The sequence below is a fragment of the Rhamphochromis sp. 'chilingali' genome (genome assembly GCF_963969265.1).
Source record: "Rhamphochromis sp. 'chilingali' genome assembly, chromosome: 12".
NCBI lineage: Eukaryota > Metazoa > Chordata > Actinopteri > Cichliformes > Cichlidae > Rhamphochromis > Rhamphochromis sp. 'chilingali'.
The window spans coordinates 8,491,366-8,779,723 of NC_137939.1; the positions used below are offsets into that span (position 1 = coordinate 8,491,366).

General features: G+C 40.6%; 13 protein-coding genes across 25 annotated transcripts in view; 2 read left to right on the plus strand and 11 right to left on the minus strand.

Annotated features, from left to right (window-relative positions):
* Nucleotides 1-18,158: 18,158 nt before the first annotated feature.
* Nucleotides 18,159-26,242, minus strand: LOC308406897 (acylamino-acid-releasing enzyme). The gene is made up of 21 exons (XM_080898193.1): nucleotides 25,862-26,242; nucleotides 24,555-24,690; nucleotides 24,202-24,277; nucleotides 24,043-24,118; nucleotides 23,781-23,893; nucleotides 23,534-23,668; nucleotides 23,312-23,403; nucleotides 23,088-23,125; nucleotides 22,879-23,000; nucleotides 22,717-22,777; nucleotides 22,396-22,490; nucleotides 22,150-22,201; nucleotides 21,479-21,585; nucleotides 21,213-21,345; nucleotides 21,047-21,130; nucleotides 20,858-20,938; nucleotides 19,619-19,707; nucleotides 19,218-19,411; nucleotides 19,018-19,120; nucleotides 18,589-18,695; nucleotides 18,159-18,474 (listed from the first exon to the last, which is right to left on the minus strand). The coding sequence occupies exons 1-21, from the start codon at nucleotides 25,977-25,979 to the stop codon at nucleotides 18,375-18,377; spliced, it is 2,112 nt and encodes a 703-aa protein (XP_080754319.1). The 5' UTR covers nucleotides 25,980-26,242; the 3' UTR covers nucleotides 18,159-18,374.
* Nucleotides 26,243-26,994: 752 nt separating this feature from the next.
* ifrd2 (interferon-related developmental regulator 2) lies at nucleotides 26,995-36,301 on the minus strand. 2 transcript variants are annotated; one of them, XM_080899309.1, is made up of 13 exons: nucleotides 35,826-36,301; nucleotides 35,186-35,242; nucleotides 31,230-31,346; nucleotides 30,961-31,045; nucleotides 30,701-30,825; nucleotides 30,344-30,501; nucleotides 30,067-30,120; nucleotides 29,768-29,946; nucleotides 29,526-29,634; nucleotides 29,284-29,418; nucleotides 29,014-29,142; nucleotides 28,103-28,195; nucleotides 26,995-27,981 (listed from the first exon to the last, which is right to left on the minus strand). In XM_080899309.1, the coding sequence occupies exons 1-13, from the start codon at nucleotides 35,866-35,868 to the stop codon at nucleotides 27,901-27,903; spliced, it is 1,365 nt and encodes a 454-aa protein (XP_080755435.1). In that variant the 5' UTR covers nucleotides 35,869-36,301; the 3' UTR covers nucleotides 26,995-27,900. The 2 variants fall into 2 exon arrangements, with proteins under 2 accessions (XP_080755435.1, XP_080755436.1); XM_080899310.1 differs by lacking the exon at nucleotides 35,186-35,242.
* Nucleotides 36,302-36,838: 537 nt separating this feature from the next.
* Nucleotides 36,839-47,727, minus strand: amt (aminomethyltransferase; the record flags this gene model as incomplete). Of its 3 annotated transcripts, none has more annotated exons than XM_080899838.1 (9): nucleotides 36,839-38,404; nucleotides 38,754-38,909; nucleotides 39,297-39,477; nucleotides 41,374-41,519; nucleotides 41,808-41,886; nucleotides 41,966-42,097; nucleotides 45,775-45,855; nucleotides 46,134-46,301; nucleotides 47,590-47,727. In XM_080899838.1, the coding sequence occupies 9 exons, from the start codon at nucleotides 47,725-47,727 to the stop codon at nucleotides 38,229-38,231; spliced, it is 1,257 nt and encodes a 418-aa protein (XP_080755964.1). In that variant the 3' UTR covers nucleotides 36,839-38,228. The 3 variants fall into 3 exon arrangements, with proteins under 3 accessions (XP_080755964.1, XP_080755966.1, XP_080755965.1); XM_080899840.1 differs by lacking the exon at nucleotides 47,590-47,727 and adding an exon at nucleotides 46,849-47,154; XM_080899839.1 differs by lacking the exon at nucleotides 47,590-47,727 and adding an exon at nucleotides 46,778-47,154.
* Nucleotides 47,728-48,083: 356 nt separating this feature from the next.
* On the plus strand, nucleotides 48,084-52,269 carry LOC308407896 (uncharacterized protein). The gene is made up of 4 exons (XM_080899845.1): nucleotides 48,084-49,291; nucleotides 51,267-51,412; nucleotides 51,489-51,707; nucleotides 51,791-52,269. Exons 2-4 carry the CDS (start codon nucleotides 51,277-51,279, stop codon nucleotides 51,931-51,933), a joined length of 498 nt encoding a protein of 165 aa, XP_080755971.1. The 5' UTR covers nucleotides 48,084-49,291; nucleotides 51,267-51,276; the 3' UTR covers nucleotides 51,934-52,269.
* Nucleotides 52,270-54,539: 2,270 nt separating this feature from the next.
* hyal3 (hyaluronidase 3) lies at nucleotides 54,540-63,389 on the minus strand. 4 transcript variants are annotated; one of them, XM_080899843.1, is made up of 7 exons: nucleotides 63,108-63,389; nucleotides 56,165-56,455; nucleotides 55,583-56,018; nucleotides 55,313-55,460; nucleotides 55,021-55,142; nucleotides 54,836-54,925; nucleotides 54,540-54,757 (listed from the first exon to the last, which is right to left on the minus strand). In XM_080899843.1, the coding sequence occupies exons 2-7, from the start codon at nucleotides 56,426-56,428 to the stop codon at nucleotides 54,687-54,689; spliced, it is 1,131 nt and encodes a 376-aa protein (XP_080755969.1). In that variant the 5' UTR covers nucleotides 56,429-56,455; nucleotides 63,108-63,389; the 3' UTR covers nucleotides 54,540-54,686. The 4 variants fall into 4 exon arrangements, 3 of the variants coding, with proteins under 3 accessions (XP_080755969.1, XP_080755968.1, XP_080755970.1); XM_080899842.1 differs by having other exon boundaries at nucleotides 54,540-54,925; XM_080899844.1 differs by having other exon boundaries at nucleotides 54,699-54,925; nucleotides 55,016-55,142.
* A 1,072-nt stretch (nucleotides 63,390-64,461) lies between these two features.
* On the minus strand, nucleotides 64,462-110,934 carry prkar2aa (protein kinase, cAMP-dependent, regulatory, type II, alpha A). The gene is made up of 11 exons (XM_080898717.1): nucleotides 110,284-110,934; nucleotides 109,203-109,474; nucleotides 79,418-79,453; nucleotides 73,639-73,775; nucleotides 72,940-73,046; nucleotides 68,313-68,454; nucleotides 67,754-67,855; nucleotides 67,450-67,524; nucleotides 67,181-67,246; nucleotides 66,719-66,857; nucleotides 64,462-65,215 (listed from the first exon to the last, which is right to left on the minus strand). Exons 2-11 carry the CDS (start codon nucleotides 109,447-109,449, stop codon nucleotides 65,091-65,093), a joined length of 1,176 nt encoding a protein of 391 aa, XP_080754843.1. The 5' UTR covers nucleotides 109,450-109,474; nucleotides 110,284-110,934; the 3' UTR covers nucleotides 64,462-65,090.
* A 3,130-nt stretch (nucleotides 110,935-114,064) lies between these two features.
* Nucleotides 114,065-163,155, minus strand: mgll (monoglyceride lipase). Of its 2 annotated transcripts, XM_080897942.1 has the most exons (8): nucleotides 163,022-163,155; nucleotides 160,927-161,062; nucleotides 149,252-149,358; nucleotides 141,190-141,326; nucleotides 130,990-131,100; nucleotides 130,461-130,550; nucleotides 122,667-122,882; nucleotides 114,066-120,945 (listed from the first exon to the last, which is right to left on the minus strand). In XM_080897942.1, the coding sequence occupies exons 2-8, from the start codon at nucleotides 161,052-161,054 to the stop codon at nucleotides 120,814-120,816; spliced, it is 921 nt and encodes a 306-aa protein (XP_080754068.1). In that variant the 5' UTR covers nucleotides 161,055-161,062; nucleotides 163,022-163,155; the 3' UTR covers nucleotides 114,066-120,813. The 2 variants fall into 2 exon arrangements, with proteins under 2 accessions (XP_080754067.1, XP_080754068.1); XM_080897941.1 differs by lacking the exon at nucleotides 163,022-163,155 and having other exon boundaries at nucleotides 114,065-120,945; nucleotides 160,927-161,270.
* Nucleotides 163,156-165,422: 2,267 nt separating this feature from the next.
* Nucleotides 165,423-187,651, minus strand: slc26a6.2 (solute carrier family 26 member 6, tandem duplicate 2). The gene is given in 21 exon segments (XM_080897940.1): nucleotides 165,423-166,039; nucleotides 169,093-169,229; nucleotides 171,711-171,765; nucleotides 171,997-172,143; nucleotides 172,294-172,416; nucleotides 174,828-174,920; nucleotides 176,177-176,246; nucleotides 176,717-176,806; nucleotides 176,808-176,821; nucleotides 180,121-180,216; nucleotides 180,856-180,933; nucleotides 181,333-181,446; nucleotides 181,530-181,677; nucleotides 181,818-181,900; nucleotides 183,102-183,254; nucleotides 183,391-183,555; nucleotides 184,084-184,259; nucleotides 185,346-185,456; nucleotides 185,626-185,765; nucleotides 187,137-187,266; nucleotides 187,450-187,651. Coding segments are annotated over 20 exon segments (2,145 nt in total). The 5' UTR covers nucleotides 187,265-187,266; nucleotides 187,450-187,651; the 3' UTR covers nucleotides 165,423-166,015.
* Nucleotides 187,652-200,390: 12,739 nt separating this feature from the next.
* Nucleotides 200,391-213,636, minus strand: slc26a6.1 (solute carrier family 26 member 6, tandem duplicate 1). Its single transcript, XM_080898718.1, has 17 exons — nucleotides 213,606-213,636; nucleotides 212,754-212,864; nucleotides 212,292-212,431; nucleotides 211,935-212,099; nucleotides 211,223-211,375; nucleotides 210,491-210,573; nucleotides 209,754-209,901; nucleotides 209,145-209,258; nucleotides 208,915-208,992; nucleotides 208,490-208,585; nucleotides 208,276-208,382; nucleotides 207,939-208,008; nucleotides 206,097-206,186; nucleotides 204,824-204,985; nucleotides 203,785-203,839; nucleotides 203,263-203,387; nucleotides 200,391-200,430 (listed from the first exon to the last, which is right to left on the minus strand). The coding sequence occupies exons 1-17, from the start codon at nucleotides 213,619-213,621 to the stop codon at nucleotides 200,401-200,403; spliced, it is 1,743 nt and encodes a 580-aa protein (XP_080754844.1). The 5' UTR covers nucleotides 213,622-213,636; the 3' UTR covers nucleotides 200,391-200,400.
* Nucleotides 213,637-214,723: 1,087 nt separating this feature from the next.
* On the minus strand, nucleotides 214,724-229,597 carry LOC308407785 (uncharacterized protein). Its single transcript, XM_080899639.1, has 4 exons — nucleotides 228,966-229,597; nucleotides 227,212-227,278; nucleotides 226,145-226,519; nucleotides 214,724-215,218 (listed from the first exon to the last, which is right to left on the minus strand). The coding sequence occupies exons 2-4, from the start codon at nucleotides 227,261-227,263 to the stop codon at nucleotides 215,001-215,003; spliced, it is 645 nt and encodes a 214-aa protein (XP_080755765.1). The 5' UTR covers nucleotides 227,264-227,278; nucleotides 228,966-229,597; the 3' UTR covers nucleotides 214,724-215,000.
* A 2,196-nt stretch (nucleotides 229,598-231,793) lies between these two features.
* wdr6 (WD repeat domain 6) lies at nucleotides 231,794-238,317 on the minus strand. 4 transcript variants are annotated; one of them, XM_080898469.1, is made up of 7 exons: nucleotides 238,180-238,317; nucleotides 237,770-237,921; nucleotides 237,381-237,515; nucleotides 234,303-237,036; nucleotides 234,011-234,088; nucleotides 233,134-233,250; nucleotides 231,794-232,905 (listed from the first exon to the last, which is right to left on the minus strand). In XM_080898469.1, exons 2-7 carry the CDS (start codon nucleotides 237,837-237,839, stop codon nucleotides 231,945-231,947), a joined length of 4,095 nt encoding a protein of 1,364 aa, XP_080754595.1. In that variant the 5' UTR covers nucleotides 237,840-237,921; nucleotides 238,180-238,317; the 3' UTR covers nucleotides 231,794-231,944. The 4 variants fall into 4 exon arrangements, with proteins under 4 accessions (XP_080754595.1, XP_080754594.1, XP_080754597.1 ...); XM_080898468.1 differs by having other exon boundaries at nucleotides 238,188-238,310; XM_080898471.1 differs by having other exon boundaries at nucleotides 238,248-238,281.
* A 405-nt stretch (nucleotides 238,318-238,722) lies between these two features.
* On the plus strand, nucleotides 238,723-243,888 carry fsbp (fibrinogen silencer binding protein). Of its 2 annotated transcripts, XM_080899762.1 has the most exons (5): nucleotides 238,723-239,032; nucleotides 241,117-241,160; nucleotides 241,279-241,447; nucleotides 242,813-242,857; nucleotides 242,950-243,888. In XM_080899762.1, the coding sequence occupies exons 1-5, from the start codon at nucleotides 238,828-238,830 to the stop codon at nucleotides 243,309-243,311; spliced, it is 825 nt and encodes a 274-aa protein (XP_080755888.1). In that variant the 5' UTR covers nucleotides 238,723-238,827; the 3' UTR covers nucleotides 243,312-243,888. The 2 variants fall into 2 exon arrangements, with proteins under 2 accessions (XP_080755888.1, XP_080755889.1); XM_080899763.1 differs by lacking the exon at nucleotides 242,813-242,857 and having other exon boundaries at nucleotides 238,734-239,032.
* Nucleotides 243,889-244,377: 489 nt separating this feature from the next.
* celsr3 (cadherin, EGF LAG seven-pass G-type receptor 3) overlaps nucleotides 244,378-288,358 on the minus strand; it is a 124,790-nt gene continuing 80,809 nt past the window's right edge. For both annotated transcript variants that reach the window (XM_080898063.1, XM_080898062.1), the window contains 23 exons: nucleotides 282,840-282,981; nucleotides 280,693-280,813; nucleotides 278,784-278,967; nucleotides 277,609-277,710; nucleotides 277,412-277,506; nucleotides 276,834-277,043; nucleotides 271,465-271,663; nucleotides 267,698-267,886; nucleotides 267,419-267,611; nucleotides 266,443-266,610; nucleotides 264,057-264,183; nucleotides 262,881-263,087; nucleotides 258,717-258,891; nucleotides 257,075-257,187; nucleotides 256,516-256,595; nucleotides 255,954-256,080; nucleotides 255,704-255,823; nucleotides 254,499-254,596; nucleotides 253,889-253,980; nucleotides 253,543-253,716; nucleotides 251,402-251,596; nucleotides 248,202-249,264; nucleotides 244,378-247,815 (listed from right to left, as the gene is read on the minus strand). In XM_080898063.1, the coding sequence (XP_080754189.1) occupies nucleotides 247,788-247,815; nucleotides 248,202-249,264; nucleotides 251,402-251,596; nucleotides 253,543-253,716; nucleotides 253,889-253,980; nucleotides 254,499-254,596; nucleotides 255,704-255,823; nucleotides 255,954-256,080; nucleotides 256,516-256,595; nucleotides 257,075-257,187; nucleotides 258,717-258,891; nucleotides 262,881-263,087; nucleotides 264,057-264,183; nucleotides 266,443-266,610; nucleotides 267,419-267,611; nucleotides 267,698-267,886; nucleotides 271,465-271,663; nucleotides 276,834-277,043; nucleotides 277,412-277,506; nucleotides 277,609-277,710; nucleotides 278,784-278,967; nucleotides 280,693-280,813; nucleotides 282,840-282,981 (4,202 nt within the window). In that variant the 3' untranslated portion in view covers nucleotides 244,378-247,787. The remainder of the gene's footprint in view (nucleotides 247,816-248,201; nucleotides 249,265-251,401; nucleotides 251,597-253,542; nucleotides 253,717-253,888; nucleotides 253,981-254,498; nucleotides 254,597-255,703; nucleotides 255,824-255,953; nucleotides 256,081-256,515; nucleotides 256,596-257,074; nucleotides 257,188-258,716; nucleotides 258,892-262,880; nucleotides 263,088-264,056; nucleotides 264,184-266,442; nucleotides 266,611-267,418; nucleotides 267,612-267,697; nucleotides 267,887-271,464; nucleotides 271,664-276,833; nucleotides 277,044-277,411; nucleotides 277,507-277,608; nucleotides 277,711-278,783; nucleotides 278,968-280,692; nucleotides 280,814-282,839; nucleotides 282,982-288,358) is intronic.

Below are 288,358 nucleotides of genomic sequence, written 5' to 3' on the forward strand. Positions count from 1 at the left end.
ACTTGAAAGTTAGTAAAGCTGGGCTAGTTAACATACAATCATCCTTTTTGATCAGCATAAACTCATTAACATACAGGATTGAGCGTTAAACTGCTCTCAGTAACCAGAACGTCACAATCACAGTTCACAAGTTATAGTATTGTGTGGAACACTGAAAGAAAGTGGTATGCTTTCTTATCATCTAATGAGAATTAAAAATCCACTGATAAGTCAAGGCTCCCATCTAGTCTTATTATAACGGTGAAAGGAAGGCCCCAACCATGCCTTCAGGACCACTGCCCACATGATCATGACCAGTATGATCACGATCATCACAATAAACAATATTTCCAGATATCACATCAGTTCATATGTGATACAGTTGTGTATAAGTTTATATCTATCTAACAGACTCCTTGTTCATTTATTTTCTTTCCAAATTTTTCTTCACACACTAAGGTTAATTTAGGTTTCCATGCTAGGACCAAATTATTTACATTATACATGCTTCCCTTTAGCCAGGGGTGTCCTGCAGGTTTTAGATGTGTCCTTGATCCAACACAGGACACATCTAACATTTAAATAGCTAAATTACCTCCTCGACATGTCTTGAAGTTCTCCAGAGGCCTGGTAATGAACTAATCATTTGATTTGGGTGTGTTGACCCAGGGTGAGATCTAAAACCTGCAGGACACTGGCCCTTGAAGCCTGGAGTTGGACACCCCTGCTTTAGGCAGTATCATTAAAAGGCTTAGCATACATTTTCATTCCTATGCAGATGACACCCAGTTTTATCTATTCATGAAGCCAGACAACACACAATTAGTTAAACTACAAAAATGTCTTTAAGACATAAACACCTGAATTACCTCTAATTTGCTGGTTCTAAATTGAGATAAAACTGAGGTTATTGTAGTTTACCTTAAAAATCTTAGAAACATGGTGTTTAACCGTAGTCTAGCCTAGAAATAGATGGCAGTACTCTGGCTTCAAGTAACGCTGTCAGGAATCGTGGAATCATTTTTGACCAGGATATGTCCTTGATGTGCACATTAAACAAATATGTAGGACTGCTTGCAGGTGTGAGTGCATTTGCGCAAAATTAAAAATTAATCCTCTCAGAGTGAAGCTGGATAACTTTGTTATGCATTCTGCATATTTGGGCTGGTCTGCTGTAATTCATTATTATCAGGCTGCCCTAAAAACTCCCTGAATACCCTTCAGTTGAAAAACTGCTGCAGCAAGAGTACTGACAGGGACTAGAAAGAGAGATAACTCTTTTCCCCGCTTGTTTTCATTGGCTCCCAGGTAAATCCAGGACAGAATTACTTTCTACTTCTTTTCACCCCCAACCGGTCCTCATAGATAGCTGCCCGTCTCTGAGCCTGGTTGTTTCATCTTTTTAAAAGGAGTTTTTCCTTCCCACTGTTCACAGGACAATGTCTGATTGTTGGGGTTTTTGCAGTGCACTAAGCCTACAAAACAGGGTACCCCTGTAATCTAAGGGTTATGAAGAAAACCATGAGTCTTGCCAGGGGCTTGTTGTCTTGTCTCGCTCCCTCTTGTTTCTTGGCATCCTGTAATTCATGGGTGTCAAACTCAATCGCACAGGGAGCCAAAACTCAAGGCACATTTTAGGCCAAACAAGATAAACATTTATTGAACACACTAAAACCATGTTTTTTAAACATAAATATGAATAAAAACAGACAGGAATTTTATTCCAGATTAAATAAATTTTAAAAAAAAACTTTAACTTTAAATATTTTGCTCTTCATAAAACTATATCCAGTCAAAATTATGCAAGTTAGAAATATGAACATGCTGCCAAAAACCCCAGAAAAAATAAATGAAAGCATATACAAGGTTCGAGCCGCTGCAGCATTGCTTCAGGAATGGAACTAATAAACTGTGCAGGCCATTCAGTGTCGTACTTTCCCTTGAGTGTATCATTACACTGCAGCTCCATCTTTATCTGCACGGGTGCAGTTCAGCAAAGTCTGCTGACTTGGTTCAGCATTACTTGGCAACAGGGAAAGTGAGGCAGGTTGTTCTGGGAATCCATCCTACCTCAAAAAACATCCTACCCAATGTTTCTGCGCAGACGCAGCGCATGTGCACAACACCAAAGCCGAATTAACTTCTTTTTCTCTCACCCATCCGGAATAATTGTTAAGGTTATGGTTATGGTTAGGGTTATGGTTAGGGGTAGGGTTAGGGTTAGGTTTAGTCACAAGTCACCGTAAAATTATAATACAGGTAGGACGATTTGTCAGAGTAGGATGGTTTCTCAGAACGCCGGGCCATGCATAACAATAATAATACATCTATATAAAATGATCTCCCACATAAATGTACGCCCGGCCGGATGTGGCCCGCGGGCCTTGACTTTGACACATGTGCTGTAATTTCTCAAAAGAAATACTTTGGAAAGAAAATAAATCTAATAGCCCCTTGTTTCGGGTAAGTATTAGCTAAGCATTATGAAATGTGTGTTTATAGTATTTATCAAAAGAAAAATCCAAACATAAAGGAACATGCAGTAGATCATGTAACTCATCAGAAAACACAAAAAATATAGGAAACACTCACACAGCTGTTCTTCTTCTTCTGTCATGAAAAACAAGTATTTAGAAAATGTTTTGTGTTACCCTGTGTGAAACACTTCTGAGTAATATCTGTCAATTCTCTTGCAGCTCTGAGTGGATAAACACCCATGTGCACGTCATTCCTTTAGGGTTTCACTGCAGAGGAGATAAATTCTACTTATTGTCAGCTGAAGTATAATTTGTCTTCTCATCAGTGAATTTTGCAGTTACACACCAGTCCTGTTTCCACACACCTGGTGTCATAAGTCACAGGGCCAGATTTACTAATAATATAGGTGCACTTGGTTTTAAAGGTATTGTTTTCTGAACACAGGTGCAGTCATTTCAATATTATGTCCAACAAATAAAACATGCTTTTTGTTTTCCTGTGTTAAATATTTGTGCAATTTGCAGTAAATTGCATGCCACAAACATTAGTAAATCAGTTTGTGCACTCGATTCAAATATTGTCCTCTCTTTATGTTGTACCTTGAAAGAGAAACTCCCAGAAATTCATATATAACACGATCAGTCGTAGAAATGGTAAAAAATCATTGCAGTTTTATCACTGCACTCTCTTTGCAACTGCTAAGAGTCATTTTTTACACCAAAATCCAGTTTGTGCTGGTGGTACATGTTAATGAATTGGGCCCATAAGGTCATAAAATCAAAATGTCATAAAGAATATTTTCATATTTATTTTTCAAGCTGCCAAGTTTTTCCATAGAAGGCTGCAAGTGAAAATGAGCAAATTCTAAAATCATTAAAAAAGAGGAAGAAAAACGGAATTAAACATTACAATTTGAAATAAAATAAATGTATTTCAATCTAGATTGTGCTCCAGGATAGATGTCTGCTTATTAGAAGAGATTTAAAAGATGAATCCTGCTCTGCTGGGGCAGGTTGTTCCAAAGCCTCTGGGCCAAAAACTACAAGAAAACTCTGCCCTTCCATTTCTAGCTGACAGGTGAAAAACACGCCTGAGGAGTTAACACTAGCCTACATACCGGCAAGTTTCTAAAAATGATCAGTATAAAAACTTAAAAATACTTTTGTTCATAGGGGCCATGGAAGGTTGGAACAGGTGAGGTGGGATCATATCATCCAGGTTTAAAGAGGTCAGCAGGTCACAGACTGACTTTGTGTGGTCCTGTTGGTTGTACAGGAGAAAGAGCAGAGTAGTGGTAGAGAAAGTAGCAAAAAAGAAAAAAAAACAGTACAAATTCGGCTATAAGTGTGTTTGTGTGACCGCTCCGTATCCAGCTGAAGCACTAAGAATTTCGTTTCTTTCTCTTTTCTCTTTTTCTTGTACCCCAGTATACTTAAGAAGTGGAGTCATAAGAAGCTGAAACAATTTAAACTTTAAACAAAAACATCTCTGCCACAGTTTGCACTGCCAGACAGAAAAACTGCATCTGTTTACTTATTCTAATATTTTGTCCTGTCATGCTGTCGATAAAATCTGCACAGCATTTGTTCCAGGCACACTTTCACATTAGTAACGTGTAACAGACCTTTCTTCTGCAATAAAAAAAAGTGAACTATTGTAATGACAAACAGAATGCTCAGGAGACTGTCCTCTTTATTGCTTACTGCACTATTAAGACATATTTATTGAACCCATGCTGACTACTCATGAACAACTTCTTCTGTGGCCAAACTGTGCCGCTTACATTTCAGTTTATTTGTTAGAAATGTGAGAGGTTTCCAGTTGTAGGCACCATTAAAGAAAACATTAGCAGCACCATAAAGTTTCCTTTCAAGGCATATCACATTTTTAATGCTGTTTATAACTCTTAATTGTTCTTAAAATCCCAACTGAAAGGTATCTGGCAGGTAGTCGTGTGGATGGGCATGGTTGTGCTGTGAACCTTGTTCGTGCTTGTAGGTAGTAAGTCCTTTCACTGCTTGCTAACCTGACAGAGGAAGGAGACATGATGGATGGAGCCAATAATGGAGGAAAAGATGGAAGGATATGAGCATGGAGGAGAAGGTCACCCCACCTCTGAAAAGAAACAGCTGACCCGGGGGCAAAAGGTAGAAGCAGGATACTTTATTTGTGGTGAATATGTAAAAGTTGGATATGCAACTTGTAAATATCCAAAGACCTCATAGAAAAAATATAGTAATAAAAATTAGCAGTGGAAAAATGTAGGTCACATTAAGTGACACGTGGCAGCCTGGAATAGTTACTGGTTTGGCATGTTTGGAGTCTGTTGTTGCTTTCCAAAATCACTTTAGAGAAAACTCTTATTCAAAATATTTACATAAAAAACATCTGCATACAGTGAACAGTGGACTCAAAGCAAGAAAAAAATGCAGATTTCAGCAATCAGCCTGTTTTTGATTGTGAAATACTAAAACGTTGGCTGTAGACAGAAAACGTACTAGTTAGATCCTAAAAGGTTCCCTGAAATTTTGCTGGAATAGGGGAAAATTTAAGTGTTGTTTTCAAAGAACGTTTCACCGTCTCACGCAGGACAAATGTAAGACCTGCACCACACTCAAAATAAAAAGGTATTATTATCATATTTTATTTTATATATCATTTTTGGGGGGGGTTGTACAAAAATATAAAAATATGAAGGTAGACGTGATGATTGAAATTCATAATTTACCCTCAAAGTAAACCATTGTTTGCTTGTGGCCTCTAACATAACACCTAAATAATCAAATAATAATCCAACAAATGTCTAATCAGCCAATCACATGGCAGGAACTCAGATGACCTGTTGAAGTTCCAACATGAGTGCCAGAATGTGAAAGAAAGATGATTTTGTAATTTCGAGCATGGCACCGTTGTTGGTTTCAGGACGAGTGTCGTGGCCGAGGCGGTCCATTATTTTTTGTTTTCTTTGTTTTCTTCGTCGCCAAGTAAGACTGTAAATAACTACTTGCTGCAACACAGTTGTGCAAAGCATTCATCCCAGAATGAATATTTCCAGCATCTTGTTGAATCTGAGCCATGAAGAATTAAGGAAGTTCTGAAGGCAACAAGGGATCCAACCCAGTACTAGCAAGGTGTATCTAATAAAATGGCCAGTATATGTGTCTACATTATGATTTGATTAGATTTAAGCAAATGGGCAACTCATTTGGTTTGGGCAATGATTATGTTTCAGGTTTACTTATTTAAGGTTCACAGATGATCGGGTCACACTGCAGTAAAAATTTTGTCACGCTCGAATAACAACATCTCACTTCTTCCCCTGCTCCCCTCGTAATACAATCTACAGCCAAGAGAAGGCTTTGTTAATTGAATGTAAAGCTGATTTTGGACACTTGCTGAGAACAATTGCGGTGGTGTTTTCTGTGGGAAAAAAAACATGTTTGCAATAACCGGCTCTCAAGCCTTCGGTGGAGGAGAATTATAAATCAAGCTTAAATAAGGCTTCACAAACCTTAATTGTATCCGTAATAATGTGCAGATTCAACCTTTCAAAGCAGATGAAAAGCACACCACGACAATGAAAGTGACACAAAGATTTGTAACACAACATCTGTTTTTTCCTCTGAAACATGCATCAGTCTGCTGGAATTATTTTAAACAAGCTGCAGAAGAGGACGCTTCAGGCGCTATTATCTCTTATTACGTGGACTTGTTTATCTCGCGTTCTCTCTTTTTTCTTTTTTGAAGCACAAACACAGAGAGGGACGCGTTCATCAACAGAAAACAGAAGGCTTGCAGGACAGAGTCTGTGCTGCAGCAGGGGACAGATTTCGCTCTGGGCCTGATGATGGCTGAGAAACATGGGCCAGTGCTCCAGAAGAATGTGCCAGCAATACCATCATCCCCAACTGCCCTGAAGTACAGGAGACATGTTTGTTCAACTTTATGACTCAGGACTGTTTCAGGACAAAAATATTCCTTGATGTGTTTGTTTCTGTTATGCGTCTACTCCACATATGGTTTTTGCCCTGCAATACATAGAGATTTCCATCTTTTTACATGATATCAGCTTAATCTATTTGCTTTTGAGGAAACAAACACACAAAAAATATATCTGTTGAAATCACAAGTGTAAACTATTAGACCAGCCGATATAACAGTTTAAATGGGGCAAACAGGACACCGAAAAGGACAATAAACTTGAGCAGATTGACAATTCCCACATTAAACTCTCTAACAACACAATACCGCATTAATCCATCCTCTATCAATATTTATTTCTCATTACAGCTGGACACCATGAGCAGCGTGACCAGGCGAAACAGGGAAGCATCTTGCCGGAGAAATGAGACATCTGTGTCACAAATGAGGCTCAAACCCGAACCATATGTTCTCAGGAAGGATTATTTATTAACCGTTTGGCACTCTTACCATGCATCGCGTTCACTGGCAATTCATATTCACATGCCACAGCTGCTGTTTTCTGCTGGAGCAGGTCGGTGTTTAGCCCGGTTGATTGATTACTTTGTGAGGAAAGTTGGAGCGCCCTTCACAAATATTAGTATCAGCATACAAGTACTGCAACGTATCAAGTGTGCATGTGTTTGTGTGTGCCTGTGGAAAAGGAAAGAGGGAATGTTTTGGTGCTGAGCGTTGTGTTTGCCAAGCATGACGGGCACCTTTACTGAATGCCCAGACAGATGAAACTCACACCAATATTCTGATGGCACAGGGTCTCCCGTGCCAGCTGGCAGGGGCCCACCGCGCCCTGAACACAAGCTATCACAAACCCGTTGCCTGCTTCAGCTAACACATGCACAAACAGTTAGCCCATGCAAATAAAATCCTGTGCAAACATGAAAGATCAAAACCCACACTGATAAAAATGCATGTAAAGACATGAGATACCACATAAGATTAAATTTTAGCGTGCGCTGTGGTGAACACACCCTCGGGTGTTTGGCAAGGAGAAATCAGTTATAATACCACTTTGGTTACTCTGAGGTCTAGCAGGCATGTAGGATAAAAATAGACTCTCAACAGACACAAGGCCATCAGTGAAACAGGCCCTACAAGTGGAAAGGTCCAAGTAAGGAAAAGTCAACCTCAGCACTACACACTCACCGGCCACTTTGTTAGGTACTGCACATTAACACAAATATCTAATCAGCCTATCACAAGGCCACAATTCAGTGCTTAAAATCTTTTGATGGCTGCCCTCAGCAGAATAACACACCATGTCACAAAGCCCAAATAATCGTAAACTGGTTTTCCACAGTCATCAGATCTCAGTCCAGTAAAATGGTAAAATGGCCTGCATTTGTATAGCGCTTTACTCAGTCACTAAGGACCCCAAAGCGCTTTACACTACATTCAGTCATTCACCCATTCACACACACATTCACACACTGGCAATGGCAAGCTACATGCCCTGGGGCGCACTGACAGGACGTCAGTAGACGTCTAATATTGTGTGGAATGGAAAACACACATCATGGATGTGCAGCCGATGAATCTGCAGCAGCTGTGCGATGCTATCATTTCAATATGGACCAAAATCTCAGGAATGTTTCCAGCATCTGGTTGAATCTGTGCTATGAAGAATTAAGGCAGCTTTAAAGGCAAAAGGCCCAACCTCTGACAAAGTGTATCTGTTAAAGTGGCCAGTGAGTGTACATAGAAGCAGTATATATACTGAGAATATATACAAGCAATGCATTTAGATAACTAACTTCTAACTGACACACTAGATACCTGGGAAAATGATGGTATAGCACGGCCCCCAAATACACACTGAACAAAACTGGATAAACTTCTTAATATTTTTATTTTCAACTCTTTCTGCACTAATACAAATGACAGTAATATATTATGCTCCTTAAGGGAAAGCTAGCGTCCAACAATTGTTACAAAAGATGTACTGTAGAAAGTTATTAACTTAGTAGTCACACTATAGTAGCTTGGAAACAGGTCCTTTAAAAATAAAGAATAAATGTTGTCTCTGTTTCTAATTTCTAAGTCCAGTTCAGCACTGATTAAATATAGAATTTGGACTTATCCATATTTAAAAGAAACTCAGCAGTTCTAGATGCATCATGAAGCTGTTTGATTGGAGATCGATATTTATGCATATGGCTTGGTTGTGTGTGTGTGTGTGTGTGTGTGTGTGTGTGTGTGTGTGTGTGTGTGTGTGTGTGTGTGTGTGTGTGTGTGTGTGTGTGTGCGTCTACAACAAGTTTATTTGTGCTGTTCTGGTGTGTCCACGTTCAGTGTCTGTGTTCAGCAGAATGTTTGTGTGTGTCTTTAGCTTTTAGCTTCTTCTTTTTTTTCTTGCTTTTTTTTGTTGACTCAGCTATCTGAGTGATCCGGAGATCAAAGTGTGCAGAGTTTGTCGAACGCTGCAAAGAAGTTTGAGGAGTTGATGAATAAACATGAGGTGGGACATTTATGCAACATGCACATGCGCGCATCCCTTCAAGTACAGCAGTAAGTCTTAAAAAGAAAGCAATGCTGCTGCACACACGCCGCCTGCTGCATCTTAATATAAATACAGAGGGACGATTAGACACACACACACACACACACACACACACACACACACACACACACACACACACACACACACACACACACACACACACACACACTGGGTACTGAGCAAGGTTGACATTTAGACCACATTCGGAGTCACTGCACTTTAAAAAATAAATAACTGAAAGGTCAAACAAAGCCAAAAACGTGTGTAGTTTACCCACTGTGGCTATCTGTGTGTGGCTGTTTGTGTGTTTCAGAAAGTGGGACTTGGCTTCTTCATGTGTAAAGGTGGGGAGGAGATGGAGGAGAGGTAATCCAGCATTTATGAAACACAAACACACACACACCCTTGCTGTCTGAAATCCCTACTGGATAAACCAAAAGGCTCCAGCCAAAATTAAAACACCCCCACACTCGCACCCTAACTTAATGTGCATGTGAATGTACACAACTGAGCAAACGCAAATCCAAACAGTCTTGCCTCATTTCTCGGCTTCTCCATCTGCACCTCATAAGGAGCAGAGACTTCTAACCAACACCCCTGACTCAGGAAGTATAAAAGTAAAATGTTTGTCTGCAGCTATCGGACAGCTACCTAACTAGCATCGCTACATCCCAGGAAATATATGCATTCTTTTTCTTTTCTTTTTTTACACCTATCCAATTCAGTCATTTGGGTCATGTGTCCTAGGAAATATAATGAAAATTTCTCTGAGACTCTGAAAGACTCTGAGATCACCATTGATGCATCACCGATGGTCTATCATACTCCAAAACACATAACAAGTGATGGGACATAACATTTAGAATCACATATTCAGATTAGATGTAACATTTAAAATAAAAATGCATAAAAAATTTAACAGAATGCACAAAAATGTTTTCAAATTCATTAAAAAATATTGTACATTTATTACATCAAAAGGCAGTTCTGTTTACATTATCATTTTAGATAAAACATAAGCCTGGAACTCCTTTGTTTAAAAATACTCTCCGACATAAATCTAATAAAAAAACTATAGTGGCATCACTATACAGTAATTGTAGATTTAAAAAAAATAGCTACACTACAATTTTAAACAGCAAATACTAAAATTATATAAATCAAGTACACACATATATACATACACACGCCCACAAACACACAGAATATGAATCAGTGAGCAGTGTAATGACAGGTGGTAGCCGCATCCCATTTGACTAATGAAAGAACACCCCATCACTTGTCAATGAATTATGCATTACACGTGATACAAAACGCTTCATTGCATAGATCATTAATACAAACACACACTGCGCATACATGCAGGCAAACACGCACACATGCTGAGACAAACGCAGGAAAGAAAGAAAGCTGCTGACGTGAGCAAAACAGTTTTTTGAATAAAAACTGCACAAGCAACAAAGTGCTCAAAAACAGTTCTGAATGGGGGGTTTAATATACACTACATTCAGATCTTCGTTGTTAATGTTGCAGTTTTGGGGCCTGGTAGATCTGGCATGGATGAGCTTAGATTAGTATAAGTGATGCTCTGGGGTGTAATTGACTCTTTTAAGACTTTAATAAAACTTCTGCACAAATTGTACAGTGAACAGTTTGTCCTGTACTGAATAGTTTATGCAACCAAGTCAGTCACATAAGTCAAAGGCAGCAGGGTTTACTGAGAAAAGTCTAGCCTGGTACTTACAAGGTAATAAGCAGCAAAAACTATTGATCCAGAATATGGTTTCAGTAGCTCTCTTCAAAAAAAACATAAAGAGCTGAGGCCTCCTCTCCTAGTTTCTGTTTATATAAAATGCCTGTGTTTCTTAGCTTGGAGAATCCTATCTTTGAATGCAGAATACACTATCAGCTCTCTGATCTGACAAAGAAGAAAATCAAAATATTGTCAGACCCAGGTTTTAGTAATTCATGTTTAGCTTATGTGCCCTTGGTAGGAATTAATGCAGACTTGATGGTGGGGATCAAAAACCCATCAGACTTTGTGATGGGGCAAGAGGCCTGCCTGGGGAGTTATCTATAGAAGCATGTGTGTCTGTATTTAAATCTCCATTTAAAACCTGCTTTGATAAAAGAAGCTTTTTATGAGGTGATCCTTACTACGGGCTTTTACTCTGTTTCGTTTAATGTGATGTTTTTAGATAATTCTGCAATCTGTCACCTATAAAAGAGAAACAGATATGTCTCTAGGATAGTGTGTGGCTTCATCTGCACATGTGCATTAATGGATTTTAAATGGTGCTTGGAAAAAGGTTTATTAGTTTTCGGTGGCTTTAGCAGTTGCCCAAAAGGGAGTTGAGTTTGGGAAAGGTGCTTTTTTAGTGAGAAGTGCAGTTCTGCTAGCAGAGAAAATATTAAGATTTATAAGTTATGAACATAAAGTAAATGTTTTTTATTAGTGAAGAGTCAAAAAAAGGTATTAATGCCGGGAAATGTTATGAACACCACAAGGCCAGACCCAAAATATTTATATATGTTTTTAGTGTTTAGACAAAGTGAAAGTTTCCTGCGCACTGGCAGAACATCTGACAGCAAAATCAGGTGGTTTGAATCAGCTCTGAGTTCAGAGAGTTAGATGGTCAGGAGAGCTTAAAGGGTGAAAACATGTTCTTCTGCAGTTAAAATGGTTATAGTAATCTGCCAGGGTCATGCTAGCTTTGCCACAGATGAGTCTGGTGTGAGTTTAAGAGTAAATGAACACTTGAATAATGAGGATAGGCTAAAAAGAAAAAAATGTAAAAAGTTACAAGCAACAAAAACTTGTCAGAAAACAAACAAGTTATTGCATAATTCATTTTTTTTTATTCTTAGGCAACAGTAAAGTGAGGAGCTTGTGTAATGCAAAAGTTTCTCAGAACATTTATTGGGAGGACATAAAAAATGAATAAAATAAAGTCCATTCATCCTTCCTGTTATTCGTTATCAAATTTAGGCTGGCTTCTCAATGTAAGTAGTTAATATGAATTTCTGTGTATGTAGATGGCAACAGATTTGTAATTTTTACCAATTTATCACAGTCACTTTGTGTTATCACCAACAGATTATGTATAACCACCATTTTGATGCTATTAAACAAAAAACGTATATAATAAGGTTAATAATAATGATAATAATATATTATAATTAACTTTATTTCTGGAATTTTGGTCATGCCATGGGCCCAAACCACTGTTTTTTCCAGTGTGACTCTAGCACAAGTTTAGGTTCAAACTATTTGAGAAAAAAATAAAGAAAGTATAACTTCACTGCAGGAGTTCCTGCTACCTGCATCATAGCTAAACTCCATAATGTGTCATTGTCTTGTCTTCCTCCCCTCATACCCAACCCGTTATTGCAGATGGCCATCCTTCCCTGAGCCTGGTTCTCCTGGAGATTTCTTCCTGTTAAAAAGGAGTTTTTCCTTCCCACTGTCACCAAAGTGCTGTCTCAGAAGTGGTCATCTGCCTGTTGGGGTTTTTTACCTCGAGGCAACTGTTGTAATTTGGCGCTATATAAATAATACTGAAATGAATTGAATTATATTACCAAATGTGTCCATTCATCTGCATTCACACTTAATATTCCTTTCTTCATCTATTGGATTTAATATAGTGTTGGTTCACCCTTTGCAGGAATAACAGCTTCAACTCTTCTGGGAAGGCTTCCCACAAGGTTTACGAGTGTTTATGGGAATTTTTGACTATTCTTCCAGGTCAGATATGTGATGTTGGATGAGAAGGCCTGGCTTACAGTCTCCGCTCTAATTCATCTCAAAGGTTTTCTGTCAGGTTGAGGTCAGGACTCTGTGCAGGCCAGTCAAATTCTCCCATACCAAACTCGCTCACCATGTCTTTACTGACCTTGCTTTGTGCACTGGTGCATAGTCATGCTGTAACAGCAAGGGGGCATCCCCGAACTGTTCCCACAAAGTTGGGATCATGACATTGTCCAAAATATCTTGGTGTGCTGAAGCAGTAAGAGTTTGTTTCACTGGAACTAAGCAGACGAGCCCAACTCCTGAAAAACAACCCCACACCACAATCCCCCGAACTTTGCACTTGGCACAGTGCAGTCAGACAAGTAGCGTTCTCCTGGCAAATGCCAAACCAAGACTCTATCAGACTGCCAGATGGAGAGGTGTGATTCATCACTCCAAAAAACACGTCTCCACTGCTTTAGAGTCCAGTGGCAGCATGCCTTACACCACCGCATCCGACACTTTGCTTCGTCTTGGTGATGCACGGCCTGGATGCAGCTGCTCATCCATGGATAACCATGAAGCTCTCTACACACTTTTCTTGAGTTAATCTGAAGGCTACATGAAAGTTGGAGGTCTGTAGAATTTGACTCTCCAGAAAGTTGGCGACCGCTGCGCCTCAGCATCCACTGACCCTGCTCTGTAAATTTACATGGCCGACCATTTCATTGCTTAGTTGGTGTGGTTCCCAGTTGCCTCCAGTTTGTTATAATACCACTAAAAGTTGACTGCGGAATATTAAGTAGTGAGGAAATTTCAAGACTGAACTTGATGATACCTTTTTACTCGTTGTAAAGGTATCATCCTATCACAGTACCACGCTGAAACTCACTGAGCTCCTGAGAGACTCTTTCACACATATTTCTAGGAGTCTGCATGCTTAGGTGTTTCATTTAAACACTTGCAACAATGCAAGAGATTGGAACTTTTGAATTCAACGATTTCGATGGGTGTGTGAATAATTCTGGCAATGTAGTATAGTTTGGCAAATTATTTGAGAGTGTTTAGGCAACAACACTCTAACCGAGCCTTGAAAACATTGTATTCCTTCCTCAGAGGCTAAAAATCAAAGTGTTTAGGCATTCCAGCCAGACCAAGATGTCTCATCCCGACAACAATGAATCCTTTACATACTATTAAAGCACTAGTGTCTTAATGTCTGCTCTGCCTAGTAAACAACATCATCTGCCAAACCCCTTTCCCCTAAAAATGTGGTCAGATTTCCAAATGCTACAGTCAAGTATTTCTAGAGGACCTACAAAACAAGCAAGTAAACTCTTCCTTAAGTGAAAAAAAATCAGTAAAATGTCTTTTCAATTACATAAATATCAACTTTCACTGTTTTTCCCTTCTTCTTTGCCAGATAAAGACCATTATGCACTGCCCCGGCCTGTATAATCAAATTCAGGTGAAGGAATGCTGCATCTACAAACACGTTCCTACCTTCAGTTCAAGCAGATTCTCTAACCAACAGGTCGTTCATGCTCACGGTAACTACGACAACAAGCCACAACAACAATAAGAGATATCAATATATCAGCACCACGAGGGGTTTGCAGCTGTCCTGTCATCCTTTGGTGTAAGTTGTTCTCAGGATAACAGCGAGCCCCCTCCCACCTACCCACCCTTGCTATTATCCTGCATGGCACTGGTACAAAAGTGGCTTAGGATGCAGCATGGGAATAAGAAGAAAGATAAATGTGACAAAAGAAAGATGGAGCCGAGCCAAATGGTTGGAGGAGGAGAGATGAAAAGAGGTTTGTGTATGATGGAGTCCAGACAGCTCCCACAGCTAAAGGGGGAATATTCCCATGATCTGCTGGAGACTTTGATAATACAGTAGATGTAGATTTACTGCTCACTCAGAGTGGGGAGAAATGTATTAGCTGTTCAGAATGGCTCAACACTTAGAAGCTCTTTATCTCAGGTTTTATTGCCCATCATTAAATTCTAAAAACCTTATTTTCTTACAACACACCAAATGATTTCCTCATGTTGCTGTTAATTCAGTTTGGGGAAATTTCTTAGACCAAGACAGATCATCATCCTGGAATCAAGAAAAAACAACTGATTTGCTTTGGAAACAGGTATAATTACACTTGGGTCTTTAATGCACTGGCACATATATGGAAAAATGATCCAAAAGATCCCTTTTTAGACAAACAGAAACACTTTGTCAGCTCGCATAAACACACTGATCCGAAAGCAAACAAGAAGCAGACCCCAAAAGTACTTACTGTGCCCACATAACCGCCAACACACCTTACCTCCCAGACTCTACAGACAATGGCACAGCTTGTTTTGTATCGATGACAAACCCAAAGCTATCCCTTCATGAATCCCAGAAACAAAACGGCTGTTGTGACTCAACAGCTCTAAACAAAGCTCACATGACAGAAAAGGAATGACACCAAAAAAATAAAAGTGAAAGGTTGCAATCCACGTAGCGCTAACACAATGGAAGGTCTCTCCTTTAGTGACTGGGGCTCTTCCTGTTCAAACAGCCTTTTACAGTCAAAGGGTGAATCAAAAGGGAGATGGTAAAATGCTGCTTCCCCTCTTTAAGGCCCGTTTTAATAGGCTCCTGAATGAACACTGTGTGTGCACACAATCGCTCTTTCGTGCTAAAAAACAACAAGACAAAGGAAATAACAGGGACTAAGGACTATGCTGAGGGACGTACTGTAAGTATGCTAAGGAATAAAAGGCCTGGGATGCATTTTATTAATTTGTTTAAAGTTAGACAGTAAAAGGACCAATTTTTTTGTACTGGCTCTTTTCAGCAATGCACACGTAACACCCTGGCACACAACCAGTGTCCACAGGTGAAGGCCATGGCTGAAGGGTGTGGGTGAGGAGATGGGAAATTCCCACTCTAAAGTGGAAGAGCAACAGATGTTGAAAGGTTGCGGCTGAGAATTAAACTTACTCACCTTGTGAATCCATTGTTTTACATTTGATGACTAGGAAATGAATGTTGGAACAAACTTTTGCAGCCAGAAGAAAAGTGAGACAAATTCAAAGCCCGTCGACATCAAATGCCATCTCATTCACCTTTAACACAGTTTGCAGTTTTTGTTTTATTATGTGGATTTGAAAATATACGGGGCTTCTAAACCGCAGCAGTGAAAGAGTTCTTTAGGCCTGTTTCCTCTGGCATGTGTATGTAAGTATATGTACAGTGCTGTGCAAAAGTATTGATCCCGTCCTCACTTCTTTACTTTTTGTTTGGAAAATTTAAATAAATATTGTTGAAACATTCAAACACATAAAAAGCATATTCTGCAAAAATGAGCTTAAAAATGAGCTTAAAAATGAGCGCTTGATATGACCACCTTTATTCTTCACACAGCCTGATCTCTCTTAGCTGAGCTTTCTTGTCCTTTCTTCCTTGTAATTTCTACTGTTCAGGAATAGTTCTCCAGGCTTGTTGATTTCTAAGAATGGCTGACTGGGAGCCACGTTCCACTGAGGCAATTTCTAATGAGGCTTCAAACTGATCAAGTGAAAGGCCAAGTGTATCTCTCAGGTCCTGTGTCGGATCTTTACTTGATTTTCTTCTATTTCTTAAGGACATGTCTTTCAGATACTGTTCATCAGCTATAGATAGTGATTTAGGACATCTATCTTTTTCTTTTGTCTTCTACTCCTTCAGCTCACTCAGATTTTAAGGACACACTACATTTGTTGCTCATGCTCTCCAGAGGATGCACTTGCAACACTGCCAGATTGATTCCCTTGCTCGTTTCCATCGTCCTCTGCTGTTCTCTTTTACTTTACTTGTCCTGCAGCCAGCTGCAGCGGGGAAGCACCAGAATGAACCAAACACCAAAGGCTCTTTGTCCACCAGTGTCGGACAACACACTTTCACTCTTCCCTCTCTTTGTCTGTCTACCTCCTACATTCACCCAGCATGAGCATGAGTCTTTTCCCTGTCTCCAGCTTTCAACAATGCTTCACCTCTGAGCCCCAGCCCACACAGCAAATACCGCTGAGAGGAACTTCTCCCTTCTATCTGGCTCATTCATTGTCTCGAACACCGGCTCGCTTCTGTCTCACTCCTCGTCTTCATTTGTCACTTCCTCATCAACGCAACCTCCGTCTTTCACTCAGAATTGGTGACCCCACCCAACACCCACGTGGCAGTGACTTCATCAGGCGGCAGCTGCTGCAGTCAAGGCCACAGGAGCAAAGTGTTGGTGGGGAGGCCAATTATCTCCGCCACCGTGTCTGGGACACCAGCGTGAGACCTCTGGAAGACATCGCCCACCTCGGCGTCTCATCTCACCACTTAATCTTTCCAAATGTGCATCTGTGAATTTCATTTGTCAGTACTATCAGCTGTAGGAATGTCCACTTGTGTTGTCTGGGAAATGAAGCGGTGGTACTGTTCAAGGCCGCTATCGACAAGGCCACCAAAGTACTGACAAACTGGCTCTGCTTTCCTCAGCCACTGTTTCAGCACACCTCTTAGCCAAGTGCAAGGTTTGTGAGTGGAAAATTACAGCTTTATATTAAACACTCCGGTGTTTGTGGGGAAGTCATGATTGAAGCACCCCAGAAATAAGGGAAATTCCAGCCTAGTGCAAAATGGATTAAAGACAAGTTAAACAACCATCTTTTTTACCAGATATCTAGGATTTCTTTCCTGCAGAGTTCATCACCATTAAATCTAAACACGTTTCTTTCCCGGAGTTGCTTTATCTCTTTGCCTGTGCTTAAAGGTCAGCATTACAGTAGACTATTTGTTCAGGCAGCCACATGAGGAAGCTGCTTGAGAGTCTCATTTAAAGGCTCCAGCTTAAGTTTCAGGTGGTTTGCAGCTCTGCAGCGGGTCTGTGTGCTTACAAAGACTCAAATGACACTTGGAGTCCTGGTTTGCTTTGATTTTTCAGTTTTTCCACTTTTCATTTATTTCTGTGTTAACTTGAAAGCAGCAGATGTGATTACAACCACCTGTTTGATGGCTACTCATTTAAGTTGGCTAATCTCATGCATCTGAACCGACACATGCATAGCCAGCTGATGTCTATGGCTACAATATGAAGAGACCGCCATCTGCTGGATAGTTCCTTAAATTACATGCCCCATGTGTGCTGGTAGATCTTTGCCCGCCTGGACTGGGAAGTGACCACATAGAGTCACTGGTCCTGAGGTGGGCCGGACCAGTGCATAAAATTACAGAAAAAGTTTTCCAATAAAAAAATATACATTTTTTCTATCTAGTGTAGAAACAGACATTTCTTTCAATAGAAAATGTTGTAAAAAATATGAAAATACAGTTTAAAACGTCACAATCTATACACTCGCCAGTGGGCCGTATTGAACTCTTTACCGGGCCCATTCTGGCCTCTGGGCCTTATGTTTGACACCCCTGGCTTAGATAAAGTGATGTATGATAAAACAAACAAGACATGCACACATGATTGCTGCATTGTAAAAATGTTCTTTATTTCATGCTTTTATTTTTTTTTACTTTACCTAAAAAAGCGTTGTTTAGTTATTAAAAAGTCTGCGATGTTTAAGATTCTCAGCTTTGATCAAAAACCAGATTTCTACCACTTTTCTCAGAGCGTCGAGCTGAAGCAAAAAAAACCAACAAAAACGGCCTCGTGGCTGTGCGTGCGTACGTGTGTGTGTGCGTGGTCAGAGATGCTGGTGCAGCCACAGCGCTGTGTTGAGGAAGCAGTCAACCTGTGTGTCCACTCTGGACAGAGAATGTCCATCTTCAGGAAACCACAGCAACCTGATTTTAAAGAAATAAATGACAGGAATGACTGAGTTGAATATGAGTAAAACCAGTGTGGCAGGGCTCACACTGTCAGATTGTCTTTATGTAGTTTGTTGTGCCCCGTCGTACCTGACAGGTGAACCTCGGCTCTTCAGTGCTTTATAAAGCTCCATCCCCTGGTGTGGAGACACCCTCCTGTCTCTGCCTCCCAGCATCAGCAGCACCGGAGCCTTGATCTGCACATTGTCACACAGCACATTTCTTTACCCACATTTTTGACTCAAAAAACATCACTATAAAAAAGTCCTGTGTTTACAATTGCAACGACTGAACTTTCACAGGGCGGGCTTAGTTTTTAGAGACACAACTGAGAGTATAAGAGCGGTAACATCATCTCTGAGGCACCTTTGTCTCGTCATTGTAGAGTCTGGGATTTAATCAGCATTGTGAGCTCTAGAGGGGTCTAAAGAAGATTTCCTTATTAAAGCAGCTTTGTAGCTATCGCTTCTGGTCGTTTCATTAAGGTTATCACATGGGATTTTTGTGTTTGTGTTTGACCTTGGCGGCATGTGCGATGGGTGACTTCTGTAACATAGCAGCCAGGGCCTCAGCAGTGGGTATCTGGTCGTACGAGTAGTGAAACCCAGCACTGGTGTAACGCCTGGAGATGGGGTGACAGAAAGCATTCACGTATGAAGTGGATTTGATCTGATTCAGCAGAACAAAAGCTCTCATCTGTCGATGCATATCTGCCTCACCAGTCCACTATATCACTGGTTCCCAATAGAGTAGCAGCATTAATGACAGGGTTCCTGGCTGCGCACACTCTGTAGGACTCAGGATACTGACCGAGCAGGTGACAGGCCAGGAAACCGCCGTGAGAACCACCTATTGCAGCCAAGCGATCGGGGTTGAGGTTCGGGTCACGCTCCAGCGCAGTAAGCACAGCCCTCTGGGTGAAAGACAAGGAAGCCAGGACAGATCATTTCCTTACATCTGCAGGGGTGACTGTGTAAGTGATAGAGCTACATGTGCAGATATGGTCAAATATGGGAAAAATAATTATGTTTTTGTAATTCTGACAAACTGCGTCACTGGCAGGATTTGTTGCTGACACTCTTTCCTGGATTTGGGAGCAGAAAAAACAAAAAGGACATACCTGCACATCTTTTACATCCTGGCTCCCAATCTGACCGATCAGTGACAAAATGCTGTGCTGGCCGAACCCCGTGGATCCCCTGTAGTTCACTGGGTAGAGACACAAAATTAGAAAGGGAAAAACCACAAAATCAAAACTGAAATGTTAAAGAAATACTAACAATATCAATATTAATAATATTAACCCTGAAAGGCTTGTAGTTGTTGTAGATGGCGACTGATTTGCTTGTTCACCAGAAGATATTAAGTTTCTGTATTTTCTTTCTTTTATTAAAAAAAACCAAGATGACATAATGTATCTGGTAATGGTGGGATGATCGTGTATTTATGTATATATATATGTATTTTTTTTTTTAAAAGGTTCATATTTAGAATAAAAAGAACCAGAGACACACTTGGGCCGCGGTTCTCAGCTGACAAAAAAAAAAAGGTGTGTCGACTCCAGGTCAGGGACAGGGTACTGACCCAAGTGGAGGAGTTTAAGTATGTCAGGGTCCTGTTTATGAGTGATGATAGAGTGGAGCAGGACACCGACCGACTGACTGGTGTGAAGACAAAGCTTTGACTTCGCCTATGGTCACGAGCCTCTGGGTAGTGACTGAAATAATGAGATCACAGATACAAGCTGCAAAAATTAACTTCCTTCAAAGGGTTGCTGGGCTCTCACGAGACAGGGTGAGGAGTCACTGAAGAGGGACTCAGAGTAAAGTTGCTGCTCCTCCACATTGAAAGGGAAAGCTGTGGTAGTTCAGGCAACTGATTAGGAGGGCTCCTGGCCCTTGCATAAGAGTGGTATTTCAGGCATGTCCTACAAGAAGGCAGCTCTGGGAAAGACCCAGGACACACTGGAAAGATTATCTCTTGGCTGGCTTTCAAACATCTCAATGTCCCTGAAGGAGGTGGCTGGGGAGAGGGAGGTCTGGGGTTCTATGATTAGACTATTACCCCTGAGAGCTGGACTCAGATAAGCAGCAGAAAATGGGTAGCGAATCAGCGCCTTTACTCCATTGTTTCACATGTGTACTTTTTATGGTCTGTTTAATTATTACTATTAACTGAATAAACCAAAAAAGAAACAAATATACCGTTTGCTGTATTTATAACTCTCTGAAGACAACAAGCTAATCCAGTTTTGAATCTTTACCTTAAATTAAATTTAATCCACCTCATTTTCCAAAATGTTAAACTTGTGTGCACGGCATGAGAGCCTGACAAAATCTACGCAGCACATGTATCTCACCCATGAGGACAGCAAAGCCGAGTTTAGCCAGCCCAGCTGTGGTGCTGTTCCACTCTGCAGGGAACTGAGAGTGAGGGCCCCCTAGTGGTGCAAACAGCAATAACAGGAAAACGATTTAATAAATCACTCACACAGTAGACAGAAAAAAGGCAATAACACGGCATAACAAGTAGGGACATGAATACAGACCATGGATGAAGACCACAAGAGGTGTCCTGGTTTCACCAAGGGGACGAGATGGTTTAACCAAGACTGCACCAAAGTCTAAGCCAGCTGTATAAGACAGAGAGGAAGTAAGAGGACAATGGAGCTGAAACTCAAAACACGTCTACTGAAGGAGAAACTGAAAGCTCACGGTAGTTTGCGTTCTCCTCGTCCGATGGAAGAGTCACATCTAGAACTTTCCAGTTGAAGTCAAAGGTCATGAGGGGCTCCTGCAGAGTTTGCCAGGACACGGCCTCACCTGCACGCGGGACAAACCCCACCCTCTGCATGCACGTCCATCCCCGTGGAAACAAGAGGCAGATAAACAGAAACATATTAAATCATTTTAAATAACTGAAAACATTCACACATGAATTGCATGTTTGTGTTCACATGTGGCGTTGTGGTTTGTCCGACCAGAGTGGGAGGGGTGTTCGGGCTGGAGCAGCAGACCACCATCAGGTCTCTCTGGACTGTCAGCAGTTTCCAGCTGCCATAAAGTTGGGAAGAAGAATCCGAGAGGTCTGAAGAGGAGGAAACAAAGACGGAGGTGAAGAGGGTGAAAGAAGAGATGAAGAATAAACACACAGGCTCTTGACAGGGGTGAAACAAACAGAGAGAAAGGTCAACCCTTAGAGAGGTAAGATGTGCTGTTCTTTTTTTTGGTCTTGTCATACCTTTCTGTTCTCCCTTGTCGTCCTGGTGAAGATTAAACAGTGGAGGAGGAGGAGGGGGAGGTTCAGAAAGAGAATCAGAAGGAAGTGGAGGAGGAAGGGGAGATTCATGAGGCAGAGGAGGAACTGGAACCGGAAGAAAAGGAGAAGGCGGAGGTGGAAGAAAAGGGGAAGGAGGAGTCGGAGAAACAGGAGATGATGAATGAGAAACAGAGGGGGAATCGTCTGGAGGAGGGAAAAGAGGAGATGGGAGAGGACAGGAAGCCCAACATGGGAAAGGGGAAGGGGGGAGCAGAGGAGAGAGGGGAGAAGGAGGAGGAGGGAAAAGAAGTGATGGAGATGAGGACAGGAGGGAAAGAGGAGGAGGAGGTGGTGGTGGTGGTGATAGAGGTGGAGGAGAGGACGGACTCTTACTATCAGAGAGGGAGGTGACTATCTTTGATCTTCTGTCAACTAGGAAGAGACCCTGAAAGAGAGAAACGCAAAATGAGCCATGGAGAAGTGTGTGTGTGTGTGTGTGTGTGTGTGTGTGTGTGTGTGTGTGTGTGTGTGTGTGTGTGTGTGTGTGTGTGTGTGTGTCACGAACACAACATGTTATAGACAAAAAAATAGGAGTTGTTTCAGTTATACCAGGTTGTGCCAGAGAAATGTGTTTGTTACCTTCCAGTTCCTGCAGGCGCTGCTGAACATTACTCTCTGGCTGTCTGCAGACCAGCAGCAGGACGGCAGCGCTTCATACATGCCTGCAAACTCACCTGGAACAGAAAGACGTGCAGAGGAGTTCAACTCTCCACCGAGCTCCTCAATCTTTACGAGCAATCACAAGTAACACTTAAGTTCTCTTGATGCATTAATCTCTTACTGTGAGAATTTACAGTTCTTCAAATCTGAATTTTGAAAAACTCATCCATCATAGTTACAAAATTCTAACTGAAACTGACACGAGCCTCTCTTTTGGCACCTTCAGGAACTGTAACGTACCAGCCTGTGGCCTGCTGACAACATCCAGCAGCGTAGATGTCTCCCCGCTTTCCAGATCCAGCTGTGGAGGATGATCCATGAGTCAGTCCGCAGTCAGCCATTAAGAGAAAGAACACACAGACATGCACAAAAACACCACATACATGAGCACACATACAGCACCTGCTGCAGACTGAGGCACTGGTTGTGAGGACCAAACACTGCACCCTGCAGGTAGATCAGCGTGGACCCATCAGGACTTAGCCTGGGATTAGACACTGAAAGGTTTTCCCCCGACAGACGTTCTGGTTTGGAAGACGAGAGGGGCTAGCTGAGCAAAGTGGGGGCACAACTTTAATATATTAACAAACAGACAAAGAGAATGCTCTCACCACAATGTCCACACAGATCAATCTTGAACAAGGCTGACCTGAAAGAGTTTAGACCATCAGAGACATAAAGTGAAGAAGTACATTTTAAATGTATATGTATACAGAAATCGTGTATTTGCTTCAGTCAAACTAGCTACATTTTCTTTTCATAGTGTCTGAAAACATTCACAAGTTTCAGTGTCATTTTGCTGTTTCTGTAAGCGCATTTAAAGCAGCTCTCTAACCTGCGGTTGGAGCAGAACTTCAGTCCGAGTCTGAAGGGTTCGTGGTACCAGCCAATGAAAAACACTGCCTGACTGCCGGGAGCCCACAGAGCCTGGAGATAAAAACACACAAATGTACAGAGAGAGAAAAAAACATCCTCCTGTTAGTTTGTATGAAAGTTACTTACAGAATAAGGTGTTTGAACATTTAAGGTTCAGTGCCGTAAACTTCTGCATCCTCACCTGTCCAGGTGAAACATCAGGCGGAACGCCCTCCAACACGCTGGCCGTGCCGATCTCCAAATCCACCACACAAATTGCCGGCTCGCTCCTATTGGTCAGGGCCTCCCCCCAATCTTCACAGTACAAACTCCTGTCCTGATTGGGCATCGGAACCCACGTCCCCCCAAAAAAACAGAACAAGAGTCTGGCACTCAAACACTCTGCTGTAAGGTTAGCAAAACAGCACGAACATATGTTTGCATCATACCTTTCTCCACGCGTGTCCCCCATCTTGCGTTTCGGCTGATGCGTTCTTGCTTCTCTCCGCTACGTACAGCAGTTTGTTCTCACACGCTGACCACGACAGGCAGCCAAACTGGGCTGAAAATAAACACATGTGAGAATAAGTGTTTGTTTGTTTTAAAAATACAGACGTAAATGGATGCAGAACAATATGGCAGCACGGTGATGAGACCGTGTCCTTGATTCTTATCGGTTTCTGGTGGCGATACGTCAGGATTTCATCTCACCGTCATCATACACTCGGCCATGTTTGTTAAGAGCAGTCAGGTTGAGGCATTTTCTGAGGCCGTGGCAGTTCCATATCTAAACAGACACGACCGTAAACAGCAGCCTGTTAAGATGCGCGAACGCAGACATTACAAAATGAAGCGTCCCGTTTTTCTTACCTCGAGGAGCTGGTGACCGCTTGTCTCTCTGATAACAGCTCTCAGGCCTCGAATGGGAGAGAATCCACTCAACAACCTAAAAAAATAAAAGACAAAGAAAAACGGACTCCAAAATTTGATGCAGACAGAGGGATCCCACTGCTTCTCTACTGCACCTCAACCACACTCAGTGGATTTCCAGCTTTCTGAGACACCCTGTGGTGCACTCGTACATCACAGCAGCAGGCGGACAAGTAAAACCACCTGAGATCAAGTCAGTAGAGATTTTCAGGCACTGTTTTTTGCCAACCAATTAAGATTTTACATTAGAAAATGTGCCATTATTATTACTATTAAATTATGGCCCAACTCACTCTCCGGACACAGACACACACGGTCCTGGTGGAAGAACAGTCCTGATGCTCTTGTGAGTGTTGCTCTCCGAGATCAGCCTGAACTCCTGCAAGTATCGGAGTCTGGAGCATCGGACCAGTTCGCTCTGACTCCACTCTGCACATGGACACAGTGAACATAGAAAAGTTTATTACTTGTCACAGAACAGAGAAAAAGCCATATGTGTCTGCATGACATCCTGGCAAGAAAATGTTAATATAATAAAAGATAGTGTTCCCCCGTCAGATTAAACCAAAATATCTGCTCATTTTCTTCACTTGTTATTTTAATGATCCAGTTAAATTATTATTCATGGTTGCACTATTTTCTCCGATAGCTTTTCTCCCCTGTGAGATGGACGGTGGGGGTTGCTGGCTCTCCTTGCAGAGTTAAAGCTGACTCGAGCGTCGATCCCTCAGCTTCACAATCCCGTTTGAAATGAACCAGTAACGTAGAGGCTGAATGGAATTCCCCCGACACAGACGGGTTTACGCTGCAAAGCCTTTTAAACCCTTAAGACAAGGTCACTGCTCTTGTACTCAAACGGCAGGCTCTCACAAAAAAGCAAACAAAAACGGCCCTCCACATGGAAACATCTTCTGATTGCTTATGCTGAAATGAAAGCAAGTAGTGAGGAGCTCTTTTAATCTTGCTTGTTGATTCCAGTTAACATGAGGAGAGTGTGAGCTGGATTGGACAACTACTGGACTGAGTGTTTAAAAAAATAACTCCCCCCAATCCCCAAAACAACTCCATAAACTGTCACATTAAGGTGCAAATTAACAGCTTCATACAACCATGGCACGACGTCCCAGTAGTTACTCCACTAGATCATCAGACTAAGATATCAGGTCATATCCAAGACCTACTGACCAAGCGATCACGTGGGTATTAATCACCTCATAGTCACTCACTTATGTACTTACTTATGAACAACTGCTGCTGAAAAGGAAGTATTCTTGAATGTAGATGGCTAGGATCAACTTTAAGTGCACACTAAATTTAAAAGGACCCTAAATGGAAAGCACTTCCTACTATGAAGCATATGTACTAATAATAAATCGTGTATTTTACTTAAAGAAGTTTCAGTTGGGTGCATTTTATTCCCCCTTTCTCCCACTCCTCTACATTTTGGGGTCAGTACTGAGCAGGTTTTCAGTTTGTTTTTTCATGAACTATCCATGCAGTGAACATAAATTAGCTGACAGTGGGAAGCCGGGTGGTAATAAATAAATAATGACCATCATCATCATCTGTGCACACATGGGGAGGGAGGGGGAGCGCTCACCTGCTGTCACCGTGTATATCCGGGGCTCCTGGAGCTGCTCTTCTCTCACATGGGCTGAAACAGGCGCAGGCAGGCCGCTCACCTCTCCGTACACCCCGGTGATTTGTCTGGGCTCCATCAGAGCCTGTCGTGGTTCACTCGTAGTTCCTGTCAAGCCTTAAACCCTGAAACTTCAACAGTCGCTGCAGTCCGCTGCACGGTCATACATCGTGCATTAAATGTTAAAACTATATGAAGTCTGAGGCTCACTGCAGCTCGACTCACGAATACCTCCACACAGCTCTGTTAGCGTTTGTATATCGCTTCTTTGGCTGCAGCTCAACATGTCAGAAGAATGATTTTTGCTGCACCAGCGACTCCATGTTGAATTCATGAATGGGCGATACCACTTGGCTCAGGTTTGGGGGGGGGGGGGGGGGGGGGGGGGGGGGGGTGGTAGTTGAGGGAAATGACCACAGAGAGGCAGCAGAGATCCGTTGAAACATTTACAGTCTGAATGAAAGTGCGAAGAATTTTTTAAAACTAAAGTGACCAGGACATACTTTTTAAAAACATTTTTTTAGTGGTTACTCGCTGTCCACGGTGATATATAAATAGGGATTTTGGCAGCGTGAAATCTGTCTCACGATTAATGAGGTGTTTTCTTTCTGAAAACACAGACTAAACTTGGCCAAACTACACTGTACAATTACTATGCTTGGAGCTTGGAAAATTATTCTTAAAGGTAATTAGAGCTTAAATTACAATAATTTCACATATTTTAGGATTTTCATGTAAAGCACCTGTGCTCACACTAACACTTAAATCCGCTAAATATCATGTTTCCGGGCAGAAACTAGACCTCCTTTCTGATGTAACTTTATGAACTTAGGAGAAAACAGAGTGCTTAAATTCTCTTTATTCAAACTTTTGTCAAGAAGCACCGATAAGAGTTTGGTGAGATCATAACTTTTATCCAGGGTGAGGGGTCAAACCTGTTGGCTTTGACCCTTTAGAAACCCAAACTGCTCACTCATCAGCAGCTCTGATTAGTGGTGTGTATGTTATCAGCCAACATTTTATAAACACATATCTCCATAAACCCCAATCTTCACTTTATCTACAGTACATACACATGGATAGATGGTATGAAAAAAAAAAAAAAAAAAAAAAAAAAAAGAGGCAGCAGATTCATTTTACCATCTTTATCCAATAATTCTGTCTGTAAACAAGTTGTAGTATTTTTTTTTAAGTCTTAAAAAACCACACATTATGTCCCCTTTAATAAATTATTATTAAAATACAATTCTTCACTATAAATGGTTAAAATGAAATACAACTCCAAAAAAAATATGAATACAAACATGACAATATTACCTCTTATTTGATTTTTTTCCCCCCCTTTTTTTCCTTTTTAATTTTCAATTGTCATGATTGAATGAATTTCCAATAAAACACACCCCCCCACAAAACACCACACACATTTTCCTTTAGGTTGCATTGTTTGTAAAGTTAGTTTCTGGTTTGGCAGCTGAAATGTAGCGAGGCAGTGTTTTTCCAGAATACGTCCTTGGCTCTTTTAACATCAGTTCATTATTGGATAGGTTAAGATATTAAATGGGACCATAGGTATCAAAATGTAAAATACCTGCCTCACCGGTCAGATGACAGGAAAACAGATTGAACTGAGTGTGACTCTGTAAGTGAGATTTTACCTTTTCCTCTGTATTTGCACTGAATTGAGTCATTATAATCCCACTGAAAGGAAGTTCTGCTTTGTTTCACAGCTCATGTTCACTGTGGAGAATCAGAAACGCTATGGCAGCAAAGCCGGCGCCTGATTTGAAAGAACATCGGGACCTGTCCTCCGCAAACTGAGAATAAACGCTGGCTGCCTTAAATTTGGAGAATGACACTGCATGTGAAGAGCACAAGTGGCAAAAAAACAAACAAACAAACAAAAATAACCCTGTTTGCTGAGTGTATGCTTGCGAAGAGCTGAAGGCATCACGTTGTATCCATGAAAGGAGTTCCTCGGTTTCTTCATTGTGGTCGTGCTCTTACATGACATCGGCACGTTTGTCCCGGACCTTGTTCCTCTGTTTAGTTCTGGCTTTGAAGGCAGCCGAGTTGAAAAGATGCTGTTTAAGCCAAAAAATAAAAGCAAGGTCGTAATCACACACCGGTCATTTCAAACGCTACATTTTTAAAGAAAATACTCAAAGGCAGAGGTCAGATTGTTTCAGCAGAAGCTGCTGTTACCTTCTCAAACCGTGAGATCTTGTTGCCTTTGACCACAGCGTCCAGGATGAGTGGTGGGCCAAGGCCAAAGATGTCTCTCAGTAGTTGGTTGAACTGCACCAAAACAAAAATTAGACGATAAAACCGATTTTCCTTTGTTGCATTTATGCTATGCAGACTGCGATGCAGGAGGATGGGCAATAAATGTATGTTTTATTCCATAAACAAAGCTATTTTTGGCAGCTCCCTTGCTACAAGGAGTCGTGAGAGCGGGGAGCTCCGCCTGTTTGATTTGGCAGTTTTATGCCGGATGCCCTTCCTGGGATTTGTATCTCTAGCTGGAATCAAACCAGCAACCTTTCACTTGACAAGTCCCACTTATATGCAACTCTCACCTGTACCACAAGTGGAGGGTACATACAAAAGGCATCTTAAAAAATCCAGTTAAAAAAAACAAAACAACAAAACATTAAACTTACTAAATTAAGTACCACGTCATGCCTTCTTAAAGGTATAGTATCTCATTCTAGTGGATTTTTTCAGTAGAGGCGTCACTTTAAACATTGGATCATTTAGTTCAGAGTGTTTGTGCATCATTTCATAGCTTATTTGCCCTAAATAAACCTAACAGAGGCAGTGGGATTTGCCCACACAAGCGGCTCGTGTGTAGGTGTGCTCATTGTGTGCCGACTGGCATATCCTCCACACAAAATTACATTTGGTATCCTCGCAGCCTGCTGGCTGAGCAGCCAGTACCAGTCTTCCCACTCAACTTCAGGTTTTTGTTTTCTGCAGTCGGTGCAAGATATGACAGAAGACAAGACTGAAGAGACAGAAAGCACCGAGCAGCGGCAGTAAATGAGGCTGTATGAAAACAAGCCCACTCTGGTGATCAATGATAAAGACGAAGGCATTTTGTTCCGTTTCCTCACCTGCAGATGGTCTCTGACTCCAGACTCGAGGATCTCTTTGAAGGCGTCGTAGATCCTTCTCCTCACCCAGCTGTCAATGTAAACGTTCTCCACTCCAAACCTGATTTTCTCTTCTGTGAAGTCCTCGTTCTGGAGAAAGAAATGAGAAGTGAGAAGCTCAGATGTGGGTAAAGCGATGTTGAAGAAAGCTACTCAGCAACTTAAAACAGAACATCGGGCACCTAAAAACATTTGTCAGTCTTTACACGGCTTCAACATGAGATAACATACCTCTATGTAATGCAGCACCTCTCTGAAGATGGAGCGTTGTTTCCTTCTGTCGTTCTTGGCTCTGTGCTTGTTGCCGTCTGTGGCCAAACTCTTCAGGCATTCACACAGACTTTCACCGTCCTCCACCTCAAACTCCTGCAGACATTCACACGCAAATATGTAGTGCACTAACACAGGAGACGTTTAAACCTATACGCCTGTAAGTGAGTGTACTTGTCTGTTCTTATTGTTCAGGTGTGTACCTCGTCTATCTCTCGCCCCAGCTCCACCAGCAGGGCGATGGTCTCTCCTACTGCGATTCTGTAGTTCACATCGCTGCTCTGAAGACACGCCTGTAGTTTAGGGAGGTGACTACAGCAAGAAAGAGGCATACGATTACCAATTAGCTACACTGCTAGATACTACTGCTGTCGCCTCTCAGTTTAAAACTAAAGTCAGTTGCCAGTCATAACAGAAGATGCCATAAGAAGGTTGTTTTACTCACTGGCTGAGCAGCACAGTCAGTCTAGAAGTGGGACAGATGGTGACCAGCAGTGACCAGGCCTGCAGGGCAGCAGTGTGCAGACCTGCACTTCCAGGTTTTGGTGTGGGCAGAACTCCCTCTCCATTAGGGTACGAAGACATGAACACACTCTCCAGAAGAGCCAATGACTTGATTAAGTCCTGTGAGGAGGTAACATCAATGCATAACAGCATAAGTTATTTAAGTCTTTTTCTTTTACTCTGAAAACGTCCAGCTTATGCTTCTTAGAATTAAACTGATAAGCTACAAAGTGTTCTCACCTCTCCATCTTCAGCAGATGAGACATAGCAGCACATCCCCAGAGTCCTGGCACACTAACGGGGACACAGATGTAACAACGGTCAAACTAACACACAAGCATCTGAGGACAGACAGCGACACTTCATGTGTGATCCTAACACAATCTGGGCTTGGTTAGAATCTAAATCATGCAGATAACATTTAAGCAGAAAATAAAAAACACCCCTCCCCCCTCCGAATAGGCCATCCTAAATCCAGATCTGCATTAACGTTCACAAATTTCATGTGATTACTCACACTCTGGCGAGCTGCTATGCTGGCACTGCTGTCACTCAAGGTGGCCGTGAGAGGCGGGCGAAGCATTTTGAAGCCCTCCTCCGCCTCGTCTCCGCCCCCCAGCTGAATGCAGAGCAGAGCAAAAACCGTGGCCGACGCCGCCTTCTCCTCCCCGCTGCCTGTACACACGAGGAGAAAATGTTTCATCAGTACCTGCAGTTTTTAAATCATTCTCACGCTTCCGTTCCATTTAAAAAAAAAAACAAACAAACACAGTTTTCATAAATCTTTTGAATTTCTACAAAGTGGCATCAACAGGTTAACAGAAAGCAAGATTAACTGAAACAATCCAGACCCATTCGTGTTGTTTTGCATTACCTTTTCTGAGGCTCCTTTCCAGGCAGTCACTGATGGTGAGGCGCCTCTCTGTCAGGAAGTCGTACAGCACTCTGGAGGAGAAGGCCTGTCGCAACGACTCAAGAGCAGCTAGACGAGTCTTTGCACTAAGACATGAGGAAGAAAACAACAACAAAAGGTGTTGAAGCCATTTTTTTTGCAGTTAATAATGCCATTGCATGCTCATTTTTCTTTCTTGACACTTCTTGATTGATTTAAAAAATAAAAAAAATGTTTCTCACCTCTTATCAGTCAGGTTGTCTATACACAGTTTGAGTTTGTCTTCCGTTTCTTCCTGGGCAGTTTGCTCATCCACCTGCTCACTTCCTGTGTCAGATCAAACAACACAGAAAACTGATACGACTGCATTAAAAGGCAACTGTTTGAAGTTTTGACTGGAGACTCCGGCCACAGATACACAGATCGTTTAGTGGCAAATCAATTAGGAAATAATGGTCCTAACCCAGACTGAATGCACATGCAGAGGGAATGAATTGTGTAGTGTATTTACCCGTGCCCTCTTCCACCACCGAGGTGCTCTCGCTGGCACTGCTGTAGTGGCTGAGAACGTCCGACGTCAGCTCATCATCGCTGGCTGCCGCCTCTCCCTTTACTCCATTTTTAGCACCTGGAGACGGAAAAGATAAAATAAGAAAAAACAGCAGAGCAAAAGGATTTATATTTGGAAGAAGATGGATGGAAACTGTATACACTGATGCTTTAATGTCTAACATAAGTCCTTTTTTCTTTTTGTTATAAAACACAACAGAAGTTAGCCCAAACCTTTTGATTAGCGCTCCCAATTATTATATGATTAAAGAAGATCTGGATGACACTGAGGCCCTCTTATGTCACTATAAGCAGCTCACTTCCAATCATATGCAAAAAAAACATTACAGTAAAACTGAAACCTGTTCTGCCATTTACCAAGGCAGCAAGACGTGTTGAGTAACCCATCACTTATATTACCTGTTAGCACAACTTCCTCTTAGTGTGAAGCTTACCAAACTAACAGGAAAAAAACAAACCCAAACACATCTGTGATAGTTGAAAAAAGCTGCGTAATTCTTCGACTTTTCCATAAACACCAGAAAGCAGCCAAACTCGCACAAACACCAGAACGGTGTTAGATTCAGTGGAACAAAAAAATTCAATGCTAAATATTTTAGTCTGACTTTAGTGGTCAGAATCGCTTCATTTGTATGCACATGGTATAGCAAAGAAAAAAAATGTTTTCAAGCATTTTTCTTTTATGCTCGGTTTTTTAAGACCACCTTACATCTGCTGCATATTAGGAATCTTTTTTTTTTTTTTTTTTAAATTAAAAACAAATAAATAACAACAACACACAAACCAAGAGAAAGGAGCCAAAAATGTAATGACATGCTGCAGTGGAATATAAAAAAATAAATAAACAAAACACAAGTGCATCACACCAAGCAGCCTCCTATTCTACTAAATGACAAGTAAGCCGAATGTTCCACAGAAAAGTGCTCCATTAGGATAACATGATACTATGAAGTCTCTAACCACAGCAAACACCAGATAACTCAAGGATTTTCCGTTAGGTAATGCTCCGTCATCTTTTATTTGTTTATTAGCGCCAGATGTTCTGTTTCCACACAGCTCTGCCGTGTGTGTATGAGAAGGGCTAAGAGTGAGGCATGCCGAGCTAAGCTAACACTCCTGCTGGCTCAGGACTTTCTACTGTTGTTGGGATTACTGAAGACCAGTGTGGTTTTCATTTATTCGTTCATTCAGTGTGTGGGATCCAGAACGGTCAGACTGTGTGTGCGCGAGTATGCGTGTGTTTAGGTGTTCGTGTCGAGGTCAAACAGGACAGCTGGGGTAGCCCAAAGGTCACCGGTGTTGGAGCAATTCGAAATAGGAAAATCACTCCATTCTGTTCAATACCAAACACAAAAGCACAGCAAATACACAAACTTTGTTGACACATTTTGCAATATCTTGTAGTTATTTCCACCTGTTTTCCCAGATAAAAAGAAATGAAAAGAAACTAGGACCATGTTTGACCTCAGAGTAAAGAGTGTAAACTAGGCTAAAGTTCAGCCATTTGACTGGAGTGGACTCAGTTGTTGAGCCACTGTTGTCAGATCTTAAGTTTTACCTTTCCTTTACAGAGTTTCTTACCTGTATTCACAAGCCAAGCACTGCTTAATTCCTTTGTCATCATTGCTGATTAATTCCTATCCATCATTTAAAGGCTCTGGAAACAGTACGAGCAACAACTGTTACACCTAATATTTGAGCGTAGCAGGTATTATTGCCACTACACCAAATGTCTCTACCAAGAATCGGTTCATGATTCCTAGCAACAACTGCTCTCTACTTAATAGTTAATAATCATATAACTCTTTTCTTTTAAATAATTGTGAAACAACACATGAGGAAATACAGGAAAAAATGTAAATTCAGAAAAAAAGACGATGATCGAAACAGCGTTCCTTGAAGTGCGCTTTCCTTATGTGATGTTCTGATTACTCTGACAGAATGGCCCGAGGCAAACATACTGTTGGTAGCTGAGATAACACACTCTGTGGGCCAATATCAGTCGGCAGTTTCCCAGTCACCATCCTTGAACTGCTGGTCACTTCACTGGTTACACAGAGCTCCACACCTTCCTACGCAGGCCTGCCCACACACAGCTCAGTTAGTGAAGTGTGAGCTCCCCGCCAGGACTCACGTGTCCTCTCCACATTGCCACTTTATGCTTATGTAGCAGTCACTCACACGGCTCCAGCAGTTGGTCGGCCACTTGGAAATAAGGCTCTGCTGACAGATTCGAGCCGAGGAGGTGGGAGCTTTTTAAAAAGCCCACATGCTATAGATGGAGGACATAGGACTCCAACGGCTAAATTAACCTGCATTCTCCTTGCAGGCACTTTGCTAAACATCTGAATGGATCACTACCCCTACAGTTGGAGAAGTCAAGCAGCACAGCTAATATTCAGACATCTATTTTTCTCACCGTCAGCGCTTGTTCTAAAACTGCAAGGCCTATTTGAAGTCATCCAGAAACAGACCCTGAAGGAAAACTAAATTCTTCAACTTAAAATACCACACCACGCGGAGTGTTGCAGGAAACCGATGCATAAATCTGCATCGATAACAAAAACTACTGTTTTTAGAGTTTAAATAGTCTGTTTCTACTGGAATATGTAGAAGTATTCTCTACTGGTACTGCTGGTTGTCAGTGCTGTCTCCATTCACAATCATTTATTGCTTGAGAGGTTAAAGATAGCTTTAAAAGGTTGTCTTTGTATCTCTCTCACATAGGACTTTGTCAGTCATTTCTCACAATTATCCATCATCAACTGAATAATATGTGGTGTTCCACAAGGTTGTATCCTGGGCCCCATCCTGTTAGCACTGTACTTGCCTTTTCCCTGGCAAATAAGTCATTTTAATGATATTTATATCTGCATATTGTCAGCTTCGCACTATTTTTAAGTCGATTATTTAAAACGCTGTACTACTGAATTATCTGAATAAAGCTAAATACTGACAATACACGTGATTCTTGTTTCTGCCCCTGTTGGCCTCTTCCCAAAGATAATGAAATGCTTTGGTTCTCCTTCTTCTTTTCTTAAGCCTATCCTCTGTAATCTGGGATTCTTCCTTTAGCCACACTTACACTTTGGACCAGCATGTAAAATACTTGGTTTCCCCATGTTTCTACCAGCTGGGGATTATTGCTGAACTGTGGCTCATAACTTTAAATCCTGTTATCCTGCATAAATTAAACAACTTCAAAAATTTACACTGAAATTCTCCCCGTCCATCCATCCCGTACATTAAAGTTTGCAGAAAGCTTTGGGTTTCAAAGGAAGCTCAAACATTAACATGATTATATTATGTGTTAATAAGGAACATGTGACAGTAAGTTAGGGATTGCCACATAGAGCAATGTGTCACCAGTGACTTTAACTCAGCGTCCAGAATGTCACGCTGACCTGACATTGCTTACACATGACATAGTCGCACAGGAAGCAACAAATAATTGTTTATGGTATTAGTGCAGGTAAGAAGAGGAAAAATTCCAGTTCAAGATCAGAGTAGATGGTGATAAAACAAGAAGTTTTTTTAAAATAAATAAACCAAACACCTGTAAGTGCAGCAGGACGGGTGGATGAAAAGGTCCAAAGTCATTAGATGACATTCATACTTCTGTAATGTCTATCTTTTAATCTTGCCTTAAAGCCAGGACAAGTGCATGGTGCTCACGTGAGACGTGCACACAAAGAATGAGAACATTCAGATATAACTGCTACATCTTATTAAAGTGAACAGCCAAGGCACGCAGAAGGAAGAGTGCAGCTGGAATAGACGACAACGACATGGTCGTTTGATTTGCTGCATGCACTATCATGAGGTTCAAGAGCTTCTGGACAAGGTTAGAACCACATGTAGAAGCTGGGGTCGGGAGTCAAGAATCAGAGGAGTTACCTTTGAGTGACGCCTTTGTCGACAGCTGCAGCTGAAGAACCTCCTGACGGAGAGAGCCTGGACATGATGGAATGAACGGATGGTTGAAATAGATTGTATATTTGGAGCAAGAGCAGTGGACAGGTTCATGAACGGAGGGGAAGGTGAATGTAATGCAAGAATGGCCATGATGGAGAAGAAAACATGAAAAACGGGCATTCACTTCTGTATTGCAACCTTTTTTTGCATTTATTGATGCATTCATATGTAAATGAGCTTAAATAATAATTCTCAATGCAGAAGTCTGCAGCTATTAAAAAAATGCATCAAGCTTTCCTGGACCGCTCCTCGCGCTTATTAGAGTGTCAAACTGACTTTAGCATTAACGCCAAGAAAATGCAGACTGCACTGCTAAGCTGTAGCACTGATTATACCCACATGGATGTGCACGACAGGGTCCAAAACAACTCGCATGCTAAAGTTAGGAAGCAACAGGCTGCCCGTCTGTTAGCGTCTATTCCATATGGCAAAAATACCCCTGCTTCAAACTGCTAGTCTTTCTTCCAAGTGTACTGCTAGATCTGTTCAAACCGTATTCAGACTTCTATTCCCTTATATTCCTGCTTGAGCTCGAGTTAGCATGGCTGCTATTGCTACTTACCCGGCTTACCGGAGCCACGTTTCCCCGTCTTATTCCGCGGCATTTCGAGCAGCTTTGATCCTCCGTTTCACAACAAAGCTAGCTGAGGTTAGCTAGCTCAAGGATTTGAACGACGGGCGTGAAAACAGCAGGAACTGCAGCCTGTTCGTATTTACAAGGGTTAGGGGGGTTGTTGATGGTTTTTAAGCCACTTGCTTTCGTGTTATCGCTGGCTAGCCTCCGTTACGATCACCAACCAACACCACGTTCCGTAACTTTTCGCTTTCTTCAGCCTATGAATAAAGAGTTGTCTGTTGGCGGAAAAGTGGCTGTCTTTAGCAGCTGCCCCGGTGTATTATCTATGATTTTCCCCGGGTAATCTATATCTAATATTAGGGTGAGATGGTAAGTATTTTTCAAAGCGTTTGGGACGGAGTTTTGAGCACGCTGTAGTCGCCAAGTCCACCATCTTCCCCTCAGTAGCTACTGATAAAACCGGCAGCCGGGGTTGCCAGGTTTGTTCAGTTAAAGTCCCTCCTTTCCGGTTACGTGTAAAGCCAACGTCACACGTCGTAAATGAAGTTCCTTTGTGGACTTGATATGATTAAATAAATTGAGTCATGCATTTGTTTTGAACTGAAGTTGGAATTTCTGGGGTTTTCATACCAAACGGCTCGCCTTTAATCGTGTTTTATTGATTCAAAGGTGTGAGCCATGAGTCGAATTTGGGGAAAACACATTTACATCCCTCCAGACTCATGCTTGGAGATGAACATTTTACCAATGTAATCTTGAATTTAAATCTTTTACTGTATCTGATTTGGGTATTATTCACAACACAGTATCGAGACCTGACATTTGGAGATGGTGGCACTAACAATAAATACAGGATACAGAGCTTGAGGTGGGGGAACCGCTAACTTTGTCTTTAAACCATGGTTTAAAAACAAAGAGAGGCAAGGCTTAGATGGACCTGTGCATAACAGGATTAATGGATATTCTGGACAAAGGGTGTTGAAGTTGACAGAAGAGGGCTGAACAAAAATCACCTTTATTAAAGAAGAGACCTCATATCAATAGAAAATGTTTACAAAAACTCCATAATTAGTCCAAGTATTAGTACAAACTCACAGCAAATACTCAAGAGAACCTAAGAGTCAGTAGTTTTGCAGACATACATAAGTCATAAGACAGTGTCCCATTTGATAATTAAAATTTCATTAGAAGCAGACAGAAAACAATTACAATTAACATCTTTTCAAGTTAGTCTTGTACCACATGTTGCCCAGGTGCAAAGTGTTTTTATCTTAAGATTTCTTTATGAATCACCAAACCAAGAGTAAAAAAGTAAAGTAAAAACTACAACACTTCAGACAGAGACATTTTGCATTGAAGGACAACAAGTCGCCACTGTTTACAAATCAGGCATTTTATAAAACCATGGTCACTGGAAATTTGGTTTATAACATTCACAAGTGTGCAGTTTCTGTTTTGGTCCAACAGTGACAAACTGAAATGATTTCATGTTTTGTTAGCAATAAAAAGTGAAATGCTAGTGTTTACATCTTTGTTACTCCCACTGGAAAAATTAAAGTGCGGCAAAGTATTTCATTAAACAAACAAAAAAAAATCCAAAATAACTTGGTCTCGGAACAACGTGAACAATGTCTCAGCCCCATCATCCGCAGGGGAACCCATGTTAGTGCACCATGAATTTCTTAACCTGATGCATGCATAATACTGAATTATTAAATAAGGACTGGCAGTCTGTGCAAAGTCTTTCTATGTAGGGTGACCCGATCCCAAAAAAAAAAAAAAAAAAAAAAAACGAGACGATGTGGAACTTTTTAGCTGGACAAATTGAATTTCCCAGTTTAACATAATAATTTTCTTTGTGGCAGTTTCCATCACATTTCCGAAAAATCATCTTTCCCTGATGGGCAGAGCTACATGACTCTAAGTGGGACTAACTTCCACTTGAATATAAGGCCTTCCCTGCTGTCTTCAGACAGTTTGATTACAAGCCAGACTTTATAGACATGCACATCCTGCAGAGCCAATCAAAATGTGGGACACACTCTTAATACGTGGGACGGGGGGGACAAGGGATAAAAATGCTTTGCAATACATTATGAAGAGGGTCATCTGGACACCCTGTTTTCTACATGAGCTCCTATAATGTCCATTCTCAAAGCAGCAGCCCTGGTGACTGAATATGAACACTGAGTACTTTAAACTTAATATATTTGTGACCGATCAATAGTCAGTAGTAATTTTTGGACTAATTTTTCCTCTGTTGGACTCACCAGTGAAGGTTTGTACATTTTAAATAGTGAGCTAAGAATGAAGGGGCAGTGCTGGCAAATACGGGATCGTTTGAAGGAACGCTCAGCAGCACCTATACTCGCTATAAAAGTGTCTCTCCTAACCAGTATAGTACTTGGTGGGCACAAAGGGCATCTTGCTGACGGTGGCCGGCACTGCCTTTTTCCTGACCTCGACCTGGATGGCTGTTCCATTTTTGGCGAATGCCGCATCCACGTAACCCATGGCAATGTTCTTTTTCAGGCAAGGAGAGGGGCAGCCGCTGGTCACCTCACCTGTACAAAACACAAAGGAATTTGTCTTTCCAAGGAAATCCTGTTGTACAGTTTTTTTCAGTCATTTATTTCTATATGACAGGCACTGTCATGTCTGCAATCATGCAGCGTGTGAAGAAACACTTAACAATCATCTCACTGACATTTGATATGATACCACAGAAATACAAACATTGCGATCGTATCTATTTTAAAGCCCTAACATGTAAGATTTGAAAATGTCTGAGTCTGGAGACCCCAATTGGCAACATCATAACAGATACTGTGGCAAACAACAATACTCTCATAATTGTTGGGGGGGGGGGGGGGGTATGTTTTTATGTCTGTTTGCACTTTGGCACATTCTGACCTATGACCTTTCCATCAGGGCTGAGAATAGGGGTGTGCTGCCGGACTGGGGGGCCGGTGGACACCAGACCCACTCTCTTCCTGGCTGTCTTGGCTTTGATCTGAGGTATGATGATGTCAGCACCGGGAAAATCTTTGGCCTGGCGTCTGCGCTTTCCTGTGTGTGAGACACCAGCAGAGTTCGTTGACAGACTGAATGAAAAGGCAGGCGTGCACAACAACATCTGGGATCCTCTAATAAAAATTAAAAAAAGGAAATAAAAATCTTATGTGCAATTCCAAATTATCAGATGGTGGTATCTAATTGGTATGCAATTGTGACACTATTAGGAAAAGATCCTAACACATGTGCTGCTTCTCGCCTTCGGAGACCAATCAGAAGAACGTTTACCTTTGAGTGACGCCTTAGTCGACAGCTGCTTATTAAGTGGCAAATAAAAACAAAATAATTTAAATGTTTTTAAATCACAAGTTTCATGACAGCCTCACACAAAAGCAGCCGTTAGAAAAAAAGAATAAACGACCAAAAAAATTAAACCCCAACCTATGGTCCAGACAAGCGTGGCCTCCACAGGTGTAGTGGTCTCATCGATGTCATTGCCATAAAGACAAAGCCCCGCCTCCAGTCGTAGGCTGTCCCTAGCTCCCAGCCCGGCCAGCTTCACCTCACTGTTGGTCAGTAGCTTCTCCGTCAGCTCCACCACTCTGGACTCAGGGACGGAGATCTGACACACAGAGACACAGGCAAACTGTAGAGCCACGTCTCTATCCAAGTACCTTTAATGTCAATAAAGTTCAGAGAGTTACAAATTTCACCTCAAGATTACATCTACGCATGTCATGATACATAGTGCAATTTATACCAGTTTTGGAGAAGTTTATTACAGATCTGTCAGCCACAGACCCTGGTGTGTGTGTCAGTCAATGTAGGAACTATTTTATATGTGCCAATCAAAAGACGTGCAGCTAGCTTGTGTAATGAAAGCTTCACAGGATGCAAACCTTCAATTACACAATCTCTTTATTGTATTGAGTGATACAGCTGGCTGCTGTAATTCAGCCAACAGAAAACATTTTCTAGATTAAGTGCTCACAATAAGGTTTCTGGATGTTTTGAGTAAGAATTTCTGGAACAAGACATTGAGGAGTCTTTTTGTCTTGGAAAACGATATAGCAGAACTAGATGGCGCTCTAGCTACAAGAAACCAGGCAGATCTACAGCTGATGGCACCAAAAATTAAACTGAATCTTGTTGTTAACAATCAAAGCAGCAGTTTGCAGAGACGACGTTTCCTCAAACATGATTTGCATCAAATGAATGCCCGAATAAGTGCAAGTGTATTAAGCCTACTTCAGGATGTTGATTACATATTAAGAAGCTGTTGTCAGCTGCTCCCTTATTCACAAGGGGGTCACCACAGCAGGTACCTCTCTCTGTTTTATTTGTCAGATTTTTTATTTATTTTTTCAAACAGCAGAATCAGCTTCCTGACACAAACTCAAAGAGATTTGTGTCTCCTCCTGGACACAAAAACCAGCAAACTTTAACTTGTTCGTCAAATGTTTAAGCCGCCTCTATGGGCTCAAATTGTGGTCATAAATATTTTTTACTTGTAAATCAGGATTTGTATGTGTAAAAAGATTTGTGTGTCAGAGATAGAAACGACAAGGAGCAGGTGCATCTAGTACAAGTAGAGCTGCTGCAAAAACCCACAGAGCTCAGCAGCCAGCGCAACAAATTCCGGATCCTTGCCTTTTAGCTAGCATTAGCAGCACATGCTGCCGCCAATATGAAAGGACCTTGATGCTGCGCACTGTGACTCCAGCAATGGTCCCGGATCAGCACTAACTTTGTGTTAAACTAATCCTAAAGTAATAATGGTATTTCTAACCACTGATATACCACAACTTTATCCTTTCAACAGCTACTGAAAGTTAGGGAACCTAGCTTATCGCGGATATTTATATAGAGATCCTCCAGCTTCAAACCGTATTACCCTTCAAGGACCTGCAGTTCCCTTAAAAAAAAAAAAAAAAAAAAAAAATTCACTTCTTTTAGTAGATCATTCATATGAAACAGGTTCTTCCTTTTTGAGCGGGTGCATATCAGCAAGTAACTAATCTTTTTTTTTTTTTTTTTTAAAAGACAACTTGTGAATCAACAATGGCAGGATACAGAGTAGTTAGTCCACAGCCTTTTGACTTTGGCCTAACATTTGGTTTTGCATTTGTGGTTTCGATAGGTCACATATGCCTCTTTTAGAGCTGCACTCTTTTCCATAAATGGCACTGTATCTGAGAGTGTGGGCTTTTGCACAAGTCCCAGTGGTTAGCTCACTAAAGACCAGGCCTAATAAGAGTTACACACCGAGGTTAGAAAGAAATAACACACTGTCCAGGCAATAACGGACATTCGAGGACTTGCATGGGCTTTTGGTTGTCAGAGGGAGTGATGGGGGACAGGGCCAGCAGAGAGGCGTGGGACCCCACAGAACTGCTTGCCAGTATAGCTTTTTTTTTTTTTTTTTAATAAAAACACTGTCCATTAAACACAAGTTATAATACAAAACTAGTTGTCCCGAAGCATGAAAGAACCTGCAAGCACACACATATGTGCTCACCTCCACCCCGTCCTCTCCAGTGTATCCACATCGAGTTAGTCTGCAGTCAGGGACACCGAACACTGTGGCCAGGGCAGAGGTCATGAAAGTTAGCTTACTGAGGTCCTCCTTCAATCCCGCCTGGAGCACCTGAGACATAGTGGGACCTGGAGACATGCAAATAAATTCTTATCTGCAAGATCTGAAACACCTAAACTGCAGGAGTTCAAAAAGAAAAGGAAAAAAAAAATAAAAAAATAAAAAAATCAGAAGCAATAGCCAAAATTCATAGATGGACAGAGAAAGAGCAAATGAGGGAAAGCAAAACCAGAGGAAAGTAAATTAAGATGAAAAGGAAGCAGGAAGAGAAGTATAAAGGAAAGGAAGTGATGAAGACTATAGTAAGAGCACCGATGAAAAGAAAAAGAAGGCGGACTGTCACACAAATATTCTACCTTGCACAGCAATCAGTGCGCAATCAAGAAACTCCAGATCCACATCAGAACCTGCATATTTGAACTCTGCCAGTCTGGCCTGAAAACAAAACACACCCACACACATCAGATGCTTTTTAAATCTCGGTCTCTTTGCTACATACTTTTCTTGAATTCACCTTCATATGAACAGAGTCCTTGTCAGCACAGCCGGCATTGGAGACAACGTAGAGGTAGCCCTGGTCCGTCTTTGTCACAATGAGGTCATCAATAATCCCACCTTTCTCATTAGTGAAGAGGGTCAACGTGCCCTTGGAGGTGAGGCAAGAAAGGAAATGAAGGAAACAGAAAAAAGGACACTGTGGACATCGTGTTTATGTTAAGTTTCTCATCTTTAAGTCTCTCTTGCACTCACTGGATTAGCCAATACTCAGAATAACTGAAAACCCAACTCAGTGAAGATGCCTTAAGAGAAACTTCAGATTTAGACAAGCTGGGAAGGTCTCTTGGGGCCATTTCTAAACAACTGCAGATTCCAAGATCATCAGTTCAAACAACTGAAGGAAAGACAAACAATCCAGGAACCACAAGGACTCAAGCCTGTATAACTGTATACTGCTGGAACGCCATCATCACTGTCCACAGTGAGGTTTTACGTCGCTGTGAACTAAAAGGGTACCAATTAAGAAAGAAGCACACACTCCAAAATCAGCATCTTCAAGCTTGAATGGAATTTGCAGCTGTTCACATGGACAAGAAAAAGTTTTATGGTCAGACAAGAAAAGCTTTTTTGGCCACAACGACAGGAGGTACGTTTGGAGGAGTAAAGGTGAGGCTTTACTAGCAGTGACACTAGTACATTACACAAAATAGTTTGAATAATGAAGAATGAGGACTATGTGCAAATTCTTCAACTTCACCTCAAGTCAACAGCTAGATCAGGGGTGGGCAACTCCAGGCCTCGAGGGCCGGTGTCCCTGCACATTTTAGATGTGTCCTTGAACCAACACAGCTGATTTAAATGGCTAAATTAGCTCCTCAATATGTCCTGAAGTTCTCCAGAGGCCTGGTAACGAACTAATCACGTGATTCAGGTGTGCTGACCCAAGGCGAGATCTAAAACCTGCAGGACACCGGCCCTCAGGGCCTGGAATTGCCCACCCCTGAGCTAGATGGTTGAAACTTGGACACAGTTGGGTGCTCACGCAGATCTTGGAACTAGGGGTGGGTTTTAATTACCAATTTATCGATTAAAATAGATTCTAGCTTGGATAACGTGATATCGATTCATTAAAATCTGAATCGATTTTTAAATATAAATGTGTTTTGCCAGAAACGCCAAAATCTCAGGTTAAACCTCACAAAATTTTCAACAACCACCAAACAGCTTAAACAGTAAATGAGAGCAGGTACACAGACTCTGAACAAAAAGCAGGCAGCCGCCGAAACATCAGAATCAGTGAGATGTCGCCTTTCTCACCCGACGGCACGGGCACGGCCGGGGCTGAAAGTGTCAGTGATGTGTCAGCGGGTCCGCGCTTTGCGTTTGCACTACATTCTGAAGCTGCAGGTTTTTATCTCTTTCTCCAAACAATATTGACTGAACCAGCAGCAAAAGAAGATCCAAACTACGCTTCACATAAACATCGTCATGAATTCTCTCTGACTTATCGCAAAATAAGCGCGTATTCTCAGAAAAGTGGTGCCTTTTATATTATATAAAAGGCACTGTTTTTGTCCACTAGAGTGAGACTTTCACGGCATATTCTGCACCGCATCTCAGTGCGTTCACCATTTGTTTGAAGCCAGCTCACCTCCTGCAACCACTTTTCCGAGAATACGTGCTTCTTTTGCGGTTCGGACTCCTGCTGACATTTCTTTGGAGGTGGAGGAACACCAAAGTAATTGATTAAAAGGAGCTTGCTTCTTCGACATCTTTAAGAGTGCTAAACAAATGTCTGTCCTCCTCCAAAAAATCTTATGTACGCAAACGCGCGTTGCAACTTCTTATCTGGTGCGCGTCTTTTATTTTGAAAGCGCATGTGCACCTGCGGACCACTTATGTGCAGCCCTGTGTGTATACATACATGTATGTACATGTATGTACATGTTTGAATATGTTTTTTAAGTTGATTAAAGATATATCCTTTATAATCATTCACACAACAAGAGTGAACTGATGCCCTCATGCTGCAGTGGATACAGTCTCATTGTTTGTCTCTAAATACAACCGGCAGGTGATTTAGAGGAAACCCTCTCAGTATAAACTGTGTACACTGCCTGCTCAGCACCAGACGATTATATTTTTGGAAGGAAAAAAAAATTGATTAAAGTCAACATGTCTGATCTGCTAGTTTTGTGTTCACAGCTTCCCCTCACTTGCCTCAAAGTGAACAAAAAGTCAGTAAAAGCAGTTTTAAAACGAAACAATGGTTAACGTCAGGGCCGGCCCGTGGCATAGGCCGTATAGGCAAATGCTAAGGGCGCCGTCCATCAGGGGGCGCCACGCCAGTGCCACAAATGTTGAAGAAAAAAAAAAGTTGGTACTATTATTTCTAAATACAAAAAATAATCCCACGTTAATTAAAATGCAAAGTAAAGCTTATTTAATAGAAATATTATTTGTTACAACATTACGCCCCCCCCTCCCCGCACGGTGCGCCCCCTCCCTTCCCGTATTATGGTTCCTTTTGGACGTCACCACATCAAAAAAATCAACACAAGATGTCAAAACGGCCAAAACTGTCAGGTGCCCAGGGAAGAAAAAAGAGAAAAGAAGAGGAGGAGAAATTTCGTTTTTTGGGTGTAATAGTAGATGAAAATTTGACGTGGAAATCTCATATTGAGTATATTAGAAAGAAGATGGTCAAAAGCATTTATATTTTGGGAAATTTAAAGAGATTTATTAGATCATAAAACAATGCGCATTTTATATTTTTCATTGTTTTTCTCATATTTTAGTTACTGTGTTGAAGTTTGGGGGAATACATATGAGAATACTATAAAACCTCTAAACTTATTACAGAAGAAAGTGATACGAATGATCCATAACGTTAAATATAGAGAACATACAAATAAATTATTTATAAAATCAAAATGATTAAAATTAGGAGATTTAGTGAAATTACGGACACTATTAATTATGTTTAAGGCTAAAAATAATATTTTGCCCTTTAAGTTACAAAGAGTATTTTTAATGTGTTCAGGGGGAGAAGATAGCAGAAGGAAATTTTATTTTAAGCATCAGTTAGCTAGGACTACACAAAGATTAAGGAGTCCAACCGTTAGGGGTATACGACTGTGGAACTCTCTTCATTATAATTTAAAGAATTGTATAAGTTTACATTGTTTTAAAAAGTGTTACATGCTTAAAACGATAACTCAATATGAAGAATGCGAATGAAATTGGAGTTCATTGAAAATGGATCCATTATAATTTTTTGTTTTATTTATTTAATTTTATTTTTCTCCTTGTTACTATGTGGAGTGGTATATTTGTTGTTTGGTTTGGGTTAGGACCGGAGAGAAATGTTAATATTAGTTTGTTCCCTGATTTTTGGTGCCCACTTGTAATATAAGTTGGAATGTAGATAGGGGGCGGGGTTTAATAAGAATATTTTCTTCTTCCTGCTCCTTTGCACACATGGTTGTAGTGCTTTATTGATAGAAAGTGTGGTTGGTTTGTTTGATCTGTTGTACCAAGTGTGAAAAAAATAAATAAATGAAATGAAATTTATTGTATTTCATATATTCATTTTTTATTTTTTGTATTCATTTATTTATTCATATATTTTTTTTATCTTGTTAATTATTCTGATTGTGAATTTGCTTTCTTTAAGTAAAAAAAAAAAAAAAAGGTCAAAGACAAAGCTATTCGGTTTCTTGTGAGTACATACACTACACTGCCGATGTAGGGGGGCACCACCTAAAATCTTGCCTAGGGCGCCAGATTGGTTAGGGCCGGGCCTGGTTAACGTTAAATCGTTACCTGGTTGTCCTTGAGTTCTGCGATGTCTGCCACCACCAGTGACTCCATAAACTTCACCCCGTCTTTGCCGTGGATGTTGGTCTGACAGAGAAAAACAAAAAGTCTGTAATTAAATCTTTAACAGCAGCAGTTTCCTGGAGAGTTGGGTGGTGGATAAAAACAACAGCCAGACACTAGACATTTTTACTCTGCCATGATGTGACTAACACATACATTTCTTCACTTGACACACACATTGCTTGACACAGGGGTCACACTCTGCTCCCAATATTTACAGCAGAATATCTCAGAAAGTCTCAAATCCAAGTTGCGATGCTCTACTTGAAATCTGCACCCATGTTTAAGAGCGCATGCCTCACCTGCAACATGTGACTGACATCAAAGATGGAGCAGTGCTCTCTGGTGTGCATGTGAGAGGCAATGTGACTGTCTTTATACTGAACGGGCATACTCCAGCCTGCAAACTCCACCATCTTTCCCCCCTGCCCCCTGTGGAAGTCAAATAGTGGAGTCTTCTTCAAGGCAGTCTGGGGAAAAGAAAACATCAGGCTTGTAGTGAAAGTCCACAGATGAACTACTGTGACTGCTGAGTTCTTGCATGCTATTAAATCTATTAAAGTGTTTCTAAAAGGTTTAGTAGTTTAGCATGTTCTGCAAATAACACAGTGAGCAGGAACATAATAACAACACATCTTTGATTAATAGACAGCTCAGCTGATAGGCCTCTCTCTCGTGCTCTCTTCAGTCTGACCTTTGAACCAGCTGAAGGTGGGCTTATCAGCCACAGCAACGCATTGTGGGACAGAGTGTGTCTGCACCTTTCCAAACTGTCCACAGTCAGCCGTTACTGCAAACAAACCGAAGGCATGTGGCTGCTCTGGTTGCAGACCCATATACTCCTAAGTCGTTGTGGATTTATACTGCTTTGTACTTGAAAGTGAAAGAACAAGACTGATCCTATATTGATTAACTGTTTTGACCCAAACCCTCTTTGCATACAAACCTACAAAAGCATAGGGATGTCATGAAGGAGTAAAAAGATGGATGAAAGGGTAAGTTGGCCCTGCGTTAAACCTTGCTGACAGTACTGCAGAGTCAGTCCCTCGTGGTTTTAATAAAGCCATTTTGTGCAGCTCAGTGAAGTGAAGCAGGCAGGGGGGGAGGGCCACTCTGCAGGGACAGATATACATTATGTGTGCATGGGCGAGCCATTGCTGTCACAAACTCACATGTTAATACTGTATTAATTCAACTCAGTTTTATTAATACAGCGCCTTAACCCTTATCACAACAGTCACCTCAAGGAGCTTTATATTGTAAGGTAAACCCCTACAGCAATAAAGAGAAACCTCAACAATCAGACAATCATACCAACCCCCCAATGAGCAAGCACTTGGCGGCAGTGGAAAGTTAAAAGTCCTTTTTAACAGGAAGAACCAGGCAGGCCTCTGAGGTGACCTGTTGGGGGTGAGGGGAGGTAGACAGGACTAAAGACACACACAGTAGGCAGTAACAATAATAGAGCAAGATTTCTTCAGCGAGTCAATCAAAAATATCATTTAAATCTCATTAAAGTACGTGAGTTACAGGCCTGAAATTGTCCTTTAAAGTCTTATAAAGTAGGATTAAAATACCACAGGACCAAAGTTAGAGTTTAAAAAAAAATTAATAAGTAATATTGAACACGTGACAAATGAAATGAGTGAAAATTCAGCAAATAGATAAATAACTCATAACAACAAAAGGTGCGTGTGAAGTCTGATGCCAAAAGCCTTTGGCACACTTGCAAGGACTGAAGTTCACGGCTCTGCTTACCTCTGTGCTGGCAGCCCGGCTCTGTTGCTGCCTCCTCCCCGCACATCCAGCTCCAACGAACCGCAGCAAACCGTCCCCTGCAGCCCGCAACCCGAGCCCCGAAGCCCCGGCTCCAACCGTCAACCGAGCCCACATCATGACACCTGAGTCCCCGCTAAATTCAGCACTCACTCTCGCTGCTCCTGACGGGGTAACACTTCCGCTGTGCTTTTTTTTTTTTTTTTTTTTAAACTTTATTTATCACATTATAGACATACAGTCAAGTAAAACAGGGATCACATAAAAGATAACATTGTGGTAGTACAATGAGGAACAGAAAGAGTGGCAAGGACAGTGAGACAAAAGTTCCGCTGTGCTTCTAAACTCTTCAGTGCAGTGTGCGTGCGCTCACCTAGCAAAACCACATGAAGCGCAACGATTAGCTGCAAGGACTTGTGGGTTATGTAGTTATTGGACCGCTGGCGCGCAGACGTTTGCTGGTTGGTTCAGCGAATCACGCTCAATCTTATAAAAGAAAACACAATGTGGGTGTTACCTGAGATATTACTGGCTTCCCACTTCATTCATAAAATAAAATAATTTAAAAAAACATTTGTTTACATCAGCTTCATGAAATTCTGTTGTTTTACACATAAACAACAAATCCTTAAAGTTCTCTTTCTTTGGGAGACTAAATTCAAAATAAAAATTATTATATGTATATCAGCTCAGTTTAATAAATGTGGAAATGTTTAGCTCTGGAGTGTTTCTGCTCTCACATAAAGTAAAACCTGATTTTCAGAGCCTCGTGCAGTGTCAATATTTTTATTCAATACCAAAAATCTTTTAGCATAACTAGCGAAGAAAAGCCTGAAAAAAAAAGCATTGAATCTGAAGACTATGCAGATTTTTTGCTCTCGTTCAATGATCAAGAATGAAAGAAACAGAGAGGATATTAAATGGGCTCCATTGAGCCATTGCTTTCATTGTTTTCAAAGCACATTTTGATGATTTTTCATAATGAGCCTAACATCCTTTATCAGCATTCAGTTTAGCATGACACACAGTTACTCCACCCTCTACGTACACACTACAGCATCCATTCTTGATTCTCACACTTGAGAGGATATTTTGGCCAGGTGAAGCTGCCAGACTGTGATATTTGTCCTTGTGAGTATTTATGAGTGTGTTTATCCCTCTGTACCCCCATCATGCCCTCCACCCAGATCTTTGAGTCATCCTTTTGGCTGAGCAGCTAATAATAACCCCGTGTTCCTTCTGCTATTTTAGGCCTTTAAGGCCTGGAAAGCTGGGGCGTGTGCACAAGCATGCTTGGAGCAGGGGTGAAAAAAACTAGGGTGGGCTAAATCAGACACACAAACATAGTTAGTAGTAGGAGGGGTGGCTCTGGGGCATCCTGCAGTTGCTCAGTGACACTCAGGAGCAGAAGGACCCTTGGGAAAAATCTACGCTTTCCCTTTGGCTTTAAAATATTAAGATTTTACTGCTGGGATTGAACGGGAGTTTATTTGGATTTATTTTGTCACAGTGTGGCCCCTGAAAGACCCATCGGGAGATTGAATTGATTTAACTGCTGCGCCACTGGGTGCAGCCATATGTTTTGGCCATCGAGTGTCTGGATGTGTGAGAACTGGGGGAGCAAGAAGAGTGACTGACGAGAAGAGACAAAATCTAACACAGCATTTGTTTATGGTGACACAAGGTAGGTGAGAAGAAAATGTTACTTTTTTGTACTTAAAAAGTAAAAGAAATCTGCTCAGGTCCATGAGTTTACATTATTTAGGTGGGTTCATAAAATCCTGTATCCCACTTAGAATTATGTTAGTCTCTAGATAGAAACATCCTTTGGCCCTTGTCTGAAATTCAAGCAGCACTGTGCCTTTATCGGTTAGGCAGCCAGCTTTAATAATAGCTCTGATTAATCAGCTGCCCATTTGACCTGTGTGTTTTCTCTTCAAATAGGCAACCGTCATACCCCGAGCCATCACCTGCTGCTTTATTCCACCAGCAGAATATATCACAAACTTCTTCCCTCCAAAAAAGACCTAATCTGTGTTTACTTATTTAGTATCTGTGTCCTCATTTCATTTAACCAGGCTCCAAAAAGACTGGGAATTTCAGTGGCATGAGAGAAACCAGGAGAACCAGTCATGTGATAGTCCAGGAAGTCACAAAGCAATGTAGGATATAGCATCTAAGCCACTGAAGGCTTCTCTAACAACCTCTGTGGAGCAAATGTTGTGTTTGAGTAAAGGTTGACACATTATTCTCCTATCTACAGCATGAAAGAGGGTGGTGTTGTTTAACCTCAGGGATGTCAGTGTGTTCATTTAGTAGGTATAAACCATTATGAATCCATTTCAAATCCTTTCACTGAAAGTGACAACAGATTCACCAGAGAAGCAAAAACAAGACAACCCCCAAAAAGGAATTGTTTTGCAGATGTTATAGACTCTTTCTCTGTCCTTATCCCTTTTTTTTTTAGTTTTGCTTTTTTTCCTAGTGTTCTTGTGACTACATGTGTAATCTAGCTCCTCCGGGATGGCACCTTCATAAATGCCATCACAAAAAGGTTTGCAGGTCAGCACAGTCTCCAGAGTGTGGAGGAGATGCCAGGTAACATGCAGTTACTTAAGAAGAGCTGGAAATGGCTGTAGAAGCGCTTCAACCCAGCAGGAGGAACAGGAGAAGCACACAATATCATTGATTGGGTTACTCATGTACATGTTTCTGAGCAAACTGTCAGACGTGGTTGAAGCTTCCTAACTGGACAGAGTGATATCCCTGGAGTTTAACTAACTCTGGGTTATGAATTTTGGGGGTTTGAGCAGTCAAAGTCCTGACCTGACCTTAACCCAGTAGAAATGTTCCTGAATTGAGCATCCGAGGAATCCCACCAGCATCCTAAAGCTTTTCTGTATGGGATAAAATTCCTCCAAGATGGTGTGTAGGATTAAAGCAATCTACAGATACTGAAAGCAAGGGCTTAAAAATCTTCACTGAAAGTTGTGTAATACTGGCACATTTTCACTGATAAATAACCCAGTCTGAATCTAATGCTTCACTTACTTAATCTGGGCCTATTTTACTACTTTAAGGACTTGAAAAATCGTACAATGTTTTTGGTCATATTTTATGAAAATCTTTTTTCATGCAGCTGTGGTCCACTTTCCAAAGGCAGTGACTGAGATCAGTTTAGTTAAAATTTACCTACATACCACCAACGCGCAGCAGCATTCACTTCAAGAAGGAAAGCAATATTAGAAAGGAAACCTCAAACATCAGATAATCCCCTGTGAGCATGCAGGTGACAGTAGGAAGGAAGATCTGTGTTTTAACAGGAAGAGATTTCGGTAAAGCCACCTTATGGAGAGCACAGAGAGATGAGAACCAAACACAAACTATGGGAGAGAACAGACGAAGGTTGATGACTGAGTTAAGGTCTGAGCTTGTTCCATAGGAACAGAGCTCTGGTAGAGAAACATAATCTTTACAGACCCAAGCTTCAAATGTATTATTATTATGGAACTTTAAAATTGCACAGCCTCTCTTTGCATTTCAGAACTATTCCAAGATTGCAGCACCTCTCATTTAAATGATCAACAAAGGAATTGCTCATTAGTTGAGCCTTTTGGAGCAAACAGTGAGCATATTTTCCTCCTGATTTTTCTCTCAAGACAAGGAGACATGTCGAGGCCCTCTTCCACCCAGACCACTCCTCAGTTCTACAGAGTCAGCGACAGAGATCTCACCGAGATCGAGCTGCATTCTGTCGATTCCATCAACGACCTCCACCGAACACACCCCGAGCACAGCCACAAAGGTAAAATCACCCCAAACACACCATCCACAGTGCGATGACGCATTAAAACACTGACTCTGACAAAATGCGATTTCAGGAATGAGGGCTCCTCGTCCGGTGTACACACCTTCGCCAAATGGGAACATTTACACCTGCGACACGACAGCTGCCAATCAAAGAGGCCACCCAGGCAGCAAATCCTGGCAGAGCCGACTGCAGGACATGCTGACGCCAAGTTCATCCCGGGCCTATGCCATGGGCTGCGCTATCATCACTTTGCTTCTGCTCACAGTGTTACTCATTTTTTACTTCTTAGGTGAGATAAAAAATAAATAGAAAAAAAATAAAAGAAATGTGCAAACAAAAGCAAACATTTATTGTTGGCTGCTCCTCTTCCAGTCCAGCAGGGCGGCGCAATACGGATGCTGACGGAGGCGGTGAGAGAAAAAGAGGCTGCAGCCACAGAGCTGTCACTGCTGATCCAAGAGCTGCACGCACTCAGGCACAACCTGACAGCCAAGAGAGCGACAGGAGGGACGTGAGGAAGATATGCACAGAAAACAAAACACCGACAGCGTTTTCAGATTATTACCGTAGAAATATGAGATTGGAGTTTTCTGAAAAACAACTTCTAGGCTTACTAGGATTATTTGAGAAGGACTTTTAAATAAAGCTTTTGTTTAATGGTGGCAGTGTGGCAGAAGGGAAGTGGTTGATCTCACATTGCTTGAAATAATGTCAGACCAGGGCCGTGCAGAGAGGTTTAAAGGGGCAGATGCTTAAAGCTAAAAAGGGGCACATTGAGCCAGGCTGAATAACAACAACACACATTCATCAAGAATCTAATATGGGCAACAAGGCAAAGCAAACGTAGCCGATGTTTTACCTGATGGGTACAATGTTGCTGTTGAGGGGTTGCTGTGGATAGTGCTGGAGGGCAGGGCTGTGTTGATCTGAGACTGTAGACATTAAAAAGTCCATAGGAGAGATGGTAGCTGATTAAACAAATGTCACGAGATAATAACTAAATGCAAAGATTGGTGACAGCACTTAGGCTCTGCCTGTGAATCACTCTTTGCTTCTCTTCTTCCTTCCATCCCATCTTCTCATATATCACTCTCCACTTGCTGTCTTTCTGAGAACAAGGCACAACTTCCTATTGCAATAAACTATAATTTAATTATCCACACCTAACAACTCCAGCACTTAATCTATAATAAAATGATGACAGAAAAATGTTATAGCACTGCCTTTAGTAGCCTCACACAGCTCTGTTTCCTCCTCATGTCCTTACCAGGCATGTCTGGACAATGTTATATCATGAGTAATAATTTAAAATAATCCATATACATAAAACACACACATGCACGCACACACAGTGACATTTTAGACCTTGTTCAGAATACTGTATATACTATGGGCATCATGGTGCTGATCCAGAATCCTTACATTATTATTTATTACTAGAGCTACCCAACCACACCTCACCTCACAGTAAATGATCATTTCCATTTTAAGCATTTCCAAATAATCATTTTCCATACTGCCAGTATAAATATACACAGTATGCTGCCATCACTACAATATACATGTTTTACACACTCCTTTTGTTGTTGACATTTACAGGCTGTGTGCAAAAGGCCACACTCTTCAAATTCATGCCAACTAATATTTTTACGTCCAGTAGGTGTCCTACTAGAGCAAATGAAGCTTCAAGAAGCTTTGTGCTGGGGTGAACCAATTGGATGAAAAGCTTCAGTGCTTCATGAAGCTTCATCTGCCCATCACTAGCTAATACTCCTCGGTGCTACACACTACAGTGTACGCTGTACACCTACTTACTGGTTTTGTGGCATCAGTCTGTATGGAAGAAATATAGTAAGTCTGTGTCTCTGAGTTAACTTGTGTTTCTCCTACAGCTCCGGACCGCAAAAAATGCGCGTGCTCTTTGTGAGCTCGTTCCCGGCTCGTAACTAGCGCGTTCTGCCGTCAAGGGCGATCATTGGTTAAATGTGATCATGTGACTAATACAAGCCAGATCCTTTTATTTAGCAAAACTGTGATTAATAGTTAAACATTATTGTTGAGGGGCACAGACAGGACTCCGCACGCACACACACATTAAAAAATATATATATATATATATTTTTTAAAAAGTTGCCTCAACAAAAGGGCACTTTGGGAACCCATCAGGAAAGGGGCGGGTGCTCAAGCCCCTCTAGCCCCCCCTCTGCACGTGCCTGTGTGAGACCATTATGTCATTGCCACTGTGTCTAAAAACGTACAAGCTGTTTTTATACTGTGCTGTCAGTCGTTTTGGGTGACTCACTGTGGGCATCACAGGAAACACATAAAGTACAAACGCTGTGGACGGCCAGAAAATTAAACGGACTTCTGATTTCATCAACTTTGTCAAGTATGTATTGTATGACTGGGTAAATGTATAGTTACGTGTTTTCACCAAGTCGTTTATTTACAGTGTTCTGTCGTTCATGGTGATGTTTGATTGGATTTTTCAGTCAGATTTTATGTACACATGTCAAGTTTAAAATGTGTCTTTTCTTCCATGGTAACAAGACACTATTTTACTATTGGTTGAGAAAAAAAAATCTTGCAACAGTAAAACATTACACTTTAGTCTTCCTATGCAAAGTCCATTAGAGTCAAATTTAAGTACAGGTCCCTTTAATGTAGCCAAACACAGTTTCTTTTCTTCCTTTCATTTATGACACACGACCACAGAAACAGCCAAAAAGTCTAAACAACTGAAAGACCACAGGAGACTATTAAAGTGCATGATGGCAGAATTATCTCCATGGGTACCAACTTCACAACCTCTGCGGAGGTAGGTGTATCATTGTTAAAGTTTACAATCAAGAGATGACTCCATAAATAGGAATGCAAAGGATTTACAGCAAGGTGTTAACAACTGGTTGCACTGGAAAACAGAAAGGGCAGAGAAGATTAAAAAAAAAAAACAACAACTTTGGACTAATGAAATTAAAATGAACTTGGACTACATTGCTCAAAACTGTAACTTCCATTAGTAGTATTATTATCCCCATGAACTCATAAATGGACAGCACCGTAACAAAAAAGCTCAGGTCAATCTTCCTCCTCTCTGCTCTCGCTCTTCTTGTCTTGGCACCCCTGCCCTGTCCAGCCTTGGTAGCAATGACACATGAAGTGTTTCTGGAAATGTTTGGAAGAGTCACTGAGCCGGTGGCCAGAGCCCAGGTGTCTCCTGGTGCAGCGTCCATTGCCGTGGCAAACCTGGAGGCTGCAGCGCTCTGCGTCAGACCTCAGAGATCGAACGAAGGGACCCAAGACATTGTGGACGTAGTCTCTGAGGAGAACGCACTGTTTCTGGATGGTTTGGGAAGATCAATATGGTTACACATAGGCGCACACACACACACTGATAATGTTTTCTCACATGCACACCTTGTTTTTGGCGAATTTCAGTTCTCCCCACAGCACAACTCCAGCTGCCCCCAGTGATGCACTCTCTCCAAGTGTGTGCTCCAGGTCCATCTGCACACACACGCACACACACACACACAGTTTGTCATGCCACATATTTAAAATCTTAATATTATGTGATGTATGCTAAAAAAGTCCTACCTTACTGAGAAACTTGAGTGAGTGTGTGAATGCTAGCCTGGCGTAGGGGAGGACGGGTGTGGCGTGGTCGGTGTTGTTGTGATATGGCCAACCTGACGCCACCCTCAAAGCCTCCAGCAGTCTGTGTCTGGTTAAAGAAGACAGAGCAACCCGTGATTAAGCGAAACCACCTGTCTGGCCATCATGGCTAACAAAAGCTAAATGACAGGACTGCTCATACCCTTGTCATGATTGGATATGTGAGTGCCTGAGGCAGCAGAGTGTAAGTGAATGCATTTCTTGCTGATTTTCTTGTACCTGACCATTAGAGCTGCATCTGCAGACCCTGCCAGTTTCTGTGGCAGGTAGATGCTGGGGTAGAGAGCGGAGGACTTAGTCCAAAGCCAGGACAGCTCATCATTCTGCTGCCTGGTCCCCCTGAGGCAGCGTCCTGTGTAAGTTTTATCTGATCACACAGAAATACAAATAAAAGACAGAGATCAGCCTGTATCATCGGTACAAAAGGAGTTGTCATTATTGTTCAGATTGCTAGAAAACCAACGTGTTCAACGTTAGTGTTAGACCAACCTGTCTTTCTCTTGTTCTTGTTAAAGCAGGCGGGAAAACCATAAAACCCCCAGAAGCCTTTGGGGCGTTCTCCGACCGCAGACTGGAGTGTCTCTTCCATGAACTTCCGAGCGCTCTCCTCAAACATCTGCCTCGCCAGCGATGTCACTGCCCGCTCTGAAAGATTTGGTTGCTCCTGTTTCACCAGCAGTTTGGACAACCTCCGGTACTCCACCTTAGATCCAAAGTTCGTCTCCCACAACGGTCTCCATTCCTCCCAGTCGATGACAGCTAGGCCGCTAAAATCTGGTAGCAGGAGGTCGGACAGCTGCGTCACCGTGAGGGAGAGGTGAGAGGCCAGGTCGCTGAGCTGAGGGAGTCCTCCATTCACTTTCTTGCCATTTCGGGAGAGGTATGGATATTTTCCCAAGTGGTCGCGGTAGAAGATGGTCATTTTCTGGAAAATCAAACATTTTCCCTTTTTCACTTGTTTTGGATTTATTGCACATTTAATCCTTGTTACTGTTACAGTGCCCTCACCAGCCCTCTTTCTATGGTTTTAAAGTAGAATATCAGTAAAATAAATGGATGAGGGACGATCACCTGTCCCTGGAAGCGCTCCTTCTTGTTCTCCACAATATGAAAGTCTCCCAGGTCCAGGTGGATGTTGTATCGCTGTGGACAGTTTGCCGTGGGCATGTTCCACACCAGGATGAAAGGCTGGTTCTGCAGGATGGGATGAGCTGCAGCCACAGCTTGCAGCGAGGTGCCGATGAAGGCATCCGCCTGGGGGGAATTCTGTGGCAGCGAGTTGCAACGGAGGGAAGAGATGAAGAAGACGGGGAGGAGGAGGAGAGACAGCTCCATGGCTGCTCACCCACAGATGTGTCCTTCCTGGCAGGAGAAAGAAATCGTCCTGATGAACTTTTCTGCATTTAAATGGTTAACTTTGTATATACAAGTACGGGCTTTTATCTGACAGAAAAACATGATAAGAAATGCAAAAATAAAGACCAGTCAAAGCTATAATGATAAGAAAGTCTCTTTATTCCAATCATTTTTCACCCACTGTAAGAAATCTTTAACATTTCAATGAACCAAATAAAAACAACATGAGAAAATAACAGCAGCAGACAGATTTTTGGAAGACTGATGGGCAACAAGTTACTTAAGTGGTTGAGATTGGTTATATCTGCACTGGTCCAAGCTGTCACTGCAGATATGAAGTATTTATCACTGAGTGCAACAATGACTGTGATTCGCATTATTCTGCGAAAAATTCTACATCAAAGCAGCTCAACAAACGCAGAAAAGCTTATTTTTTAGTTTTTCTCACTTCAAACCTTTCTCAATGTGAGGAAACAGGAGGGGAGCTGGCGCTGCTGGTGTATCCGCTGCAGGGGAAGCAGTCAAAGCCGACGTGGAGCTTCTAGTTCCTGCTGAATGCACAGCCAGCTTACGGCCGAAGAACTCCAGATGAAGCGATTGGAGTTGAGACATGGACAGGTGGAGGTAGACGGTGTGCATCTTTGGGCTAAGAGCTGCAAAGATGAAACTGCAGCCTCGCACCTGTTGCGCATCGAGCTCCGCCCCCTTTCCTTAAACGTTACACTGATGCCGCCATTCAGACAGTCCGGGATAGACTGATATTTCACTGAGGTGAGAGATGTGAGTCACCCTCTCATCCGATTAGAGCTCAGATTAGATTCTGCTTGAGGGATTTTTTTCCCTCTCCCCAGCGCTAACCTGGATTCTCCGCGCGCACTCGGTGCCGAACAGTGATAGGCGTGCCCCATCGCTGTAGCTGTGTGGCCCCACTGATGTGTAAGGCTAAACGGTAATTGGACTGATTCTTATATTGCGCTTTTCTACTCAACGGAGCACTAAAAGCGCCTTTAACATGACCACCGCGCTGCGCTTTTGCGCATGAAGCGGCGACAGCGCCACCTTTTCTCGACATTTGGGGACCAAAACACATTTTTATGGAAGTCAAGCAGTCTCACAGCAATAGGAAATAGTCATGATCTTTAATTTATTCTTGTTTCAATCAAACCTCAAAACCCGGATTACAAAACACATAAAAAAAAACAACAACAAGGAAAATATGTAATATTTATTACGATATAACCATAATCTGCAGCGAGTGTGCGCTCCTGCCTGCAGTTAATTCGCTTAACTGCCAGAAAAAAAACACATAACACACTCTGGGCTGTAAATTCTGCTGTGCCAAGGTCCCGCATTGGAAGCTGGGAGCAGGGGAGTCACGTTTATGCTTTGCTCAGCTGTACTGGTTGTAATAATTACAATTATTTAAGCTCTTTTCAAGTAAACACAGCAAACTGAACCGATGAGTTTAATTCTGCTGCTGCAGATCCCGTCTGTGTATCACACAGGCTACACTATACAGAGTTAGGCTCAAACATCAGTCACTACAATAAAAAAAAGTACATTCTTGAGTGAAACTGAAGCATTAAAGTTTATCCCCAGTTTCTTGCTGGGTCCTTATGTTCACCATCATTTCTCTTTTACTCAGTGCAGCGATGCAGACGTACAGGTACACATGCAGCTGGGTTCACACGCAGCATCTGTTCACAGGTGTTGGGAAATACTTCTGCAAACTGTGACGTGGAAAAAGTAAAAGTGTTGAGTGCGAGTGTTTACTTCTTTGGTTTGCTAGCACAGTTCTTTCTATGTCACACTTCTTCTTCCAATATGTGTGTGTTTTGTGAGTTTGTGCTTATTTCTGTCTTTTGGTGTGTATCTGACAGCGATCATCAAATGTCCTTGTGCATCCAGTAGATGGGAAGTCCTTTGGCATCTCTGTACGGAGTTTCAGTCAGAGTCTGAACTACACACTGCCCTGCACACTGAGGAGGAGGGGGAGGACGAGGGATAGTGGGAGGAGGAGGAGGTGGTGGAGGAGGAGGTAAACTAAAGGATGGAGGCGACCGTACAGCACAACCACCTCCTGAGTCTCTGTCCCCTTGAGCGTGCATCTTTGTTTGCGTCTGCACGCTCGTTTCCTCACTCGGCATTCGGGAGAACCTCAGAAGCGTCTCCATGGGAATGAATGCCGTCATGGCCCCCGCGTTCTGCACTGGTGTCGACAGCACATAGCCAAGGTGGGCGTAGAAGTGCTGCTTATCGTGGGTGGTCAGACAGAGACGCTTGAACCCTCGACTTCTGGCGTAACGTTCGGTCTTCTCCATCAGAGTGCGGCCATAGCCCTTGCCTCGCTCCGCCTCGGACACAACTACTGACTCGACAAAAAGGCTGCCGCTGTGACCCACGACCCGAGACAGCCTGGCGTGGCCGAGTAGCCTCTCAGTCTCCCCGCGGCCCTGCAGGAGGACCAGGTTGACAGGAAACTCTGAGCAGGATTTTTGGAGAGAGTGAACCCGGGCGGCCTGGCTCCTCTGCCACTCGCAGTTGACGAGGTCTGCGCAGGGAACGAGCAGGTCGGGACGCTGGTGGATGGGAACGGCGTGGACCTTCTCTGGCTGCTCGGAGACTACGTGTAGCTTCTCTTTAACGTCTCCATCCAGTGTTGAGACCTCGTAGAAGTTTTGTCGCCTCGGATCGTCGGACGTTGACGTTACGGGTTCAGACCTGCGACGATCAGGGTTTCAAGTCAGTCTCCATTTACCTTCTATGGTTAAGTGTGAAAATATCAGGAAGTGTCTCAAGCATGCAGTTCCTCCTTAGCTGAGTGGTTAAAACACTGTGTCTGTTACCCAACAGGCAGTGCGAGCAAGGATTAGAGATGAAGGCATTCATTTGCTTTCAAAACCACACCAGAAACAGCAAATGTATATATAGTAATATAATTCACTAGACACCCTCATCCAAGGAGGCCCTGCCAGGGTTAATCAGGCCCCGGAGTGCGTCAGTGGTTTATGTTCAATTATTATTTCTCTTCTACTTTCTTCTGTTTGTTTTTCTACAGTTTATTTTCTTCTATAAATTCATTGCAACTGAGAAGTAATACTTACCTCTTTAATATTTATGGAGCCGCACTTCTTCAAAGGGACAGAAAAGGTGATAGAGAGAAGTAAGACAAAAGTGACAAGATAGGAGAAAGCAGGGAGGAGAGCCGGAAGGGGGGCGCATAATATAACGGTGGATCCTACAGGTGGATGTGAGAGCTGCTGAAACAGCAGGCAGGGCAGCAGCAGCTTTTACGTGTTGAACGCAGAAACGGGAACTCGAGAAGCCTAAAGAAACTGCCAAAATACATCTCTCGCATCACTTACCAAGTATGATGTGAGAGATGTGATGTGGGGGTGTGACTGAACCGACTTTTAAGTTCCATTTTATCTACGACATGCTGGAGTATCATATGCTGAGATCTTGTCTCACTCTCCTTTAAATACTACAAAGAGCTCAAACTTCTGATCTGGAGTGTAAGTGTAAGCCTACGTGTGAAGTCCATTTGGTTCAAATCCACACTGTGGATTTAAACTGCCTCACAATTAATATCGCAATTCTCAAATACACATCAAAGTGCAATCATAGCCGCGCTCGTGCATTTTTATGTGCGCTTGAGATGTGAGAGCGTTTAACTGATGAATAGATTCTGTTCATGTACGCTGAGGTCCTGATGTTTAATAGCTGTTATCATTCTAAATGGGGAAGCAGTAGTTATCTGTCACAGTTTCACCACAGTGCTTCTTCAGAAAGGCTGAAGTGCAGTTTAGTCAGCACAAACTGACGCTGAAACGAACTAATCCAGCTAATTCAACTCAAAGCCAAGCTGTACTTGCTTCTTATGTAAAAAACCCAAATGCATTCACACTGCAGTATATCTCTATATATATGTTATTTTAAATTATAGTCAAGTCGTCCACATTAGAGTCACAAACCAGTAATTAAAGTGGTCTTAAAGAAGAAGCAAAACTGGGTTCACCCCAAGTCGTGCATGCAAAATGTGAAAAATGACTGACAGTGAGAAAAACATTGCAGTCGTTTTTAATTTAAGTTTTTCTTGGACTAAATAAATAAATAAATAACTCACCAAGAGAGAAATGCTGAAACGAAACAGCTGACTGTCAAACTGATTTGAATGTGTTACTGGCTATGCAATGCTACTTCACATACTCTCCTTCAACAGGAAATGGGAGTTTACTGAATAAGGCACTGACTACCTTCTTTTTGATGTCTGACTCTGCCTTTTAAACTTTAATTATATTCAGTATTGAAGCCACAACACTTACATCGGGTATGATGAAAAACAGAGGTTGGAAACTTCCTGTCACTGCTCGAGAGTAAAAGAAACCTTATTCTTTTTCGGATTTTGCATTAAAATGACTGACATTTCCATATTATGTTTAAATCAACAGCAGTGTTTTGTGTGCTCTATGTATGTTTTGTTGTTTCTGTAAAGAGGTCCACTTTTATCTGACTGTGTGTGTGTGTGTTTGCGAAATTCAAATTCAACTGAAGTCACAGCTTATGCTGTTTTTGGAACGTATGTTTAGAGACTAATGCAATCGTCTTATAAACTTTCACAATATATGCTTTGCAGACATTCCCTACCAAAACAGGAATAGGTCTGTTATTTGATAAGGAAAATGACAACAAAAAAACTAACATTTATTAGTTAATTTTAAAATACAAAACAAATGAACCAAAACTACTTTATTTAGTAAAACTAGTACAAAAAGACAGCCAAAATCTGGGCTTTTATTGTGACGGGGGTGGACATGGAAAAGTGACGTTTTGAAAGTAACACTTTTATCTATTACCAAGAACCACACTAGAGGTTGGCAGTTCGATTCAACTGTCAATAGTATTGCAAACCCCCCCTGGTATTGGGTGATACTAGTGCAATAGGCTCTAGCCTATAGCACAGTTAAACAACATGTGCTTTGGTTTAGAGACAGGCACATGCATATTTCTTGTCTCCAAAAGACCTAGTATCAAAATGCAGGAAAATCTGAAAGGTGTTTTTTTTATTGTGTTAACTCATTATTGAAGAATCACAGTGATTTAGTGGTTATTAAATATGTTCAGAAATGGCAAACCTATGATGATTCATGCCATACACTGCAATCTTGTGCATAAACTGCCTTTATGGGTTGCAAAGTGTCAGTATTGGCAGTACTGGTCCTATATTTACTTGGTGTCAGATTGATACCAAAAACAGCAGTTTTACAGACCACTAAACCACACTGAGATACTTCCAACAGAACTTATAGACCAACATTTAGAAACAAACATTAATTTTTCACAGTGAAACAAGCCCCACTAACGCAGGGCATCAAAAAATTAGATTAAACTCTTATTGTTCCACTCCACGGAAATCTTTAGTAAAAGGCGAAAGATTTATACGATCTGAAGAGAAACAAGAGTGTACTGGAGACTAGACGAGCGGCAGGCCGACCCCATTCTCCGACATAGCAGTCTCTATTACGGTTCGCACTTTAACGTTTAATAATGCCACAACTAAACAGACACAAACTAATACTGTTCGGAAATTTCACGCTACCTTTTAGGAAAACACAAACGCTACATGGTAAATTATTAAATATACTATAAACGTTTACACACGCGCAATGCATTATGGGAACACTGCGATCACAGCCACGCCTCTAACTTTAGTTGTGTGTTTCCTACGTTATTTTTCACTAAAGCTCCCGCTTCTTCATAAAACACTGATGTGATTATGTGACGTCTGAATGAAGCGAGGATGTCAGATTTTCCAACAAGAACAGTAATTACTAAAAACGTTACTTTCCGTGCTCAGAGGTTTCGCGCATGCGTAATAGACACTCAATGTTGTCGCCCTCTGCACATGCGTAGTATAACCGCGTTTCATGTCTGCGTACAGCAGTGTACATTCATTAAATACAACAATAGAATACTAAAATATATCGTTAATATTATTACTCATGTATGATTTAAAAATAAGGGATTACTCCCTTTTTCTAACCTCTCTCACTTATAAGATGCTTCTTTTTATGTTTTTCCTTGGCCAGATAGCCCAAAAACCTTTATAGTGAGAAATAACACGGGGTGGGAGGGCAACAAGATAAATATCGGGTACCTTAAAGAGGGAAGAAAGTAAGACGCTAAACTAAACGTGGTAATACCGTTTTAATGCTCTCGTTAATCAGAAAACAGATTTATTACAGACAAAAAGTTTTTTTCCCCCCAGGTAGTAGCAAGAGCAGAAATGTATGCTTTGTGGGAGTTGTAGTTATTCGATGTTTCACTGCCCACAACTCCCCTGATCGTAAAATAATTAAGCACATTTGAGATAAAATATTGATATAAAAATAAGTTGGGTATTTTTTAAAATATATATATATTTGTCATCTACTCCTCCCTTATTGGCGTCCACTTCTATGCAAGTTAAATGAACTCTCATTCACAGCGACATGCTAGCATGCCCATGTGCTTATTTACAGCTTTAGGCGTCAATAAGCAGTACCCCGTGGGTGCGTAGTGACGCTAGTTAAATATTAGTAAGAAACTCATTTTAAGTTTATTCTAAAGCAACCAGTTCACCTTTTCGGTCGCTTCCTACCACCACAAAGTTACCTACATTTTTTTTAAGTCTCGTGGTTGGTTGCCGTTTCTGGTCGTCCTCTCACAGGAGTTTGTTTCACAGCTGATCTGCGGTAAGCTCTAAATCTGGCTTCACGACTGTATAAGCTTATGGCCGTTCATAGCGTCCGCTCCTGTATCAGTTTCCCCTACCATCAAACCGGTACGTCCATAACGGGAGGAAATGCTGCTGCTCACGTCAAGAGTGCGTGCTGTCACGTCTGCCCCCAGCGAATGGGAGTTGTATTACATATACACAAAAAGTGACAAATTAAAGGAAAATCTGTTCCGTTGACCTTTTCAGTGAGGTCATGAGTGGCTTCTTTGTGTTATATAGTAGGTGGAATATTTTGGCTATTATTTAAATAATGCATAATGTATGACTATTATTGTAACTTTAAAAAATTAATTAAAAACAGTGATCTGCAGTAAGTATTGTCTAAAGTTGAGTCACAGCTGAATCATGTACAAGCACCTTTAGGAAAGATGAAAATTGACACATGGAAACAAAGGGAAATGACGTTAACAAAGCAGTGCAGTAGTGATGAGTAGTCTCTTACTACATAAGCTGAAGGCTAGAACATAATGAAGGACCACAAACTGCCTGTGAGAATCAACCAAAGCTCAGTGTTACATGCACTGCATTTGAATCACCCAAATACTTGCATTTACATGTTATTAATATGGCACTGAAAAAAATATCAAGTTGCATTAGAAATTTAACAGAGGCAAGATTTTTTAACAAAATTTTTTATTTATTTTTTTTCCATTTTTAAATCCAGGACAACTTATTCAAGGATAATCAAGGCGAAATAAGCACTAATGTTATATTAGATGTTTTTTTTCTTCCTTTTTTTTCTCTTTACATTGTGTCAGAGATGATGGTGAATTTTATCAGAACTGGTCAAAGTAAAACAAAACAAAAAGCAAAAAAAGAATATAACAATACATTATTAATTAATTCAATACAATGATGTGTGGAGTCAATGACGAATAACAATGGCCCAGAAAACATAGGGTTGTTTTCACTGCTTCTTCTGTGGTACTGCAATAATCACCAGCACTAACTCAACTCGATCAACAACAGTAGAGGAAGAAACGGAGCGCGCTCACAAAGTTCTGCACCCCAGCCCCCCCAAAGAGGAAACACTCTTTTTTTGTTAATTTAAATATTTTATCAAAGCTTCTGTTTTGAATCTTCATAAAATGTTTCTAAAATGTATCTTTTTTTAAACTCTCTTTTTTTTTTTGCCTTTTTGAATTTGAAGTTTTCCTTTTCAGGGAAGTTTTTCATCTCCATTTTACCACAGTGTATCCGTTTTTGCAACTGTGGTTGCCTATATGTTGTACCCGTGTGTGTGTGTGTGTGTGTGTGTGTGTGTGTGTGTGTGTGTGTGTGTGTGTGTGTGTGTGTGTGTCTGTCTCCATGGGTTGATGTGTCCTTGGCTGAGGCTTGGAACAACTTGGAGTTGTTTAAGTGCTCACGTGAATGCAAAGCCTGCACATGTGAAGCTCTGTGTCTTTTTGGACGTGTGTATGGAGTGCTTGTGTACTATACGTCCTTACACTGCTTTTACCTGTTTTAGGTCACTGCAGCAAAGGCATTCATACTGAGAGGTTGAAGCTGGCTCAAGTAACAAGGTATGTGGCCTTCAGCTAGCTCTGTATGTGTATATCTAACCAAAGTCAGCTTAACAAGGGGTCTGTTGAGCTGGTTGTGCACGAGGGTGAGCAGACTTAAGTGAGCGTCTCTCAGTGCCTACAGAGATCAGTGAATGTGTGTGTGTGATGGAGTGTGTGTTCATACTCTGATTTATATACCTGGAGGTGAGCCAAGTACACTTTCATGCATTTGCACCATCTGTGTAAAGCTTATGAGTCTCTATAGCCACTGCATGATGTGGGAAAGGACATATGTCTGTGTGTCTGTCTGTCTGTATGTGTGTTTGTAGTAGAAGGCACGGAGGGTGGTATGGGAGGCTCAGTCTCTCAGGTCCATGCTGGAGCCAAACAGAGCCACCAGCTGCTCCTCATAGTGGGCGATGTTCCTCTTCATGATCTCCTTACAGGAGCCCAGGAGGCGCTCAAATGCCTGGATGTCTATTACTAAACAGAGAAACAGAGATGGATGTGAAACACATCTGAGGATTAAATTCAGTTGTCACAACACATTTAAACAGTCTACAAGGGGTACTGTTGAAATGTTTCCCCACATAAAGTTACATATATATGTAAACACAGGACTTTGTAGATTGGAGGGAATGTAATCATCTCCATCTTAACATCGCAAATACAAGGGGATGGTTGTGGACTTTAAGAGAGGTAGGAGGAGGACATAACCAATACCGATAACCACCCAGAAGCAGAAGTAGTCTTTAACCACAGATACTTTGGTGTGCAGCTCAACAGGAAGTTGGAGCCATGAGGAATAGATAAAGTTTTTCTGTTTGGGATGTGAGGCATTATGTCTGTGCTGAAGCTGTCTGCCTTTGTGATGTAAATTTCCTGAAAAGAATAAATAAAGGATTGGCTTTCCCAAACATCTACATTAGAATATCAGGGTAGACGTATTTCTGAGGCGCAAGTGCAACGAGTAGAGTTGCGATTAGAATCATCTGAAGCTGCCAAGCTGGAAACACATCTCACAAGAACCCCACTTGAACCCCGAGGTCTCCAAAGTACCAGACAAATTCACCTCCATCAGGACAAATGCGAGCATAAGCATTCATCCCGAATGAAACAACAACTTCAGTCATCAGTGAAATGTTTCTGATGCATCATTAATACATTTAGCAGACTGCTTATCTTATCTGTCACAGATGCACTGTGACAGATATACATGTTCATAACAGCACTACAGGCACCAGGGGGCCTTTGAAGTCCTGCTCATCTTTAACAACGGTGGGAGAGTGACAGGAGTACAGCAGACAGAATATGCCGCTGCAGTACAGATTAATGACACTTCCTCTTCTTAAAAGATCAAGCATTTGTTCAAGACAAGCTGGGGTACCGTCAGGGAACAGAAAATACACTGAAATACAAGATGGATAAGAGTGTATACTAACAGTGTATTTATGGTTAACACTAAAGAGGAGTAAACAGGGGAACCCAGAGTGGAGCTAATACACCATTAAAACAAATAACAGAGATGACTGGAAAACTAAATAAAAACCACAGGGATGCTACAAAAACACAACCAGTTATTAAAAAAAATAAAAATAATAATAATCCTGTTCATTTTCAAAACTGAAGAGCTGCTCATACACACTCTGAAGAGCCTGAATTAGTGTACCCACTTTAAAAGCAAAATAATGACACAATGACCTTCAATCAAAGAGAAAAAAGAAAAAAAAGGCGATGAACAGCCGGCCGTGAATTAATCAAAATTCAAATGCCACTTGATATCTCAGGCCAAAATGCTTGTAACAGTTCAATTAGTAGAAAATGAATACCACAGACCTGTTGAAAGTTTGAGTGGTTTAAATACTACTCATTCACAGATTTTATATGATGCCCAACTATATACAAGGGTTACACACATCTAAGTTCCTTATCACTATCCTTGAGATAGCAGGATTGGCATTGATGTCCAAGTATATTTTGTCTTACCCAAACACTTGACATCTCCCACTGCGTAGGCTGAGGCGGCCCGGGGCTTGTTAGTGACCAAGGCCAGCTCCCCGAAGTACTGACCCCTGGTACAGCGTGTTATCTCCACCTCCGCATTGTCTGCGTGGTCTGCCTTCGTCTGCAGGAGAGGGGGGAGGAGAAAAGGGAACAGGATTAAAGGTTAGGAGCCTCAACCCCGAAGCAAGAGGCACTCAGCAGACTGAGCAGACAATCATGAATCCCATAGTTGCTAGGCAAATAGAGGACACGCTTTTGTGTTGTGATGGATTTCAATGGAGAGTGTGGGTTGCTATTGTGCTGTACAGAAATTACCTGGTGAAAGAATATAATCAGGCTTTTGTCTAACTGCATACTGTTAAACCAGTAAGTATGATCCTAAGTTTTCTGCTTATAGAAATGCACATTGAAAATACATTCATTCAAAGAAGTTGAGCTTCTTACTTTACTCTTCATCATGATCTTGACCTCCCCAGACTCTACAATGTAGAAACAATCAGCTTTGTCTCCCTGAGGAGAAAGAAAAGACACTTATATATATATATATATATATATATATATATATATATATATATATATATATATATATATATATATATATATATATATATATATATATATATATATATATATATATATATATATGCTCTATATGAATGTAAAGACCTTCAACGCTGCAGCGTGAAACTACATCTGATAAATGCATCTCTCACCTGTGTGATGATACGTTCGGCATCTGTGAACTGCTTTGCTCCTAATACATCAACTAGCTTCATCCTCTCTGTTGCCTGGAAAGAGAGAAGACAAACATTTAAGGGAAAATGGCAATATTGTAGAAGAAATGCGTCAAAAATGTTGCAAATACCCCCAAAGTCAATCCAGCTCATCTCAGATTCATCAATCACATTCTTATACTTTCTGCTGAACTTTAGACTCTTTAATATGAGGGTGTGGGGGTGGGGGGGCCTAAACTGAGTAAGATGAGGCTTATTTCAAACCAATCCAAGTATAACTCACCTCCAGTGATTTGAGTAGGGGCACTGACTCAATGAAACACTCGTACATCCTCCTCTTCTTGGCATTGTTCTTTACAATGAGTCTACGAAATGTAGCACGGTCCTAGGAGAGGAAAAATGTCTCTAATAAACAAATACCTCATATAGAGAAAAAGTCACATTGTTCTTCCTCTGCTTGGCCAGCAGGTGGAGCTGCAGCGGCAAAAGACATTACAAAGCCACTGGCTCCATTCATAGATTACAGGAGTCCATTCTTAACATGCTTCAGCATCACAGCCTATTAAACTGTGTTCAGTCACAGAAACAGCTCCCAGCCTTCACAGTGCAATACTCTTGAGACAATTTTCAATGAAAACAGCTTAAACCTGAGCTTTACAGACCCGTACAGGCTGCTATACTATTACAACAGATGTACAACAGTTGATGTAAGTTCAAAGAGGTCATAACTGAAATGTTACTGAAAAACAAAGAACAAAATGGAGTTAGAAAATGCTTAATAATGGAGTTTCATGTAGGTGGTGGCTTTAGAAAAGGGTTTAAAGTGGATTATAAGTTCTTACCAGTCCCCATAGCGCTCCGTCCTGGGTGGCTACAATGGTGGCGGCACGTGGCGTGTTGTACATGAGTGCCAGCTCTCCAAAGCTGCCCTTATTGTTATACTGACCCACGCATTTTCCTGAAACCACTATGTCATACACACCCCTGGAGAGAAGGCGAGAGAGCGATTGACAGAAGGTTAGAAATAACAAGAAGTCAGCAGCAGAGTCTCAAAGTGAGAAAAGTGGGGCACTTGGACAGAGCTGCAGTTTCAAAGAAAGTGATTCAAGATCTGCATAAACATTTTATGGCTTCTTCCTCTGACTGTGTTCAACCTCTCCACAAGCTTTGAAAAAATGTACCATTTTAGTTGCTATAAGAGGTTTTTTGATGACAGTCATCACTGATCACCCAAAATGAGTAATGTTTATTAACTACAAAATGGTGTACATGGTTATCTATTTACAGAGCATCTCTATCCTGTGGATAGGACCGTGATAGTGTGGTACACTTGGTGACTTGTGTTTATTCTTAAAAAGAAAAACAAAACAAAACAACAGAATGCATTGATTTGCAAATCATTTCAATGCTATATTTCAGTAATGTAAGCACATAAAGATGCTGCAATGTTCTGTGAAGCTATCTAAAATGGATTGATGGGCGCGCACAGGTATAACCAGGGAAAACGTATCACTGCAAAAAATACCTGAACTCACTTAATTTGAAGAGCATCTCAGAGAGGAAGTAAAGATGGAGAAGTGTCTATTTCCCTGAGAAATACTGTGTAAGAAGAAGCTCAATAATTTGTAATACATCTCTCAGTGTAATATAACAAGGAAAATCTTTGTTTCCAAGGGACAAGGCTGAAAACTAATAGGGAACAGGCAGAATCATAAGGCCCCGAGGAGGCACTACATTTAAAACATAAAAGATTTTATAATGGAAAAATCAGTGGGTTCATACAAGCTCAGGAACACGTGTGAAAAACACTGTCAGCAATGAATAAAAGTGTAATTGACACATCCTCTGGGCACAAGCTCATTTAGGTACAGAGGTGCCATCAGGACTGCACCATTCAAAATAAGCATAGGCAATTTCTATGGGCTTTAGGCATTAGCTCACATATGTTTGTGGACCACCGACTCTGAACAAGCAATGCAAATTTTGAAGTAGTACATGCTGCTGTATCTATATCAGCCTGACTATAGCAAACTACTTTCTTACAACATTATAGCTCCACAGTAAGAGTGTTGGGGTGATAAACTGATCTGACTGCAGTCCAGAGCTGTCGCTTATTAAAAGCATCTGGTACAATATGAAATGCAAAATACCACGGAGGATTGCCGAACCGCTCAAAAATATTTAGTGAGAATGACAACACATTTCACTATTATAACTCCAACAGTACCATTAACCATGTTTGAAAGAAAATGTGATTAACAAAAGTCTTAACTTTTCTAAAATGTGGTACTGGCATCAAATTTAAAATGATCATATATTTTTCAAACTCAAGAAAATTCCTCACTTTTACCATTTTCTGTTTTGTCGTTGTTCTTCTACCAATTAAATGTACTTCAAATGTTTTGCAAATCATTCCAGTCAAATTCTTTCATTTTACAAAGCATCCTGTTTTGCAATCCACTATGTAAAAGATTTAATAGCAGGAAAACATGACAGGAAAACAGTTGGATTTGTTATATTATCCCACTGTCTAATAAAAAAAGGTTATAGTGCCTACTTGACTCATTGAGACTAATGCTTCAGTTGAGAAGCCCACTCTCCCTCTCTGTCTGCACGAGGATTAAACCTGGAGTAGGTAATTTGCAGCGTTGTTGCTTGGCAGGATTAACCCCTAATTTTGTAGGCTAGCCAGTCTTCCCATTGGCTGCGTAGAAGGGATAAAACCCTATCGGTGGCGACTGAGTATTAGCTTACGTCGACTGGATTATCATGACAGAGGGAACAATGATAACCTGTTTCGCCAGCTGCCTGAAGTTAAGATGTAGCTACAGATGAGTGAGAAAGTTAAGCAGTGAAGGATCTGGTGGATCTGTTCATTGCAAATCAATGCAAACTTGTTCGATGTGGTCACCTTCATCCTATGGTGAGACCATTCTGCCATTCATAGGGCAAGAGAAGTTAATGAATGGCTTTATGATGTGATTCAAATCCATTGATAAATTAAAATTTAAAATGAATTAAATTTAAATGATAGTAGATATGATATGAGATCCGAAAGCTGTATTTGCATTACATGTGTTAAATCCTTCTGGTAGAGTTTCATAGATTTGTAGAATCCATGCCAAAGCGGATTAAAGCTGTTGCAAGTTACTTCGACAGTTTTATAGCCTCTCTTTTCTTCCCCCCTCTAGACCCATCTGTATGTGTTGTTCACACATTATTCAACAACCAAACAGGTGTGAAACCTGGTGGCCACTGATAAATTTCATGCTTGGATAAATATGTCTGGGTCAATATAAACAAAGAGCCATGATTCTTTCACCACCTCTGTTTCTTCATTCAACCACTAGGAATAACATCACACTAGCGTAGTTCAGTGCTTTTGAACTCAAAGTGTTTCTAGTGTTAAATGTACTTTCTTGATAAACTGCAGCAAATGAGAAAACGACGAGTATATTTGTGGAACTGCTGCTCAAGGACAAACGGATGTTTCTTCCTGCACTTAGGGGATGTGTACATAATTTTTCTAAGCCCACCCTTGGGCACAGCCTTCAGTGATGTTTAAACTAGATACACGGTGCAAATGCTCAATATCAGTAAACAGAATTAAAAAATTATTTTGGGCACTGAGCTTCACAGTGATTTGAAAATATATAAGACATTACAGCTTTCATGAGAAAAACCCAGGCAGGAGAGAAAGATTACGCAACTTAATGATTTCAAAACTGAAACTTTTAATTTAATGATTACAGTAATAACACTTTAAGTAATCACAGCTGAAAGCAACAATGATCCTTTTTCACATCTTTCACGTCACTCCTCCCATTATATATTTACTCCTCATCCTTGAGGAGCTCTGAAGGATTTCTAGCCACTTCCTGTCTTAGAGGCTTTAGAACTGACTGTCTATGATTTTGTTAAGTGGACATTTACCATATAGTGACACACACGTCAGCTACACAAACCCATTTAGTTATGCCATTCAGAATCAGCTGACAGCAGAAACAGACCAATCTGTTTAAGCTGATTAATAATATGACACCATAAGGAAAGCAGGAGATGTCTATAATACAAATATGCCTCAGTGACATACGAAAAAGATTAAATGGGAAACAAGCAATGTTGCTTTATCCTATTATCCTCACTGCTTTTCTTTTCTGTTTATCCCTTCGTCTCTCTGTGTGTCCATGTTCACACCCCACCCTGCTCGTGACATTAGCTGCCACCTACACTTTGCACAGGCTAGGAAAAAAACCACAGGATAGTATATGATCAGGCAGGCATGCTGCTCATAAAGGTCACTGCATGTCTCATGTACAGGGAGCACGCTGTGTTTAAAAGTGTGTGTGCAGATGAAACGATAGCACACGAGTGGAACTACACTGCTGTACTGCACTGATATGAGCCATGCCAAGAATGAACTGAGGCCAGGGTGGGACAAACGTTGGCAGGCCACCAGAAACACAGTGTCTGTTCTCTCTTCAGTGGTAGAGGTTAAAAACTGACATCTTGAGGTCAGGCTTTTTTCAGTGCAAGTAATCCCTAAGTCATTCTTAAGTAATCACTTTGGTTAGAGTAATGTAAGCGACAAAGATGCTATATCCTACAAGAGCACTGTACTCTTCGAGATCACCATGGAAACCTTTCAAGTTGCATCTAACATATTTTAAAGTACAAAACTCTTGAAATGAACTTAAAATGTTTGTATTTCACCAAGGCCTGAGAAAGTTAATGCAGCAATCAGCACAACTTCCTGCAGACGAATGAGTAATTATAATTTTCCAAATCACAATGTGTTCATTTTTCCATATTACATATAACGCAGAGGGTATATTTAATGCAAGTCAACTTTAACCTGGCATGTAAAGACCTGTGAACGCACCATGCGTTTACATTAACAATACAGCAGGTGAAATACACAGCTCCACTAATACCATAAACACAGATACACACGCCTGTCAAACCTGAACAATGCACAAACCCAAGCCCAACTGTTATGACCAGCAGTCACAACTTATTTACTGATTTCTAAAAGAACAGCCGTGCTTTTTTAAACTACCTTCTACTCATTTCTTAATTACCATAATATACTTTCTAAGTGATATCACTATGTCAGATCTAGTTTGCAGTTGTTTAGGATGTAATGGAAGGATTTATTGTTTTATACTTTATGAGGCTCATAATTGTCTGACTCTTTTCCATACAGACTGATGCTACATTATGATGCAGGAATATGGCACTGCATTGGTTTAAATAATACAAATGTATATTGTCTGGTCTTTCAGTATAATATAATAACTCAAATATACAAAACAGGAACTCTGGTCATCACCGTCTTTTGCAACAGTTATGCTGTAAAACACCATCACTGGCCTTTTTGCCATCCAGCCTAGCCTAAATAAACAGGCTGTATTTGAATAAACAAACAGTCCCAGTTTTAATGATCTGACACGGGCATCTGCTTCTTACCTCTCTATGACATAGAAGTTGTCTCCATCATGTCCCTGGTCTATGACGTGCTCCTGAGGCTTAACAATCAACTCAAACATAGCGTCCAGCACCTGTGAGAACTGCTCCTTCATACGGGAACAGAAAAAGGATGTCAGCCACAAATGAGGAAGATGAGTAACAGGGAAAATATATTTTGTGTGCGCATGCGCTCGTGCATCAATAATTTCAGTTAGCTTCTGTGTGTGTGTTGCTCCTGAAGGGAGACAAGAAGAAATTTAATTATCCCATCAGGGAAATGGTATTAGAAAATACACAAGGGAAAGGAAGAGGACCATTTTCGAGTCCACAATACAATATTTTTTTTCACAATGTCAGATTTACCCCAACAGCAATTGACTTTAAGAAACATAATTTACCTGTGCTGTTTATGTGACCCAAACGAGTCAGTAATTCATTGCACACACAAACACCACAAGTAGTAATATAGCATTATTTGCATGTAACTCTACTGCACTGTACCCAAGTTAATAATAAATATTGTTTCATGGCCTCACTGACAGGTTTAATGAGGAAGGCATCCCTTCAGGAATCATTCTTTGTTCAACCTTTCTTCCCCCCCCCCCCCCCTTTTTTTTTTTAAATAGTTTTATCCATTGCTAACCATCTGTGTACACATCTCTTCCTGTTTTGTTTTGTTTGTTTGTGTGACTGATTTACTTGATCTAGTGTTTTGAAGAGTAGAATGTCTCGGCAGGCCTCTTGCAGTCTGCAGCGCTGTTCGTCTGTTTTTGGGTGAACCACTCTGGGTTCAGTGTCCTCGTCATCCTCGTCTGGGTTTAATGGTTCCGCACACACTACAGACAAAGAAATCCAGGTAAAAAATACAGTTTTCTACTACTCTTTCTGAGTAAGCATTAAGCCACTTCAACTAAAAAATTAATTACAGTATGGTGCAAAAGTTTGGACCCCATCCCCATTCATTTATATTTTGTTAGGAAAATGGGAAATACATGCAGTGATTTACTGAAACAAGCAAACATACATGGAAATATTCTTCAATACAGCCTGAACTCTCTTATGCAATCTTTCTTGTATTTTTATTTTTTTTTAAGTAGTCTTCAAGGATAGTTCTCCAGGCTTCTTGAAGGACATTCAAAGCTCTTCTTTAGATGTTGGCTAACTTTTGTTCTGTTTTCTGTCAAGATAATCCGACACTGCTTCAATAATGTTCAGGTCCCAAAGCCACTGTGACTGATGGCATTGCACTATGGGATTTTGTATCCAGGGATGCTTTTATTCCCTTGGAAGTCTGTTTGGGATCATTGTCATGCTGAAAGATTAATCTGTTACTAGACACTTTCCAAATAGTATTGTATTGTATGCTGCATCAAAATCTGATGGCATTTTTCGTGACTCTTCATAACTTCTTGTCCATTTTGACAAGACCCAACACCTCTGGCTGAAATGCAGCCCAAAACCACTATTAAGCCTTCACCGTGGTTTAAAGATGGCTGCAAACTCTCACTGCTGCACCTTTTACCTGTATGGGGAACGCTCTCTCAGCCATAGTGAGACACCTCACTCATGTTATCAGAGAACAGGGGTTACGGAATAGAGTAACCTCAAGTTATAAACATACCAAAAACTTGCCTTAAAAATGACAAACCTTGTCAAAAATACACTACTCTGTCCCTTACATTGTAAACTGGTACCGGTAAGCTAATTTACTAAATTAACTTCAAAATGAACCACTCTTAACAGCCCAGAGTCCACTCAACAAAAAGTGTGTATGTAAGATAATTATGTTTGTAAGATAATTCAATTTTATCACATTCTTCTGGACAAGGAAAAACAAACAAATGTTTCTACACACAAGCGTAGGGAAAGAGAGGACCGCAGGACACTGGATTGAGGAAATGACACATGTGCAGCGACATGTTTTGCTACAGTGCATGACAAACACTGACAAGGTAATTTTAGATAGTCACTATTTATCTGTTTCCTCCCTCTCTGTAGAGAGAGACACCACTTCTCACAAAACACATTGATGCCTCCGTGTGTGTGTGTGTGCGCGCAAGAGTAGAGTCTTCTCTTCCAGCAGTCATAACAATGATGTTTGAAGCAGTGTGATCTCTAGAGAGTCAATGTGCTAACTCATTTGTTTCAGTTTGAAGAAATAAAAATGCAAAAGTGTGAGTTTCAGTGCTCTTTAATTCAGAATATGGTAGTTAATTAGGAGTGAGAACACAATCTTAAACAATGAGGCATCACACCCAAGACCCACAAAGGTAATGGACATATTGATCATCCAAATAGGTTATTCCTTACTTTTTCTGCCCCAAAATACAAGTGTTTGGACCAAACGCTGTATTATTAAAAAAGAAAATAATGATGATAAGTGCATTTTTTGATTTAAAGCACAGTTTAAAAGCTCCAAGGCTGAATTTTTTGTTTAACAATTTAAACTACGTCATCAGAAATTCCTTTACTTAGCACGTCCTTGGAAAGCGGCCCTCTCCCCCCCAACTATTTGTTCTTGCATTAGAGCGGACAGAAACTCTGAGCAGATCCTCATATTAACTGCTACAATACAAAACAGGACTCTCATAATATCACTGTACAGAGAGGATATTTTGATTTATAGTGCCAAGCCACAACAAACGATGCCCCATCTTTGTTTAATTAACTTATTTGGAAGTGTTGTCGAACACTGCACTAGACGGCCTGAAAGTGAAATCACGCCTGTTACTAAATGAACCACAGACCAGTGGTTTAATATCACAAAATAATCTAATTATTAAGGAATCCTAATTACAAGACAATGCCAAGAAGGTTTTAGGCAAACATCTTTGTATCTAAATAACAATCTCCTTGTGAAATTAGTCACATATTAAGTTTTGGATGCTACACCTACCTCACCATTTAGAAAAGCAAAGAGTAAATGCTTTTGTGTAACTGTTGGATGACATCATTACACCTTTTCTGGACAGTATTCTACTCCCTTTTCTTCTCTTATTCATTTAAAGGCAGACCACCCCTTTATTTTTAATGAAACACACATAACTCATTTCTTTGGATTTTGGCTGCCTTTTAGATATATTGCAAAATCTGATCGTAGTTTTCTGGGTTCATAATTTCATCAATTTTGACAAGATCCTCAACACCACTGACTGACGTGCAGCTTGAAAAGCATGACAGGGCCTCCACCATGTTTTACAGATGGCTGTAGACATTGTTGAACCTCTTTTTCCTTCTCCATCAATACCAACAGAAATTTTAAACAAAAATTTCAAATTTGGATTCATTACGCCATAAGACCTGTCCCCACTGACTTTCAATCCAGTTCTTGTGAAATTTGGGGATTCGTGGGATATTTGTTCATCTGGTGTAAGTTGTTGTTTGTTTGTGTGTGTGTTTTTTAAGGCCTATAACCTCTTCCTTTATCCTCCACTTCTACAGTTTTCCAAATAGCTCTTCTTTGGGATTTTTTAAAAGATTAAACTTTTTAACTGGAGCAAATTTGTTTTTGCAACAGGCTGTTAGTAACAAATTGCCTCAGGATACAATTGAAAAATGATTGTCTGCTATGTGTAGATACTAGGGGTGCAACGATATTCGTATCGATATTGAACCGTTCGATACAGTGCTTTCGGTTCCGTACGCATATGTATCGAACAATACAACATTTGTAATTTATTTTATCAACTTTCCTTCTGACGATGCTGTCTGTGTTGAGCGCTCAGTGAATCTGCGTTCGACTACTCCGCCTAGGCTGCACTGTCGAGCACAGATCCACTGAGCGCTCAACACAGACAGCATCGTCAGAAGGAAGAGAGCAGGGCAAGCTAGCAAGACAGAAGTTAAGCTCTCCTTGCAACATGGACCTCCCCCACCCTCATTCAGATCTGGCGTTTGGGATTATTTTGGTTTTCATGTGACGTATGACCCTGAAGGTAGGCGAGTCATGGACTAAAGTAAAACAGTATGTTGGATGTGCCATGCAATGCTCAATTACATGGGTGGGAACTAGTGTGTTAGCGCAGTTAGCTCGTTAACGTGTTGGCCGTCTAGCCCCATGCACAGGGCGATCGGCGGTAGCTCGTTAACGGAGATTTGCCGTGTTGTGGCGTTAAGGTCATTTCAACGAGATTAACCTGAAAGCACTAGTGGGAACACAACGAATATGACTGCACATTTACGCCGACATCATCCTAGTGCAAAGACAAGTGGAAGCAGACAAAAACAAGCAAGCATGCTACTAACTTTAGCCGAGTCATTTAGACAGCTGTTAGCACATGATTCTCCTTATGCTGCTGAGAATATAGCCCAGAAGAAGCGGATAGTATAGCTTTTATTTTGGAAAGAGACATTTCTCTGTAATAAACTCTCTTTTCCAAAGATGAGTGATTCCTCAATCAGATACAGGGCTTGCAATATCGCTAGCCCGACGTCCTGGAGCTAGCGATTTTTTCAGTCGGGCTACCAAAATCTATCTCTTCCCTGCCCGTCGGGCTATTGTAGGAAGGAAAAATATATGTCAATGCTTTTGCATTCTTTCAGAAATGTAGCTGGGTAAATATGTCATTGGCATCGGTGAGCCACTGTCAATATGTGACATATTGAAATCGCGTTTGAATTTGCGCTTGTTTTTTTGCTTTCACTTTGCAATCGTGCGAACTGTGTATAGAGAGCGACAGCACTGATCTGTGAGTGATGATAATTTGTGCACCAATTCCTCTGACATCGTCTTATTAATCGTTAGCTTACTATGCAAACATGACAAGTGAAATCTCCCGCAGCAAGCTTAAACATGTGAGAGGTTGATCGCGCAGAGAATCGCTGAGCTTATGTGAGTGCGTGTGTAAAAGCAGCAGGATATATATTTTAGTTCTGCTGAGCCAAATAAGACAGGTCAGGGTGAAGAAGTGACAGCCAAAGAAAAGCTTACCGCAAAACGGAGAAGTTATGACAAATCAGACTATAAGGCAAAAAGAAAGTGCAGCTTTATGGTTTCATGGACAAAAGAATTTCTGTGGCTGCGATATGATGAGCTAAATAACCAGGGCTGCACATAAGTGGTCCGCAGGTGCGCATTCGCTGTCAAAATAAAAAACACGCACAAGGGTTAGGGTTAAATTTAAAAACTGTACTTTTGAGTTAAAATATATATTTATAATTTTAATAAATGACAAATTAGAAAGGCATGAACATTTTATTTTGTATCGAAAAAATATCGAACCGTGACACCAAAGTATCGAACCGAACCGAACCGTGAATTTTGTGTATCGTTGCACCCCTAGTAGATACAGAACTGATTAATTCCTGAGGGATTTCTAGGCAGGAAAAGAGAGAGAGAAAAAAAAAGAAAAGCATCCTGTGTAAAAGGCCAGGTACATACGTTGGACTAAAAATGCGTGAAAAAGCAGCCAAAATCCAAAGAAAACCTTTGAAAGACCTTTAGAAAGAGAACTACTGCTCAAGACTACTTTAAAAATAAAAAAGTGTGGCTCCTCGTAAAATATAAAGAAACAAGGGGAGCTCAAGACTTTTGCAAAGGACTGTATATCACAACCAAAATGCCAAAAAAATAAAAAAATGAAGCCATCATTGAATATACATACAAATGCCTGAAAAAGAAAACTACAAACATGGGCCTTCGTTTCTGAAGAATCTTTGCAGTGACATCTCTGGGAAACATGACAAGCAGCACAGTGACGCTCCATCTTTGTTGTTATATTAAAGCAATTCTTCCTCATGGATCAGAAGGGATCATCGTGTCTTACAACATTACCACAACAAAGGTTGTGGCACCACACAGTATCTTTGTCAACAAAGAATATTTGAACAGTTTTGTTTACCAAATCATAGCAACAAGGACCTCTGGGCAGCAAAATGTCATTGTTCTAAATTAGCTTTTAAAAAAAGAAAAGAAAAAACAAAGAAAATAAAGTTGCTAAAATGTGCACTTTCTGTTAAAATGTGCAATTTCTCCAAGGAAACCATAAGACTGGGGTAAAGACAGGAGGTCAGTAATGATAAAAAGGCAGTGCAGATAAACATCAGGGGACACACCCAGAGCCTAATCAAAGTGCAGCGCTCTGTGACGGCTGACGACATTCAGCCACTCGTGTAAACACTACAGAAGTATGACGGAGCGTGAGAAAACAAGAGCACAGCGCACACCAAACCACAGACGCTAAAGCACAGAAACAGAGACGAGGCAGACACACAAGACCCAAAACACACCACAGTGAAGCTTCTTAACACTGTTGTACATTTGTGACGTGCACAAATACAGTGATTACCCCCCCCAAAAAATGCCTAAACACAGTTCTACTGCAAAAGCAGATACTAATCAGCCCCACAGGCACGCACACACACAAATAAACTGTTGGTAAGCTGTTTTGGCAGTGATGTATGTAATGTCGCCAATGGTGTGGTTTACACTTGGGGGACATGACGTCAAACACACACAAACACACGCCGGTGAACTTACCCGACACTCTCCTGTTGAATCTGCTTGGTGGTGGAGCTGTGAACAGACAGAAAGAAAGAATTCTGTTTTAATGTGGTGACATTTAATACAATTTCATGATTATATGGAAGAATAAAAAAATCCATATAACTATTGTGTGCTCTGAATAGACGGTGTTCATAATTGAAGGAGATTGGACAAAAGGTAGACAGACAGAAATAATGAGACTAAAAGTGGGACACAATCAGAGATGCAGGTGGGCAAGAAGATTTAGAGAGAAACCAAGTCCAACCAGGAGAGATTTAGAGATAAGAGAACGCCACAAAGAGCATTTTCAGATTAGCACAGTTATCAGTCTCTTTATACACATTAATGAGCAGTGACTAAAGACACACACACACACACACACACACACACACACATACACACACACACTTTCCCTGAGCTGAAGAGATGCATTTTTTCATGACTACAAAGTGGAAAAATAAAACAAAAGTTGATCACAAAAACAAAATAGAGATATGAATATGCAACAAATAACTTAATAAGGAAGTCTCAGATGCATGTTTACAAGTAAAGCATATCCAACTATTCGTACGTCTAATGAAGGTTATGCTGGAATAAAATCTAGCTGACAGATCACATTACATGTAATAATCATTTGGTTGCCTAAATAAGCAACACAATTTCAAATTCAGCTTTCAAGGACTCAAAACAGCATGCACCTCCACTACCAGTATGTAACGGTAATCGCTGCAGATCAATGCAATGTGATGAAGAAAAAACAAAATATGAGGCGGCATGTTGCGTTTTTCTGAGTTCTGCTCATCCTAGATTCGGCAATAAAAAAAATCAATGTATTCCTGAAACCCAAGCTATCACATTGTACTCTGTACAAACTAAACAAACACTGAGCCAAATGTTGGTCAATGTATTTACATTAATAACTGCATATTCACAGAGATGCTTATCAACTTGCGTCATGTTCATACAAGTGGATGGAGTGCACTATGAACTCAGATTACAATACAGTTTCAGATGTGGTGACATGTGTAAAATAAAGTGGAACAACCCTTCTTTTATTACACTGCCCTATAATTTATAAATAAGAGCAATCATGAAAAAGTCCCCTTATGGTGTCAATCATGATACAAGGAGCAATAAAACAAGAAATGGACTTTGCCTTCAGTCTTGATTAAAACACCTAGTAAAGGCCTTTCTCCTTAGGGACACCAATAAACTTGCATGTATTAATACTGAACTTTTTATCATGCTACAAACGAGCTATCCACAGTGCATACCAGACATGAAAAGTAGGGCTGTAGTCTTAGAGTTAACTGGGTGAGACTACAGCCTGAAACTGGTCTAGTTCTGCGAGTGTAAGCTGACCATTTGGGCATGGAGCAGCTACACTCACTGCTGGTGCTGCCCCTTTTTGTTGTTTTGGGTTTTTTTTCCCCCAGACTTTTCCCAGCTGAGCCACAGGAATACTTGCCAGGAAGCCATCCTTTTGCTCACAATCTTTTCTCCTGGCTTTATGGCCTCTCAAGATCAAGGACCGGTGAGGCCCTGTGGCAAAGAAATTATTAACAGGTCAATGAGCTCTTCAAAGGAAATAAAACAGCTTTAACATTTCTAGCCGTTATTATTCAGAGTTTGGACAATAACACATTAATTTCCTGTGTTACTTTGATAGTTGATTATACAGGAGCTGGCTTTAGCCAATGTTAGTAACTAGAGCAGGGCGATATGGCCAAAAATTATTTATCACGATATATATTTGAAAATTTGCGATAACGATATAACCGATGATATAATTGATGCGAGACAAAATACAACTCCACAACATTACTAGCGCAAAAAGACAACCTTCCATTTATTTTCACGTAAACAAGAAGCTGGTTTTTATGTACATTAAAGCTTTATAAAAATGTAACAGTGCAAATGCAAATTCCTTGCTGAAAGTTTAACCCAAAGGCATTTCCAGTAGAAATGGGCTGACATATCCTGAGCATAACCATGTATAATATCCACTGAAGTTAAAAAGAGGTGCTTTGCAACATTAAACTGCAGTGTGCAGTATGCATTTTTCGGACCATAAGGTACACGGGATTATAAGGCACATTAAGCGAAACAAAGCAGTCAGATAAATCAAACTTTATTAAACTCATTCTTCTTGCTTCCTCCACTTCTGTACCATTGATTCATTAATGTTGAATTCTCTGGCAGCTGAGCTATTCCCATGTTGTTGCAGTATATTAATGACTAACCTCGTATTGTGGACGGATTATCTCAGTTGTTCTCCTGACTGAAGTTTGGTCCGTTTACAGCATCCTGCCATGCGATTGCATTTGTCTCTAACCATGAAGAACCTTCACGTTAACTTTTATAAGTGGAAAAGTGTTAGTGTTCGTCCTCCAGCTTCACTGTTTATGTTATGCTAACATAGCTGTGTTGCTAGCGATCACGTAGCACATCATTATATACCAGCTAGCCCAACTTCAGTAACCCTACAAACGTCACTGCTGTTTAGTTTCCTGTCTTCATTTATGTTGGAAGTGATAGCAGAGCTGTACGTTTGAATTTTTTCAGAAATCTCTCAGTCAGAACATGCTATATCATGCTTAGGTAACTAGCGAAACTAGCGAGCTAACTTCCGCTAGCTTCCTGCTAACTTCTAACTCCGTTAAATGTAATAACTTTTGTTTTCATGGATGCCTGGAAGTTAAACTTTATAGTTACACCTGGTAAAGCAGCAATGCTGATCGTTTTATTAAAGATCAAAGAATTTAGACAGTTTTCAACTCTCAGTGATGCTGCAGTGTTGTTTGACCTGAAGTCAAATATACGGAGTTTGGGACCCAGATTACTCCCAGATTTAAGAGCATCTTAGTCCGACAAACACGACAATAACAACGGCCGCTTGCATGTTCTGCAAAAAAATGTGCTTTGTTGTGTATCTGACGGACAAACACCAAACCAGTTCCACATCACGGAAGTTGCACCATTTTTACAAACCAACAATCGGCCATGTGCGTATGAAAACAAAGGCACTGCGCATGCGCGTTTTACTCCCATTCTATCGCGATATTTCATTTTCCTATCGTTGCCTAACATTATACCGGTATTACCGTGAACGGTATAATATGGCCCAGCCCTATTAGTAACAACATTAAACCCAAACACAGGAAAAACATCCTACCTAAATCAGGGAATGTTTCCTGGAAATGTTTCAACAACAACTATAATCAAGTTTAATATGTGGTCATGATTTCAAGTCCTGCGCACTTGACAAAAGAAAATTTTCAGAGCTATGGCAGCCCGGAAGAACACAGCTGGGTATAAATAGATAGCAGTGTAGATGAGAGCATATGTACAGTGAAACAATGTCTCAGCAGTGTGTGTGTGTGTGTGTGTGTGTGTGTGTGTGTGTGTGTGTGTGTGTGTGTGTGTGTGTGTGTGTGTGTGTTATGGCTGGGAAGTATATCTACTTTAGTGCATTGATAGGTTTTCAAATGAGATACAAAATGAGACAATATCACTTCTACCTAGAGCTGGGCGATATGAGATTTTTTCATATCACGATATGTTTTTTTCATTTCAGGCGATAACGATATCTATCACGATATAAGCCAAATAACTATATTTGTAAGATTTAAATGTGCCGTTGCTCACAAGTAAAATGTGAAATAATCAGCAGCTTGTTTTTATTTAAATATTTATTTCCCATAATAAGTTCAACAGGGTAGATGTACTTAAGGAACATGAGACTTTTTCAGATAAATAAAGGCAAATATTGCAAACTACACAAAAGGCAGCCGCTAAAGCGTTTAAGTTTCAAAATAGAACAAACGAAACAGACTAAATTGTCAATTCCACTTAGAAACAAAGTATTAATTCTAAAAATAAATCTTAGTTTGTTTTACAGAAGAACAGACAAAACTGACTAACTTTTGTCAATATCAAATAAACTGAGAACTAAAAGGAAATTCTCAATCTCTCCTTGTTGTATAGCTTAGCTTTTCAAACAGTTTTAACAGTTACTTTAGTCTGACAAAAGCCGAATGACGAATTAGCGCTTCCAGTCAGAGACCGAGGCTACGTCCACACGTACACGGGTATTTTTGAAAACGGAGATTTTCCGTTTTCGTTTTAAAAAATAATCCCGTTCACACGTAAAGGCAGGAAAACGGTGCTATGAACATGCCAAAGCAGCAGGTGGCGCTAGATTCCTAACCGTGCAGAAATATTGGCCAATCAGAAGTCTAGAAGCCTCGGTGGGAAAAAGTAAACAAAGCTGGGGCATAGAAGCAGAACCGAGTCGTATGTGTGGACCGACAGTAACTGTGTGTATATGTAAGCATTTAAACACTGCAGAGAGTAGAATTAACAGTAACAGTATTGTAGAAATTCATTTCACCGAAACAATAACGCGGCGCACAGTGTGACGCATGCACCAGTTTATTGTATTTCCAGACTTGCTTTCGGCACAATTTACAGTGCACGCTACTCTGTTTTTTGTCAGACTTGAAATAGCCGAAATACCGTCACACTACGGAACTTCTATGGCTCTTCCGTTCGACAATCTCTCCGGCATTGGAACCATCATCTGTTTTCTCTTCGGTCACGCTCGGTTGATTTTTCTAGTCGGTACACTCATTTCCTCCATTACCCGCTGGCTGCTTCCCAAACAAACACACGTGCGGCTTGGCACTTGTGCTGTATGTAACAAGTCACGCGACGTGAAGCTGTGGCTGTGATTGGTTCGGCTCTGCGCTACTTAATTTGAATCGGCCGACCTTTTTTTTTTTTTTTTTTTTTTTAAGAGGACAAGAGCGGCGAGGTCTATCGCGATAGCTTAATTTCTCTATCGAGTAAAAGTTATATCGCGATAGATATCGTTATCGTTCTATCGCCCAGCTCTACTTCTACCTGGACAAACTAAAGTTGGTTACATAATGTGTTTCTTCGGTAAAGCCAGTGCAACAGCTGTGCCCTCGAGTTTGTATGTGATTGTGAGTATTTAAGTCTGTGTGCAACATGGCCTTCATTTACGCACGCAGAGGGTAAGTTTGAGGTTCTAAACACCTGCTTTCTAGCAGTGGGCTGTTACAAGCCAGCGTGGGTATGGTTCACGGCTGAAATACAGATACACACACACACACAGCATGTGTCTATTGCTACCTTATTACCATCCTGTCAGAGCAAATTAGATCTGGACTGTGAAGACAGGAGCTTGGGGAAAACTCACATACACACACCACTTTACTGCAGTCATCTGGGGATATGGAGAGGGTTTAACAATGCCTGCTCTCTCTGGAGATCAGGCTTACTTTGGCTCAACAGATAAAGCCATAGAGGGGTCCTAGTTAATAGTACACTGACATCTGTGTCACATCCAAGAGTAAATGATACACAAGTGTGCGTGTGTGTGTGTGTGTGTTAGCTCTCACATATATACCAGATAGTCAGGTTCTTGTGATCTCCTTTACTTGAAATCTGGATCTGCCTGCTTGCATGTTCAGTTTTAATGCCATGCATGAGTAAAACAGTGTCGGAGCCTCCCATAAAAGTTACAAGCCCAACAGAAGCAGTCCTTGGCAGATTGTGATTTAACCATTCAAATAAAAGCAAAAACCTAGCTCTTGAAGAGGCTCTACACAAAGTAGAGGCAGATAATCTTGTGTTTTCTCATAAAACTGGGTGGGTAATGTTAATGAACATTAGCCAAAACAGGAAGTAGATTAATTTTCATTTTGCCAACACTAATACATGAAGGGGGGGGGGGGGGGGTGTAAAATAGCACTTTGACAAACCAATGTTTGTCTAAGAAACAAAACAAAAACACCCCACAAATGGCTCATAAATACAGATAAAAAAAAAAAAATCCAAAAGTAGTCTTTTTTTATCTACAAAAGGGTCACTGTTTTGTTTATCACATGAGCAGTCAGTGGTGACACACAATTACACTGATATCCTATTTCACTTATTTAACAGGGAGCCTAATATATTTCATGTGAAATTAGAAAAAAATCTCAGTCCGGGCACCTAACTTATGTCTTACAGTAGTGATGTCAATATGGCTTCATAAATGCACACTGTTTTCTGTATTGGTAATTACTGTGATGAGCTTTAAAAACATCTTCTTATTGATTTTTACAAGCTACAATGGGAAAGTCTAACAACACTCTGACTTCAGATGCGTCGTCATGCAACCAAAGTCAACAAGTCTTAGCTTCACAGAGAGCAGTAGTATACTTTTGCCCTTTTTTCACATGTTTAGTTGTTCCTCCACCTCTTTCACTGGAAATCATGTCCATAAGAAATGTGGTCAGCACACATCACTCGAGGTGAAGCCTGCAGAAAAGCAAGGCTGGAAAACAACCCACCCATTAGTTCAGGGTTAAAATTAAATGGTCTATCACTGACTGTAAGTGTTCTTGAATAAACTAGAATACTGTTTTCTATAACTAACAAGATGAATATGTGCTGTAGTTAACTTGGACATCAATGCTAAAATACATAACAATGTACTATGCCTTTAACACACATGCACATAGCACTAACATTCTTCCATCAGTGACCTCAGGTTCACCTGCTCATTCATCTATCAGCCCTTCCATAAGAGCTTGGTAGGTCTGAAGATATACAATTTGTGATACACTGAACGAAAAACATAACATAAGCTGGTTTCTTAAAAGAGGTGCATTGAGAAAAATCCCGACACCACCTGGGAAGATTTAACTTCAGCTTAACCTAATTTTTACCCTTTCCCAAACACACTTTTCTCTCCCTTCAACACAATCCCCATTTCCCTTAAGCGCTACCATTCACCCACCAACAGGGAGGACGCATTCCAAACTGCTTAAAATGATTTGTTTTGATCCGACTCAAACTCACGAACAGGTCAGATCGCTGCAGGTACCGCAGGCAAGAGGCACAAAGACGAGAGAGGAAAAAATATATATATATTCTCACACAGAATTTAAGATCCACACATAGACCACAAAAGGCCATGCTTGGAAACACTGATGTACTTTGTTCAGCAAAAAGCTGCAATAATGCCCACCTCACTGCTCTTTGACTGAATATATGCAGACAATACTTTGTTTTACGGCTGTTGTCTGTACTTTTGCCCTTTACATTTAAAGCACACACTGATTTCCGGACCACTGTTGCTTAGGTTTCACGTTCCTTTATATGGTCTATCTAAAAGACTAACTAATCACATATTTTACAAGTTAATACTGTCCTCCTCCGTGATTTTACTGTATCCTCAAATGGTGCCTAAATTCTTTTGGGTTTTTTGGTGTTTTTTTATTTGAATGCAAAAGATTGATTCCCTCTTCTTAGAGTCCAGAAGTTTTCAAAGGCTCATCTAGTTTCTTTTGGGCAGAGACAAGTCCATAAGAATTGCTTTTAACCTCCTAAGACTCGAACTCTTCCATGGCATGCATTTTTAATTTCTCTTTGATATTTGGGCATATTGGGACCCGATGAATATAAAAACAAAGAATTACCAGATTTTTTTTTAAACCAGATTTTTGTTTCTAAAAAAAAAATAAATTAATTAAAAAAAAAAAAAAAAAAAAAAAAAAAAAAGAGCGCCATATGAGGACATTCGTTTAAAATTTCGATAGAACAGTGGCAGTATAATGTCCTCGTAAGTGGATATCAGGCCCTTGTAGAGCTAAATTTAGTATTTTGGTCTAAATAACCCAAAATGTGATGTCCACATATGTGGACACCAGGTCCTAGGAGGTTAAGTTCCCGTTGGTTGTCTGTGTCCCCTGATTGTAGGCAGCATACTGCTTGATTCCATATAACACTAAGGGCTCTGATATATTTAGCGCTGCCCTGGGATTACTGCTGCTGTGATACTGCAACCATATTTCAGTGCTGCCATGAAGGTTGCACTGAAATGACAGTGGTATGAGGAGCTACACCCGCAGGATCTTATCACAAACTGCTGATCTGCAGCAGTTCACATAAGTGATGATCACTGCACTGGCGATCTGCTGCTGCACTGTGTTTACTTCAGAACAGACCATTTTAATGCGATATAAAGTCTGGGCAGTGACGTGAACAGTGAGATGACTTTTCTCTGGTCCTGTGGTTTTTTAGAGCTATGCACTTCACCACCATGTGTGTCAAACTGCAACCAAAGTCAACAAACGAAACAGCAAGTAGACGTGGATCTTTCAGGGTGATTTAGGTGCAGTGTTGAGGTGAGAAACAATTGTGCTGCAGAAATCTTTTCAGCCCCACCCCCAAAAAATCTGAAAAGTAGATCTCTAATATTTAAAAATAAATCTACTCTAAAAACCCATTGACTCTGGTCTGATGACTTTGCTGATCAAGTGTTCCAGTGTAGCCAGTAGATGTTTGGATAATTTTCAAATGTCCATGCTAATGGCTAAAAAAAAAAAAGTATATCTAAACCTTAACTGTAAAATAGTTTGTTTACAATAGTCAGTTTAAAAGTGATTTGGGTACTGTCACTCTGCAGAGTCCTCTGTTAAAAGGATGTAGATATAATAAAATTGTGTGTGCACATGCTTTTATGCATTTCCAGTGTGTGGGTGCATAAGGCTGCGCATGCAAAGCGTGAAGTGCTCTCCCTGCAGTCATGTGGCTGAGGGGGTTGGGGGCGGGGTAGGGTGGTGGTGGTGGCGGTACCAAGTGTACGCCTGAAGTTGCCTTGGCAACCTAACACAAAGAAGATCTCATTGCCATAACAACACAACCCCCTTCACAATCTCCCCCCCCCCCCCACACACACACACCCACCCCACCCCCAAACAATCCAGCTCGTAACAAGTAGAAGAGCACCCCCCTCCTCATGTTTTTTCCATTTCTCTCCATCCCTCCCTATACTCCCACGCACAGCTATAACAGCATTAACAGATGGAGGGAAGAGTAAAATAGAGAGGGGACCACAGAGGAAGAAACAAAAACACCAGAAGGGGTGATAGAGTGATTCTGACTGTGGAGGGGGAAACAAAGTGAAGGAAAAAAAAGAAAAAAAAGACTATAAAATGCCTTGATAGCATTTGATGAGTGATGACTATTGAGCTACCTTGTATGACTATCAATACAGAAAAGGAAAAAAGGAAGGAAAAAAAAGAGAGCACCCTGACTTGAGACTGTGCATAAATACAGGAAGTGGGCAAACTGATATGACAGGGGGAGGGAGAGAGAGAGATTCCCTGCTTGGTGTTTTCTATCGATTTCCCTTGCAACCTTTCTCAGTGTGTAACTGTCTGCTCAGCCCATCAATACATCATTCAGTTAGCTGGAGGAGACCAAATGAGGTATTTAGCCACAAGATGCTTCAAATTCCAATTCTGCAATGTTTGCTTCAACAACAGGCCTACTAGGTGATGACGCTAATAAGACTGACAAGTTTGAGAGGTACAGTTGAAGAAAACACAAAAGACAGATCTGCTACAGTTAACAAGGAATAAATGAGCCCCAACTTAAACTAAGGAAGCAGCGCTGGCTTTCAAAGCGTAGTGCTACAAGAAAAAAAGTGAAAAGTTTGGATTTGTCTGGTAATAGCTGCTCACACCTCCTAGTTTCCGTTTAACCACTCTTCCTGGAATAGTAACACTGAAATGGAGGAAATTTTTGGCTTTTAAAAGACCGGGTCAGTCCATTACATTAGCCATCCTGGCAGAGAGTCAAACACCATTTAGAGTCTTCAATCTATTAAACAGAATGAGTCTGGCAGAATAAAATAGTGATGGGGACTTAGGGCTGTTCGATATAACGATATATATCAGATGACGATGTAAAAACGTCTATCGTTTCATTTTACGCTATTGTTTGTTTCGTGGTGTCGCAAAATAAACTGTTTACAGCAATATTTTTTCATTATTTTGATGTCACTGTAGTGGCTATATTAATTTCTTCAAGTTCTCTCTTTCTCTTCTATTTAATGTAACCAGTGTTGGGTAAGTTGCTTTAAATTAGTAACTTAGTTACATTACTAGTTACTTCTATCAAAAGTAACTCAGTTACTTCAAGTTACTCGTTACTTTCAGAGTAACTAGTTACTAGGGAAAGTAACTTTGGTTTTACTCAGAATTCTCTTGTTAATGTGTTGCTTCCGTAACTGGATACCCAGCAAGATTGCCAGTCTTTTAGCTTGCTTACTTGCCACAAGTGCACTGTGCCACCTACCAATAGAAAGGAAAAAATTATGTGCACATTTCCACGAGAGAAATCCCACACCTGATTCTATCCTAGCCTGCTTTTTACATCCAACACAAAGACTGCAGTCGTGGTGCTTTCGATTGTACTCAGAACTCGGAAATTCTGCCTTCTGAATAGGAAGATGTAGGTAACACCAGACTGCATATGAGCTGCATACAGAGCTGGACTGGGACAAAAAAAAAAATTGTCCCGGGCATTTTGACTAGAGACCGGCCCACCATTATAGGAAAAATCATAAAGCCTTTGAATGAAAATAAACACTGTTGTGACAGTGATGTACACTGTTCTGATGGTATATATGTATCAATCAATTGTTTGTTGTAAGACTCAGATAATTATTTTTTTAAAAGTGACATTTTAAATGAGAATAAGAAAGTATTTCCTTGTGCCCCCCTTTCCCTTTTAATTCCCTACATGGACCTCTGGCAGCACTTTGCTAGACCCGCCCCTGCACAGTTACCAGCTGTCAGCTACGTAGAAAAGGATCCTGGTGTTATTTGTCTCTCAGAAACAGTTCATAACTTCTCTTCAACTCATTCATGTTAACTAAAAGGTAAACCTGTTTCTCCATCACAGCTCTGATGATTCAGTAAGGACATCTCCTGGTTTCATCTTCATGTTTCCCTCTCACCACATATCCAAACCGACATAATGACCAGCAGCTTTTACAGCTGTGGCTCCAGCAAACATCAGCTGATACTAGAAATTAATATTAAATAAATTCTAACAACAGCTGATCAAGCTTAAAAGTGCTGCTGTTGTTTACCGCGACATCCGCTGGTTTCCTCTTTCTGGCGCAAAGTGGGCGATAAATAAACAAGAGAGAAAAGCCGATCAGCTGATCATTGATCAGTTTCATGATTGAAGTAGAAACAGCAGAGGGAGGGGGAGAGAATGAGAGGAGAAGAGGCAGCTGTGCAGCAAAGACATAGAATAACTCCAGCTTTGTGTCTTTTTCATTGTAGCTGAAGTCTGGGACAAACTGCGTTCCTTCTCAGCTCAACACGAAATGCATAATATTTTCTCTGAATGAGATGATTCCGTTTTTTACGGGACAGTTGGCAACTCTACTAATTAACCTTATGAACAAAATAAAGTTCAACATCAGTAACATAGCACCCACCCAGCTGTATAGAAACTCCGTCATGCTAGCTAGCACGCAGTACGAAAAAGTCAGCATAACGAAAATAAACTCCACCTAAACTTGGTTCATATCTGACCCAGATGGACTGCAGATTATAACTTCTTACCTGAAGTTCAGTTCACCTGACACTCTCGGACCAGCGGCCGCTTCAGGTCTCTCCTCTTGCCTCCCTTTTCCTTCATCCACCTGCTGGCCTCCACCACTTGCTAATGTTATTGAATCTGTGGAAGCTCCGCAATAGCCACCACACGAAGTAACGAATAACGAGCCTATCTAAATCCCAGTAACGAGTAACGCGTTCCTGGTTTTGGCATAATAACTAGTTACCGTGTTCGTTACCACAATAATAACGTAGTTACTGTAACGCGTTACTTAATAACGCATTAGTCCCAACACTGAATATAACCACACTACAGACAGACAAGTGTTTGTTTTTATGCGTTGTCATTAGCAACAACAACGGTAAAACCACCGCGTGTTCACTTGTTCCACGTAAACCTTTCACAATAAAGCTCAAAATCTTGTTGAGACTTTTCAAAATAAACTGATTCACGTGAAAGATGCAGAGTGTTTACGGATGAGAAGCAAAAATGAGCCATCAGGTGCTAAAAAATAAACCTTGGACTCAAATGTTAGAACAGGCTTTTCCCCGCAGCACGCTGTGTAATAAATACTCAAAGAAAACGGCGGCCGTTACAACCTATGTCTAAAAATGTATAGTTTCATGCATCAGTTAAAACACTCGACTTCAGGTTTGTGACACCCAGCTGGAAACACTTCACGCAAGTCGAGCTGCCCGAGATTCACAGAATTTACAGAAAATGTTACATTTTTGTGATTTATACCGTTATCGGACGATAGATGTCTTAATATCGGGATATGAGATTTTGGACATATCGCACAGCCCTACGGGGACTTGATCGTGCTTGGCATGTATGTGCTGCTGGCAATTTTTCAGAACAACACTGAAAATAGACTATGTGTGACTATTTGACACCCTCTATTAAATTAAGAAAATTTACCTTAAAGTCTAACCCTAACTCAAGTTTAAAAAATGATACACATGCACAGGTCCTATTACAGGAGGGGGAAGACCATTATTTTGCCAGCATATCAAACATAGCTGAAGAAGTGTAATGATTGATTGCTTTTTCATCTCTAATTCCACAGTAGCAACTCCCAATTACTGAGAAATTTGTATAGTTTCATCCCTACAACTTGGCTCAACCTGCAAAAATGAAATGTTAGTATTATTGTTTTGATATTGTGGCTTTATGTCTCATAGAAAAAAACAACAACTGCATCTAAAATGTTCACAGCTGATCTATGAATACATCCAAAATATAAAAACACACATTCAATAATCTTTCAATAAATGCAAAAAAACAAATATAATAACTTAGTTGGTACTAGCCCTGAGAATAAACTACGACTTTACAGACATTTGTGATTTGGAGTATTCTATCTATTCCTCTCTCCCCCCTCACCTAAAGCATATTCCCTGCTCAGCAACAATTCCTGCCATCTGTTCCTCCTCTCTCCATCTTTTTTCATCCAGTCCTCTCAGCCTCTATGCTTATGCCTGTTCCTCTTACTTTCTCCGCCTCTCAAGGCCTGATTGATAAGAGCGTCAAGGGTCAGGGTCAGATGTGGAGCTTCCCCTCACGTGTTACCTCTCCTCCAGAGCTAGCCACCAAGGACTTCAGCAAGACTCTACTGGCACGATCTCACATAAACACACTCGCATGCATTTACAAACAGTAGCTTAAACAGGCATTTGGACCCACAGCAAGACAGAAAGAGCAATCCACACAGATACATAAAGCATAAGAAAGGTGTTCATATAGGCACACAAACAGGAGATGTAGACACATAACTGGCAAGCTCAAAAGCAGACTCAATAAAGCACATCATCAGCTCGAGAAGTACTGCACACTCCCTTGTACACTGAATACAAATCCACTCACTGGAGGGAAAAGTACAGAGGATTGGCAGACTGGTCTGAAGTGGGGGAAAAAAAAATTCTCTGCCATTACCCTGCATGTCCTCCTCCACAGATAACATTTACACATGTACCCCTATATATCACCAGTCGGCAACAATACATTTTTTAATGCAATTTTTAACAGCGATTTTTAATGAATACAGTTTTATTAAATTTAACTAAATGCATAGTAGGGAATAGGGGCAATATACCCTCAAAATTATATCACAATATTTCAAGAAGATTTCTGAATCTACAGAAAAAATACAGAACAACATTTCATCAAAGCTTGCAGCTTGCAGGCAGCATTATTTATAATATCCTTTTCTAATGAGCAACTGTCACAAATGACCCATTACATAATTTGAAGTGTGAAGCTATTGAAGCAAGGTGCCAGCACCAGGAGCATTACAGTGCAACAGTAGTGACACAGCAATATATCAAGCATAAAGATGTAAGCACTAAAGTAGCCTAGGTAGTATTTTCTCTGGAAATTTTAAGTAAAACTATAATATAGTTGTTTAACACTTTAGTTTAACAGCAACAGAAGTAAGAGTTAATCCTGTAAAATAAAACTGAAAAACATTTTCTAGCTGGTATGTTGTATATCTTGGGCCAAGATTTTTAACCACTTGCTTTAAAACCCTGCCTTTTTACCATGTGACCATCCACTGTTTGCTCTTCCTGTCATATGGTGTGCAGCTAGCAAGTGAGTCGTTTGTTTACTTTTGGGTCGCATATCACCAGCTTCTAGCATCTCCTCCTTTGTATCCTTGTACTCACTGGTATGTTTTTGAAGTGGTGAACCAAGTTTGCCGTTTCCATCTTGTTCCCTAGCAGGAACAATCTTCTTGCAGATTTCCCAAAGTACTACGCTTTGTTATAGGCTGTTAAGCTAGTTCTCTTTTTAGGTACTAAATCTTCATGGGAGGCCTTACAGGCAGCTTTGCTCACAGACATACCTAGTCTCGTCTCCTTAGTGCACACAACTACTAAGGTAAATGCATAATGTTGCTATAGCAATGATATCATGATATGACATTTTAATATCATGTAAACATTTATACTTTTATTATTGGGCAATATGACACGGCACAGCTCTAGTAGGGATACAATAGGTGGACATGGTGGGCGACTGGGTCGTCTCAGAGTCTTAGTCCCAGAGTAGTGAATGTTTGTCTTTTTTTCGGCAACAAGAGAGCTACAACAACTTATTCCTTTTAGACTGGTCTTGTTGACCAAATGTTTTTTTTTTTTCCACAACTCTAGGTGAACTAAGCAGCAAGTGTAAAAAACTGAAGAAAAAAAAAAGTGGTGACAAAATAGCTTTGCAGTAAAAATTAAATAATTTGATCTCAATTGTCTTATCAAGAACAGTATTCTCACTGTTTTCTGATAAATCAGTTCAGTGTGTGGTTTCTGAATGTGCCAACACATGTGGTTGCTTTACAGAGAGGAAGCAGATCGATAACAAACCTTGTGGCATCTTTTTGTGTCATACTGGGTTAAAATGTGTAGTGCAATGCAGGTATCAAGAACGCTGACATATCATGCCTGCTGGTTGCAGTGCGTCATACCAGAGTCAAATTATGAGTGTCAAGCAACCTGCCAATTACTGCATCTAGCAAATTGGGACCTTACCAAATAGACAGAGCACACTCTGAAAATGCTTAATATTTCAACAAAATGATAGTTAACACCAGTTAAGCCTCAGCCCAAATAACCAAAAACAACTTTTCAATATAACTCTTTTTAACAGTTGGAAGACTGTGCAAGAAATAGTTCTTTATGGATGCAGACTAATAACATAACCTGTTAATCAGGACAGCATAGAAATTTAGGAGATTTTAAGCAGCAATTCTTCAGGAGTTCGCGGGAGTAAAAAGACAATTGAGTGGCGAGATATGAGGTGCTACTGCAATGAGCCAAGCAGGATTTTGGCAAGTGCTGATATAGATTTTTGAGGAAAAATAGCTTTTATATCTCTATAAAGAGCAGTAAATCTACCAGCGCTACACTGAATGGTGCAAGAGCAATTTTACTCAGTAACTGGGCTATATCTTATACCCCATCTTAGGCAATTCGGCATAAAACAATAGCTTGTACAGTCACTGTGACATGCTGATGCAAAAACTAATGGTTGATGACATGTAATATAGAAAGTATGGATATAAAGGGACAAAGAAATTAAACTGGCACAGCCTATAGTTAGCTGTAATTTACCATGTGTTCTGGAATTTATGACTATGTAAAAATTTATTTTTGTTTTATTCATCTTATCCTCCACATTGTCTTTTCCTATACTTTTGATATGTACATACTACTTTTTTCCCCTTCCGTTTATGTTGGTCTTGGAGGATCTACCTTGCTTGTATCTTTACACTGCCCTTTCCTTCCTTGTCTACAGTACTGTGCCTGCAGTGACATTTGTTGTAAATGTTGCATCCTACTGTTCACCGATTCAGACTATTTCGATTCGTCCTTGCCAAAACAAACGTCTCAGCAGTTCTCAAAGCCTATACCTTCATCTTTTTTGTCATAATGCTTCCTCTTTTTGCTATTACACTTAGTTTAGTTACTGTTTCAGTCTGTGTTTCACACCATACGACTTTCTGCTCACTCCACATCCTGCCTATGATTTAACTCTTACCATCTCTCAACACAAAAAAAAGTCTCGTCCTCTCCCTCTTTCCCCTTGCCCCATATGTGACTCACTCATTTTCCCCAGTATCTAACTCCCTCTATCACACGCTCCCTAAGACTTAGGTCCTTAAAAGGAAGTAACCCTGTACTGCTTATAGCTGCATTGGTGTTAACCCTTTCCCATCACCACAGCCATCAGGTTTTCCAATGCCTCTAACGTCTTTAAGCTCAAATTGACTATTTTTCTTGTGTTTATTACTTCAATCTGTCACAAAATGTGATATTAAAGTAATATTGTCAAAACATTCTCACTAATACAATTTCCTGTATTACCCGTGTTTATGGGAACTTCTGGATAGTTTTTGACCACTAAAAATCAAATGCACTCCAAAGTGAACTTGTAGCAAATAACCAGAAAACCAAAAAAATGTGCCCTGCCACTTCCTAGTTAGACTCACACAGGGAGCAAAATGTTTTCTTTGTGTCAAGTAGAAGGTACATTCTGGCTTTTTAAAATGTGCTACTTTCCAAAGTCAACTTGTAGCTGGCTGTAATATAACAAACCTGTCATCCTTTGTTTTTGGTGAGAAAGATAACTCAAAGAGTCATCTATGGAGTGGAAAGCTAAACACATCCCTTAGGAGATGGTTTACTGTGTAACCCAAAAAGCACACAATTCACACAGAGAAAAAAAATAAATTGGCCGCACAGCTTACATGTGAGGTGGCTGAAAAGATCGACAACACAGCTAAAAATGTAATGTTTATTTTGATTACTCAGTTATCTGAAGTCTGACTTAAGTATATACTCCAAGTTATCACAAAAGTCTCACTAAAATTTCAAAGTTTGTAAGCAGCAGCAATGGCAGCACAGACACAGGCGTACGAAGGCTTTTGCAAATGATATTCAAGCACCACAAGAAAGTGCTTATTTAAGGTCTTTGGAAATCCCCCATGCCCCTGGTAGTGTTAATACTATGCAATTCCCAAGTATTTACACAGGGTAGCAGTTAGTGCAGCAAAAGAAGCACCACTCTTTTACAAACATCATGAGTGTGCTATCTTTTTCAATTATTGGACATCACATAGCATCAATGAAAACAAACAAACAAACAAACAAACAAACAAACAGGCACAGACAAACTATGCCACATGACACCAAGACTAATCAGCGTCAAGTGTCACTTTAATCCAGCAGGAGCTACTTGATGCAATCCTGACCATTCTGAGTAAACTAAGAGAGGTTACAGTTCACTGATGATTGTCTACTCAATAAAATACATATTACTGACTCATAACCTAGTAGTTATGACTTGATTATGGGAGTGACCAAGCTAAATGACTACACTGTAGTTTGTTTTCCCAGACTTCTTCTCTCAGGGGGGCAATACACTCTCTCTAATGACCAATATGCTGCCTACTCCCAAAAAGAAATTCTTAGAAACACCACATTCATGAAGACAGCTAATAGTTACTGGTGACCACTGATGACAGCTTTATGCTGATGTCAAAGCTGATGCACAGTACTTGTGCCAGTATCAAGGAATTTGTGTAATCTTGCACAAGAAAAAGGATGATAAAAGATGGTTAATATTACAAAAAACATGAATAGCTATAATGAATCATGTGCCATCTGGCCAATATCAATATTAGTACCAATATTACTCCTCACACCAGACAGTGGTATTACAGCCAATGACTGGTTACTGCTCAGGATGGTATTTTGTACTCTTATTTATGTACTCTCAGGACCCGAAGGATCTTGCACATTTGCAAATGTGAAAACGTGCATTCCCAGTGCACCAATGTTCATACATTGAATGGTAAAGGCTACTTTGGGGGTACAAAGCAGATCTATATAATATTAGGGAGTTGGTGTTGTTACTGTGGCTAACTGATGTAAGATTACTTGTACCCATGATAATGCTGCATGCATTTATTTTAATCTGCAGGATGACAAAGAATGTCATTAACGCCCAAGTTAAAAAAAAATAAAAATATATGACCTTCAACAGTACTGTGTGGTGGTACAACTATGAACTGCAGAACGGTCAGCCTGCACAGCCTAGAGCGTAACACATTCTGATCAAAGCACTGAAGTATAACATAAACAAAACCAATGTGGTTTCCCATTACATGACCATTTACAGTCACAAAAGTGGGTCAAAATTCCAAATTCTCAAGCTTATGTTTACAGTTAAATGTCAAATGGTAGTGAATTTAATTACCTAACTCATGGGTACCACTTGTTATGCCACTGAAACAGCCAAGCGTGTTTAACCTGGTCCTTCAGTCAAGTCAACAAATCCAACCCAGTACACATAATTAGTTTGTGTTACTATGGAAATGAAGGAAGTCTATAAGATTTAGAAAGATAAATTTACAACAAACAGCAAAAGCAAACAAGTGACAGGTTGCACTCATCCTCCTTTTGTTTTTAATTAATCACTCTTATTTTCTTTGATTCTCACTTGCAGCTTCAATTCTTACTGACTGCCAATGAACAGAGCAGCTACTCTTTTAAGAAGAAAAACAGTAATAGGGTTATACAAACCCACATTATCAGAAGTGCAACGCAAGGACAGGGATATGAAAGTCAGTCATATCAAGGCTATGCAAATATATTGCTACAGATACTTGTTATGGAAGTGAGGGCTGTGAACTACCTGTGACCTCCCAACTTTCTTTATCTGATTCACAATTATGTGAGACCGCTCCCTTTCACTGTCATGTCCAGCAGCAATTGGCTGAGAGTATTTTCAAGGACAGTGGTTTCTATGGTAACAATAGCTGCAACAGTTTAGAGCGCCATGTTAAAGGCAATCTACATGTCTTGAAGCGAACCATTTCATTTTTATTTTAAAGGTAGTTATTTAGACCCCCTATTGTCAGGTAAGTGGTGAAAACTACTGGTGGGTTTTGGGATTCACCATTTATCATTATCAACTGTTAGCAAATAAAACAAATTTCTTTCACCAAGTATAGTCCATTCACATGGTTTTGTTAAAAGCAACCTGCCATTTCCTCCTACAAGGTGGTTGTGTTTTCAATCATGTTTGTCTGTAAACTAAAAACATCCCAAAATTCTAGGTGCGGGGGAAAAAAAAAAACAACAAAAAACAAAACTGGCTTTGAAATTAATGCTTACCTTTAAAGTGGCGACACTGATCCATCATCATCAAATGAGAAACAAGGCAAACTGCTGGATTTTTTCCTTAATAGAATTTTTTTAAGCTAGAGAACAGAGTACATTTGTACATTTCGGTAGAAATACAGACAGTAGATCTGTAGGTCCAAGGTAAATGAGTAAAGAACCAGCGAGTGTTACAAGTTGCTACTGTTATAGCTGCTCAGCATAGCTGTTTATCTATCCACTTACATTAACTAATTATGGTAGTCTAAATCAATGAGCATCATATGTTAATGTTTAAACTTTTCTTTATGCAGCAAGTGAGAAACTCCAGTCTGCGTGTTTCTCTCTCAACAGGGCCACACATTATGCAATATGGAAGGTGGATCAGGAGGCCTGTTCTGCTGCCTAGCAGTGACGCCAAATAGTCGATAGACTATGGAGCAACTTGTCCAACCCTGAAGACCATTTTATTTCTTTTATTACTGTGCTAGTAAGTATTTTAATTCCAGATGTTGCATTCATAAATGATCTATAACAGGCTTACATCTTGTTTTAAAATGAACACTGGAAGTCCAGAAGGAATAGCTCTAGTATTGATGTAAACTACCACCATTCCCTACAACCCTTCCCTCCACACTAACCTAGTGTTGGTTGGTATGGAAGGAAGGATTTTTGGAAGGCCGAGGTTTGAGGAACATGAAGGACTCCAATTTGCTATAACCTATATACTTCAGGTTCATCTCTCCTTTTACAAATCAAAGGAGTTTAGAAATTTAAAAAAAAAATCCCCAATGACTTTTGCCTAACACAAAAAAAAAAATAAAAAAATAAAAAAATGGCTAGTTTCATATGTAACAAATTACACAAACAAGCATTAGTGCTTGTCTACATAAAGCTTTCTCCTTGTGCATTCAATAAAATCCCATGAAATATAAAGTTCCAGGATGCCCAGTCTGAATTTTGTTGTGATTGTTTTTATTTGAACAACAAATTTATACAAATACCTGCTGCCTAGTGGCTCCAATATTAAAATGTTATTTGATGAGTTAAAGAAAACAAAAACCCTGCAAGGTTAATTTTTACCTCCTCAGCAACACTTGATGGAGGCCACTGTGCCACTGATTATTTAGGTTGATTATAACAAATCTCCTTTAAGCAGTTATGCAACAAAATATTGTATTATAGAATACTTCTGAACAGTATTTACATCCTGTCAGCTAAAGAGGCTGAAAGAGCAGATAAAGTAAAACTTTAAAGATATTTGGCTGATATTAACCACAGCTTTCTCGCTCATTCAGTCTCCTCTTCTCATTCATGCTTTCCTTCTTTCTCAATACCTCGAACCCTTGTTAATTCTCTTTCTTACTGTGCCAAAGATGGTTCTGCTAAACCGCCCTAATAACCTCTCTCTCTAAGCCATGTCACCTAATGAGATTGGGCAAGTACATCAAGACAAACACACGCAGGCCAAGGGAGACAGGGGATCGTGAGAATGACACAGTAGGTTCCAGTGGAAACAGAACGGCAAGCTGACAGACCGATTGAGAGAACAAAGGAGCACATGACTGTTGACATAAAATCCAAATTCAAATGTTTAAAGAGTGTATATATCAATTTCAACATGATGATGTCATCTTTGTCCTATTTTTAATTAAAATATAGGATTTACATGATTTGCAAAATATGAATCATAAATTTCCTTTTACACAATGTCCTACTTATTTAAGAACCAAGGTTAAAATGATGTGTTCTGTCATGGCTAACACATAGGTAAACAACCTGCCAATGGCGGACATTAAATACTAAGTTACTATGATATCTTTTATTTTTTTTAATAAATGCACGTATTTTTGGTAGAAATTAAAAAAAATAAACTGATAACCGACCAGGTTTCAGGTTCGTCAGTTCATTCTTATCTCACATCGCTAGGTTGTGAAACAGAACTAAAACAACAACTGTTGGTCACAGGCTTATCTGAGTTTACTGCATTGAACAGGCAGCTGACTTCATACTAAATGAATTATTCAAAATGTGTATATACATACTCAGACAACCAAGTTTCCCTTCAGCATTCACCTTTGAACCTTATGTGAACACAATTTTTCCTCTACACCAGGGGTGTCAATCATAAGGCCCAGTGGCCAGAATCAGCCTGGTAAAAACTCTAATCCGGCCCACTGGAAAGCTTAGGGAAATGGCTATTCATACTTCAAAAGTAATTTTGTAAGAGATAAAGAATTAAATGACGGAAAAATTCCTTTTTTTATCACCATCCACTATAGGAATTTCTGTTCAAAACTTTTCAATTTTGTAATTACAGGAGTCTGGGCTACCAGGATTTTCTTTCTGTAATTGTACATATTTAATTTGTGCTGACAGCTTTCTTCCATTTGCTGCATCAGCATTTCTTTATCATGTAGAAAATCTGAGATGTACTTTTGCACTTTTTTCTGATCTTAAGATATCTCAAGGATTAAATATGTAGTTAAACTTCCATCCATTGTCAGGAAGGGGGACTTGCACTGATGCAGCCCACTTAAAACTGAAGTGATGTAAAATGAGTTTGACAATCCTGCTCTGTACTATATGCGCTATAATTTCCATTTATAGATGTTTTCTATATGAATATATGAGAGCAGCATGAGCTAAGAGAGAATAATCAACAATGGCTGCTCCATGAAAAGGAAAAGCACTTGTTCACACAGGAAGCATGTTTGCAGACAATTCAATAGTGGCTAAGAGTGCTCAAAAATGACAAAACAATATAAGACATATGGATCTGATACATTTCTGTGACGATACATCTTTGGTATAAATCAGGAATCAGAGTGCCATGAAAATGTGTGAAAAAAAGCAAAAAAAAAAAAAAGCATTGGTTTACTTCTTAGTAAGGACCGGGATTCCCAAATTCCAGCCTGGAGCTATGGCCCTCTGAGACAAATGTGGCGCCAGTAACAACCCTAAACGCTGGAGGAATGAGTCCCACATCCTTTAGTTGTATTTGTTTCTTTTTATAATTTCAATTCAGGTCTTTGTCATCCTCCTTAACTTTGTTGCTATCCCATGCCCTCATCTGTTCACTCCCCTCTGTAGTTCCCCCGCTTTTCTCCCAGGAGAAACATCAATAAATGAGCATGTTTCTGATACCTAGAATATTGGTTTAGTGTTAGTTTTATTGCCTTTATTTGGCCAGTGAATTGAAACTAAAACTCTTGCTTTGTGGATTGTCCAAATTGGGGGAAAAAACAACTGGTTAAAATATTTTCTACAAAAAACATTGATGCTTCTCAGCTCTTTTACTTCCTGCTCTCTTTCTTCTTACTTTAATTTGCACATCTTCATATACAGTGCGTATAGTAGGATAAATACAGCATGTTTTGTTAGAACACTGGGGTAAGCTAAATAACTTTGAGCCTTTAACTTTTTCAAAAAAAAGACTATAGTTTTATTTTTCAAGAAAGAGTGAAACCAAATCAAACTAAAGTACAGACCTGATCATTTCCACTGATGGGAAGTCTGGCTTATACCACATTATCTATTGCATATGACAATCAAAGGTGAGACATAACACATAATGAACTGAATTCACAAAACATCACAACTTCTTCTAATGCACCAAAGAGATCAACATGATGACATGACAGTAGTCTGCACTGGTCAACCTGACCCTTTTGCACGACTGGGACAGAGACAGTCTCCTGAGAGGGTTCCAGCCTGGATTTAATGTACACCAAGAAGGCTGGCATCATACTCAGATCTGTTGTCCAGAAATATGTAATCTAGATGCCTCTGATGGCGGTAATAAATCTACATATATGTGTCACTGAAGGCTTTAACTGGACTGGCGAGGCAGGGTTCAGACAGCATTATGATTCACAAGAATAGTGTGCTAGAGACACGGGATGCATATTAACTTCAAACAGGAGCAGCAGAAGATAAAATGCAATCTCTCTCTTTAAGCCAGTCATCCCTCACCACTTCCTTATTTTGTTGCAGGGACTAAGATGGCTAGAGGATAGAGAACAAGGAAGTACAAAGGTTCAAATGATGTCTACTAGCAAATACATGCAAGCCAAGTTGTCTCATAGCCTGCTGTACCAATAACCGATGACAATCCCTTAAATGGACAACGGAGATTAGGACAGCTACATTAAATGTCTCCTGAAATCTAATTTCCACATAAAGTGTTTGAGACTTGAAGAGTGACTAAAGAACTGACACTATAGCCATCTCAAACTATTTTAGTGTATTGTTATTTTAAAAAGATATAGATCGAGAAAATGATGTAAAGACAAATACTTCAAAAAGTCAGAAATATACAGAAATATACAAACAGGACAATAGAATTAAGAAAATTTGTTGGTTTCCATATACATTTTTTTTAATTCAAAGAGATGTGAAGAAACAGGGTGAAGAAAGGTAGAGAGATAAGGCTACAAAGACATTCAAACAAAGAGACACCAAGATTAAAAAAAATTTTAAAAAGCTGATAACGAAGTTTAAGCAGATTTAAAAAAAACAAAAAAAAAACAAAACACCACACACACAATCTGAAGAAATCAAAGGAATAACACAACAAAGAGACAAATTTAGAGTTCTACAGTCTGATCAACAGGCAGACAAAAATTACATACATACATACATACATACATGCATACTACTCCCCTGGTGCTAAAAAGGAAAAGAAAACGCAGAGTGCACGAAAGAGATTATGACCTTAGCCATGTTTAAAGACTCCACCCCCCATTAGACTGGCATGCTTTAACCACGAATCATTTAGCAGCAGTACAAAGTTATTTAGCATAAGCAAAACAATTACATTACTAGTTAATTTATAATATATGATACAATACTGAAAAAAAATTTCTTACCGGTAAATGCTTTTTCTCAGCTTTACATACATAAACTTGTTATTGACATCAGCACAAAAAGTGGGCTTAAAAATTAGGTGCTTAAAGACGTATTTGACCATAAACGTGGTTCAAATTCCAGTATCGTGAATTTGGAACATCACATCTTCTGCTATGTACTCTACACGGTATTTAAAATAGATGGATAATGATCTCTGGTATTAATGATTAGTCAATCCAGGCAATTTTTAGCTTATTTTCCAATTAATGCAGAAAATGAATATCATTATTAAATGTATTGTAATTGTGTCTGCTGACGCACAACTTTGCCACTACTCCTCAATTTCTTGATTAAAGTGGTGTCACTGTCACACTGAAACTGCTGTGTGTAGGAAGGGCATGGAGAAGAGCAAAGGTGAGACAGACCCAGACAGATTTTATGACTTAATAATTGGTAATATCACGTATTGTCACCAACTGGGATAGGCAAAATTTTTCATAGTTGTATCTGAAGACTTTTCAGCTAGTACAGCCTACTCCTTCTTCTTCTTAATGCCATAAGTGTGGTATTACTCCCCTCTGAATATCCTATTACCAGCACTCCATTATCTTACAGCTGGTTCAGTTTATGTGTTTGGGCTACCGAGTTTAGATTCAGTCAGGTTCAGTCTATGGAGGTAGCCAATCCTACGAGGGTCACACAAACACCATGCTGGTAATTTGATAATTACTCGCCCTGAACATGAACAAAAACCCTGTTTTCATCTGGACAGAAGGCTAAAAAAAAGGCATTTTCAAAACTTGTCTTTTTTGCATATGATAAAAATAAGACAAGAGTAAAGACAGCAACTGCATTAGTGAACTATCAGCCAGGCAGAGTAGTATGAGCCGTCTGGGGGCTTTTCCACTTAACACCATCAGACTGCCAGTCCAACTGGTCTCCATAGTAGGCTGGATGAGATTTGCCTGCAGGCTAAAAGCACCCTGGACATACACTGCTGTCTACTAATCAGGTCACCTGTTGCACAACACTAAACTGAGACTAGTCACAAGCACGCAAACCTACAGATATAAAATTGTGCACACTTACAGTGACAAAAGTCATTTGAGTGTACATGTACTCCCTCTTCCACTAATCACTGTTACCACTGTGCACAGACACAAAGCTCCTAGACGAAAATGAAAACTGACATCTCAGCTCGTCTTACTGAACCAATTATTAGTGTCTTTAGAGACAAAGCAGTCTGTACTTTCATCCCAAATAAGTGAAACTAAAGCACAAAGCAATATTAAGGGGGGAAAATGGTCCAGTAGCAAATGTATGAATTAGAGAGGGATAGAAAAAAATGAAAACAGTAGCAGGATCACAATTTACATCAAAGAAAACTATAGGAGTCTCTCTGTTTTCTCTTTTAGAAGCAGTTTGTTCTGACAATCATGTTATGAGTTAATTTTATCTACTAAAAAAAAAAAAAAAGCCAAATCAAACTGCTTAAGAGACATAGGAAAAATATGGAGGGAAAAAAAGAGGGCCATAGAGGGAGAAAGGGAGCAAAGGAAGAGACTGGGGGGAGCAGGGTGTAAACAACACTGAGGTGGTGGTGACAGAGCAAGGGTGGAGACAGAAAGAGGTCACAGGCAGAATTTCATCACATTGTGTGCGGCCATACTCCGAGCTAAATTACGCAGAGCCTTTGACACAAACCAAACATGCAAGAAACACATTTTATCTATTCCACACAGAAACAAACTGTGGTCTGCATTGACAAACACATCCACACATTTGTCAGCTCATATGCCAAACTTGGACTGATAAATTTTGAGCTCTGATGAAGCTTTCGGATTTGGCCAGATGATGAATTCTGGGACTGGGGGACTCTTGTGGCCATGCAAAACTAGAACACAACCACATCTTCAATGCAAATCTACAAGTGCATGACAGTGTTTTTCTATCATGTTGGACAGATATGACAGAAACTAAAACACTTGACACTTGCAACACAAACTCAAAAAAATTTTTTTTTTCAATTACTGGTGTTTCAACCATAGAGCTTTAATGTTTCCTGTACATTTTCTTTGGTAGAAGAACTTAAATACATAAATTTCTAACAGTATTTACTCTTAACAGGGCAAACACACTAACTCAAAACATTTACTCTAGGTTTAATCACATCAAAACAAACCTGATGACACACTGTCACGTTTAATTTGCACCTAAGTAAAACAGCAAATGAGTTTGAGATCTGGAAACCTTTTATTGCACTTTATTAAATTTTTGTAAGGCCCTCAATCCTGTTATTTAATGCGTTTCATTTTGATGACATTTAAAGGCTGGTGGACACCCTTCTTAGAAAGATGTCTATGTATCATTAAAAAAAAAATCTAACAGACCTTATCTCTTAATCTAATGGTGTGTTTAACAGCAACAGAAGATTTGCAGTCCGAAATGGATACCAACCATCTGGGAAAATTTGCACTTACTGTTGCAAGAGAGCTGCTGCGATGAAAAGGAAACACTGATGACGTTATGACTCCTCTCAAGATATCTGTTTTCAAAATACCAGTGCTTATAAATAATCAAAACAACACACGAAGGTAGAATTTTGAAAATATGGACCGATGCTTTTAAGGAAGGAAAAAAACTTTAAAGTGTTACAGTTAAATCATTACTAGACAAACTGGCTAAGACCTATTAATCTATGGAAAATCTGCACTCTGAAGAGAAAAATCTAAGCTAGCATTCTGTTATGAATCCATGCAGCACAACCATCTAGCTACAAAGCATTTCTACAAAGTTTTGTGCAGCTTAGAATAATTACATAAACCCATTCTCTTCTCCTCCCTCAATTATTTTTTTAATACAGCCTCTGCTTTATCCCTGCTGTCTTTCTTATAAAAACACTTTTAATTAGTTTCTATTATCATCTCTAGGAGTCATCTGTCCCTCCATCCATCTTTGACTAAAAAGCCCTGCTCGTTTCAGTCAGAGGCATCCATTCATCCCCTCCTGTTTCTCTTAGTGAACAAGCACTGCTAAACTGACAGTAGAGGAGGCAAGGAGAGGAAAACCACATATACAAATTAGAAAGATGCCCTTGTGTTGCACCCTTTTTCTCATTATCACTGTATTTCTGAAAATTGAGTAAAATGGACGCATTTGTTCTGGATTCAGCTACTAACCATTAAAGGTAAGTATGATGCAATCCTAATATTCACAGAAGTGAAGTTTACTCCTGCCAAATACAAATCTTAAATTCACTACCAGAAACCCAGTTTGGTGTCCATGTCACCCATTCAGCAAAAAGAAAGAAGATTATAAAATTGTCAATAAATGACTTCTTAAAAGCTCAGCCTCAATATAAAAAGGGTTACTTAAAAACCTGAATATCACCAAAATATGATGGATGTATAACTAAATCCTCTATTGTTAACCAGCTTAGACCTGTGTGGTGAGCCCTAAGTGGATTCAGGCAGCAGGAGTTACAGAAACAAGACAAGTAAATTACCACAAGACGTCCTGTTTTTAGGGATACGGTGTACCATCCATGGAAATACACAAGCAGCTATCTAGTTCATTTACATGTTAGGCCTTTAGCCAACACACAATGATTTCCTTCAGAGCAAAAGAAAGGTTAAGAGCACACTGGTGAGTCATCGTAAATGTAAGTAGCCTATTAAAACAATAGAATTAACGTCTAAAGAATATCCAGATACCACAGATTCATGAAAAAAAAATCAACCAAAACAACACAACTGGAAAAGCACCTTGAACTTCTTTCAATTTTTTCTTGAATTCAGGGCCAGCTAAACAATATTTATATTAGACTGCACAGCTCAATACTATTTCAGCTCAATACTAATTTCACAACAGCCATACTTTATAAAGAGGATAGCAACTCAAAATACCTTACCTGCCAACTCAGCAGTAATACAGTTTAATCACTTGTGCTCTAAATGTGAGAAAAATTACTCCTAGTCTTGAGCAGAAGGCATGCAAGAGAGGACATGCAGCAAGTACCAAATTCAATAAAATGCCCCAAATAACCAATCATAATTCAAGTAAGTAGAAGTATGACATTTGTATTTTACCAGCATAGTTTGCAGACTGTGCTGATAGTTATGCAGAATGTCCCATTTATAGCTAACAGAACCAGGTTTGTATTTCTCACCTAAAAAAATAAGTAATGACGTTCTTGGTTTGTGGATTAAAAATGCTAATTTGGTGTCTTCAGTACTCAAGCAACTGTCTTAGAGCACGTGCTAGTGAACTAACTGAATTAGATCACTCTTTATACCTATAGGCTGCAGCAGTGGTCAGGCAAGAGCACATGATACCTTTCATTATGCAGGCCTGTGTTATTACCATGAGAAATAATGTTAATGTTCCCTGGGGGAAGTATACACAAGCCTACTGGATAATCTAATGTCATGGAAGTCATGTGTGTGAACTCCAGAATCCAGATTTCTCCCTGGAGCACAACTGTTGCAGCTCCCTTTCCTTTATTATCCCCTAGAATGAGGTGTGATTGCTAATCACAGTGTACTTGGACACATTTTTTTATGTCGTCACCAGGCTGGAATTTGAACGGTTGTGAAAGAATGCCATAACACAACTGCTTACTTTCACAAGTATGCAAAAGGACTCACTGAAACTCAAATACATCTGGCGCGTGTACACCAAAGCGTACGCACGCACACACACACACACACAACTCTCTCAGCTGAAGTCACAGCTGTTTTACAGCGGGCAGAACCCATTTTGTATTAGCAGAAAAAGAAAACATAATCCCTGTTCACAATGAGCCAGCTTGTACCAAGCTACAAGGCTGGCCAACATTGCTTTCAGGAGAGATTAAAACTGTATATTTAAAACTGTATATTTGGCATAATTGTTAAACCACAAAACTAGAATAGAAGCTCAAAAAAAAAGGAATACTAACAACAGGCCCAAAAAGAATAGATCTCATGAAGCCCAAAATTCACTTTAGTGCTCCGGTACCTGCTGGTGATTTGACAAAAGCTGTGCAGCCAGCTAGGTTGCAGCATTTGGGTTCCAATTACTATTTACAAACAAAAAAGGGGCTTCAGTTTTTATCTCCACATAGTTTCACATATATACATGATAGTTTACAGATGATGCCAGTGAACATACTGGTGTGATCTAGGTCACATTGCTCTCAGGAGCACAGAGGACAGCTGAGTTTGGGAGCAGCTTATATCTTATGCCAGTGTGCCAAACACAAGGGATTGATGCAAAAGAGGCCCAGTATCACTATTGAGGTACAATTTAGAGTTATATATACACACACATTCACTGCTCTGGGAAAACATCATGCCGATTTTGTTATTACAACATTATATGTCGTTACAGGACAGCTTTACCTTGTTACCTTTCGCATCTTGGGCTACTTCAGTTTTCTGGAAGTATAAATTTAATTTAAGAATATGTTAAAGAGCACATTGAATCTACATTTAACAAAGACGGCTCTTTCAGATCCTTAGACATGTAAATAATAAATTATTTCTGATCCTGAAAGTCAGATGATGAGAATGTAGTAGACCCAGATTAGATCATGTCTGCTTTGCCAAGCTGTCTGCTCAGTGGGATTTTCTGAGAGCAAGTGCATGTATGAAAATATGGCAGACGTAACACGCTAAAGAATCTCCCAAGAAGACGGATAAATTCTGACCATATCAGTGACAAGTCTTTGGGCCTCACCTTCACTTGCTCTTTCCCTAACAAAATCAAACAATCACTCATTGTGTCCCATTTCACTCACACAAGCACCTGCACCACAACAGCTGACAATCTCAACAACAAAAAGATCAACCTACGTTCAAAGTCGGAGTCATCATCTTCATCATCCTCTCCATTGGACTCTGTTTGCATCGGCTCCCCGTCAAACATCACTCCTTTTCCCGTCTTGCCACCTGTGCTGGCCCCATCCTGACTTCTGGTGTCCCGCAAACGGGTAAAGTATTGTACGGCAAAATCCACCAGGTCTGACGGCCTTTGTCGGAGCACCTCCACAGTGTAGCCCTGCAGCAGTTCTGTCAACCCAACCGGTATCTCAATACTCATGGCTGTGTGTGGCTTGATGTACTATCTAAAAGAGAAGAGAATATTTGTCACAACTGATCTTGGTACAGAATCATAATTGTGTTTAAGTGCAGGGCTGTGCTGTTGCCTATTTGCTGATTTACACAGCTGTGGCTTACTATAGACTACTATAAACGTGTGCATGACTTGTGAATGCTAAGTGACTGATGAAACCTATACAAATGAGAAAACTGATTAACTGAGTAGTTTGACAGCTACAGTCATTTATAACCAAGATAGTGTAATGTCATGTGAACTCTGCATGACATTGACAAGTTTATCTTTGGTTCAGCTCAGGAACACACAGTTCCCACAGCTGCACGTAATAGATATGAGCCTTGTGTTTTGTAAAGGGGCGATAAAAGCTGGGTTTCACTACTATTCAGGTTTGGTGTCGTCAGAAGCTGAGCTGTCAATCTGAGTGGGTAGCCGGCAGGAATTAGCTAGCAAAGCGGCTAAAAAGCTCCCACTCATGACAACTAGCTGGTACACGGTGCTGTTCAAGCCACACATCCAACTTGTCTAAACTCCTCTATTTAACTGAGCCTTAGTTAAGACGGAACGAGTGAAGAAAGCGTAGTCGAGATGTGTTTCAAGCACATTTTCCCTTTCGAACCATTCAATTAGCTGTCGTGCTAGCTACTAAGCCACCTTCAAGGAAGCCTGTGCAGCTAGCTAACATTTGTAGTATGGCGTACTGGTTGTAGGTGCTAAGCCGCAGAAGAGTAGAAGACTTGATAGCCGCAAGCAGTGCAAGTTGTACAGGTTAAGCCATTTGTCAAGCTAACTTACTGCTGCGAAGTATGAGTCACTTACGTGCGATTCAGTCTCACCGGCTAAACTAGCCAGTCCCCTCCTTCCTGGTGTCTTCCTTGTTCGCTCTTATTTCGCGTCTTCTTTTAGCCAGTCTCTCTGCCAGTGTATGATCCGTATCCCTCCACAGAACACACTTGTCGAACGTAAAGCCAGCAATTTTACGTTACCGTCTCCTAACCTATCTAACCTTTGTGGGGGGTATTTCCCGTGCAAACCAACTGTATAGGGATGCTGGCTATTAAGTTGATAGGAGGGGAGTTTAAAAAAAAAAAGGAAAAGAAAGAAAAAAAAACACTCGACTTCACCGTCGCAGCCAACAGCGTCCACGCACTTTGTGAGGGAGGGACTTGCTGTGGCAATAAGGCAAGAGCTAGCTAGCTAGCAGGCTAACTGGCTGAATTGCTAACTAGCAATTGCTTGTTTTCTTTTGGGAACTGTCGCCACTCTCCGCAAGACACCAAGTCAGCTGCTGCAGCCAGGTGACAGAGCCTAACCTAGTTGTTCGCAACGTTATGCCACGCCGCCGTTAATTACAACGCAAAGTACCCGCGAAAATACTGTTTAAAACGTTACTGTAGTAGCAGCACTGCTAATGACAGCACGAGAACCCAGCAAAATTAAACGAAACACGTTTCCTCCCTCCCGGCGAGGCAATCCACGGCTCTACACGCACGAATGAACCACTGGCTCCGGAAAGCATGAGGAGGCGTGGTTACACAGTGAGCAGAGAGCGTTTGACGTAGAGTGACAGAAAACAGGGCCAATTAAAATAAAAAATTCCAATACCACAGCCAATTACATACAGCTCTTGGATTAGACGCGGTAGAGAAGGCAGAACCATATTTGTACAGTCACAAGAGGACCACACCTACAGAAGTGGCCTTGACAATTTGGTAAAGATGTGTGTGTGTGTAATAATTTAAACATTCTTTATATATGTAGACGCTGCTGAATGTGAATATCTGCCTTTGTCCAGCTGCCAATGAGGTGTCTCTGAGAATTATCATTATAGTTATGAGGACAATGGTCAATTTTGTTTCACTGTAACCCAAGTAACACACATTTTCCTGACAAATTAATTGCTGAAATGGGATGATATCAAATAGTAAACTGTATAAAAAGCTGCAACAAAAAACCTTTCTTGAACGGCCTTAACCTCGTTGGTGTTCACATGCTCTCATCACTTTCTAATTTTCGTCCTTAACCTGGTATCTTTTATCCTTTCCTTCTTTCCAGACTCTCTGGGCTTTCATAGATATGTTCAGATTAGGCAACAGTCTCTGCTATCACCCTCTGAGCCAATACATCAAATCTTCATGTAACCTTCTGAATATCATCTCCTTAAATGCACCAGTCTATATTTACTTCTATTTTCATACACAGAGCTCTACTGAATTAGGGTACTACTGAAGGTTGCTGTTTCCCTTTTCATATTCCTGCCTTTGTTTACTTTGTTTTACTGCAGATCTTCGGGAGTCCACCCCCTGCAGAAATTAACCTGTCATGGTGCAGTGGGGTCACTGAGGGTGGATCTGAAGTATTCTGAGAGTATTGCTCAGGACCATTACAGCCCATGTCGCATCTCTTCTTCCATTTCTATTTCTCAGCTGTCACCAAGGTAAATCCGTTGCCATGGCCACAACGAGCCCGGATTTAATTCCTTGAACCGATTTCTGATTGGCTCAGGTCTTTGTTTCCAACAAACGGGAAAGTCTACCTCCAGGCTCCCCCTGCTGGAAGAATGAACTCCATAAAACAAGTAAAACGTTTATATATAAAAAATATACCTCCACATTGTCATTGAACAGGTTAGATTGTGGAAAACGATACACTGTGGAAATTAGTTATTGTTAACCCAACTTCCCTATCCCTTATCCTGAGAACTCACCTATGTATAATTTGTATATATAAAATGGCCCAGGGTTAGATTGTGTATTTCCTTACTCTCATTCCCCTTATTGTATCTGTAATATGCAACTGAATTTCCCGGAGGAACCTACCCGAGGGATTAATAAAGTTTCATCTATCTATCTATCTATCTATCTATCTATCTATCTATCTATCTATCTCTTATCATGGTGGTATAATATACAGATTTAGAGTGTGGATTCTGGCCATGGTTTTCCTGGAAGTATCATCCTTTGAGAGTTACTGCTAATGTGGTCCTGACAAACTCTAAAAATGTCTCAAGGAGAGCTACTAACCTATTTACTGGGTAAAGAGGAGGAGGAAAAGCAGAGAAAACAGGGAACCAGAAGAAAATTGGACAGCTTTTGTATTTTTCCTTTCCAAACACTTGAGTCTTGGACTTCAGACATACAGCAACTTTGATGGATGAGGAGGAGAGAAGAGTGATGATAGGTCCCATCTGATTTGCTTCCATTGATGTGCTTTGCGTGGCTTATTATGCTTCTAGCAAACTTTGTGTCACCTGTGCATTAAGACAAATAAACTCGAAGAATGTTAAATGACTCTACGGCTGTACTTTACATGGCAAAAATCTTTGAGCAGAAAAAAAATGGTAAAGGAGGAAAGCCAAAACAATTATACATAAGTGATGTTTTCATGTTGCCACTCTAAGAATACAGTTAAATTTATTAAACAAGGTGTTGTGTTTTGTTACCAAAAGGACACTCAAGAAAGGGCTCAAAGATTTTAATGTGAACATTGCCAGCAGAAAAACTCAGAATGATGCAGAATGAAATTCAAAAATATTTCTATCAAGTTTAGTCTCTTCCATTGGATAAATCTGCAATGATCTGCCTGCAGATTGTTCATTCACAAGTCTGAGTATCAAACCAGATCAGAAAGGAGATTTCTAAAGTAGTTAAGACAGACTAACAAATCAAACCTCCCCCAGACTGATTAATCTGAAGCTCCAAACAAAATCCATGTCCAGATGTCTAAAAAACTTGACTCCCAGGGTTGATGCTGAAACACTCCCCAGACTCTGCTCTCCAAATGTTCACTCCACCTGCTGGTAGTCCTTGGAGATGGGCTCAGGGCTGGCTTCCTCCCAAAACAATCAGCTGACTCTTCAGGAATGAATCTAAGGCAGTGAGGTACAGGCAAAGCTAAATAGGACTGGAATTTTAAATGCTAGCAGCAGTGTAGTGCAACAGTCTGGCAGTGAATGATAAGCAGAGCTGGTTTTAAGTACTGTAGATGAGGGTGATGAAGGTAACGAGTGACAGGTGTATCATTAGAGTTTAGGTGGCCATGCCTACTCCTGAGAGGAAGTAAGAAGAGTTATTATGCACATACACACACGCACACGCTGAGGCTAGGGAGAGGTAGACAGAGCAGTAGCAGAGAGACAGAGAGAAAGGTTGGTCAGCACTTGGAAGACAAGACGGCACTTAACACAAGGACCTTAGCTTGTGGAAAAGATGTCAGAGTACATTCATGCTCCAAGACTGAAAAAAACCCTAGAAATCTCACACCAGTCCTCGGTTCATTCATGCTTTGCATGTGTGTGTACCAGTTCCAGTACCACATTCATATAACCAAGCCTGTCTTCAGTGAATTGTATGAGCCAGTACTGCCACCTACTGCCTGATGCGTACTTTTCAGCCTGGCAAACAAATGCTGATTTTTTTTCTCCCAAGGTAAGTCTTTAGTTTTGCTCATGAAACACTACTAAAATCAGGTTGACCAAGCCTACTGACCTGTGTCACACCTCACTTAACCCTGCAATATGTATTACTGTGTAAAAAATCTACTTTCCAAGCTTCATTTCACCTGAAGTAGGAGCTGAATCCAAATGTTTTTTCTTTGTTTACACTCTTTGAGAAATTTGAAAAATTCTCACATGTGATACTCTGTTCTTTTTATGACCTTAATCGTGACCTTAAATGTTAAGGTCATGAGCTACATGTGATTTCAAAATAAAATAATAACAATGAAGATGACTGATAACCTCCCCTCTTTACGCATACCCAGCCACATAACAGAATTGAGACAGCAGTAAGTCCAGCCAGCCAGCCTGTTCAGTTAAACAGTCATTTATTCTGTAAGAGAGTATGGACATTATCAACAGTCTAGTAACAAATAAGTTGCCATTCAGCCATTCAGAAGTATTTCCATTATTACATATTATATACAATTTTGTGCCAGATTTGAAGTAAAATGTCAAATGCTGACACTCAACCTATGATGTGACTATAATGCATCAGTGCGAAGTATGAGAAGTATAGGACGATGTTAAATGAAAGTGTGCACTACGGTCTTTAGAGGTGTAGAAAATGTTTAAAAACTGGCATATTTTTCACATCAACACTGTTAACATAAAGTACATCCAGTACTACATAAACTGAGAAAAAAAATTTAATAAGGAAGACTCAATAAAGTTTTGTCATAAAAAAACAAAACAAATCCTTTTTTTTGTAGGTTGTGGTGTATGGTCTCTAAACACTAACCATTTGATTGATTTGACATTGCAAATGCACGATTACGAAGATGACGTTAGGGTTTGTGTTTACAATTTTGTCCGCAGTGCCAAAATTCCTCAGCTTATCAAGATGTCGAGCTTTTCCTACCAAGAAGGCTACCGTGCCACCCTTAAAAATCAAAATGAAATACTGACACAAACACAGATTAAAGTAAATGTTGGACTCTCTAAGACAGACGACATAACTGTGAGACTTTCTAGAGTTATAATTTTAACCTCACAGCACTTAAATAATGTAGGCGTTCAATACACAGCGGTCAGAATGGAAAAATCTGCATGTTATTTCTGTTGTTTTACAAACCCTCGTATCATTATTATTGTTATTATTATTATGTGATTGATTGAACTTCCTGTTTTTTCTGTTGAGTCCCACTGGGAGCAAAATAAATAACTTTAAGACAACCCAGCAACACTGTTGCCATATTAGCAAGCCAAATGCATCAATTTTTGTGTTAAATATTGCATTTCTCTAAATGGCTTAGACAAAACAGGTCTTTAAAGAATCTGGGAGGTATTTATGTGCTGTAGCTGAGCCTGTACTGAAAGACTCGGAAACAGTTTTCAACCCCAACCTGCTTAGACCTACGATAAAGACAGAAATTTAGACAGACATCAGTGAAAACAGACAGACAGGAAGACGATAAGCAGAAAGACACATTTACTCAACCAGGAACGGAAACAGACGTGACCACACACACTCACACACACGCACTCAGAAAAGAGTAAACAGAGAAACAGATGCTTCAAGTGCAGAAAACACTCACAGACTCACAAGTGAGCATAAAACCACATTCATTAGCATAATAAGGCACAGACAACAACCAGAATACAATTCAAAAATAAATGTACAAAAGTTATTGTCACAAAAATCTCTTCAATTATTTGAAATTAAAAATTTCCCCAAATTGATTAGAGTTGCTTTTTTATCTGCTTGAAAACCTGATAACTGTTTTTTTTTCTTTCAGTAGTTTGCGTGGTGTATAAATTGCAGGTGTTACGTAAATGTTTTGCACTCATGTTTATTTCACCTTAGATAAAGATCAAAATGAGAAAACAACTTCCTGAAAATCTAATTTGATAAAGAAGTACAAGGCAACAAACCTTTAGCAGTAACACCCTTTGGTTGTTAATCATTTTTTAAAAATATATATATATATTTTAAAAAGAACAAAAAAAAAAGTCAAATTAAAATCTGGAAGTTTAAACAAAAATCTTTGACAAAGACAGTGTGTGACGTTTTTCAAGACATGAACTTCAGTAGACAGAGTCTTTTCAGAAACACTGCCATACATTTTCTGGGTTGCTTAACTGTACAAACATACAACCGTCAACCAGTTTCCATAACAACAAAAGTGTTATGAAGTCTTGAATAGATGAGAAACTCAATGAGCGATTGGATTGTGGTATAAAAAAAGTGCCTTGTCGTGATGTGTTATCAGTACTTTGATGCCTATACATTAAATGAATTTCTATAAATACAAGATAAATAAAAGATATGTAAAATACAATGTAGTCTTCATTTCTTCATTAGCATTTCTATGTACAGAGTATTACAATTGTGTTCAGCAACCAAGCAGCGTGACGGCTGGAAACAAATCAAGTTTGTCAAAACTGTCGGTTAGAACAGCAAGATTTGAGCTGGGGCGTTGCTCCAAAACACAGTTATGACGATTCAAACATTTAAAGGTTTACGTGTTAACAACCTGGAGCATCTGTTTTTGTTTCTACACACATGATTACGACAATAAGATAAAACCGTTTTCCTGGATTTACATTCACTTTGGAAGACGACCCCTTCAATTCTTGCTGCTTTCTTCAGCATTCACTCCAGAGCCCCATTCATGCGAACTGAATCTTTCAAGTGCACTTTAATCTTATAAAACTACATAAAGACTGGCCTTTGCACCTCAGGCTTATTAGCATAAAACAGCTCTTCTCTTAGAAACAGTCATACAGTCGAAATAAAAAAATGACAAACATTAAACTGAAGTGGCCTAATTACATCACCCTGTAGGCCAGCTGTGACACATTTCTTTATGAAAGCTGCAGCCAAATTAGATTGAGTGGTTTCCTGCCCTCATTCTTTTCTCTACTTTAATTTCAACTTCCTAAGCCTAAAAACTGAAGGACCTTAACAGTCAAGTGGATTATCATTTATTAATAGAGTAATATATGTGCACATTTATGGCATTCCTTCTCTCACTCCATGCTTGTAAGGATACATATCAGGGAAAAGGGAGCATGTGATGGCTTACAAGCCTTCACAAGATGTAAAGACAATATAAGGGGACTACACTTTATTAAGAAAGGACTAAAATCCAGTGAAAAGGTTTTGCTTCCATAGGGAAAATGCACAAACCTATGTGATAAAAGGCCTTGTTATGTCTTCGAAATCATTCAATGGGAATAGTATGTTTTTGGACCAAACAGCAGACTAGACAGTCTTTTTTTTTTTTTTCAAATTCACTGAGTGTGCGCAGCTCTTATTATTCACTGTGAGCTGATGATGCTAATTATTTGCTCTCTTATCTCAGTGCTCACACAAAAGGGAATCCTCAGAGCAGCAAATGGACAACCGGCCCTGAAAGCACACAAACGTCTGGCACACTTCCTGTAGCATTAATGAATCCACATTTTTACTCTGAAAAAAAAAACAAAAAAACAGTGCTGCCATGGTTACTGACAGCTTCTCTCCTCTCCTTTTTCTTTCTCTTCCCCTCTCACCATATCTCCATCTCTCTCCACCCCCGTAGCCAGCGACAGCAGTATTATGCACTCATGTAGTCTGACAGGTACAGCTTTTTGAAATTACGCAGGATCCTGCGAGGCTGAAACAATCGCGCTGATGCGTTGCAGCAGGGGTGCTATTATGAGTTTGAATAAAACTGGGACCGCGCGACACTTGTGTGCGCTGTTCCTGCTGCAGCCTAATCAGGAGCAGATTGTGTTTGAAGGGCTGGTGATAAAAACCCCTGCAGTTCAGTTGAGGTTAAGGGTCTGACTCCCATCGGGACTGATGAATACATTTACATCTCCATCTATGTCTGCACCCGCTGCAAAGTAATCCAATATTTGTTCTGGCAAAGTATTTTTTGACGTCTGTAAAAATAGAGAAGAGGATGCACTTACATCCTGAAGTTCCTTCTATTTATTCCCTCTTCTACACTGATTTGTTTGCTTTCATGTCTCATGTTGTATTTTGTATTCAATGCTATTTTTTTCACATTATGGAAAGCACTCTGCCGATAACGATTAATTATTTTATTTTCTAATGCAACTCGATAATACAGCTGACGCAGTTCAGTCTGAAAACACCAGGAAAGATGTTAATAGAAGAAGAAGCCACATCAACGTTTGTAAGTAAGCGACTTCAGGTCACATTTAAAGTTAAAGTATGTGTCACGCTTGACTTATTTCAAAGCAGGTGGGCAAAAAGCTCTTAAAGATATCAGACCTGGAAGTCAAACTACTGACCTTATGATAACCTCTCCTTCCCACAACCCCCTCCCAAAAAAAAACACATGGTCTACTGCCTAAGCCAGTCCTGATAATAGAGCCTTTTCCCTCATCATCAGTCATTTTATGTAATCTTTTCATACTGGGAGCAAAACAACGTCAGACTAAAATTCTTTAATATGACATTTTAAATTGCTCCTTCTGATTGTTTTGCTGCGATGTAAAAGTCTTTCTTGTTGGTTAATGTTGCAGAAACCCATTTTCTGATTTAAAGCACACCAGCTCACCTAAAGAAGAAGCTGAAGAAAGAAAAAAGATTTAATGGCCCCTTCCTCCCACCTACATCTAGCACCCTTGGTCTCAGCCATATGGTCCAAGAATCAGAAAAAAAGAATAAAAATTGTATCTGAACACTTTACAATATAACCTGTTGCAGCTCTGATAATTGGCCACTAGGGACAGTGTGGGTGGCTGAGGGTACACAATGTTTGAGTATGTAGTAGAACAAAGGCTTGCATGATGGATGGAACAAAGAGCACCGGTTACTGTGGCTAAAAAATAAACAAACAAACAAACAAAGAAAAAATAGTATGGGTGAGACAAGGCGGGGTGAAGGGAAGAGACATAAAGACAGAGAGGCCAGAAATTGCTCTCATTCTGTCAGTCTTTTCGTGGTCACCGTGGTGACAACACATGTCAAAAAGAAAAAAAGGACTCTTCTGCCACACTGCTGCTGCTATGACTAAACAAGAGTAACCGTGGTTACAGCAGCAAGCTTCCCCCTTCACTATGTGCATGAGTCTCTTTGAACTCCGGGTAATACCGAAAAAAGAAAAAAAAAGAAAACAGGCTGGCCAGTTGAATCTCTATCAAAGAACTGCTTACTGGATGTGTTCACCACAGAACGAGTCACTAAAAGCGGTATCACGGATGTCTGGTGTCAAAAATTAAGCACCACAAAAGACCCTAATTGCTTTCCAAGTTGTGAGCGGTGCACGTTTAATAATCTGAAACCTCATTGTGCTTGACGAACAGGTAAAAGCTAAGTGTATGTGACCAGTAATTACAGTCTACACGACACTATCAAATAGGTAGTTCAGAGCGTGTCTGTCTAGTTTATAATTACTGACAAACCACAAATGTAGGCTGCTTTGACATTATTGCTGTGGTTCAGCTGAAAACCCACATCGAGCAAGAGCTGATTTTAAATGCTAACCCTTTGAACGGCCCCTTGTCCTCACCTTTGATGTCCCTATACTTTAAGAACATCAAAGGTTAGTTTTACAGAACAAGATTTAAAAAAAACGAAGCCAGACTGGCTGCTTCCTGGAATAAAGTCATGTCATGTTCCCCTTTCACTTTATAGCTGGCCCCCTAAGTTTGCAGCCTGAACTTAATCAATCAAGGCTTGGCCTCAGTGAACAACTGACAGTGAGCTCGACTACGGCCATAAAGGTCAGAGAACACTTCACCTTTGACCTCCCACCTGCAGAGCGATTCAAAGCAGTTTCATCTGAATAATTTAGCCCCATCTTACACTCTTGACTAGGATCGCATACATAGCACCTATATGGAAAACTATTTTAATAATCGGTCACTCAGTTAGGCAGATAAGAAGTACTTATATCGTCATTAGGACAAAATTTATGAAGCTAGATCATCATCTGGATTTAGACTGACTACAGTACCTTATCCTCATATGATGTATCACTGTCAACCATCTGTCTTTAGGCTAACCATCTGTCCTCAGATCAAGCAAAGAGGAAGTCAGGAGAAGACTATTACATATAGAGTGCTTTCAGTATATGCTTCTGATCAGCTCTATAAAAGCTGCCTTTATCAGAAATGTGATATTACAAAACAGCGCAGTCAGTGAGGAGGCAGGAGAGGAAGAGGAGATGGGATAAGGTCAGAGAGTATGGTGGAGTAAACTAAGGAGACTTTAAGATGGCTATTCAGTGTCGCTAAATGATATGTTATCTATTAAGTATTCATGCATCCCTGAACCGACAACAGCTCCAAAGGTGCCAACCTCCTTCTGTTCCTGACCTCTAACCCAGTCTGTTAATGGTAGTTGAGGCAGAAAGAAATGCTTCTGTATTCTGCTGCCTCTGTTATTAATATTTAAAAGATCTGGCCTGTTTATAAAATGAGAAAATGAAAGGCCATACCCATTATTGCACTTCGAACCCTTGCTTTTAGGGAGTAAAGTTTGTGACAGTCTTTACTCTCTAAAAGCTGCACACGAGCAGTTCAGTGGAGATGATGTGAAGCATATAAACACATGAGGCACATCCCTGATCAGAAATTTTGCCATGATGCTGACCATTGCTACAGAGTATTTACAATAAGAACTGACCCTATTGCCCAATTTATATCAGTGGCCTGATGTACAGATAGGAGGAAGAGTGTGTGTGTGTTTTTTTTTTACAGTAGCCCAGAGGATTTGCTAATAAACCTGTTATACAGAGACTATAATGTCCATCAGTATGCCCAAATAACTCCCAGACAGGAAAGTGCAGTAGTATTATTACGCCTGACGCACTACAGGAACGTGAGCAGGCGTTTTATGACGAGATTGGCAGTTTCCTCAGAGCTTCAACAGAGGTGTGCAGGCCATACATTTAGGAGCCTTGCGCTTCCTGCGATGTTGCAGCTGGGATGTGCTCTGTGATCCAGGTGGTCAGCTCCTTTAGAACGGACTCAGCCACCTCAGGGAGGTCATGGTGAAGAGCGTGGTAGCCTCCTTCGTAGATCTGGGATAACATTTAGAAATGATAAGAAACGATCAGAGGGATGTATGTAAAACCATTTCATTTTTGTTCTACAATGCTTTTTAACAACTTGCAGTGTGTTCAAAGTTGCAACGGGTTCTTCCTGCTTTGCCAAACCTACAGGGATTTAATACAAAAGTCATTTGATCACACCAAACATTTTGCTGTGATCAAATGACTTCCGTTTACAGCTTGAACTAACGTGGAAAGCCCCTGCATTTGGTCCAATTATTACTTTGATAAAACATGTGATAAAGAAGCATCTGAGCCTCACAAGCACCACTTGATTTTCTGCTCCCTGCACTATCTGTCTCACTGTGCTGCACGAAAACAGAACATTCGTTATATCTGATTTCACTTCTCATGTGTCTCATTCTCATGTCTCTTGTTCATCCTCTTTTTAACCTCCATGTAATGAACCATGTGACAACATAGTGTGTGAAACTTCCCTCTTTACAAATACCAGTGTTGAAGCTCTTGGGATTTAAGAGGTTTAAGCTGCATTTCATAATGTAATACAGGTATAGGCATGTGTTGCATCACATCACTGTAAAATGCTTCACAGCATTGTGTAAAATCCCTGACTGTAAAGTCAAGGCTTTGTATATTTTTCCTTTAGTTTGCCACCCATCTCTATGTTATATTTTAATAACAACGAGTTTTAATGACGGACAGTCTCTGTATTAATCAAACACAAAGACCTCAGCTTTGTAATCTCGAATCATCATTTTTAAAGTGTCAGAAGACACCTTTAATGCTGGAGGCAACGTTATTCACCATATTTATGCACTGTGTCACGTTCAGTTGTTGCACTTTATAAACGCTCATCTGAAACTTTATTAACGCAAATATTTAAACATATCAGTGTATTTAGACATATAGACCTGCTGAAATTCAGGCCAACCATCAAAATGGGGAAGAAACATAATTTAAATGACTTTGAACGTGGCATGGCGTTTGGTGTATTTGGAGTATTTCAGAAACTGCTAATCTACTGGGATTTTCCTGGACACTGTCAGATGTCACGGTAATGGTCACACTGCTTTGAACTGACAAGAAGGCAACAATAAGTCAAATAACCAACTAACCAAGATATGCATAACAATTTCTCTCAGTGCACAATAGATTGAACCTTCAAGCAGCAGAAGACCACCCCAGTCCTCTCAGCTAAGAACAGAAAACTGAGTCTGTGTTTCACACCTGCTCACCAAAATTGGATATCAAAAGACCAGAAATTGTGTTGTTTGGTCTGATGACTCTCGATTTCAGCTTCAACGTTGAGATAGTAGGGAGAGAATTTGGCATAAACAACATTCAGTTCAACTCAACTCAATTCAATTTTATTTTATTTCTACAGCACCATTAAAGCATGAAGCAGTCCTGCTTCGTGCTAATAGTTTAGTGTGTTGCTGGTGGTGTAATTGGGCTCCTTAGTGCCAACTGAGCATTGTACCCAGCGTGTACTGTTGCTGACCACCACCATCCAACCATCCATCTTCTGATGGCTGCTTCCAGCATGGCATGTTTTATTCATATCATGTCAAACTGGTGTATTGAACATGACAATGAGTCAACAAATCTTCACCAACTATGTGATGCTAATCTATCAATATGAATCTAAATCTTAGAGGAATGTTTCCAACACCTTGTTGAACCTAAGGCAGTTCTACAGATACAGTTTTCTGTAAATTAACCATACACACCTTGATTTTCTTGTCTGTACTCGGTGAATTGTCATACATCATCCTGGAGCCTCTGATGTCACAGAGTTTGTCGGCGTCACCGTGAAGGAGCAGGAAGGGCCAGCTGATGGACGGGATCTCCCTCTGCATACGCTCCACTGCCGCCATCAGCTGCATGCCGAATGATACTCGCATCCCGCCGTGATAGTTTAGCTCATCAGCGTCATATGCCTCCACCTGACAGGAGAGAAACAAAAGAGGCCAGGGTGGAGATGCTTTGGTTTATCATCTCTCTCCACCGGATGTTGGACTGATATCAATGTAAGTTCATTCCTGCTGTTCCTCTTTCTAATTAAGCTCAGAGAAATAATTTTGGTCAGGCTTAACTCAACTCAGCAATCCTTTCATAGAGCACAAATGCTCCTTCAACCCTGTAATGCCAAGTTTTTAAGTTTTTGACACCTCTACATCATCAGTGAGAGTCTGTGTACAATTAGATGCATGCAGCGCTACTGTGGGCAATAAATTGCACAAACGTGTCAGCCAGAAGAAAAATGGTACAAATTAAAAGGGAAAACGGTCGCTCATGCACAGATGGCCTGGAGTCTCCTAAGAGCAGATGAACAATAAAGAGTCCTTTCTGCATTTTAAATGTTGAATCTAACAGCTAGTACAGTGATCAAATATTCACTTTGTTTCTCAAACCAAACTTATAACAGAAAACTGTGAGAAAAACTTTTCAAAAGTACACAGTGTGAAATGTGGAAAATTGTATTTTACAGTATCTGCAAGAAACAATATTAATATATAAATGGTAAATGGACTGATTCTTATATAGCGCTTTTCTACTCTCTCAGAGTACTCAAAGCGCTCTATAACAGATGTCACATTCACTGACATTCATATTAACTGCCTTGCCTTTTTACGTCTGTTTTTTACAGGTTTATTTAATGTTCATTATATGTCCCTATATATCTCTATGATGGATATTCTATTATTTATCAACATTAAAATTCCCTTGCCAACTTATCAGAATAAAATAAATGTGCAGGCCTATGTGACCTTAAACTGATGGAGCCACGTCTAATTTAATTTCTTTCACTTAAAACATAAAAGACCTAGAAGTTAGGCAAGGTTAAGCCACTCCACTTCACTTGTTACCCCCTTATTCCTATGCATCTATCTATTTTTTGTTCCATCCATCCATCCATTCATTTCCACTTCTCCTTTTTCAGGGTCATGGGAGGGGGCTGGAGCCTATCCCAGCTGCCTTAGGGCGGGAGGCAGGGTTCAACCTGGACAGGTCGCCAGTCTGTCGCAGGGCTAACACATAGACACAGACAACCATTCACTCCTGCATTCACACCTATGGGAAATTTCCAATTAACCTATCCTCACTAACTGCACATATTTTGAATGTGGGAGGAAGCCGGAGTATCCGGAGAAAACCCACTCAACCCACACATTTTTTTGTTTTCCTGCAAAATTACTACTACTACTACTATTTCCCTTAAAAACCTGAGTTGTTAACCCAATATTTGTAGCTAAGTATAATAACAATTTACTTTTAGATTGTTAATTTACTTTTACTTTACAATTTACTTAACAATTTACTTTTAAATAAAATACACTTACATTCTCTTTAATTATGCCCTTAGTCGCGCATATATATATATATATATATATATATATATATATATATATATATATATATATATATATATATATATATATATATATATATATATATATATATATATATATATATACATGAGCGGGACACAGAAAGGAATTGGCAAGAATACCAGAGGCGCAAAACACCAGCTACTGGTAGACAGAACAATCAGCCGAGACTGCAAGACCAGACTGACCAACCTGTGCACTGCCTGGATTGATTACAAGAAGGCCTATGACTCAATGCCCCACAGCTGGATACTGGAATGCCTAGAATTGTACAAGATCAATGGGACCCTAAGAGCCTTCATCAGGAACTCAATGGGGATGTGGCGTACAACACTAGAGGCCAACTCCAAGCCCATAGCACAAGTCACCATCAAGTGCGGGATCTACCAAGGAGATGCTCTGTCCCCACTGCTGTTCTGCATAGGCCTGAACCCCCTCAGTGAGATCATTAACAAGACTGGCTACGGATACCGACTACGGAACGGAGCAGTTGTCAGCCACCTCCTGTACATGGATGACATCAAGCTGTATGCCAAGAGTGAACGAGACATCGATTCACTGATCCACACTACCAGGCTATACAGCAATGACATTGGAATGTCGTTCGGACTGGAGAAGTGTAGTCGGATGGTAACAAAGAGAGGGAAGGTAGTCAGAACTGAGGGGATTGAACTACCAGAAGGCAACATTGCAGACATAGAGGACAGTTACAAGTACTTGGGGATCCCGCAGGCGAATGGGAACCATGAAGAGGCCGCTAGAAAAGCTGCAACCACCAAGTACCTGCAGAGGGTCAGGCAAGTCCTGAGGAGTCAGCTGAATGGTAAGAACAAGATCCGGGCCATCAACACGTACGCCCTGCCCGTGATCAGGTACCCTGCTGGGGTAATAGGCTGGCCAAAGGAGGAGATAGAAGCCACTGACATAAAGACAAGAAAGCTCCTTACCATGCATGGAGGGTTTCACCCCAAATCCAGCACCCTGAGGCTGTACGCTAAGCGGAAGGAAGGGGGCCGGGGACTGGTGAGTGTCAGCACCACAGTCCAGGATGAGACAACGAACATCCAAGAATACATTAGGAAGATGGCCCCAACTGACCGAGTGCTCAGTGAATACCTCAGGCAGCAGAAACCCAAGAAAGAGGAGGGAGACGAGGAACCATCATGGAAGGACAGGCCCCTGCACGGTATGTACCACCGGCAGATAGAGGAGGTGGCTGATATCCAGAAATCCTACCAGTGGCTGGACAAAGCTGGACTGAAAGACAGCACAGAGGCACTAATCATGGCAGCACAAGAACAAGCTCTGAGCACAAGATCCATAGAGGCTGGGGTCTATCACACCAGGCAAGACCCCAGGTGCAGGCTGTGTAAAGATGCCCCAGAGACAATCCAGCACATAACAGCAGGGTGCAAGATGCTAGCAGGCAAGGCATACATGGAACGCCATAACCAAGTGGCCGGCATAGTGTACAGGAACATCTGTGCAGAGTATAACCTGGAAGTCCCGAGGTCAAAATGGGAGATGCCCCCAAGGGTGGTGGAGAATGACCGAGCTAAGATCCTGTGGGACTTCCAGATACAGACGGACAAAATGGTGGTGGCTAACCAACCGGACATAGTGGTGGTAGACAAACAGAAGAAGATGGCCGTAGTGATCGATGTAGCGGTTCCGAATGACAGCAATATCAGGAAGAAGGAACACGAGAAGCTGGAGAAATACCAAGGGCTCAGAGAAGAGCTCGAGAGGATGTGGAGGGTGAAGGTAACGGTGGTCCCCGTGGTAATCGGAGCACTAGGTGCGGTGACTCCCAAGCTAGGCGAGTGGCTCCAGCAGATCCCAGGAACAACATCGGAGATCTCTGTCCAGAAGAGCGCAGTCCTGGGAACAGCTAAGATACTGCGCAGGACCCTCAAGCTCCCAGGCCTCTGGTAGAGGACCCGAGCTTGAAGGATAAACCGCCCGCAGGGGCGTGCTGGGTGTTTTTATATATATGTATATATATGTACATGTATAAAATATTTTACCTGATACTGTATCTGCAAGAAACAATATTAATATATAAACAATATTTTGTCCCTATTGGCTACATTTAAATGCAACAGCTCTGACAGATTTTCAGTCATTTCCATTGTTTCTTTGAAAAAAATTATACTTATAATGTGAAGTATTTCATGCAAACTTCAAATGTATCAGGGAAAATGTGATCTTCTGCTAACCTTAACTAAAGTCCTTGGTAACACTTTATAATACAGCCCACATCTATGGATGTAATTCCCTTGTAATTAAATGTAATTTCAGTGTATCTTATTTGAATTTAAATGTAATTATATTTACCTACAAATACCTAAGAACATAAGAATGAGGGGAAAAGTCAGGTTTTTCATTTTTTTTTTATTGTACTGTAAGTAAATTCAAGTAATGGTTGTGAATTTTAAGTTGTGTAAAGTTTCATTTGAATTTTTTTATTTTAAGGTGTTACCCAGTCATTTTATTGCCCTAACGTATTCAAAATGTTGCCCCAAAACTGTGCACTCATGTTGTCACCTAAACAAAAGCACAAGACTGAAAGGCTATTTCATAAAACACATTTATTTATTCATTTTTTAATACAGACTGAAAGATGCCAGTTAAGAAAAGAACCTAAAAGGCCAGCAACTCCTCTTCCTCTCTTCCGACTCTTGTTCTAACTCATTGATTATAGACGTGAGTTCCTCCAATCTCTTCTCCATGTCCTCTTGCTCCTTCAGAGTCTTTAGAAGTGAGGCCTTCTCCTCCTCTTCTTTTTGCAGTGCCTGTGTGAAGTTAGCATTCTCCTTCTTTTGCTCCTCCAGGAGTGCGATGTAGGAAGCTTTCGTGTCGTTTAGCTCTTTCTCTAAACTCATCAGCTTCTCCTCATTTTGTTCTTTGAGGCCTTTAAGTTGCTTAATTTCAGAGCGTAAAGCCTCTTTCTCATCCTCGTGTTCCTCAGCTTGCTTCTTCAGTTCTTCCTTAGCGTTTTGAAGCTGCTGCTGGAGTTGGTCAATGCACATCTGTTGCATCTCGCAGCACTGGTTCTTTGAAGGAGCGTCACTGATCATCGTTTGGGTGTCTATAGAGTTTCTGTTCGGCTGCTGCAGCTTCTTGTTGGCATCGCCCAGGTTAGAAGTAAGCTTATGCATGATCTTATCTGCTAGAATCAACCTGTTTGCATTGTTGATTCGTTCAATTTTAGCTTCACGAAGCTCAAATTTGAGCGTGTGAATGTCCTGCAGGTAAGACTTGGTTTCATTACTGAGCGCTGCGTCCAGCTGCTTTTTCAGATCGTTGATTGTCTTCTCAGTTTCTATATCCAAATAGTAGAACTTTCTGCGATACTCATCCACCTGACTCTCAAAATACAAGGCCTTCGTGTTTGCTTCTCTAAGACTGGATTTACACATGTGTAGCTGCCACTGAGTCTCTTCCAGTTGGGCTCTGAGTCCAGCATTATCCTGCTTCAGATTGTGCCTTACTCTTGGTGGAAAACTGGGCCTGCCATGATGATACCAAGTCCCTGCAGGTTGCATGTTGTTTGGCCTTGGTCTGCCGGTCATCGCTGGATTCTCACGACGCTGCATATCACTTATCTTTGGTTTGACAACTGTCTGCTTCTTTTCCCTCTCTTTCTTCAGCACGCAACTGACTGAACAAAAACAATTCTCCAGGTTGCTCCCACAACATTCTGTACAAACTAAAGGATGCGATGACAACAGACTAAATGAGGATTCAGTTGTTTTCATTCAAAAATTAACATAATATATGGCGGATTTCATTTTGCCATCACCCAATCACCCTAAAAGTTAAAACCACTGATAGATAAAGCGAGTTAAACTGGCCATTTTCTTACTCCTCTCCTTTACCTGGCTTAAATCACCATGGTAACAGATGCCAAATACATCTGGCCAGGTTGTGGTCAGTGTTTTGATTTAAAATTAGCTGGAAGCTACAACACGTTTGAACTGCATTATAGATTACAGTATATGCTGGAGAAATACATTTTATGTGTTCAAGTTGTTAAAACTCATACAAGTAAATTAATATTTAATTTTTTTAATTTTAATTTGTTAGAATGCTCAATAAAAACCCCACTTAAATGTTAATACAACTTGTAATAAATGCAAGATCTTGCAAGCCTAATCATTTTCTAATTTCTCGCAATATACAACTATGAGAAGATATGTGTTACACATTTAGAAAGGGTGTGCACAGCCTAGAATGAACAAGCAAATACATACTGTAGTTTTCTCCAAATATGGCATAACGCTGAAGGGAGAAAAGTTGTTCTCAGGGAGAAAATATGGGCATGAAAATGAAAAGACTCCTGGGAAATCTGTGGCAGTTGGAGGGGAAGCGGGAACAAATGGTTGCTAATAAATGGACAGTGAGTTTTATTTAGAAATAAAAATGTGAGCGAAGCAGGATGATAAAGTGGAGTTATGTTAAAAGGAAGCAGAAAGGAAAAAGGAGGAAAAAGGAAGCTAAGGAGGTAAATCGGAGAGGGAATTCCCTGTTTCTCTGACATTAAACATGTAGTTACAAGTAGCTGTCACATAAGTCATACAGTTACTCATGTCTATTCAGCATCTATGTAAGCACAGCTGTGGCTGACTTTGACAGAAAGAGCATTCCTCTATTGTCACAGGTGGCTTGACTAATGACACCACATCAGCCCAGGAGACTGTGAAACCTCGTGCTGTAGACGACATCCTTCCATCTAATCTATCATCGAAAACTTTGGGCTACAAAATGAAATAAATTAACTTCAAAATGTTTTGATGAGAGTAATAGTTTATTATTTCTTTTCAACCTATTTTTTTCACTGTTTTTTGTATTAAATGTTAAAGATTGTATTTCACGTTTTAAAGATAACGTGCAAGAATGTAACTGCTGCAGGGTCTTGTAGCATGGTGGACTTTGTATCTTTATGTATGTGCATCAATGCTTCGTTTATGGTTCTGCATCATGCTTTATCATCCCTCATTTTAAAATTAGTAACATTTTGCATTTGTTTGTTATGCGACAATCAGCAAACTGATCAGTGGACACTGTTGTGTGCATCTTGAATATTACACAACTAGTGACACAAGTAGTGTCACTGCATGTTCACTAAATAACAATGACTTGCAGTTACAGGAGCAAAAAGGACCAATACAAAAAAGTATTCATTAAGCTCATCATAAGATCGTTTGTGAGCTGATTGGTGGTAGATGATGAAAAAAGAAATATAAATCCTGCAACAGCAAATTTCATTTAGTTTTTTTACTTTTCTCCTGTCTTTTGGTGAAAGAACATCTTGAGGCCATGAACATTTATGTACCGAACTTGACTGAGACGTTCATTCCCACTGATCCCCGCTCACAATGAATAAAACAACATAAGGCTACCGAACGGTTTCATATTCAGTTGTGAAATTGAGCTTTCTACTTTACTGAAAACACATGAAGAAAAGGTTACAGTGAGAAATCAGAGCAAAGTATGATCCACCCCTGCAACTTTCCTTCTAGTAACAATATCGTATCACATAGTCTCATTATGCAGTTGGATACCTGTGTGCCTAGATTACCTGTTACATGATTACATCCTTTGATTCAGTATTTATCTGCTATTGTTTATTCTTGTATCTGGAAGAACACAACTTCCTCTGACTGACTGTAGGAAGCAGAAGCAGCAGGATGTAGGAATGTTGATGTAAACTAGGCATACACACACACACACACACACACACACACGCAGACTCAAATTCGTGCAAAATTTAGGCGTGGTGACATGCCATGAGAATTTGTTTCTGTTTCTCCAGGGATGTCTCTAGGGGCACTACAAAGTATGGGTGTGTAGCATGTACTGTGTTTACAAAATAACACAACCAACAAACGCACGCAAACCTGTCCTGCTGTTTGGAAAAGGCGTACAGTGTCTACAAAGATGTGGTGTTTTGGCATGGGATTGGACAATAAACATAGTGTGACTTGACATTAGCGTAGACAATCAACCGCGGACAAATTTACACCTTGAAAATTCTATTTCCCACAGTCTCAGTGAGTGATATTTCAATTTCAAACAACAAGAGTGCTCAGCCACCCAAAACACACATTGCCAGCATCAGTCTCTCACCTGCCTCTTGTCCCGTGAGAGCCATTTGGACTCGATGGAGCCCATAGTGAGGCTGGGCAGCATGTGGTTCAGCAGTTTTGCCATGAAAACCTACAAACAGAGAAGAGCATAGCTTATTTTCATGTGACATCATTCATGAAGACTGTTTCCTTCTCCTATTTTGGTTTTAAATATTGCACTATTATGTATTAGTGTTAGACTTTTAATTCATAAAATAAGGAATAAAAAAGTCATTTATTTCTGTTAAAACAGCCTCCTCTGTGAGATTTGTCAGAGATTGGCCACACTTGGGACATACTTGTATCAAAGACTCAGTGAGAGGCCATTTATGCAGCTCTAGTGATACCTGAACTGATTGTTGCCTTTGAAACACACAAAATAAAAGGTGCCAGTATTATAAGTATTATAGACACCATCCACAGCAAACCTGAGTAAAGTAAGATAACTGCCTCTTGGGTTGGGAGAGGAGAGAAAAAGAACAGAAAGAAGAGAATAGTGGTTTAAAGGGTCGGTGATTGGTATGTGGTACCTTGAATGGTGTGGCTGACTCCGGGTTCATCTGGACCAGGGGAGCTATCAGAACCACTCCAACAAAATCACCAGGTCTTTCACAGGCTGTCAGGATTGAGATAGCACCACCCTATAAAATAAATGCAGAACATATTAGCTTAATGAAACTGTAATACAAATAATATTTGTCAAGCTATTTCTTTAAATCTATTGCCCGCATGTCATGCTTCTGTCACTTAATTTTGAATTTTCCTCTTTAATTTTATATGCTGCTTAAAGATGTCGTATGTAAAATATGATATGAAGATTCTTGCGGTTACCAAACTTGCTTACATTATTTAAAATTATCTAGAAAAGTAAAACTTAAAATATTTTACTTTGGGCATGTACAACATTTTTTTTAACGTGTGAAAATCCTGGTTTGGGAGAAATCGACTTTCTTTTCTTAAAATTATAAGACTGAATGGCAGCTGCCTGGTGGTGTACAAAAAACACATTTAATAACGCCAACATTCATGTAAATTTCCAGAAATCATAGCCTACTTGTTGTGCACAGCTTTCTTTATGTAAGAACTAATTTTTCTTTGTACTTCTGTCTTCATCCGCCTATCAAAAGAAGCAGCTAGCTAACAACACAGCTGAGCAGAGGGAGGATGCTGTAATCTTTATATCCTGTCATGCTGTCACGAGCATGAGCCTCCAGTCATGAGTAGATGAAAGATTCTGCGGTGCTACGGTCGACAGCTGTTGTTTGATAAAAAAAACTATATAACACACCAAAATAAAGGTGAGAGCACTCACTAGGCCAAAGAAAAAGAAGCACATATATCTAAAATAAAAAAGAAAATGGCAGTCGTGGAGATTTCACCAAAGTGGATGTTGTCACTGGTCGCTGTGTACTGATCAGTGCAGTAGTAACCTCATCATGTACGATGTATGATATCTTCTTATTTAAAAATAAAGCATATTGTTCTCAAGGGACCCAAAATAAATTGAAAAAATGAGAAAAAAATTAACAAAACAGAGAAAACCACAGATAACAGCATTAGTTATAAAGACAGGGTTTCAGTAAGGAGACAGACTCGGCACGTCTTACTTCTTTAGACTCCAATAGAGGAAAAGGAGTGTCTTTTCTAATGTGATCAAAGTGGAAAGGTCCTAAAGTAGGTGAAAGGTCTTGATGCAAGGAGCAGTAGGAAAACTATTCAGAGGTCACAGCTAACATGAAACAAGCCATCTTTTGTGTAGATCTCCAACCCTATTTTTTCTTACTATTGTTCCACACAGAGAAATGTCAGTGTGGGACCATGGGCCCCGGGGGCACAACACTGCTGAGCTCCACAGAACATCCGCACCAGGGCCACACTATAGCACCCACGCTGACATTTTTTCATATTGTGATTTCAATTCTGTAACGTAGGGCCACGACAATTAGCAGCTCCATGGCAGCCAAAACCTAAATCGATTCGTCAGGGTCGACTCTGGCACGGTTTCTCCTCTCGTATGCAACAAGTGCATGACACACACACGCACGGGAGCACAGTGATTCTGTGTGGGAGACTAATTGGCTTCAACTTTGTTTATGTGGGGAGCTTTCTTTGTCACCTACGTGAATATTCATCAGCCCGGGGGCCAATCACAGCCTCGCTTTGTTGAAAAAGGGTACCGAAAGGAAGACAAAACCGTTCCCACCAGAAAACTTCACTCTGTAAAGACACAAGTGCACGCTCGCGCATCGCCGCCTGCATGCAAACACACAGGGAGTATGAAAAAAAGAGGGCAGCTGCCTGAATCTCCCCTTTCTTCTTATTTTTGTCTTTCGCTAAAACATCTACATGTGAACACCAGGACGCACTGCTGCAAAAACAGAAGTAATGCTCAACTTCAAGTTGCATTTTTTTTGGTGGTGGTGGGTAGTGGTGGGGCTGCTAAAAGCTGCAAATTGGCTGATTGGTTCAGCATATTTAGTGCCTGTTAAATATCACCAAAAAATGCCAATGAATGCAGTTGTGTCAAAGGGTCTGCACTGATAGAGTGAGATAAGTGTGAATAGGGAAGGGAAGAGAGGGAGACAGAGTGACAGATGGATGACTGGGACAGAGAGGCTCTTTCAGAAGCTGATAAGAGGCCCTATACACTCTTCTACCTCTGAACTAGAGTTGACAAAATGAATGCTGGTATTGTACACAGTGCTACACACTGTCAGTGGGTGGACTCGAACTGTCAAAAAATAGCCCAAGGAGCTAACACTCTGATATTATATGGACTGTACAGCTGCCCCACTAACACTGCATGGTGTACACAGAGAGTACACCACTGACATTTTATGGAGTAGAAGGCTAAAATAGCGGCATTATATGATGTAGGCTTAATAAACATTATATGGCCAATAAGTGAACACCTGTTGCATTCAGTATGAACTCACCACTAAAAAAAAAACAAAAAAAACAACAAAAACAACTGAAGACATTCCCTTAATGCAATGGTGTTGTTCAATGGTGCCAAGAGGACAAATTAGGGAGTGCACCAAGAGATGTTTAACTTGAACTAATGTCTCACATTAAAAAAATGTCACCCATTATATGTAAGTTTTCCAAGCCGATTAGAAATGAAGAAGCGTTTTTATTGAAGCCACGGTGCATCACAAAGGGAATTTTTGTTTACTGTGAGTAATGGATACTGAGGGGAGATGAGACAGAGGGCTTAGAAGCTGAACAAATAGTTCCTAAGCACTGCTGAACCGTTACATAAAAGGCTGTCACAGAGGAAGGACAAGTAAGCCTCGGCCAGAAATACTGATGGAGAAAGAAATAAATGAGTACGAGTGGGAAGACGCCAAAGCTGAAGGGATTTTACAGCATCCCACGAGCAGATACAACGTGGACAAACTGCTAAAAACTTCTGTGTCACTGCTCAACCAAAAGAGATACAGCGGAGCCCCTGAAAAAAGTCGAGTGTTTGGTTTTGTGTAAATTTGCAACCGTAATGTGTTTTTTAGTTCTTGCTGTCGCACGTTTAAAAGTTCTCACACATGTTTATGTGTTCTGGAAACTGTGAAAATGAATTGTGGTAGTTTTTTCATCAAGCTGTAAATAGCTTGAACTAAAAACTTAAACCCACGCTACAAAAATGCTCATGTTCTGAGGTTTATATGATCATCAGTAGGTCGCAAATCACTTTCAGACTACTGTGACATAAATTACACTATAAGATCAAAGAATCTGAAATTTAACAGACTTTTTCCTGTTTCACAGGTCTTAATAAATATAATAAAATATAAAATATTATGAAAAACATGGTTCAATTGTGAATAACTATAAATTAAATTAACATTTTGATCAGTTAGAACTGTGACTTTCTTTACAGCGTCACTGCAGCTTGACTCTGCCGACTACATTACAGGATGTTATCACTCGAGCAGCCTCTCAACACACACAGCAGAATACCCAGGTGGTCTCTATTGTGTTGTCGTTTGGAGTTTTTGCGTCATCGTGGCCTGAGAGATTTATAAAACTGAAGAAGCAGAGGAACAGACTAATAGAAACAGGATGCAAAGTGAAAACACCGGGAAACTGGGAAATGAGGCCTGTAAAAACACAGTTGCACATCACTTGACCCGCGGCAGGTTTCCTGAAAACTGAGTTTGGGTTTTTATTTGTTTCAAAGGAAATGTCATGGTCTCCGTGCCTGCCCGGTCGGCCCCACAAGGCTACAATTGCTGTTGCTGTTTTCTCCCTCTCTGCCTGGGCGGAGCTCACTGTGGGCTCCCGCCCTTGGCCCACACACACACCTGACAACACTCACCCATCATCACCGGGAGCACTATTTGAGGCTGGAACACAGATCCTCTCGTCGCTGGATGATTGTACCCCTAACGTTAGTGTTCTCACAGCTCTTGTGCTTCATATCCGTGACTTGTGATTAGTTGGTGACCTGCCTTCTCGTCTGCTTCAGATCTCCCCCCCCCGGACCTGCGACCTCCCTGCTGCGGGAAAGTGTGTGAGTGTGAGCGAAGGAGACGTGAGTGGATTACCCTGTGATTCCCCCCGGAGTTTTGGATTACCCTGTGATTCCCCTCGGAGTTTTGGATCCCTTCACTGTATATATATTGCACTGCACTGTAAATAAACCACACCTTGGAGATACCTTACCGCTCTGCGTTGAATCCCTGTACCAGATCGTGACAGGAAACAAGAATGTAGCAGAGGATGAAATGAAGAGAGATGAAAATGAAAAAAAAAAAAAGTTATATCTAGGGAGAAGGATATGAAACTAAATGGAAAGGGAAACTAGTGACCAACTGACATTAGTGACACCAGTGAAACCTCAGACACACCCATTTCTACACTACACAGTCAACTACACAACTGACTTCATCTTCAGGGTGTTTTTTAGGATTTTCCTCTGGTTCCAGCTGTAACCTAAAAAAACTTACAAACTCCTCTGATGTTGTCTAGCAACAAGCAACGGGGTAAAAAATAAAGCTGACTTTTATAACTCACACCATTAAGTTGATTTAATTAAATTTTAGCACAAGCTAAAAGTTGTGCATCATTATGGGTGTGGCTGCTTCCAGCCTGCGATGTATTACCTCAGCTGATCTGAGTCACTGAAATGGACGATGTTTGTGGTCTTTACACAAAAACACAGCCACCCCCATAGACCATAGAGCAGTGACTACTTCATTTTTACATGTATACTTGTATTTATGGGTCTAAAACACAAATGAGTCATTTCCAAACTTGGCTTTAGTTAAGTCTCAGTTACGCTTGTGAAGTTTCATGACTGTTCGACAGGGATGTCTAACTCATTTTACATCGTGCGCCACATACAGCTCACTTTAATCTTAAGCGGGCCGGACCCTTTCTGTCTTTCACTGTGCAGAAGTTTACCTGCATTTTTAATCCTGGTGATTTCTTAATATAAGAAAAAGAAGAGCAATTATAACAGTATGTCATTTTTCTACACAACATTGAAATGCTGTTGTTGTAAATGAAATTATTTTGTCAGCATCACTCTTTGGGCTTAAATTGTAAGACATAAAAGTGTAAAGATTGAGAAAAAGCTAATTGCCCAGACTGCCCTGTAATTAGAAAACTGAAAGTTTTTGTCAATTAACAGAAAATATTCAGATATTTTTTTGTTACTGTGGACCCATTGTAAAAAAAAATGTGAAAAAATAGGAACTTTTCAGTCATTTAATTGTTTTCCACATAATAATTATTTGTAGTAGTAACTGTAGTTTGGCCATAATTGAGGTCATAGTCCAGTGAGCTGGACTGGAGTCTTTGTCAGACCAATTCTAGCCCCTGGGCTTTATATTTGACACCCCTGCTGTTTAGTTTCTTGCATTGTTGCTGTCAATAGACATCAATGCAGATAGACAGACACAAGCCCAGGTACTCAAAACTGCCTTTGAGAAAGTTAAAACAGGTTTATCTCCAGCTGGGGCCTCTCTGTGCTTCGAGTAGTCAGTCAGATGAGAAAAAGCGACATAAATCCCAGTCGATTTCATTTCCATTGCTATCACAGGTGGTACCAAAAAAAAAGAAAAAAAAAAAGGAGGACCTGAGTCTAACCAATAACTTAAGAGTCTTATGATTTTCAATGTCCATGAGTAAGTAGGGTCTGCTTCAGTCTGAGTGATTTAATTTTCATCACCAGAAGGGGAACAAGAAGCTCCCTGCTGCACAGACTTACACGCTTCCCTCAGGCAGATTTGAAGAATATCTAGGGTGTCCACAACTGTCCATGTGTACACACACAAGCATAATCCTTAGCCAGCAACAGAAAAGGCCAAAGGAGACACACTGAATGGATTTATTAGAAGTCCAAAAGAAGCAGGAAAGTGAGGGATGATGAAAAATAGAGAAAGAAGTTGGAAAAGAAAGAGATTTTGCTGTGACTTTGCTCAGCTGTCTCTTAATCTGCTGTCTAAACAAGCACTCTGCCTCAGCCTGGGATCCCACAGTGGAGTTTACACAAAGTATGTACTTCTGTGCTTCTAAGATCCCTTCATCACAGCCTCAGTCTGTATACAGTCCTACTGCACTGAAGCGCATGAGCCATAAATGGCTCGCCAAGGCGGACCCATTAATTAAACAGCATGTTGTTTGAAGCAACTAAAGGCCCAAGTGATGACAGTAAATATGACCTATTTAAAAGAAAGACATCAAAGAAGGAGGAGCTGTTATCTCTAATAGAGGACAGTTAGATGCAAAACATAGCAATTAAAATCTTTATAGCAGAAAATAATACAAAAAAGTATATCCTGAACTTAGCTAGTGATTGTCTGAATGAACTAAAGGGCCTAATCACAAAAACAGGCTTCATGAGCCAGTATTTATACACCAGCATGTAGAGCTTTGCTGGAAGGCATGGCGAAACAGTTCTGCAATGAACTCACAATTCTCTGCTTGATACCTGCAGCTGTGCACTAAAAATGTTTGAAAGCATACTTGGGTTAGTTTCGAAGCGTTCTGACTTGCACAGCGCAATGCTCAAAGGACTTATTGTTTTAGATTTTGACTTCAGTGAGTGATGTCAGTTTCCTTATGAAACATAAAGCCTCACATATGAAAGCATAAAAAATGTTGGCATGCAGAATCGGAGCGACTTGCTCATCTAACCGAAACAAGTTCACGGGAGTACAAAGTGACTCGACCTAGAAACACTGACAGTAATCATTTATTATATAACTCATCACTACCATTTGTGATCTGTTAGCTGTGCTGAGAGTTGGGTCGAAGAGCACAACAACGAGAGGCTGTGAAAACAGAATAAACCAATCAGTTAAAAATAGCTCCAAAGCTGGCCTTGAAGCTTTCCAGGCGTTGTCTAATTATTTTTAATGAGAATTCTGGTTCAGTTTTGTGTCTGCCGAATTCACAGAGCCACAGTAAAGGCTATTTGAATTTTCTTTTCATGTTCGCTGCACTGAAGTTTAAACCAGCTGAAGACCCAGCATAACTTTTTCTGCTGAACTTAACTGTTACGGTTAACAAGGGATTAAAGCGAAGCTTTAATTCTTAGTTTAGGAATTTTTCTTTGCATGTGTCAGCGTTGTTTAAGAAAGTAGAGCAACTTTGTGGTGCACTGCCCAGTGAACCTCCTGGTTTGGCCTTTCTGTGTGGAGTTCACACCCTGTAGCTCTCCCTCCACAGTCCACTGTGAAGTCAATTAACGATTCTTAACTGGCCATAGCTGTTTATGTGAGAATTAAAGATTTTATGCTTCTCTGAGTGAGCTATGTAATGAACTGCCATTTCAATTAGCACTAGCCCGGATATTCAAGCCTAGCTGGATAAGCTTTGAGGAAAACAAGTGGTCTACGCTTAATTGGTTCAGTTAAATGAACAACTAATACTGCATTTCACTGAATTTTCTTGTAGCAAAGAGTCTTTTGACCACTCAGAGTAGAAAAGTACAATATAAGAACAAGTCAAGGAGTAATATGTTTAGCTTCGAGAATGACAAGCAGCTAGCATAACGGTCTGTTAAGTTTAAGATAGGGTTTTGAAAGTTAGTTGGCTGTATTTAAAATGGGAAAAAAAAAACCCAAAACGAATAATTCTGAAGGACTGCAAGTAAAATACAGCAGCCAGTAGCTCATTACTTAGCACCAGCTCCTTGCTTGTACAGCAGCTAGCTTTAGCTTCTATTCAGATGTAATTAGGGTTGCCAACCGTCCCTTAAAAAACGGAATCGTCCCGTATTTCGAAACAAAAGTACACGTCCCGTATTGAGCTAATAAGGGACGCACTTTGTCCCGTAATACAGTGAGAATCAAAAGTAGTCTATAACTTTTAATGGAATTAACGCTTTGTTTGAAAACATAATTCCCAGCCCCTCTCCTGCTTTGTGACCAATGAGCTGACAGCACACTTACGAGTATGACAATTCAGATTACCGCTCATCTCATTGGTCAAGGAAAGGTCGCTTACGGAGAAAATACCGGAAGACAACAGATGACCACAACAAGAAGCATGGCCAACAGGGAAACAAACGCCGACACTGCGGTGCAAGTCTCGGACGACAGTACACCTAAAGCTGGGCAAACACTGTGCGATTTTTTCAGTCAACGTTATTCAGCTCCTGCTCAAACTGCACGATTGACTCGCAGGGGTTAGAAGTTGGTAGGTCACGATGCAGGGTCTCACACTATACCGCCCGATGCTCTGATGCGACCTGAGTGCTCACACTGTGCCTCCATAAAATGAAGGTTATAACAGAAAATCTGTCGCGCTCTCTCTCTCCGTCTTTCACTCACTCACACAGACACGCACACCACCACCATCAACTTTGCTAAATTGCTAATGAAAAACATTGATCGGGCAGCTGTGACTGAGCAGCAATGTAAATCCAACTATTTTCACGGTTGTGTGCCTCCATTGCTTGTGTCCAGATCACACGCTGCACAGCCGTGCTGCTCCATCTTTTACACCAACGTTTACGTGTTTGCGCGCGAGCAGTGTGAGCGGCTGTGGTGAGACCCTCACGAGCGATTGATGATCGGGAGCTGGTCGTGAGGTGTTAATCACTTGTCGTTACCCCACGTATACTACACGATGCACGATGAAGGCCAAAATCGGTCCGATCACTCAAAAATCGGCTCAAAATGGGCCTAAAACCGCACAGTGTAAGCCCAGCATTAGAGCAGCAATGTTTGTTCAGAGAAAGGGAAAAATGGGAAAAGGAAAACACCTGGCTGGAAAAAGTTAATATGGGCATGTGCAGTGAATATCAGCGCTATGTGGCCAGAAGTGTGATAATATAATTTATTTTGTGTAATAAACAACTGTAAGGATAGATGATTACAACAAATAGATGACTAATACATAAAAGTAATACATAGATGAATAATGATGATGAGTTAAGATGCGTAATCATGGGAACAAGCGGGTTTACAAACAGGAGCAGCTGATTAGCATTAAGCCAATTGTACTAAATGCACTAAATGAGCACTGTTACAAGAATGTTTTTCTTTCTATTGTTTTCTATTATTTTAAGTTAAGCAGGACAGAGTTCTTTTAAAGAAAGATTTACTTATATTCTCAAAAGTTAAGCATGACAGGCTTCTGTTTAAGAAGGAGACCTGTTTTATTGTGTTAATGTTGTCATTTTGAGCTAAAAAATAAATGGCTAAATGATCATTTGTTTCACATGTGTTCATATCACAAAGAATACACATCTACTTAAATCAAATTCAAGTGAAATGGTTAAAAAAATAATTTCACACACAAAAAAAGAGCTAGAAAATTCACCACACTGGGAAGGGTGAAGACAACTGGGTCGCCCGGCCCTGGCCACGAGGTGTCCCTTATTTATTTTTCAGGGAGTTGGCAACCCTAGATGTAATGTAGATGATACTGGAATCCGTAATGCTTTCATTTTGCTAGGTAAATCTGTTTCATTAGTGGATAATAACAAATAAGCTAGTCAATGATGAGGCAGGTCAATAGAAGATTTCTACGCAAACTGACGAAAGTGAACACTCTCTGTCTGTGTCTGTCATGCAGCCACATTTGCCCTTGAGCAGGTCACTGAACCTGCGACTGCCCTGTTGGAGGTTTTCCGTAGCAGCTGCAGGCTCTTGGGAATCTGTGGCACTGTGTGAAAGGTGAAAGGTAAACTGGGGTTTACCAAGAACAGCGAACTTCGCAAGCCTTCCCTGAACTGTTGGTCTGTTATACTTTAGATGATAGGTAAAGTTTGACCATTAAACAGAAAAACTGTAAGCGGTTCTCCTAGCAAGTCAATTAATAATTAAAGGTAGCAAGTTACTAAGTATTTTACTTAGTATATTACTTAATCACTGCTACTTAAAAAATGCCTGATTCTGCTGATATTCAACAACCAGTTTATCTAGACTTGCATGTCCAGAGCAGCAGTAAACCATGCAACTAGACGAGGAACACTTTCCCCATTTACGTGTCAAAATGTCACAGGAAGCCTCATCAAATATGTGCTTGAGCGGGACTTGTACATTGGTTTTCGCCAGCTCTCTCGCTCTATTTGTGTCAAGCATACTGTATGAGGATCTCAGGCACATTATGCAATTTAACACCAAACAAAACAGGAAAACCAACCTGATCAAAAGACAACACTGCTCCCAGGACACAGAACAAGACAAAAGCCAAGGACATCATTGTGCAAACAATTCCAAAGACATGCATGGTTTATTCCAGGAACTGACACACATTCATGGAAAGTGTCTTACCATGGAGTGGCCTACAATAAATACAGGTAGGTCAGGGTGGCGAGACTTCATCAGGTCAATGTGCTGAAGGGAGTCTCTGATATAAATCTGAAAGTCCTTAATGTTCATCCTGTCACCTTCGCTCTGGCCATGGCCAACTGTGGAAGAAAGAATCAGGAAAGTTTAACACATTATTTAAGACCTTCAAAAACAAGAAAACTTCAAATTTTTTTATGAAAAGAGGGCAAAGTAGCATGATACAAGGGTAATTATAAGCCTAGAGTTATAGCTTATAGCAGTTCAACAAGTTGAATTAAACACAAAACTGTTGAAAGGGTAACTGCATGAGAATAAAAGGCAAATCACAGGCATACTATAAAAATATGTTTTACATTTATTCCTTAAACTTTTTAAGGACTGACTGCATCCACATACAATTCAACTCAAGGGGAAGCCTTCTGCTTTGGTGATGAGAGACGTAAAGAAAAATAAAGGAAATGATGGAAAGGGAAACAGAAAAAACAGGGAGAGTAAGAATAAAATGGACTAGTAGAGGAAAAGTATGGGGGAAGAGTTGAAGTGAAAAAAATGATGGTTTAAGACAAAAGAGGAGGGAAAAGGGGGCAAACAAGAAGATGAAAGCAAGAAAAGACGAAAACAGAGATGATAGAAGCGAGCTTGACAGATGGAGAGGAGGGAAAATATCTGAATATGTATGTGCACATCCATATATTATATATATGTGCTGTCCTCAGGCTTTCTGCACCAATAACTGAGAGGTGAGGCTGGCTGCCATGGTAACCACCAACCCAATAACACTAGCTAATAAACATTCACATGTGCATCTCACACCTTCTCTCGTTGGCTCTGTAATGTTGAAAGTGTGTCAGTGTTTAGAAATGCATGCTTCCTATAAAACACTCCAAAAAAGATGGGACGCATTCAAAAAATGTATGCTTATTTTGAATTTCAAGATGTTTTCAAGTAAACGTGGAAGGGTTTACCACTTTTAAGAAGTTTGTGATGTTTCTTTTTTTTCTTTTTTTCTTTCTTTTTTGTTGTTGTAAAATTGCAGAGCATTGGTGGATGGTTATGTAGATAATGGTTTCATTATCTACATAACCACTACATGACATGGGATTAGAAGAATTCAGAGAAGTCTCTAAGCAAGAAAAGGGCTATGAAACTAGAACTCAGTGGCTACATATAAGCATCCATTATGGTATGAGAAGAGTAGTTTTTTTACATGGCCTGGCTAACCATAAATGCTGAACAGTATGTGAACATTCTGCCATCATTCCTCTCTAGGGCCCATGCGACCATCCCAGGTAGGCAGGGCAATCCCCAGCAAGTTGGAACACAAGTGTCTACAGGCACTGTCCCAAACTTCCATGTCCTATTTCAGAGGTGTGTCATCTAAGACAGTCCCACAGCATCAAGAGCTTCTCATCTACTCCAGTCCCTGATCCTCTACGTGTCATGGTCCTGGGCCATGTGGGCCCAGTATTCTCAGTTCCTTGTATTTTTGTATTTCGTTCCTTATTTAGGTCATGTTTCCTGAGTTGTCCTGTTATGTTGTTCCTTATTTGACTTCCCCTTGTGACTCTTATCCCCTGTGTGCCCCTCTATGTATCTGTGAGCCCTCATCTCCCCTCGTGTTTCATTTCCATGTTTCCCCAGCCCACTATGCCCGTGCTCTCTCTCTCCTCCTGTTTGCACCTCTGTGTACTTCCTGTTTTACTTTGACAGTCTCCCGTCAGTGTTGTTTACTCCTGCCATGTCTTGTTATGTTTATCTGTGTCAGCTGTGTTCCCATGTGTGGCCACTTCCCCTGATCATCCCTCTTGTGTATTTAGTCTCTGTGTTTCATGTAGTCTGTGTCGCGTCGTCTGTGTTTCCACCCTCTATGTTTCCATGCCCGGTCTATTGCATTCTTAGTCATAGCTTTACCTTAGTTATTCCCAGTTTAGGTTTCTGTTTAGCCACGCTATCCCTGCTGTATTTGTATACCTTGTCATCAGCCACAATAAAAGGCTCGCTTTTGTTTAAAGTTCACTCCCGTCTGCTCACCTGTGTTCGCACCTGGGTCCACCATACACACCACCGCACGGTCTGTCACAGCGGACCGTGACAGTACGAAAGGCATATAAGTTGGATTCTAGAGCGCCACTGCCCGACAATGTCTTCATTTCAGGTCAGCAGCTCCACCCTACTGAGTAGTTGGACAGTTTACCAGATTCCGCTTTGGCTGACTGAAAATCATATTCAATCTCCTCCTTAGCACAAGCCACGCATGGCTTGAGTTGCAGGTACCTTCCAACCTTCTACGAATTCCAACCAACCAAGGTCGACAGGACTCTTTCTTTCAGCTTGATGGCTGGGGTCCAGCATCTCATTCGGAAATGGCCACCACTGCAGGCACATGCCCCCTCACAGCTGTAGCTCATCTGAGGTGTGGATCTATTCAGGCTCAATGTCCACAGTCTCCCTCAGGATGCTGTTGAATCTCTGCTGATGGTGGGAGTTGAAGATCTCTGGGGTAGGGGCCTCTGCTATGTGCTTGCAGCACATCCTCAAACTAAACGTTTTGGCACGCCAGGCTTACCCAGCATCCTTCTGCACCACAAGATCCAACTCACCACCAGGTGGTGGTCACCTGACAGCTCAGCTGCTCTCTTATCATGAATGTCAAAACACATACAATATATCCAAGCTCTGAAATACAGAAAACATCTTTTCCAGGAAAGGGTTTGTTTATTTATTTAGTAAGACAATGCCAAACCACATCACCACAGCATGGGTTCATAGTAAAAAAAAAAAAAAGAAAAATCTAGGTGCTAAAGTGGCCTGCAAGAAGTCCAAACATGTCACCCAATTTTTCTAAAAAGAATAATATTTCCTTTTTTTTAACATCTGATAGTTTGTCTTTTTGTCCTTTTGTTTTTCATCATTCCAGCTTCTTTGGAAAAGGGGTTGTACAAGAGCACGTCTTCACCCTCAGTGCTTTCCTGTCCATCAATAGCATCAAAAGCAATCATCACTGTGTGCAAATCAATGTCCAATCACAGCTTCAGTGATGGAGTGGTGTAAACTTGAGATCAATGCACAGTAAACCACCACCGCTCTATTCTTTCAATGGCTTCTCACCCCATTAAATCCATATCTTCTGTTAGTACAGGTAATAACAGGTATTCCTGGAAAACACACATATCCCCGCACACACCTAACCTTTTAGACAACTGATGGTTATGATAAGGCCATGAGAACATTCCAGGACTCAGATCCAACAAACCGTTTCATTACAAAAGCTGCAACAGGTAAAAAGAAAACAACCAACCCCCACCACCAAAAAAGTCCTATTTCCTCATCCTTTTTGCTTTGAACAAATGTGCATGTTACATACAAAGATTTTAGAAACAGTTATGAATCAGAGGAGAGTGAAAATAATGAATGTCAGCACGGCATTTACAGAATAATTATGAACGGTACCTAAATAGATTCAGAACTTCAGAACCTTTGTCGAGCTCAGGGAATCTGGGAATTTCTTTCCCTTGTTTACCAAAGTATAGACAAATGGAAAACTGCTTTGCTTCAATGACTTTTTGTTTTCCTGTGGAGGGATCCACCTCTGGTGTGTCACTGCTCTTTTTACCCACATCTCTGCAAATTTCCAGACAGGGAAGGAGACAAACCCTCACACATTTACTGAGAAACACAGCAGGCTTTTGGACTCTCTGTGGCCATAACCAGTCAATAAGTATCTGAAAATGCCTTGTTGCCTCAGTAATATGGTTTACAGCATCGTGGACTTTAAGTTCTAACCTGTGATACTTGCAGTGAATGAGTCAGGTTACGACTGAGCTTTTCATGTAGGAGAGAGAGAGAGGTCCTTTTTATTAGCCCATCATAGTATCTGCATTTGCATTATGAGATGCAAAGTCAAAAAGCCGTGAAGAGCATTTCTTCAGAGATACCCCTTACATAAACGATTTCCAGTAAGCGTTACAGCCCCCAGAGCATGGCAGATCAACAGATCTCACGCTCTCAGAGATCTAAGATCCAGATCAGGAAGGTGGTTAAAATCGACACTCACTAGTAATAAAGCATATAAAGATAATAAGAACTACAAAGGTTATTATTAATATTTGCTAGCTAGCTGGTTTTTGAAGTTTGCATTTTGCTTTTGCATTCTGTAAATCAGTAACTTTCAAAGAAACAACAGCCATCTGCAGCTTGATCTGTGAATATTGTTAACTGGTAAAAAAAAATAGATGCAGCCTGTTCTAGATAGAAAAAAGAAAAAAAAACACCAGTCAATGCAGGGTGTGAATGAATGAAAACCTTACCGGCCCACAATTAGAAAGAAAACACAAGAGACAGAAAAAAGGAGAAAGAGTGAAACATCTCATCTGCGAACTCTATCAAGAGCTGCCCAAGGCGCTGTGTGTGTGTGTAAATGTGGAAGAAATAGATGAAAAACTGGAGTCTACAGGGACTTGTTCCAGTTCAGTATTTTCCATTTAACAGTGTGACATTTTACTGCGAGGCATTGAACAAACTGCTCCTCTGCGAGCAGCCTCAGCCGTCCTTATCATTCACTGCAGTTTATTATCTGTCAGTTCTTTATTAGGATCTTCACCTCTGTAAATATTTTCACATTTCTGCCACTGAGACTTTTTTGTCATCTCATTCTCACTCTTTTTATGTTATTATGGAGTTTTATTGAGTGCACAGACTGATGTTCAACGGCAACTGCTGCACAGTCACATGGATTTAAACGTCCCTGCTGTATTTAGCCCACGAGCACATCGTTCCTTGTTGATGGAGGCATCGGGACAGACATTTCCCTTTATCTAATTACTACTGACTAACAAGCCATTACCTAATTACTATCGACTAAAAAGCTAACACTCTGTGTCCTTCTCTTTCTACCCAAAGCTTTCATTTGAAAGAATTTTACATTTTCTTTTTTAAGTGAACACATTGAACATGTAGTGACTAGATTATGCTTTATAAACTATATCAAGTGCTTTTAAGGTGAAGTCAGTTCCATTTGAGAACTGCTCCCAGATTGTCAAATCCATCTGAATTGCATTCCTCTGAGCTTGGTTATTGGTTGCTGGCATGGATTTCTGATGGCTTTGCATAAAACAACTTTGCAAAGGTGGAAAGTAACGAATTACATTTACATGCGTTACTGTAATTGAGTAGTTTTTTTTTTGTTTATTTGTACTTTTTAAAGTCATTTTTCAAGGCGGTAACTTTACTTTTACTTAAGTATATTTTTTAAAAAGTATTGTACTTCGCTACATTTTCAATCACACCCATTACTGAGTAAATTAAAAGAACAAACAAACCCCCCCCCCCCCCCCCCCCCCCCCAACATTGCGCTTCGGAAATACTGCAGGGAATGATGGGTAGTAGAACAAATTGGCGTTGGGTCACGATAAAGATGGAGTCTGACATCGGTGGTACGGATCCAGCAAAAAAAGAAACCCCGTCGAATTCTGCTGACCCTGAACTCGAAGAAACCGATGTGAGGGACCATTTCGGCTTCAAGTGCAAGAAAGGCAACAGCTTTATTATAGAATAGAATAGAATAATCCTTTAATTGTCCCACAAGGGGAAATTTGGTTGTAACAGCAGCCAGAAAGACACATATACAAACAAATATTATGCAGTGTACGCTGTGTTTGCCCAGAGAGACCGAGTTAGCAGCTTTTAAAAATTCCACATCAAACCTGCACAAGCATGTAGAGGTAAGTTAAATTAAACTTGTACATTTATTTTAGCAAAAACGCTGTGCTCAAGTTAATCACATTAAGTTAAGACATAAGCTGTTATTGGGTTATTTTTTTCTCCTTCTCTTTCCTCATGTTGTGCATTTTCCATTGTTATACCTCTCTGACCTGCCTTCCCCATGTGATGTTTGTGTAATGTACGTATGGTCAGAAGGGTAAGATGGTGCTGGCAAAGGTCGGCAGCCTTAATCCAATTTCCTTCGGGGTCAACCTTCAGGATCAATAAAGTTTTATTGAATTGAATTGAACTGAATTGCTCCTCAAAATGAACAGAGCAAGGCCAAGTTTAAAAAATTAAAACACATTTTTATAGCAGCTGCCATACAGCTCAATTCAGTACTTGTTCTCTTATTTGACAGTTTAGAACACATTCTCATGTAAAAGAATTATATGGTTTTGACAGTTGGTTGGTTTGGTGACCATTATCCATTTTGATGTATAGACTTGCAGTTTAACTGCCACTGCACTTTAATTTGTAAAGATTTTCTTTTAATTAAATAACAACTACTTTGAGATTTATCCCATTGTCTTTTTTGCACTACTCAGAAGAGCCTGTCCTCCTGCTGACAAAAAAGTAACTATGTAACTTTTACTCTGAGTACATTTTAAATGAGCTACTTTTTACTTTTACTTGAGTAAATTTTTAGACAGGTAATTTTACTTGTATTTGAGAAAAATTTCAGCAAAGTAATAGTACTTTTACTTGAGTAAAATATTTTAGTACTCTTTCCACCTCTGCAACTATGACTTCAAATATAAGTATCTACACTGGGAGCCCAAAGTGTACCTGGGTTCATTCCTTTTTTTTTTTCTTTTGTTTTTGAGGAAATACAACCAAGGTGGGGCAGCACGGTGGCACGGTGGTCAGCACTGTTGCCGCACAGCAAGAAGGTCCTGAGTTCAATTCCAACACCAGGCTGGGGTCTTTCTGTGTGGAGTTTGCATGTTCTCCCCGTGTTTGCGTGGGTTCCCTCCGGGTACTCTGGCTTCCTCCCACCGTCCAAAGACATGCAGCTTGTGGGGATAGGTTAATTGATTAATCCAAATTGCCACTAGGTGTGAATGTGCAAGTGAATGTGAGTGCGAATGGTTGTCTGTCCCTGTGTGTTGGCCCTGCGACAGACTGGCGACCTGTCCAGGGTGTACCCCGCCTCTCGCCCTATGACAGCTGGGATAGGCTCCAGCGCCCCCCGCGACCCTGAAAAGGATAAGCGGAAGCGAATGGATGGATGGACAACCAAGGTGGTCACTGTAGTCTGTCAACTGATCGTTTCAAACAAGGGTGGAAATGTGCCGTAAATGTTCAAAGGTGTTGATCAGGGAAATCCCAAAAGCTTTCACTTCCCCCGACCAAGTCACTACGTGAGTGATTCCTGAAGTTCTTTTTATGACTTCTGCTCCTAAGTATATGTGGCGATGTCTCAGTCTATAGCAAAGATTTACTGACCTCAGTAAACCCAAACCCACAGTGTATCTACACAATTACAGGCGTCTTTCTCAAAGGCACAACATTTAGGCGCATAATGTTTAACAGGTAAATTTCAAAATATTGGTGGTTAATTTAAAGCACCACCATAGCCAGTTTCTGTGTGTCATTTCACAGTCCACATATTACTCAAAAAGTTCACAGTTTAGTACCATGATGAGCCAGTTTTTAAACTTTGATGAATCCACTCAATCAGCCTTTTCAGCTGATGAACAATTATGGAAAGTCTTCATGATTTTTGATTGAATAGAATGCGTTAAAGTACCAAATACATCTTTTCACTCCATTAACAGCGGCCCTTCTGTGGATGTCAACATGGGAATTTGAAGCCTGTGCAGTTCTATCTATCGCAAGAGTTTCATAGTTTCCTTAATGAAAAGATTTCGAGAGTGCTATTAAGGGTGATCTTTAACAGAGATGTTGTTTCATTAAACCGAAACCCAAAGCCTAAAGCATGCTGTGTCTTGTCTGATTCTTGTGTGGGCTCTTTTCTTTTGCCAAGAGGTCAGTTGGATGTTTCTAAACCACAAGTCACAAGTTTCATTATTACAGCCAGCCTTGAATGTGAAGTTTTCCTCGACATGGCATTAAAACAACAAAGCAGAGAGGCAGTGCCGTGGAACAACAGGGGAAAATGAAAACTAATTAATTCTCCCTGATAGCCTTAGTTCTCCTTAGTGATGGATTTTCTGTGCCAGTTGCTTTGCGTGCAAACTACCGATAAAAAATGAAGGCAGCCATATGTGTAAATGCATGGATGCAAAACAGCACTGTGATTTACGTGTTTGTCACTCACCGTGGTCGTGTGCAAATACCAGCAAGGAGAGTTCTTTCAGTCTCTGTGCCATCTCATCATATGGGCCACAATGTTCCCCAGCTCCATGGGCAATAAATACCAGAGCCCTGAGAGGAAAAAACACACAAAAAAATAGTTTAGCTCTTCACAAACACAGACCTTTATCCCGTTTTTTGTGCAGAACCGTACTTCCTAGATTTCCTGATAAACTCCTACACTGACCACTTAAAATGGGGTTAAAGTAGAATTGTTCGTGGATGGAAAAGCATCATCTAAATGTAATCTAAAAGAAACCTATTAACAGTAGGATTTAATTCACGCATCTGCCCACCACTTACTTGACTGGATGTGCATCAATGTATTTGCGTACGTGTGTCAAGGGGGGATTGTGAAGCCAGACATTGGGAAAAAATGGCAGATAAAGAATGGCAGATAAAGAATGGGCAGGCTGTGTTTTCAGAGATAACAGCTATCGTCCATCTGCCTGCATGCCTGCCTCAACCAATCCCTTCCTCTTCAACTCAAAACAGAATCAGAGGAGTCCAGTAAAACAAAGAGTGAACCATCACTGCTCATCCATTTTCATCTGTTTCTTTTCTTGCTGCTTATCCGTTTGGAGCAGGACACAAGTTGGAGCCTGTTCTAACTGACAATGAGCAAGAGATAAGGTACACACTGCACATGTCCATCACAAGGATAGCATAGAGACAAAAGATTCATTAGCTCTAGAAGTTACACAGTTGACAAGTATTTCTACTGCATCCCTGCACACTGTCAGTGATGTGTAACACATTTTCAGAATCTTACACCAACATACTGTTCTTCAAGCATGTAGAGACTTGCTTAACGCCTCCCTAAATATAACAAAGCATCATTTCTTCTTCTACACCCAAATAGACAATTTTATATTTCAAACATTAAAGGTATTTTGTGACATGAGGCTATTAGTTCCTGTGTACTCAGAAAGGGATATCTTTTGCTAATTAACAGTCTAGTCTTCTCCTGTCAGACAAGTTTCTTTTAAAAGGTTTTGCCTCTGCTATCGGTGCATATTAAGCAGCGGAGCGGCACCGAAATGCTCAAGCGTTTTTTTCAATTCTAAGCAGCAGCAGCAGCAGCACTGAGAAGGCTGTGAAAGCTTCAATCAGCAGCAGACAATTAGCCCAAATGTATTCAGAGGGAGGGGAAAAAAGGAACCAAGTGAAACAGGAGGAAAGGAACTGAAAGTTTGAGGCAAGCTGAGGGGTGGATGCAGAGGAGTATAATAGAAGAAGATGTTCATCAGGCTTCATTAGCAAATTTCACTAACAGTTCTTTTCCTTGTTTTTTTTTTTGGGAGAGAGCCGTCGCTTCGGGCTACATGTTCCTCGGCTCGCAAAAAAAAGCATGTGTGTGAATGACCATCTTTGTATGAGAATAATATTGTGTAACACACATGCCAAGGGGCAGCAGGGGATTATTGGGGTTAGTCTAAGCTAACCGTAAAGACAACTGCATGGTGAACAATAGGATACACGCCCTCTTTGCTAATTTGCTGTCTTTGCTTTTCAAATGCCTCCTATGTCTGTGGGATCTTATCATTTTCTTCCTCTTTCTTCCAGTGTCCTCCGTCTTTCTCATCCTTCAGTAGGTTTTACTGTAGCTTAATGGCGCTTCATCTGTGTAGCTACTGTCTGATGGCAGCTAACAGTAAGAGATGTAAGGATTTAACTGAATCTTAACATATGTTTCTATTCATTCAACAGCAGGAATCTCCAGAAGAATCATTTTCAGAAATATTCAGGCCGCAGTGATGTGTTGGGTCAGCCTTGCAAAGCAAGCAATTTCACTTTGCTAAATGTCTCCTAGGAAGAGGCAGGAGGAGTTCGCTTGAATCAATTACTTGCAAATAGTTCAGAAGACTGTGGTATTTTGACATTTGACTCTTTGTGAAATACAAACTTTACCTTTAACTGAGTGGACGAGTTCTCGCTACAGAAGAAGAACAATAGGAGTTTCAAAATATCAAATGTTAGTCACGTGCACTTTTGGATAACTGGATTAGACGATATCTGGAATTTACACTTTACACTCATACAACTACACGAACCATTCAAGCCATAGGTGCATATTGTATGTCTGAGAAGACACACATGCGATATACAACTTTGAATTGGAGTTTTCACAGGACTCTGTGCAGTCCTGTTGTACGGCCCAGATTGGGTCGAGCTTTAGCTTTCGGACAGATCGGCTCACATTAACTCTAGAATACGTTGGTAGGGAGGAGCTCATAGTCAATTCAGTGACTGCAAGGTGCCCACATGCTGTAGCTGCACAACAGGTCCAAATCATCCACCCTCCACCACCATGAGTTTTTTGCACACAAATGCTATGTTTAATTTTTTGCCAAAAATGGTGCTGTGCACTATGGCTAAACATCTCTACTTTGGTCTCGTCTGTCCACAGGAAAGAAGTCTGTTGCAGTTCTGTATGTTGAATCTGTATGTTGAATTAATGATGTTTAGAATTGGAAGTTTTTCTCTTGATGTCTTGAAAGCTGGAGCAGCTGCAAATGAACTCTAAGCTGTATCCTGGTGTGGCTCATTACACTTGCATGATGAATCTTTTGCATAATGAATTAGAGCTCACATTATTTCATACATGAAGCTGAAATACTTAAATCATACAAAAAAAAGAGACTTTTCTCACCCCTTCTCATTATTTCTTTTTATTCTGTCTTTTCTCTCATGGGAACCAGAGACCCACTTGTCTCTCACACAGTTTTAGCTGCTGGAACAGCATGGCTTATAACCAGCCTTATTAAAACACTCATGCCTCCCACTGGCTCTACTCAGAGCTACTCTAAACAACCACAGGCCTAAACAAAACCAAGGAGCTAATCCCCTTAACACAATGCTGATGGACTACAAGCAAGATTATAGAACCTACCAGCAGAGCTCAAATTCTCCAGTTCAAATGCAAAGTTAAATCATTTCTGGCATTTTGATGCTCGCAAACAGTAAAACAGAGGACACAAATAAGTCCTTGTACATTTTTCCACAGGAACTCTTGCCACAGGATTATTTATGCTGTCTGGCTCTAGGCATTTAAGCATGTCACAGAGCTTAATCTGAGAAAGCCTCACAGCGATGAAATGTCATTGGATTAAAAATAATGCACAATACAAGTACTATATGGGGTTTGCAGTTGGTGTCCTGTCAAGTTCTACATTTTTTTTTTTAACAGTGGTCTTTATAGAGAGCATGCCTTTTGCACAGCATGAGATTATTTTTAATGCAACAGGTGACTGGAAGAAATCTAGGAACCAAAGCACCTTGCACTGCTATACAAGTTCTTTAACTCTGCAACATGAAATGCAGTGGTAGAAGACACACAAAGACTGCATTGTAACAAGTCTGCTCGATTCAAAACATTTCAGACCTTCAGACTTTCGTATGAGTCAGTAACTTCCAAGGTGACAGGAAGATTTGATGCAATCCCAGCAAAACAAAGTGGATATGACAGAGAAGAACGATGTGACAGGCGGAAAATTACAAGGAGGTTTGGAGAGAGAGAAACTGTGACAAACTGCTATGGAAAGCTACGCTAGAAATGGTGGTGTTATTATAGAAGGTGTGCAAGGGTGTGCTTGACAGTAAAAAACACACACGCAAACAGACAACAGAGCGACTGCTGTGTGATGGAAAGAAATGGAGGCAGACAGACTGCAGGCAGTCTCATCAGAAACCCAGTAAACATGGTTGAGACAGCAATGTTATCTTGAGGGTAAAAACTGGTGGCAGTATGATGGCAAAACACTGCAAAGTGCACGTACTAAGGACTGGGCCCCTGTCATGCTCATGGGCTCAAATATTTTTAATTTGGCTTTCTTCCACTGATATTTATGTTTCTGTGGATTCTTTCTGACTCTCTTACTCCAGACGATGTTGAAGGCAGACTTATATCTCAGAGGCCAACGCTGCCGTTTTTCCACCAAGATTAAATATTGAGGAGAGACGGTCAGCCGACAGTTATTTAATGTCAAGATGTTTACCGGGAAAGTTTACACCAGTGAAATGAAAACTCAAACCAGAAAAAACAGCTAAATATTTACGGTCTTTAGATAAATAATACTCTTCTGCACCGTGAAACATTTCAAATAAAAAAACGATCAGTTCAACTAAAGAGCGCACATGCTGTTGAAATTCCAACAAATGGTATTAATTTAATGTCAAACAGCCCGTTGTTTGTGAAAGGTTTAAAAATGAAATGTCACAGTACATTTGCCAGCTGTCTACTTTCAAGCAGAAGGACATCAGCTCAGGCATGAGATGCACATGTAAAGCAGGGCTTCATATCAAAAGATAAATGAAGTGAACTGGTCTGCACAGTCAGCGTCCAGTGCAAAAACATCCTGAGAGGAACGACGTTACCATACATGAGTTATGGGCAGCGTGTGTAATAATGGCTTCACATTAACATGTTAACCTGTTCCTCTGTTTCATACAGTAAACAGGAATAAATGAACCACAATTGTTTCACCTTCCACTAATCATGTTACTTTTAAACTGAGTGAGCAGGGTTACAGTTTAGAGCCTGTGCATACAGGTGGATTAACCATTACTGAAACATAAAGAAATTATTTTGGTAATCACCAATACTAATTCAGGACAGCTGTAGCATAAACTTTGGTGGTCTAATAAATTTGATAAGCACTCTATATCAAAATAAAAAGCAGAAAGTTCAACTTTTAACACTAATCCACAATGTAAAAACACTGATTGCTGTAATATTTTGTCATTGGCACAGAGAGTGTTAATGATGGATTCAATCCCCCTCAGCATGGAGGACACGAGTAACGCACACAAAAGCGTTTTTTCCTATTGCACAACTTTTCTCTTTAAAATAACCCCAAATGGTTGTGGCCCAGCCATAATTTGATTTTAGCCACATGCTTTGAATTGTTAACAAGCTGGAATATTCCTCTCCTGTCAGGTTTCTGGAGACTGAGAGAGTCAGTCAGTCCCTATTTTGGTATACCCACAGGCTCCTGTGGTGCTGCCTATAAATGTAAATAGCCATTACATTATCACACTCCCACCTCTTAAGCATTTACTGGAGCTTCACACCAAACATGCTGGACACCGTCTGAGCTGAAGAAATGTACTGAATCTGAATTGACCAAAAACTGTACTTCCGATATTAAGACTTTTACATCTTCACATTTACACGCATACTTTGAGCTGTCACAAAATTCTCTTGTGCCAAGACTGAAGCACTTCCCCAGAGTTTTATGGGGCTTGACTGCTCATGAGGTGCACCATCTCTGACATCGTTTTAAAAGCAGAGCCACACAGCTACTGTGATAAACTGCACTGTACTCATTTTGTACCTCCTGATTACTGCGGCAGCTCGATTGTGATTCATTCTTATTTTGTCACTGTTCTGTCTGTATCCTTCTCCATTTTTTTGAAGTGTCTTGTTCAGATTTTTTATTTAGTAGAAATTATTTTCCCCAAGGAGCCCAAATACAGACATGCAGATAGACCAAGAACACTGGAAATCATTGGAACTAATGCATATGTCTGAAATATGAAGCTATTACGATTTTGAATAATTTGACATTTCAGTCATATTGCACAGGTATGCACTTACACCTGTTGCATATTTGTTCTTGTTTATAATTTAAACCAATGGTGATGTAATGCTATAGCACTTCATTTACTATCTTACTGCATTTTAATATGTTTTTTATCACTACTTGCTGTTACAATGCATCACTGTTATCATAAGTGTTACCAAATTACCTACCATAACCACCTGAAGTGGCTATTTATGCTTTCAATTGGAAAATCCATGGCTCAACTCATTTTAATGTAAAGGCTGCTGGAGGTGATAATTATGCAAAAATGATTACTTACTGTTTAGTAGATCACTTGGAGTCAGTTCTTTTTTTCTCTCTTTTCTATATTAATTTACAGTAAATTATCCCAGCTGGCACCTGGAATCACCCATTTGGGAAATTTCACATGGTGCTCATATTTTATACTCAATTACTCAGCCTAATTTCCCCCCAAGCTCCAACACGAAAAGAAATACGATGCAGTGCATCTTTTGTCTTCATACTGTATCATGGATACAGTGGAAATGAGCAGCGAGGAAATTAAAGAGGCTGACCCCAGAAACATGAACACACAAAGAAGCTTGTTTAGAGTTTATCAGCAAAAAAGGCTGATAAGACCATGGCCTGTTTACACAACCTGTGCATACACCGATCAGGTATAACATTATAACCACTGACAGGTGAAGTGAATAGTCCTTACTATCTTTTTATCATGGCACCTGTTAGCGCATGGGCTATATTAGGGGACAGGTGAACATTTTGTCCTCAAAGTCGATGTGTTATAAACAAAAAATGGGCGAGAGTAAGGATTTAAGAGAGTTTGGCAAGAGACAAACTGTGATGGCTAGACGACCGGGTCAGAGCATCTCCACAACTACAGCTCTTGTGGGGTGTCAGTGTCAGTCTGCAGTGGTCAGTATCTATCAAAAGTGGTCCAAGGAAGGAACAGTGGTGAACCATCAACAGGGTGATAGGCAGCCAAGGCTGACTGATGCATGTGGGGAGCAAAGGCTAGCCCATGTGGACCGATCCAAAGCACGAGCCACTGTAGCTCAAATTACTGAAAATTTCACAGACCCGGCTCTGGAGGACTGGGGGTCCGTGAGCAGTTTTGACTGTTGTTGTTGTTGTTATTGTTGTTGTTATTATTATTATGATGAGTATTATTATCGTTATTATTTGGTGATGTGTGTGTCTTTCTGCACAATGCTGTGTTAGTCTGTGTTCCACTCATTATATGTATAGGCAGGGTGTGGGTGTGTACATGTGTGGCTGGAGGATGGAGAACAGCCACATGCAGGCCTGACGGGTGTGGCCCTGCAGGAGGACTGGCCACACCTGAAGTTCCTGCCACACACCTGTTGGTGATCAGGGCTCGTCGGGGGAGCTACTTAGGAGAGTGTTGGAGCTCCCGCCAGGGTTGGTGTTGATGGCTGTTTCTGTGGTTTCCCCCCCAGGTGGAAGAGTGGACCAGAACAGCAGCATGCACAGGGTGTGCGAGAACACAACAGCGGGGAGCACGAGCGCACACACACGGGATTCAAGGGAGCAATGGGGAGTTATTGTGTTTACAGCCTTCACTGTAAATAAAGTGCACTGTTTGCATCGCAGAACCATGCGTTTTGGGTCCTCATTCCCCCATATCCCCACAGTCTGCCAGCCAGACCGTGACAGAAAAACTGTAGCTCAAATTGCTGGTTCTGATAGAAAGGTCATAATGTGATGCCTGATTGGTGTACGTGTGCTGTATTCTGTAAAAATACAGGTGTACAATGTATGTGTGTGTGGTATACTAGTGTCCATCCGAGTAGTGGAAGATCTGTCAATCATTGTTTATATCCAAGTAGTCCACCCGTCGACTTTTCACCTACTTCCTGCTTCTAGGGAAAGAACTTTCAGAAGCCTTTGACCTTTGGCCTTTCCTCTAATCCTAATGCAAATAACAAATACTGAAAAAAATAAAGAACTATATAATATGGCTTTACGTTGTATAATAAAAGATAAAGCCAGTTAACAGCTTGTGAACATAAAAATCTATTCTGTACATCTGCATTCTTCATGCATCATTAAATGAAATGGCAACAACAGAGTGAAGGTAACAGAGCCTTATTTAACTTAAGAATGAAAATGTCTTATTTAGTACAAGTTAAACGTGAAATAAGATATAAAAACAGAGGAGCACTGATATGGTTTATAACAGTAGTCAGTGTTAGTGTTTATGAAACTAGTTTCACTCTGGAAAATGTTGAACAACAGCAAAGCCACCCTAGAAGTTACCTAAATTTCGTATATGTCCATCAGTCAGAGCGTGTGGCTATTGCTCCAAGCAGGATTATCTTGTTAATTAAACAGCAATAATCAATGATTTGTGGAAGCTTGATTCCGTACAAGCTCTACAAAGGTGCGTGGTGCTGGCTGCCTGGTAAACACCTGCATGGACATGCTTTGAGGAGCTGAAGTTTCCAGTGCATACATTTGCTTTCCAACCGTGTGCTCAGTTTCTGCTTCGTCACTAATCAAACATGACATGCAATAAACTACATGGCCCACACAGATATGAGTCATTAATTGCTGGCCTGCCACCATGGTTACAACACCTCTCTTCATAACTTTGGTGATGTTAACAGCCGTGGTGAAAGTAGCTGTGAGGTCACTTTGCCTTCATGAAATTCTCATTTTTATCATTGTCTGATTCACTGGCAAAAACAATGATAAATAAAATAATAAGCTGTAGTCCTAGATGATCACATAATGTCATTATCATTGCTACACTCTATTCATAACCACACAAACCCTTCGCTGTTTTTAATAAACTGTCAAAAGGAAAACACCCTGTCTGGAGATTCCTTTGATCCTCAGAGTTTATCTCTACACGAGGTGCTACTGAGGCCGACGTGAAACTATTCTTATCACAAAAGTGAAAAAGATAAATACTCCTGCTGCTGCTTTCAGGAACAATCTATTAACCTATAACATATTCAGCTTCCCCTAGGTACTGTATATACCAGTTCAGATATAGTTCTACTTAGATTACAACTGTAAGCCCTTTCTAATAACACATGAACACATAATATTGTTAAAAAGTTTCTGGCTAAGCTGCACTTACAAAGACTTAGACTTCACAAATTGGACACACTGTGTCACTTTGTGTTAAATTACTAATCTGATTACTGCAGTGAGTGGGTAGCTGTGAGCCTGTGGATCCATCATCCAGACTACAGAAAAGTCATTGTGAAACATGTAAAAACAGGAGAGAATTTCTTAAGCGTAGGCCGTACGACAGACAAAAGACTGAGTGCCGCTTTGTCCTCGGCAGTTGTACCTTCACTGTCCAACTTTGATTTTACAACGTGAGATTTAGATCACACTAAGTTTTGGGAGACGCTGCTTTTAACTCTGAACTAACAGGGATAACGTTTGGATATCCTGAAGAACATATGGATATCTTGGTGGTCTATTCAGTTCACCAAATCACAAAAATAATCCCTGCAAGCTGCTTTATAGTTTCAAGGTAAAGACCCTAAAGTAATACAGAGAACAGTTAGACGACCACCTGTAATCATTTAAAACTAATAAACCTACCTCGTCTAACGTACGGGAGCTGCTGTCTCAAATAAAGAATTTTATAAGTCTGGGTTTCACTGAAGAGTTTAAGCATCCTGTAAACATTTTAATGCAGCTTCTGGGGTTTTATTCACTTTACATTGCTAATAAACTGCTGATTAGGAGGCTGTAAAACGTTGCCCACAAAACACCAAGAAAAATAACTGAATTCAGCTATATAACTACGCATTATTGTATCAGTCTTTAAGTAAGAGTTGGGCAATACACATTACATCATTAAACTGACTCTTGCATGTCTCCCTGTTACCATCCCTGCATGCAGTTTTAGCGTGCTCATTGGCTGGCCCTCCAGTGAGAAAGCTCTTATATAAGCCAGGCAAAGCTCTGCTCTAAAAGTGTTACAACACAGAGGACTCTGCAGCTATTTTAATTCTGCAATGATTCAGCTTTTAACTTCTCTTACACATGATTAGGAGGAGAAATCATCAGCTGAGATGATGAACCACTGGAATTAATTTTGTTATTTATGTATTTTTGACACTGGGGACATTGGGGACCACAAACAACAATCATACTGCGTATTTCCAAAAACTCTATTGACAAGGTGGCTCTGGTGGCTTGTCCACCAGTCAGAGAGTTGGCTGTTTTATAGCTCTACTTGTTAAATGTGATCTTGCGAGACACTAAACTCAAATAAACTCACCTAGCATGTGCAGCAGTATGAGCCAAGACCAGATACCACATTTACAAGCCTTACAATATTGTTGGGTGATTTTGGTGTTTTCATGTGACTACAGTGAGGCTTTAGCTTTAGCCGTACAAGCAGTAATTTTTGTCCCACTTGCACATTTATGTTTTAGTAAAAGCTAGGATATAGAGCTATCTAGGCTTTGCTACTCACATACACAGCTATAAACACACAAAATATGTATGCGTGCAGAGTAAACATGCATACATTCACACATGCTGTGGTAAACTATAAGACGAAGATTATGGAGCAAATACACAATTTTACAGCAAGGGTGTAGACACAGTATGAGTTAATGAGTCGTTGCTCCCCTGAGACGTGTGGGTGAGCAGTAATAACTTGATTCCAGATGTTTGGTGGTACTTCCACATCTGTCTTTTTGTGCTCTCGTCCAGCATGTGACAGTGTGATTTGTAAACGAATGTGACCTCTGCGTTCTGTTTCATGCCACAGCCACATGTGCAGAGGCTGCAGACTTCAAAATGTTCGAAGTGTGTGAGTGATAGCGAAAGGGCCTGCAACAGCAGACTGCGGAAAGTTTCACTATCGAACCAGTCAGTGTGTTTTTTTAACAAACTCGACCCATTAATCAACCAGCTCTGTTGTCTGATGTCTCTTTGGCTAAGAGGCAGGAGTGCCATTTACACTCTTTCACACACCAGAATGCCGGATGAGTCAGGATTTGAGGCCTTTCGCACATGAACTATGATGCCGTTCACTGTTGCTGGGAAGGCGAAAGGAAACAACCTTAAAAACTCAAGCGTCTGCGATTACGGGGTGGACAAATGCTGATGCTGTAAAACCAGTAATTCCTCCTGCTGGGACAGGTTTTGAAAAGGAGCTGTCTGGAGCGACACTCTCAGCTCATTCATCGGTTCTCTCATGTGTCTCTACGAGCAGCTGCAGCTCAGATGGAAGACATGCTTGGCTCCATATGAGGTTTCTTAAACAGAGATGATGTATGCAGTCTCTGTATGGTTTTACATTTGTGTCAAGGGCTTCTTCTTACAAAAACACTTTTGATGTTGTCAAATGAAGCTTCTATGAGGAGAGATAACCGTGTGATATTTTAGCTTTGTTTAAAAAAGATCAGCTTTGCAGGCTTATATATAAATTCAAATCAACTGATCTTGGATCTGCTTTTTTGTGTGTGTTAATGAAGGTCACCATGGCCCAGTGTTTGTCACTGGTGCATCTGGTCACCCCTTTATGAGGAGATTAACACAATTAAAATGTCTCTGAGCATGGGTCAGACAATACTGCACACAGCCTGTTTTTAATCTTGGGTGCTTTTCAGACGATGTTAGGCCTCATATCACATCTGCAAGTACATATTCTGGTTTCTTGTACTAGCGTAGAAGATGGCGAGTTGTGATTGGAGAGCTCTTGAACTTGTTTAACCAGTCGCAGAGTTCCTTCTGGGAGGCGGTTTGAAAGTGAAACTTGAGTGAACTTCTCATTTATACAAGTAAATGAACTCAAACTGTTTGCACTGGTGCCGGTTTTACACTGAACGGAACAAACTCTGTAACTGTAGCTGAATAGTGGACTGCGCGCATGTCTGAAAATTAAGCGTCAAAAAGTCATCATGTGACTCACAGGAGAGCAATCATGTGAACACAATTACTGCACGTTTTAGATATTTTTATTTTCATTTTAAATGACAGCCGCACACTCCTCTGCAGACCAACAGATTATGGGCTAACAAAGGGACACACAGAGAGGGAACGCAGCCACACATTTAGTTGCCGTTTCACTGACCTTGGCTGACCGGTGGGTTCCCAGTAGCGGCAGAACAGGTGCAATCCGTCTGCGTTGACGATGTGCGGCAGGTCAGAGTAGGGGACTCCCTGCGGACTTCGCCGCGGAGCAGCTCCCGGCTCGGGCATGGAGGAGTCTGTAACAGAGACACGGAGCAGCGATGACAACACGTCGCTGCCGTAGAGGTAGCAGCTGAAGCCGGCGACGAGCAGGCAGGACGCGGCGGTCACGGCGTTCATTGTTGTTTTTGTTGTTGTTGTATTATTAGGGTGCCGTTCTGGATTCTAAGCAGAGCGCGCGCACACACGCACACACATAAACACACACAAGCAGAGGCTCGAGCGTCCGGCGTTACGTCACGAGACCATATGGGCTCTCTCTCGCTCTCTCTCTCCACGTGCTCTCTCTTTCTTTAACCCTTCTCTCTCTAATTGAGTTTAGACACCTACACTGCGCCTGCGATGTCACCGAACTGCGTTACTACACTGTCGTGCACGAAAACGAGATGACAAAAAGCGCGGGAAAGCTCTGATGAAATATAAATGAATGTTTACTTGTTTAGTTTCCACAGGCTATAAATTATCAGGCAAAGTTGGAGAGGCAAGGCTGGGGTGGTTTTGGCACGTCCGGAGGAGGGATGGTGGATATGCTGGACAACAAGTGTCGAAGATGGAGGTGCCATGTAAGGAAGAAGAAGAGAGGAAGACCACCGAGGAGACTGGTGGATGTAGTGAAGGAGGGAGAGGGTTAGTGTGACAGAGGAGGATGCTGGTGATGGGATGAGATACAGGCAGGTGATTCGCTGTGGCGACCCCTAAAGGGAGCAGCCGGAAGAAGAAGATTTTCCGTAGTTCTAAACTGTATAAACTGGATTAGTTATGCTGTAAATGCCGCAGGAAAAAAAAAAAAATTCAAAAAAGAGGGATATGCCTTTCCAGTTATTCTACCTTTTCTACTGCTCTACAAATCTTATTGTATCCTACTTCTTTCTTCTACACAACACCCCTTCCTCCTTCTCTCTTTTCCTTCATGTCTTGCATCATTGAGGCTTTTTTTTCTAGGTCTATCTGAATACACTGTGTCAGTCTGCATAGTATTGGTGGTTTACAACGAAGAGGGCGGCGTGTGTAACACTTGGCAAATCACCTGATATAAAAATAGCTCTGGTGTGAAGCAGTTTTCTGAGATATCGCGTCGTCCCTTTCAGTTTTGGTAAACTGTAACCCAACCTTTTATTTATTTATAGATTTAATTAAATGAAAGAAATACTTAGCTACAATGTGAGTAAACTCTATATCTACTTCCGCTCAACATTTCCATTGTTAATTTAGGTTCAATACCAGTAGCCAGTGATGTCCGGACATCCATATTCGGGTGTAAGAGAATGGATTGTGATTGATAGTTTTCCCTCAGCAATGCGCTCCGTGTCTGTTTTCGTACCCGTTTCTATGCGGGGAAACGTGGCTCGTGCCCTCTTTTGACAGGATCATAAGAGGGCAAATAAGTCAGTGAGTAACAGTATTCATGTGTCGCACACAGGCGGAAATAAGCTTCCGTTCGTGCGGACTTATCATTACTGGAACACATTGGCGACATGTGTGTACAACCCCCCCCCCCCCCCCCTTTTTTTTTTTTTCATTTTGTGCTGCAATCAAACATTCCCGTCTCCGTGCGCCAATAAATACGTAAAATAACTGAGATGCGCGACGACGGGACATCAATTGCGTGCCACCAGTAAGGAGAGCAAATGATTGGTTCCTGCACGCATCTCTGATACCTACTAGCTTTTAATTCATCGATTCCTCTGCTATGCGCAGCGTATCGATACCAGTGCCCGGCAGTGGATCTGTGCGCTGCAACAGTACCACTCACATTTATGATGAAATGATGAATGAAAGCCTGAAATGTTATTGGATGCGCATGAACCCACCACAAAACAAGTTTCACTGATTAAAGCAATAACATTGTGTCGATGCTGGAGAAAAACAGTAGAAGGGTCCCGTATTGCCCCGCACTGTAATTCCCCATATGCAGAAGTATTAAAAGAATATTCTAAGAATATGAAGCGTTCAGTGTTCAGCGTTCAGGAGCTGACCTGTTCAGGAGCGTCTGCAGAGAAGTTTCAGCCTTAATCTCTCTCTTGCTCTCCTTGCCTCTCGCTTCGACGTTCTCCTCTCGCCGCCCGTCAAGAGAAGAATGCAATCGGCGGCGTTTGAGGGAGAACCTAAAGTATTCACACACGCCCTCTCTCTCTCTCATACATACGCACAGAGAGCCGATACTCACACACACTTTTTCCCCAGACGCGGGGATGCGCCCTTTCTATTTAGCCTCATTTAGCACACACTTAAAAAAAAACAACTCAGCCCACATGGCTCACATTGGAACATACCAGACCCATTAATATTTACTTATTAATAGTACCATGGGCATCCCCCATGCATTCTTTGCAATGGAGCGCCTGCTCCATTTGACACCACAAAACAAGTTGGTTGTGATTGTCCTCCAAAACAGCCCCATGTTACAGCTCTAGGGTTAGGTTAAAATACTTCTCGGTATGGAATGTTTCTTCTTGGCATGGTATATATAGTCTCTGCATTACTTTGTGAGCTAAAATAAATTTGTAGAATGCAGAGTATACTTGCTTCCGCCTACCTTGCTTGAGAAAAGTACAGATACGTACAGAAAATGATGAAAATCATACAATACAGGAAGAAGACATATTGTGCTTACATCTGAAAATGACAGTAGAACTAGCCATGGGTAACTCACAGACCTGCAATGGTGGAAAAATAACAACTGCACGATTTCTGTCACATACCCGATTCTTTAATATAGTCAACTGTACTAATAGTACTACAATCACTATGTCATATATACAGCCCTGTTTCATATGTTTCATGCAAAATTTTCATATATTTCACATTAAGACCTGAATTACAAACAATACAGTTCTTCCAACCACACGCTCTACAGTTTACATTTTTGTGGAGGTGATGTGAACAATGTACACAATCTTAAATACACACACATATATATAAAAAAAATATACATAAGCTGAAGTAGATGGGCAAAGATTAAAAAAAATAATCTCGGTCCAGTCTCTCTTTAGGATAAACACTGGCATTCCATTAATGAAGCACATGCTTAAGGGCAACTTTATTTAGGTATGCCATAATTCTTCATGGCAAATATTCAGCAAGTTACTGGAAATGTGGCTAAAAGATTTTATCCACACTGATCACATCACCTAATGAAATGTCCCCTGAGTTTATATTTGGGCTACCCTTTTAATTTGCAGTAGTGAATGTGTCACAAATTCCTTTTACTCATTAAAGGTAAGGAAGAATATGAAAGAAACAAAACAGAATATTACCAGAAAGTTCTGCTTGGACACTTTAAGTAGGTGTTTGCATATTCTGTTGACAAAGAGTAATATTAACAATCACTTGTGTTTCTAACCACCTCTCTGTGGGGCTGACATTTATAGTGACCACTGTAACACTGCACACAATCATGGCAGCTCTTATTTATTTAAAATACGGATTAGTGCAGATTTAATGTTGGAAAAAGATCCTGGTTTCAGAACTTATCACCACCCACATGGTAATAGTAGTTGGTTTAGGCCAAGATTCATCCTCACCCAGCATATATACATCTGACGATATCAAACCTGACTTCTAGTGGTTTAACTTCTTACCTTGTTACAGTTATGTAGAAATGTCATGGTGCAAATCTTTAACCCGAGAGGACTTCAAATCATTGCTGTTTTTTACATGGCTGCTAACCAAAACATGCTCTAAGTGTTAGAGCAGAACCATGCTGTTACTTATTTAATATGTACAGGCTGTATGTTTTTTGAACTCTGAAAGTAAACACACAGAAAATAGGAGGTTTGTTTTTATGCCAAAGAACAAAAAGGGCATTTTAATGGAAACCTTTATGGGAAAATGGACTGTTTTGTTACAGCTAAATATGATTCACTGTTTTCCTATTGCAATAAACAATGACTCATTATACCCGGTTTTGCTTAACAGCAGAGGCACATCTTTTTTGGGTGAAACACTGGATATAAATGTTTTTATTCTTCACTCACTTCGTGCAGACATGTATGCACACCCGTGACCAACAGCAGACATAGGCAGATCTAAGAGTGAAGACAGCTGGAATCTATTCAGTCACATGCCTTTCTTTTGACCATGCCTAACGTTAAAGAGTCAAAATATGATGAATGGTGTCTGTTTATATTTAAGCAGCCATCAGGCAGCCAGTCCCAGTTCAGAGAGAACAGAATATCCTACATCCACAACTGCGTCATCTGCCCAGACTGTTTCAAAAGCGTCGAGAGATTTCCTGTTGTTGTGACACAGAATGAAACGTCTTCCTTGGAGAAAAAAAATGTAATTAATACTGCCTCTGTTCAGAAGGGAAACAAACAAAAGCGACAGACAAAAAGTATCTTAAAATAATATTTATTTTTCCATGTCAGAGCAAGAACACTGCCTTCATAAATAATCTATCATGGCAAGCATTTATGTAATGATTAACAGTAAAAAACTAAACTAAACAAAACACTAACACAACACAAACAAAACTAAAAAACACACGCAAGGTTCGTCTAAAAATTACACTGGAGAAAAACAATCTATACATATTATTTGATTGACTGATTGATTGATTGATTAGAGTCTATACGTCTATACACAGAGCACCATATAATATGCAGACCATTACCTATATGGATGCACACATACTGGAAGGATAGTATACTTTTACAGATAATGTGAAATTAAATTAATCTAATGCACTTAAAGGTTTAAAAAAATTGCATATAATATTGATCAGAAAAGTGAAGCTTATTACAGTGACTTCTATTACATACAAACTCTTATAGCCATATAATCGTACACATATAACAGATAGCTGTGCATATGCATACACATGATGTGTACTGTGTTTGTTGTACTGTGTGTAAATGTCTGTGTTTGAGACAGAAGGTAGATTCAGTTCTGAAGCTCCATGGATAACTCCTCCAACAGACAGAGTGTCTGTCACTTCTTTATAATATCATATTGTTTCCTCCGTGGACTCAAAAATGTGTTGCAGCAGTCTCCTGTGAAATAAAACAGGAGTGATCAAATATAGAAGAAGCTCCACAATATTGTTATATTAATTTTTTCAGTTAAAGTTTACCTTAGAGAGAGTAACATGATAGATTTCAAATTAAGTGAACTGGAGATTCACCATGTTATCCCTTTTTGAATTCAGGTGTTTTTAGTCCCATTGCCAAACCCTAGCCATGCAGTCTGTCACAAACATTTGTGAAAGACTGGGTTCTCCTAAAGCTCCTACTGAAATTGCACATAGTGCTGTAACAGTTTGCCACTGTTGCAAGACATGGGTCTAGATATTCAATGACCGGCTGTAAGTGGTGTTGTTGTCGAAAAGGGGAAGCATTTAGCTGTCACAACAACCCAGCCACAAAGTGGCAGACAATGTAAACTTATACGACAGGGTAGCAGAGATTGTAGATTTCCGGAAGAGGGGCCATAACAACCATCTGCCTCTCTTCATTGGCAGTGAGGCGGTGGAGAGGGTGAGCAGTTTTAAATTCTTGGGGGTAACTGTGACCGAGGGCCTGTCCTGGGGCAACCATATCACCTCAGTTGTACGGAAGGCCCAACAGCGCCTCTACTACCTGAGGAGACTGCGGAGCGCACACATTCCCAGATCTCTGATGTTGAACTTCTACAACTGTGCCATCAGCAGCGTTCTGACGTATGGATTTCTAGTGTGGTTCCCCAGCTGCACCAAGGCCGATCAGCAAGCACTCCAGCGGGTGGTGAAAGAAGCTGGCAGAATTATTGGAACAAGTCTGCCAGAGATCAGTAATATCTTCCCCACTCGCTGTCTGAGGAGGGTGCACAGTATCCTGCGGGACCAACATCACCCTGCGCGCCACCTTTTCCATCTGCTGCCCTCAGGGAGAAGGTACAGGTCTATACAGGCCAGAACATCCAGACTGGCCAACAGCCTGTATCCACAGGCTGTGAGGCTCCTGAACTCTCTGCCCCCCTCTCACGGACAATAACCATATCCAACTTCTTAATAGCAATGAACTGGTCTGCATTGGTGCATCATATCTTTATTCTCTTCCCCCTCCTGCCCCCCCCTCTTTCTTAAATAGATAACTATCATATCTGATATCATATCTCACAGTACAATAATATTGAATGGGTTGCATTGTTGTATTTTGTCATGTTTCTCAGGTCTTTGTCTGAATTTCTACGAACATTATTGCTAAGGATTGTCTTATTGCATTGGAGTCACACTGGGTTAAATATGTACACTTGGGTTTTAAGGGGTATTTATTATTTTCTTCTTTTTTTTTGGGTTGTATGGAAGCCCCAAACGCAATTTCATTGTTCTTGACAATGACAATAAATAAATAAATACTAAATACTAAATACTAAATACAGAGTGCTGAATCACATAGTGAGTAAAAGTCTCCAACACTCTTCTGACTCAATAACTGCAGATCTCGAAGCCTCCTCTGGCATTAACACCAGCACCAAGTCGTGCACAAGGAGCCTCTTTACACAGGTTTTCATGGCAAAGCAGTTTGTTATGTGCATTTGTCCATGTAGTGTGGGAGATGCTTCCTATATTATCACCTTCCAAAAACCTCTCATCTGCACGTAAACCCACAGTATGGATCCATACTGGTATCAGTATATAGTATAGGCTGTTTATGTGGATTCAAAGGGAATTCTGCATGCACATGACTATGTGTGATTTTGTTTTGTGTTTGCTTTTTGTGTGTGTGAGACCAACGGTCGACTTTTACATCACAAAAAGCAAACACAAAACAGCATGTTTGTGTGTACTTGATCAGCTATCCCAGTTAGGATCACAATAAGGAACAACATTAGGGAAAGCTGCTGATGTTAGCATTCATCAGCCCATCAATATAATTCACAATGCTAGGTTAAGCTAATAGCAGTGGAAAATTAGACAGCTATATGTGAGCGTTTTTGTGTGAGCTTCCCACTTCTTCTGTGAAAGGGCTTTGCTTCTGTTAATTGTATTTTACACCCTGAATAGTCTTTGTTCCTTTGTCTTTCTACAGGAACAGAAACATTAAGACACGTAAACAATTAAATACCGAGGCAGACCAGGCAGAAACAAAAGCATACACGCCGAACAATTTGCGGACATGCATGGAAGCACAGGTGAATAAATGAGATTAGCTCACAGACGTACACACACGTATGCACACGCGTGCGTGCACACACACTGGCCTAGTGTAGGCAGAATATAATTTGCCTTCAGACAGAGACTGATGGTGTGTGGTGGGTGTGTGAAGCATTTCTGATACTTAAATGTATACATGAGGTGAAAAATTCTGGTGTTTTAAATTGAACTTTGAGTTAAACCACATAAAAATACATGTAGATACTCAAAAAATTTCAAAATAAAGAAAATGTTTGCCTTGTTTTTCCAACACCCATCTGCCTCAGGTTGTGCAGTCAATTTGAGGTGCAGGTCACACTACTTGGACATATTAAGGATCAATGAACCAATCCCGAAAAAACATTTTAATTATTGTCTATAAAGATTAGCTTAATGAATAATTTCCACACCACTGACTGCAAGTGAACTCAATCACTCCCCTAATATAATTAGCAATGAAGTAAGGTAATCAGGAATGTGGCTTCACATTTTCCACATGGTGATTACAGCAAGATGGAAACAAAGTCTTTAAAGTTAAACATTACAAGAAAACAAAGCATGCAAACATAGATATAACCGCTCCCACTGTTCAAAGCACGCTATAATAAGCACCTTCCGGCTCCTTCAACTTCTTATTTAATGGACAGATTTGAGAGTATGCCCATATAACTCATAGGAAGAAACATAGTAACACCAGCTTCCTGCAAATTTAGCCACCCACAAACATCAAATTAGAGGTTGGGTGTTTGAGAAAGCAACAATGCTGTGCAGCTTAATGACTTGCAACAAATAAATATCAAAGAAAGTTTCCTGCTTTGGAGGTTTAAGTGCAAAGGATTGATTCTTTGCATTCTTCATCACTTTATATAACATCAAAGTGCATTTTGACATCCTCCATCATGTGCCATGATGTGCATGCTTGAGTGCTCATACCTTATATTCCATGCTTTGGCTCTGTGCTATGGCAGACTGACAGTACAGAACGGCGTCGTGGACGGTGGTGAAGAGACAAGACTTTGTTACTTTGTCATTAAAGAAACCTGCGGTCTGCAGGTTATCCACCACACCGCCTAGACAGACACAGAGAGAGGCAGAGATGAAGACACAAAAAGAGACGTGCGAAGAAAGCTGGAGGAAGATGAAATGGGTAATTGAGCATGTCGGTGTAGGAAGAAAAGCAATAGAATAGAAACAAGAGATGGAGGCACAGAGTGGAGCATGGAGAGCAGAAAAAGAAACAAGGTCTTAAATGTGAAAAGGAGAGAACAGAGAAACAGGAAGGGCTGCTCTTGTATAAAATTCCTACCTGTGTAAATATTAACTAACAATAAACTTGTTATGAGCTCCACAATTTTCTTTGGCTTTCATTGTGCTCTTTCCTAGAGTTCACTTCCCCCCTCCTTCCGCGCCTTCCTGCTTGTGTCTTCCTTTCTTTATTTATGCGTGTTCATGTATACTTTGTCCGTCTTTCAGTGACTGAGACTGTATTCCTCATGGGACTTGCTGTATTTAAAATGTAATATACTCTACTATTTTTAATTCTTGCATTTGTTCATTGTTTTCATAGGAAACATTCGAATCATAGACAGGATCAAACATGGTGGTAGCTTCCAGGTCAGAAAAACGAAGTCACTGTGGAAGCGCCTAAAAGCTGCATTCTGTCTGAAGCCCACCAGATGGCGATAGCTGTTGTCGTAAAAAGACTGGTCGTATAGAGGTCAATGGAAAAATGGCTTTCTGATGGGACCTTTGGGAACAATTTCCTGTCGAGTTTGTGGGCTTAGTCGCACTTTTTGGATCACAGCGAATCAAAAATAAAATCGTGGTTACATTAAATCTTGGTCATAGGCTAGCATGTTTCAGGACAGACGAATGTCTGTGGTAAGAAACCTCATGGGCTTACGACCTGTCAGTCAGGAGTCATTAGTCAATAAGCATGCAGTTTCACAGTCAGACTTGTCTTTCCTCATCACATCAGTAATTTTGCAATTATGAGGCCTTTAATTTGAAAGAAACAGGAAAATATACCCCACAAAATGAAATAAATCTTCTTCTTTTTTCTTTTCTTTTTTAGTTCTGCTAGATGTGATCTATTATCCTCTTTGTCTAGGATTTCTATATCTGAAGTAAAATTCTCTGTGTTCACCTTTTATCACAAAGGCTCAGACATATATGGACTGGTTCTTATACAGCGTCATTCTGCAGAACTTTAGCGCTCAAAGCACTTTATACTCATTCACCCAGTTACACTAGGGTTTTTTTTATGCTTAAGTGTTTTCCATCTAACTTTCACACACATTCATACTCCAATAGATGCATTGAAGAGCAACTTGGGATTATCTTGCCCGAGGATATTTGGGATGAAGAGTGGAGCAGCCAGGGATTGAATCACCAACGCTCTGCTTAATAAATTACAGCCACCCTATTTCTCATTATGTTCATGATCATCCCAAATTCTGGAAATACAGAAATGGACATTACAAATGCAAGCTTTTAAATACATTTTAAATGTAATTTTATCAGGTAATATAGCCCATTATCTTAATTTGGAGAGTTTATATAAATTCACCATTGGGTGGTAAACCTACATTTACATGATCTATGCCACTTAATCAGGTTAGTTAATTGTTTTTATGAATGGCTGGATTGTTATTGCTGTGAATTATGAAATGAAATCATTTCTTCCCTTTCATAGAGGATGGAGCAATGTGTCATCTGCTAGAGGAAGTAATAAACGAAGCGCCTTTCCTTGGTATTTCCAAGAACTCAAACAGCTCTTATTAAGGCTGTCATACAAACACTTCCATGTCATTTCTTTCTCAGTTAAACTGAAACGTTCTAGAAAAAGCGAGGAAAAACAGAATTTGTTTTGGTCCTTAGAGCCATCCAGCCATTTGCCCTTTGCTTCCTGTCCTGTGTAATTCTTTTCCTTGCTTTTCCTTAGTTGTTTTCTAAAGTTCAAAGTTCACTTTAACACTTTCTGTTTTTGTCTTGTGTCCTTTTTGGTTTTGTCTAACTGCTAAGTCCCGAGCCTGTACTAAGTGCAGGCGCTGATCCTGTGAAATAAGATCCCCCACCTCCACACAGCCGGGTTCCAGAGAAATGTGTTTTGTCCACATACTTCAAGTAAGGCCTAAATTAGGAGGCTATTATGTCAAAAAATAAAAGCTGAGAGTAAAGGCTTTAAAACACATTAGTTAGACCAGATGTCATTTTAAAAATATGTGTTAGCTTGCCATGAATAGGGCTAATTACATACATCTACTGTCATTGAACGCTTCAGATTGCATGTGGCCGAGTAGATCAGGACTGCATGTGTAAAAGTAAAAAGACATAAGAAGAGTAAGAGTAAAAAGTAATATTATTTGGGAGTATTTCTGTTCCACCTTAATGGTTTTCAGAAGGTGTTTTTAGATCACTACAAGGCAAAAAGACAAATGGGTTCTTAGAAAACTGCACAAAGAAAATTATATCTACCAAATCCTTATAAAGTCATAATAAAGTGTATTGCATTTATTTCCAGTGAGAGTGTTGAAAGTAACTGGACTTACTTTGGCAACCAGCAAGAAACACCTCCACTCCAATTTCTCCGTAGTCTCTCCGAATCTGAAACACACAAAAAAGCACAGAGTGAGGGACAAACTGCGAATGATCTCATTATTCTCATGATTCGATTCATAGAAATTTACCACCTGAGAGCTAAATTATAACAAAAGGGACAGAGGGATTGATTTTTGCAGTTTGCAGTTGTCTTCAGTTTTTTTAAGCATTTGAAAAAGATGTTACATTTTGCTCTTTTTGTATATATGCATGTAAATGTGACTGATCTGTCCTTACACTTCGTAGTGTCTTGACCCCCACGGTGTCCAGGAAGTTGACAGGGCCAAGGTCGAGAACAATGGCTCTTGGGAGTGAGGGGTCCCGCTCAGCATCTACTTCAATGACAGACACATGGTTCTGCTCCTCCATGTTTAGCTCCCTGTTCTGGGTAGATATTAATCAGTGACATTTAAGACGACCACAATCGAAGCTATAGGGTCTGGAATGCTGAAACAGGTATTTGTGGAAGAAAGCTCTTGCATTCGAATGTGAAATAAAGTCCTCTAAATCTGTCATCTCTTAGTTTGTCCTTACCACGTCCACCCCATTCTTCTTGAGCTCTTTTTTGACTCTCTTGGCTTCTTTTTTCTCGTGTCTCTGCTTTTTGGCTTCCAGTTTTTTCTTTGCTGACAGGAGCTTTGTAATGTCAAAGCCAGACTACAAAACAAAACAAAGAACAGTCAGATCAGTTACTTAATACCACTGCTAGTTACCCTGTCTGATAAAAAAAAAAACTAAAACCTTTTGTTAAGCTGTAAACTTAAAGTGTTTGGTTGGTGTTTTAATAATGGGAAACTAACATTTCCCAGAAAAGACAGGACTAGGAGAACATGCTACACAAAAATCTTTTACTTCATATGACTTTGGAATCATCCAGTCATTTGTCTCCAGTTATCAGAGACGGGGTACACCCTAGAAAGTGAGTCAGCGTGTCACAGGGCTAACACAAGAAGAGACAAATTACCATTCACCTTTAGGTGATGCATTATGTTGGGTGCTTAAACTTTTGTGCAGGGATTCTCAGCCAGTTTGGCCAGTTCAGTCAGTCCAGTTTCTGTTTAGCACCAACATAATCTAACCACAACAAACAACCAAGCAAGGTGTGGTGGACAGCAGCTTGAATGAAAGGAGTCACTGTTACAATACAATGACTGATTATTAGGAATGGTAATGGATTTCTTTCTTTTACTTGACTTACTTGTTGTAAGTCAAGTTCTTTGACTAAAAGAAGCGCGCTCATCCACACAAGTGTGCACACAGGTGTTCACTGTTCACACACACAAACAACACCTTTCTTGGCTGCTACCACAAAGCACATGGTGCGCCGTCGGTCCTGCGTGCTGCACAACTACTTTCAATATTTAGTATTTACTGTTATTTACACTTAGCTAGATTAATGCGATGGTGTTGTGTTTATTATGTTGCTCTCTTTATTTTTGCTTGTTTTGTCTGTTTTTCTCTCAACAGGTGGTCTGGGAGTTTTTTTTTTCTTTTTGAGTGCCCTTTCTCAGTGTCCCTCTTCCCCTCTGTTTTTCTTTTCCTTCATCTTTCTTTCTCCCTTTTCTATCCCCCAGCCATGTCTGTCCCATATGTAACAACTGAAAATAAAATAAAACAAAATAAATAACAACAACAAAGGTCGATCAAATGGACCAATATGGCAAGGCCGTGATGATCCACCTAATAAAGTAAATCTGTTGGGTATCTTTGTTGGCCTTCAGACAACAATTCTGACGCCTGAGGAGCCAAACGGGACAGGCAAAAAAAAAGAAAAAAGAACTTGTTGTGGAGAAAAAGACAAAATTGGGCATGCCTGATCCAACTTTATTTTTCATTTAAATTATGATCCTTTATATTTCTAGCAAATTGTAATTCGAATGCATGGCAAAGAATGTAACTTAGTGTGTACCTTAGTGTCATGCACTGCATTTTTATGAGGCTTGGTCTTTGCTATATATGACTTATTTTTACAGTCAATTGTAACATTCATGTTACAAGCCTGGCCCTAATTATAGTTCTAACATCAAGAGTAAAAGTGAGTAAAAAGTATATAAGGACATACTTTGGCTATTTCTTTCCCGTTGTTGGCAGTGTAGTGTCCAGTGGTTAGGACTGTTAGCCTACAGCAACAAGGTCCTGGGCTTGATTGCTGGGGCTTTTCTGTGTGGAACTTTGTGCTGAATGACATCACTAGTTGGAGCAGTAACAATCCTGTAACAGCATGGCTCATGAGCTTCGTTAGTGCCGGTGAGGACACGCAGGGAGTAATCGTACATTTCTCGAGAACGCGTCAGAACTGGTGTCACAAAAGCACCTGAGTCTGTCTCACCTTGCAAACAAACCTGCAGCCTCTGCCAGACTGCTCAGCAAGAGCTTATTTGTGCATGAAAGCAACCCTTTGACTTTGACATGCTGACATTTTAATGAATGAAACATTTCCATTATCTCCTTCTCTTATTCAGTGTCTGTGCCTTCCCTCTCCGCATCTTTTGTCATCCTATTTCCAACTTCCCTCTGTCTGTCTTCCCACTGACCCCAAAGCGGCGTGACAGAAGAGGAGGGGCAGGAAGAAAACGTAGGAGCGAGTGGGATGGGGTGTTTTAAACAAAAGCTGAGCAGGGAAAAAAATGAGAGAAGAGAATGACATTGCGAACAATGTCTGTCACAGTTGTGATGTGTGAATTGGTGACAAGTCTGGTTGGCTATTAGTGTGTCAGAAATCATGTTTTTAAAAGAGGAGTTAATTGCACGGAAACGGCGACATGATGTGTTTGGCTGCTTCTTTTTCTCCGTGTGTGTGTAGCTGTGGTGTGCTGTTTCTGTGTATTCATGTAAATCTGAGCTTTTAGTATGTCATGCTGTGCTTTGTAAACTGATACTGTGTTTTGTTTTTGGCTTTATGGTCTTGGTGGGGGTGAATGCACCCACATAAGTTAATTTGTGCACTTTGTGAGAATTTAAGAGTAATGATGTTTTTAAAAGACATTTTCTTGTCACTTTGTAAAAAAAACTTTTTTTAGGATTAAGATTTGGTTTGAAGCTTTGATTTAGGATATCTGTGTTCTCACCTTTGAGTTCAAGGTTTCCTGGTACATCTCAGCATTGGCAAAGTAGAGGGTGGCAGAGGAACGGAAGATCAAAATCCCTGGCACTTGCCTCACCTAAAATCGAATGGATTAAACAGGCTAATCAATCAAAACATTCCATTATGGCTTTAGTATGAAGTAAAAGTTACACCTGACCAATCAGATATATGGATTTTTGTTCATAATTTCATACCAATTTATCTAATATCAATCTATCCATCCATCCATCCATCCATGCCAGTGAATTCTCTCCAGTGTGTTCTGGGTCCTGAAGCTTGCCTAAAACACCTCACTTTACCATATGTCCTGAAGGCATCCTGGTCAGATGCCTAAACCATCTCAACTGGCTCATTTTAGTTAAGAAATTCCCCTAAATGTCGCAAAACCTCATTTCCATGTCTAAGAAAGCTAATTTCCATGGCTTGGATCAGTGATCTCATTCTTTTGGTCACTACCCAGAGGTTGTCGCCATAGGTGAAGGTGTGAATGTAGCTTGTTTTAAATAGTCCGCTTAACCAAAACAGACTGGTACAACATCCAACACCGTTGGATGTTCTACCCTCTATCGTGAATGGAGTCCAGCTCCACCAGGAAATGGTCTGATTTGTTCGTGGTAATTCAGGCCAACCTCTCACTATTATTGTATGAGTACCAAATGTCCTGCATCCAAGGTTCGACTAATGGATGAAATCTTGTCTCCAGTACCCCGGCGTAGAGCTTCCTAGGAAGGCTGTTTGTGATGCCCCTATAACTGCAGCATACCTCATTGTAAACTGGGCCTCCACCCCTGATCACCATCCACTGGGCATAAGCTACCAATGGTAATGGTAATTAATTAACTAAAAAACAGGAAGCATCTTAAATTTACATCCCAGCCAATGAGGAATTTGTAGTTTTTGTTAAACTGTCTTTGTGGAACTACAAAAACTAAAATGTTGTGAGAAAAAAGTTCATTGTTTCATCATTATTTCATCTGTTACATATCCATGCTTTCCTCATCAATGACCAAACCAAGTAAAATTCTGACAGAATAAAAACAACACTTATTAAGTAATTCACTTTTGAAAAATTATATTTAAAACTTGATAATACAACACTATTTAAAGTACAGAGATGTAATGTGATTAGAAAACGTATTTCATGGCCGACTGCTGGGACTTGCTAAACTGAAATTTTGAAATAATAATAAAAGAAGACATTTTATATAGTATCAGTATGATATAAGAGTAACTACACTAAAAACATGCTGTTCATTTCTGTACCAGTGCTCATTTTCCATTCCATTTTCAGTTGATTTAAAAAGCAAAAAAAAAAAAAAAGCAGTTCTGTACCTGATGGTATTCGTCCAGTGGCTTGTAAATGTCAGTTTCAGGGACCTGCCCTAGTATGGAATATTTAGGTCTGAAATAGTCACACACAGAAAACCTTAATTAATCATTTCTAATGCTTTAATCCATTAATAGGCCATTAATCAGTTTGAATTGTAGTGAGTTTCAATGTTCAACTGGACACTTCCCTATATATATATATATATATATATATATATATATATATATATATATATATATATATATATATATATATATATATATATATATATATATATATATATATATACATGCAGGCCATGTTTACAGAGGGAAGTGTATATAAGATAGTGCTGTGTATGGCTGTTTGGCAAGCGGAGGACCAAACCAGTAACAAAAAAAGCAGCTATTGTTTTCTTTTGGTGCACATGTCTTGTTTGCGTACTTGTAGTGAAGTTGTGCTGACATGCTGACATGAACACATGGGTCAGGACAGACCACATGGTTGTGAAAAAACATAATTAATTGTGAATATATATATAACCCAACGCAAAGTGTGCCTACAGCTGTGTCCTGAAGATGACAGTAAGCAAGGAGAAACCAATGGATGCAGCCAGTCCTATGTCAGGGTTTAACAGCAAGGTGAGGATGAAGGGCCACCCAGACCAGCTGCAAAGAGAAACAGAGAGCATAAGGAATAGCTTACGCCTGTGTTCTGCTGTAATAAAAAAAAAGTGCCTCATTTGTCGCATACTGTACATTGTTTCCCTGCCTCTATTATATTTGAAAGACGTTAGTCTCGGTCTCTTTAACGCCCCCTACCTGTGAAGCCCAGAATAGATTTGATAGCATGAAAAAAAGAGGGCAACATTGCCAGAAACACTTTATAATATGGCCCCAGACCAAAGACGTCATTCGCTTAAAGTTAAATGAAATTTCAATGTTTCAATTTTATTTGAAATTAAATGACCGATTATTAAAAAAATTATATTTATTGTATTTTTTAAAATTATATTTAAATAATAAATGTAATTAAATAAATAAAAATGATTACTTCTAGTACTTTGTATAAGTATTTGAAATTATTTATACTACAATTAATCATGGTACTGCATAATTAATTTTAGGTACTGTTTAATTTCTTGATAATTTTACTGAAAAACAACAATACTTCCCCATTTTACACTGTACGTGCACATTACTTTGGAGGACCCGGATCATATTATGAAGAGGCTAAACCTCTAAATCTTGAGTATTTCACAGTAAAGGAGACACTTCTTTCCTTTACAGTCCTTTTAAAAGTTATGTTTGAACAGGGATTGTAGGAAAAAAATTAAGACTTGTCTCTATCATTATGAGGTGACATAGGTCTGAAAATTTTGACAGTTATTATTTTTTCTAGTAAATTGGTAAGGGAGAACAGTCACTGTGACATTTATATTGGCAAAGTAAAGGGCCAGTGGAATAAAAGAAACTCTATCACACACATCACCATCACAGCATTGGTTGGATGTGAGATGGGGAAATATAATTAGTATTTCTGCAAATTTACAATGAAATTGCACAATTTTAAAAATTACTTACACTGTACTTTAATTTACTTATAGTATAATTATTTTTCTATATCCTGTAATAACCTGACTTGGTACCATCTCATTCTAGCGTGCCTACCTTTAAGTATTAGTAGATTATACTTATATAGTATTGCATAGTATTAAAACACATACATACAATATACAGTATTTGTAAATATAATTACATTGTAATTTGAAATAAAAAGTCATTGAAGTTTTTTCTGCATTTTCCTCCCTGTGGTGAAATGTCGCTATCTTTCTTGTTCAAGTCCACTTTTCTATCATTGGCCATTCTACCTGTGTCAATGCCACTGGGCTCTGCGCTGTTGGTTTTTATTTCACACAAGCCTGTCTGCCTGCATACTTGCAAAGACCTACAGTGGGGCAAAAAAGTATTTAGTCAGCCACCGATTGTGCAAGTTCCCCCACCTAAAATGATGACAGAGGTCAGTAATTTGCACCAGAGGTACACTTCAACTGTGAGAGACAGAATGTGGAAAAAAAAATCCATGAATCCACATGGTAGGATTTGTAAAGAATTTATTCGTAAATCAGGGTGGAAAATAAGTATTTGGTCAATAACAAAAATACAACTCAATACTTTGTAACATAACCTTTGTTGGCAATAACAGAGGTCAAACGTCTACTATAGGTCTTTACCAGGTTTGCACACACAGTAGTTGGTATTTTGGCCCATTCCTCCATGCAGATCTTCTCGAGAGCAGTGATGTTTTGGGGCTGTCGCCGAGCAACACGGACTTTCAACTCCCGCCACAGATTTTCTATGGGGTTGAGGTCTGGAGACTGGCTAGGCCACTCCAGGACTTTCAAATGCTTCTTACGGAGCCACTCCTTTGTTGCCCGGGCGGTGTGTTTTGGATCATTGTCATGTTGGAAGACCCAGCCTCGTTTCATCTTCAAAGTTCTCACTGATTGAAGGAGGTTTTGGCTCAAAATCTCACGATACATGGCCCCATTCATTCTGTCCTTAACACGGATCACTTGTCCTGTCCCCTTGGCAGAAAAACAGCCCCATAGCATGATGTTTCCACCCCCATGCTTCACAGTAGGTATGGTGTTCTTGGGATGCAACTCAGTATTCTTCTTCCTCCAAACACGACGAGTTGAGTTTATGCCAAAAAGTTCTACTTTGGTTTCATCTGACCACATGACATTCTCCCAATCCTCTGCTGTATCATCCATGTGCTCTCTGGCAAACTTCAGACGGGCCTGGACATGCACTGGCTTCAGCAGCGGAACACGTCTGGCACTGCGGGATTTGATTCCCTGCCGTTGTAGTGTGTTACTGATGGTGACCTTTGTTACTTTGGTCCCAGCTCTCTGCAGGTCATTCACCAGGTCCCCCCGTGTGGTTCTGGGATCTTTGCTCACCGTTCTCATGATCATTTTGACCCCACGGGATGAGATCTTGCGTGGAGCCCCAGATCGAGGGAGATTATCAGTGGTCTTGTATGTCTTCCATTTTCTGATGATTGCTCCCACAGTTGATTTTTTCACACCAAGCTGCTTGCCTATTGTAGATTCACTCTTCCCAGTCTGGTGCAGGTCTACAATACTTTTCCTGGTGTCCTTCGAAAGCTCTTTGGTCTTGGCCATGGCGGAGTTTGGAGTCTGACTGTTTGAGGCTGTGGACAGGTGTCTTTTATACAGATGATGAGTTCAAACAGGTGCCATTCATACAGGTAACGAGTGGGGGACAGAAAAGCTTCTTACAGAAGACGTTACAGGTCTGTGAGAGCCAGAGATTTTCCTTGTTTGAGGTGACCAAATACTTATTTTCCACCCTAATTTACGAATAAATTCTTTACAAATCCTACCATGTGAATTCATGGATTTTTTTTCCACATTCTGTCTCTCACAGTTGAAGTGTACCTGTGGTGCAAATTACTGACCTCTGTCATCATTTTAAGTGGGGGAACTTGCACAATCGGTGGCTGACTAAATACTTTTTTGCCCCACTGTACATAAACGTTCCACAGCGAATGGGGGACTATTGTGAGGAAGCAAACATATGATTGTTATTAGCAGGTCACATGTTGTACATGTACACATGTTGGCAGAAAACTGTCATTAATTTTATGGGCATTATTTGCTTAACACTTTTTTTTTGTTTGTTTTTTTTTAGCTAATTCCAAGGAAATTAGTTGAAACATATGAAGCCAGGATTATTTCTTATATGGAGTTGCTCATCCAGGTAGTTTGTATTCCAAATCATTTCTATAAAATGGCACTGTGAAGCAGGATAGTACTTAATCTAAAAGTCAGCAGGTAAGGAAGATATGCAGTATATGCAGTACAAGATATGCTATGTTAACACAGTAAAATACCTTTGCTGCATTAACCACTTCCTTGTGGCCTTTTTAGTGCACTCACCATATCCACTCTGTTGGTTTTCCACAAAGCAGGGATGTCCAAGAACTGCTTCATCATGCTATGGAGGTTGACATGGATGACGGCAGCCAAGACCGCCTGCAAAATCAGGGAAACGGTTTAAGTGGAAACGTTTCTCGAAACAGTCGAAACGAGTTTCATTAGCCTCTCACTGAAGTACTGTTTAATAGCAGTTATTACATCATGCTCAGTCCATGTTTGGGCTTAAAAAAACTATTTTCTAAAAGTAGCTGATAACTTTAGCCTGAGGCAGAAGAAATACCTGTTTGTGCATTTTGACAACATAACCTCAGCTGTTGTTTTTTACCTAAGGCTAAGAGATTAGCATGCGTATGCTTATGATTGCGCGCGCGCGCACACACACACACACACACACACACACACACACACACACACACACACACACACACACACACACACAAAACCCCGTTCAGCTATCTTAGTGAGGACCTTCATTGACATAATGGTTTCCCTAGCCCCTTACCCTAACCATTAAAAATGAATGCCTAACCCTTACCCTAAACCTAACCATAACCTAATTATAACCCTGACACTAAAACCACATTTTGAGCCTCAAAAAGGCCTTCAAACTTGTGAGGACCGGTGAGTGTGTCCTTACAAGTGACTGTTGGTTCTCACAAGTATTGTAGAATGCAGATTTCGGTCCTCACAAGGATAGTTAGACAGGAACACACACACACACGCACACACATCTACCTTGGGCAGATCTTCAAAGAGTGATCCAATCCACAATGTGATAAAAAGGATCACTACTGCTGACAGAGCCCCAGCAACCTGGAGCGAAGAGGCAGGGAAATATGCACACAGTGAATGGCAGTGAGATCGGCGAAACAGTTGCTTGATGTCAGGATCATTAGTTTGAATATGATTATAAAGCGAACTCACATCGATTGAACCCTCTCCTCTCCTCGATAGCCCATGGCTGATTAATGGTGTTGTCAGACTAAATCAGTTTAGCCTTTCAGTAAATTTGTACTTGTGTAGGTGGAGTTTGATGATGTGAAAAAAAATCAATTCCCTAAGTGTTTTTTAATCATGCACTGTATCAGAGTAACGTTAATTATGATGTGTGGTTCATTGCATTTAACTGCTGGTTAGGGTGTATTCTTTAACATGGATACTAGGAATGATAGGTGAGAAAACAAGAGAAAGTTTTTTGAAGTCTCTACTGACCTGAGTTTTGCCCCCTGCACTTTCCTGAACCATAGTGCGAGACATGGAGCAGCTGACAGTAAAACACTGAAAAATTCCTCCAATGGAGTTACTCAGACCCAGAGCAACTAGTTCCTAAAACATGAAACACACTTTTTATTTACAGTCGGTGTACTAAAGTATCGCTTCATGTTTGTGTCCACCTATAATCATCCTACCTGGTTGCTGTCAACCTTGTATCCATATTTTAGGGCAAAGATTCGTCCCAGAGAGATGGCAATGCCGTAGCCAACCACAGACAGAGCAAAGCCATCACCGATCACTTGACCAAAGACAGAGGTGTCTGGGAAAACAGGTGGCTGGAGACTGATATACAGGAAGAGACAAGAGTGAAGAAAAGCTTTACTTTTCATAGTGACTGTCACTTTTCAAGTGACAGATGTGTGTGTGTGTGTGTGTGTGTGTGTGTGTGTGTGTGTGTGTGTGTGTGTGTGTTTGTTTCTCACCCTGAGGGAATAACTCCCACTACATCCACTCCATATTCCTGCTGCAGGTAAAATTGCCATGAGATAACTGTAGCTATAACGATCTGGAAATAAAATAATAGTGATTTTCAGGGTACACATTCTGTATGGTGCAGTACAAAGTCTTGAACAATACTCAGTTTCTGTATATTTTACTTGGAAAATAAGAATTAAGTGTAGCGATTTATTGTAAGGTGCAAACAAAAATCTAATCAGTACAATTCTTACAAACTTGAGGGTCGCTATTTTAATATTCATTTTCATTTTTTTTGAAATTTTCAAGTAGTTTTGAGGAATAGTTCTCCAGGCTTCTTTGGATGTTTCTGCCTTTTATTCCTTTCGAGTCAAAATGATGCTACACTGCTTCAATAATATCGAGGTCTGGGATATTGTTCTCTTGTATGTATGCTTTTCCCACATTGGGAGTGTGTTTGCAATCATTGCCATGCTGAAAAATGAAGTTGTTGTCAATCAGATGCTTTCCAGGTGGTATTGCATGGTGCATCAAACTCTGATGGTACTTTTCTGTGGTCATAAATCCATAAATTTATGACCACCAACACCACTGGCTGAAATGCTGCCCCAAACCATGAGAGAGCCACCCCGTGTTTTACAGCTGGACTGTAGACGCTGTTGTCATCTTGACAACAGAATTTTCAAATTTGGATTACTAATTCATAAGACCTGCAGTTGCTGACTTTTAGTCCAGTTCTTGTATAAATCGGCTTCTTGACAGCCACTCTTCCACTGAGACTGTTAATGATGAGGCTTCAGTGAGCAGTAGAGGTCAGATGCATCTGTCAGCTCTTTGCTGACATTTGTGTATGTGACACATATTGAAAATGCATTTTTGTTGTTGTTGAGCCAACCATATAAATAACATATATACTTTATTGATCCCCATGGGGAAATTCCTCTCTGCATTTAACCCATTCACTCAGTGAAGCAGTGGGCAGGGAAGGTACCTTGCTTAGGGGTACTTCAGGGTACCAAATAGGTGCACCACTGGCCAATGATTCATAGGTTGGTGTTAAATGGGTTAACAAACAAAACACAATTCTGTGAAATGGTCGGGTACAAAGACCAGATTGAAAATGAGAGAAAAAACAGCCAGTGTTTAAAAAAAACTAACAAAAAACCTTGACCTTGAGAAAGACTAGAGAACTATTGTTGAAGACATGTTTGGCTCATTGGAAGTAATATAGAAAGATATAAAGTGTGACTCAAGACTTTTGCACAGTACTGTTTGTATTCTTGCATACTTACAGCAATCAGCTCCACAGGTATAGGAACGGGTATTTTCTTGCCCAAAAATGCATTGAGCTCCTTAGCAGCGATAAGGCCGAGTATGGTAATAACACTGGTCACAAGAGTGCCGATGTTTGACTGCGGGAGGAGATAGCATATCTCCAATACAGTCTAGGAAGACAGGAGCAAGAAAATGACTGCTAAAATAGGTGAATAATTGAATGGATCTAAAATACAAAACATTAAAAAAAACGTACATAAAATTGCCAGCAAGAGCACTAAATGGTTAAGTTAATGTAATTCTTACATATATCAGGGATAAAGGTCCATTATGTCTCACAGGGTTAACGCCAAAGGTGTATTTGAGCTGAGACACGATGACATGGATAGCAGCTCCTGTGGTATAACCTCGGACCAGTGGCTCAGACAAGTAGGTTACCACAAAACCAAACTGGACCAGACCGAGTAGAATCTACACACACATCACATGAATCAGCAGAGATTAACATGCAGTAGCTGCAAAAGTGAATGCTCAGATCACTCATTTGCATTTCACATTCACGACACAGGAGCTGTGCAAATTATTAGAAATGCAAAAAGATAGTGTTTAAAATTAATGAAATAGATTAAATTGACCCTTTTAGCCGTTGGACTCAAAAACATCATCAGTTTCCAGGCTGAAGTTCCCAGAGTCCCTGCAGGCTCATGCAGCGAGAAGCTTCTTTTCATTCTTTTGAAGTAATCAATAACGTATTGAAACTGAAGTCTAAAAGCATTTGCTGTCAGGCAGATGGGCCTCAAAGAGCTATGTAAGCTTATTAGCATTTGCACAGCATTTTACTTTATTCACTAATGTTTGAGCAGCAGCTGCCTGTTGATGGTGACAAGATATTTCCATTTGTTCAAAAGAAACGTCCAAACTCAGTGAGACAAGTGCCCATTTATGGCTCCAAAATTTACGAATGCAGGGTGGAAATTTTGAGTGATTTCAAATATTTACTTGAAATAACCCAGATACAAATGTGACAGCTGCAGCCACTCGGACCCTTTCGTCATCACGGGCAACTGTGTCAATTATACTGGTGTTGGTCACATTGTCCCATGTCATAAACTTTGAGTCTGGGGCCAGTCGCTCAGTCACTCCTCCTATCATCACGCTCATCACTGCATATGTTCCTAAAAAACAGAGATAGAAAATGATTTCTATTAGGCGGCGTTATGAAAACATAGTGGAGCAACATGTTATTCCACTGATTAATAATTTTATTATTACAGATTTTTTTTTATTTTACTGATTTATTTCAGCCTGGAAACTGATGGGTCCTTCACAAACATGAAGTCATTTGGACTTTGCTCTGAGGGAATCATATCACTAGGGTATAAAGTCTCCATTCGTTCTGATTAATGTTACTTCGCTTCCAAGTTGTTTCCTTTTTGATTAGCCAGTTTAAAAGGCAACTTTTCCAAGTGTCTTTTAATGTCATCTAGTGATTTAGGAAATAAATATTATATACAAATATTATATAATTACAAAAACTTTTATTTTAGACAAGTGTTGATGTGTCTCTACAAGAACGTCTTACTGAATATTTTCTAATATGTCTACAAATGCGCATGTAAGCAAACCTTTAGACTTTAAAATATATAAATCAGACATTTTCTGGCCTTAAAGCTGGCCGACATAATAAACTTGTAAAACTACGGCACTCTTCATAGTGGTTGTTGAACGTAGTTGTCACACGTTTCCAGGTAATTATCACACAACATTAAAAATAATGCTGAGTAGTGTTAAACCTTTAAACACTAAAGAATGCTGGGGATTTACGATGGAATTAATTTCACCTTTTTATTTGTTAAATATAAAAGAAATCACCTAATATCACCTTTTTAATTTGGGGTCACCATCTCGTCAACTTTGCTACTAATGTCAGCATATGAAAATTCAAAGGTGTAAAGGTTACCATTTTATTGATATCAGGTCATCATTAATATTTTAATTATTAATATACCAAAGTACTATTACTCTTCATCTTTTTCTCTCATAGACATACGTTTGTATAAGTATGAATAAGTATTATTGCCATCACTTTCTGTTGTGATACACACATTTCAAGGTAATATTACTCATATATAACCACTATTGAGGCAAGATATTTACTTGTATGTTAATTTGTAATTAATAGTAGTAACTATCTGTTGCCACATTATTACTAGTTTAATACCAAGCTGTAATAGAACACGCAACCATAAACTATTACATACCCACTGAGATGTGTTTGGATGTGCCAAAGATGAAGTAGATAAGGACTGGGTAGAAGGATGAGTACAAGCCAAATACTGGAGGAACAGATGCCAGCAAGGCATAGGCCATACCTGCAGTGATAGGAACAGAGGATTTTCTACACTTTTTATAATAAATAAAGAAACATTTTATTATTTCAACAATGGAGAAGAAACATTTTTGACCGCAGTTTATGATAAACAAATTAGAACATTATATCTATATCTAGCTCTCCTACTATCTCTTGAACTTTCATCTCACCCTGTGGCAGCTGCATGATGCCCACACTTATCCCAGAAATCAGGTCACCCAAGGCATTTTCTCTGATGGGGTAACGGGGAAGCCATGACAAAATAGGAACAGTACCCAGCAGGCAGCTCTTCATCTGGTGGCCAGAACACCTGATGTGTTTTGTGTCAGCAGAGGGTAAAAATAGATGCAGAAAGTGATATTTAAAAGAAAATACTTCAGGGATAAGCTTTTTTATTAATCATGAAGTTGATGCCAAACCACTTCTGATGTCTCCAGCTTTTTTACTGAACTACTGAAAAAGTTAATAAGTAAGACGAAAACCAGCCACTACGTGCTTTACAGAGGCATTCAAAATGAGCACACCTAAATCAAGTAAAACCACACAAAACACAGAGACATTACCCAAGTGCCTGTCTGAAAAGATGTGTTTTCAGATGTTGTATGCCACAGAGTCAAGGGTGAGAATAGAGCGATATAAGCTGTTCCACAATTTTGTCGCAAAGGTTTGCAATCCCCCTTAGTTTTCAGACGGGTACGTCGAATCACCAGAAGACCTCTATCTGCTGACCTAAGGATCCGGTTTGGAGAATAGGAGTGGAATAGACTGATGTGGGGGAGCTTTAACTCTTAAGGCCATAAGAATCAAGATTTTTAACTTTTTTTTAACTTTTTTTAAAAACTTTAAAATATCTTAACCTAAGTGTAGACCAGTGCAGACGCTTTAACAAAAGTGTGAAGTGAGACTCATACCTCAATATGGCTTTTGCATGCAATAATTAGATAGAGCAAGACTTAACACTTTTCTTTGAGTTTGATTTGGTTTATGTGATCAAGAGCTATGAATTCAATCTATAATTGCAGTTCCTAGGATAGCCACTTGAGGCTGGTCCCAAAAGTGAGCCATCGCCCTTTCTACACAGTCTGACAGCCACATGAAGTTAAAGACTTTACAGCAGATATATGCATGTGTACAGCCAGCTTGTGGTCTTTAGAAATAAATTTTTTTGGCATAATACCTGTGGTGATGCTGATGTTACTCGTCTATATACTTTTTTTTTGTTCAGTTCATTGATCTCATCGTTTCTATGATCAACTGTAAAACTGGAGTATGTCTGCTGATATCATTCATCAGTAGAACGCTTATTGTTTATAGTATTAACCTCCTAAGACCTGAACTCTTTCACGACATGCATTTTTAATTTCTCTTTGATATTTGGGCTGATTGGGGCCCGATGAATGAAAAAACAAAGAATTACCAGATTTTTTTAAACCTTATTTTTGTTTTTAAGAAAAATAAGAGCCACGTATGAGGATATTTGTTTAAAAGTTTGATAGAACAGACGCAGTATAATGTCCTCGTAAGTGGATATCAGGCCCATGTAGAGCAAAATTGAGTATTTTAGTCAAAATAACCCAAAATGTGATGTCCACATATGTGGACACCAGGTCCTAGGAGGTTAATGTCATTTGTGAATGGGATGAGATATACAGTTGATTAAATATACTGTAAAGTGCTTTACCTTACTGACTTTTTGACCTTCTCACGCAGAGATGTTTTTGATACAGACTTTTGTCCCATCTCATCCATTGCTTCTTCATCCAGGACCTCCCTGTGGACGCTGTAACTCATTCGCCTTCTCTCTGCCATGGCTGAAGTACAAAAATGCTTCTTATCTTTGCCAGTACTTTAGACATTGTTGAAAAATTATCATGATAAAATATAATTATTGTGGGGGAAAAATAATGTGTTTTTGAAAATCTTTAAACATTTGTCAGTAACTACCTTGTTATGTCTGCAGCTGTATCAAAAGCTAGTAATAAAGTTGTACATACCTATTGGGATAAATAAATCCTTCTTGTGGACAATGGTGCACAGGCATCAAATGAAATCTTCTGCATCAGATCCAAGTGGCTGCAAGTAGTGACGGTATTTCTAAGTATTCCTATATTCTTTTTTTTTTGTAGCAAAGAGATAAAGGCAAAGTTTTATTCTGAAAGCCAAGAGAGCTCCTGAGCTCCTCTCTCCCCAACTTGCCTGAGGATAGTTGCTGTCTGTCTTGTGATCTGATTGCTTTGAGACCTTGAAGACAACTCTAGATTTGACACAGCACATGTCAGTCGAGGAAGAGGACAAAGTTCCTTGTACGTGCTGTACAAGTGAAAACAGACATGGTAGAAAAATGTTCAGAACATTTTTGTTTTATGATTTAATGAGGGATTTCCGTCGCTCATGTTGTACTTAAAATTATTTATTTATTTATTGTTAATCATGGTTTGTCTCAGAATGAATTTGTACTCTGGCATGTTATGGTACTACCATAAAAGACTTTGTGGTATAGACAGCAGACTGAATTGCTGCGCATTAGTTTCCTTTATTGCACCTTATCTGTGTTCTATGTTTTATCTGTGCATGATTAAAGATATTGGTCCTTTCAGCAGAGTCAGATTTATTTGATTTATTTGTGGTCACACTGAAGGATAATCACAGATCACTGGATAAACTGATAGCCAACCAGAAATATAGTCGGTTTTATTTTTGGACTTGGAGCTTTATGTGTGTGTGTGTACACACACACACACACACACACACACACACACACACACACACACACACACACACACACACACACACACGTAGAAAAATATTTAGTATACACATCCAGAAATGCATATACTATTATATATTGTACATATATTTATTAGTTTCAGATGTAGCCATTCTTGTATTTTTCTTGTTTACATTATTGTATTTTGCACAACTCTGTTGCTTGTGAAGCTCGCACACAAGAATTTCACTCACATGTGCTGTACCAATGTACCTGCACATGTGATGTGACAATAAAAGTGATTTGATTTTGATTTGATTTGATTTATGATCCTGTCGTTGCTTATTCATATTTGTCCTCCCTCACATTACACACTAAATCTTAGAGATTTATAAATATATGAAATAAATACTCATATACATAAAAAAAACCCTCAAATACACACATCCTTATCGCCCCTCTTACACACTAGCTTCACATATAATCTGTAACCATATAGATTCTATAGCTAAATTTAATATTATTTGGGGATATCCACACATCCCTGTCATTAAATACAAGCTGTATTGTTAACCTACATTATTGTGTGCATTAAATCATTGTACAATCCAGTCACATAGTTCATGGCAGTATGGCTTTGGTGCATGTGTTACAAACCTGACCAACCTGGATTTTTATCACATGGTTCCAAGTCTTGTTGTTTAGTCGCCACAGCGACGTGATAATGTGAAGCTACAGGAAATAGTACACTAGCTAGGCTGTTCATTACTTCTTGAGCCAGTGTCAGGGATTGAGTGAGTCAACGGGGTAATCCTGTCAAAGTTAATGATAGTGAAGGTTCATAGACTTCATCCTGACCTTTTTCCAACATGGTTCGACACACCACACATGCATTTGCAATGTCACGTCAGCAACCTTGAAAACTCACATAGAGATTGTTACATACATTCTTTTAAAATCAATGAAAACTTTGTAATGCACAATTTTATTATGTTTCTAATAAGATTGTCTTTAAGTGATACTGACATTGGGAGTGTGCTCAAATTATTCTCACAAAGATATATGATTATTCAGTGTTTGATGAGAGGACTCGAATAGGCGTTTGGACCAGTGACAATAGGCATATATTGTCACTGCTTTTTGTTTTACGTTATGCTAATGATGGCTCATGGCTAAATCATGTATGTCTTTTTCCTCTTTAATAAATCCAGCAATGACATTGATCAGAAAGTACTGGTTCTTTCTCATCCACATGTCTTTCATCTGAAGAAGAGCTTTGAATGCTCTTCAAGAAGCCTAGAGAAGTATTACTTAAAGAAAGTATAAGAAAGCTGGCTAAGAGACTTCAGACTGTGTTGAAGAATAAAGGTAATTATACCAAATATCGATGATTATTAGACTTGTACAAGCTCTGATTGTGTTATATATACTGTATTTCTATGTATCTATACACATCTTTCAATAAATCACTGCACATATTTGCCTTTTTTTTAATAAAATGTAATAAAATGAAAGATGACTCCAGACCTTTACTTTGTATTGTATATACATTTATTTTACTCATCATTGTCATGTTAATAGTAAACGGAGCATATAGCATTTCAAAAAGACTGAAATTCAACACAGTTTAAACAACAGCAACAACACTTTTTACTGTATTGATTTTTTGACAGGCTGATATAGAACTGCTTTAAACATAATGCACCATTTAAAGAAACTAAAGAAGGTTTTGTGTTAGCATTGCAAAGGAACTCATGTTAAAAAGAAAATGATTACGTTTTTGTTAAAATCATTTGAATTTATACATTTTTACACAGTAACATGAAACATCAGACACATCTGTACAGAGCAGTAATGGCCAAGAGCCCAGAAGGTTAAGAACTTACAAATTAGTTTCTCGTTTTCAGTGCTTCTTACTTCATGTCACAAAAGGCACAGCAGACACATCTGGTGAGATTTTGTCCTTAGGAAAGAATGTCAACTTCTGAAAGTAGCCTCTTTGTTCACTGATAAAAAAAAAAAAGGCTTTATCTATTTTATCTAGAAGAATTTTTAACATCACAGTGAACTTTGCTCAAATTTAATCTTTCCACCATGGACATTTTCTTAGAAAAACACGCACAGCCAGTACCAGAAACCTGGTTGATATTTAACTGGGTCTTACTGATTAGTTTGCAACAGTAATGCAACGGCGTGAAGCAAGGCTATTCATTGCTTCCTGACCCAGTGACTTAGATTTGCAGTCTCTCTGAAAAAGATAATTTAGTCAAAGTTAATGATCTGTATTTGGAAACCCACGTCACAAACTTCATCCAGATAACTGTTAACCAACTGTGATAGCAGTTATATGCATTTTAATTTTAGCTTTCCTCATCGCTGTCATGTTAATAGTAACTACAATGGGAAGCGATTTCACACAAAAAAATCAACACACACACAAAGATTCAGAGCTTCTGTAATGAAGCTCTGAAGTGTATTTAGACACCATTCAGATCCATTTAGATTCCACTATGCACTGTTTGTAATGTATGTTCCACTATGTTTATTGCAGTATACCAGTACTGCAACAATAGTACTAGTATGGCACAGTATTAGTATTACATTCTGCATGCTAGTTGTAGTACTAGCATGCAGAACACAATATTTGTGCAGTTAATGAATAGTATTTCATCTGCAATATAACATATTGTGGGCAGCTGTGATTTATTTCAGCATAAGTTCACGAAGGAAAAAACTCATTCAGAGTTGATAGTCACTTGTTACGCTGAGATGGAATTACCTGTCAATTTAAAAAATTGACTATACAAGTAAATAATATGAATAATGTGATTCAATCAAAGCATTAATCTGTTAGAGAGACATCAAAGTTACTTGGGCATGTCTAGCTGCCAAAGACACTGGCAACATGACATTTATTGAGGATTTACTGCTGGCAGAAGCAATGGGGTGAATGCCAAGATATACACAAGCAAAATGAGTGCTCAGATTCAGCCAAATTCATCAAAACTCATGAGATGACATTTCATCATTCATACTGCCAATGTGAACACATGGTGAAGAGGTTGCATATTTTTGATTGATTGAGTCCCCAAACAACCAAAAGCTGACAGTGACTGCTGTGAATGACAGGGAGAGCTTCACCGGGGAAGAGGCAAACCATCTGCTGATGTCTGTGGGTCAAAAAGTAAAAGCATTTTCCACACAATATTAAATATAATAACTTTTTCTGACTTCGTGTCCAATTACTTTTTGATCTCGACATTATGTACACAATCTATTTATAGGAAGTTACTCTCAAAGAAAAGCCAAAGCTTGGCATTTTAATACAGCATGCATATAGTTATTTCAAAGTGAACATACATCTGGAATGAAGTACTTCAGAGTACCGGCACACACAGAGAGACACAGTTGTCTGCAAATTTGAAGTTGATGGTTTAATCTCAGGCTCCTCCAGTCTGCATGTCGAAGTATCCTTGGGCAAGATAGTAAAGCCAGAGTTGCCCCATTGGAGTGTAAGCGTGTGTGTGAACATTAGATAAAAGTGCTTTGGTTAAAATCTAGCACTGTCAAAATACTTATAAACACAAGTATAAGTATACCATAAGTATTGGTGACAGTCGCCAATAGTTTGCATGGAAAACCCAGACTCGTTTGCAATCATTTACCATTTGCTGCCTGAGCTGTAGTGAAACCTGAAAAAGAGCAAATCCAACCACAAACAGAGACTTTTCACTTTCAAAGTAAAAGTTGTGCCTTTTGAACTGTGTTGGTTGCACATAAGGGACAACTTTTACTCTGACAGAGAAAAGATTGTGGTTGGCTTTAGACATTCTGCAGTTTCGCTGTTCATTGCCAAACATGTTGCAAGTGTTTGCAGACAAGTTGCCATTTTCCATGCAAACTACTGTGGCAATCTGTTAGCAGCCACAGCAACTGGAAGGCCACAAAGAGATACAGCACCCACATTGTGGCCGATTTCACCCAGCAAGTACTCGCAAACCAGCTGGGGAATACATATTTTGTTCTACTATCTGGAGGTTGCCATGGGAACCCTGATCCGTCCTTAGGCCTGTGTAACTGAGCGCTAATATGTGATAAGACTGAAAACAATGACCAAGACCCCAGAGGATGATGTTACATGAAAAGGGATGGGAATCGAGAACCAGTTCTCTTCAAGAACCAGTTCCTAGTAGTCGAATCTCTTGGACTCATCGATTCTTGCACTTGCACTACATTCAGCTAATTTCAGTTGTCAGCTGAGGAAAATAGCAGGATGGTTTGCATCATGGGTATGGACCTTACTTCTATTTTTATTGCTCTAAAGGACAAGGGCATAATGGTAAAGTGCAAACTGCATCCAGGACAGAAACAGCTGCATTATGCTACCACCACAACTTTGGCTCTTTGCAAACACCTGCACAGACAGCATGCTAATGCTAATCTAGCCTAGAACCCAGAGTGATGCTAAAGCTGATGGAATGCCGACCTCAGCCCAGGACGGCTCAAGTGAGCCATCATTTGTGAGCTGCGGTGAAGCTGATGCTGAACTTCATCAGGTAACAAACGGATGAGCAGTTAGGCTGCAGCCTCCATTTCTATCAGTGCATGTTTCTACAGTAGAAGAAACATATGCTTCCTCTTTCATTTGTTCTGTTGGCTTTCTCTTCATATATGTGTCCTCATCAGGATAGGGATTTGTGTTGGTGTGTGGGGCTGTAGCCTCAAGTTTATATTGTGAAATGGTTATTATAAGACAGTGTACTTCAGATCATTTTACAGAGTAAGATGAAAGTAATGTAATGAGGAGTATAATGAATTATTTTCTTCTTGAAGTAATTAAGTAATGTACTGCATTACCTTTAATAAAAGTGTTACTTTTTTGAGTATTGACCTGACACTAATCTTAACAAAGAGATGAAATACCTCCAGCGTACGCGAACATTTGACCAGACAACATGCAATTAATTTGCACAAATGTAATGTCTTTGATATGCTGCTTAGTGATGGTGGTAACTCTAAATGCAGAGCTAGTGAGAACCCAATCTAGAATCGAGAATTAATAAGGAATCAAATCGATAAGTAATGTCGATAATGGAATTGGATGTAATTCTTATCAATTCTCATTCCTACTCACAAATGAGATTGACTCTTGTCTTCAGTGTTTTGCAAAAGGCACAGTAGACATATCTGGTGAGGTTTCTTCCTCAGGAAAGAATATTAACAGGTCTTATAATGCGGCCCCTTTGTCTATTGATAAGACTGAGAAGGGTCTAACCTTTTGTACAACTTTTATCAGCATATTTTAATGAGAAGGATCTACATGAAAAACTTTGAACTCGAGAACATTTTCTTGGAAAGACACATGACTGCTACCCGAAATCAAGTTGATATTTAAGAGAACAGTAAAGGGAGGGGATCTGTTATGACTATAATATCAGTTTAATCATCTTGGATATTATGTTTGAAATGGTGAATCATTAATTACAGTTGCACATCATGATGTGTAAACACATTTGAACACATTTACAATTCATCAAACATTTTCTAAAAAAAAAAAAAAAGAGAGAGAATTTATTTTTGTTCAGTTTTGCATAGTTTTACCCAGTGACTGGTCCTTCGCCGTCATCGGCGAAGGAGACGACTGAGTCGGTCCGGAGGCCGGCCGCGCGGAAGGCAGCGGAAGGCGGCGGCGGCGACGGAGACGACTGAGCCGGTCATTAAATACAAGCTGTATTGTTAACCTGTGTTACGTCCCTGTGCAACTTCTAATCGTCTCAGTGTTTTCAGCTGGTGCTAATTGGCCACACCTAGTCAGGATAAAAGCATACCTGAGGCAAGCTTCCCAGCAGTGCACTAGTCTTTGCCTTGGTGGCACCAGCCATTTTAGCCAACCTGGATTTCCATTTTAGGATGAAACCTCTTCTCACCCACACTCTGTTATTCATCTCCTTTTTTTATGTTGCGGCTTTTGAGCCGGGTCGTAACATAAGTGGGGGCTATTTTGGAATATGGCTATTTTGTTGGATCACTTGTGAGTGTTGTTGGCCAGGTGATGGCAATAACACTGTGGGGTGCTGAGCCACCCTTGATGTGATCATTGTGTGGCCATAGCTCTCTATTTTGTGGTTGGTCACTAGTGTGCTTGATTTACTGAACTTTTTGGATTAAAGTAACTTGTTGTGGTATAGGGCCACTTGTATGTGACTGTGTGGTGGAGACAACAGATCACTTGTGATTATTTGTTGCTACTTTTGGTTTTGTGTTGTAGCAGGTCGGGTAATCATTTTGGGTTTGACTGTTGTGCTCCTTTGTGTTGGTCACATGTTACTTTTTGTGTGTTCAGTGTGGCAACTTCAGATCCTCATGTAGGGGCATCCATGCTTAAAGATGCCAACTTACTTTTGAGGGATCAAGGCTTCAGAGGGACTTTTAATTTGTTTAGGGGTCCTACACAGCAAATTCAAAAGTGTTAAATGTTTTGGTGTTAATAGTCTCCTTGCAAAAGTAGAGTTAATTTTACTCTAAGCAGAGTCACATTCTTTTAATGTAACTCTGAGGTGTAAAATGATAGTAGTTAAAATCGAGTGTTAAAAATGAGTGTTTCTCTGTCAAATCTGGAGGTGTTACAATGGAAACATTAACTCTTGACCTCTTAACTCTGAACACCTACAGGGGCTATGACACCAACAGAGTAAATTCACAGACTCCGCCCCCAGCACGGCTCCAATCGAAGCTGAAGTGAAGCCGTTTCAGAACATTTGCTACATATTTGAGTTGTTTGCCATGCTTGGTAAGTCACTTTTTCAAAGATTGTTTCAATTGTTATTAGCTTTTACTTCTGTGGCTCTTTGGAGTTGAGACAAAGCTGTGTGAAAGGCATTAGCCATGTTGCTCGGTGATAGCATAATATTCTGTTTTAGCTAGCTGAAAGGTATTGTTTGCGGGCAAATACCACAGCCTTGAAAAAAAGCTTGCATGTGAATTTTCAGTCAAACTTTTGGTCAAATACACCTAAAACAATGTCTAGAATGTGAAATGTTGGTATAATGGTGCTACTTGAAGCCTGAAAACGATCGCCCATATTAAAAAAAAAAAACAAAAAAAAAAAAAACCGAGCAAACAGCAGTAGCTGACGTCCTGACTGGATTCTACGTTAGCATAGATCCCTCCAGAGTTTTGTGCACACGGTTTAGGTAAAAATGAAAAAGGTTGAGGTTTTACATTTAGTTCAGTATTACCTGTTGCCTGCGTCCTTGTCTTTTGGGAAAATACTTTACACAAGTAATGGCTCAAAGAGGGTTTTTTTTTTTTTTTTTTTACACTGTGCTGCAATTGTTTACTGGATTATTTGTGCCATTAATTAGTGTCAACTAATTTTTATTCGATCTCCGCACAGGATATGCTTGTGAAGATGGAATATGGGGGAGAGCAGAAGTGTGAAGTTCCACAAAGGGATGAATGAAGGACATGCATATTGTATTGAAGAAATAAGTGATGAGAATGCTGTTATTTGCATTTACCATGTCAGACCTTTTGATAAACAAAATTCTAATGAAAGTGAGAACATGTACACTGTTACATCTTTCAGAAAATGTTTTGAAATTGTGGTGCACAGTTCAGAATAAATGTTTTTCAAAAACCATTGCATCTTTTTAGTAAATGTTTATTTCCAAAAGAAATTTCTAGAAGTTCAGAACAGTAAAATTCCCGCTTTTTAGAATGAATTAGAAGATAACTCTTACGTAGTTAAACTAAAATACTCTTTGAGAGTTAATATATAAACTCTTAACACCAAGTGTTAAATTATCAACTCCAGACAGATTTGGTGTTTAACACTAAATCAGAGTTAACGTACCAACTCTCCAAAAAGAGTTAAATTAACACTCTCTGGTGTGGACCCATATAGACACTTTAATAGTGTTGAAATCAAATCCGACAGTGTTAATTTGGACATGATGGATTTGCTGTGTAGAGGAACCCTTTTAAGGGAGGAGGTGTTACGTCCCTGTGCAGCTTCTAATCGTCTCAGTGTTTTCAGCTGGTGCTAATTGGCCACACCTAGTCAGGTGTGGATAAAAGCATACCTGAGGCAAGCTTCCCGGCAGTGCACTAGTCTTTGCCTTGGTGGCACCAGCCATTTTAGCCAACCTGGTTTTCCATTTTAGGATGAAACCTCTTCTCACCCACACTCTGTTATTCATCTCCTTTTTTTATGTTGCGGCTTTTGAGCCGGGTTGTAACACCTGCATTATTGTGTGCATTAAATCATTGTATAACTTTAAAAATGCATGAAAACAAAAACAGGGTGTCACAATCCAGTCACATAGTTCATGGCAGTATGGCTTTGGTGCATGTGTTACAAACCTGACCAACCTGGATTTTTATCACATGGTTCCAAGTCTTGTTGTTTAGTCGCCACAGCGACGTGATAATGTGAAGCTACAGGAAATAGTACACTAGCTAGGCTGTTCATTACTTCTTGAGCCAGTGTCAGGGATTGAGTGAGTCAACGGGGTAATCCTGTCAAAGTTAATGATAGTGAAGGTTCATAGACTTCATCCTGACCTTTTTCCAACATGGTTCGACACACCACACACGCATTTGCAATGTCACGTCAGCAACCTTGAAAACTCACATAGAGATTGTTACATACATTCTTTTAAAATCAATGAAAACTTTGTAATGCACAATTTTATTATGTTTCTAATAAGATTGTCTTTAAGTGATACTGACATTGGGAGTGTGCTCAAATTATTCTCACAAAGATATATGATTATTCAGTGTTTGATGAGAGGACTCGAATAGGCGTTTGGACCAGTGACAATAGGCATATATTGTCACTGCTTTTTGTTTTACGTTATGCTAATGATGGCTCATGGCTAAAACATGTATGTCTTTTTCCTCTTTAATAAATCCAGCAATGACATTGATCAGAAAGTACTGGTTCTTTCTCATCCACATGTCTTTCATCTGAAGAAGAGCTTTGAATGCCCTTCAAGAAGCCTGAAGAAGTACGACCTAAACAGGGAAAAACTAACAGAGACTAACCAGAAATGGCGATGTAGGGATACACAGGGAATTACACAGAATGATGGAGGGGAATAATGCAACGAGGACGAGGGAACACACACTATAAATACACAGACCAGCAATCAGGGGATGGGAAACAGGAGGGAAACACACCTGGGAGACATCACAGCTGACGAGGCAGGGGAAACGTAAAGAGAACGCACTGACATCAGACAGAGACCTTCAAAGTAAAACAGGAAACACATACACGTAATGACACAACTCACACACAAACTTGACACAGACTGGGGGACACAGAACATAGGAACATGAAACGTGAAAAAGCAGAGTACAAAAACCCAGAATAAACAAAACCACAGAATAATAATAAACTAAAACACGGAGTAACAGACTCCGGACCATGACAATAGGCATGCTGTTACCACATTCTGAAGCGTGTGCATCACATTCAAAGCTCGTATATCTTTATGGATTACTCTATATTGGATAGGTTATTTACAGTTTTTCTCAGTCGCTTTGGTGCTTTTCTCAGGTCAGAATGAAAATTCTCAAAGCCATTAGTGCAACCTCAACAACATTTAGTCATTTGTGCACATCATAGTAGCAATTTCTCCTTCCTCTGAACAAATTGTAAGTGCTCTTGGACATGTATCAGTTGCTTTCATACAATTCTCTGCCGTCGACAACATTATCATTTGCTTATGTCATGTCAGTCAAAATGAACTATACTTTTGGATGCTGAATAGTCGTTCCCAATAAAACTAATTGTCTTCATTTCATTGCTTGAGTCATTATATACAAGTATAGTTTTCAAATGCTGTCAAGCAAATGTTATACTTTTTTTAATTATTATTTTTTCCTGGAAATGTCCCGGAAATTGAACAATTTCTCTCAGGTGAACTTCAGCTTTCACTGACAAGGAGGTGTGTGAAGTATTAGTTGTAACCAATGCCAAGCCGCTTGTTCACAATCACTCATGGATCAATCCCATGAACCCTCAATTGGGAAGCCTATATGAACTGAGCAGGACAGGAAGGTCAGCATCGTGGAAGAGGCGTGAGGATGTGGGGGGGACAAAACAGGGGAAGAGGGAGAAGACGCCAAAATACATGGGCCGATTCCTAATGAAATTAGGGCAACACTTGTTGACCATGTTGTCAATCATGGCCTCATAATGGATGAGGGAGGGTGCAACCAAATGTTGAAAGAACCACTGGGAGTTCAATCATTCAAACATTTCATAGGGAGAACAGATATGTATAGTATTGAAAAGTAATCCAACATCTCATAATATCTCATGTTGAGTGTAGATTACTGTAATTTTACTGTAATCTGCACCACAAAGGATTGAAAGACAACCTCGCGGAGGTGGAAGAGGGCCCCTTTTTACCCCGCAGCAAGAGGAAGCCATTTGTGCAATGGTGATTGCAAACAATGCAATAAAGTTGAAAGAAACCCAAAGCGCTGTCATAGAGGATAACGGTGTATTTGGCAATATTGGATCTGTGTCAATTGCAACAACTGACAGAGTGTTCAAGAGAAAAGAAATGGGCATGAAAGAATTGTACAAAGTGCCATTTGAACAGAACAGTGAAAGAGTGAAGGAGATCCGTCACTAGTATGTACAGGTAAAACATGTCTTCTATGTATACTCTAACCTTCAGCACTGTAAACTGTTTTACTTTGTGTAGTTTTATGCAGTAGTCTAGCAATTTTGTATATATACTCACAGAACATACAAAATGCATTATGTTACACAGGAAAAGATGTTCCATTTTCTCTCTCTCTCTAAAGGGAGAGGAACCACTGCACACGTTCATATACGTTGATGAGGCGGGTTTCAATCTGGCCAAAGGCAGAAGGCGTGGAAGAAATCACATTGGACAGGGAGCAACCACCGATGTCCCAGGCCGGTGTGGAGAGAATGTTACAATGTGTGCAGCCATCTCAGACAATGGCATCCTCACCCATATTCTCCTTCTTGGTCCATAAAATACACAACATTTCCTGACTTTTTTAGACACTCTTTACAGGGACATAGTCCCTGAGAATGAGAGGGGTTGAGGCCAACTTAACAAGTATGTCGTTGTGTGGGATAATATCCGTTTTCACCACTCATATCTGGTCAGACAGTGGTTTGCAGCACATGACATAATGCTGGTTGAATTTCTCCCTCCCTACTCCCCATTCCTTAATCCGATAAGAGGAGTTTTTCTCTGCCTGGAGGTGGAAGGTTTATGACTGGCATTCACATGCGCAAATGGCCCTGCTAGCAGCCATGGATGCAGCATGGGATGACATCACAGCTGAGTCATGCAGAGGGTGGATTCGCCACTACAGGTGATATTTTCCTCGCTGCATTGCAAGGAATGGTATCCATTGTGATGTAGATGAAAATATGTAGCCAGACAGACGGGAACGTCTGGATGTGCCAGAATGATTTACATATGTTCAGCTACAATATGTACTGTTATATTGTTCACATTTGTGCACAGCTCTTCCAAAAGGGTGTTTCTTATGTTTATTCTAAATAAGTGACTGTAGAATATTTTTCTTTTGCACAATGTTGTAGAATTACAAACAGCCTACACAGTAAAAATGGGAAACATACGTATTCAGTGTCTTGTACTCACTTACTTCCCTAACTACAGGAATGTTTAACTTTACTGTAGATTTTACTGTAAATGGCTGTACAAAAAGTGAGCATTTTAATGTTAATAGTGATGTGAGAAAAGCACCAAAGCGACGGAGAAAAACTGTAAGAACACTGTTGCCTCGGTTAATGAATAAGCCCATCAGTGCTCTGTGTCTGCATTGTCATCAGGTATTCTCAAGTCTCAACAGCTTAATGGATAAGGCGCTTCTCTTCAAAGCTAGGATGTTTGGGTTTGAGTCCTTTCTGGTGTGACAGATAGTGCTGCGGAGCAGCAGGTGTACTAGGCTCAAAACCAGGAGATTCAAACTTTTCACTCTGCATTGAAAATCAGCAAAATTTCAGAATGTTTAATAACAGCATGAAATGGAGAATACATTTGTTGTTACATTTATTTGTGGAAATACAAAAAAGCAAAGACTGAGAAAAGCCAACCTGGGAAATGTGCAACATGCAAATGCAAAAGAGCATTTCTGTCAAAAATAAATGGACGCCGTCCACCCCAGGGTTGTGTTTGGGGTCTGCTTTATGCAGAATTATTGTCCCTTTGTTGTTTTAACAAATGCTTGTGTCCGAGTTGATTTCCTGATTAGAAGCAAAGAATAAACAAAGAAAATCTTTAAATATGTTGAAATGCGACACAAAAGCACACAATAGCAGATTACAGTTTAAATGAGCAATTTAAAGGAAAGAAAACCAGTGCAGCAAAATATCAGTTCACCAGATTTACAGTTCAATAGATAGAGTGTAAAAATCCCCCCAACAGAACAAAACAAACATAGTGTTCACAACACGCATACAATTCTCCCAAGAGCTGTGACTGCACCTGTGACAATAAGTGTCCAAAATCTCAGTTTACTGGTAACTATGACTAAGCATTTTAATTTTATATTGGGAGAAATGATTGAATGAGCAAAGAGAGTTTTCGGACACAGAAATAATATTTTGTGATCCACACTGTCTCCTCTGGTCAGCCAGATCCAATCACCTTCATACATGATCTAAAAATGCAACTGAAAAGACTCACATGCAAATCCAGCTAACACAGCTTCAATCCTCCCGCCTCAATCAGAGACAGTGTACCAGCCTACAGTCTGCTAAATTCACCTCTAACTAACTACACCCCTACCCTTCTTTCTTGTCTTTTCTTTTCTCAATTTGCATTTTCACACTTAGTATTTTTCAGCCTGTACTGACTACACAAGTGAGTGAGTCAGTTTCACAGATGCAGTAGTACAGTACAGAGGAGCTGTAAACAGTTACATGTTCGATGTGGCTACACAAACACAGCAGAAAACCTGCTGCTCAACAAAACACATATTTAAAAATATGAGATGATTTTAGGAGTGTATGAGCTCTGCTTCCCCGTGAAAGTGGAGTTGAGCAGTTGCAATAGGCAGAATAAAAGAATTGTCTATCTATCTATCTACCTATATATATATATATATATATATATATATATATATATATATATTAGGGGTGCAACGATATTCGTATCGATATTGAACCGTTCGATACAGTGCTTTCGGTTCGGTACGCATATGTATCGAACAATACAATTTTTTTCAATTTTTTTTTTTTTCAATTTTTTTTTTTTTTTTTTTTTGTGTCCCGTTTGGATCTATAGCCATCAGAATTGTTGTCTTGAGGCCAAGAAAGATGCCAAGAGGATTTATTTTAAGTGGATCATCATATTGGTCCATTTGATTGACCTTTATTATAATTATGAATTTATTTTATTTTCAGTTGCAAACGGGACAGACATGACTGTGGGATAGGACAGGGGGAAAGAATGAAAGAAAGAGGGGGAGAGAAAGAAAGAAAACCAAAGGGGAGAAAAAAAAGAACAATACAAAATTTGTAATTTATTTTATCAACTTTCCTTCTGACGATGCTGTCTGTGTTGAGCGCTCAGTGAATCTGCATTTGACTACTCCGCCTAGGCTCGAGAGTGCAGCCTAGGCGGAGTAGTCGAACGCAGATTCACTGAGCACTCAACACAGACAGCATGGTCAGAAGGAAGAGCGCAGGGCAAGCTAGCAAGACAGAAGTGGACCTCCCCACCCTCATTCAGATCTGGCGTTTGGAATTATTTTGGTTTTCATGTGACGTATGACCCTGAAGGTAAGCGAGTCATGGACTAAAGTAAAACAGTATGTTGGATGTGCCATGCAATGCTCAATTACATGGGTGGGAGCTAGTGTGTTAGCGCAGTTAGCTCGTTAACGTGTTGGCCGTCTAGCCCCTCTGTATAGGGTAGCTCGTTAACGGAGATTTGCCGTGTTGTGGCGTTAAGGTTATTTCAACGAGATTAACCTGAAAGCACTAGTGGGAACACAACGAATATGACTGCACATTTACACCGACATCATCCTAGTGCAAAGACAAAAACAACAAGCATGCTACTAACTTTAGCCGAGTCATTTAGACAGCTGTTAGCACATGATTCTCCTTATGCTGCTGAGAATATAGCCCAGAAGAAGCGGATAGTATAGCTTTTATTTTGGAAAGAGACATTTCTCTGTAATAAACTCTCTTTTCCAAAGATGAGTGATTCCTCAATCAGATACAGGGCTCGCAATATCGCTAGCCCGACGTCCCGGGGCTATCTCTGCCCTGCCTGTCGGGCTATTGTAGGAAGGAAAAATATATGTCAATGCTTTTGCATTCTTTCAGAAATGTAGCTGGGTAATTATGTCATTGGGTGAGCCACTGTCAATATGTGACATATTGAAATCGTGTTTGAATTTGCGCTTGTTTTTTTGCTTTCACTTTGCAATCGTGCGAACTGTGTATAGAGAGCGACAGCACTGATCTGTGAGTGATGATAATTTGTGCACCAATTCCTCTGACATCGTCTTATTAATTGTTAGCTTACTATGCAAACATGACAAGTGAAATCTCCCGCAGCTTAAACATGTGAGAGGTTGATCGCGCAGAGAATCGCTGAGCTTATGTGAGTGCGGCAGGATATATATTTCACTACGATGACCTGGATGACTGAGAACCTTCACAGACAGATATATATTTTAGTTCTGCTGAGCCAAATAAGACAGGTCAGGGTGAAGAAGTGACAGCCAAAGAAAAGCTTACCACAAAACGGAGAAGTTATGACAAATCAGACTATAAGGCAAAAAGAAAGTGCAGCTTTATGGTTTCATGGACAAAAGAATTTCTGTGGCTGCAATATGACGAGCTAAAAAACAACACGCACAAGGGTTAGGGTTAAATTTAAAAACTGTACTTTTGTGTTAAAATATATATTTACAATTTTAATAAATGACAAATTAAAAAGGCATGAACATTTTTTTTTTGTATCGAAAAAATATCGAACCGTGACACCAAAGTATCGAACCGAACCGAACCGTGAATTTTGTGTATCGTTGCACCCCTAATATATATATATATGGTGCGTACCTCCAGGGACCTGGGTAGGATGGTGAGGCAGTGCTGGACGGCATGATGGACTGATGGAAAGAGACAGGAGCGGGGCAGGCTGTCTGGTATACAACCCTGAGTCTGGAGCTGGGATAAAACTTTCTCTGTAAACATGCAGAGAGAATTAGAAATCACAGAATTTACAGCGTAATTTGAAATATTTACTGATGTTAATCACATGGAAAATGCTTTTACACTCCCATGTCTCATTAGAAAGACACAACCTGCCGTGTGTGCACTGGCATACAAAAAAAAGCTCCTAAAGAAAAAAAAATGCGACAGCTACATGAAGTTCAAAATGAAAGAAAAAGAAGCTTGAAGCAAAGCTCCAGTTAGGAGGGGTTGTGAGAACCTGACCTGTGGAAACAGTAACAGCCAAACCCAAGAGAAACGGAGGGTGTGTGTGTGTGGGTGTGTGCGTGAATGAGTGTGTGAGAGAGAAATAGAAGATAAGTCACTCTGTGGGAGATACAGTAAGAGCGCATGAAACATGAGGCTGACCTGGGCAAGCTGCCAGAAAAACACCGACACCCTGGATGTCCAAGACTTCTACAACCTGGTGAAAACACACACAAACATAGGGATCTTGTGACCATATAAACATTACCAATATCATATAAAAGCACATGTATACATAGTGGGACGAATACGTTTCAATTGTTCTTATCCATTAGATAAGAATTATGCAAAAGCTCTGCGTCAACATGCACACGTGTGACGTTGTTAATCGCGTGGTTTGTTTTTATCTCACACGTGACCAGTACGCTGGTCTTTTCTTACATAACCATTTCTTGCTAATATCTTTAATCAGCAAAAAGATATCAGGCTGACAGCACTTTTTCCCTCCCGAGGCCTTGAGAATTAGTGAATACATCTGTTTGGTGATCCAATTTCTAAAGCTGAATTTATTTTTAGTGATATTGACGTAAAACAACTGACTGAATATTTCTCTAAACTATATTTTCTGTCTTATCTGTGACAAAAAGTTGTAGGTAAAGAAAAGCTTTAGCTTAGTGAGAAAGAAAATGTCATTATTTTGTTCATTCAGCTTCAGTCTGTTGTAGTTTCCTTCATAATCTCCACATTTGCTGCTGACACAACACTGATCTGTTCCAACACACACACAAAAAAACCTGCAAAATACGTTTCACTTTACTTTCAAACATGAAGATAAATTTTAGGAACTTAGAACTATTGTCTCAGAAAAATATATCTGGACTCTGTTTGACCTGGAGTCTTGTAGATTTTAATTATCTTGTCATTATTTAGCATCTTACCCATTTACATTAGCATTAGCATTATTCGTAGCATGTTACTGGCTTCTATAGATTTTATTCAGTAAATTTTTTTTTCTGGGTGATAGTGGAAAGAGAAGTTTTCAGAGAACAAATAAAAAACCTACAATACTGCCCACTATGACAGTGCCTCAGAGAATAAGTTCCCTTTAGACTGTTTAGAGTAAATATAAATATATCAAACAAATAAATTATTTCTTCATAGAAATACATTGGCTGCATTCATCCTGCACTTCTCTCCTCACCTTGCAAAGTGCCGTCATGGCCACAGAGTCCATGAAGGTAACAGAGCTGAGATCCAGAACCAAGCAGTAGGTGTGCATGTGTGTCTGCGCTGGGGGGGAAGAAACCGAAGAAGCAGCGATGTGAACTCCAGCTGAGTTTTCCTTCTGACCATGATTCACCGTCTCCAAGTTGCAAGAGGAAAGAAGTGAAGAGGAAAAGTTACAAGTGAAAAATTTACATTTCAGTGCTTCAAACATGCTTTTGAGATTTTTCTATTTCAAGTAGAGGTGCACAAATACACACACAAGCACATTGCATAAAGCATGGGGCTGGCGATGAAACTCAGAGTTACACTCACTGGACATTTTCACCGATTCAGTTTCTGGAAACATTCCTCAGAGATTTTGGTCTCACGCTGATGTGCCAGCATCACACAGTTGCTGCATATTTGTCGGCTGCACATCCTTCATGTGAATCTCAAATTCCACCACATCCAAACGGTGCGCTATGGGATCTGGTGACCATGGATATCATCTGAATACAGTGGACTGTTGATACGAGGTAGGATGGAGCCAAGTTTTCATGTTATTTACACCAAATCCTGACCCTCCCATCTGAACGTTGCAGCAGAAATCAAAACTCATCAGATGAGGGTACATTTTTCCAATTTTCTACTGTCCAGTTTTGCCAAATTGCAGCTTCAGTTTTTTGTCTTTAGCTGACAGGAGTGGTACTCAGTGTGGTCCTGTGGTGCTGCAGTTCGTTTGCTTCGACATTTGTGTTCAGAGATGCTCTTCATGGTTGTAATCTGTGATTATTTGATTTACTGTCACTTTTCTGTTACCATGTCTACCATGTCGAGTCCTTTTCCTTTGACCTCTGACATGAAAAGGGCATTTTTCCTTTAGAACTGCTGCTCACGGGATATTTTCTCTCTTTCATCCCATTCTTTGCAAACTGTAGAGATGGTCATGTGGGAAAATTGCAGTAGATCAGCAGTTTGTGAAATACTCAGTCCAGCCCGTCTTTTCTCATCCTACGTTCAAAGTCACCTAAATCACCTGTCTCTGAGCTACTGCTATGTGATTGGCTGATTAGAGTTTTATGTCTAAAAGACTTAATGTTTGGTAATCATTAGGTTGAAGATTCAAGATTAATAGTTACATATCAGGACAGAGCTCTAGGAGATCAATGTGTGTGTGCATATGTATGTGTGTGTGTGTGTGTGTGTGTGTGTGTGTGTGTGTGTGTGTGTGTGTGTGTGTGTGTGTGTGTGTGTGTGTGTATTGGCACCTGTCTTATCTTTGTGAACACCAGTTCAGAGTTGGCAAAGTAAAGTGGACTTGAACATGTGAGTATCGTCACGCCTGGAATTTGCTTCGCCTGTTAAGAAAAACAGACATGCATTTAACAGTGGACAGGTGTAACAGGTTACTGTAGTGACACACGGGCAGTACTTGCAGCAAAATTCTGGTGCACTCACTTTAAGGGACATTAGAAAAACAGATGTGTGCAGTACAGTAGGGTAACACCTGTGCCATCTCCTTTGTTCATTAAAAAAAGATGCTACTAGATATTGATGAAGGTATTTGTATATGTTCTCTATTTTGCTGTTATATTTTCAGCAGATGTATGGACAGACTTAATATTCATTATTGTTACCATTAAATATCTATACACATAAAGACTTAAATTCTTCATTTTAAGGTCAAACAGTTTAAGTCTATATAGCTATAGAAAAAAAAGGCTGTTTCTTATTGCTCAAATAAAACATGACCCTGAGACTTAACTGCTAACCGCTAAGTTAAAGAGTAAGAAAATGGCTGTTTGTATTTAGACTTTAGAGACATGGGTTCTTTTTTCTCAGCTAATCTGGATCTTTTGTTGGGTAATCTGTGATTCATGTAGGGTCTTCTACAGGGAATTCCACTGTATACAGTACCACAACATCTATGATGTAAGATGAAGAACATACACAGAGGGCAGATGTGCAGCAGCCACCAGAGTAACAGACTGAGGAGAGAATCGAGTGGAGGGAACAGAGAGTGAGAAGTTAAGAGGAAGTCACTGATGCTCTGTGCCCAGACAGATTGCCTTGGGTTGCAGTTTGGTATTTTGATGTGTGACAGATGGTCGGTTTCAGCCTGGGGTGTATTTTTAGTAGGTTTTGGCTCTGTGACAGTTTCACTTAATAAAACCTGACCTGAGGAAGAAAACATGGTTTGTTATTGGGTGTCATGTATGCTTTTTCTCTCGGTGGGGGGTTTAGTACTTTATATCATCAACATAAACAACGGAGATTCGTTTTGATGAGGGCAAAGGGATTTAATAGCTGTGATGCATGCATACACAGCTACTGAAATATTCCAGCTTAAATATATCTACGTATTTCCCAAAGGCTTTTCCATTATGTCAAAAAAATCTACAAAAAGTCTTTCACGCTGATGTTGATGTGTTTATGCTAATTTGCACACCAGCCTCTGTCTGAAAGATTGATGTGCAGATACAAAACAAGCTGTGGAGAATTCATAATTGACTGGCTTTCATACTGATACCACTTTACATACGCTAGCTCACAGACTGCAGCCAGCCAGGATCATCGGGAGTCATGTAATGTCAGCGTGATTCATCTCTGCCAATCAATAAATCGTTGTAGCTCTTCACATTTTAATAGCCCATGACCCAATTACGAACGACTGGATTATTAACCCTCGTCCTACAGACATATTTTACACATCTGGACACAAGGAATACTTCGCCTTAAGGAGCAAATATAAAGGGTGTGTAAAACTGAAGCTGATCAGAAAGAAGCTTAAATCACAGAGAGATGCTGAAGGAGGAGAAACCCCAAATAAAAGTGTAACAAGAAGTCTGAAGAGAGTTTAAATTCAGTCAGTTCTGCAGCTGTGTAGTGAAACCTCATTTATACTCTGACCTTATAAGAATTTCAAAGAATCTCTTCTTTAGATCAACGACCGTCATGTTCTCAACGTTTATAGTCGCTTGGAAAAGATTTCAAAGTTAAAACTGTAACAAAACAGAACAGGGACTGCACTGGGGTTGTGTTTTAATGATTTTCTGATTATTTCTTTTCTTTGATGTTGTGAGATGGATTTATATTTTTCTGAAGTTTACCTCAAGGTAGAGCTCCACATCTCTGTAACAGTCTGTACCAGGAATGTGACCCAAAACAACGGTGGTGGAGCTGGAAGATGAGGACAAGATGAAAAGTGTGAGAGAGACAGAGGGGAATACTGATGAGTGCACAAGTCGTCCTGAGTCCTGAGGGGGGAGAGAAACAGACAGTGGAACCATTTAAACCATATAAAAGTATGTGAAGCAATGACTTTGTGAAAACATAATAAATGTTGGCAGGGACTTTTGGATTTTCACTCCAAAATAAATACAGTGATTTTTTTTTCTTTTGGTCCAAAATGCTCCATGTAAGGTTTGTAAAATCACATTCACTGACTGTTGTGTCCTGTAAAGGAGTGTGACCAGAGAGAAGACGACAGCCACAGCCAGACCCAGATCCAGGTTAAAAATGAAGGTGGAAGTCAGTGACACTATCCACACGAGCTAAAGGAACGCAGGGAGAAGAGAGGGAAAATTCCTGGATCAGTCCCGGAATGGTGTTTGTAGCTGTTTCTGTGCTATGATTAATGATGTGTGTGCGCCAAGCCCACCAGGTCTAATCTGTCAGATTTCCAGAGCAGACGCACATCTCTGAACTGAGCCAGTATGCCCTGAAGGTTCACCACGATAATCACTGCCAGCACTGCCTGGTACACACAGCAAACCATTACCCAACATTGGCTCAGACACGTGAATCACCCTGGCGATCGTTTCCATGCTTTAGGGAAAGTAAAGGTGTCTTAGCGCTACGAGACATTGACTCACCTCATTTCATGTCCTGTAATCACGTGTAAACTTGCCAGAAAGAAGTTCTTACTTATCATCAAAATAATACTAAAAACTTTAAATATTCCATTTCTCTGTTGCTGTCTGGAAAACGTGACTGCCATGGGTGAGAGTCTGGTGATTTGAACTCTAGCTGTAAGAGCTTGTATAATAAACATTAATAATACCTGTTATGTTAGATTCGCTTTACCTTTGGCAGCTGCTCAAAGAGATAACCAATCTCCAACAAGACTGTCAGAATCAACAGAGCTGACACCAGACCAGCCATCTAAAAATATGAACAAAAAGAACACCGCAAGCAAAGAAGAAAATGACTTACAGCACATTATGAGACTCATAACGTTTTAGTAGGTGCTATTTTAGCCTGATTAAAAATGTGTTTAGCTGAAGGGAGCTGGACTTCTGAAAAAGATAATTGACCTGTGTTTTGACACCGATGCTTTCCTGGACCATGCTGCGAGAAAAGGAGCAGCTGACAGCAAAGCACTGAAACATCGCTCCAATGGTGTTACACAGACCCAGCGCCAGCAGGTCCTGAGGCAGGGACATACAGCTGAGTCCACATCTTTAAATGGCTAAATGACTAGCTACATCACATTTATCACTTATATTTGATTTCTACATGTTCTGTATCTACAGTACATCACCCTACTCTTCATTTTTGCCCTGCCCTGGGTTGCACGGCCAGAAAACTCTGACTTACTCTCAGTCGTCTCTACAGCAGATTTAACAATGAGGCTAAAAAAGGAAGTAGTTGCAGTGAATTGTTCAAAGAAGATTCATCCAGGAAAGTCAGACAAACTTCAAAAAAAGAGTTTGAAGGGAATCAAAGCTGAGGTTCAGCAAGTGTGCCTACATTTGCAGAAATCTGGGGACACCACTTTAATTTCCAGAAGGCACTGGAAGTGCAGTTTCATTAAAACACCTTTAATTAACTTTACTTCTCTCAGTTTCTCTGCACGATATTGAAACAAATAACAGAGTATGTATTTTCTGATCTGAGTTAAACTGTTATTGGGGTGAATGTACCTGACTCGGGTCCACACAGTAGCCATGTTTGTTGGCAAACATTGAGCCCATGGCTGAGAGGAAACTGAAGCCAATCAAAGCCAAGGACAGAGCTGGAATGAAAAGCTCTCTGGACTGAGACAAGGAGGGAAGAGCTGGGGGAGACAGGCTGGAGAGGAGCAGGAGGAGGAGGAGAGGTTCTTTGACTCAGTGACTAAGATATTATTAAAAGGAAAGAAATTATAATATTCAGTATTATAAAGAATTATGACTACCTTGTGAATTATTCATCATAACACAGCATTTTCTTAAAGCTATCAGGTGTGACAAAGCTAGCAGCACATTTGCAACATGACAACAAAAGCATGAAGAACTGATACTTTTCTTCTCATAGAAATATTTGTGAGCTACAGTTTAGATGTTAGTGTCATTTTCTTTGCATGATATTAACACTTTAAAGCTAATAGGTAAATAAAAGCAGCATAATGTCTTTTTCTGCCATAAATCTACTTGACTCACTTTGAGTTAGAGAGAATTACATTTTTCTGGAGTCACATTAAACTGATTCATTTCAGACCATTTTTCTAAAAGGATTTTTCAGAGTCTTTTTGTTGCTTTTGTGTTGGAGGGAATATTACATTTGACAGTTAGAAGTTAGCATTTGATTTTTTTTTTTTAAAAAGAAGAAGAAAAGAAGAAAAAAGAAAAAGCAAATCTAAATGACTAAAGCAAACAAACAATAACCCAGTTCTACTGACCCACTGGGTATGTGTCCCACCACCTGGACTCTGTGCTGTCCAGCCAGATCCATCTGTACTGACAGGAGGGTGCTGAGAACAATCTATGAGAGAAAAGCAGTGGAAGTGACATTTTCTGCACTGAATGTTCACTTTGGAAAAGAAGAATATAAAGTAATCTGCATCCTAATATCACATAAATCGGCCAGTTCAAGTACACACTGACATAAACAGATAACTGATAAAACTAGGCTTTGTCTTAAAGCTTTTTCCCCCATGATATACTACAAAACCTACAATTGTATATAACTGAAAACATGAAGCATAAAAAACGTCGGGAGTTCTTTTGCACGCAGTACGTTTTTTACCTCTCTCGCTCTCTTTTTTTGTTATAAAATTAAATAGCTGTGTAATTACATAGCTGTAACTACATTAAAAAATGTTACAGTAATCCTTAATTGAAATCTTTAAATTACTTGAAGAACTGAGAAGCAGTACAAACAAACAAATTCAATTCTTATCAAAACATCAGACAAGAGAATGATGATTAACCAGTGTCCAGGTGCACATATTTGCTGTATGTGGAGAATCGTGGCTTTGGAGATTAAAAACAGATTATTATATAATTATGAGTCATTCATCAGTTCATCACCGTGGCATCTGTCCATCTGGGTGCATCTTATGGACATGAGTCTACTGTTTATGTGTTTGTGTGTGTGCGTGTGTGTGCGTGTGTGTCTGTGTGTGTTTCACCAGTATAAGCTCCCATGGTATGGCGACAGGCAGTTTGTTCTTAAACCGCTCATTCAGCAGTTTGCCTCCGATGAGCATCAGCAAAGAAACCAAAGAGACTAACAGAGTTCCTGTTACAGCATTGGTCACTCCATACAGAACATCTATGAAAGTCTGCAAGACACACACACAAAACTTCCAGCTGCACTTTCAAATTATAGGACCTGCTTTAATAACGCAGCAGGAAACTGCATTTGCTCTTACGGCCACCTGAGGTAGCTCCAGAAGAATATACTCACATGTCCAAATGCCCAACTAAATGGTTTTCACATTTTCAGATTCATGTGCTCTAGTGCACATCAAACCTTACAGTTCAGTGGCTCTGGAGGAAATCAACCACCTGCAAAGTGCTGATAAAACACCCTGACACTTAAGAAGTGCAATACTGTCAGTGTAGAGGTGACACGATGTGTCTTTGAAGGAGTTTAATTTGCACCACGTAGTGCCAAAGAAAAAGAAAGTAATTTACAGCCACGGCCCATGCAGTTAGGAGGTATCATTAGATTATTTCTTTATTCCTGATAAAAAAAAAAGTTCACAGAGAGGTTTTTTTACATGAAGTCTAGAAAAAAGGATGATGCTCTCCTTTGTTTCTTGTTTCTGGACTTACTTATTTCAGCTCAAAGGTGGCGTGCCTGAATGTGTGCATGATAGTGCAGCTGTTTCAACTGACCCTAGGTGAAGCCAGCAGTCCAGTATGTTTCTGTACTGGTGCTCCTGTCATTAGCGGCAGCTGTACGATGATCATGTGCAGGGCGGCTGCTGTGGTGTAGGCTCTGATTACAGGATCCGACAGCCAGCGGCACACAACACCTCCCCGCAGCAGGTACAAAAGGAGCTAAAGACACACAAACGCAGACACAAGAAGGTTTAGTATTTCCATTTTGACTGAGTGCCACTCTAGTCTTAATTAATTAAAAATAAATGAATGGTAGTTTACAAAATATCAGAATCACAATTCTGGATGTGTGTGTGTGTGTGTGTGTGTGTGTGTGTGTGTGTGTGTGTGTGTGTGTGTGTGTGCGCGTACTTGTATTAGGCCACAAAGGAAGGTGACTTGCACCGTTACGTTTACTTTGGCTGCTTCAACAGCTGCTTCATCACCGTCGCTAAGCAACTCCACATTAGCTGTCACAGTCCCAATCATGATGGACAGGACAGCAAAGGTACCTGTCACACCCACACACACACACACACACACACACACACACACACACACACACACACACACACACACACACACACACACACACACACACACACACACACACAGAGCAGCAGAACTAGTTTACTCTTTCCTGAAGTATCTTTAGTTACTGAATTAGGCTTTATTTAGTAAAATGATTGAATAAGAAAAATACTTTTTAAACGATTAAATTTTTTTTTTTGCAACAGAAAAAATTCCTAATAGATTTTCAGAGGTGCTCATGGAAACGTCACTGTATGGAATGACTGTAGGAAAATCCAGAAAAGCGTCAAATGTAAGAATCACCGATGGAGAGGTGTCTGGAAGTGCCAAAGATGAAGTAGACGATCAGAGGATAAAGAGAAGCGTACAGACCAAATGCTGGAGGAATTCCTGCCAACATGGCATTGGCCATACCTGGAAAAGAATAAAGGAGGCGGCTGTGCAAATCAGTGTTGAATAAATCTGTGGATAATATAGGTGCCAATTTTCACATTTACACTCATTCTAAACCCTTCAGCAAATTTGAATGAAACTGGGTTCATATGAAGTCTGATATGAACTTGAAATTATAAATCTTAGCTCAATTTGACACTTTGTCTGTAATGCTGCAAAGCAAAGTTATATGTTTTTAAATTATTTCCTTTCACAATGTGCTGTGACCTCTAGAATTGGCAGTTGCAGTTTCCATTTTGAAATAATTAAAACGTATGGCCAGGCTTACATATTTATCCAATGAAAGCAATGTTTCTCTGCATCACAACCTCCCACCTACACACTACACCTTAACCTTACAGGCTGTAAAATGCAGAAACTTAAATATGATTGTGAATTAGTTATTTTAGATGTTATATTTGGATTCAGCATATTAAAATGCACAAGAAAGAAACAGCTCACTTAAGTGCTTAAATTAAGGTTAGGGCCACAAAGTTGCCACAAAGATCTACGTGAAAGTTTGATGGATTTAATAATTTATTGTTGGTTAAAGATTATTATAGTTCTTTAGTCTTTATCAATCAAAGTCATATTGTAAATCTTAATGCGATAAGGGAGGGGAATGAAGCCTTTATAGATTTGTGAGTGAAGGTATTGTGGCAGACTGTAGTTCAGACTCTTTTGTGACTTTTATGATACTCTTATCTGTTGCTGTAGCCTAACCCTGGGGTAGATGCATGATCCCAACGCTGATGCCAGACACCAGATCTCCGACGGCGTTGTGTCTAACGGAGTAATGAGGGAGCCATGACAGGACGGGAATAACCTCCAGCACGAAGCTTTTTATCCTGGAACCAGAACACCTGGAGGAAAACACGCACAAGCTATCAGCTATAGAGCCTCAGATAAACACAGCTGGGTCAAACGCAGTAAGGCCAAAAAATGTTATCCTTTGACTCACCGACATTGTGACTTTACCCTCTCCGAAAGTGACAGACACTTCTTTTCTAGCCTCTGCCCGAGGAGATCCAGCTGTGCTTCGTCCAGGGCGTGTGCGAGAACAAGCTGCCTGGAGCGTGGCCGGTCATTTTGCTCAACGCTGTCCATCTGAAATAACTGTGGAAGATTACTGAGAGCACAGTGAAGTTTCATTCTGCCTGCGTTTGAACACTGTGTGTTTGTTTAATGTGCCTCGCTGACCTGTTTTCATGTGTGCTAAATCTGTGAATAAAGTCACATGACAAAAGCGAAAAGAAGTGCTTCTTCAGGAAAACTTAAACAAATTAAAGCAGTGAATGAAAAAAGACTTACTTAATCTCTATCAGCAAGAAGCCGCATTATTACAAAGAGATCACTTGGGTGACAGTGAGAGTGCATGTATTAGGGTAACGCACACACACACAAGCTTTCACACACTTTCACACGCTTTTACACGTGAGTCACGGAAAGTGGAAAAGAGCCTTGAACTCTGGACATTACAGTTAGTTTACAGCCCCTTTCTCCTCCCATTCACCAGCTCATTCAGTACCTCTGAATGCCTCTATTATTCCAGCTCAGCTTCCACAGACTCACGTGTGTGTGTGTTTGTGTGTGTGTGTGTGTGTGAGAGAGAGAGGGAGAGAGAGAGAACAGGGTGAGAAAGGTAGGCAGGGATAAGGTTATAGAGTAAATGAGAATCTACAGGAGGTCTATCTGTATGAAACAGAAGCCATTAAAACAGAGAAAGCTGATAAAACAGAGCAACTAGAATGATAGTAAAGTTGTTTTTATTTCATAAATATACACACACATAACGCATAACACAATACACACAACAGGAACGTAAGTAAATTGCTGTGGAGCTGAAAACCAGAGGAATGAACTCACACCCTTAGAAACTATTTTTTAAATAAATTTCAAAACATCAAACAAATAAAATCCAGCTCTCGAAAAGCAATGAACACAGAATGAATAGAATAACATGCAGTCTTATTGTCTTATCCTATTGTGCCAAAAAAAAAAAAAATCCCTCACCCATCACTCTTACTTTGAAAATAAAATATCACATTTTACTAATACAATAATATACTCAAGAAAGGCAGATTTGAACTATCAGTAGGAACACGCAGCTCTGCGTCTTCAGTAGTGTATCTGTTTCAAAAGCAATAAGAGGTTTTTGACACGCTCGGCACGCCAGCGAGGAGACTGGTGCAGCGGCAGCTCGAAGAAGGAGAAAGTGAAGCTCCGAGAGAAACTGAGGTCAGTGACGGGGTGAAGCGGTGGGAGACGGGGGGCACGAGGAAGCTGACACTGAGGCAACACCCTCCGCCTCAGCTGCAAATCTTTAGCTGCTCCACCTGTGCAAAAAGATGTTCTGGTTAGGGCAGGGACAGTATTAAAACACAGACAGTTAAAGGACAATATTAAATATAGAATATTACATATTTTATATCACAATAATATCAACAGGAGATACATGTTAAATGAGTCAGATTAACTGATAACTGATGCCTCTGTTCCTCTTCTTACAATGTAACTCAAAGCTAGGCTAACATGATTTTTAGCTGCATTCACTCTATTTATGTGCTTTGTATAATGTAACATGACAAAGTATTTTTATAAGACACACAATGTAGCACTAAAGTTATCATAGTTAATAACAAGGAAACATAATACTTAATAATAATTAATGGGTTACATGTGATAACACTGGGTGTGTTCCATTTAGCATTAATAATTAATCATGAAAAACATCCATCCATCCTCATCCGCTTTGTCCGGGGCCGGGTCGCGGGGGCAGCAGCCTAAGCAAAGAGGCCCAGACCTCCCTCTCCCCAGCCACCTCCTCCAGCTTATCCGGGGGAATACCAAGGCGTTCCCAGGCCAGCCGAGAGATATAATCTCTCCAGCGTGTCCTGGGTCTGCCCCGGGGCCTCCTCCCGGTGGGACATGCCTGGAACACCTCACCCAGGAGGCGCCCAGGGGGCATCCTTGTCAGATGCCCGAACCACCTCAGCTGGCTCCTTTCGATGTGGAGCAGCAGCTGCTCTACTCTGAGCCCCTCCCGGATGGCCGAACTTCTCACCCTATCTCTAAGGGAGAGGCCAGCCACCCTTCGGAGGAAGCTCATTTCTGCCGCTTGTATCCGCGATCTCGTTCTTTCGGTCACTACCCACAGCTCGTGGCCATAGGTGAGGGTAGGGACGTAGATCGACCGGTAAATTGAGAGCTTCGCTTTTACACTCAGCTCCCTCTTCACCACGACAGACCGGTGCAGCGTCCGCATTACTGCAGCTGCAGCCCCAATCCGTCTGTCGATCTCCGGCTCCCTTCTCCCATCACTCGCGAACAAGACCCTATTAGATTATTCTGTTATTATATGTTACCTTATATATGTAATCAAAGTAGTTGAATTAGAATACTGCTGTAGATCACATTATACCCTTTAATATAGAGTGTGTGAGCTGTATGTAGTTTAGTTCTCATTATACTTTTGAGTTAACAGAACATATTCACATATTAGTTCATTAGATAAATGTGCATCACTCTGTATCCTTGATCTGCTGGGAATGTGTTACACTGTTTTCTTGACATGCTTAATTGTTGAATCATGAAGAGAAGGTTGTAAGCAGGAGACTCTGTGTCTAAAGACAGGGGAGATAGATAGACCACATTCCACACCCCCACCTTACAGAAAGCAGAGAAACAACTGCCGAGGTCATAACTTAGGCGCTGTAACAGAGAAAAAATGTGATGTTTTGGCTTTTACGACTAGCTGGGGGCCACTAGAGACTATAAAAAGCTGAGCAACCCGTCACCATTTTGAGACATGTGCCTGACCCTCTGGTAGCATCTCTCCCGTCCGGACGTTGTAATGCTCTGACTGTTGAATTGTATGGAAATAAATGATTGTTGATTGAGCATTGATACACCGAGTATTGTCCCTCCTTCAGCCCAAAGATTCAAAGAATTGGGAGATTTCAACAACTTGGTGCCGTGTGACCCGGATCTTTGGTGTGCTGAGGAGGTGTAGATTTGGCCTTTGGTGAGATCGTGGGGCAAAGTGAACAGAGGACCGGTCCAAAAATAAAAAGGTAAGCACAGCCTGTTGTATTATAAATACCAAATGTGCATATTGGGCTTTCCAAATTAATCTGTTCGCTGAGTCACATGTATTTTCACAGTAAATTTGTCGGTGTCTGGTTTTTGGCGCAAGATACTAACAACATAAGTTGAGGCTGAATTCCAGTGTGTTAAATAAACTGCTTCTACCGAGATACTAATAACATACTACGTTGGACTAGTTGCAGCCACTTTACCTTCCACATTTAATTTTGTCTAATACTGGCTTCTGTAGCAATAATACATTAGAATTTATTCTGAAGACGCGGCCATTAGTCCAGTACATTGAAGTCGAGGTTTGTTTATTTTGTTTATGGTGTCGGTTACGTCCTGGCTCTTGCCGGCTATGAAATAGAAGTTGATTTAAGGAAAAGCAGATGCTGGCTTCACGGTGCAGTTGAACGCTGGCAACGCGAGAGCGAAACACGTCCGTAGGTTTGGTTTATGATACGGCGTGTTCCGGTGGTGCGGCCGTGAAGTGCAGTAGTGGTTGGTGCTAGTTTTAGTACATTGGATAGAGGTTTTGACGGTGGTTTGTGGCGTCAGTCGAGTATAAAGGGCTGCGGTCATAATACAAAGTAAAAATTTAGTACATAGCAACACCTGGTTTATGATGTCAGGTATAACTTCGGGGATGCAAGCATCACTTTTATGATGCGACTTTGCCCCGTGGTGGCGGTCATAAGCGCAGAGAAAGGGGTATTTTGGTCTATGGTGCAGTGTGCTTTAAGAAGATCTAATAGTTGAGCTCAGAGGTTTCTGTGTAAAATTCCCGCTGAGGAAAAGTGTTGTGTGTGAGTGAGGCGCGCTCTGAGTGTGTTTTTTGTGTGGAGTGTGAAGCGTGAACACAGTGACAGTGACGGTTGATGTGTTTGATTAGGAGGACATTAGAGCAAATACACATTTTAGGATCAAAGGTTGATGCCTAGTGTACCTGTGGAACATTTGCCTATGGAGTGGCGACCCTCCTGTCCGTGGACGCGTGGCCAGGACCGGCGTCGTCCGGGTGCCGAGGTGGTGACTTGGGGAGGTGAGGGCCCCCGCATAGCTACGGAAATAACACTGGAACGGCCGTGTAATCACGGGTTCACATTTATTCCGGACTAGAACAAGACACATTTTGCGAACAAACGTTGAGTCTAGATTAGTAAAGAAATATAAAAAGGTTGAATTCCTCGTTTCAGTGGTTGAAATTGTTGTGTGCCTGTCCCCTGACGAGTGTGAAATTAAAATAAAGAGGGAATTTGGAGCCACATAGAGATAGACGGGCATAATTGGGTGTATTACTCTGTGGTGTAATAAAAATAAAAAGGAGAGATAGTAAGAGGTGTGCAGTGGAGAATTATGGAGGAGTAGAGAGAGGAATGTGTTGGGAGACTGGCGTACAGTTTACGCTGTCAAGGTAGGCGGGTTGCCTGCTTATCTGTTTAACAGTGATGAAAATGAAATTAAATAAATCTCTTAGTGTGTTAATACAGGAAGCTGCGGACCTGGACCAACTGCCCCCACAAGCACAGCGGCCGAAGCAAAATTATAGGTAATGGGAACCACACCCAGCACGAATCAGCAGCTGTGAAAAAGACAGCAGCGAGGAGAGAATTAGAGGAGAAATTAAGAGAAGTTTTAACACATAAAATTGGGGCCAACGGACTTGTGGAGGTTGGGAAGGCGTCCGGAGCATCACAACAAAAAGGTGAAACAAAAACACACAAGCAGAGAAATCTGAGAGAAAGGCTCCTTTTAAGGTAACGCCTAGTTTGAGAAAAGATAAAATTAACCTGCTTTTATACAAATGCACATACACGCAATGAAGAAACAGCTTACACTCATGAACACGTGAAGATTTTCCAGCAAGGTTAAAGAAAAATTAACATACTTAAATGATGAAGTCTATACATTACTGACAAAGAAACCCTCTGGGTTGCAGGACAACAATTTAACTAAAAAAGAAAAAAAAAAAAGGAACACTGGTCTAACCAACCAGGCAAGACACAACAAATTTAGTGGTTAAAAGATTCAAATTGTGACATGTTTTCTGTTGATTGATTAATAAAAGTGATTACTGAATGAAAGAAAGTTCCTTTTTTGGGCTTTTAAACATGATCTTAAGAATTTTAACATATACCGGTGTTGTCCTGTCAACTTGGTGGGTTAGGAGTTGATTATATCGGGAGACAAAAAAACAAAAAAAGGGGGAGAGAAGGCTGACACAGGGCCTGGCCCCATTGTCTCCCCTCTGAATAACACAGCCAACACAACAACATTTTCCTGTTCGTTTGTTTTTGTTTTTTGTTTTTTGTTTGTTTTTGTTTTGTTTTGTTTTTGTTTTTTCTATACATATTTAATTACAGGCTGCTTTGCCGGCCCTGAAAGCCGAGGCTGACTGGACTCCTGCTCTCCCCCATACGTGACACTGACCAAATGCTGCAACAGCTGGACCCACAACAACGACCTGAGAATGTCAACAGACCTGCAGGAATGTGATCTCATGCAGCCGAGACGGAGAGCACTAAACCTAAGGCCCGTTTCACTACACGGGGGAAAATTCCCAGACTGCGTCAGCTGACAGAGCTGTAAAGAGACGCCCGCCAAGCCCGAATGAAAAGTAAGGCCGAGCGAAAGAATGCTGACCTTGATAACTTTGCATTCACACTGTGCAGGACAGTGATGGACCAACACGGATGATCGGGTGGCGAAAAAGGGCGTGACCGAGACAAGAGGAGTAACTGAGGACAGAAGGCACCTCAGAATGGACAAAAACACAGAAGAAGATGCAGGTTTCACCTGCGGTGAACATCGACACTGGAGAAAGGACTGCCCTAATTGGGGTCAGAACCAGGACGGACTGAATTTTGAGCAGCAGCAGCAATGGTCGCAAACAAACTGAAAAGGAGGGGGGCAGGACCCCAGGGCATGCTTCAGGCAGTGGTTTACCCAGAACACCAGAACAGGAAAGTGATGAACAAACACACACACACACACACACACACACACACACACACACACACACACACACACACACACACACACACACACACACACACACACACACACGTCTCCAAACACACAGATTCAGAATGAAGTGAAATACACACATAAACACGTGCACTCGTTGAGTGAGAAATGACACACACACACACACACACACACACACACACACACATTGGAATGCTGATTCACTGAGAAGTGATGCACACATACACATGCACACGCTTGTGCAATGAAGAGTGATCCACACGCACACACACATACACGCTGATGCAATGAAGAATGCTTTGCTTATGCTGATATGCAAAATGCTGCACACAAACATCCCAATGCATAATTTTTATGAGGAGCCATTGATTACCATTAAATACTTAGAATGTGTTATATGTCACCCAGAGGGCATTTATGTAGATTTTAGGAATAAGGTCTAAAAAAGTTTGGTTATGAAAACAATGTCTGTGCGTGATGTCTGTTTATGGCTCAAGGCCTTGACTGAATTCTTTGCTGTGCTTCACACAGCCCTGATGAGGAACAGTGGCACAGAGTGAAATTGATGAATTAATAGTGTAAGGTTAGGTTGGAGTACGGCATTTTCTGTGATTGAGTTTTAATTCAAGGAGGAACAAAAGGTGTTACGGCACCTGAGGTTCTCATTCCCACACAATATTGTCCCGGCAGGAAGCAAAATGTTCCTGTGAATTTCTGGTTGATTGTTTGGTTTTGTTTAGCGCTAGCTTGATTTTATCAGTGAGCTTTGGCTTGTGTTCTTTCTCGTAAGCGAGAGAGGGATAGTTTTATGCTTGGACATGTCTGCAACGGGCCCTAGTTTGTGTTATTTTAGTAGTATTTTGTTGGTTATGTCTGTTTTCGTGTTTGTTACAGTGCACTGGAGAAAAAACATCTGAGAGGTGTGATCCACCGGTGGTGATATGTTGATATTTTGTGAGTTTATGATTTAACAATCAGCTCTTTAAACCAGGCCTGAAAGATTGAAATTTAAAGCGCTATGAAATATTCTTACAAAAACAGTTGCAAAGTGTGCTTCTCCATGATTGTAATTGGCTTGGGAGAAATTCACTTATAGGGAACACTGAGAAGTTCTGAGTCTAAAAGGATTGCACCGAGTCAATCCGGCCCAAAAAACGACAAGGAATTGTTTTCCTTTAAAATGATGACGTCATCTTGCTGGTGATGGATGCTCGAATAGGTTGCGCGTGAGACTCCATTATCAGCAACATCTGGTATGAATGTGTATGGAGGTATGCATGTGAATGGACTGTGATGGACTGACGACTAAAAGCTTTGACTGACTTGATACTGAGACAATGACTGCACCCACTTTAGGATTAGTAAATGCCAATAAACAATTCATAAACAATTCACCCAGCCGACAAGAGAAGGGTGGATGCTTCGCTTTGTTTTGTTTTGTTTTTTCAGTAGCAGGAGGATAAGAGAGACTGGAGGAGGAGACTCTAGCTTCACATAAGTATGAACTGCAGACTTAACACTGTGGTTGCTGATTTTGAGTTACTGATGTTTGCATTAAGAAAACTGTGCTATATTAGCTGTGTTTTGATTAAGGTATCATGTTATATTATTGGGAATGCCAAATGCTACAGTGGAGATAACTATTGATATCACTCATGACTGGAATATGTTATTATTAACCATAGCAGGCCACTGTAAAAAGTCAATTAAATTTTATAGAGGAAAATCGCCAAAATTGAACAATACCTATGAATGACTGGCCACATTCAGAATAGAGATATGCAATAATAAACATTGGTCCACGTGATTTAGGTTCTCACTTGAAATAGTAAGTTATTAAATGTAGAATATAATCGACAGGGACATTTGATAGGATGTGGTACTGAAAAAGAACAAGAGCAAAGTAAATAAAGAAAATATTGTGTTTAGTTTGGATAAATTCAAATTAAAATGTACCATTACACTCAGAGGATCAATATGGAATAAAACATATGCAAAATTTGTAGGAAGTACATGACTGATAACTGTTCTGTCCTGAGCGTTTGTTTCCAGAGCACCCACTTGACCACACCAACAGTTTCTCGCCACCGAGGAGGGGTACTTGCAAAAAGAATAAAATAAAAATCTGAGTTTAACAAAACATTTTAAATGTAAATATCAAGCTTACCTTTCTTTTTCCATGAAATGTGCTTGTGGGCACGCCAGCCATTTTGAAAAGGTGGGCAAAACAATTGGCAAGGCCACACCCCCACACGTGTGATATAATTTTAAAGGTACTGTTGCCCTCTCTAAGAAACATCAGGACTTAGAGGAGTGGCAAGTAGAGTATGCGAGCTACAAGCAAAAACTAAAATGTGTACTACAGTGTGCAAAAATGAAATACTGGGTCATCAGGGGGTCATGAGGGACATTTATAAAACTAAAAGTCCCACTAACCTTAAAGTGCACTTGAAAAGCCCACACAAGAAGGTTAACCTAGCTTACCTAGAAGACCTCATCAGGGGGAGCACACTCCCCCTCCTTGAAGAGCTCACCCACTCAACCCGCATCCCCAGAAAACAGCTAACCCCAGATAAGGCAGCGTGATGTATCCCGAGACAACAGGACTGGGACATCTAAATAAAGGTGTGAAACAATCGCCTTCAAAAGGTTATCAATTCACTTGAACCAAAATTAGGACCACACGGTGCGGCAAGAGTTAATAGTTATTAGTCTCAACACCCAAGGATAACCAGAAGAGCATGACTGATATGATGGAACTGGGATTTTGTTACACTTAATTTTTGCAAAACACAAACAAAACTAAATTGAAACTAAGGATTTTCAGAAAATAAAAACTAGACTAAACTAGCAAAGAATTGGTAAAAACTAATTAAAACTGATATAAAATTGAAAATCTGAAGTCGAAGCTAAATAAAAATAAAAACTGATGAAAATTGCAAAACTATTACAACCCTGGTGCAGAGATTGGCAAATCTGACCAGGAAACGTTATAAAATGGATTGTCAGGATAGTCAGCGTTAAAGCCACTTTTGACAGTCCATACTAGGATGGCATTGGACATCTTCGGGGCAGAAAAGGGTTGGTGTGACCAAGGTGTGGTTTGGCTTGTTGTATGTACATTTCAAAATGTTACAGCTCTGGATGGACCAGTTACCAGGGCATGGAAGGATGACAGACTTTATTACATGAGGAGAAGGGACATTTTCGGGATCGAAGATCCTCAGGGATGACAAGGCTGGAGCAACGGTACTCGAGAGAAGAATTTCTGATACTTTCTGAGATATGATGTCACTAACCTTCTCTTTTAATTGTCTAGCTCCAATGAATTGACACATGGGAGTGTGTCAAAAAGGGGGAGTTGAGTCCGAACATCAAACAATGGTTTTATGAACATCTTATGATGTTATTTCTGTGTTTAATAATTTAGCTATGGTAAAACTTAAGCTTATAATGTGTTAGACTTAGAAAGGGTTCACTAATTTTTGATTTCTTTTACACACACATAGATTATGATTAGAATAGGTCCTGAACATAATATTTTAAACCAAATTTGAATCATTAGAACAACAATGGATAACAATATTAGATTATCAAGGCTAGGGAGAGAGGTGTTTTGGTTTTCTGTCTCTTGCAGAGAAAGGAACAGACACCAGACGGGGACCCGGAGATGTGAGGACCCTTCACAGCAGAGACAGATGTAGGGACAGCCGAGACAGCAACTGGGGTAAAGTGTCATGACGTTTGGGCTCCTGGAGAAGATGGATCCCACAAACACAGCAATAACCATGAAGGGGTTGGCGAAAACCAGGAACACCAGACCAACGAGGTTCGAGAGGCTCTTGGCAAAAAGGGGGACACGCCGGTGAACCCAAAACACACAGATCCTTGTTTGAAATCGGGGCAGAATAATCCCCAGAACTGTGCAATGACTAAAGGGTGGTCTAACCCCGGAGGTCGAAGAAAGAAGCTGAGAATCACCCAACTGGAAGACACTGGTAGCTGCAGCAATAAAAATAAAGGTTAAAAGCTCCTTAGACAGAGGTTCTAGTCTAAGTACATTTGAAAGGTATAAGGTGGCATTAAAATGGGAGTGGAAAACTGGAGCACCAAAATAAAGCTGTGGGAGAATTGGGGAGTGATGGGAGTGTCATCTGTAACTGCTGTTATGGTTGTAAATCTAACTTTGCTTGCATCTGAACTGCGTGAACACAGAGGTCATCCCACATATGGTCCACCCGTTAAAGGGGGACAGAGGGCCTCAGGATCAAGAAAACCTGGACCTTGCGACCCTGGAGTGCATGTTGTAAGTGATCTCTTTCAGAGATCAAAAGGGGGAATTATTAGATTATTCTGTTATTATATGTTACCTTATATATGTAATCAAAGTAGTTGAATTAGAATACTGCTGTAGATCACATTATACCCTTTAATATAGAGTGTGTGAGCTGTATGTAGTTTAGTTCTCATTATACTTTTGAGTTAACAGAACATATTCACATATTAGTTCATTAGATAAATGTGCATCACTCTGTATCCTTGATCTGCTGGGAATGTGTTACACTGTTTTCTTGACATGCTTAATTGTTGAATCATGAAGAGAAGGTTGTAAGCAGGAGACTCTGTGTCTAAAGACAGGGGAGATAGATAGACCACATTCCACACCCCCACCTTACAGAAAGCAGAGAAACAACTGCCGAGGTCATAACTTAGGCGCTGTAACAGAGAAAAAATGTGATGTTTTGGCTTTTACGACTAGCTGGGGGCCACTAGAGACTATAAAAAGCTGAGCAACCCATCACCATTTTGAGACATGTGCCTGACCCTCTGGTAGCATCTCTCCCGTCCGGACGTTGTAATGCTCTGACTGTTGAATTGTATGGAAATAAATGATTGTTGATTGAGCATTGATACACCGAGTATTGTCCCTCCTTCAGCCCAAAGATTCAAAGAATTGGGAGAATTCAACAACCCCGAGATACTTGAACTCCTCCACTTGGGGCAGGAACTCATCCCGGACCCGGAGTGGGCACTCCACCCTTTTCCGGCTGAGAACCATGGCCTCAGATTTGGAGGTGCTGATCCTCATTCCCGCTGCTTCACACTCGGCTGCGAACCGTTCCAGTGCGAGCTGGAGGCCCTCACCCGATGAAGCCAACAGAACCACATCATCTGCAAAAATCAGAGATGAGATTCTGAGGCCACCAAAGCGAAAGCCCTCCGCCACTTGGCTGCGCCTAGAAATCCTGTCCATAAAAATTATGAACAGAACCGGTGACAAAGGGCAGCCCTGGCGGAGCCCATCACCCACCGGGAACGAGTCCGACTTATTGCCGGCAATGCGAACCAAGCTCTTGCAACGGTTGTATAGGGATCGAATGGCCCGTAGCAATGGGCCAGACACCCCATATTCCCGCAACACCTCCCACAGGACACCCCGAGGGACACGGTCGAATGCCTTCTCCAAGTCCACAAAACACATGTAGACTGGTTGGGCAAATTCCCATGCACCCTCAAGTATCCTGGAGAGGATAAAGAGCTGGTCCAGTGTTCCGCGACCAGGACGGAAACCGCATTGTTCCTCCTGTATCCGAGGTTCAACTAACGGACGAACTCTCCTTTCCAGCACCCTGGCATAGACTTTCCCAGGGAGGCTGAGGAGTGTGATCCCCCTGTAGTTGGAACACACCCTCCGGTCCCCTTTCTTAAAGATGGGGACCACCACCCCGGTCTGCCAGTCCACAGGTACTGCCCCTGATCTCCACGCAACATTGCAGAGGCGTGTCAACCAGGACAGCCCTACAACGTCCAGAGCCTTCAGGAACTCGGGGCGGACCTCATCAACACCAGGGGCTCTGCCACCAAGGAGTTGTTTAACTGCCTCAGTGACCTCGCCCCCGGAAATTGGCGGGTCATGAAAAACATTTTTTAAAATAATCTGTCTGCTGCCAACTTTTTCTTTGTATCGTAAAGCATAATTACAGTATATTAAAGTGTGTGAGTGATCTTATTTGAATTCTTTTTAAATTTTACAGGCTCCGTTAAATTAACTATCAGCTATTAGGTATCAATCACTACCAAGTGTTCCTGCAGGGACGTTATGTGTGTAGCTGGACTCATTAGACTTTAAGTAATATTGTCATCTGGTTTTGTTTGGTAATGGCTGTCCCTTTTTGTAGTCATACCTGCGCTGTTTTGCGTGACTGCCACAGGTGGAGATGGAATTTGAGAGTTAAAACTTGAGCCTGAACTGTCTTTGTCTTCTTCTTGTCTCCTGCCATGATATGGGGTAGCTGACGGTATTTGCTCGGGAACAGGAGAGGCTGGGGGTGGAGGTGGAGAGGGTCGTGGAGTAAGTATTTTGGGAATTGAGTCAAAGCAGGACTCAGATAGAGCCAGCCTTCCCCAAGGAGTCATGGTGGCGTCTGAGAGGAGGATGGAGGAGGGTCCTGGATGAGGGTGAGTGTCAGAGGAGAAAGAAGTCTTCTGCTGTCTGTTACGCTTTCTGCGACTGGACTGGTGGGGGTGCCAGAGACCTGGAGAGGAGGGGGTTGGCTTGGCTGTAAACAAAAGCAGTGGAGATGGTAAGAGAAACTTTTGCTTTGTCAATAAACTGTAATTGGAACTGATGCACTAACAAGAACTGATTTGATTTCCCTAATATAATTTTTCCATAACTTTCATTTTTTGATGAAGTCTATCCCCATGTTTATCGCTGACGTCGCCTTGATTTGTTGGAAAAAAGTATGGAAAGTCTAATCTTGAAAACGTATTTCTTAAATGCTGAAATCCTCATTGTCCAATACTGCGAGCATCATGACATAAAAATGGAAAGTGCTAACTAAAAAAGGTGAGCAAGTGAACATTTTCACAGTGCAGGTTAAAGAGTCCCAGTAGCAAAATCCTCATTCTATCAATCAATCTCTTTTTCTATAGCACATTGAAAAGGACAGTGTTCAACAAAGTGCATTTGTTGACCAGTGTCAGAATATTGTCATGTGGTGAGATAAAGACATGTCTATAAAGAGGTGACACAATTTGAGTTGGATTTATGCTACATGAAAACTTCTGCTTGTATGATTTCATAACTTGTGTCATTTTGTTTGTGGAGACCTTGCACTGTCAAAAGGGCAACTCTGCCACAGAAATAACCACATTGCACAAAATAAAACACTCATTAATTATAATAGCTGTGAGTTAGATCACTTTATCTAACTCTTCAGTAATATAGTCCTTGAATCTCATTGATTACCTGTTGATTTAGTCCCAGATGAACCAATGAAAGGCAGGCGGTCAGGTAACATTACCAGTCCAGGAGCCTGAGAGCAAATATACATTTTCTTTAATCTTTGTAGCTGTAGCGATCACACTAAGTCTATCTGAAAGGCAGTCCACTTTTAGAGAAAGAAACAGTTGCTGGATGGAATTCCCTTCATACCATACTTTTGGATTTGGGTTAAGACAAAAGATAAACATTGTTAAGACTAATAGACATGTTGACACCAAAGCAAAGCTCTCCTCCCAGCCCTCATTTCTTTATATTTGTAAGTGAATTAAGAAGGATTTGCAGTGATTTGCTGAAATGTGCAAACATAAATGTAAATACACACTACAAGGCAAAAACAGTTTGTACAATTCGAATAAGGATGAAAGTCAATATTTTGTAAGACCACCTTTATTCTTCAGTACAGTCACTCTTAGGCTTTATTCTAATTTATTTAAGCAGTCTCCAGGTACACGTGGCCAGGCTTTTTTGAAGGACATTCAAAGCTCTTCTTTGGACGTTGGCTGCTTTTTGTTCCGTTCTCTGTCAAGATGATCCCACACTGCTTCAGTAATGTTGAAGTCTAACATGATGGAAGCTCTACCAGGTTTTACAGATGGCTGTAGAGACTCACTGTTGTTCATGTTAAAGATGATTTGAACCAAAACTTTAAAATTGAGATTCATTCCTAAGGCCTGTTGTGACTGATTTTAAGTCCAATTCTTGTGTAATTTGACATATATCAGCCTTTTCTCCCTGTTTCCCTTCTTATGAATGGCTTCTTGACAGCCACCCTTCACTGAGACCCTGCACTGGCCCTTCAGTGAACAGTGGATCAACTGAAGGGCATACTGTTTTTCTGTTGAAGCTTCCCCCCCCCTTAGGCCTGTCATTACTTCTGTCGCCCTTCACTTGTCCAATTCCTTTAAATGAAGGTAAAAGCACCGGATCACAAAAACAGTTTTCCTCAAGATGCTTAAAGAGCCCAGAGTATTTGAGAGAAAAGCCCAAGAATCAAATGACTCCCTAAAAGCAAGCACTTTGTAACTGTGAGAAGGAAAAACAGGCAAAGTTTAACGACATCTTGCAGTGATATATAAATAGGTGGGAAATAAAGAGAAGTGAGAAAAGAAGAAATGGTCAGTGCATCACATGAAGTGCTGTGCAAGTCCTGTAGCAATCTGAGCCTATAGGATCATAATTCAGGAGTGGTTCAGGGTCACCTGCCCTAACTATAAGCTCTTTTTTAGCTTATAGTTAGGGCAGGTGAGCTGTATATAAGCTGTAGTGTCTGGTTTAAGATTAAGGCAGACAGTTTAATTTATATCCAACACACACACACACACACACACACACACACACACACACACACACACACACACACACACACACACACACACACACACACACACACACACAAACGTGTTATCTTTGACTAAAGAAATGTGAAAAATGATGTGCTTCTGTCACAGGCTGCTAGTAACAAAGTGCCTAAAGACAGAACAAATTTACAAGAATGGGTTGGCTGGCTTGGAAGGAAAAAATATAAAGTAATCATTACTTTTGCGTGGTACTGTACACTATAATGTTTATAGATAATATTTGAGTATTACCCATTAAAGTTGAGGAACAAAAAGGGAAAACAAATAAACAAACAAAACATCACAACAATACAAACAACAATAAGTAATGGATCAACATCAGAAACAGTGATGAAAAGCCAGGAGAGAGAGAGAGTGTACCTCTCTGATAGATGTAAAATGCTCCTCCTTCTGCAGATGCTGACACAGGGTCAGTGGGTCAGAAGACTCAGGGGCAATTTCCCAGCTCACACTTCCCCACACCAGTCTGTGAAGATCTCTGAAACTGGATTTTTATCAATTATTTCCACTCTCCTGCTTGAAAACCACAGGCGAAATTCTAGACAAACAAAAAGGTTTTCATAAAGTGTAAAATTTCTTAAAAGTTTAATAGTTGTTTTTTTTTTTTTTACCCCTGTATTATCCTACAATCCTGCCTCTCTCGCTCCTCAAACAACAAAAACCAGCAGCAAGAAGCCCCCCACCACCTTCACCATGCAAGCACTCATGCGCTCACTCACCCTAGCCCCTCATCTTTTCTTCCTTCCTAACTGACAGTTGTGGTCACAAAGAGAGCTATGGGAAATGGTGCAAGAAGCTGTCTTCCCCGTTCTTTCAGGTCCCTCTTCTTCAACACCCTCCCTCTCTTTTACTCACCGTTTCCTCCTTCCTCTCTCTTCCTTCTTCTTTCATTGTGAGTGGCAGGCAGTGAGATGGGAGGTCAGCAGAAAGCAATATGAGACAAGACTGAAATATTAAAATATTCATGGACACCTGCAGTCGGCCCCTCCATGTGCCCCAACCTGCACACAGCCGTCCAAGTGCGTACACATCCAGATATGTGCACACACTGGAATCTAATTTAGCTAATGTCAGTAATCCCAGCATTTAGACCATGTGTCAAGTAACCAGTAATCATCACAGAGTCCTATTTCCATTACTTCTGAGGACATTACATGGACTTGCCATAATTTATTGGAAGTCTAATAATAAACCAGGAATTCACCTTTAAATGTAGTAATCTAATACTAATATTCAGAGGACTTGTTTTTCACCCTCCCCCTGTCCCCACATGTGACTGACTTTATAATGTCCCCACAACATGAGGAATACAAGCAAACACACACACACACAGAGTGCAGGTGGGCACTTCATCTGTGTTCGTAGTTAAATTCCAAGCAGGTGACAGTGAATCAACACACATTGAGCACACACTCTTTTGTACTTTTTGACATTTAACATGCCTGAGGTGAATATTCTCTTTGGCATCTTCCACAGCTACATTTGCATGCCAGGGACACTCACACACACACACACACACACACACACACACACACACACACACACACACACACACACACACACACACACACACACACACACACAGTCGCATATCAACGTGCCACTTAAGCATCTCATCTCAAAGCACTACATTTGCATTTTATAAACAAATACGCAAATATACACAGTATAGGCAGGAGTGGTTATATAAATCCTCGCTTTCAGCCAATAACACACAGCATACTGACACTATGAACTGACTCAAACTACAATTACTTTTTTAAACCCTCGTGGTTGCTGCGTGACAAAGTGGGAGCCTCTGCTGCAGATTAGTCAGGTCTCAGAGGAGATTCCTGAGACTTCTAATCTCAAATAATTTGTCCTGTGACAATTATTTTGACAGTTTGCATTTTTATGTCTAGCTTTAAGCTCATCACAATGTTAGACAGACACATTTTTGGAACATAAACCAATCTGAATTTAAGTACCTTGCTTGAGGACAAATCTTGGGAGTAGGTGAGGTGATAGCCTAGATTTACACTGCAAATTTCTGTTTTGAGGTTTTTACTGTGTGGAGAAATGAACTCCCAAGACTCTTCATCTAAAAACAAAAAGGCCTTTATTTCCTGGCTGGATGAGATGCACCATACTGTATTAAAAATAACTCCAGTCACTTCAGCCATCTTTGTGCAGCTTGGTACTATTCCCTAAAGTAGGCCACAGATGCCACAAACACATCAGAGATGGTTTTTAATGTTCTCTGTGCCGTGAATGCTTTCAGTGTTTTCTTAAAGGAAACACCAGGAAAAAAAAATAGCTGCTCGCATCTACGAAATTAATAAATGGTTTGCTTTCTAAAGGATCTGAAATCAGTTAAGACAAATTAAAGAACATTTTTAATCCTTCATTTAATTACCGTACACTGGGAACATAGCTGGACTGGCCATCGGCGGTGGGCCAATGGTGATTTTTCGTTTTTATGGGGCGACGTTTTTTTGTAACGGTATAAACAATGAAAGGTGGTGGATTGGCCAATTGGTCATGATCGACTCTGGGCAGGACCAATTACAGCTGATGAGGTCGAACTTTAAAGTTCCGTATTTAGGTGTAAAGAAACGCGAATTGTCCCGAACTTCAGCAAAAATTAAAAAAAAAAGAAGCAAAAAGACACAAAGCTGGAGTTAATCTGTGTCTTTACGCTGCAGCTGCCTCTTCTTCTCTCATTCTCTCTCCCTCCATCTCCTGTTGCTACTTCAATCATGAAACTGATCAATGATCAGCTGATCGGCTTTGCTGTCCTAAGTCCCGTCTCGTTTGTTTATCGTGGCGCTAAACAACAGCAGCACGTTTAAGCTTGATAACATGTTGTTATAATTTATTTAATATTACTTTCTAGTATCAACTGACGTTTGCTGGAGCCACAGCCGTAAAGGCGCTGGTCAACACAGTTTCCCTCTCACCAGATATCCCAACCGATATCTGGTGAGAGGGAAACATGAAGATGAAACCAGGAGATGTCCTTACTGAACCATCAGAGCTGAACAGGTGATGGAGAAACAGGTTTACCTTTTAGTTGACATGAATGATTGGAAGGGAAGTTATGAACTGTTTCTGAGAGACAAATAACACCAGCATCCTTTTCTACGTAGCTGACTGGGAATAAATGTTTTTATCATTTTCATGCAACAAAAAAATAAAGAAACAAAAACTAGAGAATAAATACTTTAAACAATTACCAGAGACATACATTTACATCAAAGTATACAGCTGCAATTAAGACAGGTAATTGAGAAATAATTAAAAAAAATATGTCCCTTTGTGAAGTTTTTACAAAAGTATCTTTAATCTTTTTATTCAGAATCATTTTTCTTGGAGAGTCACTTTAATTCGCTCGTCCAGCTTTCCCTTTTCTCCATTTTTCTCTGCATCCATCTCCGGATTCTTGACTCGTAGTAGCTGGAAGCCCTGACCGCAGACGAGCGCCCATCGCTCCCATCGCTCCCTCAAACCTGTCTCAGGCTTTACTGCACTCACAGGCTTACCTACGCAGTCATTCTCTGGTTGATTTCTTGGACTTGTGCCCGTCTCTTCTTTCTCACCAGTAGTCTTACTAACTGGGTCACCTGTCTCGCTCGCTACCTCAACAGGTTCTTTACTGCTTTTCTCATCAGCTGTTTCTTTATCCCTCTTGAGCCTCCCAGCATTCTCCTGCTCAGACTCAAATCCTATCTTCACTTTCTGATTTCCTTCCTCACTTTCCCAGACTGCGAGCCCTGCAGCATCAGCAACGTGGGAGCACATTGCCCCATAGTGGCTGATACTGTTACTGCAGACCTTCCAAAGGCAAACCCTCTGATCTGAGGAAGTGGAGACCAAGAGGTCTGGTCTCAGGACCTTCAGCGCTGTTAGAGGGGCAGCATGGGCCAGTGATATGTGGCACTGGGAGTGGAGATGAATCTGAAGCCTGTCTGGACACTGGAGCTGCTTTTGTAGGAGAGGCTGAGACTCAGAAATCTGAGAAAACCCTACTTGGCTCCCGATTTTCCCACCTTCTGAGTGCTGCACCCCGATTGTGGACACAGTCAGCTGTCCATCATCTCCTCCGCTAGCAACAGTTACCAGGCAACTACCCTGTTGTTGTCCCATTTTTTCTGCCCAAACAGCCAATGAGTTAATCCCACTCTGGTGGGCGGGAACATCGAGGCAGGGGACTGGTGATGTTGCAGCACAGCTCGAATTATCCGTTGATGAGGACAAAGAGTCGGTCAAATTCCACACTGCGATTTTCCCATCAGTCGCAGCGCTGAACAGCAGCTTATACCTGCAAGAGAGACACAGTTATAGATATAAAACTAAGTGTTAAAAAAAGAACTACTTTCTCCATGCTTTCCTAAATACTGTACATCTGTAGTATTAATACGCCAGCTGCTTTTAAAAAAATATATTTCACTTTAAGTCTAAAAAGATTAAACAGCAAAAGCAGTGGTCTGGTTCTGTAAAGCATGACATAACAACCCAGGAAAAAAAGATGAGCAATCACAGTCATAACCTGTTGCCTTTGTCATCCTCCAGGCTGCAGGTGGCGACACTGAGTACACAGCGTTGATGGTAGAATGTTTCCCACAGCAAATCGATTTGACCTTTCGCTTCATTGACAGAGAACAGTCTGGAAAAAACAGTAATGGATGTGAGGAAACAGTGAGAAGAGTATTAAGGGAGAACATTAGACACTATAGCAGCACACAGGGTTCATGTACATGATTACCAAAACAGTTCCTTTAATTTTCCACCCGACTTTTAATGACCATATTTTCTTTTAATTATCTGAATATACATGAAAAATAAGATTAAAAATCTATGCTAAAACTTACCACAGTATAACTTGACTAAATTCAATACCAGGCTATATGAGAATACAAAATAAACATGCGAGTAAGATGTTTACAGAATAATATGTTAAACTCCAAAAACTCCCATTGTTCAGCCCAAATAAACAAGTGTCAAGGAGGAAGAGATTTTGGACTATAACTAGGTAAAAATTCATAATGCTGGTTATTATACTGATGTTCTGACCACATAAGATCTTGCAGGATCAATGCATATTTCCTTACACATATGTTAACATCTGTGACTGCATGGTACACGTGTTGGCAAAATTGAGCAAAAATACTTGAAAATACAAAACTGATGATTGCAGTTGATTATTGCCACAATACACAATCGGACACACATAAATGAAATGTAAAGCCTTTGATTCTGTTACATTCATCATTATGGTTATTATAATCACCAGTACCATCACCCCAGTACTGAATATAATACTTTTTGAGAGCATCAACTCAATGCGAAGACACTCTGATTTTCTCTTTTCTGCAGCTTCAATGAAAATTCCAGCTGTGTGAACCCTTGCTGTGATGAATACCAACCTGACAGCCCCGTCACTGCAGGACAGAGCCACGAGGACACGGTTTACTTCTTCATCCACCACTGTCGCAGACATGTACCTGAAAACACACAGACGAGAGCTGTAATCAGAGGTGCATTTTTTAAAATGCAAAAAACAAAAACACTGAAGTTATATTCAGCTAAAAAAAAACAAACAACAAAAACAGCAGATTGTCTTTGAACACAGATTTTTTGTGAGGAAGAGAAAATATATGCAGAGAACAAATAACAGGAGGTCAGAGGCTATCTAAACACTAGCTTTAAAAAACTTGCCTCGTTTCCGGGTCCATTTTCACCATCTTGTGTCTGTTGCGCCTCCTCTCCCACTCTTTGTCCAAACGGTGACTGGCTACCTGGATCACCTGACAGGAAGGAGCCAGTCTCTGCCCGTCCCAAACAATTAACAGCCGGTAAACTTGGATTTGAGCCCGCCCACCGGCTGACACGAGCAGAGCAGAGAGAGGCTTTGACTGGCTTTCACTCCCCCCTTCTGGGCGAACAATCGCAGTCACCGTGCGGATGCTCGAGATGTGGTCGGTAATAACTGAAAGAACTTTAATATTGCCAGAAAAGGGATGTACCGCCAGGACACTCAGGCTAGTGTCCTCTCCACCTGTCACTACTAACTCCCAGTGGTTTGCCTGATTCCTGTTCCCAAAGTCTGTTATCCTCCCCAGCCTGCATACACACCCAATTCCTCTTCCATGGACTCCATCTTTCAGTCCTGTTCCTCCAGCCCTTCCTGTCTTTCCATCCCAACCCATTGCTTCTCCGGGGGGCTGTGAAGCCAGGACTGCCCCCTGCTTGATAAACACCAAAGCTCCATATCCGAGCCAAATTCCTTTGTGGGATGGCCACAGACTCCAAGAGCGGTGCCCCCCACCACAAGGCACTGCTAACAGTCTCTCCTGCCTCACTGGATCCCAAACAACAAAATGGACTGCATGAAAGCCGACAATTACAAATCTGGCTTCTCTGCCTTCCTTCTCTACTTCTCTGAAGCGCTCTTCTTCTGCCTCCTCCCCTTTAACCTCCACCTGTTCGGTCAATTGGTGTTCTTTGTTATACAGCTCTTCACATTCCTCGGTGACCTCTTCCTCCTCAACTTCTTTTTCAGGTTCGAGAATTAAAATCCTCTCCAGCCACTCCATTCCTTTGCAGGCACGCTGGACCCTGAGAACCTCCAGCTGAAGCCTTTCTTCATTCATTTCACTTGTTTCCGCAGCGTTATCTTCTCTACTTTCCTCAAGATTCTTTGGTGACGATGGACGCACACTGAAAACTCTAACACAGCCGTCCCTGCCAGTGCTATAGAACAAGCCTTGGCACTCATACACTGAGGTTACACCTTGTTTCCCGTGCACCCCAAACAGACAGCTCAGAGGATGCAGCAAAAGGTCATGCACCTCTTTGCTTCCTTCATTCTCCATCTTGCTTTTCCCCTCTCCCTCAGGCCCACCTTCCTCATCGTCACCTTGTTTACCATCTGTCAGTAATTCTTCATTTGTTTCCTCACCATCTCCTTTTCTTTGCTTTGAGTTTTCTCTTTCCTGAAACAGAAGCAGGGATCCTCTCCTGTCTCCACACACCCAAAGCACCTCCCTTGACCTGCACTGGAGGCGCACTGCAGCTGTAAGCCAGCGCTTAGCGCAAGAGGGGAGGAGGAAAGAAGGTAGAGCAGTGATGCTGAGAGCTAAAGAACAGGTTTCATTGAATTTTGTCTCTACACACCAGCGATAGACACGCCCTTCAGCACCTGAAGCTAACAAATACGCACGCTCTTTTTCCTTCTGCCAAATAAGACTATGGATCTTCCCTGATCCACATGTAAGCAGAATTCCAGACTGAGGATGAGACATGGGAAAGATCTGTAAGCACCCACTGAGGTTTCCCACAGCACACAAATCAACTTTGGTTGTCGACTCCTTCACAGTGATAGTTATCGTTTCCATCACACAGTAGGACTGAAACTCTGGAGTCCCATTCCACACTACTTCCCACTTCCCAACACTATATTGGTAAACTATTCCTTTGTCAGTGCAAACTACAGGCTTACACTGACTCCAGCTTGTACTACCATCCTCTTCTCCTGCTAAGCAAACAACTTTAGGCAGGCCTTGACCAGGAAATTTCAGGTCGGTCAGTTTCTCTGTCACTGTCTCCTCCTCTAGACACTCCTTCTTCTCATTGCCCTCCACTCTCCACAACCTTACCCCTCCATCCGCCCCTCCTGTAGCCACCCAGCTCGCATCCTTTCCCTCACTGACTGCCAGTGCACGAACACCCCCTGCTCGGTGTCCCTTCAACGTGCGAACCACCTTCCCGCTTCCAGCCCAGTCCCAGACTAAACAGGTGCCATCTTCCCCAGCGCTGAAGATATTCCCTAATGAGAGACGGACTGAGAACACCCTGGCCTGATGTCCATATAGGATCCTTAAACAAACTGGGTTCAAGTCCCCACATTTACCTTCAGGCCCACCTAAAGTGCCAACACCCCACACCCGTACACTGCGGTCATCAGAGGCTGAAGCTAAATATCCTTTCTCCTGGAGGTAAGAGATACTGAAGATGACCCCAGTGTGGCCCAGTAGACGCCTTTCAATTGGAGCTTTGTTTTCAGGATTGCCACTTTTGTCTCCTGGTTTCCAGAGAACCAGCTGATTGAACACAGTCCCTCCAACTATGACAGTATCCACCCAGGATTCATGAACCAGAAGGAGAGCAGAGTACAGCAAACACCCCTCCAGACAGGAACGCTGCACCACGGCATTTCCTTTTGTGACATCCAAGAGAAGAGCACTATTATGAGCAAGAGCCACACACAGCAGTGGCTGTTTGCCTCCAGAGAGCCAGCGGACATCCAGAGCCCAGTCCTGTAGCTCCATGAGGGGACCCAGGACCTCCAGGCGAAGATGCTCCCCATCCTCCACACGGAACCTTACAAGCCTCACAGCTTTGCCTCCAAATACTGCAAGGTCGCAGACATTTGGCTCTGTAGTGCTCAGTGCTGGTGAATAAGAGCAAAAAATTTATGTATATTAAAATTTAAAAAAATTAGAGCAAAAATAGCTGGAGGCTTTACGTGAATAAAGACTTTTAATACGCAATAAATAATTGTCTAATAAAGATAATATGTATACTGTATATCCTCAATTTAATCTAACACCTGCAAGCATACCTTTAACTGCTTATACTTTAACTTTTATCATAGCTGAGAACCCATTCTTGGTTCCAGACTTGCCTTTCTTTCACTTTCGTATTGCTCTGTAAATAATTTTCTCGACATATTAACGTATAGTAAAAACAATCAAACAAAACAAGAAACAGCTCATACTAACAGCTTATACTAACCGGCACTCCGTGGTGGCTCAGCTTCCCACCTTCTAGGTCTTATTCCATGAATCCGGTAATGATGGAGAATGCTCAATGAGGCACAGGCTTTAGGGCGAGGCTTGAGTCTGTACACCGACAAGACCGGACCCTCACCTGCCATGAAAGAAAAGTTGTGTGTGTTTGTATTGTGCAATAATGTACAAAATTTGGAACTCTAAAGTTCAAGCTAACCATTACAGCAACCAGAGAATGTGGCACAGATACAAAATGAAGAAGTTCTGAATAAGTTAAAGTTTAACAATAAATAACTTGTAACAAAAATGCAGTTAATATAGGAGCACTGTGGAAAAACACAGCAGAGCATCACAAGAATAACTACTTGCTTATCTTATATGTTGAACACTAACCTTTAATTAGAAACGCATCCTGAAGGAACTCCAAAGCTGTAACTGGAGCAACCAGGGCCACCGTCTCCATCACTTAAAGATTAACTGCGGTCAACAAAGGCACATGACGGGGATACGGTGCAATACAGACAGATGACCCGCTTTGGCGACCCCTAAAGAGAGCAGCCGAAAAATTAAGACCATTATGAAGATATGCAGTTTTAACTTACAAATCGTACTTGTAAAGCATGCTGAGACTCCGGGTAGTGCAGTCTGCTGTTGTATTTACTAAAGTCTAATGCTGAGTGAAGATTACCCTTATGATTAGCAAAACAAGCTAACAGGAGGAGTTCTTCTTGTCTTATTTGGAAAGGAATAAGATATCGAACGGCAGAAAACTTTAACAGGTAAACAATAATATCTCGACGTGCCTACTTACACACGCTCCCAATGCAGGAAACTGTTCAGAAACGTTATAAGATCATTATTAGTCTGGTACCCATGTGTTTCTGTACAGTCGTTCTTGCCGGGTTTCAACCAATCAAGCTGGACTACCGGCTTTCTCAACGCTGATTGGCTAGTAGGAGTTTAATCGTATTTTTATTGGTGAACTCTGTGCACGTGAGGGACAGCCTTCTATGTTATGCTGCGTTTAAGGATGTTCGATAAAACTCAGTCAGTAGCCTCAGTCGCAGGCATTGATTTTAAAATACCAGGATACCTACTAAGAAGTTTCAAAGCGCTTTTACACCCACTTCTTTATACAAAAAGCCGTTATTATCATTTTAATTCCACAGCTGCACCTGTAGTGATGAAATTCAGGCACTCTGATTCTACTGCGTTGCCTACTTCGGTGGGATTTGGGGTACATAACTGGAAAGTCATGTTAATTATCTCAGCGTTTAAATTATAACGTTTTCACGATATTTTGTAACCTAATGCCAAAAGATACATGCGCAACAGCGTAAATGTGTCTTCAAATCCTCGCAGAACACGTGAACGCATCACGAGGCAGTACATAAGGTAAGAGGTTGCTCCAGGCTGGGAGGTAGCGGTCCAGCTAACTTTTAGAGCTAGCTATGCCTGGCAAATGTAAATTCCAAGATTCCTGGCTCGCAAAGGATGTTTACAAGGACTGGCTGGTTAAGGACGTCCAGGACATTCATTTTGCCCGATGCAGGGCCTGTTGCAAATCAATCAAACTTCAGACGATGGGCGAGGCTGCCCTTACCAGCCACGCAGGGGGAGCTGGCCACAAAGCAGCGGTCCGCAAGCTGCTGGAAGGTGGGTCACTTCCAGTTTTTCAGACTGGAGAACATCTTGAAAGGAATGACAGAAATCTGTTAAGAGAATTCACGAGATCTTGGTGTGATAACTGCTTCATCGCTGTTTGTTAAGATGGTTTAATCGTGATGTGGTGTTATCGTTGGTGTGTGTGCGTGTGGCTACACCAGTCTAGACAGGAGTGTAAAAACATCTGTCCCAGGACGAGTGGTCATCAGGACATTACCGAGCACAGCTGTACAGTTTATGCAATTTCAGAGTTGATTTATATGGTGTCTGTTATGTCTTTGATTTAAGGTTTCTATATCCCGTGTCATTATAGCCTAAAAACAACAGCAAGGAGCAGCAGCCAGCATTCAGAGTCCGCTGAAGTAATAAGACTTCCTCCTGGGATAGCAACTATGTTTCCATTATTATTAAATTATGGCTCATTAAATACATTTTTAACATACAATGAATATAAGGTGCATTAGTTTGGTCTACTGCGTAGTTCAAGGGGTTAAGCAATGGATTTAATTAGGGTAATTCATTAAGACTGTAATGATGTTTGTTTGTTTAACAGAAAGTTGGAACACCCAATATCTCATTCATTCGTTTACTGACCCTGTAAAACAAATCCGGGTAACTTAAAGGTTTGTTTGTTTTTCCGGGTTTTTCTCTTTCTTTTAAAGCTCTTTAGCATTATATAATTTTTTTTATTAAATGAAAAATAATAATTATTGTTGTTGTTATGTCTTTGATGTAATTAAATAACCTGGGAGCACAGGCATGAAAAGTGTGTTTAATAGTGAGAAGTGGGAATCATCAGACACACCACGATATAATATTATTGGGATTTTTCACATTTTCTAATATGATATTAGCCTTCATGTTCTATAGGAATGTAACTAAAGTACAACCAGCTAGCAGCCTGTTGATTCAAGTCCCCTCAAGTCATGCTCACTGACACAGACTCGTTCAGACTGATGGTCACATGTTGGTGATCTGTCCGCCTTCATAAATTAGACAAGTTATTTTGCAAACCTTCAGATTTGACAGTCAGTCTGAGAATGATTGCAGTTGGTCTAAGTCAGACTGCGACTTATTGCGGAAAGGATGCCTCCTGTTATTTGACCTGTGAAAAGTAATTTTTTTGTGTGTGTGGATGTAAGAAGGTTGTTGTTCTATTTTTACTCATGTGACTGAGCCATGAGCTTGCTTTGTATTAGGAGATAACTTTGTCAAGAAAAGTGTGTTTGATGGTTTTTGGGTCAGAGTTTATTTCGTGTAAGTTTGCTCTGCTAACGTTGTCTCTGGATGGTGATATATGAAATCAGCCCTCTCATTCGTAGTATTCCCAGAGTACAGCTCTCTGTCTCAGCTGCTTGTACTCTGGTCCTAAAGAACAGGAAGGTTGTTGAGCACTGATATATTAATAAGATGTGAATTCCTCTCTGTGTAGACTGCAGCACATATATGGTTTTCAGTGATTTGTCACAGTTAATTACTGCTTTATACGAAGTACATTGCATGTAACTGCAACATTATTTGCAGTTGAAAAACGGTGATAAATCACAATATATGTTATTGCAATACTCAGAATAATGAGTAAAATGTTAAAAATCACAAAAATATCAAGTCACAAGTGAAGTATTGTAATAATATTGTTTCACTCTGTTTACAGAGCGATTAAAAGGACTGTGCTCATTTTATGACTGTCCCCCTTTTGCACGATACTGCTCATCTACACCAAGAAATGTTCAGTTTACCCAGCAGTTACTTAAAGTGTCTTATAGTATAATGAAGTCCTGAGAGTTTGTTAAACGTTTTACGCTTTTCACTTCATTCCATTTAGTAAACCTGCCACCAGGTTACTGACAGCACTTACTTTGTGGACTTTTTTACTTTCTAGGTTTGCTTTGCAGAAGCTCCGATATCATTTCTGCTTTTTTTGATGGCCATCATGATTAAGGTGCTTTATGGTGATGTTGTGCTTGTGTCCACCAGAGGGAGGCGCTCTTTGTTCATTTTTCTGATAGACATATACTTGCAGTCCCTCCCTGGTTGTCTCCTTATCCTTTTTTTTTTTTCTTCCTTATTATCAGGCTGTTTGATGGTGACAGGACAGGTGAATGGCAGCGTGAATCAGGTAATTACTTTTAAAGTTTTGGTTTCATTTTATTTAAGAGGTAAACCTGGAGCTGCTCATGACACCTTAGGTTCAGACATTAATCCCAGAAACACCAAATGGCTCGCCTCCTTCTTAGGCAGAGGACAGCAAGGAGCAAGTGGCCATCTGCCTCCAGCGTGACGCCTTGGACAGAATAACAGGCAACGACTGGTCAGATCTGCACCACAGCCCCTCTACAAACTCCACCTCCCACAATGCAGAGCTACAGGATGTGGCATTCCCTGCTGCCTACTTTACAGCACCAGGTACCAACAAATAACACCCTGCAAGCTGCTTGAGCATGTGTTGCTTGGAAACCCTTGCGCAGGGAACTTTCTGTGGGCAAATAGTGGGATATTCTACTATTAACTTGATTAATACTCCACTCTTAATTAAGAAACAATAACCTTGAGCTGAAGGAGATAATTGGCTCAGTTAACATTACTAAGGGTGAGGAGGAAAGGGCCTAATTATACACAGACTTCAATAAGTTATAGCTGTTTTGCTGCAGAGATGGCTTTAGTGTTGAATGCTTATTAGAAGATTGTGAATGGGAAGAAGCAGCCCATGTGACCAACCTAAATAAATTACTGTCATTAAGAAGATTGATAGCCCAATTAATAGCAGGGGGTATGCTGTTTGGAGTGCCCGTGTACCATGGTGTTACACGCTCACTGTGCATCATAAATATGAGACTAAATAGCTGTTTAGTTCATTCCTCTGCTTTTCCTCTAATTTATCTCCGAGGCTCCCCTTTTGTGGCTGAAATTGAATGTTTTGACAACCTGCAGTACTGTGCAAAAATCTTGAGCCACTCGTCATATATTACTTAAATGTAATATATGAGGCAAAAAGTAAAGTATATACAGTTCTGACGAGCTTGAAAGTCATTGTTTGGTGTGACCAAACACAGCCTGAACTCTCATAGGCGAGCTAGTCTTCAGAAATCTTTCTTCAGGTTACGTTTTTCTATCCAGGGATGTTTTTACTGTTTGTGTGTGTTTCATGCTGACAGTCTTTCCTGATGGTATCACATGTAGTACAGTACTTTTTAGCATTGAAAAAGAGCATTTAGCAGAAGAAGCATTCAGGTCAGTAAATTAGAATTTTTCTTTGCAGAGTTCTAAATAGATTTTCCATCGATGATACAGTTATGAATTGACCCAGACACTGTATGACAACCTCACACATGGATATATAAATCATCAGCTTACACCTGTGGCTGTACTGCAAAAGCATGTTCAAGTTTGTTTTCATTAACCCACTTTATTAAGAAACTTTTCTAAGTAATTCATAGCATTTCACATCTAATCCCTGTGACACATATTATATCTAACACAAACTATAACCTGCTGTATTTATTTAGTTTGCTTTGTTTACCTGTGACAAGGTATACCTTTGGTGAGCCAACTCGGGCTTTTTGAGTCTAACAGTTAGCACAGCTGTGCCTGCATCAGATCGCACAGTGGCTCACAAGAAGGAAAAACTATTATCCTAAATAAATCTGAGGATTTTCAAAATATAGTCCAGGTTAAAACTGTAAGACGATAGGTTTATCAGCTTTGCTCTGGCATTAAGGCGCAGGTAGATCTGACTGGGATTAAATTGTGTTTTGTTTTTTTAAATTTCAGCCTTATTCTCTAAACTGCAGCTCCTGGTGTTAAAGAGCCTTGAAAGTAAGAAAAGTGAATCTAAAGTTGCCTTGCAAACCTCAGATCGTGCTTTTTAGTACAAACCACAGTGAAGCTTTTGAACTTTGACCTCTCAGGCACCTCCAGGCTCAGCAGCCAGCATCTCCAACCATCAGGCGGCAAGACGGAAGACGCCGGGCGCCGCCCAGCTCAGCACGACTCCGTAGACCTGTCCAGACTGGAGCACCAGCAGAGATCGGACGCTCTGGAGCAGCAGCAGCAGATGAAGATCCTGGAGTGGGAGAATAGGATGAAGGTGCTGGCGTGGGAGCAGGAGCTGGTGAGGGAGAAGAGGAGAGCAGCCCGGCAGAAGGAGAAAGCCTTCAGGATGAAGAAGGCCTACTACAAGGCCAAGCTAAAGAGGATGGGCGAGGACGTGCCGCCATCTTCCTCCAGTAGTGGCGACGAAGCGGAGAAAACGTCTGACCCGACTGGCTGATACGCTCAAATGTTTCTATTTTTCGGAGTGTCATTCTTGTATTGTTTTGTGTATACGCCATGACACTACTTTTTGTTTTTTGTTACACATTGCTGCTGAAGAGTTTCACATTGAGCAACAATTGTTGTAATCACGGCAGCCAATCCCTCTGCAATGTGAGTTCCATCTTAATAGAGAAACATTTTAAGCAGTTTTTGAACTAATCTTTAAAAACGACACAACAGTACGGAGAACTGTAAGTCACTTTATACTCCTTGTTGAAATGGTTTGTAATGACAACCCTGTTTTATGTGTCATCTATCACAATCTAGCCCCGGATTGAAGAAATCAATTTTCATTGATCGTCTTAATGGTGTATTTTTTATTTTAATTTTTTTTAAAGGTCAAAGTTCGTTCGAGGTTATTTTAAAAGAAGAATGTACGCAGGTGACACGCACATGGGACGAAATGACATTCCTAAAAGGACAATCTTTTAACAGACTTTTTTAGTGCATGCTTTAACTTTGTTTTTGATATGTAAGTAAACAAATGTGTAAGTGAATAAATAAGTGGGAGAAACAGGTACCACACTGACGTATGTGCACACTTGTGATTGTTGTGCGTCTTCTTCTGAAAATGAGAGGTCTGTAATATTGAGTTGTAAGGCAGCATATAGAGGAAAGTATTGGGTCACACCACTTACCTACAAATACACTGGAGTACATGGACAGAAGGTCAGGTTGCCTTGTGTCCACATTCTTTTGGCCATTTTTAAAGTTCTCTGCTGGGACTGTGGTGGTAGGAGGGGTTCCACCACCACAGTGCTGTTTAAAAAAGAAAACTCTTTAAGAGTATCTTCAGCAAAATAATTAGGCGCACTCAGCGATCGTCAAAAACACCAAAAGAGGCCATTATCTTTTTGATGAATGCTGTTAAGGCCCCCGGTACAGTTCAAACACTTAGAGAATAGATGAAAAATGCAACGCTTTGAAAAATGGCTGCTCTCCCTCTGCTTTATGCCAGCTGACACTCAGGAGAGAGTGGTATTGATCTTCACAGCCAACTTTTGGCAGGAAGCATATTTCCCAAAAATGTCCATTTCCCCCCTTCGGATCCCAACGTTTTAGATCAAATATTTTTAGCTTTACTACTGCACATCAGTGCCTAATGAACCTGGCTGTGACCAAGCGGTAACATTAATAATCTAATAAGAGCACTGATGAGTTTTTGCTTCAGCCCTGCGTAGGTTAAAATCTTAAGATGCATGTATGCGCCGCTGATCCCCACCGTCTCTTGAGCTGAACGTCTCCGCCCTCCTCCGATGTCTCTGAATGTGACAGAATACTTTGAGAGTCAACGCAAGTCAGGGAGAGGAGCCTTCTAGAGAAAAACGTGTCACCCTGTCACAGGATCTTTCCTCCGCTCACTTTTTCTACACCTGAAAATGTCTGTTGGCATGAATATGAAACAGCAAAGCTCTTTGTGTCTCCCAGACAAGAATAATCAGAAAGAACACAGAGCCTTGTAGGAATAAGTCATTTTTTTTCTTTTTTAATGTCCAACATTTCTCTTGTTTCCGCGGTAACAGGGGGACAGCTGTTTCCATCCAGACGGCAAGATAGAAGGCATCCAATAATGAACACACAAGCTAACAAATACAACCTCCCATCATCTCTCCACCTCTCTCTGTTCCTCTCCTTTTGTCTCTAATCATCTTTTGTTGTTGTTGGTGGTTTTTGCTTGTTTGTTTGTCTGCCCTCGCTTCTGTGGCTCGGATTGGTCCGAACTACTGTTAAACCTGTAGTCAATTAATTGGATAGATTACCAGTTAAGATTAGACAACAGATCCAGTTTGAATACTGACTAAACTCTTCAGATTTGAATTCCAGGTGTAAGTTCGGATTCTTTTCTTGCCTTTCATCTGTGGATTTGTAGCCGTGAGAGTCAGATGACAGGAAATGTTACATATGACAACAAGAACATTTGCACACACACGCGCGCACACACACACACTTCCTCAACATCCTCTCATTCAGATGGCGAAAATAAGAAACCAATACAGTGTCAATAAATTATCAATAAATAAAGTAAATCTCATGTCTTTCAAAGTTGAAGGTCAGCTGAAGAAAAATATAGATGGAGAAGAAAATAGGATTTGTCAGGCTAACAGACCGGTGGGTGGTGTTGCGCTGCACTCGGGACTTTTTTGGCAATAATACTGTCGCAAATAGGTTGTGCTTGTCACGTCTCAGGGACACGGGACCGGCAGAGCAGCGGTCAGAGCAGGCAGATATGCACTTATTTGTAAGGTGTGTGTTTATTTCCACTTCGAGCGTTTCCATCCACGTGTCTTTTTTTCTCTCTGTCTCCCTGTGATGAGTAACATCCACGCCTTCCTCCCTGCGGCTACATTTCTGCAGTCATGTTTCCTGACCCAATTTGTTCTTCTTGCAACCTTGCCTGATTTGGTATCTTTTTTAAAAAAAAAAATCTTTCCCGTTATGCAATATCTTAGCCTTATTTTTTTTTTATTACTTTTTGCATTGGCTTTTGGCTGTTTTCTGCTCAAAGACACAGACAACACATGTTGGCAACACAGAACTCCCATTTTCCTTCAGTTTTTACAACCCGCTGTAGTTTCCTATAGAAAAAAGCCTCCCTGTCCCCGTCTCCACTCCTGAAAACGCCCATGTGTTGTTACCTTAAAGGCTGAACTCTGGGCTTCCTCCGACAGCTGCGAGAAAGGTGCAGCTGCTGATGGAAAGACCTGCATCTCGAAACCACTTAGAGGCTTTTAGCGCTGACACAGCTGACATCTCCTCTGCAATCTGCCGCAGAAGCTTTGACGGATCTTGAAAGATAACTCATTTTTTGTGAAACCATCTAAATGAGAATCTGAATAAATAAAAATCAGTTTTCGTGTTTTTTTTTTTGTGGGCTCGTGTTCGATTGTTTCTGAAGCATGAGCTTCTTTTCTGTTGAATTTCTCAAATATAAAGGAGCAATTTAAATATTCAGGTTGGCACCATGCTGTGAACATACCACAGTGCTGCTTTCATGTCTTCACACAAATATCTGAGTGTGTTACGATGACTCTTATCCGCTCCCTTCCCACATGAAAATCCGCTTGCTTATGTACTACGCGGGTAAAATAAAATGGCAAACAGTTATGCGGGTTATGTAGTAGCGCTGATCACGGCCTCATGAAGAGAAACAGCTTTTAATTTGAGACTTCTTACTGAAAAAGATCATGATTTAACAAAACCGAGCTACAACGCGCCCTGCACGAGTCATTTCCATCAGAGGAAATAGAAGAATATCAGGGTTTCATACAGATTTTAAGTCCCTTTGGTTTAGTTTTGCGGAGAAGCTTTTACGAATGGTCTTGAGGTTCGGCTGCTCCTGTGTCGTCCCTCGAGGCAGGCATCAAAGTGCACAAAACTTTGAGGGGATTTAAATGGTTGTTACGCGATACATCCTCATCCAGAGAGGCAGACAGAGATATCAACCTTCACCCACCAGGTCTCCAGAACGCTACAGATATGGTCTTGTAATATCAGCCGTCTGATATGGTCTGGTTCAGATAGCACCAGGCATGAAGATACACAGATAGATGACAAGGTCACATTCATATACAGCACAGAGCTGATGCATTGACGCTTGTGACTGAGCTTTTTAACTGCTGAGCCGCCAACTTTAAACCTTCAGGCTTTTTCTCTGCACAATCATCTCGCTCCATCAAATCTCTTAAAATAACTCCTCCTTCTATTTACAATCACTTCCTCCTCCTGCTTCGATATTTTCCCTCCAACCACATCTCGCGGTTTCGATAATCTCATTCGATTCTATTGCCAGACCCCTGTCGCTATACATAAAGTTGATGCGTGTGAGGAAATGTTTCTAGGGAAAACCTTTTTTAGGGAGAAATTTGGGGAGTTTTTTTTTCTTTTTGTGGGGAGGGGGATCCCCCCCCTCAGCAACGACCAAGACTGCACTCACACCAACCTCACTCACAACCTCACATGAGCACAGTCATTAAAAAAAAAAAAAGAAACATCACAAGAGATTTCTTCTTCATCTCCAATGAAAAAGATACAAAATGTATAAAAATGTTATTTACAGTTTCTTTTTTTTTTCTCATTTTGACGGATCTCGTTTGTTTGAAATCTGAGGAGTTTGTGTTTTTGCCTTTAAGAGTTTGTAGGTAGTAGAGGTGGTTGACTCATCGTCCACAGAAACATCGTCGTTCGCCGTAGGCGGTGACACTCGAAAACTCTTTACACAGTACACGCCGCCCACTGACTTTCTCTTGAATCTGTGTTATCATTGGATGTTTTGTCCGTCTTTGTGTCTCTGCGTTTCCTCTGTCTCGGTTTTGTTTCCCTGTCCTCGAATGTTCCAGGTTGTCCCGGTGCTTCAGGTCCATCCGCGACCTTTGAACATGTCCAATGTGACCCCAGCACTGTAGAAATGCATTAAGGGATGCGGAGGTTGTCATCAAGACTGTCCCTCACTTCTGTTGGCTCTAAGGTGAAGGAAAGAAAAATGAGTCATCACTACGTCTGTACAGCACTTCACTAATTGTAAATTCAAGTTCACAGTGAAACTACAGAAGTAAAATGGAAATGGGCTTTGCAGGCAAAAGGACAAAGAAAAAGAGAGGGAGAGAAGAGGGAGATGGAAAACAGAAGAAAATAGACTGAGACACATGGGAAGAGATGATAAAGAAGCTGGAACGCAGGAAGCCTGCTGAAAGGGTTGGGGAAGGCTGAGATAAACAAACTAGAATAGCACAAGTCAAAAGTCCAAGATGACAGATGCTGGAGAAAAGAGGAAGAGAAGAAGATGCATGTGAGAAAAGGACAGGAGGAGGGTGGGTTGAGGGTGGATTTTCCACTCAGAAGGACTTACTCCGAGTCAGGGGAGACTTCAGATATGCTATGGGAGGTGGCAGACTGGGACGGGGATGGGGAGGGTCCGTGGACGGAGCCGTTTGGACCAGTGTTTGGGGCAGCAGGGGGAGGAGTGAGGACAGAGGAATTGAAGGATGCTAAAATGGAGGAAAGAATATCCAGGTGTTCACTGGACGGTTGTCGACCCAAGGGGTTTGGATTTGAACCTGCGACCTGGGGGGCAACCTGACCAGGAAACCTACATGAAGCTGAGTCCAGTCGTCCTCTGGCGTGAGCTGAAGGAGGTAGGTGCTCCTGCTGAGGCTCCTCAGATATCGGGGGAGGAGGAGAAGAGGAGGGCGGCTGGTCAGGGTGTGAAGGCTGGCGGGGTGGCAGAGTGCGGAGCCACTCCCGACACGGCTGGGCCTGGGCTCCCATTCCATTGGTGTCAAGTTGCTCCCTTGATCTACTGCTCACGAGAGCTTCTTCGAGGTGCTCCCGGGATGAGGCCTGTCGCCGAGTCAGCGAGCTCAGCTGCAACCTTGATCCGCCGAGGTATCCCTCAATCCCGGCACTGACAGCCCCTCCGTTTCCACTCACATCCTCCCTCGATCCGTGGAAACCAGTAGCATGGTGGTTGTCCAGTCTGTCCCTTGATCCTGTCAAGTTCTCCCTGGATAATGAGACTCGCTGGTGATCCAGGGTCCCTAACATTGACCCTGGCCCCAGCCCCAGCTCTCTCCTCCTGGGTAAGAGATCCAAGTTGTCCCTGGAGCCCCGGCAGTCCAACCGGTCTCTTGATCCTCCGACCGTCTGTCTCCCGAGTGGATCCCTGGACAGCTGCCTCCGTGCAAGCGAGTCCAGGTGCTCCCTAGAGGAGTAGCGGGAAGCTGGCTGGGAGAGAGAGCCGGAGCCTCCAGTGGCACCAGCTGTGGCAGAGTACATACGACCGTAGGAGGCAGCAGGAACACCTCGGTGGCCAAGAGTAGAGGTTCGGTACCAGTTGAGCTCACTGGGGACCCGGCCCATACTGGAAAGACCCTGGAGTGCGGGAGGACAGCCAAGACGGTTCTTGAGGATTCCTGGGACAAAGAAAATGAAACCACAAGAAAAAAAGAGGAAGGCGTTAGTGGTAGAAATGGAGAAGAAGGAGAAACCTGAAGAAGAGATTAGATTCCATTAGGTTACTGGATGAATCATCCATCTATCACAATAACTGGCTTAAAATAATCAAATCAGGAAACCTGAGGATACAAAGAGAGCTTTCAGAGAAATACAAGCTGTCTTAGCCTCGTCTTCTTAAGTAAATCTGCACATAACAGGTGCTCACGAGCGCTCATTTTCAAAAAATACTGGGTTGATGATTAGATCAACTGTCAGTCTGTCGTGACACCTAAAACATGTCGTAGCTGTGACCTTATTGGCTGCTAATCCATCGTGGGACGCTGGACTGTTTCAATTCGACTGTGGTTTGGCAACAACATAGTAAAACTAGTAAAAATGTTTTTTCCAGTGACTGTGATTACATGAAGCTTAAGACTTTTGAGAGAATCCAACTGCCTTACAATGTAAGGACAGGCATTTACATTGTAAAAGTCTCATGATGAGAGAAGAAGGCGAAGAAAAGCGGAAGAAATCAAATGATGAAGAGAAGCCATTTAGAAAGAGGCAGAAAATGAGTCACACAACTATCACATTTACCAAAAAGCAGGACTACTCACATTAAACCATTTTTGCATGCCTACGCGGGTGTTCATTTGTCGGTATATGACTGGGTATATGGCTATTTTCATTCCCTGAAATGTCACTCATGCTTTCAGGCTACAACCTTTTCTTTTTCTTACTTGCATCTGATTGGGCCTTTATTTCTACATGTGCACATGCCAGTTATATACTTTATGTGTGCACTATATGCTGAGTATGCATATTATATTTCATACACTCAATAGACACTTTGTTGGGTACACCTGTTCGGCAGCTTGTCAACACAAATCGCTAACGAACCAATCAAATGGCAAGAACTCCCGTGCATTCAGGCATGTAGACATGGTCAAACCGACCTGCTAAAGTTCAAACTGAGAATCAGAATGAGGAAAGTGACTCTGAACATGGTTGTTCATGGTGTTCGTTGTTCTAAGTATTTCAGAAACTGCTGATCTATTAGGATTTTCCCCACACAACCATCACTATGGTTTACAGAGAATGCCCTGTCGATGTCAGCAGACAGAGGAGACTGGCCAAACTGCTTCGAGTTGACAGGAATGCAACAATGACTATGTTATGTTAGGATACAAAACATCTGTATGTAATACACATGTGGTTATCAAAGTCTAAATGACAACAAGAAAACTATCAGGTTGTACATTTACAGCACTACAGGAACAAAAAAGCTAAAGTACGGTCCAAAATAAAATAAATATTTGAGTGAGTGACGGGTCTCTGGGTCACCCCGAAGATGAACTGAGATAATCAACCCATATATGAGACAAACTGCTCAAACAGCAGATAAATTCTCTGTTATTGAACTTTGGTTTAAATTATGCTTTGCTGGTTCAGCTCATGCAGCTGACACCACCTCCATCTCCCTCTTGGCAAAATGTTCCATTCTGCATTACTCAGACAGGATATCTGGAGACACTCATTAGATAACAGGATGAAGAAGATCACAGATTTAGGATACTCAGACCAGGCACTGATATGCAGAGGCACAGTCTGTCTGACAATCAATGACTTTTACCAAGTAGATATTTATAATGATGACAAAAAAGAAGAAATAAAAGTAGCAAGAGTCTGTTAACGTCACATTAAAGTTCCATCCATCCATTCGCTTCCGCTTATCCTTTTCAGGGTCGCGGGGGGTGCTGGAGCCTATCCTAGCTGTCACAGGGGTACACCCTGGACAGGTCGACAGTCTGTAGCAGGGCTAACACACAGAGACAGACAACCATTCACACTCACATTCACACCTATGGGCAATTTAGACTAATCAATTAACCTATCCCCACAAACTGCATGTCACGGTGGGAGGAAGCCGGAGTACCCGGAGGGAACGAGTTTCATTGTTTCAGAATAGTCATCACTGTTTTCCATTTTGCTGTTTGTACCTTGCATGAGTCTGTATCTAAAGCTTTAATTTACACATAAAAGTAAAATAAGGCACAATCCAAAGTGTATGTGCACCCTTCCGATTGTGTCTAGTTGTTCACGTGTGTCTCTCACCTTTGCGGTGCCTGTGTGGCTGGGTGAGGCCGTTCTCGTCTCCACTAGTGAGCGCTGCGTCTAGCTGGTTGTTATTTGCTGCGTCCTTGCTGTAATCTGCCCCCAGGGGGCGCTCTGAGCCCCACTTCTGCAGAGTGCGTGCCTCGCACTCTTCCAAAGCTGGCCAATAGGATAAAAGGTCGTTGCCGTCCAGCTCTGTCATACACGGAAAACTCAGTGACACCTCATGAGGGAAATCTATGTCTGATCATTAAGTAGTGAGCAGTAACAAAACAAAGGAGACCTTATTGGGAAGTAGTCTGAATCACTATTAATGCAGTCGTCACTAAAATAGTTGTTATTTTTATTATAGCCTATACAAAACAGTCATAAAGAGCTATATTCTAATGGATCATATTCTCATCTTTTTAATTTCATTTTATTGCCTCATGCACGTCCCCAAGAACACAAAAACAGATGTCTGCAACTAATAGCAGTTGTCAGCATACAAAATAGCATATGTTCATTATCAAATCAGAAGCCAGAGCTAATTAAAAGTGTCAAAAAGGACATTTTTCAGGCCGCTGCAAACGACCCATGAACTCGAGTTTTTAGCATGCACAGCAGAAGCTGATTTAAGGAGAACGAGACAGAGTGACATCATCAATGTCAGCCCTTTAAACCAATCTGTGTTATTTGGACCCACATTTTGTAAAGGATATTATCAGTGGTAAGGATTTAATAATTGTGAAAAGTTGTGTGGATGAAGAATTTAGGCTGCAAGTAAAGTTTTATCAATTTATTTCAGATTTACTTTTTAAATGAATCTTTTCTAAACTAAAGGTGAAAACTTCATGTATTTCCTTTTTAACTTATTAACCAAAGAATATTTTACATTTTGCTTAAATGATTAACTTCCTAAATAATCCATCGTCAGAACTACAAAGAAATGAAATAATGATTATTCCCTCCAGCTGTAACATGCATGAGAGCAAGCATCATTGATACATCAAATGCTTTAATCTTTTTCAGGCTTTTAAAATCAGCAAGCCTGCTGTGACTGTGAATAAAACAAAAGATCATCGGCACCGGGTTATAAAAAACAAGAAAATCTATTCATATTGTTGTCCTGAACACATTCCCGGTGCAGTCCTCGAACACTGCGGAGATGCAGGGGTTAATGCTTTGTCACAGAGAACTGGACGCATTCAGACTGTGACCTTTCAGTAAAAAGCCAAAATGTTTCAGGCCCTCCAGTTTGACTGCACTGATGTATTGATCGGACTGTAACAGCCATCTGGATCTTGCCTTCCTCTATTGAACGATGGCTGTGGTCTGGTTAGACTCTGAACAGAGTTCGTGTGACCCCAGCGGCTTAAGAAGCTAAGAATTGATTGGTTAAATGGATTTATAGATTTGCAGATATTTGGCATTTTCTCAGTGTGAAACATTTCACGGAAACTGTACTCGCGTGACATTTATATCACACACTATGACGTGCGTAAACTCATATATTATGCATGATAAACTTGTCATTGTGTATCACAAGAAGGAGTGTATTGATTAATGTATGCCTGCATTGACATTTCCTCTTCCTGGAGGTGGATGCTATTCTTGCTTACACATAGCGCACAATATACAAATATACAATATACAAATGATTTAAATGCTATTTCACAGACCGGCAGAATCCATATGTTTAATATGTGTTGGTTGGACACATAATACACACTATAAAAGGACAGTGATATTGCAGATAATTGAATTATGCTGCAGCAGCAGTTTTAAAAGTTTCTATTGAAGTTATAGTAATCTGCTGTTGCCTTGAGTCTGCATACTGACTCTGTGTTCTTGTAATTGCTATGAACTCAACCTGACTAAAGCTTTATTACTCTGCAAAGAAGCTCTTTGTAAACTTTAATTACCTTTCAAACATACCGAGGATGAACATTTAAAAGTAGTCTTTAAAAAAAAGTGAACAAATTAAATGTTTTGTGCCAACAAAAGACATCCAGACATTGCAGAACATTTTGATGGGACCCATAACTCTTAGGCTTTCAGTGATGAAGCACTCCTAATGAGACACTTCTCCATTACTGACTTTAAACAATAAAAATGTCAAAAATAGAATTAATATAAACTCGGTAACACGGAAAATCTACCTTTGGTGCCGTTGTTGGCGGGCTCTGTGAGCAGGCGCTCGCCGTGATTGGAGCGCTTGAATCGCCGCTGGATGCGGCCACGGAGACGGACGTTGTCCTCGCTTTCCGAAGAAGGAATGGAGAGACTGCGCTCTTCCTCCATAGAGAGATCAGAGTCTGAGTCGGAATCTTCACCTGGATAAAGAAAGGGAGAAGGGACGATAAAGCGGGAGTGAGAAAGTGAGGAAAAGGATAGGGCTGATGTGTTGGTATTCTTGAGTAAATGTTCTTGATCCTTAGTTAAATATGGGCAGAGATAAAGTCTTTGTTTTTCAGAGATTCATGTCTGCTCATTATGCATATTCACCCCCGTCTCTGTGGAACATGGCTACATCCAGGTCAGTTGCACCAGTGTGGACGATGTTTTGCTCCAGAGTCTGACGAGCCAAAAGGTTTTCTCTAACAGGGGAGTAGAAGAGAAGTTAGGCGAACACACACAAACAATAGAAGCACACAGAAACAGGCAGATACATATTTGAAAAAAAGCGAGAGTCCTTTCAAACACAAATACTAGTGTGCACGCTTCATACAGGCCAAGACATGGCATGAAGACAGACAATCACTGAGCCATGAAGATATTAACAGCCACTCTCAGGGTACATTAGTGTTGCTCTACATGCAGTACAGTACATTGTTCAGTCTAATCTTCTTCATCTTTACCCCACTGACCCACAAAATGAAAAACAGGGTTTTATGCAGGGAGGGAATTTCCTCCCTAAGGCGACTTTATCCAAAAACCACAGACCCAACAAACCCGCCAGAATCCCATCTGAATGATAGACTATCCTTGTTTTTCAAGCATCAATTTATTGTTGTTATATTTTATGGCATTAAACCACCACGATGTGCACATCTACCTTAATATATTGGTAAAAACTGTGACACGTGTCCATTCATGCGTGCATGCGTTCAGATACCTGGCAGAGCTGACGGAGGAGATGGTGGAGGTTCCCAGTGTGATGCGGTGCAGCCCGCTCTGCTCCAACAGTGAAGGGTTGTGATAGGGGTTCTGTGCCTGAGCACACAAAAACACACGCAAGAAGCTTTAAAAAATAGCTCCCAGCTTTCAACCTGTGTCCAGGAGGCTAGGCATGTGGAACATAAGACTCTGAGATGTGACAAGACTTCTGTTATCTGCTGATAAATCACAAAAGGACGCTAATAGGGGGTCATCCATGCATATAATCCATCAGTGCTAAAAACAGCATAGTGCACATAATAATAGTCTTGAATTTTGCCCATATGACTCAGTAATAGAGAGGAAGAGCTTTGGAGGAAATGGGGTTTAAAAGGGTGGAAACAACACATCTCATACGCGCACACACGTAAACTTCCCCACACATACACACCAACATCTCACGCACACAAACTGGCAACAAACTGTATGGGGTTCACTGCACTGACAGAGATTCAAAGGAAATATGGAACATGTATATATATACAAAGTTCAAACACACAGAAGCGATAGTAAAGATTCTGATGCTGACGGCTGAGAATTCATACACACAAGCACACACACACACACACACACACACGAGACATGGGAAGTAAGGAAAGATGTGAAAGTAGGATAGCATTTCATACACACGCATAAAAGCATCATTAAATCGGCACTGCACAGTGCTTTTGCGAAAGCGGGCTAAAGAGCAGGCAGGGATCCACTAGCTGGTATAATGTTTTATGTGGGTCAGCTAGGAACCCCGAGGGCAGCTGGAGAGGACAGAGACACGACAGGAAAGATTGATGGAAGGATAGAGGGAAGGAGAAATTCAGGGCAGGAGGGCTATTGTGCTGTCTAGTAATGGGCACAGCAGCAGGAGAAAACTTAGTAAACGGCTTTAAGGATCACGCAGCTAGGACATTTATGCCTTTGCATTATGATCTTAGATTCACTTAGCTTGTCATCACTGTGCAATAATAATGATAATAATCTTTTGGATACCATAGTTCTTTTAAAAATTAGTTTTCATCTTCATTTTGCTATACTTTTGTGCATGCATTCTGCTAATGCAGTATATTAATGATTCAACAGTCAGGCTAATTCAAGAAAAAAGGTGTTTAGCTTTAGCGGTAGCAGTATAGATATGCTCGCAAACTGGATATTTATGTATGTTGGACTTACTGTGCTCTGCGGTGGTCTTGGGGGATCTTCTCCAGGACTCTTCTTACCCAAACAGGCGACTCTCCATGCCTCCTGAACTTCTGAGTTGAACACGGTGAAGACTAGCATCACTGACAGACCCTGGGAAAGATGATAAAGAGATATAAAATAAAAATCACAAAAACAAAAACACACAGACTGACAAACAAGATTCAAAAGCTACAGGTAGAGATCGCACTTTGTTGTGTATCTGATCATGCTTTGTTCGTACCTGTACTAGGCAGAGGACATCAAATATGTAGTAGAAAGCCAGTATGCTGTTATTTACAGCCATCAGACCACACAGCCAGGTGGAGGTGGCCACCAGCAACAGCAAGAAGGCATTGCGGATAGTGGCGCTGCAGAGAGGCAGACAGAAGCAAAGAGGGCAGTGGAGGAGAAAAAAGATTAGAATTGGATTCGCCAGAATGAATCTGTGATACACTCTGATGCATACACCAGTCGACTGCAGCATTATATCACACTAAACCTTTATTTATAACACAATAATGACGTTTTCACTATATGTCATCATGATTAGGGTAACAGAGAAATATAGAGACAGCAAAGAGAAACCACACTAATGGACGACAGTAGAAGCACTGGAGGAACTACAGAGCGATTCTTATCATACAGCTCAAATCTGAAAGACTACTTTAGAGAAACTCAGGAATTTTATATAGGACCCTTTGAAGCCTGAAACAGCACAAAACACAAGAAAAGGATTGTACTTTGGAAGGTAGGCTTCAAGGTCACTTTTTTAAAGTGAGAACAGTGTCAAGGCGGACACTTACATGACAGGAAGTTTCTTGGTCTCCTTCTGAGATGGGTTACACGACATCTTGGCTACAATGGTGAAAATGCCCCCATTCAACTGAAAAGTGAAAGATCAATACACAAAACATTTAAATGCATTTCAGCTAATCCACTAAGGCCATTAGCAACGACTAGGACAAAATCAATGTGGATAAATTAGTCACATAGGAGGGAAAAGATACGTTTAATAAAAGCAAAGCCATTCAAGTCTCTGACAGTATAAAAAAGAAAAAAAAAAGAAAAAGTGGATTCACAGGTGTGCTACTGATTACTGACTGTAATACGCTGTAATTATTCACTTTAAAGCACTGCATCAAATTTCTTGAAGTGAAGTTTCGAAAGGCCTGAATGAAATGATTGGGCTCAAGTGGGTCGCCTTTCTAAAATCCATTTGGAGGGCTGCCACTTGTGAATGTTAATTAGGTTTAAACCTATGTTTGCTTGAGGAAGTGCAGGTTGAGATTTCATTCATATCATTTAAGTCTGTGTGCATGTAGAGTTCACTGCCATGTGTCAGACAAACAGAGAGATGTTTACCAGTATGACGATGCCGATGGGACCAGCGAAGCTCCAGATTAGTTTGTCATAGATGGATATCCAACAGAAGTCTGGGTTTCCATAACCCTCTGGGTCCAAACCTACTGCCAGGCCTAAAGCAAACAGATGTGCGGTGAGATTAGACAGATCAGCTCTGTGATGTCCTCTGCTGTCACTCACAGAGAGACAGCAGCCTCAAAGATAGGGAAACAGTATAGGCAGTGACTGCAGGGCATTATTGGAACACCACAACACTTCTATGAATGTTAGGTATGTTTTTAGCTTTTATTAAATGAATATTTTTAGATTTATAAATCAAGGACTTAGAGAAAATTAGCTCCTGAAAGCACGCTCTAAATATTCGATTACATCTTTGGATCTTTCGATTTTAAATGTTAAATTCTGCTGAACTTTGAGCACTAAGCTGCTACGATTAAATGCCAAAGACACAAACCATCATTTCTCTTTTTAATTTAACTTCGTATAACCTATATGACACATTATTCCAAATCAGAGCAGAAATGTTTCACCCCCTGATTTTCAGCTTCTGGTTGAATCATGTGAATCAAGTTCACGAACAAAAATTCACTGACTGTCAGAGTTAGGAGAAGATCAGGCTGTAAGCTAACAGTCTTTTTCTTTACGTTGAGCAGGGATACACCAAAACGGTTTCACCTGAACTTTCTTTCGTGTGCGCACTTACAGCACAGATTCTGTGTAGAATCTGAGGCACCAGTGCTCCATATAAGCACCAGATGTGGTTAGTAGGAAATTTGTGACTTGAACTGTGATATCTTTATCAGTCATGTATCCTTGTTTGGACGAAACTGTCGATGTTTTGACAGGCGTGGCTATTAAGAATATTTGAAATAAATTGCAAAAGAAAAGACAGAAGAAGCCCGAACAAAGACAGATAAACACACCTCACAGCCCGAGGGAAGAGACATGTGCTAAAGTGTGTTTATGATGGTGGGAGACACCCCCATGTGTGTGTTAGTGTGTGTGTGTGTGTGTGTGTGTGTGTGTGTGTGTGTGTGTGTGTGTGTGTGTGTGTGTGTGTGTGTGTGTGTGTGTGTGTGTGTGTGTGTGTGTTTGAAGCCATCCCCAGGTTCTAAAGTTGGTCCTCAAGGAGCCATCTATCTTAAGGCTAGTTTCAAACCCTGTCTGCTCTGGTGATGTGGAGGTTTGAGAGACAGACAGTGACACAAACAGCAACAGATAAAGGGAAGCTGACAGTATGTTATGAGCTTGGATGCAAACTACCAATCTAGGCGTGTGTGTTTGTGTGTGTGTGTTTGTGCGTGTGTGTGAAGGGGATAGAGAAGAAAGTAGAAAGATATGACTTTCTTAAACTGTGTCATGGCAGAAATTGCTTGCATTAGTATCTCTGCTTTACTGTCTCTGTTATAAAATACCACTGAAACCTGTTTAATCCAAATGTCAATAGGACACCTTATCTACACAGCCAGACTCACTATGCATGTATGTGTGTGTGTGTGTGCCTGTGCTCATATAAGAAAATCATTATTGTGCAGCTGTGGCAAGAACAGGGTTGTGACTGTCTGCTTTTACATGGCTGCACAAACATGTTCCTAGGCCATATCGAGGACTGCGTGCCTGCATGTCTACATGACTGTGTTACCTGTGATAATGGCGGGAACGCCCCAGCCAATGGCGTAATAGAATCTCATGGCTCCATAGTTGATGTTGCGTTGCTCTGTTTGCATTCGGTAGATATGAAGACCTTCCACGAACATCCAGGCGAACGTGGACATGAAGAAGTAATGCAACAGGATGGCGACGACCGTACACAGGAACTGAGGGGAGAGGTTTTTTTTTTAAAAAGAGTGATTAAAAAAAGGGAAAGGGGAGGAGCAGGAAATTATAGGTAGCAGAAAGAAAGTGACAAAAAACGATTAAGAGGCAAGAGAGAGAGGAATGAAAGGGGTAGGCTAAGGGGGAAAGGCAGGAAAGATGCGTTAGCAGTGAAAAGACAAAAAAGGTCATTCGTCTAGATTGCATATCATCAGGAATGAATCCCAGTAAAGGCAGGAGATAAACTTCAAAGCCATCTTCAGTTAGATGCTGCTGGTTGGTTTGGCAGCGATACTTGGCTTCCCCATGAATAATGCAGAGCATTAACATTTTGGCTTTCTGTGAAATTACCTTCAGGCTGCATTCAAGAATGGCTGAAGTGGTTTATTTGAACTCTGCAGCCTTTTAGTCTGAATTGATTTGTTTGACCAGATGAGGACGATGCCATTCAAACTCAAGTGGCACTGAATTACAGCACTTTGAAAAAGCAAGTCAACTTCGTCTAAGAGAACTGCAGTGGTGTTTGTTTAAAATCTAAACCAGCCTCAGGAAACAGCTTGAAAATGCACAACTAAATAAGATGTCTGTGGGAACCTGACAGGCGTGTCAGTACGTGACCTTGTAGCCAAATGCGTTCTTAACATACACAAAGACAAGCTGCAGTAATGTGCAAATGTAGATGCAGATGCAGTGATTTACTGTGCAAATATAAATCGAAACATAGTACATGAGGCAAATAAAGATTTTGTATAGTTTTAACAAGCTTTTAAGTCAATATTTGGTCTGATCACCTTTATTCTTAGGCATCTTGTAATTTCTTTACGTAGTCTCCAGGAATAGTTTTCCAGGCTTTATGGAAGACATTCAAAGCTCTTCTTTGGATGTTGGCTGCCTTTTATTGCATTCTCTGTCAAAATGATCCCACACTGCTTTAATAATGTTGAGGTCCGAGCTTTGAGGAGGCCAATCCATGACTGATAGTGTCAGTTTTCCTCCACGATGGAAGCGGATGGATCAATAAGTATAAATGCCAGAAGGTTTGCTTTGTCTCCCAGCGCAGTCTTGAGATCATAAAGGCTAGCGGTAACTCTGGACAGGGCCACTGAATTTCCTTAACCCATCAGCAGCCCCAGTATCTGCTCCTCTGTGTAAAGAGGAACAGGATAAGCACTGCCAGAGCTCTACAGAATGACCTCTCAGAAACAGACTTAATTGTGGTGGCCGGAGGGCCCACTGCCCTCTGAAGGGATCAGTTATTACTGCCTAGCGCCATGGAGCCCAACTGGTATTTGCCATAAAATACCAGAACTGGCAGGTCCACCACTGATGCTCTGTACTTTTAACAGAGGAGAGCGGAGCTGTTGCATAGTCTTTTAGATTACAGTTTAAACTGCAAAGAATGACATCAGATTTTCTTTGATGTCCTCTGGCAAAGTTGTTCAAGTTCACTGAACCCTCAGTTTAATGAGCAACCATCTTTTGAGCACATGTGAGCTTCTACAAGCTCAGATTTTCTGAAATGTGACTGCAATCTGCACTCAACACAGACAAGTACCCCAAAAAGGCCATGTGAGTATTGTAGGTTGACAAATGATGATTTAGACAAACATTTATGTATTAAAATAAGTTTGTCTCAAAGAAGTTAATATAAAATATGACTGTCATATTATCATATATGATAATGGATGAACTGGCCCATTTGCTTATGAAATCTATAATGAATACAACTCAGAACTCTGAAAATTAAGGAGAGCAGACATTTAAGTCCCAGAGGTTAAAAGACGCGCAGTAGAATTTCCAAAGAAGAGCCAAAGATGACACAGAAAAAGCAGCCGCCTTGGCAGTAATACAGCCAGCTGATGAATCTCACACTCCCACACACACACAAAAAGCAAACACTACGAGCCACACACATAAGCATGGAAAGACTAAATATGCACAGGCGCATAAAAACTAACACACAACCGCTGCAAGCGCTGAAATGCTCTCCCAAGCATGGAGTACATGAATTAGAGAACATATTGTTCTGCTAGAAGTAACCAGTCGCACTGTAAGAGCAGTACTGCCGACTATGTGGGGGATAAAGATTAATTAATTGGATTTCATGCTGAGTGAGCACATATTTGGAGTACCCTCTCGACAAGACTCGCTGCTCTTTAAACACACTTTATATAGAAACGTGTGATGCAATAAAACTGAGAGATATAGTGGTCAAAAAAAAAACATTGGCAGAGGACGAGAAAAAAGATAGAGGACTTAACGTAAAGGAAAGAGGACAGTGTGATGTAGAGAAGCACAGAGTGAAGAGCGACAGGAAGCACCCAAGCAGAGGATAAGAAAGAGGAAGAAAAACAAAATACTAGGAGGCAAGAAGAGCTGTCGACATCAAAACTGCAAAGAGTGAACATCTTATGATATTGTTTTTGGCAACAGTTTAAGAAAAAACATGGCCACTGCCAGATACTATTTGAAGATGAATGAACTTGTAAATCTAAATGTCGCTAGAAATTAGATATACACCACAGCCACGGCAAAAACAAAGTACAACCTCTTTAAGATTTTAAGGTTTAAGGTTTTATGCATTGAGATGCAGTAGAAATAATCAGCTCCTTGATTACTTGGTTAATAGATCATCAGCAGGTGTAGGCACCTCTATAAAACCAGAAGTTTGTCTGGTCTGGAGCATCCAACTGTGTGCTAACACCTGAATGCCAAAGACATCAGCATTGATTTTAGAGAAATGATTCTAGCTGCCCATCAGTCTGGCAAGGGTTAGAAGGCCATTTCCAATCAATTGGGAAAAAATAAATACAGTAAGAATAGATGGATGTTGAATCTCTGTCTGTCCAATGCAAAAAGAACTATTGCAGTGCAGTGCGATACTCCATGGGCAAAACATACAAACAAGTCTACTTTTAGAAAAAATACTTATGCCCTGAAGTGTGAGCACGGTCTTTATCAAAGATATGGACCTATGTGAAGAGGATGCTCACAACGGAAGGCTGCTTCCGTAACACACTGGAGGAAAAACAAAGAAAGTATGAGCCTTTGTTATTTAGTGATTGGTAAAAAAAAAAATCAAGATAGTTGCCAATCTTCCCAGGAGTGGGCATGCTCAGAGAAATTGCAAAAAAAAAAAAAGCCCAAGAGCTACATCTCAGACTCTACAAGCATCATGAACAAGTATGACATGTTTGGAAGGCTTGCCAGAAGAAATTCTCTACTCTCTAAAAATAACATGGCAGCATAGCTCAGGTTTGAAAAGCTGAACAAACCACAAGACTTTGCAACGCCCTTTGAATAAACGAGACCAAAGTGGAGACGTTGGCCTATAGTATACAGCACCATGTTTGAAGAAGCACCCCATACCAACTGTCAAGCACAGTGGTGGAGAGGTGAGTATCTGGGCTTGTTTTGCGGTCACAGGACCTGGGCACCTCGCACTCATTGAGTTGACCTCTGTATACCAAAGTATTCTAGAGTCAGATCTGAGGCCATCTGTCCAACAGCTAAAGCCTGTCCCAAACAAGATAATGATCCCAAGCACTACAGCAGAACGCCTGAAAAAGAAAAGAATCCAAGTATTCCAATGTCTGAGTCAAAGGCCAGACTTCACCTTGACTGAAATGTGGTGCCACTTTAGGAGAGCTATACATACACAAATGCCTACAAACCTCAACGACCTGAAGCAATGCTCTAAAGAGTGGTAAACTCCTCCACAACAACGTGAAAGATTGACAAAGTAGGACAGAAAATGATGTCTTCTAACAGTGCTTTTGCAACGTGGCTCCATTATTGTTAAATAAATAATAACTTTTCTGTTCATCACAGGTTATCTATCTAGATATGACAGAAGTTGGACTCTGTTTTTACCATGACTGTACACTGGATAAAGTGGTGACTGACTGTGAAGTGGTGTGAAAAAAGGAACTAAAGCTATAGGCAACAGAAAAAAGATGGATGCAGAAAGCCCACCCCCGCCAGTACATACCTGTTGTTCAGTCTGATTGACCCCAAGCAAAAACACCAGCTCTGATAAAAACATGGCTGCCGCTGTGTTTGAATGGATGCTCCTGGTGTTAGACTTGAGGCCCCGGAGACAGGAGAGCACCAGGACAGTGAGGAGCAGCGCCAGCATGGAGATGCACAAAGAAGAGTATGTGACCAGGGCCAGCGTCTCCAGGTCGCCCTCCAACTGCTACTCACAGAGAGATGCAAAGGAGGGGGGTGAAAGGAAGAGGAGGGAGAAAACTTGTTGAAAAAAGAAACTTCAATCCAAGAAGATGAATCGTTACAACTGCATTGAAATGCAACATCTCTATCTGAACTCTCCCGTCTGCCGTCAGTGTGAACTGACAATATTTATATGACAACCAAGTATGCGATCTATAGAAAGAAATCTAATGAAAGGTAAGTACAAGATTAAATCCCTTTATTAAAAACATCTAAAAAATATATTTTTCTTGAAGCAGTCAGGACAAAAAACAGAGGAATCAGATGACAAACCAAGCTAGCTAGTAGACCAAGCTTATCTGTCAGGAGAAACTAGATTATAAAATCAATTCAGCACGTGCATTTGCCTCCTCTGGAAGCCTCTGCTGCCGGCAAACATAGCAGACACCACCAGAATTTCATTTGGGCAAACTGGGCTTCCCTGCAGCATCTCAAGTGAGTGAGAATAAGATACCCCACCATACCACCAGACTAATGATGATGAATTACTTAATCTTATATAACTGTTTCCAGTTTGGAGAAATGGAAATCGTCAAGACAATGATGTTTCTGATTCCACACGCTCCCTTTCTCGAGATCTGACACATCTTCAACTTAGTATGCTTGGGAGCGGTGGGTAAGGGGTTTTACATTAAGCTGTGAAAATCTTCTACAACTGTAACAAGGCCTTTCTTCAGCCTTCTGAATGTCAGTCAGGATTTGTAGACATTTTTCCCCTTTTTCCCCCCTTCTTCAAACTGGGCAATTACCAGCTGACACTGTTAAATGAAAAAAAAATGTGTTGGGGCAAAGTGGCAGACATGGTGAAGTAAAAGGTTCACTTAAGGGAAATGCTTGATTACTACAGAAAGGGTCAGGGAACGAGAGAGGATGAAGACTTATCTTGATTTATCTTGATTAAAAGTAAGTAGCTCTTGACTGACTGATCACTAACCTCTCTTTGCGAACTGTCCATCAGCACGCCAAAGGTGCCCAGTCTCTGGCACTGACAGCGCACATGAGACGTGTTTCTGTACACCACCATACAGTCTCTCACCGTCCAGCAACCTCCCATCTCATACCTGCAGGGACAGAGACGGAACGAGGAATAATAAGCAACATTTCAAGAAAGATGTCCCGCTGCTGTCCATGTGTCAGTTTTTCATAATTAATAGAAGTCACATGCTCTCAAAACAACACTCGGTGGACACTTTATTAGGTACACCTTGTTAGTGCCAGGTCGGACCCCTGTTTTGTTTTCAGAACTGCTGTAATTCTTTGTGGCACAGATTCAACAAGGTGCTGGAAACATTCCTCAGAGATTACACGCGAGGAATTTAATTGCTCTTGTGAAATTAAATTATTTGCTCTGATTAGTTTTTGCTCACGCATTTTATATGACATAAAAATATTTCCATACATATTGACATAGCTGCTGCAGATTTGTCAGCTGCACATCTCCTGTTACACCGCATCCCAAAGCCATTTGATCCCGCTGGATGCAGCCATCAGAAGATAAATACACTGTTGTCATAAAGGGATGGATCTGGTGAGCAACACTACTGAAAGAAAGTTGTGCTGTTTAAATGATCCTCAGCTGGTACTAAGGGGCCAAAATGTGCAAAGACTATATCCCACACCATTAGACCAGCAGCAGAAGCAGCCTGAAACATTGATCCAAGGCTATAAGATGGGTCTATCCTTTCAATATCCTGTTCTTAGCTGACAGGAGTGGCACCCACTGGGTGTGGTCATTTGCTGCCGCAGGCCACCATTTATTGTTTGTCTGAAACCGGCCTCTCTTCTAAATGAGACATTGAGTCTCAATGGGATTACCTGTATAAATAAAGGTTAAATAAATCTGCTTCAAGGTTGGACATACTGTGCATTCAGACATGCTCTTTTGTGTACCTTTCTTTCAGTGAGTGGATATTTCAGTTACCTTTGCCTTCCAGTCAGCTCAAAGCAGTCTGGCCATTCTCCTCTGACCTCAAGGCATTTTCACCCAAAGAACTGCTGCTAACTCAATATTTCTCCTTTTTGGACCATCTTCTATTAAAATCCTAGTTCATCCTGTTGTGTAGGTAACAGTTTGAATTATTCAGACCAGGACATGTGGCACCAAAGACCACACCAGGTTCAAAATCACTTAAATCATCTTTCTTCACTAGTCTAATGCTCAGTTTAAACTTCAGCAGGTCATCTTGACCACGTCTAAATACCTGAACGCATTGAGTTGCTAATTAGACTTCTCTGTCAAATATGTGTACGTCAGAAGGTGTTCAGTGAGCATTTGAAATAATCCTTTGGCTAAAGTGGTCTTGTATTTTAAAAGCAGATCAGGCACTCCCGTCTACTTTTATAATGGTTTAGTATGGTAGTTTTTACTGTGGTAAAGATAGTAGGCTACATTGGCTTCATTATATGTGCTGCTAAAAAAAATTAAAGACTTTTTAATCAGTGTATATGATCAGGCTAATTCAACTTCTAGGATATTGGTATATTTTCTGACTCTTTCTTAATTTTTGTTTTTTTTGCATTTGACTTGAGTCAGTGTCACTAGTGGTAGGATGAGGCGATACCTTGAGCCTACAGAGGTTGCACAAGTAGTCCAACTAGGATGGCTCATCAATACGTGCGATTGCCATTGAAAGTTTGCTGTGTTTCCAGCACAGTCTCAAGAACATGGAGGAGATTCCAGGAGTTACTATAGTTACTAGTTACTATCAGCAGGACCGGTATCTGCTCCTTTGTGCAAGGACGTATAGAATGAATAGAATGAGAACTGCCAGAGCTACAAAATGCCCCAACATTGTCAGCCCCCCACATCAAAGCACATGGGGGTCAAACAAACTACTGAATATCATTTTGAGTTCCTGCAATGAAATTTTGTCACAATGGACCAGCCTGCTGCACAAGTTTTTACTTATTTACTTATTTTCTGGGTTTCTTTGGATTGGACCATTTCTAGTTCTTGTTCTTGTGACTTACAACAGTGGACACTTCACATTCTTATTGTTAAAACTACATCAGTACTTTTCCTTCTGTGAGAGGTCTGCAGAAAACACAGAGCAGCTGCCTCAACAGCAGTGCAAGAAAGTCTGAATAAAGATATATTTTATATCTTAAAGCCAACAAGACAAAACCCAAAGTCATCATATTAACTTCAAATCTGAAGTTTAAGATATTTGCATTTAGCAAATTTCAAAAATGACAGTTTGATATTTCCAAACTCTACACAGTAGTGTATCTTTTAATCACCCAGTGACATACCGCAATACCCTGGACTTCAGTATCGACAGTATCAATACAGTGCGAAACATCGCATGTTATGTACTCACGGGCTGCTGTGGTTCCATTGTACACACAGAGGCTTGCTGCGATTGGCCGTCTCTAGCAGCTTGAACTCCAGTAAGATGGGTTGCTCTAAATGTCCGCCCACAAATGTCTGGTTGTTGTAGACAGAGATAGTGACCACAGGGGAGTTCATTACTGGATGTCTGGGAAGCCTGAAGGAGAGACAGTACAGAAGTTACAACACATCCTCCAGATCAGACAGAAAGCAGAGTTTGATATCCTGGTTAGGATGCTAAAAAAGGCAGAGACACAGTAACCAAAAAAAGAGACAAACCGAAAAAAAGAAGAGTGTGTTTTGTAAACCAGATAAGACACAAATGACTGATTATTGACACCAACTGAGAAGTGGACAGCTTGTTACTCGGTAATTAGGCCCAGAGGAGAAGTGGGGGACAGCAGAAGGGAAGAAGAGAGAAAACAAAGTAAAGGCAGGATGATTAAAACAGAGAAAAGATCGCTGGAATTAGTCCTGATGCAGATACTCTGCTGACCTACCAGTGTTCCTCATATGACTATGAATTCAATTAGCCACAACTTCTTTTAATCATTTATTGAGCAAAGATGCCAAACATGTCCTACTTGCAAAGATCTGATACAGTGTTGCGTGTTTCATATGTGTCTTTCATGGTTGCGCATACAAACAAGCAACCTGAAGATGTGGGTTTGGGCTTCAGTGATGGATCTTTTTCAACCTTTTTTCCCACTTTTGGAGACTAAATGATCAATAGCACAAATTATCGTCATTGGATCTTTTTTATACACATATATATGTAAAATCCTGGCATGTTGATGCTAGAATTGAAAGATAATGATCCCCATTTAATGATGTGATGCTCACGTTATTTAAAAGCAATTTTTGCAGACTGATTAGCACCAAATCAAAGACATACGAGCATAAATCACGAGAAGTTTTTGGAGTTGCAGTAATGAGATTTTCTTTAGTGTGTTTCAGATTCCCACCTCACTCCTCGTCTGTCTGTGTGGTACTTGGGAGGAAGGGCAGCACCCAGACTTCGGTAAATGAGCAGGATCACGATGGTTATGGGCGGCTCAGGCAACGCAGCAGTATGTTTTGCTGCAGTGTATTCTCCTGTCTGATTGGCCGAGATACTGACAGGCGCCGAAGCGGTGTTTTGAGGATCTGAGGCTGAAACTGAAAAGTTTGAGTCAGAATATGTTTCTTGGGTTCAGCCCGAAACACTGTGAAGGTTTTTATTCAGTGTGTGTGTCTGTTCTTACGTTCTTTTTCCGTCCTCTCCTTCTCCTTCCAGTTATGCAGCCGCTGCCGTTGTGGCACCAGGGCAGCAGGGGGCAGTATCACATGAGTATAGGGATCCCACAAAGCCTGACCACGAAACAGGGTGGTGTGGTAGCGTGGGAAACGCCTCCGCACATGGGTGTGGTTCTCCATGCGGTCCAGGTTCATAACTGATTAATAAACATGCAGCAACAGACACATATAAACATTTTTTGGATGAAATTCCCACAGATGTTGGGTAATTAGGGTAATTATGTTGTTACATTAGCATAATATGACTGGTTAAAATAACATGTATCTTACACTTTAGATAGCAGCAGTGATGCATTCGCTTTCTGATTTTAAAAGTATGTTAAAAAGTGGAAAGATAGTCCATATCCTGATTTTAAGCTATGCTCATTGTAGTAACTTTTATAAGACAAAGTGTCACAATCACAGCAAACCAATGTCACTGGTCCCTATTTCACCATATTTTGGGTGTCGCATGTCACAAAGAAACATGTTACTGTAATTGTATTACATTTTTCAGTAACACAGTAATGTAATGCATTGCTGTGGACAAATGGACAGAAGAAAAACTCCTCAAACAAACACATTTTTTTCATCCTGTCCACTTGCGTTAAAATGAGCTCCTTTCAGTTCGTGTGCAGGAGGAAAACAGTGAAGTGATTAACAGCAGAGATATGGAAATTACTTTTACTTGCAAACAACTGCATTACACTGCCTACAAAACTTTAGCTTTTTGCAAGCATCTGCACAAATAGCACACTAACACAAAGCTAGCCAAGAACCCAAACTGGTGATAAACGTGAGTGCATGCTGACCCCAGTACAGCAGCCAGAGCCTGATCATCAACACGTAACAAAGACAGTGATGGGCAGTCCAGCTTACAGCCTCCATTTATAACTGCTCATATTTCACTGTGGTGATTATTTTGAAGTCTCTTTGGGTTCGTTTTAAAATTTTCTTTGTGTAGGAGAAAGTAATGTAATGAGTAGTGTAACTTTTTACGTGCTCTGGCAAATAATTAAGTAACATACTGCATTACTTTTAACAAAACTAATATGTTTAAAAAAACCCACCAACACTGCATATTACTTTTTGCAATGGCTGATTAACTGGAGCAGAACTGAACACACTGTGCTCTCTACAACACCTCTTAAAAAACATGTCACTGTTGTGTACAAAATAAAGTGTCTCATCTTAAACTTGTCCAGTTTACAAAAATGCATCCATCAAGAAGAAGAATAATGAAAGAACCCCCACACTGGGTCATTACCTGGAAATAACCCTGAAATCATTATGGGATAAACTGTCTCCTAATAATACTACCCGTGATGTTTCTCTTAGTACACAAACTATATCAAGAATATTCTCCAACATTAAGCTAACTGACTAGGAAAAAAAAGTAGGAAAAAAAATTAAATCCAAGCAATTAGAGGAATCAGAAGCTTGATGGGTTACTTTTACATATGCTGACCTCATTATCTCAAACTTTGGACATATATGACCATCTAACACTGCTTTGCCAATTAAAATACAGAGCAAAAGCAAATCAAGCGCCCCCTAAATTAGTGCCTGACAGTGTGTCTGTATGTGCCAATCACAGGTGTTCCATGCACCCATGAGTAACACTCCGTTGAAATTCAAATTTCACTTCAAATTCAAATCAACATTCAACCCCCTGGAAAAACACCGCAAACTGCAGCATGATGAATGCAGGACAAAGAAAACAAGGCAATGGTTGCTGACGCGACTCATTCAACATCAGCTCATACATCCATAAAAGCAGCCTGTGCATCCATCCAGCTCACACTGACCAACTGAAATCACCAACACGGCCGAAGACAGTAAGAGTAACGAAGGCTTCAATAACATTGTCGACACACTGGACAAACGATATGCTATTTTCCTAATTATTTTATAAAGGCAATATGAGTTTTATTCACATCCATCATGCAGGTACAATGAATGGTGTATATGTACAAACACATATTTGTCTGCAAATGGTAGTTTAAAGAGATTAAAAGGAATATGACCTCTTGATTTAATTTTGTGTTTTGGTACAGTTTAATTTTTTTTTTCTTCAAAGAGCTGCACTGAATTTAAGGAAATGAGGAGGAAAAATTTTGTTTCTGTGCAGAGATTTGTAGAGATGTGAAGATGCTGAACCAGTGTTCTGTTTATTCACTGCAATACTGGACAAAATGACTGTGATCATCATTTTAGCCATAATCGTGCAGCCCCAACCAGCACTCTTATCTTCTTCTGTGCCATTAAGCATCAAAGCAGCTTGCGTGCCAGACCCGTGTGACCTTGAGTCAGTAAAAGTAATACGAGACAGCTCATACAGCTACTTGATTTATCTGTTTTATTTAAGTTTAGCTTTTCCTCTTTGATTCAGTCATAGAACAATTGTCATTTTTAGCTGTGTCATTAAAAAATATTTTTTCCCCTATGGATTAGTGAATCATTAGGTAGCGAGAGAATATAAAAATTCCCAAACACGCACACAGAGTGGAAGTACGTCAGCATGGAGTGTTCAATAACGACGAAACATTTGATCCAGCAAACAGCACTCAATCTGTTGGTGTGAGAGGCATGAGAGTTTATCCGATAATATTCATGTAAAGTGGTTTATTTGTTAAATAAAATGTAAGAGATTGCAAATATGGGGTTTTACTGCCAGCATCATCAACAAAAGCAGCAAAAATCGAAATTAACCGAAGGCTAACAACCCATCAAGTTCGTCCACGTCCTCTCCCATGTTATTCATTTTTACCCGTTTAGCTTGGAGCATCAGCCACGTGTTTGTGTGTTTGCTGGAGCGAAAAAATTTGCGTCAGTCATGTTTCTCATTAGTGTTGCCTTCACTGCTGCTCTGTTCTTGTCGCCTTGGCTTCGATTCAGAGTTAAATAACTGGATTTTGTAAGAATCCAAGAGCAAACGCAGGTATAACTAACAAAAAGATTCACAAACATATAGAAGTTCAAGTGGTAAGTCAATATTAGCCAACAAAGGTACGTCATGAGGAGATTACAGTGACTGTGTGACCAAAGGTACACAAGAAGAAGCTGCTGAGGCAAAATTCAGCAGCTGGAAACTTTGATGAGTTTTTGGGTGTAAAGTATTTTGAAGGAATTCAATCGGCGTGTGCAGTTAAGAGCATTAACCGAGTGTGAAATTCATTGTCACTGGCTTGATCCCTGCCAAAGCTGCTGCTGCTGTTGACACTTCAACACCTCGTCTTGTTGTAAGCGGTGCAGATTATCTGACAGCATTTTTTGACACTGTGAAAGTGACAGAAAAATGTGGATAAGAGCAAAAAGCACAAGTGAAGGGATGGCAGAAACTAAATGAAACTTTAATAACCTTGACTCTTAGGAGCTTTGCATGTCCAGTGATGTTAAACGCCAGCGTGTATGTGTTTTTTGTGTATGTTGTATGTTGGCCAGTGCTGCGGTGCTTCGGCTGTCTGAGTGGGAGTGTGAAATCCATCTCTCTGTGGTGCTGCCAACATTCTGGCTGTGCCATCATCATCACTCGCATTAGTGCTGTTCATCCCCATGCTTTACAATGACTCATTATCGCTGATTTCACAGCAGCGATTTACAGTATTGTGAGAAAACTGAAGCATATCATTTGCAAAGATTGAGATTTCATTACTGTCTCGTTTAATTTTGGGGTGTGATCGGTGATTAATTATTGTATTGTGTCTGCATGTCTGCATCTGCAGTCCAAACTCACCAATGTTGGGAGCAACCAGCGCCACCGGGTTGAGGTAGGTGAGTTTCATGTTCTGAGCCAGATTCTTGGCGTACTGCTCCAGTAGCTCCGTCAGCGCTCCCGGACCGCCGCCTGGGATGTGGTTCTGACTCTGAGCGAGAGTACGCCAAAGCCCAGAGGTGCTCGGACCCAACAGCACACTGCAGCCTCGCAGGACGTTCTGGCACCAGCAGAAGGATAAAGAATTAATAAAAGCAGAAATAAAAACAGAAAAAGAGCCCACAAAAGTATCATGGCTTCTTAGGAGGTGCTTTGCTGCACTGTCTTCGAGGACAGTGGCCACACGAGCTTCACAGTTAATAACAACCGTTAAAAAATGTTAAATATTATCGGTCTGAGACTGTGGATGATGACAAAATATATATATTTAAGTTATTTGGTCCTACACGGAGGCAGACAGCTGCTTAAACACTGGTTAAAGACTCAAATAAAAGTTGACTTGTGGCCAGAGGACAATCAGCTATGGTGTTTTCTGCTAACAACACTGAATCCTCTGATGACTTCTGTTATACCGGAGTAGTTCTGAGACTTTCAGGGAACAGATTATGTTGGTTTGCATATGACTGGAATACTACTTGAAGCCTGCTGAGACTGCACTCAAAAATGTTTTGCCCAAAATGCATCCATCCATCCATTTTCTTCCACTTATCCAGGGGAACACCAAGGCTTTCCCAGGCCAGCCAGGGGATGAAATCACTCCAGCATGTCCTGGGTATGCCCAAGATTAGAAGTAAATTATTATTATTATTTATTTTATTTTTTTTACTTAAGTACAATGTGAAACATTGAAACATTAATGGAATTTGATTGGTATACATTCAGTTTGCACCAAACATATTTTCATTAATGAATAATTATTTGAATAAACACATTTTGTATTGTTGTATTTTTGGCATGTGGTTGGGTTATGACAAACATTTTAATATTTTCTTATTTTTCTTTCCTTTTTTGTGAGGTGCACATTGCATCTGAAAGACATTGTTTGTATGATCTCCTGTAAAGAAATAATTTATATTCTCTATATTTTTAAAAACCATTCATAGCCCATTCCTACAAAATTACTGTTATAGTGATACTGATACACCTACACCTTACACCTAAGTTATATAAAGGAAACTAATTTAAGATTTTACAGTATTGAAGACTTTACATTAAACATAGTAAACAGGCAGGTTCACGTTTAGTTTTAGCCAAGCTGACTGTGTGAAAACCTGCATGTCTTTATAACAGCATAAATCAAATCTATAAATGTGTCCCTGTGCTGGTAGCACTGTTTTTTTTTTATGTTGTTGTTTTTTTAAGATAAATAATGAAACACAATTTCAAATTTAACTGCATACTGATATAAAACACAAAATTGTGAAGGAAAGACAAAAGATAGAGGAAATAAGAGACGGCGAAGGCACACAGGGAGACAATTCAGACAATAAAGTTTAACAGTGGGAGAAAAACGAGGAATTAAAGGTCAGAACACGAGAATCTGGTTCTGGTTGAGCAGATGAGAAGTACGCTGCATCGTCACGCCGTTTGTCTGGCTGCTTTGAGCACAACTATGATAAAAAATCCAAGCTAAGTCCTGACCCCAATTAGAACAAGCTTCACCACTGTCAGTGCTCCCATGTCATTGCTTTTTTACGGAGAATTGGTGACTATGGATGGAGGCCTCTTAGAGATTAGTCTGGACTGCAGAGCCTTGCACGAAGGGCTGAACAAAGAGAAATATCAGTGGAAAAGAGAGAAAGAGAGAGACAGGGAGGATCCCTTGCAGTCAGTCCTAATAAAGTACTGCAGTGTAATATATTGCTCTGGGGAGAAAAGAAAGGAAAAAATAACATATGACACAACCGTCAGGCAAACAAGGTACAAGTACATGCAGTGCAGCATAGAAAGAATGCATGAATTATTGGGGGAGATGAAGAAAGATTCAAGAAGAGAATTTGTGCATGAGTGAGTGAAAAGAGGAGAAAAAAGAGAGAATAAGAGAGATGAGAAGTCACATGCAGAAGGCACAGAGGTAGGGAGGTGGAAAGTTGCGATGAGATGGAAAAATGAAGTGAAGAAAAGGATTGTTGGGGGTGGGAGAAAGGACAAAATGAACAATGTGATGGTACCATAAAAAATGGCATTGTTCTAGTTTTTTGTGCTCCCTTCTTATCATCCGTTAGAGGTTATCGAGTCACGTACAGCATTACCTGTATGTGACTACAACTACTTTTGAAGATGACCTCTGTGCAGTAAATGTTTCAGCACATGTAGTGAGAGATTCTGACTGCTACGAATAAATTATCCTCTGAATGAAAATGCTTGCTGTTCTCTTAGAAAACACGCCCAGTTAAACTTCCACCTGCACTTAGAGAAAACTAGAAAATTGGAAAATTGGCGGCTCTTGAGCTCAAGACCCGGCGAGAGCCCATATAAACTTTATTGAAAAGAAAGAGGGTGAAGGGGGGAAAGAAAAGGAGAGTAAAACAGTATAGAGGCCAAGGATGACGGGAATCCAGAAAGAGAGATTCACAAAGGCAGCATGGATGACGGAGAGAGAAAGAGGGGCTATCTTTTTTTTTGCAACATGCAATTTTGAAAAATTGTCTTTTTCAATTCAGCTCTTCAGCGATTCTTTCGCTTCATTTAAGAGAAACTACAAGTACATTTTAAAGATTCTGTCGCTGTGCTGTCACATACTTGACAAAACGTGAGCCCCAGCCGTCTCCTATCAGTACAGCAGCATTCAGATGGATTTGATCACAGCTTGAACATGAAAGGTTTTCATCTTCTTTCGTTCACTGCTACATACCTGATGTGAAAACTCTACTTTCCTCCCCGCTTCCCTTCATCTCTGCTGAAGCCACGGGGCTCTATTACCGCCGCTGGGTTACTATAGAAACCGTGTTAGGCATTACCTGTTCATCTTGGCCTAATAGCTGCTGTTGTTTAAAATGATGTGTCAAGTATCATCAGATATAAATTTTCTATTCTTTAGAAGAAGAAAAAGAGGTCGGACTGTAGCTTCCCTTTAGTGATGCCATAATAAACCAAAAGCTACCTCATTACCTCCAGATGCAGGCAGCACAACTGTTTTACAGCCAGAAGCCGAAGTTACGAGTCAGGTGAGCCGGGCATTAATGTGCTAATGTGGCAACACACCGTATAGCGGCTTTGTGACACTACAAACCAGCTAACCAATCACGAAGCCCTAATGGCCGTGTTTCTGATTTACTGTCAGGTTAAATGAAGGGACAGGCAGGAAAAGGTTTTTGTTTTCTCTCACTCTAGGACATCATTAATACTGCTGCTGAGTTGCCATAGCAACTGTCTGTGTGTGTGTGTGTGTGTGTGTGTGTGTGTGTGTGTGTGTGTGTGTGTGTGTGTGTGTGTGTGTGTGTGTGTGTGTGTGTGTGTGGACTGTGTTTGCTAAGATACCTTTTGAGTGCCACAACAAATTCATATACACAGGTTTAAGACGACTTTATAAAAAGAAAAGTGAAGGGAGGATGAAGTCTTACTCCTTTGTGTTGCCGTGCACTTTCTGTCTCCTAGCCACCAGATTTGTGGCTCAGATGTAACAAAAAAACCAGAACCTTAAACTTGGACTAGTTCAAGCGCGTTATGCAGAATCAGTGGAGTAACAAAGCAAATGTCAGTGGGAAAACACTGGGGGGGATTGCATTACGGAACTTTAACATCTAAATAGGCACAAATGACATTTTGTGCTCAGACTACGGGAGAATAAAATACAACCACTCACTTTCTACTGCTCACGGTTACCATCGGGTGGCTTAAAATCCTCCCTGTTAGCATGAATTATGAATCGCATCCTGCTGTCTGCTGTGGATACTGTACTGGAGAGAAATACATCTTTTTATTGCCCACTAAGGTCCCTAATTAAAGTGAATAAATCACACCCTGGCTGAAACATTAAAAAGCAGGAGCCAACTAATCAGTTAAAGACATAACAGGGAAAAATGTCGTGAGGTTTCAATTAATAACCATGAGAAAAATCGCTTGTTTCTAGCAGAAATCCCACATTATACTTTACGACTCTTACAACCGTTTGAGTGACGTGGAGAGAAAATGTTCCAGCGGGAATTACAATTTAAATTCACCTCATGAATTACAATAAGTGTAACTACCGCAGTAAAGTATTATAAGCGAGTGAGCTGTCAGTTTCATGTCAGCGAGCAGTTTGGAAGGCTGAAGCTAGCAGGAGGGGTCCTGCATTCCTGGATTCTTCAGCCACTTACTCGTGATGTATGGGAGCAGCTCATTCCTTGTCAGCTGAGTTTGATATATAAGCTTAAATATTTCTGGCAAAATAAAACAGAGATGTCTGGTTACCGCCTTTATGTCAGAATGCCAACAATTTTTAAATTATCGCCTGTCAGCTGGTGCATCCTCAGCTGAAGGCGTCGGCATCAGGTAAAACGAGAGCCTGTCAGTTAATATGCGGAGATGACGCGCTGCAATACTTCATGAGTTACTGTCACCGCATCACCATAGCAACATTACTTCCAAATTTCTGAGAAAAGACATCTCGTTGCAATATCTAGTCACTGGGTCTGTACCCCATAATAGTAGAGTGTATCAATCATAGCTAGAGTTTTAAATAACAGCAGCTATTTTATGTCCTCTGGGAGATTCTGTGCAGATTTGTAGTTGCTAGCGGCAGGAGTATAGTAACACAAAGATTTTAACTCGCAACTTAATGTTTTATTGTAATATTTAATTTTGCACCAAGAGAGCAGATATTATTAATAATTTCGCATCATATTCACGAGGTCATTTAGAGTAGTTAGTTGGACGCTTTCCTTAGTGATCCGCTTGTTAAGTTACACTTAAATCTATTGACATACTGATAAAAGCTGCCAATAAAATGAGATTTAGAAAAACTTGATTTTCACACATGAAAACACCCCTTACTTTTACACCTGGATTCTTCCAACAACCTTTCACAGCTTGCACTTCATCTGTATTTTAAACAGTCCTGCTTTTGCTCACTAAATGCAGCATTTTATCAATATACCTAAAAGTTGTCCTTGAACTGCTCATGATGGTGTTCGTTGTATTGTTTGTATCGTCTGTGTGAATGCTGCTTTCCACACTTTTTCCATGACGTCACTTAGATTTAGATCAGAAAGGATGAATCATCAAGAACCAGTAAACAGCCCTTGTTAATGCAAAATGTCTTCCTTTTTTCACAACACCTGCATCCTCATCGCATCTCTCCTCCCCAAGTACATCAGTCTAAAATACACAGACTCAAGCAGAGTGTGTCTTTGTAAAGACTCTAACAGGAGCGTATAAAGGAATTTTCAAAAATATGTCATTTTTACCTCGTTGAAGTACGCGTCCTGGGTGGCGGTGAGTCCGAAGCCACTCTGCTGGGTCTCAAATGTAAGTAGGCGTGACAGCAGCCGCTCAGCTATCTGCAGGTCATTGCCATAGAGCCGGGTGGTAGCCTCGGTTACATCACGGAGCTGGTGGGCAAGCTTCTTCTCCATGATGGTGTTCAGCTCTGTCTCGTTGCGCTCCAGGGAATCGAGCTACACAAACATCCAGACGCGGGAAAAATATTTATTGAATGAATGAAGAGATTTAATGCCAGATGACATATTTGCATGCGTGAGCATTTCAGCTGTCTGTCCAACAGGCAAATCTGTCCTTGAATAATTTTCAGACTGAAGAATTCCTTCAAGACAGGAATTAAACTGGAAATCTCTGAGAAAGCGTTCTAGCTGCATATTAAAAATATTGGTTCCTGTTACTGTTTAAAAATAAATTAAATTAAATTAAAAACTTAATTGAAATATTCCTGCAGGAGAAATTTAGATTTTAGATGTTCAGAACAAACTTTTAATGGAGTTAAAAAGTGAATTAGTTATTGTATTACTGTCATTAGTGGTCTACGTACAGCAGCACTGAGCTCCACAAACGGAGGTGAAGTGCAGTTGCAAAGGTCCGGCTCCAACCAGCCTCTCTCGGCATCACAGTGTCTAATGGCAGCACCTGCAAAGAGGAGAAACATGAATTTTTTTAAAATGTCTCCTCACAATGATTTGGCATGAAAAATCAATGTGTTTGAATGCATTTGTGTTAATGTATACGGACCGACAGAGCCTTTGGGGCAGGGCACCGCGGCAGGCAGGTTGAACTTGGTACGCGGCCACCAGATCCCCTGAGTAATGGTCTTTGGACAACCATCATAAATGACTGCGGGAGAGAGAACACCAATTAAAATCCTTATCAGCTCAACAACCTTTTCCATTTAAAATCATGACAAAATATGACTCACAATGTAAATACATTTTTTTTTAAGTTTTTCTTTTGACTTGCGGAGAAAAAAATGAAAATGATTGTGAGAGAATAAAACAGCAGCGTCTCACTAAAAGAAGTAATTACAAGTGGAGACGCTGGAACTGACAAAGCTGCACAGAACAGGGGAAAAAGGGAGAGAGAATCAACTGGAAGCTGTTAAATAGACGATGACTATAATTAACAGTTTCTTTGTGTCTCTGGGCTCAGGCAGAGACTTGACAAACATGACCATTTTTAAAAAGACGGAACAGCGGAGAAACAGGAATCCTGTGATTACACAATAGAAGGTAAATAGGGTAAAAGCTCAGAAGTGGCTCATTATTGTCATTCACATGTCTTTGTCTCTACAGATGATTTAGTCTGAAGGCTTTTGAACCCATCCTAAAAAATATACACCTTGTTTAAAGTCATCTGGAGTTTGCCACCAGTCTACTGACAGTCCCACAAAAGATACACGGATGATGAAATTGTTTTGACAAGTTTTGGGAACTACGACTTCGCAGAGAAGGTTTAATACTAAATCCAACTTGGAACAAAAGCAGCTGATTTTTTCATTTACTTTGTTTTTATCAATGGAGCTGTGACAGTGACACACTTTTAACATAAAGCAAATCGTTTTCTACGAGTGATTCACTCCCTCACACTAATATTGCCTTCAGGCAGTTTTTAGAATTACTGAAGTTTTTTTATTTATTTATTTGATTTTTTTCACCCGCAAGCGGTGACGCCTCAGATATGATACGGAGCTTCACATCAGCAGATGAATGAATGAATGATGTAGCCCCCTGTTGTGTAAACAGGAGTAATCTCAACAGGCAACAGTGAGATGCAAAAATATGACAATAAACACACACACACAGTTCAGAGCCCCCGCTGGTGCTTGCTTCTTTTTCTTTCTTATTTCTTTTAAAGAAAATAAGCTAAAAATAAACAAACACAAACTCAGTTGACCTGCTTCTTTTTCTCACCTTCACAGCCTGAGTTTGTGACCTCAGCAAAAGGGTTGTCACACGAGTTGCACTGACGACCAATTACGCCAGGCCTGCACTGACACTGTCCTGACTCTGGGTCGCATGCCCGCGAGAAGGACCCCACTGGGTAGCAGTCGCACGGCAGGCAGGTGTCCGAGTTTCGCGGACGGAAGTGGAACTCCTGAATATACACATGGACGGACACATGAGTCTCAACCATACAAACTATCAGCGTGTTACAATTACATCAGCGTGCATGACTGTGAGATTTATACAGCGAATCAGATGGGGAGCCATGTATAAGAGAGAGTTGAAGAGCATCAATCAATGCATTACAGTTGATGATTTAGTTTGCACAGCTTGAGAATACAGAGGATATTGATGCCTTTGCCTCACACACCACTAGAGATGACAACCCGCCTGGTCTCTAGAAACAATTTGTGGCAAGTGTTTGCAGGTTGTTACAGCACCAAAACTTTCTTGTGATTGCTTTGATCGCTAGCAGATTGCCAAAGTTGTCTGTTGTCTTCCAAGTCTGGAAGACGCTGAATTGTCCGTGTACCATCAAGTGGTAGTGGAACTTGGAAGTAAGAATGTTCACCTTTAAAACAAAAGCTGGCTCTTTACCTCTGAAACCAACACATTTCAAAAGACATAACATTCCCCACTTTCTGTTTGCGTAGCACTCTTCACAGCTTAGCAAGTAGTTGCAGACAAGTTGCAGACATCTTCCCAACAGACTATGATTGGGTCACTCACCAGTCTCCAGGCCTGTGTCACTGCAATTTTAGTAGTTGTTTTCAATGCATCTGCCAGATACCTGCAACAACCACTTGCATCTGGTTGGGAATTATACATTTTCCCCTAGCAACTGGTGGTTGCCAGGCAGGTTGCCAGCCAGTGTCTAGGTCTATGTGAACGGGACCTAACTCTGCAGTAAGGACAAGAATAATACCAGGTTAGAGGATGATGGTGCAGCATCACCAGTGTATGTAATGTAATTCTGAAGGACTTCCCAAAGTAACTGTTAATGTATAGAAAGATAAATCTGTTAAGATCTCATTTTAAACCTTACTTTAAGATATTGACTGCAATACTTGCCTCGACATGATTGGCACGTAGGCTAAATGAGAGCATTGTTGTGTTAGCACAACAATGAGAAGAATAAAGTAACTTCAAATTGAATCTAAATTGTTGATAACTACTTTGTCCAGGGTCAAATCAACATGGTGATCGGCTATAGGCACCACATTTCCGACACACTCATTGTTTATGCCACCTACACACTACTTGCCAGCTGGAATTCAATATAGAGATTGTTCAGTAAAACCTCCCAATTTAACCCTTGGACCCCGATCTGTGATCATGTGTGCTTCATGTAGTCACGAGGTGTGGATTTAGGGGAAATGACACAGATTAAAGATTATCTTCAGGATTAAAGCCTAGATAAAACAGGATTCAATATAGCAGCTACAGAGGAGTATATCAATACGCGTGTATTTACGGATCGGAAATTTCAATATCTATGGATGATCAACATATCGTGGTTGCTGTTATATATACACATCTGGATAGCCTATCAACCTGAGAGGCGTTTACTGGGTGGTCTGCAGATGATCAATTTACTAATTAGGTGTTTTTAATCTAAACAGCATAAATTTTAAACATGACAATTTTAAATATTTGGTTCCATAGCAAAATGTGTTGTAATGACTTTTTGAGCAGCTCCAGGATTTAAGTAATACAACAACTACCCATCCATTCATCTAATTTCTTAACACCTTATCCAGCTTAGGGACTATGGGAGGAATATCCAGAGGAAACCGACACACCCAGAGGGAAAAAAAGTATTTCTACTACCTTTCACAACATCGTTGTATGTACTTTGTGTGTTTCTCCTGGTTACCTTGCACTGACACTGTCCGCTGGTCTTATTACAGTCAGGATCGAAGCCTTTATTGGTGTCACAGTGGCACGGTCCACAGGTTGGAGATCCCCACCAACCCCTGGGACACTGATGATCAATCCTACACGCACACAGAGACACAGAGTCATTAACACAAGATAGATCAGATAAAAGAGAAAAACACCAACTGAGCAACACAGCCTGTCAAAAACTTTTAATCGCTCTTCAAAGGATTCAACATTCCCTCTGATTTCCAAATAACTGGTGGGAACAAAGAGATGAAAGAAACAAGTATGAAATGAAGGAAGCAAAGGTATGGATCGAACTGGGAGGAAATATTAATACTGGCATGTGGAGGTAGATGTACAAACAAAGAACTTGCACTTTTGCTGAGACACAGAAACAAGATATGATTATACACAATATATCGATTAACTTTTGACAATAAGGTTTACAAGGTGCATTAGACTTCCTACATAGCCACAAACTTTAAATGTTTCTTATTGCTGGCACAGCCACACTTTGAACAGTCGCATATTAAACAGGAAAGCCTCCTTCACCCATTTAAAACATTTATTAAGCTCACCGATTCGTTTTAAAACCTGTTTTCTCAAACTACTAAACTGACACTGAATTTCAACTCTATAAAAATAACTTTTTTTTATGTTCACTACACTTCTCATTTGCTCACATCTCAGCTAATGTGCTTTCCTCCTAAACTCTAATGTCTAGCGTCTAATGGTTCACTGAAGAGATGAGTGCTTCTCGCAGTTAATGCAGACTGTTGTGAGCATCTCTTAATTGCACCTTGTGGAAAGTCTCGGAGAGCAAAATTCAGATGTGAGTGATTTGTAACTGAATATCAGGGTTGACTCTCCCTGTTGTGTATTTTTGGCAGCTTAAATGCAAAATACTTTGTCTGATCATAACTCAGGGTGCACAGAAACAAAGACAGGGCCTTAAGCGGAAGCTGCTCCAGCTGTGCTTTGATGAATATATGCCTTGTAGGGGTCTTTCCTAAATGAGAAATGTGTTCAAACTGGCAAGTCATTTAAGATTATTTTTCACGTTTGCTTTAAAACAGCTAAAACTTTTAATTTTTAGATGTTAGTCTGAACTTTTGTTCTATAGGAACTGGCTCATTATTGTGATATGGATATTGGTAAGCTAGGCTCATTCATGACCCGGGAAATACATGTATGCTTTTAACATTATCGATGCATTGTTTTGCAGGGAACCATTACTAACAGACCTAGAGCAGCAAGATTTACTTTTGCAGAAACCTTCATGCAAATAGCTGTCAATCATCACCTAAAGTGACGATGACAGACAGAAGTAGTCCTCTATAAAATATAACAAGCCCACTATGTCATTTCACTCGCTAAAATAAATAGTACTTTAAAGGTACTCTGATGAGGCATAAAAACCTGAACCTTAAAATGATATAAATCAGCAAATCTGCAAATAAAAGTAGCCATAATATAAAATGTCGATCCATTTCTGATGTTATCATCCTTCAGTGCATGGTGGCAACTTAAAAAAAAGGAAAAAGAGGTACTCTCATGACCACCTATGGTTAATGAGCCATATATGTGTGTGCACGCATATGACTTGTTGCATAATCTTTGTAAAATTATTATAAATCCAGTCTTAGTGCTGATTTAATTTTCATACAACTCTCACTGTCTGCCAATCAAATATATGGAAAAACTTTACGATATTTCATTTGCAGGTGAAAATGTGTGTCCTTGTGAAAAACACACCAGATCAAAGATGTTCATCTGGGACAAAAGCTCACACAATGAGCAGCTCATGAGATAAATCTTAAGCTGTGTGGATTTCACAGGCAGGAAAGAGGCACGGGGTCAGGTCAGGGTTACGCTTACTTCACACAGTTTAACATAACCACAGATAACCTCTGAGTGTGTGTGTGTTTTGACTTGAGACTCCGCTCATCCCACAGTGGATTACATGGAACGCTGGAGATGTGGGGCAACAAGGCTGAACTAAAGCTACCAAGACACGCACATAACTGAACAGAGCTTAAGTGGGCTAGAGACTACAAAGAGTTGTAGTCTGTGTTGGCACCTCGCAGGTAACCCGAAGTTCAAATGTTACATCAGTTGCGTGGGCGTTTGCCTGTGTACCTGTGCTGGCAGTATTGCCCGTAGTGGTTGTCTCCGCAGTCACAAATGTATCCATGGGAAGAGCTGGGCTTCCTGTGGCAGTGAGCCTCATTCTCACATGGATTCAGATGACAGGCGTCAGTGCAGCTTTTCCCATAATAACCTGAGAGACACAAAGAGAGATGTCAAAAACCTTCAGCACAGTAAGAAAACTTGGTTCTTAAATGTTTTTTGTTTTGTTTTGCAGGTTAGATTAAATAATATTTTTGATTAAATTCACTGGACATGTATCTTCCACCTGAGCAAGTGGCACATCCTTTAAACTCTATGGACACAGGGAGGAAGTCATAGGCTGATTAACCCTCAATTTTATTTGCTATAATAACTTATAAGAAAAAATATCAGGAGACTTGTTATGCATATTTAAGTGGGTCTAAGCAAATATCCATTCATCCTACTGCTACCTAAATATTAACACTGAGTATGTCCAAGTTTTATTAACGTTAAAAAACGGATTTATTTTGGAAACAATCATCTACAGAAAAAAAAAGACAACCTTAGTGTGTAAAGAACTTCCCTTCCAAGTAATTTGATGAAATAAAAGCAGAACACAGCAAACACTGAGATCTGAATATGCAGTATGGCGCTGCGCCTTCCATCTGTGTACCACACATAATAACCTGTCAACTCGCAAGTAAACATCTCAAACATCAAACAGCGATTATCACAAATGTCATTCTCCTGACGCACTTCGGCTGGGTGAGCCACTGGAAAACATGCCGCAACGGTGCATTGCTACACTGTCAGCCGCTGAAACACTAACACAGCGCTTCTTCCTTTTTTCTTTTTTTTTTTCTGAGTTCAAAACAAGTACAAGAGTAGCATCAAGAAAACATTCCACTTGCTATACGGCAATATATATGCACGTCAGGTGTGGAGGAACCAAGACATGTTGATGGGAAGTAGGCTACTGGAACAAAGCATCCATGGACAACGGCTGATAATATAGAACTGATGCAGAGATGCTATTATGTATCACATATGCCGACCCAATGAGAGGGTATATGCCACACATGTGAGAACTATGGATGAGCAGAAAGCCAACATCCAAACTCACCAAAGTACCTGGTAATAACCACACGTGTCACCATCAAATGCAAAATATATCACTGTTCACACTGCTGTTCTGCACAGGCGTCAGTCCTGTAAGCCTGCTCATCACTAAGACTGGATACAGATATAAATTCAGGACTGGAGTGACCATCAGTCACCTCACACTCACCAATCCTCCTCATCAGGATCGATAGCGAGGACATCAGGATGCCATTTAGCCTGGATAAGTGGGTATATTGGCCAAATGGTAAAAAAGAGAGAGAAGATAACCTGGACTGAAGGGGTGGAGCCACCAGAAGGAGGAATAGCAGATATATGGGACAGCTACAAGTACCTGGGTATCCCACAATCCAAGGGAAACCATGATAAAGATGCACAAAGGTCAGCCACAAGTACTTACAGAAGATAAGACGGTTTTAAAAAGCCAGCTGAATGGTAGGAATAAGATCCAAGCCATCAATACATCCTCTCTACTGCTCAGCACATACCCCACTGTCGTACCAAGCTGGTCACAGGAGGAGAGAGATGCCACTGATGTGAAGAAACAAAAACTCCTCACAACCGGAAGTCCAGCACCCTGAGGCTCTATGAGCACTGCAAATGGCGAGGGCAAGGATTAGTGAGTGTCAGAGGCACAATCCAGAATGAAACATGGAGCATCTGTGAATATATCAGGCGCCCAAGAAGAGCTGCTCCAAGAACGCCTCAGGCAGCTGAAGACAGACGGTGAGGAACAGAAAGAGGAGCAATCTACACGACCAAGGCCCTGAATGGGATGAACCACTGACAAATAGAGGAAGTGGCTGACATCAAGAAATCTTACCAGTGGCCAGAAAAGAACTGCTAAAAGGACAGCACAGAGGCTCTGATCACGGCAGCACAAGAACAGGCCCTAAGCACCAGACGCATAGAGGCAGGATATTTACTGTATGTGGACCTTGCGTGCGCACTGAGGCACAACCAAGCAGCTGAGATAGCGTACAGGAACATCTGTGCCACTTATGGACAACAAGTCACGTGCAGAAAAACTGAAAGCAATATAATGTCACTGGAAAAGAAAGTGTAAATGTCGTTTTTTCATAACAGCACAGAAATGTGCTACATAAAAAGCAAAGACAGTACACTTCAACACAGCTGAACAAGCCACTTCAACAACACACGCGCACACTCCCAAGGTATACTTGTGTGCAGCATGAGGAACGAAGCCGTCATACACTTCAATGCAATCCCGAGACACTCCACACAAACACACCCGCCTCTTATATGGTAATACAGGCCAGCACATAAAAACCCCTCTTTAATCTAATGACTAAAGCTGAGCGCTTTATGCATATTTTGCAGTGTATTGAGCACAAATAGTGAAGGCCTCTCACCTAGACCTCCTTTTAAATTAAAAAGAGCATAATTGTGCTATTTAGTCATTAGGGAGCCTTTTTTTTAATAGGGGGACTTAAATATTACAGGACTACTCAATGACAAAAAAATCTACACTCACGTGAAGCCAGAAATAAAAGCAATGAATTTAAAATAAAACATTCCACAGACTCAAATGAATAATAAAAATAAAACTAAGATTTGCCTGTAATAATTAATAATGAATCCAACTGATACAGCTGGGTTTTTCCTTCTCAGGGGATTCTCATCTGCAACTGTGGAGCCACAGAAAAATCTGCCAATATTTTATTATTTGAGGTTTCATTTACTTAACATATATTTTTGTTTAGCAAGGTTGTGGTTATCAAATAGACAGAAATAACATGTAAATGCCTGGATTTCTATCTAATCAGGTAGCACAGACTCATGCCTTTATTGTATGTGGACCTATCGTGCATTTGTTTATGGCTGCCGTGGGAATTAAAGGTCTTTGCTACATTAGGCATGTTAATTACTAATAAACACAACGTGAAGCCGAGGTTGTCATAAACCAAGGTTTTAGAAAATCTAAATTCTTACCTGACAGCATTAGAGAGTCAAACAATTTGTCCTCACCAATCAGTCATGATTGATTGCTTGTACAACACAAACACAGACAACTTGTTTTCATCATATTTTATCCAGAGCTCCAGACCGATCAACAAATCTCTGCTTTCACCTCGTGTCTTAAGCCAGCTTGGCTTTCAGGCCCTCTTTTTAATTTACTGGCACAGAACAGAAGGACGTCTCTGCAGATCGAAGTGTGACTGGCTGATGTGTGCGTGCAGCTTGTTGAGGTCTGCATTCCTCTCAGCGAAGCAGACAAACATGTGCAAGGTCTGCTTTCACTTGTCCGTCTAAAGAAAATACAGAAGGCGCTTTGCTTTCAAGCCTGTGGCCTTGGCTTCTGCTAGTACTCAGTATTCACTTACACCAGCATTCAAATGAATCCTTTTTCAGTAATTGCATGGCCTTCTAACTTTTTCTGCTCTCTGTACATAATCAAACCCAAACATGCTATATAATTTTTAAAAAAAACAGACACTAACCCAGCTTCATCTCCAAAACTTCACACAATGAAGCTAATTGGAGCCATTGTTCAGTTTCCAATTATTCATCTCACAATTTCTTCTAACAACAAATGCACAAAAACATTGTGCCTATTTTCTGTCTTCTCCACCTTTAATTTTATTGTTCTCTACATCTGTTGCTTTTCTTGAACACACACACACACATTCACACATAGGTACACACACACGTACACTCTTCTATCAGCACTATACATCTTTACAGTTTCACCATGGCAACAGAAAAAAGGGAGACGACAACGGCCTTGGCTGTTTTCAGACGCGTATAATGACACTGGCCTTCTCGACACAACACGAGAGCGAGAAAGAGGCTCGAGCCTGAAGAACAAAGAATGGCGTGCATGTGTTTTTCATCTTTCGCAGTCAGGGTGCAGGAGTTGGTTTGAAAAGTTGTGCTTCTCGAGCGCTACACACATTCAGCGTGACTCACAGCTTCGCGTCTGACTTTCCTGTAACACAACATCAGCTTGACTTCTCCACATGACTACAATCAGGAAAGACCAATGAGTCATCTGTTCACTGAACCGTCCATTCATCCTCTGTGTATCCAACTGTCTTCTCTGACAGTGGAAAGATTGTGCGTGTCGAAATTTCCCAAACAAAATGCTCACACTGAGCGCCGAGTTCAGTAACTATGTGACAACGGCGGCTCACGATGAAAGAAAGAAAGCACTCGTTCAAATATGCACTGAACTTTTAGTTCGGTTTGTGCTGTTTTAGTTACATGTTTTAGCAGGAACCTTCTGTGCAAAGGCAACCCACTGTGCCCTGCTGCATAGCGTCAAGAGGTTGACAAGCAAACACGACTGAAACCCCAGTGTCGTCTCTCTGATACAAACTGGTCGTGGAACAATGCCAAAAACTGAACCGGAGCCAGGCAGATGTCAGCGACGTTTCCATAGAGATCACGTGATACTGTGTCTTTGAACGTGAGAGATATAGATCAGTTCATAACAAGGAAGAAATTGCATTTATCTTTTTGGGTTTTTTTTGTAATACACAGATGAGTATTACAACACAGTTAAGCTGCCGTTTTATACATTTAAGTTCTGTTTCATTCGCTGCATGGTGAACTGAATGAATCAGACTCTTACAGTTATCCTTACTCTGGTCATGATGTTACCATCATAAACTCGGGATCAATCAAACGACAAGTCAATTAATTCAGTCATTTCAGTTGTGGATCCAAAAGCATGAAGCTGTGTGTGAGAGTTTGATTCACTGCTAATGAGTTTGTCTCTTTTCAAGAAACTTTTTAATTTTGTTGTATTCTACTCTTTGTCTCTTTATTGATTAAAAACAAAACAGACTCTCTCTACTCTAATTCAGACATACAGAAGGAATGAACCTCCTTCTGTATGTCTGACCTCCAACTGGCATCACCACGACCTCCACCATCTTACTCAAACTTTCATTTGAGTATGTATTTCTTAACCATGATTAGACATCTAGAGAAGATCTCCACCTGATAGTTTTTCAGTGTAGAAATATTTGCTGGGTAAAAGAAAGCATCAAGAGGAGGCCATGAACACCACACACTGACGTATGGCCAACCCTCTAGCTACCCCACAAAAATCAATGAACAGTTGTTAAAGTCATTAATTTGTCCTTTTCTATCAGAGCGTTCTGCAGAACCCTTTCACCATGCTATTGTTCCCACAAACACACATTTTAACAGTGACATCAACTATTTGACTTGACTTTCTTGAGAGCTTCATTGACTAATTAACACTAATGACAAAATATTCCAGCCATCAGTGTTTTCACATCATCTGAAAGTGTTACAAATCGAACTTCCTGCTCTTTCTTTTGATGCATTAATGCGTTAACGAGCTAACGTGTTGACGCTGTGCAGCCCCACGCACAGGGCGATCCGTGCTAACTCGCTAACAGAGATTTTTCGGTTATGGCGTTAACGTCATTTTA

Excerpts from the sequence above, each read along its gene's own strand:
- LOC308407896 (XM_080899845.1), top strand. The coding sequence starts at position 51,277 with ATGTCGAGGCCCTCTTCCACCCAGACCACTCCTCAGTTCTACAGAGTC. Across the intron at positions 51,413-51,488 it reads CCCCGAGCACAGCCACAAAG|GAATGAGGGCTCCTCGTCCG; the intron begins GTAAAATCACCC and ends ATGCGATTTCAG. Across the intron at positions 51,708-51,790 it reads ACTCATTTTTTACTTCTTAG|TCCAGCAGGGCGGCGCAATA; the intron begins GTGAGATAAAAA and ends CTCCTCTTCCAG.
- LOC308407785 (XM_080899639.1), bottom strand. The coding sequence starts at position 227,263 with ATGTTACCTGACCGCCTGCCTTTCATTGGTTCATCTGGGACTAAATCA. Across the intron at positions 226,520-227,211 it reads ATCTGGGACTAAATCAACAG|CCAAGCCAACCCCCTCCTCT; the intron begins GTAATCAATGAG and ends TTTTGTTTACAG. Across the intron at positions 215,219-226,144 it reads AGTCACGCAAAACAGCGCAG|GTGGAGCAGCTAAAGATTTG; the intron begins GTATGACTACAA and ends CTTTTTGCACAG.
- hyal3 (XM_080899842.1), bottom strand. The coding sequence starts at position 56,428 with ATGGAGCTGTCTCTCCTCCTCCTCCCCGTCTTCTTCATCTCTTCCCTC. Across the intron at positions 56,019-56,164 it reads AGGAGCGCTTCCAGGGACAG|AAAATGACCATCTTCTACCG; the intron begins GTGATCGTCCCT and ends TTGATTTTCCAG. Across the intron at positions 55,461-55,582 it reads CAAGAACAAGAGAAAGACAG|ATAAAACTTACACAGGACGC; the intron begins GTTGGTCTAACA and ends CTGTGTGATCAG.
- fsbp (XM_080899762.1), top strand. The coding sequence starts at position 238,828 with ATGCCTGGCAAATGTAAATTCCAAGATTCCTGGCTCGCAAAGGATGTT. Across the intron at positions 241,161-241,278 it reads TGAATGGCAGCGTGAATCAG|GCAGAGGACAGCAAGGAGCA; the intron begins GTAATTACTTTT and ends CCTCCTTCTTAG. Across the intron at positions 241,448-242,812 it reads TGCCTACTTTACAGCACCAG|CCTTATTCTCTAAACTGCAG; the intron begins GTACCAACAAAT and ends TTTAAATTTCAG.
- LOC308406897 (XM_080898193.1), bottom strand. The coding sequence starts at position 25,979 with ATGGAGCCCAGACAAATCACCGGGGTGTACGGAGAGGTGAGCGGCCTG. Across the intron at positions 24,278-24,554 it reads TGTGTGTCTGTGTCCGGAGA|GTTGTTGAGTGGATTCTCTC; the intron begins GTGAGTTGGGCC and ends TTATTTTTTTAG. Across the intron at positions 23,001-23,087 it reads TGATCTGTGTGGACATTGTG|AACGTCTGTCGGGGGAAAAC; the intron begins GTGAGAGCATTC and ends CTTCCAAACCAG.
- mgll (XM_080897941.1), bottom strand. The coding sequence starts at position 161,165 with ATGAACGCCGTGACCGCCGCGTCCTGCCTGCTCGTCGCCGGCTTCAGC. Across the intron at positions 131,101-141,189 it reads TTATTGTAGGCCACTCCATG|GGTGGTGCTATCTCAATCCT; the intron begins GTAAGACACTTT and ends TTTATTTTATAG. Across the intron at positions 130,551-130,989 it reads AGTCAGCCACACCATTCAAG|GTTTTCATGGCAAAACTGCT; the intron begins GTACCACATACC and ends CTCTGTTTGTAG.
- ifrd2 (XM_080899309.1), bottom strand. The coding sequence starts at position 35,868 with ATGCCGCGGAATAAGACGGGGAAACGTGGCTCCGGTAAGCCGG. Across the intron at positions 35,243-35,825 it reads ACGTGGCTCCGGTAAGCCGG|GCTCTCTCCGTCAGGAGGTT; the intron begins GTAAGTAGCAAT and ends CATCATGTCCAG. Across the intron at positions 28,196-29,013 it reads GAGTCAGAGACCATCTGCAG|TTCAACCAACTACTGAGAGA; the intron begins GTGAGGAAACGG and ends GTTTTGGTGCAG.
- slc26a6.1 (XM_080898718.1), bottom strand. Across the intron at positions 206,187-207,938 it reads ATGTGGAGCTCTACCTTGAG|GCGAAGCAAATTCCAGGCGT; the intron begins GTAAACTTCAGA and ends TTTTCTTAACAG. Across the intron at positions 204,986-206,096 it reads TGTTCACAAAGATAAGACAG|ACGGTGAATCATGGTCAGAA; the intron begins GTGCCAATACAC and ends TGCAACTTGGAG.
- wdr6 (XM_080898469.1), bottom strand. The coding sequence starts at position 237,839 with ATGGAGACGGTGGCCCTGGTTGCTCCAGTTACAGCTTTGGAGTTCCTT. Across the intron at positions 237,516-237,769 it reads GGATGCGTTTCTAATTAAAG|GTGAGGGTCCGGTCTTGTCG; the intron begins GTTAGTGTTCAA and ends CTTTCATGGCAG. Across the intron at positions 233,251-234,010 it reads TGCAGTGACGGGGCTGTCAG|ACTGTTCTCTGTCAATGAAG; the intron begins GTTGGTATTCAT and ends TGTTTTTTCCAG.
- prkar2aa (XM_080898717.1), bottom strand. The coding sequence starts at position 109,449 with ATGAGTATTGAGATACCGGTTGGGTTGACAGAACTGCTGCAGGGCTAC. Across the intron at positions 67,525-67,753 it reads CCCTACTCAAATCACTGGAG|GCAACAGAGAGGATGAAGCT; the intron begins GTGAGTTATACT and ends CTCTCTTTCCAG. Across the intron at positions 65,216-66,718 it reads GGGAGATGTCAAGTGTTTGG|TAATAGACATCCAGGCATTT; the intron begins GTAAGACAAAAT and ends TTCTCTGTTTAG.